Genomic DNA, 288,358 nt, shown 5'->3' with positions numbered 1-288,358 from the left:
GAATGAACAAGGAGCAATGATTATTGTAGAATGAACGATGAAGAATGAACAAGGATCAATGATCAATAATGAATGAACAAGGATCAATGAGCATTGTAGAATGAACGATGAAGAATGCACAAGGAGCAATGATCAATAATGAATGAATGATGAAGAATGAACAAGGATCAATGATCATTGAAGAATGAACGATGAAGAATGAACAAGGATCAATGATCATTGAAGAATGGACGACGAAGAATGAACAAGGTTCAATGATCATTGAAGAATGAACAATAAAGAATGAACAAGGATCAATTATCAATGAACAATGAACAATGAAGAATGAACAAGGATCAATGAGCATTGTAGAATGAACGATGAAGAATGAACAAGGATCAATGATCAATAATGAATGAACGATGAAGAATGAACAAGGATCATTGAGCATTCTAGAATGAACGATGTAGAATGAACAAGGATCAATGATTATTGAAGAATGAACGATGAAGAATGAACAAGGATCAATGATCATTGAAAAATGAACAACGAAGAATGAACAAGGTTCAATGATCATTGAAGAATGAACGATAAAGAGTGAACAAGGATCAATTATCAATGAACAATGAACGATGAAAAATGAACAAGGATCAATGAGCATTGTAGAATGAACGATGAAGAATGAACAAGGATCAATGATCATTGAAGAATGAACGATGAAGAATGAACAAGGATCAATGATCAATAATGAATGAACAATGAAGAATGAACAAGGATCAATGAGCATTGAAGAATGAATGATGAAGAATGAACATGGAGCAATGATCAATAATGAATGAATGATGAAGAATGAACAAGGATCAATGATCATTGAAGAATGAACGATGAAGAATGAACAAGGATCAATGATCATTGAAGAATGAACGACGAAGAATGAACAAGGTTCAATGATCATTGAATAATGAACGATTAAGAATGAACAAGGATCAATTATCAATGAACAATGAACGATGAAGAATGAACAAGGATCATTGAGCATTGTAGAACGAACGATGAAGAATGAACAAGGATCAATGATCATTGAAGAATGAACGATGAAGAATGAACAAGGATCAATGAGCATTGTAGAATGAACGATGAAAAATGAATAAGAATCAATGATCAATAATGAATGAACGATGAAGAATGAACATGGATCAATGAGCATTGTAGAATGAACGATGAAGAATGAACAAGGATCAATGATCATTGAAGAATGAACGATGAAGAACGAACAAGGATCAATGATCATTAAAGAATGAACGACGAAGAATGAACAAGGTTCAATGATCATTGAAGAATGAACAATAAAGAATGAACAAGGATCAATTATCAATGAACAATGAACAATGAAGAATGAACAAGGATCAATGAGCATTGTAGAATGAACGATGAAGAATGAACAAGGATCAATGATCAATAATGAATGAACGATGAAGAATCAACAAGGATCATTGAACATTGTAGAACGAACGATGAAGAATGAACAAGGATCAATGATCATTGAAGAATGAACGATGAAGAATGAACAAGGATCAATGAGCATTGTAGAATGAACGATGAAAAATGAATAAGAATCAATGATCAATAATGAATGAACGATGAGGAATGAACATGGATCAATGAGCATTGTAGAATGAACGATGAAGAATGAACAAGGAGCAATGATCATTGTAGAATGAACGATGAAGAATGAACAAGGATCAATGATCAATAATAAATGAACAAGGATCAATGAGCATTGTAGAATGAACGATGAAGAATGAACAAGGAGCAATGATCAATAATGAATGAATGATGAAGAATGAACAAGGATCAATGATCATTGAAGAATGAACGATGAAGAATGAACAAGGATCAATGATCATTGAAGAATGAACGACGAAGAATGAACAAGGTTCAATGATCATTGAAGAATGAACAATAAAGAATGAACAAGGATCAATTATCAATGAACAATGAACAATGAAGAATGAACAAGGTTCAATGATCATTGAAGAATGAACGATTAAGAATGAACAAGGATCAATTATCAATGAACAATGAACGATGAAGAATGAACAAGGATCAATGATCAATAATGAATGAACGATGAAGAATGAACAAGGATCATTGAGCATTGTAGAATGAACGATGTAGAATGAACAAGGATCAATGATTATTGAAGAATGAACGATGAAGAATGAACAAGGATCAATGATCAATGAACAATGAACGATGAAGAATGAACAAGGATCAATGAGCATTATAGAATGAACGATGAAAAATGAATAAGAATCAAAGATCAATAATGAATGAACGATGAAGAATGAACATGGATCAACGAGCATTGTAGAACGAACGATGAAGAATGAACAAGGATCAATGATCATTGAAGAATGAACGATGAAGAATGAACAAGGATCAATGAGCATTGCAGAATGAACGATGAAAAATGAATAAGAATCAATGATCAATAATGAATGAACGATGAAGAATGAACATGGATCAATGAGCATTGTAGAATGAACGATGAAGAATGAACAAGGAGCAATAATCATTGTAGAATGAACGATGAAGAATGAACAAGGATCAATGATCAATAATGAATGAACAAGGATCAATGAGCATTGTAGAATGAACGATGAAGAATGAACAAGGAGCAATAATCAATAATGAATGAATGATGAAGAATGAACAAGGATCAATGATCATTGAAGAATGAACGATGAAGAATGAACAAGGATCAATGATCATTGAAGAATGAACGACGAAGAATGAACAAGGTTCAATGATCATTGAAGAATGAACAATAAAGAATGAACAAGATCAATTATCAATGAACAATGAACAATGAAGAATGAACAAGGATCAATGAGCATTGTAGAATGAACGATGAAGAATGAACAAGGATCAATGATCAATAATGAATGAACGATGAAGAATGAACAAGGATCATTGAGCATTGTAGAATGAACGATGTAGAATGAACAAGGATCAATGATTATTGAAGAATGAACGATGAAGAATGAACAAGGATCAATGATCATTGAAAAATGAACAACGAAGAATGAACAAGGTTCAATGATCATTGAAGAATGAACGATAAAGAGTGAACAAGGATCAATTATCAATGAACAATGAACGATGAAGAATGAACAAGGATCAATGAGCATTGTAGAATGAACGATGAAGAATGAACAAGGATCAATGATCATTGAAGAATGAACGATGAAGAATGAACAAGGATCGATGATCAATGAACAATGAACGATGAAGAATGAACAAGGATCAATGAGCATTATAGAATGAACGATGAAAAATGAATAAGAATCAAAGATCAATAATGAATGAACGATGAAGAATGAACATGGATCAACGAGCATTGTAGAACGAACGATGAAGAATGAACAAGGATCAATGATCATTGAAGAATGAACGATGATGAATGAACAAGGATCAATGATCATTGAAGAATGAACGACGAAGAATGAACAAGGTTCAATGATCATTGAAGAATGAACAATAAAGAATTAACAAGGATCAATTATCAATGAACAATGAACAATGAAGAATGAACAAGGATCAATGAGCATTGTAGAATGAACGATGAAGAATGAACAAGGATCAATGATAGATAATGAATGAACGATGAAGAATGAACAAGGATCATTGAGCATTGTAGAACGAACGATGAAGAATGAACAAGGATCAATGATCATTGAAGAATGAACGATGAAGAATGAACAAGGATCAATGAGCATTGTAGAATGAACGATGAAAAATGAATAAGAATCAATGATCAATAATGAATGAACGATGAAGAATGAACATGGATCAATGAGCATTGTAGAATGAACGATGAAGAATGAACAAGGAGCAATGATCATTGTAGAATGAACGATGAAGAATGAACAAGGATCAATGATCAATAATGAATGAACAAGGATCAATGAGCATTGTAGAATGAACGATGAAGAATGAACAAGGAGCAATGATCAATAATGAATGAATGATGAAGAATGAACAAGGATCAATGATCATTGAAGAATGAACGATGAAGAATGAACAAGGATCAATGATCATTGAAGAATGGACGACGAAGAATGAACAAGGTTCAATGATCATTGAAGAATGAACAATAAAGAATGAACAAGGATCAATTATCAATGAACAATGAACAATGAAGAATGAACAAGGATCAATGAGCATTGTAGAATGAACGATGAAAAATGAATAAGAATCAAAGATCAATAATGAATGAACGATGAAGAATGAACATGGATCAATGAGCATTGTAGAACGAACGATGAAGAATGAACAAGGATCAATGATCATTGAAGAATGAACGATGAAGAATGAACAAGGATCGATGATCAATGAACAATGAACGATGAAGAATGAACAAGGATCAATGAGCATTATAGAATGAACGATGAAAAATGAATAAGAATCAAAGATCAATAATGAATGAACGATGAAGAATGAACATGGATCAACGAGCATTGTAGAACGAACGATGAAGAATGAACAAGGATCAATGATCATTGAAGAATGAACGATGATGAATGAACAAGGATCAATGATCATTGAAGAATGAACGACGAAGAATGAACAAGGTTCAATGATCATTGAAGAATGAACAATAAAGAATGAACAAGGATCAATTATCAATGAACAATGAACAATGAAGAATGAACAAGGATCATTGAGCATTGTAGAACGAACGATGAAGAATGAACAAGGATCAATGATCATTGAAGAATGAACGATGAAGAATGAACAAGGTTCAATGATCATTGAATAATGAACGATTAAGAATGAACAAGGATCAATTATCAATGAACAATGAACGATGAAGAATGAACAAGGATCATTGAGCATTGTAGAACGAACGATGAAGAATGAACAAGGATCAATGATCATTGAAGAATGAACGATGAAGAATGAACAAGGATCAATGAGCATTGTAGAATGAACGATGAAAAATGAATAAGAATCAATGATCAATAATGAATGAACGATGAAGAATGAACATGGATCAATGAGCATTGTAGAATGAACGATGAAGAATGAACAAGGATCAATGATCATTGAAGAATGAACGATGAAGAACGAACAAGGATCAATGATCATTAAAGAATGAACGACGAAGAATGAACAAGGTTCAATGATCATTGAAGAATGAACAATAAAGAATGAACAAGGATCAATTATCAATGAACAATGAACAATGAAGAATGAACAAGGATCAATGAGCATTGTAGAATGAACGATGAAGAATGAACAAGGATCAATGATCAATAATGAATGAACGATGAAGAATCAACAAGGATCATTGAACATTGTAGAACGAACGATGAAGAATGAACAAGGATCAATGATCATTGAAGAATGAACGATGAAGAATGAACAAGGATCAATGAGCATTGTAGAATGAACGATGAAAAATGAATAAGAATCAATGATCAATAATGAATGAACGATGAGGAATGAACATGGAGCAATGAGCATTGTAGAATGAACGATGAAGAATGAACAAGGAGCAATGATCATTGTAGAATGAACGATGAAGAATGAACAAGGATCAATGATCAATAATAAATGAACAAGGATCAATGAGCATTGTAGAATGAACGATGAAGAATGAACAAGGAGCAATGATCAATAATGAATGAATAATGAAGAATGAACAAGGATCAATGATCATTGAAGAATGAACGATGAAGAATGAACAAGGATCAATGATCATTGAAGAATGAACGACGAAGAATGAACAAGGTTCAATGATCATTGAAGAATGAACAATAAAGAATGAACAAGGATCAATTATCAATGAACAATGAACAATGAAGAATGAACAAGGTTCAATGATCATTGAAGAATGAACGATTAAGAATGAACAAGGATCAATTATCAATGAACAATGAACGATGAAGAATGAACAAGGATCAATGATCAATAATGAATGAACGATGAAGAATGAACAAGGATCATTGAGCATTGTAGAATGAACGATGTAGAATGAACAAGGATCAATGATTATTGAAGAATGAACGATGAAGAATGAACAAGGATAAATGATCAATGAACAATGAACGATGAAGAATGAACAAGGATCAATGAGCATTATAGAATGAACGATGAAAAATGAATAAGAATCAAAGATCAATAATGAATGAACGATGAAGAATGAACATGGATCAACGAGCATTGTAGAACGAACGATGAAGAATGAACAAGGATCAATGATCATTGAAGAATGAACGATGAAGAATGAACAAGGATCAATGAGCATTGCAGAATGAACGATGAAAAATGAATAAGAATCAATGATCAATAATGAATGAACGATGAAGAATGAACATGGATCAATGAGCATTGTAGAATGAACGATGAAGAATGAACAAGGAGCAATAATCATTGTAGAATGAACGATGAAGAATGAACAAGGATCAATGATCAATAATGAATGAACAAGGATCAATGAGCATTGTAGAATGAACGATGAAGAATGAACAAGGAGCAATAATCAATAATGAATGAATGATGAAGAATGAACAAGGATCAATGATCATTGAAGAATGAACGATGAAGAATGAACAAGGATCAATGATCATTGAAGAATGAACGACGAAGAATGAACAAGGTTCAATGATCATTGAAGAATGAACAATAAAGAATGAACAAGATCAATTATCAATGAACAATGAACAATGAAGAATGAACAAGGATCAATGAGCATTGTAGAATGAACGATGAAGAATGAACAAGGATCAATGATCAATAATGAATGAACGATGAAGAATGAACAAGGATCATTGAGCATTGTAGAATGAACGATGTAGAATGAACAAGGATCAATGATTATTGAAGAATGAACGATGAAGAATGAACAAGGATCAATGATCATTGAAAAATGAACAACGAAGAATGAACAAGGTTCAATGATCATTGAAGAATGAACGATAAAGAGTGAACAAGGATCAATTATCAATGAACAATGAACGATGAAGAATGAACAAGGATCAATGAGCATTGTAGAATGAACGATGAAGAATGAACAAGGATCAATGATCATTGAAGAATGAACGATGAAGAATGAACAAGGATCGATGATCAATGAACAATGAACGATGAAGAATGAACAAGGATCAATGAGCATTATAGAATGAACGATGAAAAATGAATAAGAATCAAAGATCAATAATGAATGAACGATGAAGAATGAACATGGATCAACGAGCATTGTAGAACGAACGATGAAGAATGAACAAGGATCAATGATCATTGAAGAATGAACGATGATGAATGAACAAGGATCAATGATCATTGAAGAATGAACGACGAAGAATGAACAAGGTTCAATGATCATTGAAGAATGAACAATAAAGAATTAACAAGGATCAATTATCAATGAACAATGAAGAATGAACAAGGATCAATGAGCATTGTAGAATGAACGATGAAGAATGAACAAGGATCAATGATAGATAATGAATGAACGATGAAGAATGAACAAGGATCATTGAGCATTGTAGAACGAACGATGAAGAATGAACAAGGATCAAGGATCATTGAAGAATGAACGATGAAGAATGAACAAGGATCAATGAGCATTGTAGAATGAACGATGAAAAATGAATAAGAATCAATGATCAATAATGAATGAACGATGAAGAATGAACATGGATCAATGAGCATTGTAGAATGAACGATGAAGAATGAACAAGGAGCAATGATCATTGTAGAATGAACGATGAAGAATGAACAAGGATCAATGATCAATAATGAATGAACAAGGATCAATGAGCATTGTAGAATGAACGATGAAGAATGAACAAGGAGCAATGATCAATAATGAATGAATGATGAAGAATGAACAAGGATCAATGATCATTGAAGAATGAACGATGAAGAATGAACAAGGATCAATGATCATTGAAGAATGGACGACGAAGAATGAACAAGGTTCAATGATCATTGAAGAATGAACAATAAAGAATGAACAAGGATCAATTATCAATGAACAATGAACAATGAAGAATGAACAAGGATCAATGAGCATTGTAGAATGAACGATGAAGAATGAACAAGGATCAATGATCAATAATGAATGAACGATGAAGAATGAACAAGGATCATTGAGCATTGTAGAATGAACGATGTAGAATGAACAAGGATCAATGATTATTGAAGAATGAACGATGAAGAATGAACAAGGATCAATGATCATTGAAAAATGAACAACGAAGAATGAACAAGGTTCAATGATCATTGAAGAATGAACGATAAAGAGTGAACAAGGATCAATTATCAATGAACAATGAACGGTGAAAAATGAACAAGGTTCAATGAGCATTGTAGAATGAACGATGAAGAATGAACAAGGATCAATGATCATTGAAGAATGAACGATGAAGAATGAACAAGGATCAATGATCAATAATGAATGAACAATGAAGAATGAACAAGGATCAATGAGCATTGAAGAATGAATGATGAAGAATGAACATGGAGCAATGATCAATAATGAATGAATGATGAAGAATGAACAAGGATCAATGATCATTGAAGAATGAACGATGAAGAATGAACAAGGATCAATGATCATTGAAGAATGAACGACGAAGAATGAACAAGGTTCAATGATCATTGAATAATGAACGATTAAGAATGAACAAGGATCAATTATCAATGAACAATGAACGATGAAGAATGAACAAGGATCAATGAGCATTGTAGAATGAACGATGAAGAATGAACAAGGATCAATGATCAATAATGAATGAACGATGAAGAAGGAACAAAGATCATTGAGCATTGTAGAATGAACGATGCAGAATGAACAAGGATCAATGATTATTGAAGAATGAACGATGAAGAATGAACAAGGATCAATGATCAATGAACAATGAACGATGAAGAATGAACAAGGATCAATGAGCATTATAGAATGAACGATGAAAAATGAATAAGAATCAAAGATCAATAATGAATGAACGATGAAGAATGAACATGGATCAATGAGCATTGTAGAACGAACGATGAAGAATGAACAAGGATCAATGATCATTGAAGAATGAACGATGAAGAATGAACAAGGATCGATGATCAATGAACAATGAACGATGAAGAATGAACAAGGATCAATGAGCATTATAGCATGAACGATGAAAAATGAATAAGAATCAAAGATCAATAATGAATGAACGATGAAGAATGAACATGGATCAACGAGCATTGTAGAACGAACGATGAAGAATGAACAAGGATCAATGATCATTGAAGAATGAACGATGATGAATGAACAAGGATCAATGATCATTGAAGAATGAACGACGAAGAATGAACAAGGTTCAATGATCATTGAAGAATGAACAATAAAGAATGAACAAGGATCAATTATCAATGAACAATGAACAATGAAGAATGAACAAGGATCAATGAGCATTGTAGAATGAACGATGAAGAATGAACAAGGATCAATGATAGATAATGAATGAACGATGAAGAATGAACAAGGATCATTGAGCATTGTAGAACGAACGATGAAGAATGAACAAGGATCAATGATCATTGAAGAATGAACGATGAAGAATGAACAAGGATCAATGAGCATTGTAGAATGAACGATGAAAAATGAATAAGAATCAATGATCAATAATGAATGAACGATGAAGAATGAACATGGATCAATGAGCATTGTAGAATGAACGATGAAGAATGAACAAGGAGCAATGATCATTGTAGAATGAACGATGAAGAATGAACAAGGATCAATGATCAATAATGAATGAACAAGGATCAATGAGCATTGTAGAATGAACGATGAAGAATGCACAAGGAGCAATGATCAATAATGAATGAATGATGAAGAATGAACAAGGATCAATGATCATTGAAGAGTGAACGATGAAGAATGAACAAGGATCAATGATCATTGAAGAATGGACGACGAAGAATGAACAAGGTTCAATGATCATTGAAGAATGAACAATAAAGAATGAACAAGGATCAATTATCAATGAACAATGAACAATGAAGAATGAACAAGGATCAATGAGCATTGTAGAATGAACGATGAAGAATGAACAAGGATCAATGATCAATAATGAATGAACGATGAAGAATGAACAAGGATCATTGAGCATTCTAGAATGAACGATGTAGAATGAACAAGGATCAATGATTATTGAAGAATGAACGATGAAGAATGAACAAGGATCAATGATCATTGAAAAATGAACAACGAAGAATGAACAAGGTTCAATGATCATTGAAGAATGAACGATAAAGAGTGAACAAGGATCAATTATCAATGAACAATGAACGATGAAAAATGAACAAGGTTCAATGAGCATTGTAGAATGAACGATGAAGAATGAACAAGGATCAATGATCATTGAAGAATGAACGATGAAGAATGAACAAGGATCAATGATCAATAATGAATGAACAATGAAGAATGAACAAGGATCAATGAGCATTGAAGAATGAATGATGAAGAATGAACATGGAGCAATGATCAATAATGAATGAATGATGAAGAATGAACAAGGATCAATGATCATTGAAGAATGAACGATGAAGAATGAACAAGGATCAATGATCATTGAAGAATGAACGACGAAGAATGAACAAGGTTCAATGATCATTGAATAATGAACGATTAAGAATGAACAAGGATCAATTATCAATGAACAATGAACGATGAAGAATGAACAAGGATCAATGAGCATTGTAGAATGAACGATGAAGAATGAACAAGGATCAATGATCAATAATGAATGAACGATGAAGAAGGAACAAAGATCATTGAGCATTGTAGAATGAACGATGCAGAATGAACAAGGATCAATGATTATTGAAGAATGAACGATGAAGAATGAACAAGGATCAATGATCAATGAACAATGAACGATGAAGAATGAACAAGGATCAATGAGCATTATAGAATGAACGATGAAAAATGAATAAGAATCAAAGATCAATAATGAATGAACGATGAAGAATGAACATGGATCAATGAGCATTGTAGAACGAACGATGAAGAATGAACAAGGATCAATGATCATTGAAGAATGAACGATGAAGAATGAACAAGGATCGATGATCAATGAACAATGAACGATGAAGAATGAACAAGGATCAATGAGCATTATAGAATGAACGATGAAAAATGAATAAGAATCAAAGATCAATAATGAATGAACGATGAAGAATGAACATGGATCAACGAGCATTGTAGAACGAACGATGAAGAATGAACAAGGATCAATGATCATTGAAGAATGAACGATGATGAATGAACAAGGATCAATGATCATTGAAGAATGAACGACGAAGAATGAACAAGGTTCAATGATCATTGAAGAATGAACAATAAAAAATGAACAAGGATCAATTATCAATGAACAATGAACAATGAAGAATGAACAAGGATCAATGAGCATTGTAGAATGAACGATGAAGAATGAACAAGGATCAATGATAGATAATGAATGAACGATGAAGAATGAACAAGGATCATTGAGCATTGTAGAACGAACGATGAAGAATGAACAAGGATCAATGATCATTGAAGAATGAACGATGAAGAATGAACAAGGATCAATGAGCATTGTAGAATGAACGATGAAAAATGAATAAGAATCAATGATCAATAATGAATGAACGATGAAGAATGAACATGGATCAATGAGCATTGTAGAATGAACGATGAAGAATGAACAAGGAGCAATGATCATTGTAGAATGAACGATGAAGAATGAACAAGGATCAATGATCAATAATGAATGAACAAGGATCAATGAGCATTGTAGAATGAACGATGAAGAATGCACAAGGAGCAATGATCAATAATGAATGAATGATGAAGAATGAACAAGGATCAATGATCATTGAAGAGTGAACGATGAAGAATGAACAAGGATCAATGATCATTGAAGAATGGACGACGAAGAATGAACAAGGTTCAATGATCATTGAAGAATGAACAATAAAGAATGAACAAGGATCAATTATCAATGAACAATGAACAATGAAGAATGAACAAGGATCAATGAGCATTGTAGAATGAACGATGAAGAATGAACAAGGATCAATGATCAATAATGAATGAACGATGAAGAATGAACAAGGATCATTGAGCATTCTAGAATGAACGATGTAGAATGAACAAGGATCAATGATTATTGAAGAATGAACGATGAAGAATGAACAAGGATCAATGATCATTGAAAAATGAACAACGAAGAATGAACAAGGTTCAATGATCATTGAAGAATGAACGATAAAGAGTGAACAAGGATCAATTATCAATGAACAATGAACGATGAAAAATGAACAAGGTTCAATGAGCATTGTAGAATGAACGATGAAGAATGAACAAGGATCAATGATCATTGAAGAATGAACGATGAAGAATGAACAAGGATCAATGATCAATAATGAATGAACAATGAAGAATGAACAAGGATCAATGAGCATTGAAGAATGAATGATGAAGAATGAACATGGAGCAATGATCAATAATGAATGAATGATGAAGAATGAACAAGGATCAATGATCATTGAAGAATGAACGATGAAGAATGAACAAGGATCAATGATCATTGAAGAATGAACGACGAAGAATGAACAAGGTTCAATGATCATTGAATAATGAACGATTAAGAATGAACAAGGATCAATTATCAATGAACAATGAACGATGAAGAATGAACAAGGATCAATGAGCATTGTAGAATGAACGATGAAGAATGAACAAGGATCAATGATCAATAATGAATGAACGATGAAGAAGGAACAAAGATCATTGAGCATTGTAGAATGAACGATGCAGAATGAACAAGGATCAATGATTATTGAAGAATGAACGATGAAGAATGAACAAGGATCAATGATCAATGAACAATGAACGATGAAGAATGAACAAGGATCAATGAGCATTATAGAATGAACGATGAAAAATGAATAAGAATCAAAGATCAATAATGAATGAACGATGAAGAATGAACATGGATCAATGAGCATTGTAGAACGAACGATGAAGAATGAACAAGGATCAATGATCATTGAAGAATGAACGATGAAGAATGAACAAGGATCGATGATCAATGAACAATGAACGATGAAGAATGAACAAGGATCAATGAGCATTATAGAATGAACGATGAAAAATGAATAAGAATCAAAGATCAATAATGAATGAACGACGAAGAATGAACATGGATCAACGAGCATTGTAGAACGAACGATGAAGAATGAACAAGGATCAATGATCATTGAAGAATGAACGATGATGAATGAACAAGGATCAATGATCATTGAAGAATGAACGACGAAGAATGAACAAGGTTCAATGATCATTGAAGAATGAACAATAAAAAATGAACAAGGATCAATTATCAATGAACAATGAACAATGAAGAATGAACAAGGATCAATGAGCATTGTAGAATGAACGATGAAGAATGAACAAGGATCAATGATAGATAATGAATGAACGATGAAGAATGAACAAGGATCATTGAGCATTGTAGAACGAACGATGAAGAATGAACAAGGATCAATGATCATTGAAGAATGAACGATGAAGAATGAACAAGGATCAATGAGCATTGTAGAATGAACGATGAAAAATGAATAAGAATCAATGATCAATAATGAATGAACGATGAAGAATGAACATGGATCAATGAGCATTGTAGAATGAACGATGAAGAATGAACAAGGAGCAATGATCATTGTAGAATGAACGATGAAGAATGAACAAGGATCAATGATCAATAATGAATGAACAAGGATCAATGAGCATTGTAGAATGAACGATGAAGAATGCACAAGGAGCAATGATCAATAATGAATGAATGATGAAGAATGAACAAGGATCAATGATCATTGAAGAATGAACGATGAAGAATGAACAAGGATCAATGATCATTGAAGAATGGACGACGAAGAATGAACAAGGTTCAATGATCATTGAAGAATGAACAATAAAGAATGAACAAGGATCAATTATCAATGAACAATGAACAATGAAGAATGAACAAGGATCAATGAGCATTGTAGAATGAACGATGAAGAATGAACAAGGATCAATGATCAATAATGAATGAACGATGAAGAATGAACAAGGATCATTGAGCATTCTAGAATGAACGATGTAGAATGAACAAGGATCAATGATTATTGAAGAATGAACGATGAAGAATGAACAAGGATCAATGATCATTGAAAAATGAACAACGAAGAATGAACAAGATTCAATGATCATTGAAGAATGAACGATAAAGAGTGAACAAGGATCAATTATCAATGAACAATGAACAATGAAAAATGAACAAGGATCAATGAGCATTGTAGAATGAACGATGAAGAATGAACAAGGATCAATGATCATTGAAGAATGAACGATGAAGAATGAACAAGGATCAATGATCAATAATGAATGAACAATGAAGAATGAACAAGGATCAATGAGCATTGAAGAATGAATGATGAAGAATGAACATGGAGCAATGATCAATAATGAATGAATGATGAAGAATGAACAAGGATCAATGATCATTGAAGAATGAACGATGAAGAATGAACAAGGATCAATGATCATTGAAGAATGAACGACGAAGAATGAACAAGGTTCAATGATCATTGAATAATGAACGATTAAGAATGAACAAGGATCAATGATCAATGAACAATGAACGATGAAGAATGAACAAGGATCAATGAGCATTGTAGAATGAACGATGAAGAATGAACAAGGATCAATGATCAATAATGAATGAATGATGAAGAAGGAACAAGGATCATTGAGCATTGTAGAATGAACGATGCAGAATGAACAAGGATCAATGATTATTGAAGAATGAACAATAAAGAATGAACAAGGATCAATTATCAATGAACAATGAACAATGAAGAATGAACAAGGATCAATGACCATTGTAGAATGAACGATGAAGAATGAACAAGGATCAATGATCAATAATGAATGAACGATGAAGAATCAACAAGGATCATTGAACATTGTAGAACGAACGATGAAGAATGAACAAGGATCAATGATCATTGAAGAATGAACGATGAAGAATGAACAAGGATCAATGAGCATTGTAGAATGAACGATGAAAAATGAATAAGAATCAATGATCAATAATGAATGAACGATGAAGAATGAACATGGATCAATGAGCATTGTAGAATGAACGATGAAGAATGAACAAGGAGCAATGATCATTGTAGAATGAACGATGAAGAATGAACAAGGATCAATGATCAATAATAAATGAACAAGGATCAATGAGCATTGTAGAATGAACGATGAAGAATGAACAAGGAGCAATGATCAATAATGAATGAATGATGAAGAATGAACAAGGATCAATGATCATTGAAGAATGAACGATGAAGAATGAACAAGGATCAATGATCATTGAAGAATGAACGACGAAGAATGAACAAGGTTCAATGATCATTGAAGAATGAACAATAAAGAATGAACAAGGATCAATTATCAATGAACAATGAACAATGAAGAATGAACAAGGTTCAATGATCATTGAAGAATGAACGATTAAGAATGAACAAGGATCAATTATCAATGAACAATGAACGATGAAGAATGAACAAGGATCAATGATCAATAATGAATGAACGATGAAGAATGAACAAGGATCATTGAGCATTGTAGAATGAACGATGTAGAATGAACAAGGATCAATGATTATTGAAGAATGAACGATGAAGAATGAACAAGGATCAATGATCAATGAACAATGAACGATGAAGAATGAACAAGGATCAATGAGCATTATAGAATGAACGATGAAAAATGAATAAGAATCAAAGATCAATAATGAATGAACGATGAAGAATGAACATGGATCAACGAGCATTGTAGAACGAACGATGAAGAATGAACAAGGATCAATGATCATTGAAGAATGAACGATGAAGAATGAACAAGGATCAATGAGCATTGCAGAATGAACGATGAAAAATGAATAAGAATCAATGATCAATAATGAATGAACGATGAAGAATGAACATGGATCAATGAGCATTGTAGAATGAACGATGAAGAATGAACAAGGAGCAATAATCATTGTAGAATGAACGATGAAGAATGAACAAGGATCAATGATCAATAATGAATGAACAAGGATCAATGAGCATTGTAGAATGAACGATGAAGAATGAACAAAGAGCAATAATCAATAATGAATGAATGATGAAGAATGAACAAGGATCAATGATCATTGAAGAATGAACGATGAAGAATGAACAAGGATCAATGATCATTGAAGAATGAACGACGAAGAATGAACAAGGTTCAATGATCATTGAAGAATGAACAATAAAGCATGAACAAGGATCAATTATCAATGAACAATGAACAATGAAGAATGAACAAGGATCAATGAGCATTGTAGAATGAACGATGAAGAATGAACAAGGATCAATGATCAATAATGAATGAACGATGAAGAATGAACAAGGATCATTGAGCATTGTAGAATGAACGATGTAGAATGAACAAGGATCAATGATTATTGAAGAATGAACGATGAAGAATGAACAAGGATCAATGATCATTGAAAAATGAACAACGAAGAATGAACAAGGTTCAATGATCATTGAAGAATGAACGATAAAGAGTGAACAAGGATCAATTATCAATGAACAATGAACGATGAAGAATGAACAAGGATCAATGAGCATTGTAGAATGAACGATGAAGAATGAACAAGGATCAATGATCATTGAAGAATGAACGATGAAGAATGAACCAGGATCGATGATCAATGAACAATGAACGATGAAGAATGAACAAGGATCAATGAGCATTATAGAATGAACGATGAAAAATGAATAAGAATCAAAGATCAATAATGAATGAACGATGAAGAATGAACATGGATCAATGAGCATTGTAGAACGAACGATGAAGAATGAACAAGGATCAATGATCATTGAAGAATGAACGATGAAGAACGAACAAGGATCAATGATCATTAAAGAATGAACGACGAAGAATGAACAAGGTTCAATGATCATTGAAGAATGAACAATAAAGAATGAACAAGGATCAATTATCAATGAACAATGAACAATGAAGAATGAACAAGGATCAATGAGCATTGTAGAATGAACGATGAAGAATGAACAAGGATCAATGATCAATAATGAATGAACGATGAAGAATCAACAAGGATCATTGAACATTGTAGAACGAACGATGAAGAATGAACAAGGATCAATGATCATTGAAGAATGAACGATGAAGAATGAACAAGGATCAATGAGCATTGTAGAATGAACGATGAATAATGAATAAGATACAATGATCAATAATGAATGAACGATGAAGAATGAACATGGATCAATGAGCATTGTAGAATGAACGATGAAGAATGAACAAGGAGCAATGATCATTGTAGAATGAACGATGAAGAATGAACAAGGAGCAATGATCATTGTAGAATGAACGATGAAGAATGAACAAGGATCAATGATCAATAATGAATGAACGATGAAGAATGAACAAGGATCATTGAGCATTGTAGAATGAACGATGTAGAATGAACAAGGATCAATGATTATTGAAGAATGAACGATGAAGAATGAACAAGGATCAATGATCATTGAAGAATGAACGACGAAGAATGAACAAGGTTCAATGATCATTGAATAATGAACGATTAAGAATGAACAAGGATCAATTATCAATGAACAATGAACGATGAAGAATGAACAAGGATCAATGAGCATTGTAGAATGAACGATGAAGAATGAACAAGGATCAATGATCAATAATGAATGAACGATGAAGAAGGAACAAAGATCATTGAGCATTGTAGAATGAACGATGCAGAATGAACAAGGATCAATGATTATTGAAGAATGAACGATGAAGAATGAACAAGGATCAATGATCAATGAACAATGAACGATGAAGAATGAACAAGGATCAATGAGCATTATAGAATGAACGATGAAAAATGAATAAGAATCAAAGATCAATAATGAATGAACGATGAAGAATGAACATGGATCAATGAGCATTGTAGAACGAACGATGAAGAATGAACAAGGATCAATGATCATTGAAGAATGAACGATGAAGAATGAACAAGGATCGATGATCAATGAACAATGAACGATGAAGAATGAACAAGGATCAATGAGCATTATAGAATGAACGATGAAAAATGAATAAGAATCAAAGATCAATAATGAATGAACGATGAAGAATGAACATGGATCAACGAGCATTGTAGAACGAACGATGAAGAATGAACAAGGATCAATGATCATTGAAGAATGAACGATGATGAATGAACAAGGATCAATGATCATTGAAGAATGAACGACGAAGAATGAACAAGGTTCAATGATCATTGAAGAATGAACAATAAAGAATGAACAAGGATCAATTATCAATGAACAATGAACAATGAAGAATGAACAAGGATCAATGAGCATTGTAGAATGAACGATGAAGAATGAACAAGGATCAATGATAGATAATGAATGAACGATGAAGAATGAACAAGGATCATTGAGCATTGTAGAACGAACGATGAAGAATGAACAAGGATCAATGATCATTGAAGAATGAACGATGAAGAATGAACAAGGATCAATGAGCATTGTAGAATGAACGATGAAAAATGAATAAGAATCAATGATCAATAATGAATGAACGATGAAGAATGAACATGGATCAATGAGCATTGTAGAATGAACGATGAAGAATGAACAAGGAGCAATGATCATTGTAGAATGAACGATGAAGAATGAACAAGGATCAATGATCAATAATGAATGAACAAGGATCAATGAGCATTGTAGAATGAACGATGAAGAATGCACAAGGAGCAATGATCAATAATGAATGAATGATGAAGAATGAACAAGGATCAATGATCATTGAAGAATGAACGATGAAGAATGAACAAGGATCAATGATCATTGAAGAATGGACGACGAAGAATGAACAAGGTTCAATGATCATTGAAGAATGAACAATAAAGAATGAACAAGGATCAATTATCAATGAACAATGAACAATGAAGAATGAACAAGGATCAATGAGCATTGTAGAATGAACGATGAAGAATGAACAAGGATCAATGATCAATAATGAATGAACGATGAAGAATGAACAAGGATCATTGAGCATTCTAGAATGAACGATGTAGAATGAACAAGGATCAATGATTATTGAAGAATGAACGATGAAGAATGAACAAGGATCAATGATCATTGAAAAATGAACAACGAAGAATGAACAAGATTCAATGATCATTGAAGAATGAACGATAAAGAGTGAACAAGGATCAATTATCAATGAACAATGAACAATGAAAAATGAACAAGGATCAATGAGCATTGTAGAATGAACGATGAAGAATGAACAAGGATCAATGATCATTGAAGAATGAACGATGAAGAATGAACAAGGATCAATGATAGATAATGAATGAACGATGAAGAATGAACAAGGATCATTGAGCATTGTAGAACGAACGATGAAGAATGAACAAGGATCAATGATCATTGAAGAATGAACGATGAAGAATGAACAAGGATCAATGAGCATTGTAGAATGAACGATGAAAAATGAATAAGAATCAATGATCAATAATGAATGAACGATGAAGAATGAACATGGATCAATGAGCATTGTAGAATGAACGATGAAGAATGAACAAGGAGCAATGATCATTGTAGAATGAACGATGAAGAATGAACAAGGATCAATGATCAATAATGAATGAACAAGGATCAATGAGCATTGTAGAATGAACGATGAAGAATGCACAAGGAGCAATGATCAATAATGAATGAATGATGAAGAATGAACAAGGATCAATGATCATTGAAGAATGAACGATGAAGAATGAACAAGGATCAATGATCATTGAAGAATGGACGACGAAGAATGAACAAGGTTCAATGATCATTGAAGAATGAACAATAAAGAATGAACAAGGATCAATTATCAATGAACAATGAACAATGAAGAATGAACAAGGATCAATGAGCATTGTAGAATGAACGATGAAGAATGAACAAGGATCAATGATCAATAATGAATGAACGATGAAGAATGAACAAGGATCATTGAGCATTCTAGAATGAACGATGTAGAATGAACAAGGATCAATGATTATTGAAGAATGAACGATGAAGAATGAACAAGGATCAATGATCATTGAAAAATGAACAACGAAGAATGAACAAGATTCAATGATCATTGAAGAATGAACGATAAAGAGTGAACAAGGATCAATTATCAATGAACAATGAACAATGAAAAATGAACAAGGATCAATGAGCATTGTAGAATGAACGATGAAGAATGAACAAGGATCAATGATCATTGAAGAATGAACGATGAAGAATGAACAAGGATCAATGATCAATAATGAATGAACAATGAAGAATGAACAAGGATCAATGAGCATTGAAGAATGAATGATGAAGAATGAACATGGAGCAATGATCAATAATGAATGAATGATGAAGAATGAACAAGGATCAATGATCATTGAAGAATGAACGATGAAGAATGAACAAGGATCAATGATCATTGAAGAATGAACGACGAAGAATGAACAAGGTTCAATGATCATTGAATAATGAACGATTAAGAATGAACAAGGATCAATTATCAATGAACAATGAACGATGAAGAATGAACAAGGATCAATGAGCATTGTAGAATGAACGATGAAGAATGAACAAGGATCAATGATCAATAATGAATGAACGATGAAGAAGGAACAAAGATCATTGAGCATTGTAGAATGAACGATGCAGAATGAACAAGGATCAATGATTATTGAAGAATGAACGATGAAGAATGAACAAGGATCAATGATCAATGAACAATGAACGATGAAGAATGAACAAGGATCAATGAGCATTATAGAATGAACGATGAAAAATGTATAAGAATCAAAGATCAATAATGAATGAACGATGAAGAATGAACATGGATCAATGAGCATTGTAGAACGAACGATGAAGAATGAACAAGGATCAATGATCATTGAAGAATGAACGATGAAGAATGAACAAGGATCGATGATCAATGAACAATGAACGATGAAGAATGAACAAGGATCAATGAGCATTATAGAATGAACGATGAAAAATGAATAAGAATCAAAGATCAATAATGAATGAACGATGAAGAATGAACATGGATCAACGAGCATTGTAGAACGAACGATGAAGAATGAACAAGGATCAATGATCATTGAAGAATGAACGATGATGAATGAACAAGGATCAATGATCATTGAAGAATGAACGACGAAGAATGAACAAGGTTCAATGATCATTGAAGAATGAACAATAAAGAATGAACAAGGATCAATTATCAATGAACAATGAACAATGAAGAATGAACAAGGATCAATGAGCATTGTAGAATGAACGATGAAGAATGAACAAGGATCAATGATAGATAATGAATGAACGATGAAGAATGAACAAGGATCATTGAGCATTGTAGAACGAACGATGAAGAATGAACAAGGATCAATGATCATTGAAGAATGAACGATGAAGAATGAACAAGGATCAATGAGCATTGTAGAATGAACGATGAAAAATGAATAAGAATCAATGATCAATAATGAATGAACGATGAAGAATGAACATGGATCAATGAGCATTGTAGAATGAACGATGAAGAATGAACAAGGAGCAATGATCATTGTAGAATGAACGATGAAGAATGAACAAGGATCAATGATCAATAATGAATGAACAAGGATCAATGAGCATTGTAGAATGAACGATGAAGAATGCACAAGGAGCAATGATCAATAATGAATGAATGATGAAGAATGAACAAGGATCAATGATCATTGAAGAATGAACGATGAAGAATGAACAAGGATCAATGATCATTGAAGAATGGACGACGAAGAATGAACAAGGTTCAATGATCATTGAAGAATGAACAATAAAGAATGAACAAGGATCAATTATCAATGAACAATGAACAATGAAGAATGAACAAGGATCAATGAGCATTGTAGAATGAACGATGAAGAATGAACAAGGATCAATGATCAATAATGAATGAACGATGAAGAATGAACAAGGATCATTGAGCATTCTAGAATGAACGATGTAGAATGAACAAGGATCAATGATTATTGAAGAATGAACGATGAAGAATGAACAAGGATCAATGATCATTGAAAAATGAACAACGAAGAATGAACAAGATTCAATGATCATTGAAGAATGAACGATAAAGAGTGAACAAGGATCAATTATCAATGAACAATGAACAATGAAAAATGAACAAGGATCAATGAGCATTGTAGAATGAACGATGAAGAATGAACAAGGATCAATGATCATTGAAGAATGAACGATGAAGAATGAACAAGGATCAATGATAGATAATGAATGAACGATGAAGAATGAACAAGGATCATTGAGCATTGTAGAACGAACGATGAAGAATGAACAAGGATCAATGATCATTGAAGAATGAACGATGAAGAATGAACAAGGATCAATGAGCATTGTAGAATGAACGATGAAAAATGAATAAGAATCAATGATCAATAATGAATGAACGATGAAGAATGAACATGGATCAATGAGCATTGTAGAATGAACGATGAAGAATGAACAAGGAGCAATGATCATTGTAGAATGAACGATGAAGAATGAACAAGGATCAATGATCAATAATGAATGAACAAGGATCAATGAGCATTGTAGAATGAACGATGAAGAATGCACAAGGAGCAATGATCAATAATGAATGAATGATGAAGAATGAACAAGGATCAATGATCATTGAAGAATGAACGATGAAGAATGAACAAGGATCAATGATCATTGAAGAATGGACGACGAAGAATGAACAAGGTTCAATGATCATTGAAGAATGAACAATAAAGAATGAACAAGGATCAATTATCAATGAACAATGAACAATGAAGAATGAACAAGGATCAATGAGCATTGTAGAATGAACGATGAAGAATGAACAAGGATCAATGATCAATAATGAATGAACGATGAAGAATGAACAAGGATCATTGAGCATTCTAGAATGAACGATGTAGAATGAACAAGGATCAATGATTATTGAAGAATGAACGATGAAGAATGAACAAGGATCAATGATCATTGAAAAATGAACAACGAAGAATGAACAAGATTCAATGATCATTGAAGAATGAACGATAAAGAGTGAACAAGGATCAATTATCAATGAACAATGAACAATGAAAAATGAACAAGGATCAATGAGCATTGTAGAATGAACGATGAAGAATGAACAAGGATTAATGATCATTGAAGAATGAACGATGAAGAATGAACAAGGATCAATGATCAATAATGAATGAACAATGAAGAATGAACAAGGATCAATGAGCATTGAAGAATGAATGATGAAGAATGAACATGGAGCAATGATCAATAATGAATGAATGATGAAGAATGAACAAGGATCAATGATCATTGAAGAATGAACGATGAAGAATGAACAAGGATCAATGATCATTGAAGAATGAACGACGAAGAATGAACAAGGTTCAATGATCATTGAATAATGAACGATTAAGAATGAACAAGGATCAATGATCAATGAACAATGAACGATGAAGAATGAACAAGGATCAATGAGCATTGTAGAATGAACGATGAAGAATGAACAAGGATCAATGATCAATAATGAATGAATGATGAAGAAGGAACAAGGATCATTGAGCATTGTAGAATGAACGATGCAGAATGAACAAGGATCAATGATTATTGAAGAATGAACAATAAAGAATGAACAAGGATCAATTATCAATGAACAATGAACAATGAAGAATGAACAAGGATCAATGACCATTGTAGAATGAACGATGAAGAATGAACAAGGATCAATGATCAATAATGAATGAACGATGAAGAATCAACAAGGATCATTGAACATTGTAGAACGAACGATGAAGAATGAACAAGGATCAATGATCATTGAAGAATGAACGATGAAGAATGAACAAGGATCAATGAGCATTGTAGAATGAACGATGAAAAATGAATAAGAATCAATGATCAATAATGAATGAACGATGAAGAATGAACATGGATCAATGAGCATTGTAGAATGAACGATGAAGAATGAACAAGGAGCAATGATCATTGTAGAATGAACGATGAAGAATGAACAAGGATCAATGATCAATAATAAATGAACAAGGATCAATGAGCATTGTAGAATGAACGATGAAGAATGAACAAGGAGCAATGATCAATAATGAATGAATGATGAAGAATGAACAAGGATCAATGATCATTGAAGAATGAACGATGAAGAATGAACAAGGATCAATGATCATTGAAGAATGAACGACGAAGAATGAACAAGGTTCAATGATCATTGAAGAATGAACAATAAAGAATGAACAAGGATCAATTATCAATGAACAATGAACAATGAAGAATGAACAAGGTTCAATGATCATTGAAGAATGAACGATTAAGAATGAACAAGGATCAATTATCAATGAACAATGAACGATGAAGAATGAACAAGGATCAATGATCAATAATGAATGAACGATGAAGAATGAACAAGGATCATTGAGCATTGTAGAATGAACGATGTAGAATGAACAAGGATCAATGATTATTGAAGAATGAACGATGAAGAATGAACAAGGATCAATGATCAATGAACAATGAACGATGAAGAATGAACAAGGATCAATGAGCATTATAGAATGAACGATGAAAAATGAATAAGAATCAAAGATCAATAATGAATGAACGATGAAGAATGAACATGGATCAACGAGCATTGTAGAACGAACGATGAAGAATGAACAAGGATCAATGATCATTGAAGAATGAACGATGAAGAATGAACAAGGATCAATGAGCATTGCAGAATGAACGATGAAAAATGAATAAGAATCAATGATCAATAATGAATGAACGATGAAGAATGAACATGGATCAATGAGCATTGTAGAATGAACGATGAAGAATGAACAAGGAGCAATAATCATTGTAGAATGAACGATGAAGAATGAACAAGGATCAATGATCAATAATGAATGAACAAGGATCAATGAGCATTGTAGAATGAACGATGAAGAATGAACAAGGAGCAATAATCAATAATGAATGAATGATGAAGAATGAACAAGGATCAATGATCATTGAAGAATGAACGATGAAGAATGAACAAGGATCAATGATCATTGAAGAATGAACGACGAAGAATGAACAAGGTTCAATGATCATTGAAGAATGAACAATAAAGAATGAACAAGGATCAATTATCAATGAACAATGAACAATGAAGAATGAACAAGGATCAATGAGCATTGTAGAATGAACGATGAAGAATGAACAAGGATCAATGATCAATAATGAATGAACGATGAAGAATGAACAAGGATCATTGAGCATTGTAGAATGAACGATGTAGAATGAACAAGGATCAATGATTATTGAAGAATGAACGATGAAGAATGAACAAGGATCAATGATCATTGAAAAATGAACAACGAAGAATGAACAAGGTTCAATGATCATTGAAGAATGAACGATAAAGAGTGAACAAGGATCAATTATCAATGAACAATGAACGATGAAGAATGAACAAGGATCAATGAGCATTGTAGAATGAACGATGAAGAATGAACAAGGATCAATGATCATTGAAGAATGAACGATGAAGAATGAACCAGGATCGATGATCAATGAACAATGAACGATGAAGAATGAACAAGGATCAATGAGCATTATAGAATGAACGATGAAAAATGAATAAGAATCAAAGATCAATAATGAATGAACGATGAAGAATGAACATGGATCAATGAGCATTGTAGAACGAACGATGAAGAATGAACAAGGATCAATGATCATTGAAGAATGAACGATGAAGAACGAACAAGGATCAATGATCATTAAAGAATGAACGACGAAGAATGAACAAGGTTCAATGATCATTGAAGAATGAACAATAAAGAATGAACAAGGATCAATTATCAATGAACAATGAACAATGAAGAATGAACAAGGATCAATGAGCATTGTAGAATGAACGATGAAGAATGAACAAGGATCAATGATCAATAATGAATGAACGATGAAGAATCAACAAGGATCATTGAACATTGTAGAACGAACGATGAAGAATGAACAAGGATCAATGATCATTGAAGAATGAACGATGAAGAATGAACAAGGATCAATGAGCATTGTAGAATGAACGATGAATAATGAATAAGATACAATGATCAATAATGAATGAACGATGAAGAATGAACATGGATCAATGAGCATTGTAGAATGAACGATGAAGAATGAACAAGGAGCAATGATCATTGTAGAATGAACGATGAAGAATGAACAAGGAGCAATGATCATTGTAGAATGAACGATGAAGAATGAACAAGGATCAATGATCAATAATAAATGAACAAGGATCAATGAGCATTGTAGAATGAACGATGAAGAATGAACAAGGAGCAATGATCATTGTAGAATGAACGATAAAGAATGAACAAGGATCAATTATCAATGAACAATGAACAATGAAGAATGAACAAGGATCAATGAGCATTGTAGAATGAACGATGAAGAATGAACAAGGATCAATGATAGATAATGAATGAACGATGAAGAATGAACAAGGATCATTGAGCATTGTAGAACGAACGATGAAGAATGAACAAGGATCAATGATCATTGAAGAATGAACGATGAAGAATGAACAAGGATCAATGATCAATAATGAATGAACAATGAAGAATGAACAAGGATCAATGAGCATTGAAGAATGAATGATGAAGAATGAACATGGAGCAATGATCAATAATGAATGAATGATGAAGAATGAACAAGGATCAATGATCATTGAAGAATGAACGATGAAGAATGAACAAGGATCAATGATCATTGAAGAATGAACGACGAAGAATGAACAAGGTTCAATGATCATTGAATAATGAACGATTAAGAATGAACAAGGATCAATTATCAATGAACAATGAACGATGAAGAATGAACAAGGATCAATGAGCATTGTAGAATGAACGATGAAGAATGAACAAGGATCAATGATCAATAATGAATGAACGATGAAGAAGGAACAAGGATCATTGAGCATTGTAGAATGAACGATGCAGAATGAACAAGGATCAATGATTATTGAAGAATGAACGATGAAGAATGAACAAGGATCAATGATCAATGAACAATGAACGATGAAGAATGAACAAGGATCAATGAGCATTATAGAATGAACGATGAAAAATGAATAAGAATCAAAGATCAATAATGAATGAACGATGAAGAATGAACATGGATCAATGAGCATTGTAGAACGAACGATGAAGAATGAAAAAAGGATCAATGATCATTGAAGAATGAACGATGAAGAATGAACAAGGATCGATGATCAATGAACAATGAATGATTAAGAATGAACAAGGATCAATGAGCATTATAGAATGAACGATGAAAAATGAATAAGAATCAAAGATCAATAATGAATGAACGATGAAGAATGAACATGGATCAACGAGCATTGTAGAACGAACGATGAAGAATGAACAAGGATCAATGATCATTGAAGAATGAACGATGATGAATGAACAAGGATCAATGATCATTGAAGAATGAACGACGAAGAATGAACAAGGTTCAATGATCATTGAAGAATGAACAATAAAGAATGAACAAGGATCAATTATCAATGAACAATGAACAATGAAGAATGAACAAGGATCAATGAGCATTGTAGAATGAACGATGAAGAATGAACAAGGATCAATGATAGATAATGAATGAACGATGAAGAATGAACAAGGATCATTGAGCATTGTAGAACGAACGATGAAGAATGAACAAGGATCAATGATCATTGAAGAATGAACGATGAAGAATGAACAAGGATCAATGAGCATTGTAGAATGAACGATGAATAATGAATAAGAATCAATGATCAATAATGAATGAACGATGAAGAATGAACATGGATCAATGAGCATTGTAGAATGAACGATGAAGAATGAACAAGGAGCAATGATCATTGTAGAATGTACGATGAAGAATGAACAAGGATCAATGATCAATAATGAATGAACAAGGATCAATGAGCATTGTAGAATGAACGATGAAGAATGAACAAGGAGCAATGATCAATAATGAATGAATGATGAAGAATGAACAAGGATCAATGATCATTGAAGAATGAACGATGAAGAATGAAAAAGGATCAATGATCATTGAAGAATGGACGACGAAGAATGAACAAGGTTCAATGATCATTGAAGAATGAACAATAAAGAATGAACAAGGATCAATTATCAATGAACAATGAACAATGAAGAATGAACAAGGATCAATGAGCATTGTAGAATGAACGATGAAGAATGAACAAGGATCAATGATCAATAATGAATGAACGATGAAGAATGAACAAGGATCATTGAGCATTGTAGAATGAACGATGTAGAATGAACAAGGATCAATGATTATTGAAGAATGAACGATGAAGAATGAACAAGGATCAATGATCATTGAAAAATGAACAACGAAGAATGAACAAGGTTCAATGATCATTGAAGAATGAACGATAAAGAGTGAACAAGGATCAATTATCAATGAACAATGAACGATGAAGAATGAACAAGGATCAATGAGCATTGTAGAATGAACGATGAAGAATGAACAAGGATCAATGATCATTGAAGAATGAACGATGAAGAATGAACAAGGATCGATGATCAATGAACAATGAACGATGAAGAATGAACAAGGATCAATGAGCATTATAGAATGAACGATGAAAAATGAATAAGAATCAAAGATCAATAATGAATGAACGATGAAGAATGAACATGGATCAACGAGCATTGTAGAACGAACGATGAAGAATGAACAAGGATCAATGATTATTGAAGAATGAACGATGATGAATGAACAAGGATCAATGATCATTGAAGAATGAACGATGATGAATGAACAAGGATCAATGATCATTGAAGAATGAACGACGAAGAATGAACAAGGTTCAATGATCATTGAAGAATGAACAATAAAGAATGAACAAGGATCAATTATCAATGAACAATGAACAATGAAGAATGAACAAGGATCAATGAGCATTGTAGAATGAACGATGAAGAATGAACAAGGATCAATGATAGATAATGAATGAACGATGAAGAATGAACAAGGATCATTGAGCATTGTAGAACGAACGATGAAGAATGAACAAGGATCAATGATCATTGAAGAATGAACGATGAAGAATGAACAAGGATCAATGAGCATTGTAGAATGAACGATGAATAATGAATAAGAATCAATGATCAATAATGAATGAACGATGAAGAATGAACATGGATCAATGAGCATTGTAGAATGAACGATGAAGAATGAACAAGGAGCAATGATCATTGCAGAATGTACGATGAAGAATGAACAAGGATCAATGATCAATAATGAATGAACAAGGATCAATGAGCATTGTAGAATGAACGATGAAGAATGAACAAGGAGCAATGATCAATAATGAATGAATGATGAAGAATGAACAAGGATCAATGATCATTGAAGAATGAACGATGAAGAATGAACAAGGATCAATGATCATTGAAGAATGGACGACGAAGAATGAACAAGGTTCAATGATCATTGAAGAATGAACAATAAAGAATGAACAAGGATCAATTATCAATGAACAATGAACAATGAAGAATGAACAAGGATCAATGAGCATTGTAGAATGAACGATGAAGAATGAACAAGGATCAATGATCAATAATGAATGAACGATGAAGAATGAACAAGGATCATTGAGCATTGTAGAATGAACGATGTAGAATGAACAAGGATCAATGATTATTGAAGAATGAATGATGAAGAGTGAACAAGGATCAATGATCATTGAAAAATGAACAACGAAGAATGAACAAGGTTCAATGATCATTGAAGAATGAACGATAAAGAGTGAACAAGGATCAATTATCAATGAACAATGAACGATGAAGAATGAACAAGGATAAATGAGCATTGTAGAATGAACGATGAAGAATGAACAAGGATCAATGATCATTGAAGAATGAACGATGAAGAATGAACAAGGATCGATGATCAATGAACAATGAACGATGAAGAATGAACAAGGATCAATGAGCATTATAGAATGAACGATGAAAAATGAATAAGAATCAAAGATCAATAATGAATGAACGATGAAGAATGAACATGGATCAACGAGCATTGTAGAACGAACGATGAAGAATGAACAAGGATCAATGATCATTGAAGAATGAACGATGATGAATGAACAAGGATCAATGATCATTGAAGAATGAACGACGAAGAATGAACAAGGTTCAATGATCATTGAAGAATGAACAATAAAGAATGAACAAGGATCAATTATCAATGAACAATGAACAATGAAGAATGAACAAGGATCAATGAGCATTGTAGAATGAACGATGAAGAATGAACAAGGATCAATGATAGATAATGAATGAACGATGAAGAATGAACAAGGATCATTGAGCATTGTAGAACGAACGATGAAGAATGAACAAGGATCAATGAATGAAGAATGAACATTAATGAGCATTGTAGAATGAACGATGAAGAATGAACAAGGATCAATGATCAATAATGAATGAACGATGAAGAATGAACAAGGATCATTGAGCATTGTAGAATGAACGATGTAGAATGAACAAGGATCAATGATTATTGAAGAATGAACGATGAAGAATGAACAAGGATCAATGATCATTGAAAAATGAACAACGAAGAATGAACAAGGTTCAATGATCATTGAAGAATGAACGATAAAGAGTGAACAAGGATCAATTATCAATGAACAATGAACGATGAAAAATGAACAAGGATCAATGAGCATTGTAGAATGAACGATGAAGAATGAACAAGGATCAATGATCATTGAAGAATGAACGATGAAGAATGAACAAGGATCAATGATCAATAATGAATGAACAATGAAGAAAGAACAAGGATCAATGAGCATTGAAGAATGAATGATGAAGAATGAACATGGAGCAATGATAAATAATGAATGAATGATGAAGAATGAACAAGGATCAATGATCATTGAAGAATGAACGATGAAGAATGAACAAGGATCAATGATCATTGAAGAATGAACGACGAAGAATGAACAAGGTTCAATGATCATTGAATAATGAACGATTAAGAATGAACAAGGATCAATTATCAATGAACAATGAACGATGAAGAATGAACAAGGATCAATGAGCATTGTAGAATGAACGATGAAGAATGAACAAGGATCAATGATCAATAATGAATGAACGATGAAGAAGGAACAAGGATCATTGAGCATTGTAGAATGAACGATGCAGAATGAACAAGGATCAATGATTATTGAAGAATGAACGATGAAGAATGAACAAGGATCAATGATCATTGAAGAATGAACGACGAAGAATGAACAAGGTTCAATGATCATTGAAGAATGAACGATAAAGAGTGAACAAGGATCAATTATCAATGAACAATGAACGATGAAAAATGAACAAGGATCAATGAGAATTGTAGAACGAACGATGAAGAATGAACAAGGATCAATGATCATTGAAGAATGAACGATGAAGAATGAACAAGGATCAATGAGCATTGTAGAATGAACGATGAAGAATGAACAAGGAGCAATGATCATTGTAGAATGAACGATGAAGAATGAACAAGGATCAATGATCAATAATGAATGAACGATGAAGAATGAACAAGGATCAATGAGCATTGTAGAATGAACGATGAAGAATGAACAAGGATCAATGATCAATAATGAATGAACGATGAAGAATGAACATGGATCATTGAGCATTGTAGAATGAACGATGAAGAATGAACAAGGAGCAATGATCATTGTAGAATGAACGATGAAGAATGAACAAGGATCAATGATCAATAATGAATGACCAATGAAGAATGAACAAGGATCAATGAGCATTGTAGAATGAACAAGGAGCAATGATCAATAATGAATAAATGATGAAGAATGAACAAGCATCAATGATCATTGAAGAATGAAAGATGAAGAATGAACAAGGATGATCATTGAAGAATGAACGACGAAGAATAAACAAGGTTCAATGTTCATTGAAGAATGAACAATAAAGAATAAACAAGGATCAATTATTAATGAACAATGAACAATGAAGAATGAACAAGGATCAATGAGCATTGTAGAATGAACGATGAAGAATTAACAAGGATCAATGATCAATAATGAATGAATGATGAAGAATGAACAAGGATCATTGAGCATTGTAGAATGAACGATGTAGAATGAACAAGGATCAATGATTATTAAAGAATGAACGATGAAGAATGAACAAGGATCAATGATTATTGAATAGAATGAACGATGAAAAATGAATAAGAATCAATGATCAATAATGAATGAACGATGAAGAATGAACATGGATCAATGAGCATTGTAGAATGAACGATGAAGAATGAACAAGGAGCAATGATCATTGTAGAATGAACGATGTAGAATGAACAAGGATCAATGATTATTGAATAGAATGAACGATGAAAAATGAATAAGAATCAATGATCAATAATGAATAAACGATGAAGAATGAACATGGATCAATGAGCATTGTAGAATGAACGATGAAGAATGAACAAGGAGCAATGATCATTGTAGAATGAACGATGAAGAATGAACAAGAAGCAATGATCAATAATGAATGAATGATGAAGAATGAACAAGGTTCAATGATCATTGAAGAATGAACGATAAAGAATGAACAAGGATCAATTATCAATGAACAATGAACGATGAAGAATGAACAAGGATCAATGAGCATTGTAGAATGAACGATGAAGAATGAACAAGGATCAATGATCAATAATGAATGAATGATGAAGAATGAACAAGGATCATTGAGCATCGTAGAATGAACGATGTAGAATGAACAAGGATCAATGATTATTGAAGAATGAACGATGAAGAATGAACAAGGATCAATGATCAATGAACAATGAACGATGAAGAATGAACAAGGATCAATGAGCATTGTAGAATGAACGATGAAGAATGAACATGGATCAATGAGCATTGTAGAATGAACGATGAAGAATGAACAAGGAGAAATGATCATTGTAGAATGAACGATGAAGAATGAACAAGGATCAATGATCAATAATGAATGAATGATGAAGAATGAACAAGGATCATTGAGCATTGTAGAATGAACGATGTAGAATGAACAAGGATCAATGATTATTAAAGAATGAACGATGAAGAATGAACAAGGATCAATGATCAATGAACAATGAACGATGAAGAATGAACAAGGATCAATGAGCATTGTAGAATGAACGATGAAGAATGAACAAGGATCAATGATCAATAATGAATGAACGATGAAGAATCAACAAGGATCATTGAGCATTGTAGAACGAACGATGAAGAATGAACAAGGATCAATGATCATTGAAGAATGAACGATGAAGAATGAACAAGGATCAATGAGCATTGTAGAATGAACGATGAAAAATGAATAAGAATCAATGATCAATAATGAATGAACGATGAAGAATGAACATGGATCAATGAGCATTGTAGAATGAACGATGAAGAATGAACAAGGAGCAATAATCATTGTAGAATGAACGATGAAGAATGAACAAGGATCAATGATCAATAATGAATGAACAAGGATCAATGAGCATTGTAGAATGAACGATGAAGAATGAACAAGGATCAATGATCAATAATGAATGAATGATGAAGAATGAACAAGGATCAATGATCATTGAAGAATGAACGATGAAGAATGAACAAGGATCAATGATCATTGAAGAATGAACGACGAAGAATGAACAAGGTTCAATTATCATTGAAGAATGAACAATAAAGAATGAACAAGAATCAATCATCAATGAACAATGAACAATGAAGAATGAACAAGGATCAATGAGCATTGTAGAATGAACGATGAAGAATGAACAAGGATCAATGATAGATAATGAATGAACGATGAAGAATGAACAGGGATCATTGAGCATTGTAGAACGAACGATGAAGAATGAACAAGGATCAATGATCATTGAAGAATGAACGATGAAGAATGAACAAGGATGATTGATCAATGAACAATAAACAATGAAGAATGAACAAGGATCAATGATCATTGAAGAATGAACGATGAAGAATGAACAAGGATCAATGATCAATGAACAATGAACGATGAAGAATGAACAAGGATCAATGAGCATTGTAGAATGAACGATGAAGAATGAACATGGATCAATGAGCATTGTAGAATGAACGATGAAGAATGAACAAGGAGCAATCATCATTGTAGAATGAACGATGAAGAATGAACAAGGATCAATGATCAATAATGAATGAATGATGAAGAATGAACAAGGATCATTGAGCATTGTAGAATGAACGATGTAGAATGAACAAGGATCAATGATTATTGAAGAATGAACGATGAAGAATGAACAAGGATAAATGATCAATGAACAATGAACGATGAAGAATGAACAAGGATCAATGAGCATTATAGAATGAACGATGAAAAATGAATAAGAATCAAAGATCAATAATGAATGAACGATGAAGAATGAACATGGATCAATGAGCATTGTAGAACGAACGATGAAGAATGAACAAGGATCAATGATCATTGAAGAATGAACGATGAAGAATGAACAAGGATCAATGAGCATTGTAGAATGAACGATGAAAAATGAATAAGAATGAATGATTAATAATGAATGAACGATGAAGAATGAACATGGATCAATGAGCATTGTAGAATGAACGATGAAGAATGAACAAGGAGCAATGATCATTGTAGAATGAACGATGAAGAATGAACAAGGATCAATGATCAATAATGAATGAACAAGGAAGAATGAACAAGGATCAATGAGCATTGTAGAATGAACAAGGAGCAATGATCAATAATGAATAAATGATGAAGAATGAACAAGCATCAATGATCATTGAAGAATGAAAGATGAAGAATGAACAAGGATGATCATTGAAGAATGAACGACGAAGAATAAACAAGGTTCAATGTTCATTGAAGAATGAACAATAAAGAATAAACAAGGATCAATTATTAATGAACAATGAACAATGAAGAATGAACAAGGATCAATGAGCATTGTAGAATGAACGATGAAGAATTAACAAGGATCAATGATCAATAATGAATGAATGATGAAGAATGAACAAGGATCATTGAGCATTGTAGAATGAACGATGTAGAATGAACAAGGATCAATGATTATTAAAGAATGAACGATGAAGAATGAACAAGGATCAATGATTATTGAATAGAATGAACGATGAAAAATGAATAAGAATCAATGATCAATAATGAATGAACGATGAAGAATGAACATGGATCAATGAGCATTGTAGAATGAACGATGAAGAATGAACAAGGAGCAATGATCATTGTAGAATGAACGATGAAGAATGAACAAGAAGCAATGATCAATAATGAATGAATGATGAAGAATGAACAAGGTTCAATGATCATTGAAGAATGAACGATAAAGAATGAACAAGGATCAATTATCAATGAACAATGAACGATGAAGAATGAACAAGGATCAATGAGCATTGTAGAATGAACGATGAAAAATGAATAAGAATCAATGATCAATAATGAATGAACGATGAAGAATGAACATGGATCAATGAGCATTGTAGAATGAACGATGAAGAATGAACAAGGAGCAATGATCATTGTAGAATGAACGATGAAGAATGAACAAGGATCAATGATCAATAATGAATGAACAAGGATCAATGAGCATTGTAGAATGAACGATGAAGAATGCACAAGGAGCAATGATCAATAATGAATGAATGATGAAGAATGAACAAGGATCAATGATCATTGAAGAATGAACGATGAAGAATGAACAAGGATCAATGATCATTGAAGAATGGACGACGAAGAATGAACAAGGTTCAATGATCATTGAAGAATGAACAATAAAGAATGAACAAGGATCAATTATCAATGAACAATGAACAATGAAGAATGAACAAGGATCAATGAGCATTGTAGAATGAACGATGAAGAATGAACAAGGATCAATGATCAATAATGAATGAACGATGAAGAATGAACAAGGATCATTGAGCATTCTAGAATGAACGATGTAGAATGAACAAGGATCAATGATTATTGAAGAATGAACGATGAAGAATGAACAAGGATCAATGATCATTGAAAAATGAACAACGAAGAATGAACAAGATTCAATGATCATTGAAGAATGAACGATAAAGAGTGAACAAGGATCAATTATCAATGAACAATGAACAATGAAAAATGAACAAGGATCAATGAGCATTGTAGAATGAACGATGAAGAATGAACAAGGATCAATGATCATTGAAGAATGAACGATGAAGAATGAACAAGGATCAATGATCAATAATGAATGAACAATGAAGAATGAACAAGGATCAATGAGCATTGAAGAATGAATGATGAAGAATGAACATGGAGCAATGATCAATAATGAATGAATGATGAAGAATGAACAAGGATCAATGATCATTGAAGAATGAACGATGAAGAATGAACAAGGATCAATGATCATTGAAGAATGAACGACGAAGAATGAACAAGGTTCAATGATCATTGAATAATGAACGATTAAGAATGAACAAGGATCAATGATCAATGAACAATGAACGATGAAGAATGAACAAGGATCAATGAGCATTGTAGAATGAACGATGAAGAATGAACAAGGATCAATGATCAATAATGAATGAATGATGAAGAAGGAACAAGGATCATTGAGCATTGTAGAATGAACGATGCAGAATGAACAAGGATCAATGATTATTGAAGAATGAACAATAAAGAATGAACAAGGATCAATTATCAATGAACAATGAACAATGAAGAATGAACAAGGATCAATGACCATTGTAGAATGAACGATGAAGAATGAACAAGGATCAATGATCAATAATGAATGAACGATGAAGAATCAACAAGGATCATTGAACATTGTAGAACGAACGATGAAGAATGAACAAGGATCAATGATCATTGAAGAATGAACGATGAAGAATGAACAAGGATCAATGAGCATTGTAGAATGAACGATGAAAAATGAATAAGAATCAATGATCAATAATGAATGAACGATGAAGAATGAACATGGATCAATGAGCATTGTAGAATGAACGATGAAGAATGAACAAGGAGCAATGATCATTGTAGAATGAACGATGAAGAATGAACAAGGATCAATGATCAATAATAAATGAACAAGGATCAATGAGCATTGTAGAATGAACGATGAAGAATGAACAAGGAGCAATGATCAATAATGAATGAATGATGAAGAATGAACAAGGATCAATGATCATTGAAGAATGAACGATGAAGAATGAACAAGGATCAATGATCATTGAAGAATGAACGACGAAGAATGAACAAGGTTCAATGATCATTGAAGAATGAACAATAAAGAATGAACAAGGATCAATTATCAATGAACAATGAACAATGAAGAATGAACAAGGTTCAATGATCATTGAAGAATGAACGATTAAGAATGAACAAGGATCAATTATCAATGAACAATGAACGATGAAGAATGAACAAGGATCAATGATCAATAATGAATGAACGATGAAGAATGAACAAGGATCATTGAGCATTGTAGAATGAACGATGTAGAATGAACAAGGATCAATGATTATTGAAGAATGAACGATGAAGAATGAACAAGGATCAATGATCAATGAACAATGAACGATGAAGAATGAACAAGGATCAATGAGCATTATAGAATGAACGATGAAAAATGAATAAGAATCAAAGATCAATAATGAATGAACGATGAAGAATGAACATGGATCAACGAGCATTGTAGAACGAACGATGAAGAATGAACAAGGATCAATGATCATTGAAGAATGAACGATGAAGAATGAACAAGGATCAATGAGCATTGCAGAATGAACGATGAAAAATGAATAAGAATCAATGATCAATAATGAATGAACGATGAAGAATGAACATGGATCAATGAGCATTGTAGAATGAACGATGAAGAATGAACAAGGAGCAATAATCATTGTAGAATGAACGATGAAGAATGAACAAGGATCAATGATCAATAATGAATGAACAAGGATCAATGAGCATTGTAGAATGAACGATGAAGAATGAACAAGGAGCAATAATCAATAATGAATGAATGATGAAGAATGAACAAGGATCAATGATCATTGAAGAATGAACGATGAAGAATGAACAAGGATCAATGATCATTGAAGAATGAACGACGAAGAATGAACAAGGTTCAATGATCGTTGAAGAATGAACAATAAAGAATGAACAAGGATCAATTATCAATGAACAATGAACAATGAAGAATGAACAAGGATCAATGAGCATTGTAGAATGAACGATGAAGAATGAACAAGGATCAATGATCAATAATGAATGAACGATGAAGAATGAACAAGGATCATTGAGCATTGTAGAATGAACGATGTAGAATGAACAAGGATCAATGATTATTGAAGAATGAACGATGAAGAATGAACAAGGATCAATGATCATTGAAAAATGAACAACGAAGAATGAACAAGGTTCAATGATCATTGAAGAATGAACGATAAAGAGTGAACAAGGATCAATTATCAATGAACAATGAACGATGAAGAATGAACAAGGATCAATGAGCATTGTAGAATGAACGATGAAGAATGAACAAGGATCAATGATCATTGAAGAATGAACGATGAAGAATGAACCAGGATCGATGATCAATGAACAATGAACGATGAAGAATGAACAAGGATCAATGAGCATTATAGAATGAACGATGAAAAATGAATAAGAATCAAAGATCAATAATGAATGAACGATGAAGAATGAACATGGATCAATGAGCATTGTAGAACGAACGATGAAGAATGAACAAGGATCAATGATCATTGAAGAATGAACGATGAAGAACGAACAAGGATCAATGATCATTAAAGAATGAACGACGAAGAATGAACAAGGTTCAATGATCATTGAAGAATGAACAATAAAGAATGAACAAGGATCAATTATCAATGAACAATGAACAATGAAGAATGAACAAGGATCAATGAGCATTGTAGAATGAACGATGAAGAATGAACAAGGATCAATGATCAATAATGAATGAACGATGAAGAATCAACAAGGATCATTGAACATTGTAGAACGAACGATGAAGAATGAACAAGGATCAATGATCATTGAAGAATGAACGATGAAGAATGAACAAGGATCAATGAGCATTGTAGAATGAACGATGAATAATGAATAAGATACAATGATCAATAATGAATGAACGATGAAGAATGAACATGGATCAATGAGCATTGTAGAATGAACGATGAAGAATGAACAAGGAGCAATGATCATTGTAGAATGAACGATGAAGAATGAACAAGGAGCAATGATCATTGTAGAATGAACGATGAAGAATGAACAAGGATCAATGATCAATAATAAATGAACAAGGATCAATGAGCATTGTAGAATGAACGATGAAGAATGAACAAGGAGCAATGATCATTGTAGAATGAACGATGAAGAATGAACAAGGATCAATGATCAATAATGAATGAACGATGAAGAATCAACAAGGATCATTGAGCATTGTAGAACGAACGATGAAGAATGAACAAGGATCAATGATCATTGAAGAATGAACGATGAAGAATGAACAAGGATCAATGAGCATTGTAGAATGAACGATGAAAAATGAATAAGAATCAATGATCAATAATCAATGAACGATGAAGAATGAACATGGATCAATGAGCATTGTAGAATGAACGATGAAGAATGAACAAGGAGCAATGATCATTGTAGAATGAACGATGAAGAATGAACAAGGATCAATGATCAATAATAAATGAACAAGGATCAATGAGCATTGTAGAATGAACGATGAAGAATGAACAAGGAGCAATGATCAATAATGAATGAATGATGAAGAATGAACAAGGATCAATGATCATTGAAGAATGAACGATGATGAATGAACAAGGATCAATGATCATTGAAGAATGAACGACGAAGAATGAACAAGGTTCAATGATCATTGAAGAATGAACAATAAAGAATGAACAAGGATCAATTATCAATGAACAATGAACAATGAAGAATGAACAAGGATCAATGAGCATTGTAGAATGAACGATGAAGAATGAACAAGGATCAATGATAGATAATGAATGAACGATGAAGAATGAACAAGGATCATTGAGCATTGTAGAACGAACGATGAAGAATGAACAAGGATCAATGATCATTGAAGAATGAACGATGAAGAATGAACAAGGATCAATGATCAATAATGAATGAACAATGAAGAATGAACAAGGATCAATGAGCATTGAAGAATGAATGATGAAGAATGAACATGGAGCAATGATCAATAATGAATGAATGATGAAGAATGAACAAGGATCAATGATCATTGAAGAATGAACGATGAAGAATGAACAAGGATCAATGATCATTGAAGAATGAACGACGAAGAATGAACAAGGTTCAATGATCATTGAATAATGAACGATTAAGAATGAACAAGGATCAATTATCAATGAACAATGAACGATGAAGAATGAACAAGGATCAATGAGCATTGTAGAATGAACGATGAAGAATGAACAAGGATCAATGATCAATAATGAATGAACGATGAAGAAGGAACAAGGATCATTGAGCATTGTAGAATGAACGATGCAGAATGAACAAGGATCAATGATTATTGAAGAATGAACGATGAAGAATGAACAAGGATCAATGATCAATGAACAATGAACGATGAAGAATGAACAAGGATCAATGAGCATTATAGAATGAACGATGAAAAATGAATAAGAATCAAAGATCAATAATGAATGAACGATGAAGAATGAACATGGATCAATGAGCATTGTAGAACGAACGATGAAGAATGAAAAAAGGATCAATGATCATTGAAGAATGAACGATGAAGAATGAACAAGGATCGATGATCAATGAACAATGAATGATGAAGAATGAACAAGGATCAATGAGCATTATAGAATGAACGATGAAAAATGAATAAGAATCAAAGATCAATAATGAATGAACGATGAAGAATGAACATGGATCAACGAGCATTGTAGAACGAACGATGAAGAATGAACAAGGATCAATGATCATTGAAGAATGAACGATGATGAATGAACAAGGATCAATGATCATTGAAGAATGAACGACGAAGAATGAACAAGGTTCAATGATCATTGAAGAATGAACAATAAAGAATGAACAAGGATCAATTATCAATGAACAATGAACAATGAAGAATGAACAAGGATCAATGAGCATTGTAGAATGAACGATGAAGAATGAACAAGGATCAATGATAGATAATGAATGAACGATGAAGAATGAACAAGGATCATTGAGCATTGTAGAACGAACGATGAAGAATGAACAAGGATCAATGATCATTGAAGAATGAACGATGAAGAATGAACAAGGATCAATGAGCATTGTAGAATGAACGATGAATAATGAATAAGAATCAATGATCAATAATGAATGAACGATGAAGAATGAACATGGATCAATGAGCATTGTAGAATGAATGATGAAGAATGAACAAGGAGCAATGATCATTGTAGAATGTACGATGAAGAATGAACAAGGATCAATGATCAATAATGAATGAACAAGGATCAATGAGCATTGTAGAATGAACGATGAAGAATGAACAAGGAGCAATGATCAATAATGAATGAATGATGAAGAATGAACAAGGATCAATGATCATTGAAGAATGAACGATGAAGAATGAAAAAGGATCAATGATCATTGAAGAATGGACGACGAAGAATGAACAAGGTTCAATGATCATTGAAGAATGAACAATAAAGAATGAACAAGGATCAATTATCAATGAACAATGAACAATGAAGAATGAACAAGGATCAATGAGCATTGTAGAATGAACGATGAAGAATGAACAAGGATCAATGATCAATAATGAATGAACGATGAAGAATGAACAAGGATCATTGAGCATTGTAGAATGAACGATGTAGAATGAACAAGGATCAATGATTATTGAAGAATGAACGATGAAGAATGAACAAGGATCAATGATCATTGAAAAATGAACAACGAAGAATGAACAAGGTTCAATGATCATTGAAGAATGAACGATAAAGAGTGAACAAGGATCAATTATCAATGAACAATGAACGATGAAGAATGAACAAGGATCAATGAGCATTGTAGAATGAACGATGAAGAATGAACAAGGATCAATGATCATTGAAGAATGAACGATGAAGAATGAACAAGGATCGATGATCAATGAACAATGAACGATGAAGAATGAACAAGGATCAATGAGCATTATAGAATGAACGATGAAAAATGAATAAGAATCAAAGATCAATAATGAATGAACGATGAAGAATGAACATGGATCAACGAGCATTGTAGAACGAACGATGAAGAATGAACAAGGATCAATGATTATTGAAGAATGAACGATGATGAATGAACAAGGATCAATGATCATTGAAGAATGAACGATGATGAATGAACAAGGATCAATGATCATTGAAGAATGAACGACGAAGAATGAACAAGGTTCAATGATCATTGAAGAATGAACAATAAAGAATGAACAAGGATCAATTATCAATGAACAATGAACAATGAAGAATGAACAAGGATCAATGAGCATTGTAGAATGAACGATGAAGAATGAACAAGGATCAATGATAGATAATGAATGAACGATGAAGAATGAACAAGGATCATTGAGCATTGTAGAACGAACGATGAAGAATGAACAAGGATCAATGATCATTGAAGAATGAACGATGAAGAATGAACAAGGATCAATGAGCATTGTAGAATGAACGATGAATAATGAATACGAATCAATGATCAATAATGAATGAACGATGAAGAATGAACATGGATCAATGAGCATTGTAGAATGAACGATGAAGAATGAACAAGGAGCAATGATCATTGCAGAATGTACGATGAAGAATGAACAAGGATCAATGATCAATAATGAATGAACAAGGATCAATGAGCATTGTAGAATGAACGATGAAGAATGAACAAGGAGCAATGATCAATAATGAATGAATGATGAAGAATGAACAAGGATCAATGATCATTGAAGAATGAACGATGAAGAATGAACAAGGATCAATGATCATTGAAGAATGGACGACGAAGAATGAACAAGGTTCAATGATCATTGAAGAATGAACAATAAAGAATGAACAAGGATCAATTATCAATGAACAATGAACAATGAAGAATGAACAAGGATCAATGAGCATTGTAGAATGAACGATGAAGAATGAACAAGGATCAATGATCAATAATGAATGAACGATGAAGAATGAACAAGGATCATTGAGCATTGTAGAATGAACGATGTAGAATGAACAAGGATCAATGATTATTGAAGAATGAATGATGAAGAATGAACAAGGATCAATGATCATTGAAAAATGAACAACGAAGAATGAACAAGGTTCAATGATCATTGAAGAATGAACGATAAAGAGTGAACAAGGATCAATTATCAATGAACAATGAACGATGAAGAATGAACAAGGATAAATGAGCATTGTAGAATGAACGATGAAGAATGAACAAGGATCAATGATCATTGAAGAATGAACGATGAAGAATGAACAAGGATCGATGATCAATGAACAATGAACGATGAAGAATGAACAAGGATCAATGAGCATTATAGAATGAACGATGAAAAATGAATAAGAATCAAAGATCAATAATGAATGAACGATGAAGAATGAACATGGATCAACGAGCATTGTAGAACGAACGATGAAGAATGAACAAGGATCAATGATCATTGAAGAATGAACGATGATGAATGAACAAGGATCAATGATCATTGAAGAATGAACGACGAAGAATGAACAAGGTTCAATGATCATTGAAGAATGAACAATAAAGAATGAACAAGGATCAATTATCAATGAACAATGAACAATGAAGAATGAACAAGGATCAATGAGCATTGTAGAATGAACGATGAAGAATGAACAAGGATCAATGATAGATAATGAATGAACGATGAAGAATGAACAAGGATCATTGAGCATTGTAGAACGAACGATGAAGAATGAACAAGGATCAATGAATGAAGAATGAACATTAATGAGCATTGTAGAATGAACGATGAAGAATGAACAAGGATCAATGATCAATAATGAATGAACGATGAAGAATGAACAAGGATCATTGAGCATTGTAGAATGAACGATGTAGAATGAACAAGGATCAATGATTATTGAAGAATGAACGATGAAGAATGAACAAGGATCAATGATCATTGAAAAATGAACAACGAAGAATGAACAAGGTTCAATGATCATTGAAGAATGAACGATAAAGAGTGAACAAGGATCAATTATCAATGAACAATGAACGATGAAAAATGAACAAGGATCAATGAGCATTGTAGAATGAACGATGAAGAATGAACAAGGATCAATGATCATTGAAGAATGAACGATGAAGAATGAACAAGGATCAATGATCAATAATGAATGAACAATGAAGAAAGAACAAGGATCAATGAGCATTGAAGAATGAATGATGAAGAATGAACATGGAGCAATGATAAATAATGAATGAATGATGAAGAATGAACAAGGATCAATGATCATTGAAGAATGAACGATGAAGAATGAACAAGGATCAATGATCATTGAAGAATGAACGACGAAGAATGAACAAGGTTCAATGATCATTGAATAATGAACGATTAAGAATGAACAAGGATCAATTATCAATGAACAATGAACGATGAAGAATGAACAAGGATCAATGAGCATTGTAGAATGAACGATGAAGAATGAACAAGGATCAATGATCAATAATGAATGAACGATGAAGAAGGAACAAGGATCATTGAGCATTGTAGAATGAACGATGCAGAATGAACAAGGATCAATGATTATTGAAGAATGAACGATGAAGAATGAACAAGGATCAATGATCATTGAAGAATGAACGACGAAGAATGAACAAGGTTCAATGATCATTGAAGAATAAACGATAAAGAGTGAACAAGGATCAATTATCAATGAACAATGAACGATGAAAAATGAACAAGGATCAATGAGAATTGTAGAACGAACGATGAAGAATGAACAAGGATCAATGATCATTGAAGAATGAACGATGAAGAATGAACAAGGATCAATGAGCATTGTAGAATGAACGATGAAGAATGAACAAGGAGCAATGATCATTGTAGAATGAACGATGAAGAATGAACAAGGATCAATGATCAATAATGAATGAACGATGAAGAATGAACAAGGATCAATGAGCATTGTAGAATGAACGATGAAGAATGAACAAGGATCAATGATCAATAATGAATGAACGATGAAGAATGAACATGGATCATTGAGCATTGTAGAATGAACGATGAAGAATGAACAAGGAGCAATGATCATTGTAGAATGAACGATGAAGAATGAACAAGGATCAATGACCAATAATGAATGACCAATGAAGAATGAACAAGGATCAATGAGCATTGTAGAATGAACAAGGAGCAATGATCAATAATGAATAAATGATGAAGAATGAACAAGCATCAATGATCATTGAAGAATGAAAGATGAAGAATGAACAAGGATGATCATTGAAGAATGAACGACGAAGAATAAACAAGGTTCAATGTTCATTGAAGAATGAACAATAAAGAATAAACAAGGATCAATTATTAATGAACAATGAACAATGAAGAATGAACAAGGATCAATGAGCATTGTAGAATGAACGATGAAGAATTAACAAGGATCAATGATCAATAATGAATGAATGATGAAGAATGAACAAGGATCATTGAGCATTGTAGAATGAACGATGTAGAATGAACAAGGATCAATGATTATTAAAGAATGAACGATGAAGAATGAACAAGGATCAATGATTATTGAATAGAATGAACGATGAAAAATGAATAAGAATCAATGATCAATAATGAATGAACGATGAAGAATGAACATGGATCAATGAGCATTGTAGAATGAACGATGAAGAATGAACAAGGAGCAATGATCATTGTAGAATGAACGATGTAGAATGAACAAGGATCAATGATTATTGAATAGAATGAACGATGAAAAATGAATAAGAATCAATGATCAATAATGAATAAACGATGAAGAATGAACATGGATCAATGAGCATTGTAGAATGAACGATGAAGAATGAACAAGGAGCAATGATCATTGTAGAATGAACGATGAAGAATGAACAAGAAGCAATGATCAATAATGAATGAATGATGAAGAATGAACAAGGTTCAATGATCATTGAAGAATGAACGATAAAGAATGAACAAGGATCAATTATCAATGAACAATGAACGATGAAGAATGAACAAGGATCAATGAGCATTGTAGAATGAACGATGAAGAATGAACAAGGATCAATGATCAATAATGAATGAATGATGAAGAATGAACAAGGATCATTGAGCATCGTAGAATGAACGATGTAGAATGAACAAGGATCAATGATTATTGAAGAATGAACGATGAAGAATGAACAAGGATCAATGATCAATGAACAATGAACGATGAAGAATGAACAAGGATCAATGAGCATTGTAGAATGAACGATGAAGAATGAACATGGATCAATGAGCATTGTAGAATGAACGATGAAGAATGAACAAGGAGAAATGATCATTGTAGAATGAACGATGAAGAATGAACAAGGATCAATGATCAATAATGAATGAATGATGAAGAATGAACAAGGATCATTGAGCATTGTAGAATGAACGATGTAGAATGAACAAGGATCAATGATTATTAAAGAATGAACGATGAAGAATGAACAAGGATCAATGAACAATGAACAATGAACGATGAAGAATGAACAAGGATCAATGAGCATTGTAGAATGAACGATGAAGAATGAACAAGGATCAATGATCAATAATGAATGAACGATGAAGAATCAACAAGGATCATTGAGCATTGTAGAACGAACGATGAAGAATGAACAAGGATCAATGATCATTGAAGAATGAACGATGAAGAATGAACAAGGATCAATGAGCATTGTAGAATGAACGATGAAAAATGAATAAGAATCAATGATCAATAATGAATGAACGATGAAGAATGAACATGGATCAATGAGCATTGTAGAATGAACGATGAAGAATGAACAAGGAGCAATAATCATTGTAGAATGAACGATGAAGAATGAACAAGGATCAATGATCAATAATGAATGAACAAGGATCAATGAGCATTGTAGAATGAACGATGAAGAATGAACAAGGATCAATGATCAATAATGAATGAATGATGAAGAATGAATAAGGATCAATGATCATTGAAGAATGAACGATGAAGAATGAACAAGGATCAATGATCATTGAAGAATGAACGACGAAGAATGAACAAGGTTCAATTATCATTGAAGAATGAACAATAAAGAATGAACAAGAATCAATCATCAATGAACAATGAACAATGAAGAATGAACAAGGATCAATGAGCATTGTAGAATGAACGATGAAGAATGAACAAGGATCAATGATAGATAATGAATGAACGATGAAGAATGAACAGGGATCATTGAGCATTGTAGAACGAACGATGAAGAATGAACAAGGATCAATGATCATTGAAGAATGAACGATGAAGAATGAACAAGGATGATTGATCAATGAACAATAAACAATGAAGAATGAACAAGGATCAATGATCATTGAAGAATGAACGATGAAGAATGAACAAGGATCAATGATCAATGAACAATGAACGATGAAGAATGAACAAGGATCAATGAGCATTGTAGAATGAACGATGAAGAATGAACATGGATCAATGAGCATTGTAGAATGAACGATGAAGAATGAACAAGGAGCAATCATCATTGCAGAACGAACGATGAAGAATGAACAAGGATCAATGATCAATAATGAATGAATGATGAAGAATGAACAAGGATCATTGAGCATTGTAGAATGAACGATGTAGAATGAACAAGGATCAATGATTATTGAAGAATGAACGATGAAGAATGAACAAGGATAAATGATCAATGAACAATGAACGATGAAGAATGAACAAGGATCAATGAGCATTATAGAATGAACGATGAAAAATGAATAAGAATCAAAGATCAATAATGAATGAACGATGAAGAATGAACATGGATCAATGAGCATTGTAGTACGAACGATGAAGAATGAACAAGGATCAATGATCATTGAAGAATGAACGATGAAGAATGAACAAGGATCAATGAGCATTGTAGAATGAACGATGAAAAATGAATAAGAATGAATGATTATGAATGAACGATGAAGAATGAACATGGATCAATGAGCATTGTAGAATGAACGATGAAGAATGAACAAGGAGCAATGATCATTGTAGAATGAACGATGAAGAATGAACAAGGATCAATGATCAATAATGAATGAACAAGGAAGAATGAACAAGGATCAATGAGCATTGTAGAATGAACAAGGAGCAATGATCAATAATGAATAAATGATGAAGAATGAACAAGCATCAATGATCATTGAAGAATGAAAGATGAAGAATGAACAAGGATGATCATTGAAGAATGAACGACGAAGAATAAACAAGGTTCAATGTTCATTGAAGAATGAACAATAAAGAATAAACAAGGATCAATTATTAATGAACAATGAACAATGAAGAATGAACAAGGATCAATGAGCATTGTAGAATGAACGATGAAGAATTAACAAGGATCAATGATCAATAATGAATGAATGATGAAGAATGAACAAGGATCATTGAGCATTGTAGAATGAACGATGTAGAATGAACAAGGATTAATGATTATTAAAGAATGAACGATGAAGAATGAACAAGGATCAATGATTATTGAATAGAATGAACGATGAAAAATGAATAAGAATCAATGATCAATAATGAATGAACGATGAAGAATGAACATGGATCAATGAGCATTGTAGAATGAACGATGAAGAATGAACAAGGAGCAATGATCATTGTAGAATGAACGATGAAGAATGAACAAGAAGCAATGATCAATAATGAATGAATGATGAAGAATGAACAAGGTTCAATGATCATTGAAGAATGAACGATAAAGAATGAACAAGGATCAATTATCAATGAACAATGAACGATGAAGAATGAACAAGGATCAATGAGCATTGTAGAATGAACGATGAAGAATGAACAAGGATCAATGATCAATAATGAATGAATGATGAAGAATGAACAAGGATCATTGAGCATCGTAGAATGAACGATGTAGACTGAACAAGGATCAATGATTATTGAAGAATGAACGATGAAGAATGAACAAGGATCAATGATCAATGAACAATGAACGATGAAGAATGAACAAGGATCAATGAGCATTGTAGAATGAACGATGAAGAATGAACATGGATCAATGAGCATTGTAGAATGAACGATGAAGAATGAACAAGGAGAAATGATCATTGTAGAATGAACGATGAAGAATGAACAAGGATCAATGATCAATAATGAATGAATGATGAAGAATGAACAAGGATCATTGAGCATTGTAGAATGAACGATGTAGAATGAACAAGGATCAATGATTATTAAAGAATGAACGATGAAGAATGAACAAGGATCAATGATCAATGAACAATGAACGATGAAGAATGAACAAGGATCAATGAGCATTGTAGAAAGAACGATGAAGAATGAACAAGGATCAATGATCAATAATGAATGAACGATGAAGAATCAACAAGGATCATTGAGCATTGTAGAACGAACGATGAAGAATGAACAAGGATCAATGATCATTGAAGAATGAACGATGAAGAATGAACAAGGATCAATGAGCATTGTAGAATGAACGATGAAAAATGAATAAGAATCAATGATCAATAATGAATGAACGATGAAGAATGAACATGGATCAATGAGCATTGTAGAATGAACGATGAAGAATGAACAAGGAGCAATAATCATTGTAGAATGAACGATGAAGAATGAACAAGGATCAATGATCAATAATGAATGAACAAGGATCAATGAGCATTGTAGAATGAACGATGAAGAATGAACAAGGAGCAATGATCAATAATGAATGAATGATGAAGAATGAACAAGGATCAATGATCATTGAAGAATGAACGATGAAGAATGAACAAGGATCAATGATCATTGAAGAATGAACGACGAAGAATGAACAAGGTTCAATGATCATTGAAGAATGAACAATAAAGAATGAACAAGGATCAATTATCAATGAACAATGAACAATGAAGAATGAACAAGGATCAATGAGCATTGTAGAATGAACGATGAAGAATGAACAAGGATCAATGATAGATAATGAATGAACGATGAAGAATGAACAAGGATCATTGAGCATTGTAGAACGAACGATGAAGAATGAACAAGGATCAATGATCATTGAAGAATGAACGATGAAGAATGAACAAGGATCAATGAGCATTGTAGAATGAACGATGAAAAATGAATAAGAATCAATGATCAATAATGAATGAACGATGAATAATGAACATGGATCAATGAGCATTGTAGAATGAACGATGAAGAATGAACAAGGAGCAATGATCATTGTAGAATGAACGATGAAGAATGAACAAGGATCAATGATCAATAATGAATGAACAAGGATCAATGAGCATTGTAGAATGAACGATGAAGAATGAACAAGGAGCAATGATCAATAATGAATGAATGATGAAGAATGAACAAGGATCAATGATCATTGAAGAATGAACGATGAAGAATGAACAAGGATCAATGATCATTGAAGAATGAACGACGAAGAATGAACAAGGTTCAATGATCATTGAAGAATGAACAATAAAGAATGAACAAGGATCAATTATCAATGAACAATGAACAATGAAGAATGAACAAGGATTAATGAGCATTGTAGAATGAACGATGAAGAATGAACAAGGATCAATGATCAATAATGAATGAACGATGAAGAATGAACAAGGATCATTGAGCATTGTAGAATGAACGATGTAGAATGAACAAGGATCAATGATTATTGAAGAATGAACGATGAAGAATGAACAAGGATCAATGATCATTGAAAAATGAACAACGAAGAATGAACAAGGTTCAATGATCATTGAAGAATGAACGATAAAGAGTGAACAAGGATCAATTATCAATGAACAATGAACGATGAAAAATGAACAAGGATCAATGAGCATTGTAGAATGAACGATGAAGAATGAACAACGATCAATGATCATTGAAGAATGAACGATGAAGAATGAACAAGGATCAATGATCAATAATGAATGAACAATGAAGAAAGAACAAGGATCAATGAGCATTGAAGAATGAATGATGAAGAATGAACATGGAGCAATGATCAATAATGAATGAATGATGAAGAATGAACAAGGATCAATGATCATTGAAGAATGAACGATGAAGAATGAACAAGGATCAATGATCATTGAAGAATGAACGACGAAGAATGAACAAGGTTCAATGATCATTGAATAATGAACGATTAAGAATGAACAAGGATCAATTATCAATGAACAATGAACGATGAAGAATGAACAAGGATCAATGAGCATTGTAGAATGAACGATGAAGAATGAACAAGGATCAATGATCAATAATGAATGAACGATGAAGAAGGAACAAGGATCATTGAGCATTGTAGAATGAACGATGCAGAATGAACAAGGATCAATGATTATTGAAGAATGAACGATGAAGAATGAACAAGGATCAATGATCATTGAAGAATGAACGACGAAGAATGAACAAGGTTCAATGATCATTGAAGAATGAACGATAAAGAGTGAACAAGGATCAATTATCAATGAACAATGAACGATGAAAAATGAACAAGGATCAATGAGAATTGTAGAACGAACGATGAAGAATGAACAAGGATCAATGATCATTGAAGAATGAACGATGAAGAATGAACAAGGATCAATGAGCATTGTAGAATGAACGATGAAGAATGAACAAGGAGCAATGATCATTGTAGAATGAACGATGAAGAATGAACAAGGATCAATGATCAATAATGAATGAACGATGAAGAATGAACAAGGATCAATGAGCATTGTAGAATGAACGATGAAGAATGAACAAGGATCAATGATCAATAATGAATGAACGATGAAGAATGAACATGGATCATTGAGCATTGTAGAATGAACGATGAAGAATGAACAAGGAGCAATGATCATTGTAGAATGAACGATGAAGAATGAACAAGGATCAATGATCAATAATGAATGAACAATGAAGAATGAACAAGGATCAATGAGCATTGTAGAATGAACAAGGAGCAATGATCAATAATGAATAAATGATGAAGAATGAACAAGCATCAATGATCATTGAAGAATGAAAGATGAAGAATGAACAAGGATGATCATTGAAGAATGAACGACGAAGAATAAACAAGGTTCAATGTTCATTGAAGAATGAACAATAAAGAATAAACAAGGATCAATTATTAATGATCAATGAACAATGAACGATGAAGAATGAACAAGGATCAATGAGCATTGTAGAATGAACGATGAAGAATGAACATGGATCAATGAGCATTGTAGAATGAACGATGAAGAATGAACAAGGAGAAATGATCATTGTAGAATGAACGATGAAGAATGAACAAGGATCAATGATCAATAATGAATGAATGATGAAGAATGAACAAGGATCATTGAGCATTGTAGAATGAACGATGTAGAATGAACAAGGATCAATGATTATTAAAGAATGAACGATGAAGAATGAACAAGGATCAATGATCAATGAACAATGAACGATGAAGAATGAACAAGGATCAATGAGCATTGTAGAATGAACGATGAAGAATGAACAAGGATCAATGATCAATAATGAATGAACGATGAAGAATCAACAAGGATCATTGAGCATTGTAGAATGAACGATGTAGAATGAACAAGGATCAATGATTATTGAAGAATGAACGATGAAGAATGAACAAGGATCAATGATCATTGAAAAATGAACAACGAAGAATGAACAAGGTTCAATGATCATTGAAGAATGAACGATAAAGAGTGAACAAGGATCAATTATCAATGAACAATGAACGATGAAAAATGAACAAGGATCAATGAGCATTGTAGAATGAACGATGAAGAATGAACAACGATCAATGATCATTGAAGAATGAACGATGAAGAATGAACAAGGATCAATGATCAATAATGAATGAACAATGAAGAAAGAACAAGGATCAATGAGCATTGAAGAATGAATGATGAAGAATGAACATGGAGCAATGATCAATAATGAATGAATGATGAAGAATGAACAAGGATCAATGATCATTGAAGAATGAACGATGAAGAATGAACAAGGATCAATGATCATTGAAGAATGAACGACGAAGAATGAACAAGGTTCAATGATCATTGAATAATGAACGATTAAGAATGAACAAGGATCAATTATCAATGAACAATGAACGATGAAGAATGAACAAGGATCAATGAGCATTGTAGAATGAACGATGAAGAATGAACAAGGATCAATGATCAATAATGAATGAACGATGAAGAAGGAACAAGGATCATTGAGCATTGTAGAATGAACGATGCAGAATGAACAAGGATCAATGATTATTGAAGAATGAACGATGAAGAATGAACAAGGATCAATGATCATTGAAGAATGAACGACGAAGAATGAACAAGGTTCAATGATCATTGAAGAATGAACGATAAAGAGTGAACAAGGATCAATTATCAATGAACAATGAACGATGAAAAATGAACAAGTATCAATGATCATTGAAGAATGAACGATGAAGAATGAACAAGGATGATTGATCAATGAACAATGAACAATGAAGAATGAACAAGGATCAATGATCATTGAAGAATGAACGATGAAGAATGAACAAGGATCCATGAGCATTATAGAATGAACGATGAAGAATGAACAAGGAGCAATGATCCTTGTAGAATGAACGATGAAGAATGAACAAGGATCAATGATCAATAATGAATGAACAATGACGAATGAACAAGGATCAATCATCTTTGAAGAATGAACGATGAAGAAGGAACAAGGGTCAATGATCAATGAAGAATGAACGATGAAGAAACAACAAGGATCAATGATCATTGAAGAATGAACGATGAACAATGAACAATGAGCAATGATCATTGTAGAATGAACGATGAAGAATGAAACAGGATCAATGATCAATAATGAATGAACAATGAAGAATGAACAAGGATCAATGAGCATTGTAGAATGAATGATGAAGAATGAACAAGGAGCAATGATCAATAATGAATGAATGATGAAGAATGAACAAGGAGCAATGATCAATAATGAATGAATGATGAAGAATGAACAAGGATCAATGAGCATTGTAGAATGAACGATGAAAAATGAATAAGAATCAATGATCAATAATGAATGAACGATGAAGAATGAACATGGATCAATGAGCATTGTAGAATGAACGATGAAGAATGAACAAGGAGCAATGATCATTGTAGAATTAACGATGAAGAATGAACAAGGATCAATGATCAATAATGAATGAACAATGAAGAATGAACAAGGATCAATGAGCATTGTAGAATGAACGATGAAGAATGAACAAGGATCAATGATCAATAATGAATGAACGATGAAAAATGAACTAGGATCAATTGAAGAATGAACGATGAAGAATAAACAAGGATCAATGATCTATGAACAATGAACGATGAAGAATGAACAAGGATCAATGAGCATTGTAGAATGAACGATGAAGAATGAACAAGGATCAATGATCAATAATGAATGAACGATGAAGAATGAACAAGGATCATTGAGCATTGTAGAACGAACGATGAAGAATGAACAAGGATCAATGATCAATAATGAATGAACAAGGATCAATGAGCATTGTAGAATGAACGATGAAGAATGAACGATGTTGAATGAACAAGGATCAATGATTATTGAAGAATGAACGATGAAGAATGAACAAGGATCAATGATCAATGAACAATGAACGTTGAAAAATGAACAAGGATCAATGAGCATTGTAGAATGAACGATGAAGAATGAACAAGGATCAATGAGCATTGTAGAATGAACGATGAAGAATGAACAAGGAGCAATGATCAATAATGAATGAATGATGAAGAATGAACAAGGATCAATGATCATTGAAGAATGAACGGTGAAGAATGAACAAGGATCAATGAGCATTGTAGAATGAACGATGAAGAATGAACAAGGAGCAATGATCATTGTAGAATGAACGATGAAGAATGAACAAGGATCAATGATCAATAATGAATGAACAATGAAGAATGAACAAGGATCAACGAGCATTGTAGAAAGAATGATAAAGAATGAACAAGGAGCAATGATCAAAAATGAATGAATGATGAAGAATGAACAAGGATCAATGATCATTGAAGAATGAACGATGAAGAATGAACAAGGATGATCATTGAAGAATGAACGACGAAGAATGAACAAGGTTCAATGATCATTGAAGAATGAACAATAAAGAATGAACAAGGATCAATTATTAATGAACAATGAACAATGAAGAATGAACAAGGATCAATGAGCATTGTAGAATGAACGATGAAGAATGAACAAGGATCAATGATCATTGAAGAATGAACGATGAAGAATGAACAAGGATCAATGAGCATTGTAGAATGAACGATGAAAAATGAATAAGAATCAATGATCAATAATGAATGAACGATGAAGAATGAACATGGATCAATGAGCATTGTAGAATGAACGATGAAGAATGAACAAGGAGCAATAATCATTGTAGAATGAACGATGAAGAATGAACAAGGATCAATGATCAATAATGAATGAACAAGGATCAATGAGCATTGTAGAATGAACGATGAAGAATGAACAAGGATCAATGATCAATAATGAATGAATGATGAAGAATGAACAAGGATCAATGATCATTGAAGAATGAACGATGAAGAATGAACAAGGATCAATGATCATTGAAGAATGAACGACGAAGAATGAACAAGGTTCAATTATCATTGAAGAATGAACAATAAAGAATGAACAAGAATCAATCATCAATGAACAATGAACAATGAAGAATGAACAAGGATCAATGAGCATTGTAGAATGAACGATGAAGAATGAACAAGGATCAATGATAGATAATGAATGAACGATGAAGAATGAACAGGGATCATTGAGCATTGTAGAACGAACGATGAAGAATGAACAAGGATCAATGATCATTGAAGAATGAACGATGAAGAATGAACAAGGATGATTGATCAATGAACAATAAACAATGAAGAATGAACAAGGATCAATGATCATTGAAGAATGAACGATGAAGAATGAACAAGGATCAATGATCAATGAACAATGAACGATGAAGAATGAACAAGGATCAATGAGCATTGTAGAATGAACGATGAAGAATGAACATGGATCAATGAGCATTGTAGAATGAACGATGAAGAATGAACAAGGAGCAATCATCATTGTAGAATGAACGATGAAGAATGAACAAGGATCAATGATCAATAATGAATGAATGATGAAGAATGAACAAGGATCATTGAGCATTGTAGAATGAACGATGTAGAATGAACAAGGATCAATGATTATTGAAGAATGAACGATGAAGAATGAACAAGGATCAATGATCAATGAACAATGAACGATGAAGAATGAACAAGGATCAATGAGCATTATAGAATGAACGATGAAAAATGAATAAGAATCAAAGATCAATAATGAATGAACGATGAAGAATGAACATGGATCAATGAGCATTGTAGAACGAACGATGAAGAATGAACAAGGATCAATGATCATTGAAGAATGAACGATGAAGAATGAACAAGGATCAATGAGCATTGTAGAATGAACGATGAAAAATGAATAAGAATGAATGATCAATAATGAATGAACGATGAAGAATGAACATGGATCAATGAGCATTGTAGAATGAACGATGAAGAATGAACAAGGAGCAATAATCATTGTAGAATGAACGATGAAGAATGAACAAGGATCAATGATCAATAATGAATGAACAAGGATCAATGAGCATTGTAGAATGAACGATGAAGAATGAACAAGGAGCAATGATCAATAATGAATGAATGATGAAGAATGAACAAGGATCAATGATCATTGAAGAATGAACGATGAAGAATGAACAAGGATCAATGATCATTGAAGAATGAACGACGAAGAATGAACAAGGTTCAATGATCATTGAAGAATGAACAATAAAGAATGAACAAGGATCAATTATCAATGAACAATGAACAATGAAGAATGAACAAGGATCAATGAGCATTGTAGAATGAACGATGAAGAATGAACAAGGATCAATGATAGATAATGAATGAACGATGAAGAATGAACAAGGATCATTGAGCATTGTAGAACGAACGATGAAGAATGAACAAGGATCAATGATCATTGAAGAATGAACGATGAAGAATGAACAAGGATCAATGAGCATTGTAGAATGAACTATGAAAAATGAATAAGAATCAATGATCAATAATGAATGAACGATGAAGAATGAACATGGATCAATGAGCATTGTAGAATGAACGATGAAGAATGAACAAGGAGCAATGATCATTGTAGAATGAACGATGAAGAATGAACAAGGATCAATGATCAATAATGAATGAACAAGGATCAATGAGCATTGTAGAATGAACGATGAAGAATGAACAAGGAGCAATGATCAATAATGAATGAATGATGAAGAATGAACAAGGATCAATGATCATTGAAGAATGAACGATGAAGAATGAACAAGGATCAATGATCATTGAAGAATGAACGACGAAGAATGAACAAGGTTCAATGATCATTGAAGAATGAACAATAAAGAATGAACAAGGATCAATTATCAATGAACAATGAACAATGAAGAATGAACAAGGATTAATGAGCATTGTAGAATAAACGATGAAGAATGAACAAGGATCAATGATCAATAATGAATGAACGATGAAGAATGAACAAGGATCATTGAGCATTGTAGAATGAACGATGTAGAATGAACAAGGATCAATGATTATTGAAGAATGAACGATGAAGAATGAACAAGGATCAATGATCATTGAAAAATGAACAACGAAGAATAAACAAGGTTCAATGATCATTGAAGAATGAACGATAAAGAGTGAACAAGGATCAATTATCAATGAACAATGAACGATGAAAAATGAACAAGGATCAATGAGCATTGTAGAATGAACGATGAAGAATGAACAACGATCAATGATCATTGAAGAATGAACGATGAAGAATGAACAAGGATCAATGATCAATAATGAATGAACAATGAAGAAAGAACAAGGATCAATGAGCATTGAAGAATGAATGATGAAGAATGAACATGGAGCAATGATCAATAATGAATGAATGATGAAGAATGAACAAGGATCAATGATCATTGAAGAATGAACGATGAAGAATGAACAAGGATCAATGATCATTGAAGAATGAACGACGAAGAATGAACAAGGTTCAATGATCATTGAATAATGAACGATTAAGAATGAACAAGGATCAATTATCAATGAACAATGAACGATGAAGAATGAACAAGGATCAATGAGCATTGTAGAATGAACGATGAAGAATGAACAAGGATCAATGATCAATAATGAATGAACGATGAAGAAGGAACAAGGATCATTGAGCATTGTAGAATGAACGATGCAGAATGAACAAGGATCAATGATTATTGAAGAATGAACGATGAAGAATGAACAAGGATCAATGATCATTGAAGAATGAACGACGAAGAATGAACAAGGTTCAATGATCATTGAAGAATGAACGATAAAGAGTGAACAAGGATCAATTATCAATGAACAATGAACGATGAAAAATGAACAAGTATCAATGATCATTGAAGAATGAACGATGAAGAATGAACAAGGATGATTGATCAATGAACAATGAACAATGAAGAATGAACAAGGATCAATGATCATTGAAGAATGAACGATGAAGAATGAACAAGGATCCATGAGCATTATAGAATGAACGATGAAGAATGAACAAGGAGCAATGATCCTTGTAGAATGAACGATGAAGAATGAACAAGGATCAATGATCAATAATGAATGAACAATGACGAATGAACAAGGATCAATCATCTTTGAAGAATGAACGATGAAGAAGGAACAAGGGTCAATGATCAATGAAGAATGAACGATGAAGAAACAACAAGGATCAATGATCATTGAAGAATGAACGATGAACAATGAACAATGAGCAATGATCATTGTAGAATGAACGATGAAGAATGAAACAGGATCAATGATCAATAATGAATGAACAATGAAGAATGAACAAGGATCAATGAGCATTGTAGAATGAATGATGAAGAATGAACAAGGAGCAATGATCAATAATGAATGAATGATGAAGAATGAACAAGGAGCAATGATCAATAATGAATGAATGATGAAGAATGAACAAGGATCAATGAGCATTGTAGAATGAACGATGAAAAATGAATAAGAATCAATGATCAATAATGAATGAACGATGAAGAATGAACATGGATCAATGAGCATTGTAGAATGAACGATGAAGAATGAACAAGGAGCAATGATCATTGTAGAATTAACGATGAAGAATGAACAAGGATCAATGATCAATAATGAATGAACAATGAAGAATGAACAAGGATCAATGAGCATTGTAGAATGAACGATGAAGAATGAACAAGGATCAATGATCAATAATGAATGAACGATGAAAAATGAACAAGGATCAATTGAAGAATGAACGATGAAGAATAAACAAGGATCAATGATCTATGAACAATGAACGATGAAGAATGAACAAGGATCAATGAGCATTGTAGAATGAACGATGAAGAATGAACAAGGATCAATGATCAATAATGAATGAACGATGAAGAATGAACAAGGATCATTGAGCATTGTAGAACGAACGATGAAGAATGAACAAGGATCAATGATCAATAATGAATGAACAAGGATCAATGAGCATTGTAGAATGAACGATGAAGAATGAACGATGTTGAATGAACAAGGATCAATGATTATTGAAGAATGAACGATGAAGAATGAACAAGGATCAATGATCAATGAACAATGAACGTTGAAAAATGAACAAGGATCAATGAGCATTGTAGAATGAACGATGAAGAATGAACAAGGATCAATGAGCATTGTAGAATGAACGATGAAGAATGAACAAGGAGCAATGATCAATAATGAATGAATGATGAAGAATGAACAAGGATCAATGATCATTGAAGAATGAACGGTGAAGAATGAACAAGGATCAATGAGCATTGTAGAATGAACGATGAAGAATGAACAAGGAGCAATGATCATTGTAGAATGAACGATGAAGAATGAACAAGGATCAATGATCAATAATGAATGAACAATGAAGAATGAACAAGGATCAACGAGCATTGTAGAAAGAATGATAAAGAATGAACAAGGAGCAATGATCAAAAATGAATGAATGATGAAGAATGAACAAGGATCAATGATCATTGAAGAATGAACGATGAAGAATGAACAAGGATGATCATTGAAGAATGAACGACGAAGAATGAACAAGGTTCAATGATCATTGAAGAATGAACAATAAAGAATGAACAAGGATCAATTATTAATGAACAATGAACAATGAAGAATGAACAAGGATCAATGAGCATTGTAGAATGAACGATGAAGAATGAACAAGGATCAATGATCATTGAAGAATGAACGATGAAGAATGAACAAGGATCAATGAGCATTGTAGAATGAACGATGAAAAATGAATAAGAATCAATGATCAATAATGAATGAACGATGAAGAATGAACATGGATCAATGAGCATTGTAGAATGAACGATGAAGAATGAACAAGGAGCAATAATCATTGTAGAATGAACGATGAAGAATGAACAAGGATCAATGATCAATAATGAATGAACAAGGATCAATGAGCATTGTAGAATGAACGATGAAGAATGAACAAGGAGCAATGATCAATAATGAATGAATGATGAAGAATGAACAAGGATCAATGATCATTGAAGAATGAACGATGAAGAATGAACAAGGATCAATGATCATTGAAGAATGAACGACGAAGAATGAACAAGGTTCAATGATCATTGAAGAATGAACAATAAAGAATGAACAAGGATCAATTATCAATGAACAATGAACAATGAAGAATGAACAAGGATTAATGAGCATTGTAGAATGAACGATGAAGAATGAACAAGGATCAATGATCAATAATGAATGAACGATGAAGAATGAACAAGGATCATTGAGCATTGTAGAATGAACGATGTAGAATGAACAAGGATCAATGATTATTGAAGAATGAACGATGAAGAATGAACAAGGATCAATGATCATTGAAAAATGAACAACGAAGAATGAACAAGGTTCAATGATCATTGAAGAATGAACGATAAAGAGTGAACAAGGATCAATTATCAATGAACAATGAACGATGAAAAATGAACAAGGATCAATGAGCATTGTAGAATGAACGATGAAGAATGAACAACGATCAATGATCATTGAAGAATGAACGATGAAGAATGAACAAGGATCAATGATCAATAATGAATGAACAATGAAGAAAGAACAAGGATCAATGAGCATTGTAGAATGAACGATGAAGAATGAACATGGAGCAATGATCATTGTAGAATGAACGATGAAGAATGAACAAGGATCAATGAGCATTGTAGAATGAACGATGAAAAATGAATAAGAATCAATGATCAATAATGAATGAACGATGAAGAATGAACATGGATCAATGAGCATTGTAGAATGAACGATGAAGAATGAACAAGGAGCAATGATCATTGTAGAATGAACGATGAAGAATGAACAAGGATCAATGATCAATAATGAATGAACAATGAAGAATGAACAAGGATCAACGAGCATTGTAGAATGAATGATAAAGAATGAACAAGGAGTAATGATCAAAAATGAATGAATGATGAAGAATGAACAAGGATCAATGATCATTGAAGAATGAACGATGAAGAATGATCAAGGATGATCATTGAAGAATGAACGACGAAGAATGAACAAGGTTCAATGATCATTGAAGAATGAACAATAAAGAATGAACAAGGATCAATTATTAATGAACAATGAACAATGAAGAATGAACAAGGATCAATGAGCATTGTAGAATGAACGATGAAGAATGAACAAGGATCAATGATCATTGAAGAATGAACGATGAAGAATGAACAAGGATCAATGAGCATTGTAGAATGAACGATGAAAAATGAATAAGAATCAATGATCAATAATGAATGAACGATGAAGAATGAACATGGATCAATGAGCATTGTAGAATGAACGATGAAGAATGAACAAGGAGCAATGATCATTGTAGAATGAACGATGAAGAATGAACAAGGATCAATGATCAATAATGAATGAACAATGAAGAATGAACAAGGATCAACGAGCATTGTAGAATGAATGATAAAGAATGAACAAGGAGCAATGATCAAAAATGAATGAATGATGAAGAATGAACAAGGATCAATGATCATTGAAGAATGAACGATGAAGAATGAACAAGGATGATCATTGAAGAATGAACGACGAAGAATGAACAAGGTTCAATGATCATTGAAGAATGAACAATAAAGAATGAACAAGGATCAATTATTAATGAACAATGAACAATGAAGAATGAACAAGGATCAATGAGCATTGTAGAATGAACGATGAAGAATGAACAAGGATCAATGATCATTGAAGAATGAACGATGAAGAATGAACAAGGATCAATGAGCATTGTAGAATGAACGATGAAAAATGAATAAGAATCAATGATCAATAATGAATGAACGATGAAGAATGAACATGGATCAATGAGCATTGTAGAATGAACGATGAAGAATGAACAAGGAGCAATAATCATTGTAGAATGAACGATGAAGAATGAACAAGGATCAATGATCAATAATGAATGAACAAGGATCAATGAGCATTGTAGAATGAACGATGAAGAATGAACAAGGAGCAATGATCAATAATGAATGAATGATGAAGAATGAACAAGGATCAATGATCATTGAAGAATGAACGATGAAGAATGAACAAGGATCAATGATCATTGAAGAATGAACGACGAAGAATGAACAAGGTTCAATGATCATTGAAGAATGAACAATAAAGAATGAACAAGGATCAATTATCAATGAACAATGAACAATGAAGAATGAACAAGGATTAATGAGCATTGTAGAATGAACGATGAAGAATGAACAAGGATCAATGATCAATAATGAATGAACGATGAAGAATGAACAAGGATCATTGAGCATTGTAGAATGAACGATGTAGAATGAACAAGGATCAATGATTATTGAAGAATGAACGATGAAGAATGAACAAGGATCAATGATCATTGAAAAATGAACAACGAAGAATGAACAAGGTTCAATGATCATTGAAGAATGAACGATAAAGAGTGAACAAGGATCAATTATCAATGAACAATGAACGATGAAAAATGAACAAGGATCAATGAGCATTGTAGAATGAACGATGAAGAATGAACAACGATCAATGATCATTGAAGAATGAACGATGAAGAATGAACAAGGATCAATGATCAATAATGAATGAACAATGAAGAAAGAACAAGGATCAATGAGCATTGTAGAATGAACGATGAAGAATGAACATGGAGCATTGATCATTGTAGAATGAACGATGAAGAATGAACAAGGATCAATGATCAATAATGAATGAACGATGAAGAATGAACAAGGATCAATGAGCATTGTAGAATGAACGATGAAGAATGAACAAGGATCAATGATCAATAATGAATGAACGATGAAGAATGAACATGGATCATTGAGCATTGTAGAATGAACGATGAAGAATGAACAAGGAGCAATGATCATTGTAGAATGAACGATGAAGAATGAACAAGGATCAATGATCAATAATGAATGAACAAGGATCAACGAGCATTGTAGAATGAACAAGGAGCAATGATCAATAATGAATAAATGATGAAGAATGAACAAGCATCAATGATCATTGAAGAATGAAAGATGAAGAATGAACAAGGATGATCATTGAAGAATGAACGACGAAGAATAAACAAGGTTCAATGTTCATTGAAGAATGAACAATAAAGAATAAACAAGGATCAATTATTAATGAACAATGAACAATGAAGAATGAACAAGGATCAATGAGCATTGTAGAATGAACGATGAAGAATTAACAAGGATCAATGATCAATAATGAATGAATGATGAAGAATGAACAAGGATCATTGAGCATTGTAGAATGAACGATGTAGAATGAACAAGGATCAATGATTATTAAAGAATGAACGATGAAGAATGAACAAGGATCAATGATTATTGAATAGAATGAACGATGAAAAATGAATAAGAATCAATGATCAATAATGAATGAACGATGAAGAATGAACATGGATCAATGAGCATTGTAGAATGAACGATGAAGAATGAACAAGGAGCAATGATCATTGTAGAATGAACGATGTAGAATGAACAAGGATCAATGATTATTGAATAGAATGAACGATGAAAAATGAATAAGAATCAATGATCAATAATGAATGAACGATGAAGAATGAACATGGATCAATGAGCATTGTAGAATGAACGATGAAGAATGAACAAGGAGCAATGATCATTGTAGAATGAACGATGAAGAATGAACAAGAAGCAATGATCAATAATGAATGAATGATGAAGAATGAACAAGGTTCAATGATCATTGAAGAATGAACGATAAAGAATGAACAAGGATCAATTATCAATGAACAATGAACGATGAAGAATGAACAAGGATCAATGAGCATTGTAGAATGAACGATGAAGAATGAACAAGGATCAATGATCAATAATGAATGAACGATGAAGAATCAACAAGGATCATTGAGCATTGTAGAACGAACGATGAAGAATGAACAAGGATCAATGATCATTGAAGAATGAACGATGAAGAATGAACAAGGATCAATGAGCATTGTAGAATGAACGATGAAGAATGAACAAGGATCAATGATCAATAATGAATGAACGATGAAGAATCAACAAGGATCATTGAGCATTGTAGAACGAACGATGAAGAATGAACAAGGATCAATGATCATTGAAGAATGAACGATGAAGAATGAACAAGGATCAATGAGCATTGTAGAATGAACGATGAAAAATGAATAAGAATCAATGATCAATAATGAATGAACGATGAAGAATGAACATGGATCAATGAGCATTGTAGAATGAACGATGAAGAATGAACAAGGAGCAATAATCATTGTAGAATGAACGATGAAGAATGAACAAGGATCAATGATCAATAATGAATGAACAAGGATCAATGAGCATTGTAGAATGAACGATGAAGAATGAACAAGGATCAATGATCAATAATGAATGAATGATGAAGAATGAACAAGGATCAATGATCATTGAAGAATGAACGATGAAGAATGAACAAGGATCAATGATCATTGAAGAATGAACGACGAAGAATGAACAAGGTTCAATTATCATTGAAGAATGAACAATAAAGAATGAACAAGAATCAATCATCAATGAACAATGAACAATGAAGAATGAACAAGGATCAATGAGCATTGTAGAATGAACGATGAAGAATGAACAAGGAGCAATGATCATTGTAGAATGAACGATGAAGAATGAACAAGGATCAATGATCAATAATGAATGAACGATGAAGAATGAACAAGGATCAATGAGCATTGTAGAATGAACGATGAAGAATGAACAAGGATCAATGATCAATAATGAATGAACGATGAAGAATGAACATGGATCATTGAGCATTGTAGAATGAACGATGAAGAATGAACAAGGATCAATGATCAATAATGAATGAACAAGGATCAATGAGCATTGTAGAATGAACGATGAAGAATGAACAAGGATCAATGATCAATAATGAATGAATGATGAAGAATGAACAAGGATCAATGATCATTGAAGAATGAACGATGAAGAATGAACAAGGATCAATGATCATTGAAGAATGAACGACGAAGAATGAACAAGGTTCAATTATCATTGAAGAATGAACAATAAAGAATGAACAAGAATCAATCATCAATGAACAATGAACAATGAAGAATGAACAAGGATCAATGAGCATTGTAGAATGAACGATGAAGAATGAACAAGGATCAATGATAGATAATGAATGAACGATGAAGAATGAACAAGGATCATTGAGCATTGTAGAACGAACGATGAAGAATGAACCCTCAATGATCATTGAAGAATGAACGATGAAGAATGAACAAGGATGATTGATCAATGAACAATAAACAATGAAGAATGAACAAGGATCAATGATCATTGAAGAATGAACGATGAAGAATGAACAAGGATCAATGATCAATGAACAATGAACGATGAAGAATGAACAAGGATCAATGAGCATTGTAGAATGAACGATGAAGAATGAACATGGATCAATGAGCATTGTAGAATGAACGATGAAGAATGAACAAGGAGCAATGATCATTGTAGAATGAACGATGAAGAATGAACAAGGATCAATGATCAATAATGAATGAATAATGAAGAATGAACAAGGATCATTGAGCATTGTAGAATGAACGATGTAGAATGAACAAGGATCAATGATTATTGAAGAATGAACGATGAAGAATGAACAAGGATCAATGATCAATGAACAATGAACGATGAAGAATGAACAAGGATCAATGATTATTGAAGAATGAACGATGAAGAATGAACAAGGATCAATGATCAATGAACAATGAACGATGAAGAATGAACAAGGATCAATGAGCATTATAGAATGAACGATGCAAAATGAATAAGAATCAAAGATCAATAATGAATGAACGATGAAGAATGAACATGGATCAATGAGCATTGTAGAATGAACGATGAAGAATGAACAAGGATCAATGATCAATAATGAATGAACGATGAAAAATGAACAAGGATCAATTGAAGAATGAACGATGAAGAATAAACAAGGATCAATGATCTATGAACAATGAACGATGAAGAATGAACAAGGATCAATGAGCATTGTAGAATGAACGATGAAGAATGAACAAGGATCAATGATCAATAATGAATGAACGATGAAGAATGAACAAGGATCATTGAGCATTGTAGAACGAACGATGAAGAATGAACAAGGATCAATGATCATTGAAGAATGAACGATGAAGAATGAACAAGGATCAATGATCAATAATGAATGAACAAGGATCAATGAGCATTGTAGAATGAACGATGAAGAATGAACGATGTTGAATGAACAAGGATCAATGATTATTGAAGAATGAACGATGAAGAATGAACAAGGATCAATGATCAATGAACAATGAACGTTGAAAAATGTACAAGGATCAATGAGCATTGTAGAATGAACGATGAAGAATGAACAAGGAGCAATGATCATTGTAGAATGAACGATGAAGAATGAACAAGGATCAATGAGCATTGTAGAATGAACGATGAAGAATGAACAAGGAGCAATGATCAATAATGAATGAATGATGAAGAATGAACAAGGATCAATGATCATTGAAGAATGAACGGTGAAGAATGAACAAGGATCAATGAGCATTGTAGAATGAACGATGAAGAATGAACAAGGAGCAATGATCATTGTAGAATGAACGATGAGGAATGAACAAGGATCAATGATCAATAATGAATGAACAAGGATCAACGAGCATTGTAGAATGAATGATAAAGAATGAACAAGGAGCAATGATCAAAAATGAATGAATGATGAAGAATGAACAAGGATCAATGATCATTGAAGAATGAACGATGAAGAATGAACAAGGATGATCATTGAAGAATGAACGACGAAGAATGAACAAGGTTCAATGATCATTGAAGAATGAACAATAAAGAATGAACAAGGATCAATGAGCATTGTAGAATGAACGATGAAGAATGAACAAGGATCAATGATCAATAATGAATGAACGATGAAGAAGGAACAAGGATCATTGAGCATTGTAGAATGAACGATGCAGAATGAACAAGGATCAATGATTATTGAAGAATGAACGATGAAGAATGAACAAGGATCAATGATCATTGAAGAATGAACGACGAAGAATGAACAAGGTTCAATGATCATTGAAGAATGAACGATAAAGAGTGAACAAGGATCAATTATCAATGAACAATGAACGATGAAAAATGAACAAGGATCAATGAGAATTGTAGAACGAACGATGAAGAATGAACAAGGATCAATGATCATTGAAGAATGAACGATGAAGAATGAACAAGGATCAATGAGCATTGTAGAATGAACGATGAAGAATGAACAAGGAGCAATGATCATTGTAGAATGAACGATGAAGAATGAACAAGGATCAATGATCAATAATGAATGAACGATGAAGAATGAACAAGGATCAATGAGCATTGTAGAATGAACGATGAAGAATGAACAAGGATCAATGATCAATAATGAATGAACGATGAAGAATGAACATGGATCATTGAGCATTGTAGAATGAACGATGAAGAATGAACAAGGATCAATGATCAATAATGAATGAACAAGGATCAATGAGCATTGTAGAATGAACGATGAAGAATGAACAAGGATCAATGATCAATAATGAATGAATGATGAAGAATGAACAAGGATCAATGATCATTGAAGAATGAACGATGAAGAATGAACAAGGATCAATGATCATTGAAGAATGAACGACGAAGAATGAACAAGGTTCAATTATCATTGAAGAATGAACAATAAAGAATGAACAAGAATCAATCATCAATGAACAATGAACAATGAAGAATGAACAAGGATCAATGAGCATTGTAGAATGAACGATGAAGAATGAACAAGGAGCAATGATCATTGTAGAATGAACGATGAAGAATGAACAAGGATCAATGATCAATAATGAATGAACGATGAAGAATGAACAAGGATCAATGAGCATTGTAGAATGAACGATGAAGAATGAACAAGGATCAATGATCAATAATGAATGAACGATGAAGAATGAACATGGATCATTGAGCATTGTAGAATGAACGATGAAGAATGAACAAGGATCAATGATCAATAATGAATGAACAAGGATCAATGAGCATTGTAGAATGAACGATGAAGAATGAACAAGGATCAATGATCAATAATGAATGAATGATGAAGAATGAACAAGGATCAATGATCATTGAAGAATGAACGATGAAGAATGAACAAGGATCAATGATCATTGAAGAATGAACGACGAAGAATGAACAAGGTTCAATTATCATTGAAGAATGAACAATAAAGAATGAACAAGAATCAATCATCAATGAACAATGAACAATGAAGAATGAACAAGGATCAATGAGCATTGTAGAATGAACGATGAAGAATGAACAAGGATCAATGATAGATAATGAATGAACGATGAAGAATGAACAAGGATCATTGAGCATTGTAGAACGAACGATGAAGAATGAACCCTCAATGATCATTGAAGAATGAACGATGAAGAATGAACAAGGATGATTGATCAATGAACAATAAACAATGAAGAATGAACAAGGATCAATGATCATTGAAGAATGAACGATGAAGAATGAACAAGGATCAATGATCAATGAACAATGAACGATGAAGAATGAACAAGGATCAATGAGCATTGTAGAATGAACGATGAAGAATGAACATGGATCAATGAGCATTGTAGAATGAACGATGAAGAATGAACAAGGAGCAATGATCATTGTAGAATGAACGATGAAGAATGAACAAGGATCAATGATCAATAATGAATGAATAATGAAGAATGAACAAGGATCATTGAGCATTGTAGAATGAACGATGTAGAATGAACAAGGATCAATGATTATTGAAGAATGAACGATGAAGAATGAACAAGGATCAATGATCAATGAACAATGAACGATGAAGAATGAACAAGGATCAATGATTATTGAAGAATGAACGATGAAGAATGAACAAGGATCAATGATCAATGAACAATGAACGATGAAGAATGAACAAGGATCAATGAGCATTATAGAATGAACGATGAAAAATGAATAAGAATCAAAGATCAATAATGAATGAACGATGAAGAATGAACATGGATCAATGAGCATTGTAGAATGAACGATGAAGAATGAACAAGGATCAATGATCAATAATGAATGAACGATGAAAAATGAACAAGGATCAATTGAAGAATGAACGATGAAGAATAAACAAGGATCAATGATCTATGAACAATGAACGATGAAGAATGAACAAGGATCAATGAGCATTGTAGAATGAACGATGAAGAATGAACAAGGATCAATGATCAATAATGAATGAACGATGAAGAATGAACAAGGATCATTGAGCATTGTAGAACGAACGATGAAGAATGAACAAGGATCAATGATCATTGAAGAATGAACGATGAAGAATGAACAAGGATCAATGATCAATAATGAATGAACAAGGATCAATGAGCATTGTAGAATGAACGATGAAGAATGAACGATGTTGAATGAACAAGGATCAATGATTATTGAAGAATGAACGATGAAGAATGAACAAGGATCAATGATCAATGAACAATGAACGTTGAAAAATGTACAAGGATCAATGAGCATTGTAGAATGAACGATGAAGAATGAACAAGGAGCAATGATCATTGTAGAATGAACGATGAAGAATGAACAAGGATCAATGAGCATTGTAGAATGAACGATGAAGAATGAACAAGGAGCAATGATCAATAATGAATGAATGATGAAGAATGAACAAGGATCAATGATCATTGAAGAATGAACGGTGAAGAATGAACAAGGATCAATGAGCATTGTAGAATGAACGATGAAGAATGAACAAGGAGCAATGATCATTGTAGAATGAACGATGAGGAATGAACAAGGATCAATGATCAATAATGAATGAACAAGGATCAACGAGCATTGTAGAATGAATGATAAAGAATGAACAAGGAGCAATGATCAAAAATGAATGAATGATGAAGAATGAACAAGGATCAATGATCATTGAAGAATGAACGATGAAGAATGAACAAGGATGATCATTGAAGAATGAACGACGAAGAATGAACAAGGTTCAATGATCATTGAAGAATGAACAATAAAGAATGAACAAGGATCAATTATTAATGAACAATGAACAATGAAGAATGAACAAGGATCAATGAGCATTGTAGAATGAACGATGAAGAATGAACAAGGATCAATGATCATTGAAGAATGAACGATGAAGAATGAACAAGGATCAATGAGCATTGTAGAATGAACGATGAAAAATGAATAAGAATCAATGATCAATAATGAATGAACGATGAAGAATGAACATGGATCAATGAGCATTGTAGAATGAACGATGAAGAATGAACAAGGAGCAATAATCATTGTAGAATGAAGGATGAAGAATGAACAAGGATCAATGATCAATAATGAATGAACAAGGATCAATGAGCATTGTAGAATGAACGATGAAGAATGAACAAGGAGCAATGATCAATAATGAATGAATGATGAAGAATGAACAAGGATCAATGATCATTGAAGAATGAACGATGAAGAATGAACAAGGATCAATGATCATTGAAGAATGAACGACGAAGAATGAACAAGGTTCAATGATCATTGAAGAATGAACAATAAAGAATGAACAAGGATCAATTATCAATGAACAATGAACAATGAAGAATGAACAAGGATTAAGGAGCATTGTAGAATGAACGATGAAGAATGAACAAGGATCAATGATCAATAATGAATGAACGATGAAGAATGAACAAGGATCATTGAGCATTGTAGAATGAACGATGTAGAATGAACAAGGATGAATGATTATTGAAGAATGAACGATGAAGAATGAACAAGGATCAATGATCATTGAAAAATGAACAACGAAGAATGAACAAGGTTCAATGATCATTGAAGAATGAACGATAAAGAGTGAACAAGGTTCAATGATCATTGAAGAATGAACAATAAAGAATGAACAAGGATCAATTATCAATGAACAATGAACAATGAAGAATGAACAAGGATTAATGAGCATTGTAGAATGAACGATGAAGAATGAACAAGGATCAATGATCAATAATGAATGAACGATGAAGAATGAACAAGGATCAATGAGCATTGTAGAATGAACGATGAAGAATGAACAACGATCAATGATCATTGAAGAATGAACGATGAAGAATGAACAAGGATCAATGATCAATAATGAATGAACAATGAAGAAAGAACAAGGATCAATGAGCATTGAAGAATGAATGATGAAGAATGAACATGGAGCAATGATCAATAATGAATGAATGATGAAGAATGAACAAGGATCAATGATCATTGAAGAATGAACGATGAAGAATGAACAAGGATCAATGATCATTGAAGAATGAACGACGAAGAATGAACAAGGTTCAATGATCATTGAATAATGAACGATTAAGAATGAACAAGGATCAATTATCAATGAACAATGAACGATGAAGAATGAACAAGGATCAATGAGCATTGTAGAATGAACGATGAAGAATGAACAAGGATCAATGATCAATAATGAATGAACGATGAAGAAGGAACAAGGATCATTGAGCATTGTAGAATGAACGATGCAGAATGAACAAGGATCAATGATTATTGAAGAATGAACGATGAAGAATGAACAAGGATCAATGATCATTGAAGAATGAACGACGAAGAATGAACAAGGTTCAATGATCATTGAAGAATGAACGATAAAGAGTGAACAAGGATCAATTATCAATGAACAATGAACGATGAAAAATGAACAAGGATCAATGAGAATTGTAGAACGAACGATGAAGAATGAACAAGGATCAATGATCATTGAAGAATGAACGATGAAGAATGAACAAGGATCAATGAGCATTGTAGAATGAACGATGAAGAATGAACAAGGAGCAATGATCATTGTAGAATGAACGATGAAGAATGAACAAGGATCAATGATCAATAATGAATGAACGATGAAGAATGAACAAGGATCAATGAGCATTGTAGAATGAACGATGAAGAATGAACAAGGATCAATGATCAATAATGAATGAACGATGAAGAATGAACATGGATCATTGAGCATTGTAGAATGAACGATGAAGAATGAACAAGGAGCAATGATCATTGTAGAATGAACGATGAAGAATGAACAAGGATCAATGATCAATAATGAATGAACAAGGATCAATGAGCATTGTAGAATGAACAAGGAGCAATGATCAATAATGAATAAATGATGAAGAATGAACAAGCATCAATGATCATTGAAGAATGAAAGATGAAGAATGAACAAGGATGATCATTGAAGAATGAACGACGAAGAATAAACAAGGTTCAATGTTCATTGAAGAATGAACAATAAAGAATAAACAAGGATCAATTATTAATGAACAATGAACAATGAAGAATGAACAAGGATCAATGAGCATTGTAGAATGAACAAGGATCAATGAGCATTGTAGAATGAACGATGAAGAATTAACAAGGATCAATGATCAATAATGAATGAATGATGAAGAATGAACAAGGATCATTGAGCATTGTAGAATGAACGATGTAGAATGAACAAGGATCAATGATTATTAAAGAATGAACGATGAAGAATGAACAAGGATCAATGATTATTGAATAGAATGAACGATGAAAAATGAATAAGAATCAATGATCAATAATGAATGAACGATGAAGAATGAACATGGATCAATGAGCATTGTAGAATGAACGATGAAGAATGAACAAGGAGCAATGATCATTGTAGAATGAACGATATAGAATGAACAAGGATCAATGATTATTGAATAGAATGAACGATGAAAAATGAATAAGAATCAATGATCAATAATGAATGAACGATGAAGAATGAACATGGATCAATGAGCATTGTAGAATGAACGATGAAGAATGAACAAGGAGCAATGATCATTGTAGAATGAACGATGAAGAATGAACAAGAAGCAATGATCAATAATGAATGAATGATGAAGAATGAACAAGGTTCAATGATCATTGAAGAATGAACGATAAAGAATGAACAAGGATCAATTATCAATGAACAATGAACGATGAAGAATGAACAAGGATCAATGAGCATTGTAGAATGAACGATGAAGAATGAACAAGGATCAATGATCAATAATGAATGAACGATGAAGAATCAACAAGGATCATTGAGCATTGTAGAACGAACGATGAAGAATGAACAAGGATCAATGATCATTGAAGAATGAACGATGAAGAATGAACAAGGATCAATGAGCATTGTAGAATGAACGATGAAGAATGAACAAGGATCAATGATCAATAATGAATGAATGATGAAGAATGAACAAGGATCAATGATCATTGAAGAATGAACGATGAAGAATGAACAAGGATCAATGATCATTGAAGAATGAACGACGAAGAATGAACAAGGTTCAATTATCATTGAAGAATGAACAATAAAGAATGAACAAGAATCAATCATCAATGAACAATGAACAATGAAGAATGAACAAGGATCAATGAGCATTGTAGAATGAACGATGAAGAATGAACAAGGATCAATGATAGATAATGAATGAACGATGAAGAATGAACAAGGATCATTGAGCATTGTAGAACGAACGATGAAGAATGAACCCTCAATGATCATTGAAGAATGAACGATGAAGAATGAACAAGGATGATTGATCAATGAACAATAAACAATGAAGAATGAACAAGGATCAATGATCATTGAAGAATGAACGATGAAGAATGAACAAGGATCAATGATCAATGAACAATGAACGATGAAGAATGAACAAGGATCAATGAGCATTGTAGAATGAACGATGAAGAATGAACATGGATCAATGAGCATTGTATAATGAACGATGAAGAATGAACAAGGAGCAATGATCATTGTAGAATGAACGATGAAGAATGAACAAGGATCAATGATCAATAATGAATGAATAATGAAGAATGAACAAGGATCATTGAGCATTGTAGAATGAACGATGTAGAATGAACAAGGATCAATGATTATTGAAGAATGAACGATGAAGAATGAACAAGGATCAATGATCAATGAACAATGAACGATGAAGAATGAACAAGGATGATGTGTAAACAAGACGAGAAACCTTGTTACAAAATGATAAGTTAAAGGGGTCACACGTTTTTTGGTATATTTTTTTTAGTATGATCAGATTAGTTAGGGGAACTCTCACCCTAAACTTGAGGATATAACAAGGAGGAACACTCACTCACTTGTTTGGGTGTAGCTTAGATTAGGGAACTCTCACCAAATCGTCAACTACAAGCTTTAGTTTTAGGAACTCTCACTAAAACTCTAACTCTTCAAATTTGGAACACTCAAATTTGGACAATTAAAATTGACTAAACACAAGTCAAGTTCAATAAACAAAACACAAGTTTTTTGGCAAATTTCTGGATGTGTTTTTCATTCATCAAAGTATGCTATATATAGCATTCTTACATTAAATAATTACAACCTTTCACTTGCCTAAATAAATTCACAAAAGAAAATAAAAAGACAACAAAATAAAAGAGAATTAAGTGGCTAATCAATGTCCACATTAATCTCCATTACACACACTTAAGACTAATTAAACAAAGATTAAAACTAGGGAAGAAATGGCCAGCAATTAAACTCTTCACATGGCTCCTTCAAGTGTGCAAAGTAACATCCAAAACAGCCCATTCATTTGCCTGGTAACTCCCATTTACTCCTCCATTTAAGCTTCTTTATTATTGCATTTTACTCCTACAATAATGCCTAGTAACCCCCACTTAAAGAGGTTAATATTCAGCCATAAATACTCCTTAAAACATGCCCCTTTGAATTCCAAAACTGCAGCTTTAAATGAGATTAAAAACCAGCTTTAAATCTCCTTAAAACATGTCCCTTCGTATTCCAAAACTGTTTGGAATTAATTCCTTGTAACCGACACCCTTTAATTTATACTTTCAACAAAGTACTTAGTCATACTTAGCAAAGTGCAACCATTTGATGACTTATTTGGACCGTGCATGCCATGATCAAAATAAGACTTGGACAAAATTAAATCCCTTGCATTGGATTGGACTTGGACATCTTGGACACTTGTACCTTGACCATCTTGGTCATCCTCCTCTTCTTCAAAGGGAATTGCCCTCAATTCTTCATCATCATAATATAGTGCAAGATCACCCACATTGAACGTACTTGAGACGCCATGCCTTCCACCCAAATCAACCTTGTATGCATTGTCATTGATCTTTTCCACTACTTCAAATGGACCTTCAGCTCGTGGCATGAGCTTGTTTTTCCTTTGACTAGGAAATCTTTCTTTCCTCATGTAAATCCACACTAAGTCACCAACTTCAAAGTTCTTCACGTTTCTAACTCTTTTGTTGGCTTGTTTCTTGTAAGTCTCATTGGCCTTTTCAATATTCTTCCTCACTTCCTTGTGAATCTTGACCATGAACTCGGCTTGCTCTTTTGCACCTCCATGCACAAACTTATCTTGAGGTAGAGCAATAAGATCAATAGGAACATAGGGATTAACCCCGTAGACTACTTCAAAAGGTGAATACTTTGTAGTAGCACTAGGAGTCCTAATGTAAGCAAACTCGGCATGAGCAAGCTTAACATCCCAATCCTTGGTGCTCTTACTAACCAATGTTCTAAGCAAAGAGCCAAGAACTCTATTCACCACCTCGGTTTGACCGTCGGTTTGTGGATGATGTGATGTAGAAAACAGCAACTTAGTTCCCATGAGACGCCATAATGACTTCCAAAAATGACTTAGGAACTTTGTATCTCGATCGGACACAATGGTGCGTGGCACCCCATGAAAACGAACCACTTCCTCAAAATATAGCTTAGCCACTTTCATGGCATCTTCAGTTTTATGACATGGAATGAAGTGAGCCATTTTTGAGAACCTATCAACAACCACCATTATTGAATCTTTACCCCTTTGAGTTCTAGGTAAAGCTACAATAAAATCCATACTAACATCTTCCCAAGGTCTCTCGGGAACTGGCAAAGGCTTGTAAAGACCCTTATGAAACACCATTTTTGCCCTTTGACAAGTAGAGCAACGACTAACCACATGATGAACCGTAGCTAACATCTTTGGCCAGTAAAAGTGAGCTTGAAGAAGCTCCATTGTCTTTTGAATCCCAACGTGACCAGCTAGACCTCCTCCATGAACTTCATGAATCAACAAACTTCTAATTGGACACTTAGGAATGCATAATCTATTTCCCTTGAAAAGAAAACCATCATGTAAGGAAAATAAATCATAAACTCCATGAACACATTTCTCCATGACGCCATTAAAATCACCATCTTCCTTGTAGTACTCTTTGATCAAATCAAAACCAAGAATCTTGGCTTCAACAACACCAAGTAAATTATGCCTTCTAGATAAGGCATCAGCAACAACATTTGCCTTTCCACTCTTGTATTTGGATGAAAAGTTAAATGTTTGAAGAAATTCTACCCATTTTGCATGCCTTGAATTCAACTTCTTTTGCCCATGAATAAACCTCAAGGACTCATGATCAGAATGAAGTATGAACGGTTGTGGCCTCAAATAATGTGACCAATGATCTAAAGCTCTTACCATTGCATAGAACTCTTTATCATAGGTGGAATAATTCAGCTTGCCTTGGCTCAACTTCTCGCTAAAATAAGCGATTGGACGCCCTTCTTGGATCAACACGGCGCCAATTCCTCTCCCACTTGCATCACATTCAACCTCAAACGGCTTGGAAAAATTTGGAAGTGCAAGAATAGGAGTGTTGCACATTTTTTCCTTCACTTCTTCAAAGGCCTTTTGAGCTTGTGGAGTCCACTCGAACGCCCCCTTTTTAGTACACTCAGTTATAGGAGCCATGAGTGTGCTAAAATTCTTGATAAACCTTCTATAGAAAGAAGCCAGTCCATGAAAAGAACGGACCTCCGTGAGTGTTTTAGGACTAGGCCATGATTGAATTGCTTCAACCTTGCTAGGATCCACCTTCACGCCATCACCTGAAACTATGTAACCAAGAAAATTGACCTCATATAACATAAAATCACATTTTTCAAGTTTTCCATACAATTTTTGTTTTCTCAAAACAGTGAAAACTTCAAGTAAATGCTTCAAATGCTCATCCCTATCTCGACTGTAAATAAGGATGTCATCAAGGTATACCACCACGAACTTGCCAAGAAATGGCCTCAACACTTCGTTCATCAATCTCATGAAAGTGCTAGGTGCATTTGTAAGACCAAACGGCATCACGAGCCATTCATACAACCCATGCTTCGTTTTGAAAGCTGTCTTCCATTCATCCCCTTCCCTCATTCGAATCTGATGGTAACCACTTCTCAAATCAACTTTTGAGAACACCTTCGAACCACTTAACTCATCAAGCATGTCATCAAGCCTAGGAATTGGAAACCTGTACTTGATAGTAATATTGTTAACAGCTCTACTATCAATGCACATACGCCAAGTACCATCTTTTTTTGGAACCAAAAGAGCAGGAACAGCACACGGACTCATAGACTCACGCACATAACCCATACCCATCAACTCTTCTATTTGACGTTGTAACTCCTTAGTTTCTAAAGGATTACATCTATAGGCAGGTTTATTTGGCAATGGTGCGCCTGGAATGAGATCAATTTGATGCTCAATTCCTCTCAAAGGTGGTAACCCCTTAGGCAACTCATTAGGAAAAACATCCTCAAACTCCTTAATCAATTGTGCCAAGTTAGGATTTTGACTCACAAATTTTTCGTGGATTTCTTTGGAATATAATAAGAACAACTCTCCCTCACCTTCAAACTCCCTCTCAAATTCTTTAAAGGACAATAAAGAAATTTCTTTGTGTGGTTTTTGTGAAAGTCGTGGGGGTGGTAAAGGGTGTAATTTTTTTTGTTTCCCTTGGTGAGTTATAGTGTATGTATTATGGTATCCATCATGAAATGATTTTCTATCCGTTTGCCATGGCCTACCGAGCAGAATATGACAAGCATCCATTGACACAACATCACACAATTGACTATCATGATAGGAACCAATAGAAAAACTAACCATGCATTGCTTTCTAACTCCCGTACTAGAATTAGAATCTAACCAACTCAACTTGTAAGGGTGTGGATGATTAGTGGTGGTAAGACCAAGTCTAGACACTAAAGTCTTTGACACAGTATTAGCCTCACTACCCCCGTCAATAATTAAATCACATACCTCGTCACCAATTTTACATTTGGTGATGAAAATGTGTTGCCTTTGTGGCGCCAAAGGCTCCTCCACTCGTGCTTGCAATGCCCTCCTAACAACCAGATTGGTTTTGTCCTCCATCTCCGGAAAGCAAAGATCTTCTTCCCCATCCTCTTCATTGGGATTCTCGATCTCCTCTTCTTCTGTTTCAAAATCCTCCCAATTAATGTTTTGCGTGGCCATAAGCTTAACCTCTTGGATTGTTAAAGCTCTTGAGTTAGGACAATCCTTCTTGAAATGACCTCTACCTCCACACTTGTAACAGACAATGTCGCTAAGTTTGAAGTCTTTCTTGTCTTTCTTAAGTGCTTCATTTGACTTGCTAAAGGAAGAACCCTCCTTCAAGGTGAAGGGTGGTTTGCGCACCACTGGAGTAGTGGTAGGCGTTTTCTTCTTTTTCCTCCTAGCATCAAACTTGGTCACAAGTTTGCAAGCTTCCACAAACGTGAGGTTAGTGTAACCTTCAAGCTTGTCTTGTAATTCTTGATCCAACCCAGCTACAAAACGCCCCATTTTGAGCTCTTCATTTTCAGTTACTTCACACACAATGGCAAGCCTATCAAACTCTTTGATGTAGTCTTCCACGGAATCTCCATTTTGTTGCAAAGTACTCCACTTCACATATTGGCTTTGCTTGTAATTGTGAGGAATGAAACGGTCTCTCATCCGTTTCTTCATCTTATTCCAAGTTGATATGGGAGCTTTACCCCTAAGGGTACGTGCCCTTTGTTCCCCTTGCAACCAACTGTCACCATAGCCCTTCAGTTTCACCTTGGCTATCTTATATTTCTGCACTTCTTCTTGAATATCCTTGTACTCAAAGTACCTTTCCAAGGATTTCTCCCATTCCAAGTACTTCTCTGGATCAAGTGACCCATCAAAGGAAGGGACGTCTACTTTGAGACTCCTATCCTCCCTCCTAGGTGGAGGTTCTTCATCTTGATCTCTCCTATCTTGCTCGTTCAAGAGTCTTGCCATTAAGGCAGCAAGATTCCCTTGTAGATTGGCATTAGTCTCGGCCAACCTTTCTTGACTAGCAATGGAACGATTTAGAGCTTCCAAAGCTACCCTCAAATCTTGATTCTCTCCCATAGTGTGTAGGTATTCGACCCCTTAGGAAGTATTTAGGAAAACAGCCCCCTACCTGACGCGCCAAATGATGTGTAAACAAGACGAGAAACCTTGTTACAAAATGATAAGTTAAAGGGGTCACACGTTTTTTGGTATATTTTTTTAGTATGATCAGATTAGTTAGGGGAACTCTCACCCTAAACTTGAGGATATAACAAGGAGGAACACTCACTCACTTGTTTGGGTGTAGCTTAGATTAGGGAACTCTCACCAAATCGTCAACTACAAGCTTTAGTTTTAGGAACTCTCACTAAAACTCTAACTCTTCAAATTTGGAACACTCAAATTTGGACAATTAAAATTGACTAAACACAAGTCAAGTTCAATAAACAAAACACAAGTTTTTTGGCAAATTTTTGGATGTCTTTTTCATTCATCAAAGTATGCTATATATAGCATTCTTACATTAAATAATAACAACCTTTCACTTGCCTAAATAAATTCACAAAAGAAAATAAAAAGACAACAAAATAAAAGAGGATTAAGTGGCTAATCAATGTCCACATTAATCTCCATTACACACACTTAAGACTAATTAAATAAAGATTAAAACTAGGGAAGAAATGGCCAGCAATTAAACTCTTCACATGGCTCCTTCAAGTGTGCAAAGTAACATCCAAAACAGCCCATTCATTTGCCTGGTAACTCCCATTTACTCCTCCATTTAAGCTTCTTTATTATTGCATTTTACTCCTACAATAATGCCTAGTAACCCCCACTTAAAGAGGTTAATATTCAGCCATAAATACTCCTTAAAACATGCCCCTTTGAATTCCAAAACTGCAGCTTTAAATGAGATTAAAAACCAGCTTTAAATCTCCTTAAAACATGTCCCTTCGTATTCCAAAACTGTTTGGAATTAATTCCTTGTAACCGACACCCTTTAATTTATACTTTCAACAAAGTACTTAGTCATACTTAGCAAAGTGCAACCATTTGATGACTTATTTGGACCGTGCATGCCATGATCAAAATAAGACTTGGACAAAATTAAATCCCTTGCATTGGATTGGACTTGGACATCTTGGACACTTGTACCTTGACCATCTTGGTCAAAGGATCAATGATTATTGAAGAATGAACGATGAAGAATGAACAAGGATCAATGATCAATGAACAATGAACGATGAAGAATGAACAAGGATCAATGAGCATTATAGAATGAATGATGAAAAATGAATAAGAATCAAAGATCAATAATGAATGAACGATGAAGAATGAACATGGATCAATGAGCATTGTAGAACGAACGATGAAGAATGAACAAGGATCAATGATCATTGAAGAATGAACGATGAAGAATGAACAAGGATCAATGAGCATTGTAGAATGAACGATGAAAAATGAATAAGAATGAATGATCAATAATGAATGAACGATGAAGAATGAACATGGATCATTGAGCATTGTAGAATGAACGATGAAGAATGAACAAGGAGCAATAATCATTGTAGAATGAACGATGAAGAATGAACAAGGATCAATGATCAATAATGAATGAACAAGGATCAATGAGCATTGTAGAATGAACGATGAAGAATGAACAAGGAGCAATGATCAATAATGAATGAATGATGAAGAATGAACAAGGATCAATGATCATTGAAGAATGAACGATGAAGAATGAACAAGGATCAATGATCATTGAAGAATGAACGACGAAGAATGAACAAGGTTCAATGATCATTGAAGAATTAACAATAAAGAATGAACAAGGATCAATCATCAATGAACAATGAACAATGAAGAATGAACAAGGATCAATGAGCATTGTAGAATGAACGATGAAGAATGAACAAGGATCAATAATAAATGAACAAGGATCAATGAGCATTGAAGAATGAACGATTAAGAATGAACAAGGATCAATTATCAATGAACAATGAACGATGAAGAATGAACAAGGATCAATGATCATTGAAGAATGAACGATGAAGAATGAACAAGGATGATTGATCAATGAACAATGAACAATGAAGAATGAACAAGGATCAATGATCATTGAAGAATGAACGATGAAGAATGAACAAGGATCCATGAGCATTATAGAATGAACGATGAAGAATGAACAAGGAGCAATGATCCTTGTAGAATGAACGATGAAGAATGAACAAGGATCAATGATCAATAATGAATGAACAATGACGAATGAACAAGGATCAATCATCTTTGAAGAATGAACGATGAAGAAGGAACAAGGGTCAATGATCAATGAAGAATGAACGATGAAGAAAGAACAAGGATCAATGATCATTGAAGAATGAACGATGAACAATGAACAATGAGCAATGATCATTGTAGAATGAACGATGAAGAATGAAACAGGATCAATGATCAATAATGAATGAACAATGAAGAATGAACAAGGATCAATGAGCATTGTAGAATGAATGATGAAGAATGAACAAGGAGCAATGATCAATAATGAATGAATGATGAAGAATGAACAAGGAGCAATGATCAATAATGAATGAATGATGAAGAATGAACAAGGATCAATGAGCATTGTAGAATGAACGATGAAAAATGAATAAAAATCAATGATCAATAATAAATGAACGATGAAGAATGAACATGGATCAATGAGCATTGTAGAATGAACGATGAAGAATGAACAAGGAGCAATGATCATTGTAGAATTAACGATGAAGAATGAACAAGGATCAATGATCAATAATGAATGAACAATGAAGAATGAACAAGGATCAATGAGCATTGTAGAATGAACGATGAAGAATGAACAAGGATCAATGATCAATGAATAATGAACGATGAAGAATGAACAAGGATCAATGAGCATTGTAGAATGAACGATGAAGAATGAACATGGATCAATGAGCATTGTAGAATGAACGATGAAGAATGAACAAGGAGCAATGATCATTGTAGAATGAACGATGAAGAATGAACAAGGATCAATGATCAATAATGAATGAATAATGAAGAATGAACAAGGATCATTGAGCATTGTAGAATGAACGATGTAGAATGAACAAGGATCAATGATTATTGAAGAATGAACGATGAAGAATGAACAAGGATCAATGATCAATGAACAATGAACGATGAAGAATGAACAAGGATCAATGATTATTGAAGAATGAACGATGAAGAATGAACAAGGATCAATGATCAATGAACAATGAACGATGAAGAATGAACAAGGATCAATGAGCATTATAGAATGAACGATGAAAAATGAATAAGAATCAAAGATCAATAATGAATGAACGATGAAGAATGAACATGGATCAATGAGCATTGTAGAATGAACGATGAAGAATGAACAAGGATCAATGATCAATAATGAATGAACGATGAAAAATGAACAAGGATCAATTGAAGAATGAACGATGAAGAATAAACAAGGATCAATGATCTATGAACAATGAACGATGAAGAATGAACAAGGATCAATGAGCATTGTAGAATGAACGATGAAGAATGAACAAGGATCAATGATCAATAATGAATGAACGATGAAGAATGAACAAGGATCATTGAGCATCGTAGAACGAACGATGAAGAATGAACAAGGATCAATGATCATTGAAGAATGAACGATGAAGAATGAACAAGGATCAATGATCAATAATGAATGAACAAGGATCAATGAGCATCGTAGAATGAACGATGAAGAATGAACGATGTTGAATGAACAAGGATCAATGATTATTGAAGAATGAACGATGAAGAATGAACAAGGATCAATGATCAATGAACAATGAACGTTGAAAAATGAACAAGGATCAATGAGCATTGTAGAATGAACGATGAAGAATGAACAAGGAGCAATGATCATTGTAGAATGAACGATGAAGAATGAACAAGGATCAATGAGCATTGTAGAATGAACGATGAAGAATGAACAAGGAGCAATGATCAATAATGAATGAATGATGAAGAATGAACAAGGATCAATGATCATTGAAGAATGAACGGTGAAGAATGAACAAGGATCAATGAGCATTGTAGAATGAACGATGAAGAATGAACAAGGAGCAATGATCATTGTAGAATGAACGATGAGGAATGAACAAGGATCAATGATCAATAATGAATGAACAATGAAGAATGAACAAGGATCAACGAGCATTGTAGAATGAATGATAAAGAATGAACAAGGAGCAATGATCAAAAATGAATGAATGATGAAGAATGAACAAGGATCAATGATCATTGAAGAATGAACGATGAAGAATGAACAAGGATGATCATTGAAGAATGAACGACGAAGAATGAACAAGGTTCAATGATCATTGAAGAATGAACAATAAAGAATGAACAAGGATCAATTATTAATGAACAATGAACAATGAAGAATGAACAAGGATCAATGAGCATTGTAGAATGAACGATGAAGAATGAACAAGGATCAATGATCATTGAAGAATGAACGATGAAGAATGAACAAGGATCAATGAGCATTGTAGAATGAACGATGAAAAATGAATAAGAATCAATGATCAATAATGAATGAACGATGAAGAATGAACATGGATCAATGAGCATTGTAGAATGAACGATGAAGAATGAACAAGGAGCAATAATCATTGTAGAATGAAGGATGAAGAATGAACAAGGATCAATGATCAATAATGAATGAACAAGGATCAATGAGCATTGTAGAATGAACGATGAAGAATGAACAAGGAGCAATGATCAATAATGAATGAATGATGAAGAATGAACAAGGATCAATGATCATTGAAGAATGAACGATGAAGAATGAACAAGGATCAATGATCATTGAAGAATGAACGACGAAGAATGAACAAGGTTCAATGATCATTGAAGAATGAACAATAAAGAATGAACAAGGATCAATTATCAATGAACAATGAACAATGAAGAATGAACAAGGATTAATGAGCATTGTAGAATGAACGATGAAGAATGAACAAGGATCAATGATCAATAATGAATGAACGATGAAGAATGAACAAGGATCATTGAGCATTGTAGAATGAACGATGTAGAATGAACAAGGATCAATGATTATTGAAGAATGAACGATGAAGAATGAACAAGGATCAATGATCATTGAAAAATGAACAACGAAGAATGAACAAGGTTCAATGATCATTGAAGAATGAACGATAAAGAGTGAACAAGGTTCAATGATCATTGAAGAATGAACAATAAAGAATGAACAAGGCTCAATTATCAATGAACAATGAACAATGAAGAATGAACAAGGATTAATGAGCATTGTAGAATGAACGATGAAGAATGAACAAGGATCAATGATCAATAATGAATGAACGATGAAGAATGAACAAGGATCAATGAGCATTGTAGAATGAACGATGAAGAATGAACAACGATCAATGATCATTGAAGAATGAACGATGAAGAATGAACAAGGATCAATGATCAATAATGAATGAACAATGAAGAAAGAACAAGGATCAATGAGCATTGAAGAATGAATGATGAAGAATGAACATGGAGCAATGATCAATAATGAATGAATGATGAAGAATGAACAAGGATCAATGATCATTGAAGAATGAACGATGAAGAATGAACAAGGATCAATGATCATTGAAGAATGAACGACGAAGAATGAACAAGGTTCAATGATCATTGAATAATGAACGATTAAGAATGAACAAGGATCAATTATCAATGAACAATGAACGATGAAGAATGAACAAGGATCAATGAGCATTGTAGAATGAACGATGAAGAATGAACAAGGATCAATGATCAATAATGAATGAACGATGAAGAAGGAACAAGGATCATTGAGCATTGTAGAATGAACGATGCAGAATGAACAAGGATCAATGATTATTGAAGAATGAACGATGAAGAATGAACAAGGATCAATGATCATTGAAGAATGAACGACGAAGAATGAACAAGGTTCAATGATCATTGAAGAATGAACGATAAAGAGTGAACAAGGATCAATTATCAATGAACAATGAACGATGAAAAATGAACAAGGATCAATGAGAATTGTAGAACGAACGATGAAGAATGAACAAGGATCAATGATCATTGAAGAATGAACGATGAAGAATGAACAAGGATCAATGAGCATTGTAGAATGAACGATGAAGAATGAACAAGGAGCAATGATCATTGTAGAATGAACGATGAAGAATGAACAAGGATCAATGATCAATAATGAATGAACGATGAAGAATGAACAAGGATCAATGAGCATTGTAGAATGAACGATGAAGAATGAACAAGGATCAATGATCAATAATGAATGAACGATGAAGAATGAACATGGATCATTGAGCATTGTAGAATGAACGATGAAGAATGAACAAGGAGCAATGATCATTGTAGAATGAACGATGAAGAATGAACAAGGATCAATGATCAATAATGAATGAACAAGGATCAATGAGCATTGTAGAATGAACAAGGAGCAATGATCAATAATGAATAAATGATGAAGAATGAACAAGCATCAATGATCATTGAAGAATGAAAGATGAAGAATGAACAAGGATGATCATTGAAGAATGAACGACGAAGAATAAACAAGGTTCAATGTTCATTGAAGAATGAACAATAAAGAATAAACAAGGATCAATTATTAATGAACAATGAACAATGAAGAATGAACAAGAATTAATGAGCATTGTAGAATGAACGATGAAGAATTAACAAGGATCAATGATCAATAATGAATGAATGATGAAGAATGAACAAGGATCATTGAGCATTGTAGAATGAACGATGTAGAATGAACAAGGATCAATGATTATTAAAGAATGAACGATGAAGAATGAACAAGGATCAATGATTATTGAATAGAATGAACGATGAAAAATGAATAAGAATCAATGATCAATAATGAATGAACGATGAAGAATGAACATGGATCAATGAGCATTGTAGAATGAACGATGAAGAATAAACAAGGAGCAATGATCATTGTAGAATGAACGATATAGAATGAACAAGGATCAATGATTATTGAATAGAATGAACGATGAAAAATGAATAAGAATCAATGATCAATAATGAATGAACGATGAAGAATGAACATGGATCAATGAGCATTGTAGAATGAACGATGAAGAATGAACAAGGAGCAATGATCATTGTAGAATGAACGATGAAGAATGAACAAGAAGCAATGATCAATAATGAATGAATGATGAAGAATGAACAAGGTTCAATGATCATTGAAGAATGAACGATAAAGAATGAACAAGGATCAATTATCAATGAACAATGAACGATGAAGAATGAACAAGGATCAATGAGCATTGTAGAATGAACGATGAAGAATGAACAAGGATCAATGATCAATAATGAATGAACGATGAAGAATCAACAAGGATCATTGAGCATTGTAGAACGAACGATGAAGAATGAACAAGGATCAATGATCATTGAAGAATGAACGATGAAGAATGAACAAGGATCAATGAGCATTGTAGAATGAACGATGAAGAATGAACAAGGATCAATGATCAATAATGAATGAACGATGAAGAATCAACAAGGATCATTGAGCATTGTAGAACGAACGATGAAGAATGAACAAGAATCAATGATCATTGAAGAATGAACGATGAAGAATGAACAAGGATCAATGAGCATTGTAGAATGAACGATGAAAAATGAATAAGAATCAATGATCAATAATGAATGAACGATGAAGAATGAACATGGATCAATGAGCATTGTAGAATGAACGATGAAGAATGAACAAGGAGCAATAATCATTGTAGAATGAACGATGAAGAATGAACAAGGATCAATGATCAATAATGAATGAACAAGGATCAATGAGCATTGTAGAATGAACGATGAAGAATGAACAAGGATCAATGATCAATAATGAATGAATGATGAAGAATGAACAAGGATCAATGATCATTGAAGAATGAACGATGAAGAATGAACAAGGATCAATGATCATTGAAGAATGAACGACGAAGAATGAACAAGGTTCAATTATCATTGAAGAATGAACAATAAAGAATGAACAAGAATCAATCATCAATGAACAATGAACAATGAAGAATGAACAAGGATCAATGAGCATTGTAGAATGAACGATGAAGAATGAACAAGGATCAATGATAGATAATGAATGAACGATGAAGAATGAACAAGGATCATTGAGCATTGTAGAACGAACGATGAAGAATGAACCCTCAATGATCATTGAAGAATGAACGATGAAGAATGAACAAGGATCAATGATCAATGAACAATGAACGATGAAGAATGAACAAGGATCAATGAGCATTGTAGAATGAACGATGAAGAATGAACATGGATCAATGAGCATTGTATAATGAACGATGAAGAATGAACAAGGAGCAATGATCATTGTAGAATGAACGATGAAGAATGAACAAGGATCAATGATCAATAATGAATGAATAATGAAGAATGAACAAGGATCATTGAGCATTGTAGAATGAACGATGTAGAATGAACAAGGATCAATGATTATTGAAGAATGAACGATGAAGAATGAACAAGGATCAATGATCAATGAACAATGAACGATGAAGAATGAACAAGGATCAATGATTATTGAAGAATGAACGATGAAGAATGAACAAGGATCAATGATCAATGAACAATGAACGATGAAGAATGAACAAGGATCAATGAGCATTATAGAATGAATGATGAAAAATGAATAAGAATCAAAGATCAATAATGAATGAACGATGAAGAATGAACATGGATCAATGAGCATTGTAGAACGAACGATGAAGAATGAACAAGGATCAATGATCATTGAAGAATGAACGATGAAGAATGAACAAGGATCAATGAGCATTGTAGAATGAACGATGAAAAATGAATAAGAATGAATGATCAATAATGAATGAACGATGAAGAATGAACATGGATCATTGAGCATTGTAGAATGAACGATGAAGAATGAACAAGGAGCAATAATCATTGTAGAATGAACGATGAAGAATGAACAAGGATCAATGATCAATAATGAATGAACAAGGATCAATGAGCATTGTAGAATGAACGATGAAGAATGAACAAGGAGCAATGATCAATAATGAATGAATGATGAAGAATGAACAAGGATCAATGATCATTGAAGAATGAACGATGAAGAATGAACAAGGATCAATGATCATTGAAGAATGAACGACGAAGAATGAACAAGGTTCAATGATCATTGAAGAATTAACAATAAAGAATGAACAAGGATCAATCATCAATGAACAATGAACAATGAAGAATGAACAAGGATCAATGAGCATTGTAGAATGAACGATGAAGAATGAACAAGGATCAATAATAAATGAACAAGGATCAATGAGCATTGAAGAATGAACGATTAAGAATGAACAAGGATCAATTATCAATGAACAATGAACGATGAAGAATGAACAAGGATCAATGATCATTGAAGAATGAACGATGAAGAATGAACAAGGATGATTGATCAATGAACAATGAACAATGAAGAATGAACAAGGATCAATGATCATTGAAGAATGAACGATGAAGAATGAACAAGGATCCATGAGCATTATAGAATGAACGATGAAGAATGAACAAGGAGCAATGATCCTTGTAGAATGAACGATGAAGAATGAACAAGGATCAATGATCAATAATGAATGAACAATGACGAATGAACAAGGATCAATCATCTTTGAAGAATGAACGATGAAGAAGGAACAAGGGTCAATGATCAATGAAGAATGAACGATGAAGAAAGAACAAGGATCAATGATCATTGAAGAATGAACGATGAACAATGAACAATGAGCAATGATCATTGTAGAATGAACGATGAAGAATGAAACAGGATCAATGATCAATAATGAATGAACAATGAAGAATGAACAAGGATCAATGAGCATTGTAGAATGAATGATGAAGAATGAACAAGGAGCAATGATCAATAATGAATGAATGATGAAGAATGAACAAGGAGCAATGATCAATAATGAATGAATGATGAAGAATGAACAAGGATCAATGAGCATTGTAGAATGAACGATGAAAAATGAATAAGAATCAATGATCAATAATGAATGAACGATGAAGAATGAACATGGATCAATGAGCATTGTAGAATGAACGATGAAGAATGAACAAGGAGCAATGATCATTGTAGAATTAACGATGAAGAATGAACAAGGATCAATGATCAATAATGAATGAACAATGAAGAATGAACAAGGATCAATGAGCATTGTAGAATGAACGATGAAAAATGAACAAGGATCAATTGAAGAATGAAAGATGAAGAATAAACAAGGATCAATGATCTATGAACAATGAACGATGAAGAATGAACAAGGATCAATGAGCATTGTAGAATGAACGATGAAGAATGAACAAGGATCAATGATCAATAATGAATGAACGATGAAGAATGAACAAGGATCATTGAGCATTGTAGAACGAACGATGAAGAATGAACAAGGATCAATGATCATTGAAGAATGAACGATGAAGAATGAACAAGGTTCAATGATCAATAATGAATGAACAAGGATCAATGAGCATTGTAGAATGAACGATGAAGAATGAACAAGGAGCAATGATCAATAATGAATGAATGATGAAGAATGAACAAGGATCAATGATCATTGAAGAATGAACGATGAAGAATGAACAAGGATCAATGATCATTGAAGAATGAACGACGAAGAATGAACAAGGTTCAATGATCATTGAAGAATGAACCATAAAGAATGAACAAGGATCAATGATCATTGAAGAATGAACGATGAAGAATGAACAAGGATCAATGATCATTGAAGAATGAACGACGAAGAATGAACAAGGTTCAATGATCATTGAAGAATTAACAATAAAGAATGAACAAGGATCAATCATCAATGAACAATGAACAATGAACAATGAACAAGGATCAATGAGCATTGTAGAATGAACGATGAAGAATGAACAAGGATCAATAATAAATGAACAAGGATCAATGAGCATTGAAGAATGAACGATTAAGAATGAACAAGGATCAATTATCAATGAACAATGAACGATGAAGAATGAACAAGGATCAATGATCATTGAAGAATGAACGATGAAGAATGAACAAGGATGATTGATCAATGAACAATGAACAATGAAGAATGAACAGGGATCAATGATCATTGAAGAATGAACGATGAAGAATGAACAAGGATCCATGAGCATTATAGAATGAACGATGAAGAATGAACAAGGAGCAATGATCCTTGTAGAATGAACGATGAAGAATGAACAAGGATCAATGATCAATAATGAATGAACAATGACGAATGAACAAGGATCAATCATCTTTGAAGAATGAACGATGAAGAAGGAACAAGGGTCAATGATCAATGAAGAATGAACGATGAAGAAAGAACAAGGATCAATGATCATTGAAGAATGAACGATGAACAATGAACAATGAGCAATGATCATTGTAGAATGAACGATGAAGAATGAAACAGGATCAATGATCAATAATGAATGAACAATGAAGAATGAACAAGGATCAATGAGCATTGTAGAATGAATGATGAAGAATGAACAAGGAGCAATGATCAATAATGAATGAATGATGAAGAATGAACAAGGAGCAATGATCAATAATGAATGAATGATGAAGAATGAACAAGGATCAATGAGCATTGTAGAATGAACGATGAAAAATGAATAAGAATCAATGATCAATAATGAATGAACGATGAAGAATGAACATGGATCAATGAGCATTGTAGAATGAACGATGAAGAATGAACAAGGAGCAATGATCATTGTAGAATTAACGATGAAGAATGAACAAGGATCAATGATCAATAATGAATGAACAATGAAGAATGAACAAGGATCAATGAGCATTGTAGAATGAACGATGAAAAATGAACAAGGATCAATTGAAGAATGAACGATGAAGAATAAACAAGGATCAATGATCTATGAACAATGAACGATGAAGAATGAACAAGGATCAATGAGCATTGTAGAATGAACGATGAAGAATGAACAAGGATCAATGATCAATAATGAATGAACGATGAAGAATGAACAAGGATCATTGAGCATTGTAGAACGAACGATGAAGAATGAACAAGGATCAATGATCATTGAAGAATGAACGATGAAGAATGAACAAGGTTCAATGATCAATAATGAATGAACAAGGATCAATGAGCATTGTAGAATGAACGATGAAGAATGAACAAGGAGCAATGATCAATAATGAATGAATGATGAAGAATGAACAAGGATCAATGATCATTGAAGAATGAACGATGAAGAATGAACAAGGATCAATGATCATTGAAGAATGAACGACGAAGAATGAACAAGGTTCAATGATCATTGAAGAATGAACCATAAAGAATGAACAAGGATCAATTATCAATGAACAATGAACAATGAAGAATGAACAAGGATCAATGAGCATTGTAGAATGAACGATGAAGAATGAACAAGGATCAATGATCAATAATGAATGAACGATGAAGAATGAACAAGGATCATTGAGCATTGTAGAATGAACGATGTAGAATGAACAAGGATCAATGATTATTGAAGAATGAACGATGAAGAATGAACAAGGATCAATGATCATTGAAGAATGAACGACGAAGAATGAACAAGGTTCAATGATCATTGAAGAATGAACGATAAAGAATGAACAAGCATCAATTATCAATGAACAATGAACGATGAAGAATGAACAAGGATCAATGATCATTGAAGAATGAACGACGAAGAATGAACGACGAAGAATGAACAAGGTTCAATGATCATTGAAGAATGAACGATAAAGAATGAACAAGGATCAATTATCAATGAACAATGAACGATGAAGAATGAACAAGGATCAATCAGCATTGTAGAATGAACGAGGATCAATGATCAATAATGAATGAATGATGAAGAATGAACAAGGATCATTGAGCATTGTAGAATGAACGATGTAGAATGAACAAGGATCAATGATTATTGAAGAATGAACGATGAAGAATGAACAAGGATCAATGATCAATAAACAATGAACGATGAAGAATGAACAAGGATCAATGAGCATTGTAGAATGAACGATGAAGAATGAACAAGGATCAATGATCAATAATGAATGAACGATGAAGAATCAACAAGGATCATTGAGCATTGTAGAACGAACGATGAAGAATGAACAAGGATCAATGATCATTGAAGAATGAATGATGAAGAATGAACAAGGATCAATGAGCATTGTAGAATGAACGATGAAGAATGAACAAGGATCAATGATCAATAATGAATGAACGATGAAGAATGAACAAGGATCATTGAGCATTGTAGAACGAACGATGAAGAATGAACAAGGATCAATGATCATTGAAGAATGAACGATGAAGAATGAACAAGGTTCAATGATCAATAATGAATGAACAAGGATCAATGAGCATTGTAGAATGAACGATGAAGAATGAACAAGGAGCAATGATCATTGTAGAATGAACGATGAAGAATGAACAAGGATCAATGATCAATAATGAATGAACAAGGATCAATGATTATTGAAGAATGAACGATGAAGAATGAACAAGGATCAATGATCATTGAAGAATGAACGACGAAGAATGAACAAGGTTCAATGATCATTGAAGAATGAACGATAAAGAATGAACAAGCATCAATTATCAATGAACAATGAACGATGAAGAATGAACAAGGATCAATGATCATTGAAGAATGAACGACGAAGAATGAACGACGAAGAATGAACAAGGTTCAATGATCATTGAAGAATGAACGATAAAGAATGAACAAGGATCAATTATCAATGAACAATGAACGATGAAGAATGAACAAGGATCAATCAGCATTGTAGAATGAACGAGGATCAATGATCAATAATGAATGAATGATGAAGAATGAACAAGGATCATTGAGCATTGTAGAATGAACGATGTAGAATGAACAAGGATCAATGATTATTGAAGAATGAACGATGAAGAATGAACAAGGATCAATGATCAATAAACAATGAACGATGAAGAATGAACAAGGATCAATGAGCATTGTAGAATGAACGATGAAGAATGAACAAGGATCAATGATCAATAATGAATGAACGATGAAGAATCAACAAGGATCATTGAGCATTGTAGAACGAACGATGAAGAATGAACAAGGATCAATGATCATTGAAGAATGAATGATGAAGAATGAACAAGGATCAATGAGCATTGTAGAATGAACGATGAAAAATGAATAAGAATCAATGATCAATAATGAATGAACGATGAAGAATGAACATGGATCAATGAGCATTGTAGAATGAACGATGAAGAATGATAAGGAGCAATAATCATTGTAGAATGAACGATGAAGAATGAACAAGGAGCAATGATCAATAATGAATGAATGATGAAGAATGAACAAGGATCAATGATCATTGAAGAATGAACGATGAAGAATGAACAAGGATCAATGATCATTGAAGAATGAACGACGAAGAATGAACAAGGTTCAATGATCATTGAAGAATGAACAATAAAGAATGAACAAGGATCAATCATCAATGAACAATGAACAATGAAGAATGAACAAGGATCAATGAGCATTGTAGAATGAACGATGAAGAATGAACAAGGATCAATAATAAATGAACAAGGATCAATGAGCATTGAAGAATGAACGATTAAGAATGAACAAGGATCAATTATCAATGAACAATGAACGATGAAGAATGAACAAGTATCAATGATCATTGAAGAATGAACGATGAAGAATGAACAAGGATGATTGATCAATGAACAATGAACAATGAAGAATGAACAAGGATCAATGATCATTGAAGAATGAACGATGAAGAATGAACAAGGATCCATGAGCATTATAGAATGAACGATGAAGAATGAACAAGGAGCAATGATCCTTGTAGAATGAACGATGAAGAATGAACAAGGATCAATGATCAATAATGAATGAACAATGACGAATGAACAAGGATCAATCATCTTTGAAGAATGAACGATGAAGAAGGAACAAGGGTCAATGATCAATGAAGAATGAACGATGAAGAAAGAACAAGGATCAATGATCATTGAAGAATGAACGATGAACAATGAACAATGAGCAATGATCATTGTAGAATGAACGATGAAGAATGAAACAGGATCAATGATCAATAATGAATGAACAATGAAGAATGAACAAGGATCAATGAGCATTGTAGAATGAATGATGAAGAATGAACAAGGAGCAATGATCAATAATGAATGAATGATGAAGAATGAACAAGGAGCAATGATCAATAATGAATGAATGATGAAGAATGAACAAGGATCAATGAGCATTGTAGAATGAACGATGAAAAATGAATAAGAATCAATGATCAATAATGAATGAACGATGAAGAATGAACATGGATCAATGAGCATTGTAGAATGAACGATGAAGAATGAACAAGGAGCAATGATCATTGTAGAATTAACGATGAAGAATGAACAAGGATCAATGATCAATAATGAATGAACAATGAAGAATGAACAAGGATCAATGAGCATTGTAGAATGAACGATGAAGAATGAACAAGGATCAATGATCAATAATGAATGAACGATGAAAAATGAACAAGGATCAATTGAAGAATGAACGATGAAGAATAAACAAGGATCAATGATCTATGAACAATGAACGATGAAGAATGAACAAGGATCAATGAGCATTGTAGAATGAACGATGAAGAATGAACAAGGATCAATGATCAATAATGAATGAACGATGAAGAATCAACAAGGATCATTGAGCATTGTAGAACGAACGATGAAGAATGAACAAGGATCAATGATCATTGAAGAATGAACGATGAAGAATGAACAAGGATCAATGAGCATTGTAGAATGAACGATGAAAAATGAATAAGAATCAATGATCAATAATGAATGAACGATGAAGAATGAACATGGATCAATGAGCATTGTAGAATGAACGATGAAGAATGAACAAGGAGCAATAATCATTGTAGAATGAACGATGAAGAATGAACAAGGATCAATATTCAATAATGAATGAACAAGGATCAATGAGCATTGTAGAATGAACGATGAAGAATGAACAAGGAGCAATGATCAATAATGAATGAATGATGAAGAATGAACAAGGATCAATGATCATTGAAGAATGAACGATGAAGAATGAACAAGGATCAATGATCATTGAAGAATGAACGACGAAGAATGAACAAGGTTCAATGATCATTGAAGAATGAACAATAAAGAATGAACAAGGATCAATTATCAATGAACAATGAACAATGAAGAATTAACAAGGATCAATGAGCATTGTAGAATGAACGATGAAGAATGAACAAGGATCAATGATCAATAATGAATGAAGGATGAAGAATGAACAAGGATCATTGAGCATTGTAGAATGAACGATGTAGAATGAACAAGGATCAATGATTATAGAAGAATGAACAATGAAGAATGAACAAGGATCAATGATCATTGAAGAATGAACAACGAAGAATGAACACGGTTCAATGATCATTGAAGAATGAACGATTAAGAATGAACAAGGATCAATTATCAATGAAGAATGAACAAGGATCAATGATCATTGAAGAATGAACGATGAAGAATGAACAAGGATCATTGATCAATGAACAATGAACAATGAAGAATGAACAAGGATCAATGATCATTGAAGAATGAACGATGAAAAATGAACAAGGATCCATGAGCATTGTAGAATGAACGATGAAGAATGAACAAGGAGCAATGATCATTGAAAATGAACGATGAAGAATTAACAAGGATCAATGATCAATAATGAATGAACAATGACGAATGAACAAGGATCAATCATCTTTGAAGAATGAACGATGAAGAAGGAACAAGGATCAATGATCAATGAAGAATGAACGATGAAGAAAGAACAAGGATCAATGATCAATGAACAATGAACGATGAAGAATGAACAAGGATCAATGAGCATTGTAGAATGAACGATGAAGAATGAACAAGGATCAATGATCAATAATAAATGAACGATGAAGAATGAACAAGGATCATTGAGCATTGTAGAACGAACGATGAAGAATGAACAAGGATCAATGATCATTGAAGAATGAACGATGAAGAATGAACAAGGATCAATGAGCATTGTAGAATGAACGATGAAAAAGGAATAAGAATCAATGATCAATAATGAATGAACGATGAAGAATGAACATGGATCATTGAGCATTGTAGAATGAACGATGAAGAATGAACAAGGAGCAATGATCATTGTAGAATGAACGATGAAGAATGAACAAGGATCAATGATCAATAATGAATGAACAAGGATCAATAAGCATTGTAGAATGAACGATGAAGAATGAACAAGGAGCAATGATCAATAATGAATGAATGATGAAGAATGAACAAGGATCAATGATCATTGAAGAATGAACGATGAAGAATGAACAAGGATCAATGATCATTGAAGAATGAACGACGAAGAATGAACAAGGATCAATTATCAATGAACAATGAACAATGAAGAATTAACAAGGATCAATGAGCATTGTAGAATGAACGATGAAGAATGAACAAGGATCAATGATCAATAATGAATGAAGGATGAAGAATGAACAAGGATCATTGAGCATTGTAGAATGAACGATGTAGAATGAACAAGGATCAATGATTATAGAAGAATGAACAATGAAGAATGAACAAGGATCAATGATCATTGAAGAATGAACAACGAAGAATGAACACGGTTCAATGATCATTGAAGAATGAACGATTAAGAATGAACAAGGATCAATTATCAATGAAGAATGAACAAGGATCAATGATCATTGAAGAATGAACGATGAAGAATGAACAAGGATCATTGATCAATGAACAATGAACAATGAAGAATGAACAAGGATCAATGATCATTGAAGAATGAACGATGAGAAATGAACAAGGATCCATGAGCATTGTAGAATGAACGATGAAGAATGAACAAGGAGCAATGATCATTGAAAATGAACGATGAAGAATTAACAAGGATCAATGATCAATAATGAATCAACAATGACGAATGAACAAGGATCAATCATCTTTGAAGAATGAACGATGAAGAAGGAACAAGGATCAATGATCAATGAAGAATGAACGATGAAGAAAGAACAAGGATCAATGATCAATGAACAATGAACGATGAAGAATGAACAAGGATCAATGAGCATTGTAGAATGAACGATGAAGAATGAACAAGGATCAATGATCAATAATAAATGAACGATGAAGAATGAACAAGGATCATTGAGCATTGTAGAACGAACGATGAAGAATGAACAAGGATCAATGATCATTGAAGAATGAACGATGAAGAATGAACAAGGATCAATGAGCATTGTAGAATGAACGATGAAAAAGGAATAAGAATCAATGATCAATAATGAATGAACGATGAAGAATGAACATGGATCAATGAGCATTGTAGAATGAACGATGAAGAATGAACAAGGAGCAATGATCATTGTAGAATGAACGATGAAGAATGAACAAGGATCAATGATCAATAATGAATGAACAAGGATCAATAAGCATTGTAGAATGAACGATGAAGAATGAACAAGGAGCAATGATCAATAATGAATGAATGATGAAGAATAAACAAGGATCAATGATCATTGAAGAATGAACGACGAAGAATGAACAAGGTTCAATGATCATTGAAGAATGAACGATTAAGAATGAACAAGGATCAATTATCAATGAACAATGAACGATGAAGAATGAAGAAGGATCAATGATCATTGAAGAATGAACGATGAAGAATGAACAAGGATCATTGATAAATGAACAATGAACAATGAAGAATAAACAAGGATCAATGATCATTGAAGAATGAACGATGAAGAATGAACAAGGATCAATGAGAATTGTAGAATGAACGATGAAGAATGAACAAGGATCAATGATCAATAATGAATGAATGATGAAGAATGAGCAAGGATCATTGAGCATTGTAGAATGAACGATGTTGAATGAACAAGGATCAATGATTATTGAAGAATGAATGATGAAGAATGAACAAGGATCAATGATCAATGAACAATGAACGATGAAAAATGAACAAGGATCAATGAGCATTGTAGAATGAACGATGAAGAATGAACAAGGATCAATGATCAATAATGAATGAACGATGAAGAATGAACAAGGATCAATGAGCATTGTAGAACGAACGATAAAGAATGAACAAGGATCAATGATCATTGACGAATGAACGATGAAGAATGAACAAGGATCAATGAGCATTGTAGAATGAACGATGAAAAATGAATAAGAATCAATGATCAATAATGAATGAACGATGAAGAATGAACATGGATCAATGAGCATTGTAGAATGAACGATGAAGAATGAACAAGGAGCAATGATCATTGTAGAATAAACGATGAAGAATGAACAAGGATCAATGATCAATAATGAATGAACAAGGATCAATGAGCATTGTAGAATGAACGATGAAGAATGAACAAGGAGCAATGATCAATAATGAATGAATGATGAAGAATGAACAAGGATCAATGATCATTGAAGAATGAACGATGAAGAATGAACAAGGATCAATGATCATTGAAGAATGAACGACGAAGATTGAACAAGGTTCAATGATCATTGAAGAATGAACAATAAAGAATGAACAAGGATCAATCATCAATGAACAATGAACAATGAAGAATGAACAAGGATCAATGAGCATTGTAGAATGAACGATGAAGAATGAACAAGGATCAATAATAAATGAACAAGGATCAATGAGCATTGAAGAATGAACGATTAAGAATGAACAAGGATCAATTATCAATGAACAATGAACGATGAAGAATGAACAAGGATCAATGATCATTGAAGAATGAACGATGAAGAATGAACAAGGATGATTGATCAATGAACAATGAACAATGAAGAATGAACAAGGATCAATGATCATTGAAGAATGAACGATGAAGAATGAACAAGGATCCATGAGCATTATAGAATGAACGATGAAGAATGAATAAGGAGCAATGATCCTTGTAGAATGAACGATGAAGAATGAACAAGGATCAATGATCAATAATGAATGAACAATGACGAATGAACAAGGATCAATCATCTTTGAAGAATGAACAATGAAGAAGGAACAAGGGTCAATGATCAATGAAGAATGAACGATGAAGAAAGAACAAGGATCAATGATCATTGAAGAATGAACGATGAACAATGAACAATGAGCAATGATCATTGTAGAATGAACGATGAAGAATGAAACAGGATCAATGATCAATAATGAATGAACAATGAAGAATGAACAAGGATCAATGAGCATTGTAGAATGAATGATGAAGAATGAACAAGGAGCAATGATCAATAATGAATGAATGATGAAGAATGAACAAGGAGCAATGATCAATAATGAATGAATGATGAAGAATGAACAAGGATCAATGAGCATTGTAGAATGAACGATGAAAAATGAATAAGAATCAATGATCAATAATGAATGAACGATGAAGAATGAACATGGATCAATGAGCATTGTAGAATGAACGATGAAGAATGAACAAGGAGCAATGATCATTGTAGAATTAACGATGAAGAATGAACAAGGATCAATGATCAATAATGAATGAACAATGAAGAATGAACAAGGATCAATGAGCATTGTAGAATGAACGATGAAGAATGAACAAGGATCAATGATCAATAATGAATGAACGATGAAAAATGAACAAGGATCAATTGAAGAATGAACGATGAAGAATAAACAAGGATCAATGATCTATGAACAATGAACGATGAAGAATGAACAAGGATCAATGAGCATTGTAGAATGAACGATGAAGAATGAACAAGGATCAATGATCAGTAATGAATGAACGATGAAGAATGAACAAGGATCATTGAGCATTGTAGAACGAACGATGAAGAATGAACAAGGATCAATGATCATTGAAGAATGAACGATGAAGAATGAACAAGGATCAATGATCAATAATGAATGAACAAGGATCAATGAGCATTGTAGAATGAACGATGAAGAATGAACAAGGAGCAATGATCAATAATGAATGAATGATGAAGAATGAACAAGGATCAATGATCATTGAAGAATGAACGATGAAGAATGAACAAGGATCAATGATCATTGAAGAATGAACGACGAAGAATGAACAAGGTTCAATGATCATTGAAGAATGAACAATAAAGAATGAACAAGGATCAATTATCAATGAACAATGAACAATGAAGAATGAACAAGGATCAATGAGCATTGTAGAATGAACGATGAAGAATGAACAAGGATCAATGATCAATAATGAATGAACGATGAAGAATGAACAAGGATCATTGAGCATTGTAGAATGAACGATGTAGAATGAACAAGGATCAATGATTATTGAAGAATGAACGATGAAGAATGAACAAGGATCAATGATCATTGAAGAATGAACGACGAAGAATGAACAAGGTTCAATGATCATTGAAGAATGAACGATAAAGAATGAACAAGGATCAATTATCAATGAACAATGAACGATGAAGAATGAACAAGGATCAATCAGCATTGTAGAATGAACGAGGATCAATGATCAATAATGAATGAATGATGAAGAATGAACAAGGATCATTGAGCATTGTAGAATGAACGATGTAGAATGAACAAGGATCAATGATTATTGAAGAATGAACGATGAAGAATGAACAAGGATCAATGATCAATAATGAATGAACGATGAAGAATCAACAAGGATCATTGAGCATTGTAGAACGAACGATGAAGAATGAACAAGGATCAATGATCATTGAAGAATGAACGAAGAAGAATGAACAAGGATCAATGAGCATTGTAGAATGAACAATGAAAAATGAATAAGAATCAATGATCAATAATGAATGAACGATGAAGAATGAACATGGATCAATGATCAATGAACAATGAACGATGAAGAATGAACAAGGAGTAATGATCATTGTAGAAGGAACGATGAAGAATGAATAAGGATCAATGATCAATAATAAATGAACAAGGATCAATGATCATTGAAGAATGAACGACGAAGAATGAACAAGGTTCAATGATCATTGAAGAATGAACAATAAAGAATTAACAAGGATCAATTATCAATGAACAATGAACAATGAAGAATGAACAAGGTTCAATGATCATTGAAGAATGAACGATTAAGAATGAACAAGGATCAATTATCAATGAACAATGAACGATGAAGAATGAACAAGGATCAATGAGCATTGTAGAATGAACGATGAAGAATGAACAAGGATCAATGATCAATAATGAATGAACGATGAAGAATGAACAAGGATCATTGAGCATTGTAGAATGAACGATGTAGAATGAACAAGGATCAATGATTATTGAAGAATGAACGATGAAGAATGAACAAGGATCAATGATCAATGAACAATGAACGATGAAGAATGAACAAGGATCAATGACCATTGTAGAATGAACGATGAAGAATGAACAAGGATCAATGATCAATAATGAATGAACGATGAAGAATGAACAAGGAGCAATGATCAATAATGAATGAATGATGAAGAATGAACAAGGATCAATGATCATTGAAGAATGAACGGTGAAGAATGAACAAGGATCAATGAGCATTGTAGAATGAACGATGAAGAATGAACAAGGAGCAATGATCATTGTAGAATGAACGATGAAGAATGAACAAGGATCAATGATCAATAATGAATGAACAATGAAGAATGAACAAGGATCAACGAGCATTGTAGAATGAATGATAAAGAATGAACAAGGAGCAATGATCAAAAATGAATGAATGATGAAGAATGAACAAGGATCAATGATCATTGAAGAATGAACAAGGATGATCATTGAAGAATGAACGACGAAGAATGAACAAGGTTCAATGATCATTGAAGAATGAACAATAAAGAATGAACAAGGATCAATTATTAATGAACAATGAACAATGAAGAATGAACAAGGATCAATGAGCATTGTAGAATGAACGATGAAGAATGAACAAGGATCAATGATCATTGAAGAATGAACGATGAAGAATGAACAAGGATCAATGAGCATTGTAGAATGAACGATGAAAAATGAATAAGAATCAATGATCAATAATCAATGAACGATGAAGAATGAACATGGATCAATGAGCATTGTAGAATGAACGATGAAGAATGAACAAGGAGCAATAATCATTGTAGAATGAACGATGAAGAATGAACAAGGATCAATGATCAATAATGAATGAACAAGGATCAATGAGCATTGTAGAATGAACGATGAAGAATGAACAAGGAGCAATGATCAATAATGAATGAATGATGAAGAATGAACAAGGATCAATGATCTTTGAAGAATGAACGATGAAGAATGAACAAGGATCAATGATCATTGAAGAATGAACGACGAAGAATGAACAAGGTTCAATGATCATTGAAGAATGAACAATAAAGAATGAACAAGGATCAATTATCAATGAACAATGAACAATGAAGAATGAACAAGGTTCAATGATCATTGAAGAATGAACGATTAAGAATGAACAAGGATCAATTATCAATGAACAATGAACGATGAAGAATGAACAAGGATCAATGAGCATTGTAGAATGAACGATGAAGAATGAACAAGGATCAATGATCAATAATGAATGAACGATGAAGAATGAACAAGGATCATTGAGCATTGTAGAATGAACGATGTAGAATGAACAAGGATCAATGACTATTGAAGAATGAACGATGAAGAATGAACAAGGATCAATGATCAATGAACAATGAACGATGAAGAATGAACAAGGATCAATGAGCATTGTAGAATGAACGATGAAGAATGAACAAGGATCAATGATCAATAATGAATGAACGATGAAGAATCAACAAGGATCATTGAGCATTGTAGAACGAACGATGAAGAATGAACAAGGATCAATGATCATTGAAGAATGAACGATGAAGAATGAACAAGGATCAATGAGCATTGTAGAATGAACGATGAAAAATGAATAAGAATCAATGATCAATAATGAATGAACGATGAAGAATGAACATGGATCAATGAGCATTGTAGAATGAACGATGAAGAATGAACAAGGAGCAATAATCATTGTAGAATGAACGATGAAGAATGAACAAGGATCAATATTCAATAATGAATGAACAAGGATCAATGAGAATTGTAGAATGAACGATGAAGAATGAACAAGGAGCAATGATCAATAATGAATGAATGATGAAGAATGAACAAGGATCAATGATCATTGAAGAATGAACGATGAAGAATGAACAAGGATCAATGATCATTGAAGAATGAACGACGAAGAATGAACAAGGTTCAATGATCATTGAAGAATGAACAATAAAGAATGAACAAGGATCAATTATCAATGAACAATGAACAATGAAGAATGAACAAGGATCAATGAGCATTGTAGAATGAACGATGAAGAATGAACAAGGATCATTGAGCAGTGTAGAACGAACGATGAAGAATGAACAAGGATCATTGAGCATTGTAGAACGAACGATGAAGAATGAACAAGGATCAATGATCATTGTAGAATGAACGATTAAGAATGAAGAAGGATCAATTATCAATGAACAATGAACGATGAAGAATGAACAAGGATCAATGAGCATTGTAGAATGAACGATGAAGAATGAACAAGGATCAATGATCAATAATGAATGAACGATGAAGAATGAACAAGGATCATTGAGCATTGTAGAATGAACGATGTAGAATGAACAAGGATCAATGATTATTGAAGAATGCACGATGAAGAATGAACAAGGATCAATGATCAATGAACAATGAACGATGAAGAATGAACAAGGATCAATGAGCATTGTAGAATGAACGATGAAGAATGAACAAGGATCAATGATCAATAATAAATGAACAAGGATCAATGAGCATTGTAGAATGAACGATGAAGAATGAACAAGGAGCATTGATCAATAATGAATGAATGATGAAGAATGAACAAGGATCAATGATCATTGAAGAATGAACGATGAAGAATGAACAAGGATTAATGATCATTGAAGAATGAACGACGAAGAATGAACAAGGTTCAATGATCATTGAAGAATGAACAATAAAGAATGAACAAGGATCAATTATCAATGAACAATGAAGAATGAAGAATGAACAAGGTTCAATGATCATTGAAGAATGAACGATCAAGAATGAACAAGGATCAATTATCAATGAACAATGAACGATGAAGAATGAACAAGGATCAATGAGCATTGTAGAATGAACGATGAAGAATGAACAAGGATCAATGATCAATAATGAATGAACGATGAAGAATGAACAAGGATCATTGAGCATTGTAGAATGAACGATGTAGAATGAACAAGGATCAATGATTATTGAAGAATGAACGATGAAGAATGAACAAGGATCAATGATCAATGAACAATGAACGATGAAGAATGAACAAGGATCAATGAGCATTATAGAATGAACGATGAAAAATGAATAAGAATTAAAGATCAATAATGAATGAACGATGAAGAATGAACATGGATCAATGAGCATTGTAGAACGAACGATGAAGAATGAACAAGGATCAATGATCATTGAAGAATGAACGATGAAGAATGAACAAGGATCAATGAGCATTGTAGAATGAACGATGAAAAATGAATAAGAATCAATGATCAATAATGAATGAACGATGAAGAATGAACATGGATCAATGAGCATTGTAGAATGAACGATGAAGAATGAACAAGGAGCAATAATCATTGTAGAATGAACGATGAAGAATGAACAAGGATCAATGATCAATAATGAATGAACAAGGATCAATGAGCATTGTAGAATGAACGATGAAGAATGAACAAGGAGCAATGATCATTAATGAATGAATGATGAAGAATGAACAAGGATCAATGATCATTGAAGAATGAACGATGAAGAATGAACAAGGATCAATGATCATTGAAGAATGAACGACGAAGAATGAACAAGGTTCAATGATCATTGAAGAATGAACAATAAAGAATGAACAAGGATCAATTATCAATGAACAATGAACAATGAAGAATGAACAAGGATCAATGAGCATTGTAGAATGAACGATGAAGAATGAATAAGGATCAATGATCAATAATAAATGAACAAGGATCAATGAGCATTGTAGAATGAACGATGAAGAATGAACAAGGAGCAATGATCAATAATGAATGAATGATGAAGAATGAACAAGGATCAATGATCATTGAAGAATGAACGATGAAGAATGAACAAGGATCAATGATCATTGAAGAATGAACGACGAAGAATGAACAAGGTTCAATGATCATTGAAGAATGAACAATAAAGAATGAACAAGGATCAATTATCAATGAACAATGAACAATGAAGAATGAACAAGGTTCAATGATCATTGAAGAATGAACGATTAAGAATGAACAAGGATCAATTATCAATGAACAATGAACGATGAAGAATGAACAAGGATCAATGAGCATTGTAGAATGAACGATGAAGAATGAACAAGGATCAATGATCAATAATGAATGAACGATGAAGAATGAACAAGGATCATTGAGCATTGTAGAATGAACGATGTAGAATGAACAAGGATCAATGATTATTGAAGAATGAACGATGAAGAATGAACAAGGATCAATGATCAATGAACAATGAACGATGAAGAATGAACAAGGATCAATGAGCATTATAGAATGAACGATGAAAAATGAATAAGAATCAAAGATCAATAATGAATGAACGATGAAGAATGAACATGGATCAATGAGCATTGTAGAACGAACGATGAAGAATGAACAAGGATCAATGATCATTGAAGAATGAACGATGAAGAATGAACAAGGATCAATGAGCATTGTAGAATGAACGATGAAAAATGAATAAGAATCAATGATCAATAATGAATCAACGATGAAGAATGAACATGGATCAATGAGCATTGTAGAATGAACGATGAAGAATGAACAAGGAGCAATGATCATTGTAGAATGAACGATGAAGAATGAATAAGGATCAATGATCAATAATAAATGAACAAGGATCAATGAGCATTGTAGAATGAACGATGAAGAATGAACAAGGAGCAATGATCAATAATGAATGAATGATGAAGAATGAACAAGGATCAATGATCATTGAAGAATGAACGATGAAGAATGAACAAGGATCAATGATCATTGAAGAATGAACGACGAAGAATGAACAAGGTTCAATGATCATTGAAGAATGAACAATAAAGAATGAACAAGGATCAATTATCAATGAACAATGAACAATGAAGAATGAACAAGGATCAATAAACATTGTAGAATGAACGATGAAGAATGAACAAGGATCAATGATCAATAATGAATGAACGATGAAGAATGAACAAGGATCATTGAGCATTGTAGAATGAACGATGTAGAATGAACAAGGATCAATGATTATTGAAGAATGAACGATGAAGAATGAACAAGGATCAATGATCATTGAAGAATGAACGACGAAGAATGAACAAGGTTCAATGATCATTGAAGAATGAACGATAAAGAATGAACAAGGATCAATTATCAATGAACAATGAACGATGAAGAATGAACAAGGATCAATCAGCATTGTAGAATGAACGAGGATCAATGATCAATAATGAATGAATGATGAAGAATGAACAAGGATCATTGAGCATTGTAGAATGAACGATGTAGAATGAACAAGGATCAATGATTATTGAAGAATGAACGATGAAGAATGAACAAGGATCAATGATCAATAATGAATGAACGATGAAGAATCAACAAGGATCATTGAGCATTGTAGAACGAAGGATGAAGAATGAACAAGGATCAATGATCATTGAAGAATGAACGAAGAAGAATGAACAAGGATCAATGAGCATTGTAGAATGAACAATGAAAAATGAATAAGAATCAATGATCAATAATGAATGAACGATGAAGAATGAACATGGATCAATGATCATTGAAGAATGAACGAAGAAGAATGAACAAGGATCAATGAGCATTGTAGAATGAACAATGAAAAATGAATAAGAATCAATGATCAATAATGAATGAACGATGAAGAATGAACATGGATCAATGATCAATGAACAATGAACGATGAAGAATGAACAAGGAGCAATGATCATTGTAGAAGGAACGATGAAGAATGAATAAGGATCAATGATCAATAATAAATGAACAAGGATCAATGATCATTGAAGAATGAACGACGAAGAATGAACAAGGTTCAATGATCATTGAAGAATGAACAATAAAGAATGAACAAGGATCAATTATCAATGAACAATGAACAATGAAGAATGAACAAGGTTCAATGATCATTGAAGAATGAACGATTAAGAATGAACAAGGATCAATTATCAATGAACAATGAACGATGAAGAATGAACAAGGATCAATGAGCATTGTAGAATGAACGATGAAGAATGAACAAGGATCAATGATCAATAATGAATGAACGATGAAGAATGAACAAGGATCATTGAGCATTGTAGAATGAACGATGTAGAATGAACAAGGATCAATGAGCATTGTAGAATGAACGATGAAGAATGAACAAGGATCAATGATCAATAATGAATGAACGATGAAGAATCAACAAGGATCATTGAGCATTGTAGAACGAACGATGAAGAATGAACAAGGATCAATGATCATTGAAGAATGAACGATGAAGAATGAACAAGGATCAATGAGCATTGTAGAATGAACGATGAAAAATGAATAAGAATCAATGATCAATAATGAATCAACGATGAAGAATGAACATGGATCAATGAGCATTGTAGAATGAACGATGAAGAATGAACAAGGAGCAATGATCATTGTAGAATGAACGATGAAGAATGAATAAGGATCAATGATCAATAATAAATGAACAAGGATCAATGAGCATTGTAGAATGAACGATGAAGAATGAACAAGGAGCAATGATCAATAATGAATGAATGATGAAGAATGAACAAGGATCAATGATCATTGAAGAATGAACGATGAAGAATGAACAAGGATCAATGATCATTGAAGAATGAACGACGAAGAATGAACAAGGTTCAATGATCATTGAAGAATGAACAATAAAGAATGAACAAGGATCAATTATCAATGAACAATGAACAATGAAGAATGAACAAGGATCAATAAACATTGTAGAATGAACGATGAAGAATGAACAAGGATCAATGATCAATAATGAATGAACGATGAAGAATGAACAAGGATCATTGAGCATTGTAGAATGAACGATGTAGAATGAACAAGGATCAATGATTATTGAAGAATGAACGATGAAGAATGAACAAGGATCAATGATCATTGAAGAATGAACGACGAAGAATGAACAAGGTTCAATGATCATTGAAGAATGAACGATAAAGAATGAACAAGGATCAATTATCAATGAACAATGAACGATGAAGAATGAACAAGGATCAATCAGCATTGTAGAATGAACGAGGATCAATGATCAATAATGAATGAATGATGAAGAATGAACAAGGATCATTGAGCATTGTAGAATGAACGATGTAGAATGAACAAGGATCAATGATTATTGAAGAATGAACGATGAAGAATGAACAAGGATCAATGATCAATAATGAATGAACGATGAAGAATCAACAAGGATCATTGAGCATTGTAGAACGAAGGATGAAGAATGAACAAGGATCAATGATCATTGAAGAATGAACGAAGAAGAATGAACAAGGATCAATGAGCATTGTAGAATGAACAATGAAAAATGAATAAGAATCAATGATCAATAATGAATGAACGATGAAGAATGAACATGGATCAATGATCATTGAAGAATGAACGAAGAAGAATGAACAAGGATCAATGAGCATTGTAGAATGAACAATGAAAAATGAATAAGAATCAATGATCAATAATGAATGAACGATGAAGAATGAACATGGATCAATGATCAATGAACAATGAACGATGAAGAATGAACAAGGAGCAATGATCATTGTAGAAGGAACGATGAAGAATGAATAAGGATCAATGATCAATAATAAATGAACAAGGATCAATGATCATTGAAGAATGAACGACGAAGAATGAACAAGGTTCAATGATCATTGAAGAATGAACAATAAAGAATGAACAAGGATCAATTATCAATGAACAATGAACAATGAAGAATGAACAAGGTTCAATGATCATTGAAGAATGAACGATTAAGAATGAACAAGGATCAATTATCAATGAACAATGAACGATGAAGAATGAACAAGGATCAATGAGCATTGTAGAATGAACGATGAAGAATGAACAAGGATCAATGATCAATAATGAATGAACGATGAAGAATGAACAAGGATCATTGAGCATTGTAGAATGAACGATGTAGAATGAACAAGGATCAATGAGCATTGTAGAATGAACGATGAAGAATGAACAAGGATCAATGATCAATAATGAATGAACGATGAAGAATCAACAAGGATCATTGAGCATTGTAGAACGAACGATGAAGAATGAACAAGGATCAATGATCATTGAAGAATGAACGATGAAGAATGAACAAGGATCAATGAGCATTGTAGAATGAACGATGAAAAATGAATAAGAATCAATGATCAATAATGAATGAACGATGAAGAATGAACATGGATCAATGAGCATTGTAGAATGAACGATGAAGAATGAACAAGGAGCAATAATCATTGTAGAATGAACGATGAAGAATGAACAAGGATCAATATTCAATAATGAATGAACAAGGATCAATGAGCATTGTAGAATGAACGATGAAGAATGAACAAGGAGCAATGATCAATAATGAATGAATGATGAAGAATGAACAAGGATCAATGATCATTGAAGAATGAACGATGAAGAATGAACAAGGATCAATGATCATTGAAGAATGAACGACGAAGAATGAACAAGGTTCAATGATCATTGAAGAATGAACAATAAAGAATGAACAAGGATCAATTATCAATGAACAATGAACAATGAAGAATGAACAAGGATCAATGAGCATTGTAGAATGAACGATGAAGAATGAACAAGGATCAATGATAGATAATGAATGAACGATGAAGAATGAACAAGGATCATGGAGCATTGTAGAACGAACGATGAAGAATGAACAAGGATCATTGAGCATTGTAGAACGAACGATGAAGAATGAACAAGGATCAATGATCATTGTAGAATGAACGATTAAGAATGAAGAAGGATCAATTATCAATGAACAATGAACGATGAAGAATGAACAAGGATCAATGAGCATTGTAGAATGAACGATGAAGAATGAACAAGGATCATTGAGCATTGTAGAATGAACGATGTAGAATGAACAAGGATCAATGATTATTGAAGAATGAACGATGAAGAATGAACAAGGATCAATGATCAATGAACAATGAACGATGAAGAATGAACAAGGATCAATGAGCATTGTAGAATGAACGATGAAGAATGAACAAGGATCAATGAGCATTGTAGAATGAACGATGAAAAATGAATAAGAATCAATGATCAATAATGAATGAACGATGAAGAATGAACATGGATCAATGAGCATTGTAGAATGAACGATGAAGAATGAACAAGGATCAATATTCAATAATGAATGAACAAGGATCAATGAGCATTGTAGAATGAACGATGAAGAATGAACAAGGAGCAATGATCAATAATGAATGAATGATGAAGAATGAACAAGGATCAATGATCATTGAAGAATGAACGATGAAGAATGAACAAGGATCAATGATCATTGAAGAATGAACGACGAAGAATGAACAAGGTTCAATGATCATTGAAGAATGAACAATAAAGAATGAACAAGGATCAATTATCAATGAACAATGAACAATGAAGAATGAACAAGGATCAATGAGCATTGTAGAATGAACGATGAAGAATGAACAAGGATCAATGATCAATAATGAATGAACGATGAAGAATGAACAAGGATCATTGAGCATTGTAGAATGAACGATGTAGAATGAACAAGGATCAATGATTATTGAAGAATGAACGATGAAGAATGAACAAGGATCAATGATCATTGAAGAATGAACGACGAAGAATGAACAAGGTTCAATGATCATTGAAGAATGAACGATAAAGAATGAACAAGGATCAATTATCAATGAACAATGAACGATGAAGAATGAACAAGGATCAATCAGCATTGTAGAATGAACGAGGATCAATGATCAATAATGAATGAATGATGAAGAATGAACAAGGATCATTGAGCATTGTAGAATGAACGATGTAGAATGAACAAGGATCAATGATTATTGAAGAATGAACGATGAAGAATGAACAAGGATCAATGATCAATAATGAATGAACGATGAAGAATCAACAAGGATCATTGAGCATTGTAGAACGAACGATGAAGAATGAACAAGGATCAATGATCATTGAAGAATGAACGAAGAAGAATGAACAAGGATCAATGAGCATTGTAGAATGAACAATGAAAAATGAATAAGAATCAATGATCAATAATGAATGAACGATGAAGAATGAACATGGATCAATGATCATTGAAGAATGAACGAAGAAGAATGAACAAGGATCAATGAGCATTGTAGAATGAACAATGAAAAATGAATAAGAATCAATGATCAATAATGAATGAACGATGAAGAATGAACATGGATCAATGATCAATGAACAATGAACGATGAAGAATGAACAAGGAGCAATGATCATTGTAGAAGGAACGATGAAGAATGAATAAGGATCAATGATCAATAATAAATGAACAAGGATCAATGATCATTGAAGAATGAACGACGAAGAATGAACAAGGTTCAATGATCATTGAAGAATGAACAATAAAGAATGAACAAGGATCAATTATCAATGAACAATGAACAATGAAGAATGAACAAGGTTCAATGATCATTGAAGAATGAACGATTAAGAATGAACAAGGATCAATTATCAATGAACAATGAACGATGAAGAATGAACAAGGATCAATGAGCATTGTAGAATGAACGATGAAGAATGAACAAGGATCAATGATCAATAATGAATGAACGATGAAGAATGAACAAGGATCATTGAGCATTGTAGAATGAACGATGTAGAATGAACAAGGATCAATGATTATTGAAGAATGAACGATGAAGAATGAACAAGGATCAATGATCAATGAACAATGAACGATGAAGAATGAACAAGGATCAATGAGCATTGTAGAATGAACGATGAAGAATGAACAAGGATCAATGATCAATAATGAATGAACGATGAAGAATCAACAAGGATCATTGAGCATTGTAGAACAAACGATGAAGAATGAACAAGGATCAATGATCATTGAAGAATGAACGATGAAGAATGAACAAGGATCAATGAGCATTGTAGAATGAACGATGAAAAATGAATAAGAATCAATGATCAATAATGAATGAACGATGAAGAATGAACATGGATCAATGAGCATTGTAGAATGAACGATGAAGAATGAACAAGGAGCAATAATCATTGTAGAATGAACGATGAAGAATGAACAAGGATCAATATTCAATAATGAATGAACAAGGATCAATGAGCATTGTAGAATGAACGATGAAGAATGAACAAGGAGCAATGATCAATAATGAATGAATGATGAAGAATGAACAAGGATCAATGATCATTGAAGAATGAACGATGAAGAATGAACAAGGATCAATGATCATTGAAGAATGAACGACGAAGAATGAACAAGGTTCAATGATCATTGAAGAATGAACAATAAAGAATGAACAAGGATCAATTATCAATGAACAATGAACAATGAAGAATGAACAAGGATCAATGAGCATTGTAGAATGAACGATGAAGAATGAACAAGGATCAATGATAGATAATGAATGAACGATGAAGAATGAACAAGGATCATGGAGCATTGTAGAACGAACGATGAAGAATGAACAAGGATCATTGAGCATTGTAGAACGAACGATGAAGAATGAACAAGGATCAATGATCATTGTAGAATGAACGATTAAGAATGAAGAAGGATCAATTATCAATGAACAATGAACGATGAAGAATGAACAAGGATCAATGAGCATTGTAGAATGAACGATGAAGAATGAACAAGGATCAATGATCAATAATGAATGAACGATGAAGAATGAACAAGGATCATTGAGCATTGTAGAATGAACGATGTAGAATGAACAAGGATCAATGATTATTGAAGAATGAACGATGAAGAATGAACAAGGATCAATGATCAATGAACAATGAACGATGAAGAATGAACAAGGATCAGTGAGCATTGTAGAATGAACGATGAAGAATGAACAAGGATCAATGAGCATTGTAGAATGAACGATGAAAAATGAATAAGAATCAATGATCAATAATGAATGAACGATGAAGAATGAACATGGATCAATGAGCATTGTAGAATGAACGATGAAGAATGAACAAGGATCAATATTCAATAATGAATGAACAAGGATCAATGAGCATTGTAGAATGAACGATGAAGAATGAACAAGGAGCAATGATCAATAATGAATGAATGATGAAGAATGAACAAGGATCAATGATCGTTGAAGAATGAACGATGAAGAATGAACAAGGATTAATGATCATTGAAGAATGAACGACGAAGAATGAACAAGGTTCAATGATCATTGAAGAATGAACAATAAAGAATGAACAAGGATCAATTATTAATGAACAATGAACAATGAAGAATGAACAAGGTTCAATGATCACTGAAGAATGAACGATCAAGAATGAACAAGGATCAATTATCAATGAACAATGAACGATGAAGAATGAACAAGGATCAATGAGCATTGTAGAATGAACGATGAAGAATGAACAAGGATCAATGATCAATAATGAATGAACGATGAAGAATGAACAAGGATCATTGAGCATTGTAGAATGAACGATGTAGAATGAACAAGGATCAATGATTATTGAAGAATGAACGATGAAGAATGAACAAGGATCAATGATCAATGAACAATGAACGATGAAGAATGAACAAGGATCAATGAGCATTATAGAATGAACGATGAAAAATGAATAAGAATTAAAGATCAATAATGAATGAACGATGAAGAATGAACATGGATCAATGAGCATTGTAGAACGAACGATGAAGAATGAACAAGGATCAATGATCATTGAAGAATGAACGATGAAGAATGAACAAGGATCAATGAGCATTGTAGAATGAACGATGAAAAATGAATAAGAATCAATGATCAATAATGAATGAACGATGAAGAATGAACATGGATCAATGAGCATTGTAGAATGAACGATGAAGAATGAACAAGGAGCAATAATCATTGTAGAATGAACGATGAAGAATGAACAAGGATCAATGATCAATAATGAATGAACAAGGATCAATGAGCATTGTAGAATGAACGATGAAGAATGAACAAGGAGCAATGATCATTAATGAATGAATGATGAAGAATGAACAAGGATCAATGATCATTGAAGAATGAACGATGAAGAATGAACAAGGATCAATGATCATTGAAGAATGAACGACGAAGAATGAAAAAGGTTCAATGATCATTGAAGAATGAACAATAAAGAATGAACAAGGATCAATTATCAATGAACAATGAACAATGAAGAATGAACAAGGATCAATGAGCATTGTAGAATGAACGATGAAGAATGAACAAGGATCAATGATCAATAATAAATGAACAAGGATCAATGAGCATTGTAGAATGAACGATGAAGAATGAACAAGGAGCAATGATCAATAATGAATGAATGATGAAGAATGAACAAGGATCAATGATCATTGAAGAATGAACGATGAAGAATGAACAAGGATCAATGATCATTGAAGAATGAACGACGAAGAATGAACAAGGTTCAATGATCATTGAAGAATGAACAATAAAGAATGAACAAGGATCAATTATCAATGAACAATGAACAATGAAGAATGAACAAGGTTCAATGATCATTGAAGAATGAACGATTAAGAATGAACAAGGATCAATTATCAATGAACAATGAACGATGATGAATGAACAAGGATCAATGAGCATTGTAGAATGAACGATGAAGAATGAACAAGGATCAATGATCAATAATGAATGAACGATGAAGAATGAACAAGGATCATTGAGCATTGTAGAATGAACGATGTAGAATGAACAAGGATCAATGATTATTGAAGAATGAACGATGAAGAATGAACAAGGATCAATGATCAATGAACAATGAACGATGAAGAATGAACAAGGATCAATGAGCATTATAGAATGAACGATGAAAAATGAATAAGAATCAAAGATCAATAATGAATGAACGATGAAGAATGAACATGGATCAATGAGCATTGTAGAACGAACGATGAAGAATGAACAAGGATCAATGATCATTGAAGAATGAACGATGAAGAATGAACAAGGATCAATGAGCATTGTAGAATGAACGATGAAAAATGAATAAGAATCAATGATCAATAATGAATGAACGATGAAGAATGAACATGGATCAATGAGCATTGTAGAATGAACGATGAAGAATGAACAAGGAGCAATAATCATTGTAGAATGAACGATGAAGAATGAACAAGGATCAATATTCAATAATGAATGAACAAGGATCAATGAGCATTGTAGAATGAACGATGAAGAATGAACAAGGAGCAATGATCAATAATGAATGAATGATGAAGAATGAACAAGGATCAATGATCATTGAAGAATGAACAAGGATCAATGATCATTGAAGAATGAACGACGAAGAATGAACAAGGATCAATGATCATTGAAGAATGAACAATAAAGAATGAACAAGGATCAATCATCAATGAACAATGAACAATGAAGAATGAACAAGGATCAATGAGCATTGTAGAATGAACGATGAAGAATTAACAAGGATCAATGATCAATAATGAATGAAGGATGAAGAATGAACAAGGATCATTGAGCATTGTAGAATGAACGATGTAGAATGAACAAGGATCAATGATTATAGAAGAATGAACGATGAAGAATGAACAAGGATCAATGATCATTGAAGAATGAACAACGAAGAATGAACACGGTTCAATGATCATTGAAGAATGAACGATTAAGAATTAACAAGGATCAATTATCAATGAAGAATTAACAAGGATCAATGATCATTGAAGAATGAACGATGAAGAATGAACAAGGATCATTGATCAATGAACAATGAACAATGAAGAATGAACAAGGATCAATGATCAATGAAGAATGAACGATGAAGAAAGAAAAAGGATCAATGATCATTGAAGAATGAACGATGAAGAATGAACAAGGAGCAATGATCTTTGTAGAATGAACGATGAAGAATGAACAAGGATCAATGATCAAAAATGAATGAACAATGAAGAATGAACAAGGATCAATGAGCATTGTAGAATGAATGATGAAGAATGAACAAGTAGCAATGATCAATAATGAATGAATGATGAAGAATGAACAAGGATTAATGATCATTGAAGAATGAACGATGAAGAATGAACAAGGATCAAAGATCATTGAAGAATTAACGACGAAGAATGAACAAGGTTCAATGATCATTGAAGAATGAACGATAAAGAATGAACAAGGATCAATTATCTATGAACAATGAACGATGAAGAATGAACAAGGATCAATGAGCATTGTAGAATGAACGATGAAGAATGAACAAGGATCAATGATCAATAATGAATAAACGATGAAGAATGAACAAGGATCATTGAGCGTTGTAGAATGAACGATGTAGAATGAACAAGGATCAATGATTATTGAAGAATGAACGATGAAGAATGAACAAGGATCAATGAGCATTGTAGAATGAACGATGAAGAATGAACAAGGATCAATGATCAATAATGAATGAACGATGAAGAATGAACAAGGATCATTGAGCATTGTAGAACGAACGATGAAGAATGAACAAGGATCAATGATCATTGAAGAATGAACGATGAAGAATGAACAAGGATCAATGAGCATTGTAGAATGAACGATGAAAAAGCAATAAGAATCAATGATCAATAATGAATGAACGATGAAGAATGAACATGGATCAATGAGCATTGTAGAATGAACGATGAAGAATGAACAAGGAGCAATGATCATTGTAGAATGAACGATGAAGAATGAACAAGGATCAATGATCAATAATGAATGAACAAGGATCAATAAGCATTGTAGAATGAATGATGAAGAATGAACAAGGAGCAATGATCAATAATGAATGAATGATGAAGAATGAACAAGGATCAATGATCATTGAAGAATGAACGACGAAGAATGAACAAGGTTCAATGATCATTGAAGAATGAACGATTAAGAATGAACAAGGATCAATTATCAATGAACAATGAACGATGAAGAATGAAGAAGGATCAATGATCATTGAAGAATGAACGATGAAGAATGAACAAGGATCATTGATCAATGAACAATGAACAATGAAGAATAAACAAGGATCAATGATCATTGAAGAATGAACGATGAAGAATGAACAAGGATCAATGAGCATTGTAGAATGAACGATGAAGAATGAACAAGGATCAATGATCAATAATGAATGAATGATGAAGAATGAGCAAGGATCATTGAGCATTGTAGAATGAACGATGTTGAATGAACAAGGATAATTGATTATTGAAGAATGAACGATGAAGAATGAACAAGGATCAATGATCAATGAACAATGAACGATGAAAAATGAACAAGGATCAATGAGCATTGTAGAATGAATGATGAAGAATGAACAAGGATCAATGATCAATAATGAATGAACGATGAAGAATGAACAAGGATCATTGAGCATTGTAGAACGAACGATGAAGAATGAACAAGGATCAATGATCATTGAAGAATGAACGATGAAGAATGAACAAGGATCAATGAGCATTGTAGAATGAACGATGAAAAATGAATAAGAATCAATGATCAATAATGAATGAACGATGAAGAATGAACATGGATCAATGAGCATTGAAGAATGAACGATGAAGAATGAACAAGGAGCAATGATCATTGTAGAATGAACGATGAAGAATGAACAAGGATTAATGATCATTGAAGAATGAACGATGAAGAATGAATAAGGATCAATGATCATGGAAGAATGAATGATGAAGAAAGAACAAGGATCAATGATCAATAAACAATGAACGATGAAGAATAAAAAAGGATCAATGAGCATTGTAGAATGAATGATAAAGAATGAACAAGGAGCAATGATCAATAATGAATGAATGATGAAGAATGAACAAGGATCAATGATCATTGAAGAATGAACGATGAAGTATGAACAAGGATCAATGATCATTGAAGAATGAACGACGAAGAATGAACAAGGTTCAATGATCATTGAAGACTGAACGATAAAGAATGAACAAGGATCAATTATCAATGAACAATGAACGATGAAGAATGAACAAGGATCAATGAGCATTGTAGAATGAACGATGAAAAATGAATAAGAATCAATGATCAATAATGAATGAACGATGAAGAATGAACATGGATCAATGAGCATTGTAGAATGAACGATGAAGAATAAAAAAGGAGAAATGATCATTCTAGAATGAACGATGAAGAATGAACAAGGATCAATGATCATTGAAGAATGAACGAAGAAGAATGAACAAGGATCAATGAGCATTGTAGAATGAACAATGAAAAATGAATAAGAATCAATGATCAATAATGAATGAACGATGAAGAATGAACATGGATCAATGATCATTGAAGAATGAACGAAGAAGAATGAACAAGGATCAATGAGCATTGTAGAATGAACAATGAAAAATGAATAAGAATCAATGATCAATAATGAATGAACGATGAAGAATGAACATGGATCAATGATCAATGAACAATGAACGATGAAGAATGAACAAGGAGCAATGATCATTGTAGAAGGAACGATGAAGAATGAATAAGGATCAATGATCAATAATAAATGAACAAGGATCAATGATCATTGAAGAATGAACGACGAAGAATGAACAAGGTTCAATGATCATTGAAGAATGAACAATAAAGAATGAACAAGGATCAATTATCAATGAACAATGAACAATGAAAAATGAACAAGGTTCAATGATCATTGAAGAATGAACGATTAAGAATGAACAAGGATCAATTATCAATGAACAATGAACGATGAAGAATGAACAAGGATCAATGAGCATTGTAGAATGAACGATGAAGAATGAACAAGGATCAATGATCAATAATGAATGAACGATGAAGAATGAACAAGGATCATTGAGCATTGTAGAATGAACGATGTAGAATGAACAAGGATCAATGATTATTGAAGAATGAACGATGAAGAATGAACAAGGATCAATGATCAATGAACAATGAACGATGAAGAATGAACAAGGATCAATGAGCATTGTAGAATGAACGATGAAGAATGAACAAGGATCAATGATCAATAATGAATGAACGATGAAGAATCAACAAGGATCATTGAGCATTGTAGAACGAACGATGAAGAATGAACAAGGATCAATGATCATTGAAGAATGAACGATGAAGAATGAACAAGGATCAATGAGCATTGTAGAATGAACGATGAAAAATGAATAAGAATCAATGATCAATAATGAATGAACGATGAAGAATGAACATGGATCAATGAGCATTGTAGAATGAACGATGAAGAATGAACAAGGAGCAATAATCATTGTAGAATGAACGATGAAGAATGAACAAGGATCAATATTCAATAATGAATGAACAAGGATCAATGAGCATTGTAGAATGAACGATGAAGAATGAACAAGGAGCAATGATCAATAATGAATGAATGATGAAGAATGAACAAGGATCAATGATCATTGAAGAATGAACGATGAAGAATGAACAAGGATCAATGATCATTGAAGAATGAACGACGAAGAATGAACAAGGTTCAATGATCATTGAAGAATGAACAATAAAGAATGAACAAGGATCAATTATCAATGAACAATGAACAATGAAGAATGAACAAGGATCAATGAGCATTGTAGAATGAACGATGAAGAATGAACAAGGATCAATGATAGATAATGAATGAACGATGAAGAATGAACAAGGATCATGGAGCATTGTAGAACGAACGATGAAGAATGAACAAGGATCATTGAGCATTGTAGAACGAACGATGAAGAATGAACAAGGATCAATGATCATTGTAGAATGAACGATTAAGAATGAAGAAGGATCAATTATCAATGAACAATGAACGATGAAGAATGAACAAGGATCAATGAGCATTGTAGAATGAACGATGAAGAATGAACAAGGATCAATGATCAATAATGAATGAACGATGAAGAATGAACAAGGATCATTGAGCATTGTAGAATGAACGATGTAGAATGAACAAGGATCAATGATTATTGAAGAATGAACGATGAAGAATGAACAAGGATCAATGATCAATGAACAATGAACGATGAAGAATGAACAAGGATCAATGAGCATTGTAGAATGAACGATGAAGAATGAACAAGGATCAATGAGCATTGTAGAATGAACGATGAAAAATGAATAAGAATCAATGATCAATAATGAATGAACGATGAAGAATGAACATGGATCAATGAGCATTGTAGAATGAACGATGAAGAATGAACAAGGATCAATATTCAATAATGAATGAACAAGGATCAATGAGCATTGTAGAATGAACGATGAAGAATGAACAAGGAGCAATGATCAATAATGAATGAATGATGAAGAATGAACAAGGATCAATGATCGTTGAAGAATGAACGATGAAGAATGAACAAGGATTAATGATCATTGAAGAATGAACGACGAAGAATGAACAAGGTTCAATGATCATTGAAGAATGAACAATAAAGAATGAACAAGGATCAATTATTAATGAACAATGAACAATGAAGAATGAACAAGGTTCAATGATCATTGAAGAATGAACGATCAAGAATGAACAAGGATCAATTATCAATGAACAATGAACGATGAAGAATGAACAAGGATCAATGAGCATTGTAGAATGAACGATGAAGAATGAACAAGGATCAATGATCAATAATGAATGAACGATGAAGAATGAACAAGGATCATTGAGCATTGTAGAATGAACGATGTAGAATGAACAAGGATCAATGATTATTGAAGAATGAACGATGAAGAATGAACAAGGATCAATGATCAATGAACAATGAACGATGAAGAATGAACAAGGATCAATGAGCATTATAGAATGAACGATGAAAAATGAATAAGAATTAAAGATCAATAATGAATGAACGATGAAGAATGAACATGGATCAATGAGCATTGTAGAACGAACGATGAAGAATGAACAAGGATCAATGATCATTGAAGAATGAACGATGAAGAATGAACAAGGATCAATGAGCATTGTAGAATGAACGATGAAAAATGAATAAGAATCAATGATCAATAATGAATGAACGATGAAGAATGAACATGGATCAATGAGCATTGTAGAATGAACGATGAAGAATGAACAAGGAGCAATAATCATTGTAGAATGAACGATGAAGAATGAACAAGGATCAATGATCAATAATGAATGAACAAGGATCAATGAGCATTGTAGAATGAACGATGAAGAATGAACAAGGAGCAATGATCATTAATGAATGAATGATGAAGAATGAACAAGGATCAATGATCATTGAAGAATGAACGATGAAGAATGAACAAGGATCAATGATCATTGAAGAATGAACGACGAAGAATGAAAAAGGTTCAATGATCATTGAAGAATGAACAATAAAGAATGAACAAGGATCAATTATCAATGAACAATGAACAATGAAGAATGAACAAGGATCAATGAGCATTGTAGAATGAACGATGAAGAATGAACAAGGATCAATGATCAATAATAAATGAACAAGGATCAATGAGCATTGTAGAATGAACGATGAAGAATGAACAAGGAGCAATGATCAATAATGAATGAATGATGAAGAATGAACAAGGATCAATGATCATTGAAGAATGAACGATGAAGAATGAACAAGGATCAATGATCATTGAAGAATGAACGACGAAGAATGAACAAGGTTCAATGATCATTGAAGAATGAACAATAAAGAATGAACAAGGATCAATTATCAATGAACAATGAACAATGAAGAATGAACAAGGTTCAATGATCATTGAAGAATGAACGATTAAGAATGAACAAGGATCAATTATCAATGAACAATGAACGATGATGAATGAACAAGGATCAATGAGCATTGTAGAATGAACGATGAAGAATGAACAAGGATCAATGATCAATAATGAATGAACGATGAAGAATGAACAAGGATCATTGAGCATTGTAGAATGAACGATGTAGAATGAACAAGGATCAATGATTATTGAAGAATGAACGATGAAGAATGAACAAGGATCAATGATCAATGAACAATGAACGATGAAGAATGAACAAGGATCAATGAGCATTATAGAATGAACGATGAAAAATGAATAAGAATCAAAGATCAATAATGAATGAACGATGAAGAATGAACATGGATCAATGAGCATTGTAGAACGAACGATGAAGAATGAACAAGGATCAATGATCATTGAAGAATGAACAAGGATCAATGAGCATTGTAGAATGAACGATGAAAAATGAATAAGAATCAATGATCAATAATGAATGAACGATGAAGAATGAACATGGATCAATGAGCATTGTAGAATGAACAATGAAGAATGAACAAGGAGCAATAATCATTGTAGAATGAACGATGAAAAATGAACAAGGATCAATATTCAATAATGAATGAACAAGGATCAATGAGCATTGTAGAATGAACGATGAAGAATGAACAAGGAGCAATGATCAATAATGAATGAATGATGAAGAATGAACAAGGATCAATGATCATTGAAGAATGAACAAGGATCAATGATCAATAATGAATGAATGATGAAGAATGAGCAAGGATCATTGAGCATTGTAGAATGAACGATGTTGAATGAACAAGGATAATTGATTATTGAAGAATGAACGATGAAGAATGAACAAGGATCAATGATCAATGAACAATGAACGATGAAAAATGAACAAGGATCAATGAGCATTGTAGAATGAATGATGAAGAATGAACAAGGATCAATGATCAATAATGAATGAACGATGAAGAATGAACAAGGATCATTGAGCATTGTAGAACGAACGATGAAGAATGAACAAGGATCAATGATCATTGAAGAATGAACGATGAAGAATGAACAAGGATCAATGAGCATTGTAGAATGAACGATGAAAAATGAATAAGAATCAATGATCAATAATGAATGAACGATGAAGAATGAACATGGATCAATGAGCATTGAAGAATGAACGATGAAGAATGAACAAGGAGCAATGATCATTGTAGAATGAACGATGAAGAATGAACAAGGATTAATGATCATTGAAGAATGAACGATGAAGAATGAATAAGGATCAATGATCATGGAAGAATGAATGATGAAGAAAGAACAAGGATCAATGATCAATAAACAATGAACGATGAAGAATAAAAAAGGATCAATGAGCATTGTAGAATGAATGATAAAGAATGAACAAGGAGCAATGATCAATAATGAATGAATGATGAAGAATGAACAAGGATCAATGATCATTGAAGAATGAACGATGAAGTATGAACAAGGATCAATGATCATTGAAGAATGAACGACGAAGAATGAACAAGGTTCAATGATCATTGAAGACTGAACGATAAAGAATGAACAAGGATCAATTATCAATGAACAATGAACGATGAAGAATGAACAAGGATCAATGAGCATTGTAGAATGAACGATGAAAAATGAATAAGAATCAATGATCAATAATGAATGAACGATGAAGAATGAACATGGATCAATGAGCATTGTAGAATGAACGATGAAGAATAAAAAAGGAGAAATGATCATTGTAGAATGAACGATGAAGAATGAACAAGGATCAATGATCATTGAAGAATGAACGAAGAAGAATGAACAAGGATCAATGAGCATTGTAGAATGAACAATGAAAAATGAATAAGAATCAATGATCAATAATGAATGAACGATGAAGAATGAACATGGATCAATGATCATTGAAGAATGAACGAAGAAGAATGAACAAGGATCAATGAGCATTGTAGAATGAACAATGAAAAATGAATAAGAATCAATGATCAATAATGAATGAACGATGAAGAATGAACATGGATCAATGATCAATGAACAATGAACGATGAAGAATGAACAAGGAGCAATGATCATTGTAGAAGGAACGATGAAGAATGAATAAGGATCAATGATCAATAATAAATGAACAAGGATCAATGATCATTGAAGAATCAACGACGAAGAATGAACAAGGTTCAATGATCATTGAAGAATGAACAATAAAGAATGAACAAGGATCAATTATCAATGAACAATGAACAATGAAGAATGAACAAGGTTCAATGATCATTGAAGAATGAACGATTAAGAATGAAGAAGGATCAATTATCAATGAACAATGAACGATGAAGAATGAACAAGGATCAATGAGCATTGTAGAATGAACGATGAAGAATGAACAAGGATCAATGATCAATAATGAATGAACGATGAAGAATGAACAAGGATCATTGAGCATTGTAGAATGAACGATGTAGAATGAACAAGGATCAATGATTATTGAAGAATGAACGATGAAGAATGAACAAGGATCAATGATCAATGAACAATGAACGATGAAGAATGAACAAGGATCAATGAGCATTGTAGAATGAACGATGAAGAATGAACAAGGATCAATGAGCATTGTAGAATGAACGATGAAAAATGAATAAGAATCAATGATCAATAATGAATGAACGATGAAGAATGAACATGGATCAATGAGCATTGTAGAATGAACGATGAAGAATGAACAAGGATCAATATTCAATAATGAATGAACAAGGATCAATGAGCATTGTAGAATGAACGATGAAGAATGAACAAGGAGCAATGATCAATAATGAAAGAATGATGAAGAATGAACAAGGATCAATGATCGTTGAAGAATGAACGATGAAGAATGAACAAGGATTAATGATCATTGAAGAATGAACGACGAAGAATGAACAAGGTTCAATGATCATTGAAGAATGAACAATAAAGAATGAACAAGGATCAATTATTAATGAACAATGAACAATGAAGAATGAACAAGGTTCAATGATCATTGAAGAATGAACGATCAAGAATGAACAAGGATCAATTATCAATGAACAATGAACGATGAAGAATGAACAAGGATCAATGAGCATTGTAGAATGAACGATGAAGAATGAACAAGGATCAATGATCAATAATGAATGAACGATGAAGAATGAACAAGGATCATTGAGCATTGTAGAATGAACGATGTAGAATGAACAAGGATCAATGATTATTGAAGAATGAACGATGAAGAATGAACAAGGATCAATGATCAATGAACAATGAACGATGAAGAATGAACAAGGATCAATGAGCATTATAGAATGAACGATGAAAAATGAATAAGAATTAAAGATCAATAATGAATGAACGATGAAGAATGAACATGGATCAATGAGCATTGTAGAACGAACGATGAAGAATGAACAAGGATCAATGATCATTGAAGAATGAACGATGAAGAATGAACAAGGATCAATGAGCATTGTAGAATGAACGATGAAAAATGAATAAGAATCAATGATCAATAATGAATGAACGATGAAGAATGAACATGGATCAATGAGCATTGTAGAATGAACGATGAAGAATGAACAAGGAGCAATAATCATTGTAGAATGAACGATGAAGAATGAACAAGGATCAATGATCAATAATGAATGAACAAGGATCAATGAGCATTGTAGAATGAACGATGAAGAATGAACAAGGAGCAATGATCATTAATGAATGAATGATGAAGAATGAACAAGGATCAATGATCATTGAAGAATGAACGATGAAGAATGAACAAGGATCAATGATCATTGAAGAATGAACGACGAAGAATGAAAAAGGTTCAATGATCATTGAAGAATGAACAATAAAGAATGAACAAGGATCAATTATCAATGAACAATGAACAATGAAGAATGAACAAGGATCAATGAGCATTGTAGAATGAACGATGAAGAATGAACAAGGATCAATGATCAATAATAAATGAACAAGGATCAATGAGCATTGTAGAATGAACGATGAAGAATGAACAAGGAGCAATGATCAATAATGAATGAATGATGAAGAATGAACAAGGATCAATGATCATTGAAGAATGAACGATGAAGAATGAACAAGGATCAATGATCATTGAAGAATGAACGACGAAGAATGAACAAGGTTCAATGATCATTGAAGAATGAACAATAAAGAATGAACAAGGATCAATTATCAATGAACAATGAACAATGAAGAATGAACAAGGTTCAATGATCATTGAAGAATGAACGATTAAGAATGAACAAGGATCAATTATCAATGAACAATGAACGATGATGAATGAACAAGGATCAATGAGCATTGTAGAATGAACGATGAAGAATGAACAAGGATCAATGATCAATAATGAATGAACGATGAAGAATGAACAAGGATCATTGAGCATTGTAGAATGAACGATGTAGAATGAACAAGGATCAATGATTATTGAAGAATGAACGATGAAGAATGAACAAGGATCAATGATCAATGAACAATGAACGATGAAGAATGAACAAGGATCAATGAGCATTATAGAATGAACGATGAAAAATGAATAAGAATCAAAGATCAATAATGAATGAACGATGAAGAATGAACATGGATCAATGAGCATTGTAGAACGAACGATGAAGAATGAACAAGGATCAATGATCATTGAAGAATGAACAAGGATCAATGAGCATTGTAGAATGAACGATGAAAAATGAATAAGAATCAATGATCAATAATGAATGAACGATGAAGAATGAACATGGATCAATGAGCATTGTAGAATGAACAATGAAGAATGAACAAGGAGCAATAATCATTGTAGAATGAACGATGAAGAATGAACAAGGATCAATATTCAATAATGAATGAACAAGGATCAATGAGCATTGTAGAATGAACGATGAAGAATGAACAAGGAGCAATGATCAATAATGAATGAATGATGAAGAATGAACAAGGATCAATGATCATTGAAGAATGAACAAGGATCAATGATCATTGAAGAATGAACGACGAAGAATGAACAAGGATCAATGATCATTGAAGAATGAACAATAAAGAATGAACAAGGATCAATCATCAATGAACAATGAACAATGAAGAATGAACAAGGATCAATGAGCATTGTAGAATGAACGATGAAGAATTAACAAGGATCAATGATCAATAATGAATGAAGGATGAAGAATGAACAAGGATCATTGAGCATTGTAGAATGAACGATGTAGAATGAACAAGGATCAATGATTATAGAAGAATGAACGATGAAGAATGAACAAGGATCAATGATCATTGAAGAATGAACAACGAAGAATGAACACGGTTCAATGATCATTGAAGAATGAACGATTAAGAATTAACAAGGATCAATTATCAATGAAGAATTAACAAGGATCAATGATCATTGAAGAATGAACGATGAAGAATGAACAAGGATCATTGATCAATGAACAATGAACAATGAAGAATGAACAAGGATCAATGATCATTGAAGAATGAATGATGAAGAATGAACAAGGATCCATGAGCATTGTAGAATGAACGATGAAGAATGAACAAGGAGCAATGATCATTGAAAATGAACGATGAAGAATGAACAAGGATCAATGATCAATAATGAATGAACAATGACGAATGAACAAGGATCAATCATCTTTGAAGAATGAACGATGAAGAAGGAACAAGGATCAATGATCAATGAAGAATGAACGATGAAGAAAGAAAAAGGATCAATGATCATTGAAGAATGAACGATGAAGAATGAACAAGGAGCAATGATCTTTGTAGAATGAACGATGAAGAATGAACAAGGATCAATGATCAAAAATGAATGAACAATGAAGAATGAACAAGCATCAATGAGCATTGTAGAATGAATGATGAAGAATGAACAAGTAGCAATGATCAATAATGAATGAATGATGAAGAATGAACAATGATTAATGATCATTGAAGAATGAAAGATGAAGAATGAACAAGGATCAAAGATCATTGAAGAATTAACGACGAAGAATGAACAAGGTTCAATGATCATTGAAGAATGAACGATAAAGAATGAACAAGGATCAATTATCTATGAACAATGAACGATGAAGAATGAACAAGGATCAATGAGCATTGTAGAATGAACGATGAAGAATGAACAAGGATCAATGATCAATAATGAATAAACGATGAAGAATGAACAAGGATCATTGAGCGTTGTAGAATGAACGATGTAGAATGAACAAGGATCAATGATTATTGAAGAATGAACGATGAAGAATGAACAAGGATCAATGAGCATTGTAGAATGAACGATGAAGAATGAACAAGGATCAATGATCAATAATGAATGAACGATGAAGAATGAACAAGGATCATTGAGCATTGTAGAACGAACGATGAAGAATGAACAAGGATCAATGATCATTGAAGAATGAACGATGAAGAATGAACAAGGATCAATGAGCTTTGTAGAATGAACGATGAAAAAGCAATAAGAATCAATGATCAATAATGAATGAATGATGAAGAATGAACATGGATCAATGAGCATTGTAGAATGAACGATGAAGAATGAACAAGGAGCAATGATCATTGTAGAATGAACGATGAAGAATGAACAAGGATCAATGATCAATAATGAATGAACAAGGATCAATAAGCATTGTAGAATGAATGATGAAGAATGAACAAGGAGCAATGATCAATAATGAATGAATGATGAAGAATGAACAAGGATCAATGATCATTGAAGAATGAACGACGAAGAATGAACAAGGTTCAATGATCATTGAAGAATGAACGATTAAGAATGAACAAGGATCAATTATCAATGAACAATGAACGATGAAGAATGAAGAAGGATCAATGATCATTGAAGAATGAACGATGAAGAATGAACAAGGATCATTGATCAATGAACAATGAACAATGAAGAATAAACAAGGATCAATGATCATTGAAGAATGAACGATGAAGAATGAACAAGGATCAATGAGCATTGTAGAATGAACGATGTTGAATGAACAAGGATAATTGATTATTGAAGAATGAACGATGAAGAATGAACAAGGATCAATGATCAATGAACAATGAACGATGAAAAATGAACAAGGATCAATGAGCATTGTAGAATGAATGATGAAGAATGAACAAGGATCAATGATCAATAATGAATGAACGATGAAGAATGAACAAGGATCATTGAGCATTGTAGAACGAACGATGAAGAATGAACAAGGATCAATGATCATTGAAGAATGAACGATGAAGAATGAACAAGGATCAATGAGCATTGTAGAATGAACGATGAAAAATGAATAAGAATCAATGATCAATAATGAATGAACGATGAAGAATGAACATGGATCAATGAGCATTGTAGAATGAACGATGAAGAATGAACAAGGAGCAATGATCATTGTAGAATGAACGATGAAGAATGAACAAGGATTAATGATCATTGAAGAATGAACGATGAAGAATGAATAAGGATCAATGATCATGGAAGAATGAACGATGAAGAAAGAACAAGGATCAATTATCAATAAACAATGAACGATGAAGAATAAAAAAGGATCAATGAGCATTGTAGAATGAATGATAAAGAATGAACAAGGAGCAATGATCAATAATGAATGAATGATGAAGAATGAACAAGGATCAATGATCATTGAAGAATGAACGATGAAGTATGAACAAGGATCAATGATCATTGAAGAATGAACGACGAAGAATGAACAAGGTTCAATGATCATTGAAGACTGAACGATAAAGAATGAACAAGGATCAATTATCAATGAACAATGAACGATGAAGAATGAACAAGGATCAATGAGCATTGTAGAATGAACGATGAAAAATGAATAAGAATCAATGATCAATAATGAATGAACGATGAAGAATGAACATGGATCAATGAGCATTGTAGAATGAACGATGAAGAATAAAAAAGGAGAAATGATCATTGTAGAATGAACGATGAAGAATGAACAAGGATCAATGATCATTGAAGAATGAATGATGAAGAATGAATAAGGATCAATGATCATGGAAGAATGAACGATTAAGAAAGAACAAGGATCAATGATCAATAAACAATGAACGATGAAAAATGAACAAGTATCAATGAGCATTGTAGAATGAACGATGAAGAATGAACAAGGATCGATGATCAATAATGAATGAACGATGAAGAATGAACAAGGATCATTGAGCATTGTAGAACGAACGATGAAGAATGAACAAGGATCAATGATCATTGAAGAATGAACGATGAAGAATGAACAAGGATCAATGAGCATTGTAGAATGAACGATGAAAAATGAATAAGAATCAATGATCAATAATGAATGAACGATGAAGAATGAACATGGATCAATGAGCATTGTAGAATGAACGATGAAGAATGAACAAGGATCAATGATCAATAATGAATGAATGATGAAGAATGAGCAAGGATCATTGAGCATTGTAGAATGAACGATGAAGAATAAAAAAGGAGAAATGATCATTGTAGAATGAACGATGAAGAATGAACAAGGATCAATGATCATTGAAGAATGAATGATGAAGAATGAACAAGGATCAATGATCATTGAAGAATGAACGATGAAGAATGAACAAGGATCCATGAGCATTATAGAATGAACGATGAAGAATGAACAAGGAGCAATGATCCTTGTAGAATGAACGATGAAGAATGAACAAGGATCAATGATCAATAATGAATGAACAATGACGAATGAACAAGGATCAATCATCTTTGAAGAATGAACGATGAAGAAGGAACAAGGGTCAATGATCAATGAAGAATGAACGATGAAGAAAGAACAAGGATCAATGATCATTGAAGAATGAACGATGAACAATGAACAATGAGCAATGATCATTGTAGAATGAACGATGAAGAATGAAACAGGATCAATGATCAATAATGAATGAACAATGAAGAATGAACAAGGATCAATGAGCATTGTAGAATGAATGATGAAGAATGAACAAGGAGCAATGATCAATAATGAATGAATGATGAAGAATGAACAAGGAGCAATGATCAATAATGAATGAATGATGAAGAATGAACAAAGATCAATGAGCATTGTAGAATGAACGATGAAAAATGAATAAGAATCAATGATCAATAATGAATGAACGATGAAGAATGAACATGGATCAATGAGCATTGTAGAATGAACGATGAAGAATGAACAAGGAGCAATGATCATTGTAGAATTAACGATGAAGAATGAACAAGGATCAATGATCAATAATGAATGAACAATGAAGAATGAACAAGGATCAATGAGCATTGTGGAATGAACGATGAAGAATGAACAAGGATCAATGATCAATAATGAATGAACGATGAAAAATGAACAAGGATCAATTGAAGAATGAACGATGAAGAATAAACAAGGATCAATGATCTATGAACAATGAACGATGAAGAATGAACAAGGATCAATGAGCATTGTAGAATGAACGATGAAGAATGAACAAGGATCAATGATCAATAATGAATGAACGATGAAGAATGAACAAGGATCATTGAGCATTGTAGAACGAACGATGAAGAATGAACAAGGATCAATGATCATTGAAGAATGAACGATGAAGAATGAACAAGGATCAATGAGCATTGTAGAATGAACGATGAAAAAGCAATAAGAATCAATGATCAATAATGAATGAACGATGAAGAATGAACATGGATCAATGAGCATTGTAGAATGAACGATGAAGAATGAACAAGGAGCAATGATCATTGTAGAATGAACGATGAAGAATGAACAAGGATCAATATTCAATAATGAATGAACAAGGATCAATGAGCATTGTAGAATGAACGATGAAGAATGAACAAGGAGCAATGATCAATAATGAATGAATGATGAAGAATGAACAAGGATCAATGATCGTTGAAGAATGAACGATGAAGAATGAACAAGGATTAATGATCATTGAAGAATGAACGACGAAGAATGAACAAGGTTCAATGATCATTGAAGAATGAACAATAAAGAATGAACAAGGATCAATTATTAATGAACAATGAACAATGAAGAATGAACAAGGTTCAATGATCATTGAAGAATGAACGATCAAGAATGAACAAGGATCAATTATCAATGAACAATGAACGATGAAGAATGAACAAGGATCAATGAGCATTATAGAATGAACGATGAAGAATGAACAAGGATCAATGATCAATAATGAATGAACGATGAAGAATGAACAAGGATCATTGAGCATTGTAGAATGAACGATGTAGAATGAACAAGGATCAATGATTATTGAAGAATGAACGATGAAGAATGAACAAGGATCAATGATCAATGAACAATGAACGATGAAGAATGAACAAGGATCTATGAGCATTATAGAATGAACGATGAAAAATGAATAAGAATTAAAGATCAATAATGAATGAACGATGAAGAATGAACATGGATCAATGAGCATTGTAGAACGAACGATGAAGAATGAACAAGGATCAATGATCATTGAAGAATGAACGATGAAGAATGAACAAGGATCAATGAGCATTGTAGAATGAACGATGAAAAATGAATAAGAATCAATGATCAATAATGAATGAACGATGAAGAATGAACATGGATCAATGAGCATTGTAGAACGAACGATGAAGAATGAACAAGGATCAATGAGCAATAATGAATGAACGATGAAAAATGAACAAGGATCAATTGAAGAATGAACGATGAAGAATAAACAAGGATCAATGATCTATGAACAATGAACGATGAAGAATGAACAAGGATCAATGAGCATTGTAGAATGAACGATGAAGAATAAACAAGGATCAATGATCAATAATGAATGAACGATGAAGAATGAACAAGGATCATTGAGCATTGTAGAACGAACGATGAAGAATGAACAAGGATCAATGATCATTGAAGAATGAACGATGAAGAATGAACAAGGATCAATGATCAATAATGAATGAACAAGGATCAATGAGCATTGTAGAATGAACGATGAAGAATGAACAAGGAGCAATGATCAATAATGAATGAATGATGAAGAATGAACAAGGGTCAATGATCATTGAAGAATGAACGATGAAGAATGAACAAGGATCAATGATCATTGAAGAATGAACGACGAAGAATGAACAAGGTTCAATGATCATTGAAGAATGAACAATAAAGAATGAACAAGGATCAATTATCAATGAACAATGAACAATGAAGAATGAACAAGGATCAATGAGCATTGTAGAATGAACGATGAAGAATGAACAAGGATCAATGATCAATAATAAATGAACAAGGATCAATGAGCATTGTAGAATGAACGATGAAGAATGAACAAGGAGCAATGATCAATAATGAATGAATGATGAAGAATGAACAAGGATCAATGATCATTGAAGAATGAACGATGAAGAATGAACAAGGATCAATGATCATTGAAGAATGAACGACGAAGAATGAACAAGGTTCAATGATCATTGAAGAATGAACAATAAAGAATGAACAAGGATCAATTATCAATGAACAATGAACAATGAAGAATGAACAAGGTTCAATGATCATTGAAGAATGAACGATTAAGAATGAACAAGGATCAATTATCAATGAACAATGAACGATGATGAATGAACAAGGATCAATGAGCATTGTAGAATGAACGATGAAGAATGAACAAGGATCAATGATCAATAATGAATGAACGATGAAGAATGAACAAGGATCATTGAGCATTGTAGAATGAACGATGTAGAATGAACAAGGATCAATGATTATTGAAGAATGAACGATGAAGAATGAACAAGGATCAATGATCAATGAACAATGAACGATGAAGAATGAACAAGGATCAATGAGCATTATAGAATGAACGATGAAAAATGAATAAGAATCAAAGATCAATAATGAATGAACGATGAAGAATGAACATGGATCAATGAGCATTGTAGAACGAACGATGAAGAATGAACAAGGATCAATGATCATTGAAGAATGAACGATGAAGAATGAACAAGGATCAATGAGCATTGTAGAATGAACGATGAAAAATGAATAAGAATCAATGATCAATAATGAATGAACGATGAAGAATGAACATGGATCAATGAGCATTGTAGAATGAACAATGAAGAATGAACAAGGAGCAATAATCATTGTAGAATGAACGATGAAGAATGAACAAGGATAAATATTCAATAATGAATGAACAAGGATCAATGAGCATTGTAGAATGAACGATGAAGAATGAACAAGGAGCAATGATCAATAATGAATGAATGATGAAGAATGAACAAGGATCAATGATCATTGAAGAATGAACAAGGATCAATGATCATTGAAGAATGAACGACGAAGAATGAACAAGGATCAATGATCATTGAAGAATGAACAATAAAGAATGAACAAGGATCAATCATCAATGAACAATGAACAATGAAGAATGAACAAGGATCAATGAGCATTGTAGAATGAACGATGAAGAATTAACAAGGATCAATGATCAATAATGAATGAAGGATGAAGAATGAACAAGGATCATTGAGCATTGTAGAATGAACGATGTAGAATGAACAAGGATCAATGATTATAGAAGAATGAACGATGAAGAATGAACAAGGATCAATGATCATTGAAGAATGAACAACGAAGAATGAACACGGTTCAATGATCATTGAAGAATGAACGATTAAGAATTAACAAGGATCAATTATCAATGAAGAATTAACAAGGATCAATGATCATTGAAGAATGAACGATGAAGAATGAACAAGGATCATTGATCAATGAACAATGAACAATGAAGAATGAACAAGGATCAATGATCATTGAAGAATGAATGATGAAGAATGAACAAGGATCCATGAGCATTGTAGAATGAACGATGAAGAATGAACAAGGAGCAATGATCATTGAAAATGAACGATGAAGAATGAACAAGGATCAATGATCAATAATGAATGAACAATGACGAATGAACAAGGATCAATCATCTTTGAAGAATGAACGATGAAGAAGGAACAAGGATCAATGATCAATGAAGAATGAACGATGAAGAAAGAAAAAGGATCAATGATCATTGAAGAATGAACGATGAAGAATGAACAAGGAGCAATGATCTTTGTAGAATGAACGATGAAGAATGAACAAGGATCAATGATCAAAAATGAATGAACAATGAAGAATGAACAAGCATCAATGAGCATTGTAGAATGAATGATGAAGAATGAACAAGTAGCAATGATCAATAATGAATGAATGATGAAGAATGAACAAGGATTAATGATCATTGAAGAATGAACGATGAAGAATGAACAAGGATCAAAGATCATTGAAGAATTAACGACGAAGAATGAACAAGGTTCAATGATCATTGAAGAATGAACGATAAAGAATGAACAAGGATCAATTATCTATGAACAATGAACGATGAAGAATGAACAAGGATCAATGAGCATTGTAGAATGAACGATGAAAAATGAATAAGAATCAATGATCAATAATGAATGAACGATGAAGAATGAACATGGATCAATGAGCATTGTAGAATGAACGATGAAGAATAAAAAAGGAGAAATGATCATTGTAGAATGAACGATGAAGAATGAACAAGGATCAATGATCATTGAAGAATGAACGATGAAGAATGAATAAGGATCAATGATCATGGAAGAATGAACGATTAAGAAAGAACAAGGATCAATGATCAATAAACAATGAACGATGAAAAATGAACAAGTATCAATGAGCATTGTAGAATGAACGATGAAGAATGAACAAGGATCGATGATCAATAATGAATGAACGATGAAGAATGAACAAGGATCATTGAGCATTGTAGAACGAACGATGAAGAATGAACAAGGATCAATGATCATTGAAGAATGAACGATGAAGAATGAACAAGGATCAATGGGCATTGTAGAATGAACGATGAAAAATGAATAAGAATCAATGATCAATAATGAATGAACGATGAAGAATGAACATGGATCAATGAGCATTGTAGAATGAACGATGAAGAATGAACAAGGATCAATGATCAATAATGAATGAATGATGAAGAATGAGCAAGGATCATTGAGCATTGTAGAATGAACGATGTTGAATGAACAAGGATCAATGATTATTGAAGAATGAACGATGAAGAATGAACAAGGATCAATGATCATTGAAGAATGAACGATGAAGAATGAACAAGGATCCATGAGCATTATAGAATGAACGATGAAGAATGAACAAGGAGCAATGATCCTTGTAGAATGAACGATGAAGAATGAACAAGGATCAATGATCAATAATGAATGAACAATGACGAATGAACAAGGATCAATCATCTTTGAAGAATGAACGATGAAGAAGGAACAAGGGTCAATGATCAATGAAGAATGAACGATGAAGAAAGAACAAGGATCAATGATCATTGAAGAATGAACGATGAACAATGAACAATGAGCAATGATCATTGTAGAATGAACGATGAAGAATGAAACAGGATCAATGATCAATAATGAATGAACAATGAAGAATGAACAAGGATCAATGAGCATTGTAGAATGAATGATGAAGAATGAACAAGGAGCAATGATCAATAATGAATGAATGATGAAGAATGAACAAGGAGCAATGATCAATAATGAATGAATGATGAAGAATGAACAAAGATCAATGAGCATTGTAGAATGAACGATGAAAAATGAATAAGAATCAATGATCCATAATGAATGAACGATGAAGAATGAACATGGATCAATGAGCATTGTAGAATGAACGATGAAGAATGAACAAGGAGCAATGATCATTGTAGAATTAACGATGAAGAATGAACAAGGATCAATGATCAATAATGAATGAACAATGAAGAATGAACAAGGATCAATGAGCATTGTAGAATGAACGATGAAGAATGAACAAGGATCAATGAGCAATAATGAATGAACGATGAAAAATGAACAAGGATCAATTGAAGAATGAACGATGAAGAATAAACAAGGATCAATGATCTATGAACAATGAACGATGAAGAATGAACAAGGATCAATGAGCATTGTAGAATGAACGATGAAGAATAAACAAGGATCAATGATCAATAATGAATGAACGATGAAGAATGAACAAGGATCATTGAGCATTGTAGAACGAACGATGAAGAATGAACAAGGATCAATGATCATTGAAGAATGAACGATGAAGAATGAACAAGGATCAATGATCAATAATGAATGAACAAGGATCAATGAGCATTGTAGAATGAACGATGAAGAATGAACAAGGAGCAATGATCAATAATGAATGAATGATGAAGAATGAACAAGGGTCAATGATCATTGAAGAATGAACGATGAAGAATGAACAAGGATCAATGATCATTGAAGAATGAACGACGAAGAATGAACAAGGTTCAATGATCATTGAAGAATGAACAATAAAGAATGAACAAGGATCAATTATCAATGAACAATGAACAATGAAGAATGAACAAGGATCAATGAGCATTGTAGAATGAACGATGAAGAATGAACAAGGATCAATGATCAATAATGAATGAACGATGAAGAATGAACAAGGATCATTGAGCATTGTAGAATGAACGATGTAGAATGAACAAGGATCAATGATTATTGAAGAATGAACGATGAAGAATGAACAAGGATCAATGATCATTGAAGAATGAACGACGAAGAATGAACAAGGTTCAATGATCATTGAAGAATGAACGATAAAGAATGAACAAGGATCAATTATCAATGAACAATGAACGATGAAGAATGAACAAGGATCAATCAGCATTGTAGAATGAACGAGGATCAATGATCAATAATGAATGAATGATGAAGAATGAACAAGGATCATTGAGCATTGTAGAATGAACGATGTAGAATGAACAAGGATCAATGATTATTGAAGAATGAACGATGAAGAATGAACAAGGATCAATGATCAACGAACAATGAACGATGAAGAATGAACAAGGATCAATGAGCATTGTAGAATGAACGATGAAGAATGAACAAGGATCAATGATCAATAATGAATGAACGATGAAGAATCAACAAGGATCATTGAGCATTGTAGAACGAACGATGAAGAATGAACAAGGATCAATGATCATTGAAGAATGAACGAAGAAGAATGAACAAGGATCAATGAGCATTGTAGAATGAACAATGAAAAATGAATAAGAATCAATGATCAATAATGAATGAACGATGAAGAATGAACATGGATCAATGAGCATTGTAGAATGAACGATGAAGAATGAACAAGGAGCAATGATCATTGTAGAATGAACGATGAAGAATGAATAAGGATCAATGATCAATAATGAATGAACAAGGATCAATGAGCATTGTAGAATGAACGATGAAGAATGAACAAGGAGCAATGATCAATAATGAATGAATGATGAAGAATGAACAAGGATCAATGATCATTGAAGAATGAACGATGAAGAATGAACAAGGATCAATGATCATTGAAGAATGAACGACGAAGAATGAACAAGGTTCAATGATCATTGAAGAATGAACAATAAAGAATGAACAAGGATCAATTATCAATGAACAATGAACAATGAAGAATGAACAAGGATCAATGAGCATTGTAGAATGAACGATGAAGAATGAACAAGGATCAATGATCAATAATGAATGAACGATGAAGAATGAACAAGGATCATTGAGCATTGTAGAATGAACGATGTAGAATGAACAAGGATCAATGATTATTGAAGAATGAACGATGAAGAATGAACAAGGATCAATGATCATTGAAGAATGAACGACGAAGAATGAACAAGGTTCAATGATCATTGAAGAATGAACGATAAAGAATGAACAAGGATCAATTATCAATGAACAATGAACGATGAAGAATGAACAAGGATCAATCAGCATTGTAGAATGAACGAGGATCAATGATCAATAATGAATGAATGATGAAGAATGAACAAGGATCATTGAGCATTGTAGAATGAACGATGTAGAATGAACAAGGATCAATGATTATTGAAGAATGAACGATGAAGAATGAACAAGGATCAATGATGAATAATGAATGAACGATGAAGAATCAACAAGGATCATTGAGCATTGTAGAACAAACGATGAAGAATGAACAAGGATCAATGATCATTGAAGAATGAACGAAGAAGAATGAACAAGGATCAATGAGCATTGTAGAATGAACAATGAAAAATGAATAAGAATCAATGATCAATAATGAATGAACGATGAAGAATGAACATGGATCAATGATCATTGAAGAATGAACGAAGAAGAATGAACAAGGATCAATGAGCATTGTAGAATGAACAATGAAAAATGAATAAGAATCAATGATCAATAATGAATGAACGATGAAGAATGAACATGGATCAATGATCAATGAACAATGAACGATGAAGAATGAACAAGGAGCAATGATCATTGTAGAAGGAACGATGAAGAATGAATAAGGATCAATGATCAATAATAAATGAACAAGGATCAATGATCATTGAAGAATGAACGACGAAGAATGAACAAGGTTCAATGATCATTGAAGAATGAACAATAAAGAATGAACAAGGATCAATTATCAATGAACAATGAACAATGAAGAATGAACAAGGTTCAATGATCATTGAAGAATGAACGATTAAGAATGAACAAGGATCAATTATCAATGAACAATGAACGATGAAGAATGAACAAGGATCAATGAGCATTGTAGAATGAACGATGAAGAATGAACAAGGATCAATGATCAATAATGAATGAACGATGAAGAATGAACAAGGATCATTGAGCATTGTAGAATGAACGATGTAGAATGAACAAGGATCAATGATTATTGAAGAATGAACGATGAAGAATGAACAAGGATCAATGATCAATGAACAATGAACGATGAAGAATGAACAAGGATCAATGAGCATTGTAGAATGAACGATGAAGAATGAACAAGGATCAATGATCAATAATGAATGAACGATGAAGAATCAACAAGGATCATTGAGCATTGTAGAACGAACGATGAAGAATGAACAAGGATCAATGATCATTGAAGAATGAACGATGAAGAATGAACAAGGATCAATGAGCATTGTAGAATGAACGATGAAAAATGAATAAGAATCAATGATCAATAATGAATGAACGATGAAGAATGAACATGGATCAATGAGCATTGTAGAATGAACGATGAAGAATGAACAAGGAGCAATAATCATTGTAGAATGAACGATGAAGAATGAACAAGGATCAATATTCAATAATGAATGAACAAGGATCAATGAGCATTGTAGAATGAACGATGAAGATTGAACAAGGAGCAATGATCAATAATGAATGAATGATGAAGAATGAACAAGGATCAATGATCATTGAAGAATGAACGATGAAGAATGAACAAGGATCAATGATCATTGAAGAATGAACGACGAAGAATGAACAAGGTTCAATGATCATTGAAGAATGAACAATAAAGAATGAACAAGGATCAATTATCAATGAACAATGAACAATGAAGAATGAACAAGGATCAATGAGCATTGTAGAATGAACGATGAAGAATGAACAAGGATCAATGATAGATAATGAATGAACGATGAAGAATGAACAAGGATCATTGAGCATTGTAGAACGAACGATGAAGAATGAACAAGGATCATTGAGCATTGTAGAACGAACGATGAAGAATGAACAAGGATCAATGATCATTGTAGAATGAACGATTAAGAATGAAGAAGGATCAATTATCAATGAACAATGAACGATGAAGAATGAACAAGGATCAATGAGCATTGTAGAATGAACGATGAAGAATGAACAAGGATCAATGATCAATAATGAATGAACGATGAAGAATAAACAAGGATCATTGAGCATTGTAGAATGAACGATGTAGAATGAACAAGGATCAATGATTATTGAAGAATGAACGATGAAGAATGAACAAGGATCAATGATCAATGAACAATGAACGATGAAGAATGAACAAGGATCAATGAGCATTGTAGAATGAACGATGAAGAATGAACAAGGATCAATGATCAATAATAAATGAACAAGGATCAATGAGCATTGTAGAATGAACGATGAAGAATGAACAAGGAGCATTGATCAATAATGAATGAATGATGAAGAATGAACAAGGATCAATGATCATTGAAGAATGAACGATGAAGAATGAAATAGGATTAATGATCATTGAAGAATGAACGACGAAGAATGAACAAGGTTCAATGATCATTGAAGAATGAACAATAAAGAATGAACAAGGATCAATTATCAATGAACAATGAACAATGAAGAATGAACAAGGTTCAATGATCATTGAAGAATGAACGATCAAGAATGAACAAGGATCAATTATCAATGAACAATGAACGATGAAGAATGAACAAGGATCAATGAGCATTGTAGAATGAACGATGAAGAATGAACAAGGATCAATGATCAATAATGAATGAACGATGAAGAATGAACAAGGATCATTGAGCATTGTAGAATGAACGATGTAGAATGAACAAGGATCAATGATTATTGAAGAATGAACGATGAAGAATGAACAAGGATCAATGATCAATGAACAATGAACGATGAAGAATGAACAAGGATCAATGAGCATTATAGAATGAACGATGAAAAATGAATAAGAATTAAAGATCAATAATGAATGAACGATGAAGAATGAACATGGATCAATGAGCATTGTAGAACGAACGATGAAGAATGAACAAGGATCAATGATCATTGAAGAATGAACGATGAAGAATGAACAAGGATCAATGAGCATTGTAGAATGAACGATGAAAAATGAATAAGAATCAATGATCAATAATGAATGAACGATGAAGAATGAACATGGATCAATGAGCATTGTAGAATGAACGATGAAGAATGAACAAGGAGCAATAATCATTGTAGAATGAACGATGAAGAATGAACAAGGATCAATGATCAATAATGAATGAACAAGGATCAATGAGCATTGTAGAATGAACGATGAAGAATGAACAAGGATCAATGAGCATTGTAGAATGAACGATGAAGAATGAACAAGGATCAATGATCAATAATGAATGAACGATGAAGAATGAACAAGGATCATTGAGCATTGTAGAATGAACGATGTAGAATGAACAAGGATCAATGATTATTGAAGAATGAACGATGAAGAATGAACAAGGATCAATGATCAATGAACAATGAACGATGAAGAATGAACAAGGATCAATGATCATTGAAGAATGAACGAAGAAGAATGAACGAAGAAGAATGAACAAGGATCAATGAGCATTGTAGAATGAACAATGAAAAATGAATAAGAATCAATGATCAATAATGAATGAACGATGAAGAATGAACATGGATCAATGAGCATTGTAGAATGAACGATGAAGAATGAACAAGGAGCAATGATCATTGTAGAATGAACGATGAAGAATGAATAAGGATCAATGACCAATAATAAATGAACAAGGATCAATGAGCATTGTAGAATGAACGATGAAGAATGAACAAGGAGCAATGATCAATAATGAATGAATGATGAAGAATGAACAAGGATCAATGATCATTGAAGAATGAACGATGAAGAATGAACAAGGATCAATGATCATTGAAGAATGAACGACGAAGAATGAACAAGGTTCAATGATCATTGAAGAATGAACAATAAAGAATGAACAAGGATCAATTATCAATGAACAATGAACAATGAAGAATGAACAAGGATCAATGAGCATTGTAGAATGAACGATGAAGAATGAACAAGGATCAATGATCAATAATGAATGAACGATGAAGAATGAACAAGGATCATTGAGCATTGTAGAATGAACGATGTAGAATGAACAAGGATCAATGATTATTGAAGAATGAACGATGAAGAATGAACAAGGATCAATGATCATTGAAGAATGAACGACGAAGAATGAACAAGGTTCAATGATCATTGAAGAATGAACGATAAAGAATGAACAAGGATCAATTATCAATGAACAATGAACGATGAAGAATGAACAAGGATCAATCAGCATTGTAGAATGAACGAGGATCAATGATCAATAATGAATGAATGATGAAGAATGAACAAGGATCATTGAGCATTGTAGAATGAACGATGTAGAATGAACAAGGATCAATGATTATTGAAGAATGAACGATGAAGAATGAACAAGGATCAATGATCAATAATGAATGAACGATGAAGAATCAACAAGGATCATTGAGCATTGTAGAACAAACGATGAAGAATGAACAAGGATCAATGATCATTGAAGAATGAACGAAGAAGAATGAACAAGGATCAATGAGCATTGTAGAATGAACAATGAAAAATGAATAAGAATCAATGATCAATAATGAATGAACGATGAAGAATGAACATGGATCAATGATCATTGAAGAATGAACGAAGAAGAATGAACAAGGATCAATGAGCATTGTAGAATGAACAATGAAAAATGAATAAGAATCAATGATCAATAATGAATGAACGATGAAGAATGAACATGGATCAATGATCAATGAACAATGAACGATGAAGAATGAACAAGGAGCAATGATCATTGTAGAAGGAACGATGAAGAATGAATAAGGATCAATGATCAATAATAAATGAACAAGGATCAATGATCATTGAAGAATGAACGACGAAGAATGAACAAGGTTCAATGATCATTGAAGAATGAACAATAAAGAATGAACAAGGATCAATTATCAATGAACAATGAACAATGAAGAATGAACAAGGATCAATGAGCATTGTAGAATGAACGATGAAGAATGAACAAGGATCAATGATCAATAATGAATGAACGATGAAGAATGAACAAGGATCATTGAGCATTGTAGAATGAACGATGTAGAATGAACAAGGATCAATGATTATTGAAGAATGAACGATGAAGAATGAACAAGGATCAATGATCATTGAAGAATGAACGACGAAGAATGAACAAGGTTCAATGATCATTGAAGAATGAACGATAAAGAATGAACAAGGATCAATTATCAATGAACAATGAACGATGAAGAATGAACAAGGATCAATCAGCATTGTAGAATGAACGAGGATCAATGATCAATAATGAATGAATGATGAAGAATGAACAAGGATCATTGAGCATTGTAGAATGAACGATGTAGAATGAACAAGGATCAATGATTATTGAAGAATGAACGATGAAGAATGAACAAGGATCAATGATCAACGAACAATGAACGATGAAGAATGAACAAGGATCAATGAGCATTGTAGAATGAACGATGAAGAATGAACAAGGATCAATGATCAATAATGAATGAACGATGAAGAATCAACAAGGATCATTGAGCATTGTAGAACGAACGATGAAGAATGAACAAGGATCAATGATCATTGAAGAATGAACGAAGAAGAATGAACAAGGATCAATGAGCATTGTAGAATGAACAATGAAAAATGAATAAGAATCAATGATCAATAATGAATGAACGATGAAGAATGAACATGGATCAATGAGCATTGTAGAATGAACGATGAAGAATGAACAAGGAGCAATGATCATTGTAGAATGAACGATGAAGAATGAACAAGGATCAATGAGCATTGTAGAATGAACGATGAAGAATGAACAAGGATCAATGATCAATAATGAATGAACGATGAAGAATGAACAAGGATCATTGAGCATTGTAGAATGAACGATGTAGAATGAACAAGGATCAATGATTATTGAAGAATGAACGATGAAGAATGAACAAGGATCAATGATCATTGAAGAATGAACGACGAAGAATGAACAAGGTTCAATGATCATTGAAGAATGAACGATAAAGAATGAACAAGGATCAATTATCAATGAACAATGAACGATGAAGAATGAACAAGGATCAATCAGCATTGTAGAATGAACGAGGATCAATGATCAATAATGAATGAATGATGAAGAATGAACAAGGATCATTGAGCATTGTAGAATGAACGATGTAGAATGAACAAGGATCAATGATTATTGAAGAATGAACGATGAAGAATGAACAAGGATCAATGATCAACGAACAATGAACGATGAAGAATGAACAAGGATCAATGAGCATTGTAGAATGAACGATGAAGAATGAACAAGGATCAATGATCAATAATGAATGAACGATGAAGAATCAACAAGGATCATTGAGCATTGTAGAACGAACGATGAAGAATGAACAAGGATCAATGATCATTGAAGAATGAACGAAGAAGAATGAACAAGGATCAATGAGCATTGTAGAATGAACAATGAAAAATGAATAAGAATCAATGATCAATAATGAATGAACGATGAAGAATGAACATGGATCAATGAGCATTGTAGAATGAACGATGAAGAATGAACAAGGAGCAATGATCATTGTAGAATGAACGATAAAGAATGAACAAGGATCAATTATCAATGAACAATGAACGATGAAGAATGAACAAGGATCAATCAGCATTGTAGAATGAACGAGGATCAATGATCAATAATGAATGAATGATGAAGAATGAACAAGGATCATTGAGCATTGTGGAATGAACGATGTAGAATGAACAAGGATCAATAATCTGACTGCTGTGATTTCTTAATCATAGTTATTGCCTTTCATTTTGTCGGTAACCCTACTCAAACTCTTTCTTCTGGAGAAACGATTTTACAAAATTTACGTTGCCCAACTTTAAGTGACTATAGATGGTATAAAGATACCTTCTTTAGTTATGTTTTACAAAGACAAGATTGCAATCAAAGTTTTTGGAAAGAAAAATTTATATCAGGACTACCAAAATTATTTGCTCAAAGAATTTTTAGAAAAATAGCTGAACATGATACAGATAAAGAACAAGCTCTTAATAATACTACTTATGGAGGACTTTTCGCTTTCATTAAAAAGGAAGGTCTTTCTTTATGTGAAGAACTCAAACTCCAAGCCAAATATACCTCTGAAAAGAAACAATCTAGGAAAGAAATTGGATGTTTCTGTGAAGCATTTGGTATGGAAGCTATTAGAGCTCCCTCTACAAAAAAGAAAATTAAAAAACAATTTTCTAAATTTTCAAAAGATAAAAATAAAAATTCTTATCCTTCTTATTATCGAAAGAAACGAGGAAAGAAAAATTTCGGAAATTTCCGAAAATCAAACAAAGCTTTCAAAATCTTTTGTTATTCGTGTGGAAAACCTGGACATAAAGCAAATGCTTGTACCACAAAGAAAAAGATTCAAGAATTATTTATTAACGACTCTGAGCTAGGAGATAAAATATCCAAAATATTATTACAAACCCCTGAGTCTACTTCTTCTTCTTCTTCAGAAAAGGAAGATGACGAAATTTTACAAATTAATGATCAAACTTCTGATTCTGAATCTTCGATTTCTTCCTCTCCTATCAAATGCATTAATGTTTTAACAGATAAAGAGAAAAATGTGGAATTTCTTTTTGATCTCGTTGACAAAATCCAAGATAAAGAGATCAAAAGAGAAACCCTTTTGAAACTCAAAACTATGGTTTTGGGTGAAACCTCTACCTCTAAAAACAAAGAAAGTATTCCAATTCCTCAAATTGAACCTTTCAATATTTCAAAATTATTAGAAAAATACTCTTCCAAAGAAATGACTTCTAAATTAATTCCTATTAAGAATCAAACTCTTTCGGTCAAAGATCTTCAACTTGAAATAAATAAAATCAAAGAAGACATCATTTCTATCAAAAATAGTTTAAAGCATTTAGAAATCAAAGATTTCGAACTTGAAACAAAATTATCTATTTTAGAAAACCCCATCTATAAAGAAAATCTTTCTTTGGGAAAAGAGAAAGTTAATGGGGATGATGATGATTTTATCACTGTTATTAATAAAATTAATTTTCAAAAATGGTATGCACCAGTTACTTTTCAAATTGGAGATTTTCAAAAAACCTATATTGCTTTAATTGATAGTGGAGCGGATCAAAATTGCTTAAGGGAAGGATTAGTCCCAACTAAATTTTATGAAAAAACAAAAACTCGGTTATATAGTGCAAATAGTTCACCCATGGATATTAAATATAAAATTTCAAAAGGAAAGATCATAAATGAAAATTATAGTTTTACTAATACTTTCATTATTATTAATGATATTAAGGAAGAAATAATATTAGGCACTCCCTTTTTAACACAAATTTATCCTTTTTGGGTTGATGACAAAGGTGTTCATACAAAAATTTTAGGGAAACAATTATCATTTCCTTTTTTAAGTCCCATGTTACAAAAAGATATTAATTTATTACAAAATTCTTCAGTAATACAAAGTATAAATTTAATAAAACAAAAAGAATTTCAAATTTCTTCTTTAAAAGAAGAAATTTCTTTTCAAAGGATTGAAGAACAATTACAACAATCAAAATTGCAACAAAAAATTTTTAATTTAGAAAATATTTTAAAATCAAAAGTTTGTGCTGATATTCCAAATGCCTTTTGGGATAGAAAAAGGCATATTGTCACATTGCCATATGAAAAAGATTTCTCTGAAAAAAATATTCCTACAAAAGCTAGACCCATCCAAATGAATTCTGAGCATCTTGAATTCTGCAAGAAAGAAATTCAAACTCTTTTAGATAAAAAATTAATAACTCCATCCAAATCTCCTTGGAGCTGTGCAGCATTTTATGTTATGAATGCAGCAGAAAAAGAAAGAGGAGTTCCTAGATTAGTTATTAATTACAAACCTTTAAACAAAGTTCTTCAATGGATAAGATATCCAATCCCAAATAAAAGAGATTTAATTAATCGCTTATATAAAGCCAAAATATTTTCAAAATTTGATATGAAATCTGGTTTCTGGCAAATACAAATTGCTAAAGAAGATAGGTATAAAACTGCATTCACGGTACCATTTGGACATTATGAGTGGAATGTAATGCCTTTTGGACTTAAAAATGCTCCTTCTGAATTTCAACATATAATGAATGATATTTTCAATCAATTTTCTTCATTCATAATTGTTTATATAGATGATGTTTTAATTTTTTCTCATGATATTGATCAACATTTCAAACATTTACATATATTTCTAAACACTGTTGAAAAAAATGGTTTAGTAGTTTCTGCCACTAAAATGAAATTATTTCAAACAAAAATTAGATTTTTGGGACATGACATTTATAAAGGAACAATCAAGCCAATTACAAGGTCTTTAGAATTTGCAGAAAAATTCCCTAACGAAATTAAAGACAAAACCCAGTTACAAAGATTTTTGGGATGTCTAAATTATATATCAGATTTTTTCCCAAAGCTCAGACAAATTTGCATGCCCCTCTTTCAAAGACTTCAAAAAAATCCGCCTTCCTGGTCAGAAATTCATACTAAGACTATTATTGAATTAAAACAAAAAATCAAATCACTTCCATGTCTAGGCATTCCAGATCCATCTGCATTCATGATAGTAGAAACAGATGCATCAGAAATAGGATATGGTGGCATATTAAAACAAAGAATAGATACAAAAGAACAATTAGTTAGATTTCATTCAGGTCTCTGGCTCGGACCTCAAAAAAATTATTCTACCATTAAAAAGGAAATTTTATCTATAGTACTATGCGTTTCAAAATTTCAAGATGATCTTTACAACAAAAAATTTTTGATAAGGATCGACTGCAAATCTGCAAAAGAGGTTCTAGAAAAGGATGTCAAAAACATTGTTTCTAAACAAATTTTTGCAAGATGGCAAGCAATTTTATCAGTATTTGATTTTCAAATAAAGCATATAAGAGGCGAAAGTAACTCTCTCCCTGATTTCTTAACTAGAGAATTTCTACAGGGACATCATAATGCCAAGGAAGAAGAATCAGCAAGAAAAACTCAAAGGGTTCCAGAGTTCAGATGATTACGAAATGGAACCAGATCCAAAACCAAACAAAACAGAACAAAATAAATTTTCATCCTCCAAAAATCTTCAAACTACCCTATCCATTTCAAACAAATTTACTCAACTAAATGATTTTCCCCCACTTCCATATTCACAAATTGTTCAAGAGCCTACTACACAAAATATTATTTCAAATTCAAAACAAAAAGAACCAACTACAAAAATACCAACACAAAGCTTTACCAAATCTGCATACATTACAAAAACCGAAATAGAAAATGTATATCTCACTAATTTTACAATTCCTCAAAGCCCACAAATTATTAATTCCATCAATCAAAAAACTTTTCCAAAAGGTTGCGAATGGATACCAGAAAATCGTTTTAAAACTCAAAGGTTTTATGAATTTATTTTAGTAGATTCAAACTCTGTTGAAATCCAACATATCAAGGATTCTTCAGAAAAAATAATTTATTCAAAATGTATTTTTAAGAAAATTATTTCGTCTGTAGAATGGGGAGACCCTTATGCAGAACGAATTTTTTCAAAAAGATTTTTCCCTCAAAATTACTCATACTATGATTACAAAATGGCCTGGTATAGAGCATTTTTATTCAGACCATTTGATCATTCATGGTTTTTTATATTTGACAAATATTGTCCAAAGAAATATCCTATGTGGTTTTATCATTGGTGGTATTTATTTGGACCAACTCCTCAAATTTATCCAAAAGAATGCAATGAGGGTTTCACAACTTTTGTTGCCAATTCAAATTATCAAGCTTATGAAACTCCAGTCATGTTTCATGCAGAATTTAAAATTCCATGGATTCTATGTTGGAGTTACTGTCTCAAACAACACCTTCCACGTCCATATCCATATTCATTAATAAGAGAATTCAAAATTAAATGGTGGGACAAATTTACCTTAGAAATTTGTTCAACAAAAAATGTTATCTCCTTTTTTCAAACCGGTATAAAAATGGAATACCAATCTCCATCAACCACCAACAAACCTTCACCCTCAAAAGCAACATCAAATTCAAACTCTCCTCAACACAATAAAAATCCCAAAGTAGAAAGTCCAAATTCAGAATCATTATCTAAAGTCCAGAAAGCTATTCTCAAAAAGATTCTTGAAGATCCACAATATGCAAAGAAAATATTATCAGAAGAATCCTCTGATGAGATTTTATCGGAGTTTTCAAATGAGTCTTATGATCCAACATTTGGTGGCCCATTTGCTCAAGATCCATACGACTTTTAATATTGAGTTCACAAAAGTTCAATTCAAATGTTCAACAACTCAAATTAATTCATCCGGAAGCACAAACGTAAGCAATGACGAAATCAAAAGTATCATTCAAATGTTCAACAACTCAAATTAATTCATCCGGAAGCACAAACGTAAGCAATGACGAAATCAAAAGCATCTCCAACAGTAATTCAAAGCATCTTCAACAGTAAAGCATCTCCAACAGTGATTCAAAGCATCTTCAACAGTAAAGCATCTTCAATAGTAATTCAAAGCATCTTCTACAGTATTATAGTGTAACTTTAATAATTATGTTTGTACTATTTCTCTTTAATTTCTTATTGGAAGAGCAGATTGCACCTTATCTCTTCCTTTGTGTATAAATAAAGTGTCTAGCTCTAAGATGAGAGCATCCTGTAATTTTCTTTTGTTTAAGTCTTATCTCAAATAAATCTAACTTTCTTTACTTATCTTATTATTATCAATTATATAATAAGATTTATATCCACAAAATTATTAAATTATTTTCTCTATCGATCCTGTACTCCCTATTGGTATCAGAGCCAGTAAGTTATTAAATTGATTAATTGTGCATTTATTAAATTGCATTTGTATTGAGTGTTGGTAAAGTGCTTGGTCAGCCTAATTAAGTTGTTGGTAAGCCATTTTAAGTCTTGGTGTTCTCGGTTAGGTGGTCCCACTGTTCCCATTCAATTCAGTCATATTTAGTTTATGCAACATTTAATTTATTAATGGCAAACTGGTTAAGGAAAGCTATTAGTTTAGGATCACCTAATAATATAATTCAAAGTAGTGAAGTTCATATAGAAAAGAACTTTTCAAATTGGGAAATTCCAAAAGAAAATCTTACAAAAATTTATCATATAGGCATTACTGATTTTAAGACTGCATTTAGCATCAAAACTCATGAAGAGACTAGAAGCATTCAAAAAGAATCTGAAACTATGCATTTACTTTCAGAATCCAGCATTAAAGCTTATCTCAAACACAGATTTAGATTCATTCATTTTGGCCTTGTTCAAATAGGAATAAAACCATTAGTTCATAAAGGAGTTGATTGTCCAATTTTCCTAGCTCTCAGAGACGATCGACTTAATAATTATAAAGATTCTGTTTTGGCTATGATTCAAACTAATATCTGTAATGGCCCAATATATTTCAATTGTTTTCCAAACTTTACAGTAGATCTTCAAGACCCATTAATCTTATCTTCATTAATTTTAGATATTCAAATTTTAAATAATAAATTTAAAGAGTTTGCTAGAAATTTTGCAATTGTTTTCCGTGTTTATTTTAGATTAATGAATTCCACAGTTAATCCAAAATTCATACATGAGGCTTCTTCAAAAGAAGAAACTATTTTTATAGAGGTTCATGCTGAGAATACTAAATCAATAGTTTCTACAGCAAAAACCTTGAGATGGGATCAAATTTCTATTCCTGAGACATTTCAATTCTCAAATCCAATGCCTCCTAGAAACATAAGACAAGAAATAGAATGCATTGAGGAAGACGAAAATAAAGTTCTTATAAGGTTTGGGTCTATGAGAGAATTATCTAGTTCTCCTTGTACTTCTTCTTCCAACTATCCACGAAGATCTTTTTCTTTTCCTCAAAAAACAACTTCAGTCATTTCTGAACCAATCAAAGTCAGATATAAATCTCCTATTCCTGAATATGAAGCAAATGCTTCTCAAACTTCTCAAATCTCTTCATCTAGACCTGCATCTCCCACAATGTCTGATATGCAAAATTTTGACTCTATCAATACAATTACTAAAGATTTTGAAATAGATAAAAACTATCTAAGAGATGAATTTAATTCCTCTCACAATGCTGAACATCGAGATTGGTTTAGATCTTTTTCTCGCTCCTTTAAAGACTCAATAAGAGATGTATGGTATAAAGATATGAATACTATTCAAATTAATATCCCGTTTTTTACATGGTTTTTATTGTTTTGTGAAAAACAAGGTATTGCTAATCCATATTCTCAAAATCACATATTTGTACAAACCAAACTTCAAAAAAATTGGGTTTTGAAGGATGGACAAACAATTAGTTCAGTTCATCCACCATTACAAAATATTACTTTTCCCTATTATGACCGTGAAATAAAGGCTAGTCCTTTTAAAGAAGGAAGAGTAGATCAAACAGATAAAACTCCAAATGTAGAAGACATCATTAAAATTTATCATCAAAATAATTTTACAAATCAAATCCTTCATACCGTTGCTACACAAGTAGATCAACTTTCAAATAAGGTTGATAATTTACAAAAAGAAACCTCTAGATCCATAGCCCCTAATACGATTGCATCATTAGGATCTAATAAGGTTTCTGCACCGCATTTCAAACCACCAGGATTAACTATACCTATGACTCAAATGTTTCCAAAAAATGGTTTTACTTCTTCTAACTCTAATTCTGCAGTGTTAGATAAAATTCAAAAATCTTTACAAAAATTAGCAGATAGTCCAAGTCATATTAAGGTTTTGAGTAAATATCAAAGTTCAGAGATATCTTCTGATGAAGAAAATTCTGAGTCTTTAATCATTTCAAAAGTTGCAAAGCAATTTCAAGAATCTGATAATGATCCTCATCAAATTAATAAAATACGATCATCTTGGAAGAATATCCCTACAAAAAACTATTATCCTAGGCCTACTCCTGTTGATCTTCAATATGAAGAAAGGTCTACATTTACCTCCAAATCCTTTTCCCCAGATATGATCCATGAATGGAACATAGATGGAAAATCTGATTATGAAATTCTTAATACTCTTCAAAATATGGGAATGGCTATTGTAGCTTACAAGGCAAAACCTTTGGATGAACAAATAATTTTTGGTTTTATTATATCAGGTTTTACTGGGCAATTAAAAAACTGGTGGGATAATCTTCTCACTTTACAAGACAGATTAGAAATTTTGAATCACGTTACTGACATCATGGATGATCAAGGAAATGTATTTCAAAAATCTAACTTTCTTTACTTATCTTATTATTATCAATTATATAATAAGATTTATATCCACAAAATTATTAAATTATTTTCTCTATCGATCCTGTACTCCCTATTGGTATCAGAGCCAGTAAGTTATTAAATTGATTAATTGTGCATTTATTAAATTGCATTTGTATTGAGTGTTGGTAAAGTGCTTGGTCAGCCTAATTAAGTTGTTGGTAAGCCATTTTAAGTCTTGGTGTTCTCGGTTAGGTGGTCCCACTGTTCCCATTCAATTCAGTCATATTTTAGTTTATGCAACATTTAATTTATTAATGGCAAACTGGTTAAGGAAAGCTATTAGTTTAGGATCACCTAATAATATAATTCAAAGTAGTGAAGTTCATATAGAAAAGAACTTTTCAAATTGGGAAATTCCAAAAGAAAATCTTACAAAAATTTATCATATAGGCATTACTGATTTTAAGACTGCATTTAGCATCAAAACTCATGAAGAGACTAGAAGCATTCAAAAAGAATCTGAAACTATGCATTTACTTTCAGAATCCAGCATTAAAGCTTATCTCAAACACAGATTTAGATTCATTCATTTTGGCCTTGTTCAAATAGGAATAAAACCATTAGTTCATAAAGGAGTTGATTGTCCAATTTTCCTAGCTCTCAGAGACGATCGACTTAATAATTATAAAGATTCTGTTTTGGCTATGATTCAAACTAATATCTGTAATGGCCCAATATATTTCAATTGTTTTCCAAACTTTACAGTAGATCTTCAAGACCCATTAATCTTATCTTCATTAATTTTAGATATTCAAATTTTAAATAATAAATTTAAAGAGTTTGCTAGAAATTTTGCAATTGTTTTCCGTGTTTATTTTAGATTAATGAATTCCACAGTTAATCCAAAATTCATACATGAGGCTTCTTCAAAAGAAGAAACTATTTTTATAGAGGTTCATGCTGAGAATACTAAATCAATAGTTTCTACAGCAAAAACCTTGAGATGGGATCAAATTTCTATTCCTGAGACATTTCAATTCTCAAATCCAATGCCTCCTAGAAACATAAGACAAGAAATAGAATGCATTGAGGAAGACGAAAATAAAGTTCTTATAAGGTTTGGGTCTATGAGAGAATTATCTAGTTCTCCTTGTACTTCTTCTTCCAACTATCCACGAAGATCTTTTTCTTTTCCTCAAAAAACAACTTCAGTCATTTCTGAACCAATCAAAGTCAGATATAAATCTCCTATTCCTGAATATGAAGCAAATGCTTCTCAAACTTCTCAAATCTCTTCATCTAGACCTGCATCTCCCACAATGTCTGATATGCAAAATTTTGACTCTATCAATACAATTACTAAAGATTTTGAAATAGATAAAAACTATCTAAGAGATGAATTTAATTCCTCTCACAATGCTGAACATCGAGATTGGTTTAGATCTTTTTCTCGCTCCTTTAAAGACTCAATAAGAGATGTATGGTATAAAGATATGAATACTATTCAAATTAATATCCCGTTTTTTACATGGTTTTTATTGTTTTGTGAAAAACAAGGTATTGCTAATCCATATTCTCAAAATCACATATTTGTACAAACCAAACTTCAAAAAAATTGGGTTTTGAAGGATGGACAAACAATTAGTTCAGTTCATCCACCATTACAAAATATTACTTTTCCCTATTATGACCGTGAAATAAAGGCTAGTCCTTTTAAAGAAGGAAGAGTAGATCAAACAGATAAAACTCCAAATGTAGAAGACATCATTAAAATTTATCATCAAAATAATTTTACAAATCAAATCCTTCATACCGTTGCTACACAAGTAGATCAACTTTCAAATAAGGTTGATAATTTACAAAAAGAAACCTCTAGATCCATAGCCCCTAATACGATTGCATCATTAGGATCTAATAAGGTTTCTGCACCGCATTTCAAACCACCAGGATTAACTATACCTATGACTCAAATGTTTCCAAAAAATGGTTTTACTTCTTCTAACTCTAATTCTGCAGTGTTAGATAAAATTCAAAAATCTTTACAAAAATTAGCAGATAGTCCAAGTCATATTAAGGTTTTGAGTAAATATCAAAGTTCAGAGATATCTTCTGATGAAGAAAATTCTGAGTCTTTAATCATTTCAAAAGTTGCAAAGCAATTTCAAGAATCTGATAATGATCCTCATCAAATTAATAAAATACGATCATCTTGGAAGAATATCCCTACAAAAAACTATTATCCTAGGCCTACTCCTGTTGATCTTCAATATGAAGAAAGGTCTACATTTACCTCCAAATCCTTTTCCCCAGATATGATCCATGAATGGAACATAGATGGAAAATCTGATTATGAAATTCTTAATACTCTTCAAAATATGGGAATGGCTATTGTAGCTTACAAGGCAAAACCTTTGGATGAACAAATAATTTTTGGTTTTATTATATCAGGTTTTACTGGGCAATTAAAAAACTGGTGGGATAATCTTCTCACTTTACAAGACAGATTAGAAATTTTGAATCACGTTACTGACATCATGGATGATCAAGGAAATGTATTTCAAAAATCTGACTGCTGTGATTTCTTAATCATAGTTATTGCCTTTCATTTTGTCGGTAACCCTACTCAAACTCTTTCTTCTGGAGAAACGATTTTACAAAATTTACGTTGCCCAACTTTAAGTGACTATAGATGGTATAAAGATACCTTCTTTAGTTATGTTTTACAAAGACAAGATTGCAATCAAAGTTTTTGGAAAGAAAAATTTATATCAGGACTACCAAAATTATTTGCTCAAAGAATTTTTAGAAAAATAGCTGAACATGATACAGATAAAGAACAAGCTCTTAATAATACTACTTATGGAGGACTTTTCGCTTTCATTAAAAAGGAAGGTCTTTCTTTATGTGAAGAACTCAAACTCCAAGCCAAATATACCTCTGAAAAGAAACAATCTAGGAAAGAAATTGGATGTTTCTGTGAAGCATTTGGTATGGAAGCTATTAGAGCTCCCTCTACAAAAAAGAAAATTAAAAAACAATTTTCTAAATTTTCAAAAGATAAAAATAAAAATTCTTATCCTTCTTATTATCGAAAGAAACGAGGAAAGAAAAATTTCGGAAATTTCCGAAAATCAAACAAAGCTTTCAAAATCTTTTGTTATTCGTGTGGAAAACCTGGACATAAAGCAAATGCTTGTACCACAAAGAAAAAGATTCAAGAATTATTTATTAACGACTCTGAGCTAGGAGATAAAATATCCAAAATATTATTACAAACCCCTGAGTCTACTTCTTCTTCTTCTTCAGAAAAGGAAGATGACGAAATTTTACAAATTAATGATCAAACTTCTGATTCTGAATCTTCGATTTCTTCCTCTCCTATCAAATGCATTAATGTTTTAACAGATAAAGAGAAAAATGTGGAATTTCTTTTTGATCTCGTTGACAAAATCCAAGATAAAGAGATCAAAAGAGAAACCCTTTTGAAACTCAAAACTATGGTTTTGGGTGAAACCTCTACCTCTAAAAACAAAGAAAGTATTCCAATTCCTCAAATTGAACCTTTCAATATTTCAAAATTATTAGAAAAATACTCTTCCAAAGAAATGACTTCTAAATTAATTCCTATTAAGAATCAAACTCTTTCGGTCAAAGATCTTCAACTTGAAATAAATAAAATCAAAGAAGACATCATTTCTATCAAAAATAGTTTAAAGCATTTAGAAATCAAAGATTTCGAACTTGAAACAAAATTATCTATTTTAGAAAACCCCATCTATAAAGAAAATCTTTCTTTGGGAAAAGAGAAAGTTAATGGGGATGATGATGATTTTATCACTGTTATTAATAAAATTAATTTTCAAAAATGGTATGCACCAGTTACTTTTCAAATTGGAGATTTTCAAAAAACCTATATTGCTTTAATTGATAGTGGAGCGGATCAAAATTGCTTAAGGGAAGGATTAGTCCCAACTAAATTTTATGAAAAAACAAAAACTCGGTTATATAGTGCAAATAGTTCACCCATGGATATTAAATATAAAATTTCAAAAGGAAAGATCATAAATGAAAATTATAGTTTTACTAATACTTTCATTATTATTAATGATATTAAGGAAGAAATAATATTAGGCACTCCCTTTTTAACACAAATTTATCCTTTTTGGGTTGATGACAAAGGTGTTCATACAAAAATTTTAGGGAAACAATTATCATTTCCTTTTTTAAGTCCCATGTTACAAAAAGATATTAATTTATTACAAAATTCTTCAGTAATACAAAGTATAAATTTAATAAAACAAAAAGAATTTCAAATTTCTTCTTTAAAAGAAGAAATTTCTTTTCAAAGGATTGAAGAACAATTACAACAATCAAAATTGCAACAAAAAATTTTTAATTTAGAAAATATTTTAAAATCAAAAGTTTGTGCTGATATTCCAAATGCCTTTTGGGATAGAAAAAGGCATATTGTCACATTGCCATATGAAAAAGATTTCTCTGAAAAAAATATTCCTACAAAAGCTAGACCCATCCAAATGAATTCTGAGCATCTTGAATTCTGCAAGAAAGAAATTCAAACTCTTTTAGATAAAAAATTAATAACTCCATCCAAATCTCCTTGGAGCTGTGCAGCATTTTATGTTATGAATGCAGCAGAAAAAGAAAGAGGAGTTCCTAGATTAGTTATTAATTACAAACCTTTAAACAAAGTTCTTCAATGGATAAGATATCCAATCCCAAATAAAAGAGATTTAATTAATCGCTTATATAAAGCCAAAATATTTTCAAAATTTGATATGAAATCTGGTTTCTGGCAAATACAAATTGCTAAAGAAGATAGGTATAAAACTGCATTCACGGTACCATTTGGACATTATGAGTGGAATGTAATGCCTTTTGGACTTAAAAATGCTCCTTCTGAATTTCAACATATAATGAATGATATTTTCAATCAATTTTCTTCATTCATAATTGTTTATATAGATGATGTTTTAATTTTTTCTCATGATATTGATCAACATTTCAAACATTTACATATATTTCTAAACACTGTTGAAAAAAATGGTTTAGTAGTTTCTGCCACTAAAATGAAATTATTTCAAACAAAAATTAGATTTTTGGGACATGACATTTATAAAGGAACAATCAAGCCAATTACAAGGTCTTTAGAATTTGCAGAAAAATTCCCTAACGAAATTAAAGACAAAACCCAGTTACAAAGATTTTTGGGATGTCTAAATTATATATCAGATTTTTTCCCAAAGCTCAGACAAATTTGCATGCCCCTCTTTCAAAGACTTCAAAAAAATCCGCCTCCCTGGTCAGAAATTCATACTAAGACTATTATTGAATTAAAACAAAAAATCAAATCACTTCCATGTCTAGGCATTCCAGATCCATCTGCATTCATGATAGTAGAAACAGATGCATCAGAAATAGGATATGGTGGCATATTAAAACAAAGAATAGATACAAAAGAACAATTAATTAGATTTCATTCAGGTCTCTGGCTCGGACCTCAAAAAAATTATTCTACCATTAAAAAGGAAATTTTATCTATAGTACTATGCGTTTCAAAATTTCAAGATGATCTTTACAACAAAAAATTTTTGATAAGGATCGACTGCAAATCTGCAAAAGAGGTTCTAGAAAAGGATGTCAAAAACATTGTTTCTAAACAAATTTTTGCAAGATGGCAAGCAATTTTATCAGTATTTGATTTTCAAATAGAGCATATAAGAGGCGAAAGTAACTCTCTCCCTGATTTCTTAACTAGAGAATTTCTACAGGGACATCATAATGCCAAGGAAGAAGAATCAGCAAGAAAAACTCAAAGGGTTCCAGAGTTCAGATGATTACGAAATGGAACCAGATCCAAAACCAAACAAAACAGAACAAAATAAATTTTCATCCTCCAAAAATCTTCAAACTACCCTATCCATTTCAAACAAATTTACTCAACTAAATGATTTTCCCCCACTTCCATATTCACAAATTGTTCAAGAGCCTACTACACAAAATATTATTTCAAATTCAAAACAAAAAGAACCAACTACAAAAATACCAACACAAAGCTTTACCAAATCTGCATACATTACAAAAACCGAAATAGAAAATGTATATCTCACTAATTTTACAATTCCTCAAAGCCCACAAATTATTAATTCCATCAATCAAAAAACTTTTCCAAAAGGTTGCGAATGGATACCAGAAAATCGTTTTAAAACTCAAAGGTTTTATGAATTTATTTTAGTAGATTCAAACTCTGTTGAAATCCAACATATCAAGGATTCTTCAGAAAAAATAATTTATTCAAAATGTATTTTTAAGAAAATTATTTCGTCTGTAGAATGGGGAGACCCTTATGCAGAACGAATTTTTTCAAAAAGATTTTTCCCTCAAAATTACTCATACTATGATTACAAAATGGCCTGGTATAGAGCATTTTTATTCAGACCATTTGATCATTCATGGTTTTTTATATTTGACAAATATTGTCCAAAGAAATATCCTATGTGGTTTTATCATTGGTGGTATTTATTTGGACCAACTCCTCAAATTTATCCAAAAGAATGCAATGAGGGTTTCACAACTTTTGTTGCCAATTCAAATTATCAAGCTTATGAAACTCCAGTCATGTTTCATGCAGAATTTAAAATTCCATGGATTCTATGTTGGAGTTACTGTCTCAAACAACACCTTCCACGTCCATATCCATATTCATTAATAAGAGAATTCAAAATTAAATGGTGGGACAAATTTACCTTAGAAATTTGTTCAACAAAAAATGTTATCTCCTTTTTTCAAACCGGTATAAAAATGGAATACCAATCTCCATCAACCACCAACAAACCTTCACCCTCAAAAGCAACATCAAATTCAAACTCTCCTCAACACAATAAAAATCCCAAAGTAGAAAGTCCAAATTCAGAATCATTATCTAAAGTCCAGAAAGCTATTCTCAAAAAGATTCTTGAAGATCCACAATATGCAAAGAAAATATTATCAGAAGAATCCTCTGATGAGATTTTATCGGAGTTTTCAAATGAGTCTTATGATCCAACATTTGGTGGCCCATTTGCTCAAGATCCATACGACTTTTAATATTGAGTTCACAAAAGTTCAATTCAAATGTTCAACAACTCAAATTAATTCATCCGGAAGCACAAACGTAAGCAATGACGAAATCAAAAGTATCATTCAAATGTTCAACAACTCAAATTAATTCATCCGGAAGCACAAACGTAAGCAATGACGAAATCAAAAGCATCTCCAACAGTAATTCAAAGCATCTTCAACAGTAAAGCATCTCCAACAGTGATTCAAAGCATCTTCAACAGTAAAGCATCTTCAATAGTAATTCAAAGCATCTTCTACAGTATTATAGTGTAACTTTAATAATTATGTTTGTACTATTTCTCTTTAATTTCTTATTGGAAGAGCAGATTGCACCTTATCTCTTCCTTTGTGTATAAATAAAGTGTCTAGCTCTAAGATGAGAGCATCCTGTAATTTTCTTTTGTTTAAGTCTTATCTCAAATAAATCTAACTTTCTTTACTTATCTTATTATTATCAATTATATAATAAGATTTATATCCACAAAATTATTAAATTATTTTCTCTATCGATCCTGTACTCCCTATTGGTATCAGAGCCAGTAAGTTATTAAATTGATTAATTGTGCATTTATTAAATTGCATTTGTATTGAGTGTTGGTAAAGTGCTTGGAAGAATGAACGATGAAGAATGAACAAGGATCAATGATCAATAATGAATGAACGATGAAGAATCAACAAGGATCATTGAGCATTGTAGAACAAACGATGAAGAATGAACAAGGATCAATGATCATTGAAGAATGAACGAAGAAGAATGAACAAGGATCAATGAGCATTGTAGAATGAACAATGAAAAATGAATAAGAATCAATGATCAATAATGAATGAACGATGAAGAATGAACATGGATCAATGATCATTGAAGAATGAACGAAGAAGAATGAACAAGGATCAATGAGCATTGTAGAATGAACAATGAAAAATGAATAAGAATCAATGATCAATAATGAATGAACGATGAAGAATGAACATGGATCAATGATCAATGAACAATGAACGATGAAGAATGAACAAGGAGCAATGATCATTGTAGAAGGAACGATGAAGAATGAATAAGGATCAATGATCAATAATAAATGAACAAGGATCAATGATCATTGAAGAATGAACGACGAAGAATGAACAAGGTTCAATGATCATTGAAGAATGAACAATAAAGAATGAACAAGGATCAATTATCAATGAACAATGAACAATGAAGAATGAACAAGGTTCAATGATCATTGAAGAATGAACGATTAAGAATGAACAAGGATCAATTATCAATGAACAATGAACGATGAAGAATGAACAAGGATCAATGAGCATTGTAGAATGAACGATGAAGAATGAACAAGGATCAATGATCAATAATGAATGAACGATGAAGAATGAACAAGGATCATTGAGCATTGTAGAATGAACGATGTAGAATGAACAAGGATCAATGATTATTGAAGAATGAACGATGAAGAATGAACAAGGATCAATGATCAATGAACAATGAACGATGAAGAATGAACAAGGATCAATGAGCATTGTAGAATGAACGATGAAGAATGAACAAGGATCAATGATCAATAATGAATGAACGATGAAGAATCAACAAGGATCATTGAGCATTGTAGAACGAACGATGAAGAATGAACAAGGATCAATGATCATTGAAGAATGAACGATGAAGAATGAACAAGGATCAATGAGCATTGTAGAATGAACGATGAAAAATGAATAAGAATCAATGATCAATAATGAATGAACGATGAAGAATGAACATGGATCAATGAGCATTGTAGAATGAACGATGAAGAATGAACAAGGAGCAATAATCATTGTAGAATGAACGATGAAGAATGAACAAGGATCAATATTCAATAATGAATGAACAAGGATCAATGAGCATTGTAGAATGAACGATGAAGAATGAACAAGGAGCAATGATCAATAATGAATGAATGATGAAGAATGAACAAGGATCAATGATCATTGAAGAATGAACGATGAAGAATGAACAAGGATCAATGATCATTGAAGAATGAACGACGAAGAATGAACAAGGTTCAATGATCATTGAAGAATGAACAATAAAGAATGAACAAGGATCAATTATCAATGAACAATGAACAATGAAGAATGAACAAGGATCAATGAGCATTGTAGAATGAACGATGAAGAATGAACAAGGATCAATGATAGATAATGAATGAACGATGAAGAATGAACAAGGATCATTGAGCATTGTAGAACGAACGATGAAGAATGAACAAGGATCATTGAGCATTGTAGAACGAACGATGAAGAATGAACAAGGATCAATGATCATTGTAGAATGAACGATTAAGAATGAAGAAGGATCAATTATCAATGAACAATGAACGATGAAGAATGAACAAGGATCAATGAGCATTGTAGAATGAACGATGAAGAATGAACAAGGATCAATGATCAATAATGAATGAACGATGAAGAATGAACAAGGATCATTGAGCATTGTAGAATGAACGATGTAGAATGAACAAGGATCAATGATTATTGAAGAATGAACGATGAAGAATGAACAAGGATCAATGATCAATGAACAATGAACGATGAAGAATGAACAAGGATCAATGAGCATTGTAGAATGAACGATGAAGAATGAACAAGGATCAATGATCAATAATGAATGAACGATGAAGAATCAACAAGGATCATTGAGCATTGTAGAACGAACGATGAAGAATGAACAAGGATCAATGATCATTGAAGAATGAACGATGAAGAATGAACAAGGATCAATGAGCATTGTAGAATGAACGATGAAAAATGAATAAGAATCAATGATCAATAATGAATGAACGATGAAGAATGAACATGGATCAATGAGCATTGTAGAATGAACGATGAAGAATGAACAAGGAGCAATAATCATTGTAGAATGAACGATGAAGAATGAACAAGGATCAATATTCAATAATGAATGAACAAGGATCAATGAGCATTGTAGAATGAACGATGAAGAATGAACAAGGAGCAATGATCAATAATGAATGAATGATGAAGAATGAACAAGGATCAATGATCATTGAAGAATGAACGATGAAGAATGAACAAGGATCAATGATCATTGAAGAATGAACGACGAAGAATGAACAAGGTTCAATGATCATTGAAGAATGAACAATAAAGAATAAACAAGGATCAATTATCAATGAACAATGAACAATGAAGAATGAACAAGGATCAATGAGCATTGTAGAATGAACGATGAAGAATGAACAAGGATCAATGATCAATAATAAATGAACAAGGATCAATGAGCATTGTAGAATGAACGATGAAGAATGAACAAGGAGCATTGATCAATAATGAATGAATGATGAAGAATGAACAAGGATCAATGATCATTGAAGAATGAACGATGAAGAATGAAATAGGATTAATGATCATTGAAGAATGAACGACGAAGAATGAACAAGGTTCAATGATCATTGAAGAATGAACAATAAAGAATGAACAAGGATCAATTATCAATGAACAATGAACAATGAAGAATGAACAAGGTTCAATGATCATTGAAGAATGAACGATCAAGAATGAACAAGGATCAATTATCAATGAACAATGAACGATGAAGAATGAACAAGGATCAATGAGCATTGTAGAATGAACGATGAAGAATGAACAAGGATCAATGATCAATAATGAATGAACGATGAAGAATGAACAAGGATCATTGAGCATTGTAGAATGAACGATGTAGAATGAACAAGGATCAATGATTATTGAAGAATGAACGATGAAGAATGAACAAGGATCAATGATCAATGAACAATGAACGATGAAGAATGAACAAGGATCAATGAGCATTATAGAATGAACGATGAAAAATGAATAAGAATTAAAGATCAATAATGAATGAACGATGAAGAATGAACATGGATCAATGAGCATTGTAGAACGAACGATGAAGAATGAACAAGGATCAATGATCATTGTCGAATGAACGATTAAGAATGAAGAAGGATCAATTATCAATGAACAATGAACGATGAAGAATGAACAAGGATCAATGAGCATTGTAGAATGAACGATGAAGAATGAACAAGGATCAATGATCAATAATGAATGAACGATGAAGAATGAACAAGGATCATTGAGCATTGTAGAATGAACGATGTAGAATGAACAAGGATCAATGATTATAGAAGAATGAACGATGAAGAATGAACAAGGATCAATGATCATTGAAGAATGAACAACGAAGAATGAACACGGTTCAATGATCATTGAAGAATGAACGATTAAGAATTAACAAGGATCAATTATCAATGAAGAATTAACAAGGATCAATGATCATTGAAGAATGAACGATGAAGAATGAACAAGGATCATTGATCAATGAACAATGAACAATGAAGAATGAACAAGGATCAATGATCATTGAAGAATGAATGATGAAGAATGAACAAGGATCCATGAGCATTGTAGAATGAACGATGAAGAATGAACAAGGAGCAATGATCATTGAAAATGAACGATAAAGAATGAACAAGGATCAATGATCAATAATGAATGAACAATGACGAATGAACAAGGATCAATCATCTTTGAAGAATGAACGATGAAGAAGGAACAAGGATCAATGATCAATGAAGAATGAACGATGAAGAAAGAAAAAGGATCAATGATCATTGAAGAATGAACGATGAAGAATGAACAAGGAGCAATGATCTTTGTAGAATGAACGATGAAGAATGAACAAGGATCAATGATCAAAAATGAATGAACAATGAAGAATGAACAAGGATCAATGAGCATTGTAGAATGAATGATGAAGAATGAACAAGTAGCAATGATCAATAATGAATGAATGATGAAGAATGAACAAGGATTAATGATCATTGAAGAATGAACGATGAAGAATGAACAAGGATCAAAGATCATTGAAGAATTAACGACGAAGAATGAACAAGGTTCAATGATCATTGAAGAATGAACGATAAAGAATGAACAAGGATCAATTATCTATGAACAATGAACGATGAAGAATGAACAAGGATCAATGAGCATTGTAGAATGAACGATGAAGAATGAACAAGGATCAATGATCAATAATGAATAAACGATGAAGAATGAACAAGGATCATTGAGCGTTGTAGAGTGAACGATGTAGAATGAACAAGGATCAATGATTATTGAAGAATGAACGATGAAGAATGAACAAGGATCAATGAGCATTGTAGAATGAACGATGAAGAATGAACAAGGATCAATGATCAATAATGAATGAACGATGAAGAATGAACAAGGATCATTGAGCATTGTAGAACGAACGATGAAGAATGAACAAGGATCAATGATCATTGAAGAATGAACGATGAAGAATGAACAACGATCAATGAGCATTGTAGAATGAACGATGAAAAAGCAATAAGAATCAATGATCAATAATGAATGAACGATGAAGAATGAACATGGATCAATGAGCATTGTAGAATGAACGATGAAGAATGAACAAGGAGCAATGATCATTGTAGAATGAACGATGAAGAATGAACAAGGATCAATGATCAATAATGAATGAACAAGGATCAATAAGCATTGTAGAATGAATGATGAAGAATGAACAAGGAGCAATGATCAATAATGAATGAATGATGAAGAATGAACAAGGATCAATGATCATTGAAGAATGAACGACGAAGAATGAACAAGGTTCAATGATCATTGAAGAATGAACGATTAAGAATGAACAAGGATCAATTATCAATGAACAATGAACGATGAAGAATGAAGAAGGATCAATGATCATTGAAGAATGAACGATGAAGAATGAACAAGGATCATTGATCAATGAACAATGAACAATGAAGAATAAACAAGGATCAATGATCATTGAAGAATGAACGATGAAGAATGAACAAGGATCAATGAGCATTGTAGAATGAACGATGAAGAATGAACAAGGATCAATGATCAATAATGAATGAATGATGAAGAATGAGCAAGGATCATTGAGCATTGTAGAATGAACGATGTTGAATGAACAAGGATAATTGATTATTGAAGAATGAACGATGAAGAATGAACAAGGATCAATGATCAATGAACAATGAACGATGAAAAATGAACAAGGATCAATGAGCATTGTAGAATGAATGATGAAGAAAGAACAAGGATCAATGATTAATAATGAATGAACGATGAAGAATGAACAAGGATCATTGAGCATTGTAGAACGAACGATGAAGAATGAACAAGGATCAATGATCATTGAAGAATGAACGATGAAGAATGAACAAGGATCAATGAGCATTGTAGAATGAACGATGAAAAATGAATAAGAATCAATGATCAATAATGAATGAACGATGAAGAATGAACATGGATCAATGAGCATTGTAGAATGAACGATGAAGAATGAACAAGGAGCAATGATCATTGTAGAATGAACGATGAAGAATGAACAAGGAACAATGATCATTGAAGAATGAACGATGAAGAATCAATAAGGATCAATGATCATGGAAGAATGAACGATGAAGAAAGAACAAGGATCAATGATCAATAAACAATGAACGATGAAGAATAAAAAAGGATCAATGAGCATTGTAGAATGAATGATAAAGAATGAACAAGGAGCAATGATCAATAATGAATGAATGATGAAGAATGAACAAGGATCAATGATCATTGAAGAATGAACGATGAAGTATGAACAAGGATCAATGATCATTGAAGAATGAACGACGAAGAATGAACAAGGTTCAATGATCATTGAAGACTGAACGATAAAGAATGAACAAGGATCAATTATCAATGAACAATGAACGATGAAGAATGAACAAGGATCAATGAGCATTGTAGAATGAACGATGAAAAATGAATAAGAATCAATGATCAATAATGAATGAACGATGAAGAATGAACATGGATCAATGAGCATTGTAGAATGAACGATGAAGAATAAAAAAGGAGAAATGATCATTGTAGAATGAACGATGAAGAATGAACAAGGATCAATGATCATTGAAGAATGAACGATGAAGAATGAATAAGGATCAATGATCATGGAAGAATGAACGATTAAGAAAGAACAAGGATCAATGATCAATAAACAATGAACGATGAAAAATGAACAAGTATCAATGAGCATTGTAGAATGAACGATGAAGAATGAACAAGGATCGATGATCAATAATGAATGAACGATGAAGAATGAACAAGGATCATTGAGCATTGTAGAACGAACGATGAAGAATGAACAAGGATCAATGATCATTGAAGAATGAACGATGAAGAATGAACAAGGATCAATGAGCATTGTAGAATGAACGATGAAAAATGAATAAGAATCAATGATCAATAATGAATGAACGATGAAGAATGAACATGGATCAATGAGCATTGTAGAATGAACGATGAAGAATGAACAAGGATCAATGATCAATAATGAATGAATGATGAAGAATGAGCAAGGATCATTGAGCATTGTAGAATGAACGATGTTGAATGAACAAGGATCAATGATTATTGAAGAATGAACGATGAAGAATGAACAAGGATCAATGATCATTGAAGAATGAACGATGAAGAATGAACAAGGATCCATGAGCATTATAGAATGAACGATGAAGAATGAACAAGGAGCAATGATCCTTGTAGAATGAACGATGAAGAATGAACAAGGATCAATGATCAATAATGAATGAACAATGACGAATGAACAAGGATCAATCATCTTTGAAGAATGAACGATGAAGAAGGAACAAGGGTCAATGATCAATGAAGAATGAACGATGAAGAAAGAACAAGGATCAATGATCATTGAAGAATGAACGATGAACAATGAACAATGAGCAATGATCATTGTAGAATGAACGATGAAGAATGAAACAGGATCAATGATCAATAATGAATGAACAATGAAGAATGAACAAGGATCAATGAGCATTGTAGAATGAATGATGAAGAATGAACAAGGAGCAATGATCAATAATGAATGAATGATGAAGAATGAACAAGGAGCAATGATCAATAATGAATGAATGATGAAGAATGAACAAGGATCAATGAGCATTGTAGAATGAACGATGAAAAATGAATAAGAATCAATGATCAATAATGAATGAACGATGAAGAATGAACATGGATCAATGAGCATTGTAGAATGAACGATGAAGAATGAACAAGGAGCAATGATCATTGTAGAATTAACGATGAAGAATGAACAAGGATCAATGATCAATAATGAATGAACAATGAAGAATGAACAAGGATCAATGAGCATTGTAGAATGAACGATGAAGAATGAACAAGGATCAATGATCAATAATGAATGAACGATGAAAAATGAACAAGGATCAATTGAAGAATGAACGATGAAGAATAAACAAGGATCAATGATCTATGAACAATGAACGATGAAGAATGAACAAGGATCAATGAGCATTGTAGAATGAACGATGAAGAATGAACAAGGATCAATGATCAATAATGAATGAACGATGAAGAATGAACAAGGATCATTGAGCATTGTAGAACGAACGATGAAGAATGAACAAGGATCAATGATCATTGAAGAATGAACGATGAAGAATGAACAAGGATCAATGATCAATAATGAATGAACAAGGATCAATGAGCATTGTAGAATGAACGATGAAGAATGAACAAGGAGCAATGATCAATAATGAATGAATGATGAAGAATGAACAAGGGTCAATGATCATTGAAGAATGAACGATGAAGAATGAACAAGGATCAATGATCATTGAAGAATGAACGACGAAGAATGAATAAGGTTCAATGATCATTGAAGAATGAACAATAAAGAATGAACAAGGATCAATTATCAATGAACAATGAACAATGAAGAATGAACAAGGATCAATGAGCATTGTAGAATGAACGATGAAGAATGAACAAGGATCAATGATCAATAATGAATGAACGATGAAGAATGAACAAGGATCATTGAGCATTGTAGAATGAACGATGTAGAATGAACAAGGATCAATGATTATTGAAGAATGAACGATGAAGAATGAACAAGGATCAATGATCATTGAAGAATGAACGACGAAGAATGAACAAGGTTCAATGATCATTGAAGAATGAACGATAAAGAATGAACAAGGATCAATTATCAATGAACAATGAACGATGAAGAATGAACAAGGATCAATCAGCATTGTAGAATGAACGAGGATCAATGATCAATAATGAATGAATGATGAAGAATGAACAAGGATCATTGAGCATTGTAGAATGAACGATGTAGAATGAACAAGGATCAATGATTATTGAAGAATGAACGATGAAGAATGAACAAGGATCAATGATCAACGAACAATGAACGATGAAGAATGAACAAGGATCAATGAGCATTGTAGAATGAACGATGAAGAATGAACAAGGATCAATGATCAATAATGAATGAACGATGAAGAATCAACAAGGATCATTGAGCATTGTAGAACGAACGATGAAGAATGAACAAGGATAAATGATCATTGAAGAATGAACGAAGAAGAATGAACAAGGATCAATGAGCATTGTAGAATGAACAATGAAAAATGAATAAGAATCAATGAGCAATAATGAATGAACGATGAAGAATGAACATGGATCAATGAGCATTGTAGAATGAACGATGAAGAATGAACAAGGAGCAATGATCATTGTAGAATGAACGATGAAGAATGAATAAGGATCAATGATCAATAATAAATGAACAAGGATCAATGAGCATTGTAGAATGAACGATGAAGAATGAACAAGGAGCAATGATCAATAATGAATGAATGATGAAGAATGAACAAGGATCAATGATCATTGAAGAATGAACGATTAAGAATGAACAAGGATCAATGATCATTGAAGAATGAACGACGAAGAATGAACAAGGTTCAATGATCATTGAAGAATGAACAATAAAGAATGAACAAGGATCAATTATCAATGAACAATGAACAATGAAGAATGAACAAGGATCAATGAGCATTGTAGAATGAACGATGAAGAATGAACAAGGATCAATGATCAATAATGAATGAACGATGAAGAATGAACAAGGATCATTGAGCATTGTAGAATGAACGATGTAGAATGAACAAGGATCAATGATTATTGAAGAATGAACGATGAAGAATGAACAAGGATCAATGAACGACGAAGAATGAACGACGAAGAATGAACAAGGTTCAATGATCATTGAAGAATGAACGATAAAGAATGAACAAGGATCAATTATCAATGAACAATGAACGATGAAGAATGAACAAGGATCAATCAGCATTGTAGATTGAACGAGGATCAATGATCAATAATGAATGAATGATGAAGAATGAACAAGGATCATTGAGCATTGTAGAATGAACGATGTAGAATGAACAAGGATCAATGATTATTGAAGAATGAACGATGAAGAATGAACAAGGATCAATGATCAATAATGAATGAACGATGAAGAATCAACAAGGATCATTGAGCATTGTAGAACGAACGATGAAGAATGAACAAGGATCAATGATCATTGAAGAATGAACGAAGAAGAATGAACAAGGATCAATGAGCATTGTAGAATGAACAATGAAAAATGAATAAGAATCAATGATCAATAATGAATGAACGATGAAGAATGAACATGGATCAATGATCATTGAAGAATGAACGAAGAAGAATGAACAAGGATCAATGAGCATTGTAGAATGAACAATGAAAAATGAATAAGAATCAATGATCAATAATGAATGAACGATGAAGAATGAACATGGATCAATGATCAATGAACAATGAAAGATGAAGAATGAACAAGGAGCAATGATCATTGTAGAAGGAACGATGAAGAATGAATAAGGATCAATGATCAATAATAAATGAACAAGGATCAATGATCATTGAAGAATGAACGACGAAGAATGAACAAGGTTCAATGATCATTGAAGAATGAACAATAAAGAATGAACAAGGATCAATTATCAATGAACAATGAACAATGAAGAATGAACAAGGTTCAATGATCATTGAAGAATGAACGATTAAGAATGAACAAGGATCAATTATCAATGAACAATGAACGATGAAGAATGAACAAGGATCAATGAGCATTGTAGAATGAACGATGAAGAATGAACAAGGATCAATGATCAATAATGAATGAACGATGAAGAATGAACAAGGATCATTGAGCATTGTAGAATGAACAATGTAAAATGAACAAGGATCAATGATTATTGAAGAATGAACGATGAAGAATGAACAAGGATCAATGATCAATGAACAATGAACGATGAAGAATGAACAAGGATCAATGAGCATTGTAGAATGAACGATGAAGAATGAACAAGGATCAATGATCAATAATGAATGAACGATGAAGAATCAACAAGCATCATTGAGCATTGTAGAACGAACGATGAAGAATGAACAAGGATCAATGATCATTGAAGAATGAACGATGAAGAATGAACAAGGATCAATGAGCATTGTAGAATGAACGATGAAAAATGAATAAGAATCAATGATCAATAATGAATGAACGATGAAGAATGAACATGGATCAATGAGCATTGTAGAATGAACGATGAAGAATGAACAAGGAGCAATAATCATTGTAGAATGAACGATGAAGAATGAACAAGGATCAATATTCAATAATGAATGAACAAGGATCAATGAGCATTGTAGAATGAACGATGAAGAATGAACAAGGAGCAATGATCAATAATGAATGAATGATGAAGAATGAACAAGGATCAATGATCATTGAAGAATGAACGATGAAGAATGAACAAGGATCAATGATCATTGAAGAATGAACGACGAAGAATGAACAAGGTTCAATGATCATTGAAGAATGAACAATAAAGAATGAACAAGGATCAATTATCAATGAACAATGAACAATGAAGAATGAACAAGGATCAATGAGCATTGTAGAATGAACGATGAAGAATGAACAAGGATCAATGATAGATAATGAATGAACGATGAAGAATGAACAAGGATCATTGAGCATTGTAGAACGAACGATGAAGAATGAACAAGGATCATTGAGCATTGTAGAACGAACGATGAAGAATGAACAAGGATCAATGATCATTGTAGAATGAACGATTAAGAATGAAGAAGGATCAATTATCAATGAACAATGAACGACGAAGAATGAACAAGGATCAATGAGCATTGTAGAATGAACGATGAAGAATGAACAAGGATCAATGATCAATAATGAATGAACGATGAAGAATGAACAAGGATCATTGAGCATTGTAGAATGAACGATGTAGAATGAACAAGGATCAATGATTATTGAAGAATGAACGATGAAGAATGAACAAGGATTAATGATCAATGAACAATGAACGATGAAGAATGAACAAGGATCAATGAGCATTGTAGAATGAACGATGAAGAATGAACAAGGATCAATGATCAATAATAAATGAACAAGGATCAATGAGCATTGTAGAATGAACGATGAAGAATGAACAAGGAGCATTGATCAATAATGAATGAATGATGAAGAATGAACAAGGATCAATGATCATTGAAGAATGAACGATGAAGAATGAAATAGGATTAATGATCATTGAAGAATGAACGACGAAGAATGAACAAGGTTCAATGATCATTGAAGAATGAACAATAAAGAATGAACAAGGATCAATTATCAATGAACAATGAACAATGAAGAATGAACAAGGTTCAATGATCATTGAAGAATGAACGATCAAGAATGAACAAGGATCAATTATCAATGAACAATGAACGATGAAGAATGAACAAGGATCAATGAGCATTGTAGAATGAACGATGAAGAATGAACAAGGATCAATGATCAATAATGAATGAACGATGAAGAATGAACAAGGATCATTGAGCATTGTAGAATGAACGATGTAGAATGAACAAGGATCAATGATTATTGAAGAATGAACGATGAAGAATGAACAAGGATCAATGATCAATGAACAATGAACGATGAAGAATGAACAAGGATCAATGAGCATTATAGAATGAACGATGAAAAATGAATAAGAATTAAAGATCAATAATGAATGAACGATGAAGAATGAACATGGATCAATGAGCATTGTAGAACGAACGATGAAGAATGAACAAGGATCAATGATCATTGAAGAATGAACGATGAAGAATGAACAAGGATCAATGAGCATTGTAGAATGAACGATGAAAAATGAATAAGAATCAATGATCAATAATGAATGAACGATGAAGAATGAACATGGATCAATGAGCATTGTAGAATGAACGATGAAGAATGAACAAGGAGCAATAATCATTGTAGAATGAACGATGAAGAATGAACAAGGATCAATGATCAATAATGAATGAACAAGGATCAATGAGCATTGTAGAATGAACGATGAAGAATGAACAAGGAGCAATGATCATTAATGAATGAATGATGAAGAATGAACAAGGATCAATGATCATTGAAGAATGAACGATGAAGAATGAACAAGGATCAATGATCATTGAAGAATGAACGACGAAGAATGAACAAGGTTCAATGATCATTGAAGAATGAACAATAAAGAATGAACAAGGATCAATTATCAATGAACAATGAACAATGAAGAATGAACAAGGATCAATGAGCATTGTAGAATGAACGATGAAGAATGAACAAGGATCAATGATCAATAATAAATGAACAAGGATCAATGAGCATTGTAGAATGAACGATGAAGAATGAACAAGGAGCAATGATCAATAATGAATGAATGATGAAGAATGAACAAGGATCAATGATCATTGAAGAATGAACGATGAAGAATGAACAAGGATCAATGATCATTGAAGAATGAACGACGAAGAATGAACAAGGTTCAATGATCATTGAAGAATGAACAATAAAGAATGAACAAGGATCAATTATCAATGAACAATGAACAATGAAGAATGAACAAGGTTCAATGATCATTGAAGAATGAACGATCAAGAATGAACAAGGATCAATTATCAATGAACAATGAACGATGAAGAATGAACAAGGATCAATGAGCATTGTAGAATGAACGATGAAGAATGAACAAGGATCAATGATCAATAATGAATGAACGATGAAGAATGAACAAGGATCATTGAGCATTGTAGAATGAACGATGTAGAATGAACAAGGATCAATGATTATTGAAGAATGAACGATGAAGAATGAACAAGGATCAATGAGCATTATAGAATGAACGATGAAAAATGAATAAGAATTAAAGATCAATAATGAATGAACGATGAAGAATGAACATGGATCAATGAGCATTGTAGAACGAACGATGAAGAATGAACAAGGATCAATGATCATTGAAGAATGAACGATGAAGAATGAACAAGGATCAATGAGCATTGTAGAATGAACGATGAAAAATGAATAAGAATCAATGATCAATAATGAATGAACGATGAAGAATGAACATGGATCAATGAGCATTGTAGAATGAACGATGAAGAATGAACAAGGAGCAATAATCATTGTAGAATGAACGATGAAGAATGAACAAAGATCAATGATCAATAATGAATGAACAAGGATCAATGAGCATTGTAGAATGAACGATGAAGAATGAACAAGGAGCAATGATCATTAATGAATGAATGATGAAGAATGAACAAGGATCAATGATCATTGAAGAATGAACGATGAAGAATGAACAAGGATCAATGATCATTGAAGAATGAACGACGAAGAATGAACAAGGTTCAATGATCATTGAAGAATGAACAATAAAGAATGAACAAGGATCAATTATCAATGAACAATGAACAATGAAGAATGAACAAGGATCAATGAGCATTGTAGAATGAACGATGAAGAATGAACAAGGATCAATGATCAATAATAAATGAACAAGGATCAATGAGCATTGTAGAATGAACGATGAAGAATGAACAAGGAGCAATGATCAATAATGAATGAATGATGAAGAATGAACAAGGATCAATGATCATTGAAGAATGAACGATGAAGAATGAACAAGGATCAATGATCATTGAAGAATGAACGACGAAGAATGAACAAGGTTCAATGATCATTGAAGAATGAACAATAAAGAATGAACAAGGATCAATTATCAATGAACAATGAACAATGAAGAATGAACAAGGTTCAATGATCATTGAAGAATGAACGATCAAGAATGAACAAGGATCAATTATCAATGAACAATGAACGATGAAGAATGAACAAGGATCAATGAGCATTGTAGAATGAACGATGAAGAATGAACAAGGATCAATGATCAATAATGAATGAACGATGAAGAATGAACAAGGATCATTGAGCATTGTAGAATGAACGATGTAGAATGAACAAGGATCAATGATTATTGAAGAATGAACGATGAAGAATGAACAAGGATCAATGATCAATGAACAATGAACGATGAAGAATGAACAAGGATCAATGAGCATTATAGAATGAACGATGAAAAATGAATAAGAATTAAAGATCAATAATGAATGAACGATGAAGAATGAACATGGATCAATGAGCATTGTAGAACGAACGATGAAGAATGAACAAGGATCAATGATCATTGAAGAATGAACGATGAAGAATGAACAAGGATCAATGAGCATTGTAGAATGAACGATGAAAAATGAATAAGAATCAATGATCAATAATGAATGAACGATGAAGAATGAACATGGATCAATGAGCATTGTAGAATGAACGATGAAGAATGAACAAGGAGCAATAATCATTGTAGAATGAACGATGAAGAATGAACAAGGATCAATGATCAATAATGAATGAACAAGGATCAATGAGCATTGTAGAATGAACGATGAAGAATGAACAAGGAGCAATGATCATTAATGAATGAATGATGAAGAATGAACAAGGATCAATGATCATTGAAGAATGAACGATGAAGAATGAACAAGGATCAATGATCATTGAAGAATGAACGACGAAGAATGAACAAGGTTCAATGATCATTGAAGAATGAACAATAAAGAATGAACAAGGATCAATTATCAATGAACAATGAACAATGAAGAATGAACAAGGATCAATGAGCATTGTAGAATGAACGATGAAGAATGAACAAGGATCAATGATCAATAATAAATGAACAAGGATCAATGAGCATTGTAGAATGAACGATGAAGAATGAACAAGGAGCAATGATCAATAATGAATGAATGATGAAGAATGAACAAGGATCAATGATCATTGAAGAATGAACGATGAAGAATGAACAAGGATCAATGATCATTGAAGAATGAACGACGAAGAATGAACAAGGTTCAATGATCATTGAAGAATGAACAATAAAGAATGAACAAGGATCAATTATCAATGAACAATGAACAATGAAGAATGAACAAGGTTCAATGATCATTGAAGAATGAACGATTAAGAATGAACAAGGATCAATTATCAATGAACAACGAACGATGAAGAATGAACAAGGATCATTGAGCATTGTAGAACGAACGATGAAGAATGAACAAGGATCATTGAGCATTGTAGAACGAACGATGAAGAATGAACAAGGATCAATGATCATTGTAGAATGAACGATTAAGAATGAAGAAGGATCAATTATCAATGAACAATGAACGATGAAGAATGAACAAGGATCAATGAGCATTGTAGAATGAACGATGAAGAATGAACAAGGATCAATGATCAATAATGAATGAACGATGAAGAATGAACAAGGATCATTGAGCATTGTAGAATGAACGATGTAGAATGAACAAGGATCAATGATTATAGAAGAATGAACGATGAAGAATGAACAAGGATCAATGATCATTGAAGAATGAACAACGAAGAATGAACACGGTTCAATGATCATTGAAGAATGAACGATTAAGAATTAACAAGGATCAATTATCAATGAAGAATTAACAAGGATCAATGATCATTGAAGAATGAACGATGAAGAATGAACAAGGATCATTGATCAATGAACAATGAACAATGAAGAATGAACAAGGATCAATGATCATTGAAGAATGAATGATGAAGAATGAACAAGGATCCATGAGCATTGTAGAATGAACGATGAAGAATGAACAAGGAGCAATGATCATTGAAAATGAACGATAAAGAATGAACAAGGATCAATGATCAATAATGAATGAACAATGACGAATGAACAAGGATCAATCATCTTTGAAGAATGAACGATGAAGAAGGAACAAGGATCAATGATCAATGAAGAATGAACGATGAAGAAAGAAAAAGGATCAATGATCATTGAAGAATGAACGATGAAGAATGAACAAGGAGCAATGATCTTTGTAGAATGAACGATGAAGAATGAACAAGGATCAATGATCAAAAATGAATGAACAATGAAGAATGAACAAGGATCAATGAGCATTGTAGAATGAATGATGAAGAATGAACAAGTAGCAATGATCAATAATGAATGAATGATGAAGAATGAACAAGGATTAATGATCATTGAAGAATGAACGATGAAGAATGAACAAGGATCAAAGATCATTGAAGAATTAACGACGAAGAATGAACAAGGTTCAATGATCATTGAAGAATGAACGATAAAGAATGAACAAGGATCAATTATCTATGAACAATGAACGATGAAGAATGAACAAGGATCAATGAGCATTGTAGAATGAACGATGAAGAATGAACAAGGATCAATGATCAATAATGAATAAACGATGAAGAATGAACAAGGATCATTGAGCGTTGTAGAATGAACGATGTAGAATGAACAAGGATCAATGATTATTGAAGAATGAACGATGAAGAATGAACAAGGATCAATGAGCATTGTAGAATGAACGATGAAGAATGAACAAGGATCAATGATCAATAATGAATGAACGATGAAGAATGAACAAGGATCATTGAGCATTGTAGAACGAACGATGAAGAATGAACAAGGATCAATGATCATTGAAGAATGAACGATGAAGAATGAACAAGGATCAATGAGCATTGTAGAATGAACGATGAAAAAGCAATAAGAATCAATGATCAATAATGAATGAACGATGAAGAATGAACATGGATCAATGAGCATTGTAGAATGAACGATGAAGAATGAACAAGGAGCAATGATCATTGTAGAATGAACGATGAAGAATGAACAAGGATCAATGATCAATAATGAATGAACAAGGATCAATAAGCATTGTAGAATGAATGATGAAGAATGAACAAGGAGCAATGATCAATAATGAATGAATGATGAAGAATGAACAAGGATCAATGATCATTGAAGAATGAACGACGAAGAATAAACAAGGTTCAATGATCATTGAAGAATGAACGATTAAGAATGAACAAGGATCAATTATCAATGAACAATGAACGATGAAGAATGAAGAAGGATCAATGATCATTGAAGAATGAACGATGAAGAATGAACAAGGATCATTGATCAATGAACAATGAACAATGAAGAATAAACAAGGATCAATGATCATTGAAGAATGAACGATGAAGAATGAACAAGGATCAATGAGCATTGTAGAATGAACGATGAAGAATGAACAAGGATCAATGATCAATAATGAATGAATGATGAAGAATGAGCAAGGATCATTGAGCATTGTAGAATGAACGATGTTGAATGAACAAGGATAATTGATTATTGAAGAATGAACGATGAAGAATGAACAAGGATCAATGATCAATGAACAATGAACGATGAAAAATGAACAAGGATCAATGAGCATTGTAGAATGAATGATGAAGAAAGAACAAGGATCAATGATCAATAATGAATGAACGATGAAGAATGAACAAGGATCATTGAGCATTGTAGAACGAACGATGAAGAATGAACAAGGATCAATGAGCATTGTAGAATGAACGATGAAGAATGAACAAGGATCAATGATCAATAATGAATGAACGATGAAGAATGAACAAGGATCATTGAGCATTGTAGAATGAACGATGTAGAATGAACAAGGATCAATGATTATAGAAGAATGAACGATGAAGAATGAACAAGGATCAATGATCATTGAAGAATGAACAACGAAGAATGAACACGGTTCAATGATCATTGAAGAATGAACGATTAAGAATTAACAAGGATCAATTATCAATGAAGAATTAACAAGGATCAATGATCATTGAAGAATGAACGATGAAGAATGAACAAGGATCATTGATCAATGAACAATGAACAATGAAGAATGAACAAGGATCAATGATCATTGAAGAATGAATGATGAAGAATGAACAAGGATCCATGAGCATTGTAGAATGAACGATGAAGAATGAACAAGGAGCAATGATCATTGAAAATGAACGATAAAGAATGAACAAGGATCAATGATCAATAATGAATGAACAATGACGAATGAACAAGGATCAATCATCTTTGAAGAATGAACGATGAAGAAGGAACAAGGATCAATGATCAATGAAGAATGAACGATGAAGAAAGAAAAAGGATCAATGATCATTGAAGAATGAACGATGAAGAATGAACAAGGAGCAATGATCTTTGTAGAATGAACGATGAAGAATGAACAAGGATCAATGATCAAAAATGAATGAACAATGAAGAATGAACAAGGATCAATGAGCATTGTAGAATGAATGATGAAGAATGAACAAGTAACAATGATCAATAATGAATGAATGATGAAGAATGAACAAGGATTAATGATCATTGAAGAATGAACGATGAAGAATGAACAAGGATCAAAGATCATTGAAGAATTAACGACGAAGAATGAACAAGGTTCAATGATCATTGAAGAATGAACGATAAAGAATGAACAAGGATCAATTATCTATGAACAATGAACGATGAAGAATGAACAAGGATCAATGAGCATTGTAGAATGAACGATGAAGAATGAACAAGGATCAATGATCAATAATGAATAAACGATGAAGAATGAACAAGGATCATTGAGCGTTGTAGAATGAACGATGTAGAATGAACAAGGATCAATGATTATTGAAGAATGAACGATGAAGAATGAACAAGGATCAATGAGCATTGTAGAATGAACGATGAAGAATGAACAAGGATCAATGATCAATAATGAATGAACGATGAAGAATGAACAAGGATCATTGAGCATTGTAGAACGAACGATGAAGAATGAACAAGGATCAATGATCATTGAAGAATGAACGATGAAGAATGAACAAGGATCAATGAGCATTGTAGAATGAACGATGAAAAAGCAATAAGAATCAATGATCAATAATGAATGAACGATGAAGAATGAACATGGATCAATGAGCATTGTAGAATGAACGATGAAGAATGAACAAGGAGCAATGATCATTGTAGAATGAACGATGAAGAATGAACAAGGATCAATGATCAATAATGAATGAACAAGGATCAATAAGCATTGTAGAATGAATGATGAAGAATGAACAAGGAGCAATGATCAATAATGAATGAATGATGAAGAATGAACAAGGATCAATGATCATTGAAGAATGAACGACGAAGAATAAACAAGGTTCAATGATCATTGAAGAATGAACGATTAAGAATGAACAAGGATCAATTATCAATGAACAATGAACGATGAAGAATGAAGAAGGATCAATGATCATTGAAGAATGAACGATGAAGAATGAACAAGGATCATTGATCAATGAACAATGAACAATGAAGAATAAACAAGGATCAATGATCATTGAAGAATGAACGATGAAGAATGAACAAGGATCAATGAGCATTGTAGAATGAACGATGAAGAATGAACAAGGATCAATGATCAATAATGAATGAATGATGAAGAATGAGCAAGGATCATTGAGCATTGTAGAATGAACGATGTTGAATGAACAAGGATAATTGATTATTGAAGAATGAACGATGAAGAATGAACAAGGATCAATGATCAATGAACAATGAACGATGAAAAATGAACAAGGATCAATGAGCATTGTAGAATGAATGATGAAGAAAGAACAAGGATCAATGATCAATAATGAATGAACGATGAAGAATGAACAAGGATCATTGAGCATTGTAGAACGAACGATGAAGAATGAACAAGGATCAATGATCATTGAAGAATGAACGATGAAGAATGAACAAGGATCAATGAGCATTGTAGAATGAACGATGAAAAATGAATAAGAATCAATGATCAATAATGAATGAACGATGAAGAATGAACATGGATCAATGAGCATTGTAGAATGAACGATGAAGAATGAACAAGGAGCAATGATCATTGTAGAATGAACGATGAAGAATGAACAAGGAACAATGATCATTGAAGAATGAACGATGAAGAATGAATAAGGATCAATGATCATGGAAGAATGAACGATGAAGAAAGAACAAGGATCAATGATCAATAAACAATGAACGATGAAGAATAAAAAAGGATCAATGAGCATTGTAGAATGAATGATAAAGAATGAACAAGGAGCAATGATCAATAATGAATGAATGATGAAGAATGAACAAGGATCAATGATCATTGAAGAATGAACGATGAAGTATGAACAAGGATCAATGATCATTGAAGAATGAACGACGAAGAATGAACAAGGTTCAATGATCATTGAAGACTGAACGATAAAGAATGAACAAGGATCAATTATCAATGAACAATGAACGATGAAGAATGAACAAGGATCAATGAGCATTGTAGAATGAACGATGAAAAATGAATAAGAATCAATGATCAATAATGAATGAACGATGAAGAATGAACATGGATCAATGAGCATTGTAGAATGAACGATGAAGAATAAAAAAGGAGAAATGATCATTGTAGAATGAACGATGAAGAATGAACAAGGATCAATGATCATTGAAGAATGAACGATGAAGAATGAATAAGGATCAATGATCATGGAAGAATGAACGATTAAGAAAGAACAAGGATCAATGATCAATAAACAATGAACGATGAAAAATGAACAAGTATCAATGAGCATTGTAGAATGAACGATGAAGAATGAACAAGGATCGATGATCAATAATGAATGAACGATGAAGAATGAACAAGGATCATTGAGCATTGTAGAACGAACGATGAAGAATGAACAAGGATCAATGATCATTGAAGAATGAACGATGAAGAATGAACAAGGATCAATGAGCATTGTAGAATGAACGATGAAAAATGAATAAGAATCAATGATCAATAATGAATGAACGATGAAGAATGAACATGGATCAATGAGCATTGTAGAATGAACGATGAAGAATGAACAAGGATCAATGATCAATAATGAATGAATGATGAAGAATGAGCAAGGATCATTGAGCATTGTAGAATGAACGATGTTGAATGAACAAGGATCAATGATTATTGAAGAATGAACGATGAAGAATGAACAAGGATCAATGATCATTGAAGAATGAACGATGAAGAATGAACAAGGATCCATGAGCATTATAGAATGAACGATGAAGAATGAACAAGGAGCAATGATCCTTGTAGAATGAACGATGAAGAATGAACAAGGATCAATGATCAATAATGAATGAACAATGACGAATGAACAAGGATCAATCATCTTTGAAGAATGAACGATGAAGAAGGAACAAGGGTCAATGATCAATGAAGAATGAACGATGAAGAAAGAACAAGGATCAATGATCATTGAAGAATGAACGATGAACAATGAACAATGAGCAATGATCATTGTAGAATGAACGATGAAGAATGAAACAGGATCAATGATCAATAATGAATGAACAATGAAGAATGAACAAGGATCAATGAGCATTGTAGAATGAATGATGAAGAATGAACAAGGAGCAATGATCAATAATGAATGAATGATGAAGAATGAACAAGGAGCAATGATCAATAATGAATGAATGATGAAGAATGAACAAGGATCAATGAGCATTGTAGAATGAACGATGAAAAATGAATAAGAATCAATGATCAATAATGAATGAACGATGAAGAATGAACATGGATCAATGAGCATTGTAGAATGAACGATGAAGAATGAACAAGGAGCAATGATCATTGTAGAATTAACGATGAAGAATGAACAAGGATCAATGATCAATAATGAATGAACAATGAAGAATGAACAAGGATCAATGAGCATTGTAGAATGAACGATGAAGAATGAACAAGGATCAATGATCAATAATGAATGAACGATGAAAAATGAACAAGGATCAATTGAAGAATGAACGATGAAGAATAAACAAGGATCAATGATCTATGAACAATGAACGATGAAGAATGAACAAGGATCAATGAGCATTGTAGAATGAACGATGAAGAATGAACAAGGATCAATGATCAATAATGAATGAACGATGAAGAATGAACAAGGATCATTGAGCATTGTAGAACGAACGATGAAGAATGAACAAGGATCAATGATCAATGAAGAATGAACGATGAAGAATGAACAAGGATCAATGATCAATAATGAATGAACAAGGATCAATGAGCATTGTAGAATGAACGATGAAGAATGAACAAGGAGAGATGATCAATAATGAATGAATGATGAAGAATGAACAAGGGTCAATGATCATTGAAGAATGAACGATGAAGAATGAACAAGGATCAATGATCATTGAAGAATGAACGACGAAGAATGAATAAGGTTCAATGATCATTGAAGAATGAACAATAAAGAATGAACAAGGATCAATTATCAATGAACAATGAACAATGAAGAATGAACAAGGATCAATGAGCATTGTAGAATGAACGATGAAGAATGAACAAGGATCAATGATCAATAATGAATGAACGATGAAGAATGAACAAGGATCATTGAGCATTGTAGAATGAACGATGTAGAATGAACAAGGATCAATGATTATTGAAGAATGAACGATGAAGAATGAACAAGGATCAATGATCATTGAAGAATGAACGACGAAGAATGAACAAGGTTCAATGATCATTGAAGAATGAACGATAAAGAATGAACAAGGATCAATTATCAATGAACAATGAACGATGAAGAATGAACAAGGATCAATCAGCATTGTAGAATGAACGAGGATCAATGATCAATAATGAATGAATGATGAAGAATGAACAAGGATCATTGAGCATTGTAGAATGAACGATGTAGAATGAACAAGGATCAATGATTATTGAAGAATGAACGATGAAGAATGAACAAGGATCAATGATCAACGAACAATGAACGATGAAGAATGAACAAGGATCAATGAGCATTGTAGAATGAACGATGAAGAATGAACAAGGATCAATGATCAATAATGAATGAACGATGAATAATCAACAAGGATCATTGAGCATTGTAGAACGAACGATGAAGAATGAACAAGGATCAATGATCATTGAAGAATGAACGAAGAAGAATGAACAAGGATCAATGAGCATTGTAGAATGAACAATGAAAAATGAATAAGAATCAATGATCAATAATGAATGAACGATGAAGAATGAACATGGATCAATGAGCATTGTAGAATGAACGATGAAGAATGAACAAGGAGCAATGATCATTGTAGAATGAACGATGAAGAATGAATAAGGATCAATGATCAATAATAAATGAACAAGGATCAATGATCATTGAAGAATGAACGAAGAAGAATGAACAAGGATCAATGAGCATTGTAGAATGAACAATGAAAAATGAATAAGAATCAATGATCAATAATGAATGAACGATGAAGAATGAACATGGATCAATGATCATTGAAGAATGAACGAAGAAGAATGAACAAGGATCAATGAGCATTGTAGAATGAACAATGAAATATGAATAAGAATCAATGATCAATAATGAATGAACGATGAAGAATGAACATGGATCAATGATCAATGAACAATGAACGATGAAGAATGAACAAGGAGCAATGATCATTGTAGAAGGAACGATGAAGAATGAATAAGGATCAATGATCAATAATAAATGAACAAGGATCAATGATCATTGAAGAATGAACGACGAAGAATGAACAAGGTTCAATGATCATTGAAGAATGAACAATAAAGAATGAACAAGGATCAATTATCAATGAACAATGAACAATGAAGAATGAACAAGGTTCAATGATCATTGAAGAATGAACGATTAAGAATGAACAAGGATCAATTATCAATGAACAATGAACGATGAAGAATGAACAAGGATCAATGAGCATTGTAGAATGAACGATGAAGAATGAACAAGGATCAATGATCAATAATGAATGAACGATGAAGAATGAACAAGGATCATTGAGCATTGTAGAATGAACGATGTAGAATGAACAAGGATCAATGATTATTGAAGAATGAACGATGAAGAATGAACAAGGATCAATGATCAATGAACAATGAACGATGAAGAATGAACAAGGATCAATGAGCATTGTAGAATGAACGATGAAGAATGAACAAGGATCAATGATCAATAATGAATGAACGATGAAGAATCAACAAGGATCATTGAGCATTGTAGAACGAACGATGAAGAATGAACAAGGATCAATGATCATTGAAGAATGAACGATGAAGAATGAACAAGGATCAATGAGCATTGTAGAATGAACGATGAAAAATGAATAAGAATCAATGATCAATAATGAATGAACGATGAAGAATGAACATGGATCAATGAGCATTGTAGAATGAACGATGAAGAATGAACAAGGAGCAATAATCATTGTAGAATGAACGATGAAGAATGAACAAGGATCAATATTCAATAATGAATGAACAAGGATCAATGAGCATTGTAGAATGAACGATGAAGAATGAACAAGGAGCAATGATCAATAATGAATGAATGATGAAGAATGAACAAGGATCAATGATCATTGAAGAATGAACGATGAAGAATGAACAAGGATCAATGATCATTGAAGAATGAACGACGAAGAATGAACAAGGTTCAATGATCATTGAAGAATGAACAATAAAGAATGAACAAGGATCAATTATCAATGAACAATGAACAATGAAGAATGAACAAGGATCAATGAGCATTGTAGAATGAACGATGAAGAATGAACAAGGATCAATGATAGATAATGAATGAACGATGAAGAATGAACAAGGATCATTGAGCATTGTAGAACGAACGATGAAGAATGAACAAGGATCATTGAGCATTGTAGAACGAACGATGAAGAATGAACAAGGATCAATGATCATTGTAGAATGAACGATTAAGAATGAAGAAGGATCAATTATCAATGAACAATGAACGACGAAGAATGAACAAGGATCAATGAGCATTGTAGAATGAACGATGAAGAATGAACAAGGATCAATGATCAATAATGAATGAACGATGAAGAATGAACAAGGATCATTGAGCATTGTAGAATGAACGATGTAGAATGAACAAGGATCAATGATTATTGAAGAATGAACGATGAAGAATGAACAAGGATTAATGATCAATGAACAATGAACGATGAAGAATGAACAAGGATCAATGAGCATTGTAGAATGAACGATGAAGAATGAACAAGGATCAATGATCAATAATAAATGAACAAGGATCAATGAGCATTGTAGAATGAACGATGAAGAATGAACAAGGAGCATTGATCAATAATGAATGAATGATGAAGAATGAACAAGGATCAATGATCATTGAAGAATGAACGATGAAGAATGAAATAGGATTAATGATCATTGAAGAATGAACGACGAAGAATGAACAAGGTTCAATGATCATTGAAGAATGAACAATAAAGAATGAACAAGGATCAATGAGCATTGTAGAATGAACGATGAAGAATGAACAAGGATCAATGATCAATAATGAATGAACGATGAAAAATGAACAAGGATCAATTGAAGAATGAACGATGAAGAATAAACAAGGATCAATGATCTATGAACAATGAACGATGAAGAATGAACAAGGATCAATGAGCATTGTAGAATGAATGATGAAGAATAAACAAGGATCAATGATCAATAATGAATGAACGATGAAGAATGAACAAGGATCATTGAGCATTGTAGAACGAACGATGAAGAATGAACAAGGATCAATGATCATTGAAGAATGAACGATGAAGAATGAACAAGGATCAATGATCAATAATGAATGAACAAGGATCAATGAGCATTGTAGAATGAACGATGAAGAATGAACAAGGAGCAATGATCAATAATGAATGAATGATGAAGAATGAACAAGGGTCAATGATCATTGAAGAATGAACGATGAAGAATGAACAAGGATCAATGATCATTGAAGAATGAACGACGAAGAATGAACAAGGTTCAATGATCATTGAAGAATGAACAATAAAGAATGAACAAGGATCAATTATCAATGAACAATGAACAATGAAGAATGAACAAGGATCAATGAGCATTGTAGAATGAACGATGAAGAATGAACAAGGATCAATGATCAATAATGAATGAACGATGAAGAATGAACAAGGATCATTGAGCATTGTAGAATGAACGATGTAGAATGAACAAGGATCAATGATTATTGAAGAATGAACGATGAAGAATGAACAAGGATCAATGATCATTGAAGAATGAACGACGAAGAATGAACAAGGTTCAATGATCATTGAAGAATGAACGATAAAGAATGAACAAGGATCAATTATCAATGAACAATGAACGATGAAGAATGAACAAGGATCAATCAGCATTGTAGAATGAACGAGGATCAATGATCAATAATGAATGAATGATGAAGAATGAACAAGGATCATTGAGCATTGTAGAATGAACGATGTAGAATGAACAAGGATCAATGATTATTGAAGAATGAACGATGAAGAATGAACAAGGATCAATGATCAACGAACAATGAACGATGAAGAATGAACAAGGATCAATGAGCATTGTAGAATGAACGATGAAGAATGAACAAGGATCAATGATCAATAATGAATGAACGATGAAGAATCAACAAGGATCATTGAGCATTGTAGAACGAACGATGAAGAATGAACAAGGATCAATGATCATTGAAGAATGAACGAAGAAGAATGAACAAGGATCAATGAGCATTGTAGAATGAACAATGAAAAATGAATAAGAGTCAATGATCAATAATGAATGAACGATGAAGAATGAACATGGATCAATGAGCATTGTAGAATGAACGATGAAGAATGAACAAGGAGCAATGATCATTGTAGAATGAACGATGAAGAATGAATAAGGATCAATGATCAATAATGAATGAACAAGGATCAATGAGCATTGTAGAATGAACGATGAAGAATGAACAAGGAGCAATGATCAATAATGAATGAATGATGAAGAATGAACAAGGATCAATGATCATTGAAGAATGAACGATGAAGAATGAACAAGGATCAATGATCATTGAAGAATGAACGACGAAGAATGAACAAGGTTCAATGATCATTGAAGAATGAACAATAAAGAATGAACAAGGATCAATTATCAATGAACAATGAACAATGAAGAATGAACAAGGATCAATGAGCATTGTAGAATGAACGATGAAGAATGAACAAGGATCAATGATCAATAATGAATGAACGATGAAGAATGAACAAGGATCATTGAGCATTGTAGAATGAACGATGTAGAATGAACAAGGATCAATGATTATTGAAGAATGAACGATGAAGAATGAACAAGGATCAATGATCATTGAAGAATGAACGACGAAGAATGAACAAGGTTCAATGATCATTGAAGAATGAACGATAAAGAATGAACAAGGATCAATTATCAATGAACAATGAACGATGAAGAATGAACAAGGATCAATCAGCATTGTAGAATGAACGAGGATCAATGATCAATAATGAATGAATGATGAAGAATGAACAAGGATCATTGAGCATTGTAGAATGAACGATGTAGAATGAACAAGGATCAATGATTATTGAAGAATGAACGATGAAGAATGAACAAGGATCAATGATCAATAATGAATGAACGATGAAGAATCAACAAGGATCATTGAGCATTGTAGAACAAACGATGAAGAATGAACAAGGATCAATGATCATTGAAGAATGAACGAAGAAGAATGAACAAGGATCAATGAGCATTGTAGAATGAACAATGAAAAATGAATAAGAATCAATGATCAATAATGAATGAACGATGAAGAATGAACATGGATCAATGATCATTGAAGAATGAACGAAGAAGAATGAACAAGGATCAATGAGCATTGTAGAATGAACAATGAAAAATGAATAAGAATCAATGATCAATAATGAATGAACGATGAAGAATGAACATGGATCAATGATCAATGAACAATGAACGATGAAGAATGAACAAGGAGCAATGATCATTGTAGAAGGAACGATGAAGAATGAATAAGGATCAATGATCAATAATAAATGAACAAGGATCAATGATCATTGAAGAATGAACGACGAAGAATGAACAAGGTTCAATGATCATTGAAGAATGAACAATAAAGAATGAACAAGGATCAATTATCAATGAACAATGAACAATGAAGAATGAACAAGGTTCAATGATCATTGAAGAATGAACGATCAAGAATGAACAAGGATCAATTATCAATGAACAATGAACGATGAAGAATGAACAAGGATCAATGAGCATTGTAGAATGAACGATGAAGAATGAACAAGGATCAATGATCAATAATGAATGAACGATGAAGAATGAACAAGGATCATTGAGCATTGTAGAATGAACGATGTAGAATGAACAAGGATCAATGATTATTGAAGAATGAACGATGAAGAATGAACAAGGATCAATGATCAATGAACAATGAACGATGAAGAATGAACAAGGATCAATGAGCATTATAGAATGAACGATGAAAAATGAATAAGAATTAAAGATCAATAATGAATGAACGATGAAGAATGAACATGGATCAATGAGCATTGTAGAACGAACGATGAAGAATGAACAAGGATCAATGATCATTGAAGAATGAACGATGAAGAATGAACAAGGATCAATGAGCATTGTAGAATGAACGATGAAGAATGAACAAGGATCAATGATCAATAATGAATGAACGATGAAGAATGAACAAGGATCAATGATCAATAATAAATGAACAAGGATCAATGAGCATTGTAGAATGAACGATGAAGAATGAACAAGGAGCATTGATCAATAATGAATGAATGATGAAGAATGAACAAGGATCAATGATCATTGAAGAATGAACGATGAAGAATGAAATAGGATTAATGATCATTGAAGAATGAACGACGAAGAATGAACAAGGTTCAATGATCATTGAAGAATGAACAATAAAGAATGAACAAGGATCAATTATCAATGAACAATGAACAATGAAGAATGAACAAGGTTCAATGATCATTGAAGAATGAACGATCAAGAATGAACAAGGATCAATTATCAATGAACAATGAACGATGAAGAATGAACAAGGATCAATGAGCATTGTAGAATGAACGATGAAGAATGAACAAGGATCAATGATCAATAATGAATGAACGATGAAGAATGAACAAGGATCATTGAGCATTGTAGAATGAACGATGTAGAATGAACAAGGATCAATGATTATTGAAGAATGAACGATGAAGAATGAACAAGGATCAATGATCAATGAACAATGAACGATGAAGAATGAACAAGGATCAATGAGCATTATAGAATGAACGATGAAAAATGAATAAGAATTAAAGATCAATAATGAATGAACGATGAAGAATGAACATGGATCAATGAGCATTGTAGAACGAACGATGAAGAATGAACAAGGATCAATGATCATTGAAGAATGAACGATGAAGAATGAACAAGGATCAATGAGCATTGTAGAATGAACGATGAAGAATGAACAAGGATCAATGATCAATAATGAATGAACGATGAAGAATGAACAAGGATCATTGAGCATTGTAGAATGAACGATGTAGAATGAACAAGGATCAATGATTATTGAAGAATGAACGATGAAGAATGAACAAGGATCAATGATCAATGAACAATGAACGATGAAGAATGAACAAGGATCAATGAGCATTGTAGAATGAACGATGAAGAATGAACAAGGATCAATGATCAATAATGAATGAACGATGAAGAATCAACAAGGATCATTGAGCATTGTAGAACGAACGATGAAGAATGAACAAGGATCAATGATCATTGAAGAATGAACGATGAAGAATGAACAAGGATCAATGAGCATTGTAGAATGAACGATGAAAAATGAATAAGAATCAATGATCAATAATGAATGAACGATGAAGAATGAACATGGATCAATGAGCATTGTAGAATGAACGATGAAGAATGAACAAGGAGCAATAATCATTGTAGAATGAACGATGAAGAATGAACAAGGATCAATATTCAATAATGAATGAACAAGGATCAATGAGCATTGTAGAATGAACGATGAAGAATGAACAAGGAGCAATGATCAATAATGAATGAATGATGAAGAATGAACAAGGATCAATGATCATTGAAGAATGAACGATGAAGAATGAACAAGGATCAATGATCATTGAAGAATGAACGACGAAGAATGAACAAGGTTCAATGATCATTGAAGAATGAACAATAAAGAATGAACAAGGATCAATTATCAATGAACAATGAACAATGAAGAATGAACAAGGATCAATGAGCATTGTAGAATGAACGATGAAGAATGAACAAGGATCAATGATAGATAATGAATGAACGATGAAGAATGAACAAGGATCATTGAGCATTGTAGAACGAACGATGAAGAATGAACAAGGATCATTGAGCATTGTAGAACGAACGATGAAGAATGAACAAGGATCAATGATCATTGTAGAATGAACGATTAAGAATGAAGAAGGATCAATTATCAATGAACAATGAACGACGAAGAATGAACAAGGATCAATGAGCATTGTAGAATGAACGATGAAGAATGAACAAGGATCAATGATCAATAATGAATGAACGATGAAGAATGAACAAGGATCATTGAGCATTGTAGAATGAACGATGTAGAATGAACAAGGATCAATGATTATTGAAGAATGAACGATGAAGAATGAACAAGGATTAATGATCAATGAACAATGAACGATGAAGAATGAACAAGGATCAATGAGCATTGTAGAATGAACGATGAAGAATGAACAAGGATCAATGATCAATAATAAATGAACAAGGATCAATGAGCATTGTAGAATGAACGATGAAGAATGAACAAGGAGCATTGATCAATAATGAATGAATGATGAAGAATGAACAAGGATCAATGATCATTGAAGAATGAACGATGAAGAATGAAATAGGATTAATGATCATTGAAGAATGAACGACGAAGAATGAACAAGGTTCAATGATCATTGAAGAATGAACAATAAAGAATGAACAAGGATCAATGAGCATTGTAGAATGAACGATGAAGAATGAACAAGGATCAATGATCAATAATGAATGAACGATGAAAAATGAACAAGGATCAATTGAAGAATGAACGATGAAGAATAAACAAGGATCAATGATCTATGAACAATGAACGATGAAGAATGAACAAGGATCAATGAGCATTGTAGAATGAACGATGAAGAATAAACAAGGATCAATGATCAATAATGAATGAACGATGAAGAATGAACAAGGATCATTGAGCATTGTAGAACGAACGATGAAGAATGAACAAGGATCAATGATCATTGAAGAATGAACGATGAAGAATGAACAAGGATCAATGATCAATAATGAATGAACAAGGATCAATGAGCATTGTAGAATGAACGATGAAGAATGAACAAGGAGCAATGATCAATAATGAATGAATGATGAAGAATGAACAAGGGTCAATGATCATTGAAGAATGAACGATGAAGAATGAACAAGGATCAATGATCATTGAAGAATGAACGACGAAGAATGAACAAGGTTCAATGATCATTGAAGAATGAACAATAAAGAATGAACAAGGATCAATTATCAATGAACAATGAACAATGAAGAATGAACAAGGATCAATGAGCATTGTAGAATGAACGATGAAGAATGAACAAGGATCAATGATCAATAATGAATGAACGATGAAGAATGAACAAGGATCATTGAGCATTGTAGAATGAACGATGTAGAATGAACAAGGATCAATGATTATTGAAGAATGAACGATGAAGAATGAACAAGGATCAATGATCATTGAAGAATGAACGACGAAGAATGAACAAGGTTCAATGATCATTGAAGAATGAACGATAAAGAATGAACAAGGATCAATTATCAATGAACAATGAACGATGAAGAATGAACAAGGATCAATCAGCATTGTAGAATGAACGAGGATCAATGATCAATAATGAATGAATGATGAAGAATGAACAAGGATCATTGAGCATTGTAGAATGAACGATGTAGAATGAACAAGGATCAATGATTATTGAAGAATGAACGATGAAGAATGAACAAGGATCAATGATGAATAATGAATGAACGATGAAGAATCAACAAGGATCATTGAGCATTGTAGAACAAACGATGAAGAATGAACAAGGATCAATGATCATTGAAGAATGAACGAAGAAGAATGAACAAGGATCAATGAGCATTGTAGAATGAACAATGAAAAATGAATAAGAATCAATGATCAATAATGAATGAACGATGAAGAATGAACATGGATCAATGATCATTGAAGAATGAACGAAGAAGAATGAACAAGGATCAATGAGCATTGTAGAATGAACAATGAAAAATGAATAAGAATCAATGATCAATAATGAATGAACGATGAAGAATGAACATGGATCAATGATCAATGAACAATGAACGATGAAGAATGAACAAGGAGCAATGATCATTGTAGAAGGAACGATGAAGAATGAATAAGGATCAATGATCAATAATAAATGAACAAGGATCAATGATCATTGAAGAATGAACGACGAAGAATGAACAAGGTTCAATGATCATTGAAGAATGAACAATAAAGAATGAACAAGGATCAATTATCAATGAACAATGAACAATGAAGAATGAACAAGGTTCAATGATCATTGAAGAATGAACGATTAAGAATGAACAAGGATCAATTATCAATGAACAATGAACGATGAAGAATGAACAAGGATCAATGAGCATTGTAGAATGAACGATGAAGAATGAACAAGGATCAATGATCAATAATGAATGAACGATGAAGAATCAACAAGGATCATTGAGCATTGTAGAACGAACGATGAAGAATGAACAAGGATCAATGATCATTGAAGAATGAACGAAGAAGAATGAACAAGGATCAATGAGCATTGTAGAATGAACAATGAAAAATGAATAAGAATCAATGATCAATAATGAATGAACGATGAAGAATGAACATGGATCAATGAGCATTGTAGAATGAACGATGAAGAATGAACAAGGAGCAATGATCATTGTAGAATGAACGATGAAGAATGAATAAGGATCAATGATCAATAATGAATGAACAAGGATCAATGAGCATTGTAGAATGAACGATGAAGAATGAACAAGGAGCAATGATCAATAATGAATGAATGATGAAGAATGAACAAGGATCAATGATCATTGAAGAATGAACGATGAAGAATGAACAAGGATCAATGATCATTGAAGAATGAACGACGAAGAATGAACAAGGTTCAATGATCATTGAAGAATGAACAATAAAGAATGAACAAGGATCAATTATCAATGAACAATGAACAATGAAGAATGAACAAGGATCAATGAGCATTGTAGAATGAACGATGAAGAATGAACAAGGATCAATGATCAATAATGAATGAACGATGAAGAATGAACAAGGATCATTGAGCATTGTAGAATGAACGATGTAGAATGAACAAGGATCAATGATTATTGAAGAATGAACGATGAAGAATGAACAAGGATCAATGATCATTGAAGAATGAACGACGAAGAATGAACAAGGTTCAATGATCATTGAAGAATGAACGATAAAGAATGAACAAGGATCAATTATCAATGAACAATGAACGATGAAGAATGAACAAGGATCAATCAGCATTGTAGAATGAACGAGGATCAATGATCAATAATGAATGAATGATGAAGAATGAACAAGGATCATTGAGCATTGTAGAATGAACGATGTAGAATGAACAAGGATCAATGATTATTGAAGAATGAACGATGAAGAATGAACAAGGATCAATGATCAACAATGAATGAACGATGAAGAATCAACAAGGATCATTGAGCATTGTAGAACAAACGATGAAGAATGAACAAGGATCAATGATCATTGAAGAATGAACGAAGAAGAATGAACAAGGATCAATGAGCATTGTAGAATGAACAATGAAAAATGAATAAGAATCAATGATCAATAATGAATGAACGATGAAGAATGAACATGGATCAATGATCATTGAAGAATGAACGAAGAAGAATGAACAAGGATCAATGAGCATTGTAGAATGAACAATGAAAAATGAATAAGAATCAATGATCAATAATGAATGAACGATGAAGAATGAACATGGATCAATGATCAATGAACAATGAAAGATGAAGAATGAACAAGGAGCAATGATCATTGTAGAAGGAACGATGAAGAATGAATAAGGATCAATGATCAATAATAAATGAACAAGGATCAATGATCATTGAAGAATGAACGACGAAGAATGAACAAGGTTCAATGATCATTGAAGAATGAACAATAAAGAATGAACAAGGATCAATTATCAATGAACAATGAACAATGAAGAATGAACAAGGTTCAATGATCATTGAAGAATGAACGATTAAGAATGAACAAGGATCAATTATCAATGAACAATGAACGATGAAGAATGAACAAGGATCAATGAGCATTGTAGAATGAACGATGAAGAATGAACAAGGATCAATGATCAATAATGAATGAACGATGAAGAATGAACAAGGATCATTGAGCATTGTAGAATGAACGATGTAGAATGAACAAGGATCAATGATTATTGAAGAATGAACGATGAAGAATGAACAAGGATCAATGATCAATGAACAATGAACGATGAAGAATGAACAAGGATCAATGAGCATTGTAGAATGAACGATGAAGAATGAACAAGGATCAATGATCAATAATGAATGAACGATGAAGAATCAACAAGGATCATTGAGCATTGTAGAACGAACGATGAAGAATGAACAAGGATCAATGATCATTGAAGAATGAACGATGAAGAATGAACAAGGATCAATGAGCATTGTAGAATGAACGATGAAAAATGAATAAGAATCAATGATCAATAATGAATGAACGATGAAGAATGAACATGGATCAATGAGCATTGTAGAATGAACGATGAAGAATGAACAAGGAGCAATAATCATTGTAGAATGAACGATGAAGAATGAACAAGGATCAATATTCAATAATGAATGAACAAGGATCAATGAGCATTGTAGAATGAACGATGAAGAATGAACAAGGAGCAATGATCAATAATGAATGAATGATGAAGAATGAACAAGGATCAATGATCATTGAAGAATGAACGATGAAGAATGAACAAGGATCAATGATCATTGAAGAATGAACGACGAAGAATGAACAAGGTTCAATGATCATTGAAGAATGAACAATAAAGAATGAACAAGGATCAATTATCAATGAACAATGAACAATGAAGAATGAACAAGGATCAATGAGCATTGTAGAATGAACGATGAAGAATGAACAAGGATCAATGATAGATAATGAATGAACGATGAAGAATGAACAAGGATCATTGAGCATTGTAGAACGAACGATGAAGAATGAACAAGGATCATTGAGCATTGTAGAACGAACGATGAAGAATGAACAAGGATCAATGATCATTGTAGAATGAACGATTAAGAATGAAGAAGGATCAATTATCAATGAACAATGAACGATGAAGAATGAACAAGGATCAATGAGCATTGTAGAATGAACGATGAAGAATGAACAAGGATCAATGATCAATAATGAATGAACGATGAAGAATAAACAAGGATCATTGAGCATTGTAGAATGAACGATGTAGAATGAACAAGGATCAATGATTATTGAAGAATGAACGATGAAGAATGAACAAGTATCAATGATCAATGAACAATGAACGATGAAGAATGAACAAGGATCAATGAGCATTGTAGAATGAACGATGAAGAATGAACAAGGATCAATGATCAATAATAAATGAACAAGGATCAATGAGCATTGTAGAATGAACGATGAAGAATGAACAAGGAGCATTGATCAATAATGAATGAATGATGAAGAATGAACAAGGATCAATGATCATTGAAGAATGAAAGATGAAGAATGAAATAGGATTAATGATCATTGAAGAATGAACGACGAAGAATGAACAAGGTTCAATGATCATTGAAGAATGAACAATAAAGAATGAACAAGGATCAATTATCAATGAACAATGAACAATGAAGAATGAACAAGGATCAATGAGCATTGTAGAATGAACGATGAAGAATGAACAAGGATCAATGATCAATAATGAATGAACGATGAAGAATGAACAAGGATCATTGAGCATTGTAGAATGAACGATGTAGAATGAACAAGGATCAATGATTATTGAAGAATGAACGATGAAGAATGAACAAGGATCAATGATCAATGAACAATGAACGATGAAGAATGAACAAGGATCAATGAGCATTATAGAATGAACGATGAAAAATGAATAAGAATTAAAGATCAATAATGAATGAACGATGAAGAATGAACATGGATCAATGAGCATTGTAGAACGAACGATGAAGAATGAACAAGGATCAATGATCATTGAAGAATGAACGATGAAGAATGAACAAGGATCAATGAGCATTGTAGAATGAACGATGAAAAATGAATAAGAATCAATGATCAATAATGAATGAACGATGAAGAATGAACATGGATCAATGAGCATTGTAGAATGAACGATGAAGAATGAACAAGGAGCAATAATCATTGTAGAATGAACGATGAAGAATAAACAAGGATCAATGATCAATAATGAATGAACAAGGATCAATGAGCATTGTAGAATGAACGATGAAGAATGAACAAGGATCAATGAGCATTGTAGAATGAACGATGAAGAATGAACAAGGATCAATGATCAATAATGAATGAACGATGAAGAATGAACAAGGATCATTGAGCATTGTAGAATGAATGATGTAGAATGAACAAGGATCAATGATTATTGAAGAATGAACGATGAAGAATGAACAAGGATCAATGATCAATGAACAATGAACGATGAAGAATGAACAAGGATCAATGATCATTGAAGAATGAACGAAGAAGAATGAACAAGGATCAATGAGCATTGTAGAATGAACAATGAAAAATGAATAAGAATCAATGATCAATAATGAATGAACGATGAAGAATGAACATGGATCAATGAGCATTGTAGAATGAACGATGAAGAATGAACAAGGAGCAATGATCATTGTAGAATGAACGATGAAGAATGAATAAGGATCAATGATCAATAATAAATGAACAAGGATCAATGAGCATTGTAGAATGAACGATGAAGAATGAACAAGGAGCAATGATCAATAATGAATGAATGATGAAGAATGAACAAGGATCAATGATCATTGAAGAATGAACGATGAAGAATGAACAAGGATCAATGATCATTGAAGAATGAACGACGAAGAATGAACAAGGTTCAATGATCATTGAAGAATGAACAATAAAGAATGAACAAGGATCAATTATCAATGAACAATGAACAATGAAGAATGAACAAGGATCAATGAGCATTGTAGAATGAACGATGAAGAATGAACAAGGATCAATGATCAATAATGAATGAACGATGAAGAATGAACAAGGATCATTGAGCATTGTAGAATGAACGATGTAGAATGAACAAGGATCAATGATTATTGAAGAATGAACGATGAAGAATGAACAAGGATCAATGATCATTGAAGAATGAACGACGAAGAATGAACAAGGTTCAATGATCATTGAAGAATGAACGATAAAGAATGAACAAGGATCAATTATCAATGAACAATGAACGATGAAGAATGAACAAGGATCAATCAGCATTGTAGAATGAACGAGGATCAATGATCAATAATGAATGAATGATGAAGAATGAACAAGGATCATTGAGCATTGTAGAATGAACGATGTAGAATGAACAAGGATCAATGATTATTGAAGAATGAACGATGAAGAATGAACAAGGATCAATGATCAATAATGAATGAACGATGAAGAATCAACAAGGATCATTGAGCATTGTAGAACAAACGATGAAGAATGAACAAGGATCAATGATCATTGAAGAATGAACGAAGAAGAATGAACAAGGATCAATGAGCATTGTAGAATGAACAATGAAAAATGAATAAGAATCAATGATCAATAATGAATGAACGATGAAGAATGAACATGGATCAATGATCATTGAAGAATGAACGAAGAAGAATGAACAAGGATCAATGAGCATTGTAGAATGAACAATGAAAAATGAATAAGAATCAATGATCAATAATGAATGAACGATGAAGAATGAACATGGATCAATGATCAATGAACAATGAACGATGAAGAATGAACAAGGAGCAATGATCATTGTAGAAGGAACGATGAAGAATGAATAAGGATCAATGATCAATAATAAATGAACAAGGATCAATGATCATTGAAGAATGAACGACGAAGAATGAACAAGGTTCAATGATCATTGAAGAATGAACAATAAAGAATGAACAAGGATCAATTATCAATGAACAATGAACAATGAAGAATGAACAAGGATCAATGAGCATTGTAGAATGAACGATGAAGAATGAACAAGGATCAATGATCAATAATGAATGAACGATGAAGAATGAACAAGGATCATTGAGCATTGTAGAATGAACGATGTAGAATGAACAAGGATCAATGATTATTGAAGAATGAACGATGAAGAATGAACAAGGATCAATGATCATTGAAGAATGAACGACGAAGAATGAACAAGGTTCAATGATCATTGAAGAATGAACGATAAAGAATGAACAAGGATCAATTATCAATGAACAATGAACGATGAAGAATGAACAAGGATCAATCAGCATTGTAGAATGAACGAGGATCAATGATCAATAATGAATGAATGATGAAGAATGAACAAGGATCATTGAGCATTGTAGAATGAACGATGTAGAATGAACAAGGATCAATGATTATTGAAGAATGAACGATGAAGAATGAACAAGGATCAATGATCAACGAACAATGAACGATGAAGAATGAACAAGGATCAATGAGCATTGTAGAATGAACGATGAAGAATGAACAAGGATCAATGATCAATAATGAATGAACGATGAAGAATCAACAAGGATCATTGAGCATTGTAGAACGAACGATGAAGAATGAACAAGGATCAATGATCATTGAAGAATGAACGAAGAAGAATGAACAAGGATCAATGAGCATTGTAGAATGAACAATGAAAAATGAATAAGAATCAATGATCAATAATGAATGAACGATGAAGAATGAACATGGATCAATGAGCATTGTAGAATGAACGATGAAGAATGAACAAGGAGCAATGATCATTGTAGAATGAACGATGAAGAATGAACAAGGATCAATGAGCATTGTAGAATGAACGATGAAGAATGAACAAGGATCAATGATCAATAATGAATGAACGATGAAGAATGAACAAGGATCATTGAGCATTGTAGAATGAACGATGTAGAATGAACAAGGATCAATGATTATTGAAGAATGAACGATGAAGAATGAACAAGGATCAATGATCATTGAAGAATGAACGACGAAGAATGAACAAGGTTCAATGATCATTGAAGAATGAACGATAAAGAATGAACAAGGATCAATTATCAATGAACAATGAACGATGAAGAATGAACAAGGATCAATCAGCATTGTAGAATGAACGAGGATCAATGATCAATAATGAATGAATGATGAAGAATGAACAAGGATCATTGAGCATTGTAGAATGAACGATGTAGAATGAACAAGGATCAATGATTATTGAAGAATGAACGATGAAGAATGAACAAGGATCAATGATCAACGAACAATGAACGATGAAGAATGAACAAGGATCAATGAGCATTGTAGAATGAACGATGAAGAATGAACAAGGATCAATGATCAATAATGAATGAACGATGAAGAATCAACAAGGATCATTGAGCATTGTAGAACGAACGATGAAGAATGAACAAGGATCAATGATCATTGAAGAATGAACGAAGAAGAATGAACAAGGATCAATGAGCATTGTAGAATGAACAATGAAAAATGAATAAGAATCAATGATCAATAATGAATGAACGATGAAGAATGAACATGGATCAATGAGCATTGTAGAATGAACGATGAAGAATGAACAAGGAGCAATGATCATTGTAGAATGAACGATGAAGAATGAATAAGGATCAATGATCAATAATGAATGAACAAGGATCAATGAGCATTGTAGAATGAACGATGAAGAATGAACAAGGAGCAATGATCAATAATGAATGAATGATGAAGAATGAACAAGGATCAATGATCATTGAAGAATGAACGATGAAGAATGAACAAGGATCAATGATCATTGAAGAATGAACGACGAAGAATGAACAAGGTTCAATGATCATTGAAGAATGAACAATAAAGAATGAACAAGGATCAATTATCAATGAACAATGAACAATGAAGAATGAACAAGGATCAATGAGCATTGTAGAATGAACGATGAAGAATGAACAAGGATCAATGATCAATAATGAATGAACGATGAAGAATGAACAAGGATCATTGAGCATTGTAGAATGAACGATGTAGAATGAACAAGGATCAATGATTATTGAAGAATGAACGATGAAGAATGAACAAGGATCAATGATCATTGAAGAATGAACGACGAAGAATGAACAAGGTTCAATGATCATTGAAGAATGAACGATAAAGAATGAACAAGGATCAATTATCAATGAACAATGAACGATGAAGAATGAACAAGGATCAATCAGCATTGTAGAATGAACGAGGATCAATGATCAATAATGAATGAATGATGAAGAATGAACAAGGATCATTGAGCATTGTAGAATGAACGATGTAGAATGAACAAGGATCAATGATTATTGAAGAATGAACGATGAAGAATGAACAAGGATCAATGATCAATAATGAATGAACGATGAAGAATCAACAAGGATCATTGAGCATTGTAGAACAAACGATGAAGAATGAACAAGGATCAATGATCATTGAAGAATGAACGAAGAAGAATGAACAAGGATCAATGAGCATTGTAGAATGAACAATGAAAAATGAATAAGAATCAATGATCAATAATGAATGAACGATGAAGAATGAACATGGATCAATGATCATTGAAGAATGAACGAAGAAGAATGAACAAGGATCAATGAGCATTGTAGAATGAACAATGAAAAATGAATAAGAATCAATGATCAATAATGAATGAACGATGAAGAATGAACATGGATCAATGATCAATGAACAATGAACGATGAAGAATGAACAAGGAGCAATGATCATTGTAGAAGGAACGATGAAGAATGAATAAGGATCAATGATCAATAATAAATGAACAAGGATCAATGATCATTGAAGAATGAACGACGAAGAATGAACAAGGTTCAATGATCATTGAAGAATGAACAATAAAGAATGAACAAGGATCAATTATCAATGAACAATGAACAATGAAGAATGAACAAGGTTCAATGATCATTGAAGAATGAACGATTAAGAATGAACAAGGATCAATTATCAATGAACAATGAACGATGAAGAATGAACAAGGATCAATGAGCATTGTAGAATGAACGATGAAGAATGAACAAGGATCAATGATCAATAATGAATGAACGATGAAGAATGAACAAGGATCATTGAGCATTGTAGAATGAACGATGTAGAATGAACAAGGATCAATGATTATTGAAGAATGAACGATGAAGAATGAACAAGGATCAATGATCAATGAACAATGAACGATGAAGAATGAACAAGGATCAATGAGCATTGTAGAATGAACGATGAAGAATGAACAAGGATCAATGATCAATAATGAATGAACGATGAAGAATCAACAAGGATCATTGAGCATTGTAGAACGAACGATGAAGAATGAACAAGGATCAATGATCATTGAAGAATGAACGATGAAGAATGAACAAGGATCAATGAGCATTGTAGAATGAACGATGAAAAATGAATAAGAATCAATGATCAATAATGAATGAACGATGAAGAATGAACATGGATCAATGAGCATTGTAGAATGAACGATGAAGAATGAACAAGGAGCAATAATCATTGTAGAATGAACGATGAAGAATGAACAAGGATCAATATTCAATAATGAATGAACAAGGATCAATGAGCATTGTAGAATGAACGATGAAGAATGAACAAGGAGCAATGATCAATAATGAATGAATGATGAAGAATGAACAAGGATCAATGATCATTGAAGAATGAACGATGAAGAATGAACAAGGATCAATGATCATTGAAGAATGAACGACGAAGAATGAACAAGGTTCAATGATCATTGAAGAATGAACAATAAAGAATGAACAAGGATCAATTATCAATGAACAATGAACAATGAAGAATGAACAAGGATCAATGAGCATTGTAGAATGAACGATGAAGAATGAACAAGGATCAATGATAGATAATGAATGAACGATGAAGAATGAACAAGGATCATTGAGCATTGTAGAACGAACGATGAAGAATGAACAAGGATCATTGAGCATTGTAGAACGAACGATGAAGAATGAACAAGGATCAATGATCATTGTAGAATGAACGATTAAGAATGAAGAAGGATCAATTATCAATGAACAATGAACGATGAAGAATGAACAAGGATCAATGAGCATTGTAGAATGAACGATGAAGAATGAACAAGGATCAATGATCAATAATGAATGAACGATGAAGAATAAACAAGGATCATTGAGCATTGTAGAATGAACGATGTAGAATGAACAAGGATCAATGATTATTGAAGAATGAACGATGAAGAATGAACAAGGATCAATGATCAATGAACAATGAACGATGAAGAATGAACAAGGATCAATGAGCATTGTAGAATGAACGATGAAGAATGAACAAGGATCAATGATCAATAATAAATGAACAAGGATCAATGAGCATTGTAGAATGAACGATGAAGAATGAACAAGGAGCATTGATCAATAATGAATGAATGATGAAGAATGAACAAGGATCAATGATCATTGAAGAATGAACGATGAAGAATGAAATAGGATTAATGATCATTGAAGAATGAACGACGAAGAATGAACAAGGTTCAATGATCATTGAAGAATGAACAATAAAGAATGAACAAGGATCAATTATCAATGAACAATGAACAATGAAGAATGAACAAGGTTCAATGATCATTGAAGAATGAACGATCAAGAATGAACAAGGATCAATTATCAATGAACAATGAACGATGAAGAATGAACAAGGATCAATGAGCATTGTAGAATGAACGTTGAAGAATGAACAAGGATCAATGATCAATAATGAATGAACGATGAAGAATGAACAAGGATCATTGAGCATTGTAGAATGAACGATGTAGAATGAACAAGGATCAATGATTATTGAAGAATGAACGATGAAGAATGAACAAGGATCAATGATCAATGAACAATGAACGATGAAGAATGAACAAGGATCAATGAGCATTATAGAATGAACGATGAAAAATGAATAAGAATTAAAGATCAATAATGAATGAACGATGAAGAATGAACATGGATCAATGAGCATTGTAGAACGAACGATGAAGAATGAACAAGGATCAATGATCATTGAAGAATGAACGATGAAGAATGAACAAGGATCAATGAGCATTGTAGAATGAACGATGAAAAATGAATAAGAATCAATGATCAATAATGAATGAACGATGAAGAATGAACATGGATCAATGAGCATTGTAGAATGAACGATGAAGAATGAACAAGGAGCAATAATCATTGTAGAATGAACGATGAAGAATGAACAAGGATCAATGATCAATAATGAATGAACAAGGATCAATGAGCATTGTAGAATGAACGATGAAGAATGAACAAGGATCAATGAGCATTGTAGAATGAACGATGAAGAATGAACAAGGATCAATGATCAATAATGAATGAACGATGAAGAATGAACAAGGATCATTGAGCATTGTAGAATGAACGATGTAGAATGAACAAGGATCAATGATTATTGAAGAATGAACGATGAAGAATGAACAAGGATCAATGATCAATGAACAATGAACGATGAAGAATGAACAAGGATCAATGATCATTGAAGAATGAACGAAGAAGAATGAACAAGGATCAATGAGCATTGTAGAATGAACAATGAAAAATGAATAAGAATCAATGATCAATAATGAATGAACGATGAAGAATGAACATGGATCAATGAGCATTGTAGAATGAACGATGAAGAATGAACAAGGAGCAATGATCATTGTAGAATGAACGATGAAGAATGAATAAGGATCAATGATCAATAATAAATGAACAAGGATCAATGAGCATTGTAGAATGAACGATGAAGAATGAACAAGGAGCAATGATCAATAATGAATGAATGATGAAGAATGAACAAGGATCAATGATCATTGAAGAATGAACGATGAAGAATGAACAAGGATCAATGATCATTGAAGAATGAACGACGAAGAATGAACAAGGTTCAATGATCATTGAAGAATGAACAATAAAGAATGAACAAGGATCAATTATCAATGAACAATGAACAATGAAGAATGAACAAGGATCAATGAGCATTGTAGAATGAACGATGAAGAATGAACAAGGATCAATGATCAATAATGAATGAACGATGAAGAATGAACAAGGATCATTGAGCATTGTAGAATGAACGATGTAGAATGAACAAGGATCAATGATTATTGAAGAATGAACGATGAAGAATGAACAAGGATCAATGATCATTGAAGAATGAACGACGAAGAATGAACAAGGTTCAATGATCATTGAAGAATGAACGATAAAGAATGAACAAGGATCAATTATCAATGAACAATGAACGATGAAGAATGAACAAGGATCAATCAGCATTGTAGAATGAACGAGGATCAATGATCAATAATGAATGAATGATGAAGAATGAACAAGGATCATTGAGCATTGTAGAATGAACGATGTAGAATGAACAAGGATCAATGATTATTGAAGAATGAACGATGAAGAATGAACAAGGATCAATGATCAATAATGAATGAACGATGAAGAATCAACAAGGATCATTGAGCATTGTAGAACAAACGATGAAGAATGAACAAGGATCAATGATCATTGAAGAATGAAAGAAGAAGAATGAACAAGGATCAATGAGCATTGTAGAATGAACAATGAAAAATGAATAAGAATCAATGATCAATAATGAATGAACGATGAAGAATGAACATGGATCAATGATCATTGAAGAATGAACGAAGAAGAATGAACAAGGATCAATGAGCATTGTAGAATGAACAATGAAAAATGAATAAGAATCAATGATCAATAATGAATGAACGATGAAGAATGAACATGGATCAATGATCAATGAACAATGAACGATGAAGAATGAACAAGGAGCAATGATCATTGTAGAAGGAACGATGAAGAATGAATAAGGATCAATGATCAATAATAAATGAACAAGGATCAATGATCATTGAAGAATGAACGACGAAGAATGAACAAGGTTCAATGATCATTGAAGAATGAACAATAAAGAATGAACAAGGATCAATTATCAATGAACAATGAACAATGAAGAATGAACAAGGTTCAATGATCATTGAAGAATGAACGATTAAGAATGAACAAGGATCAATTATCAATGAACAATGAACGATGAAGAATGAACAAGGATCAATGAGCATTGTAGAATGAACGATGAAGAATGAACAAGGATCAATGATCAATAATGAATGAACGATGAAGAATGAACAAGGATCATTGAGCATTGTAGAATGAACGATGTAGAATGAACAAGGATCAATGATTATTGAAGAATGAACGATGAAGAATGAACAAGGATCAATGATCAATGAACAATGAACGATGAAGAATGAACAAGGATCAATGAGCATTGTAGAATGAACGATGAAGAATGAACAAGGATCAATGATCAATAATGAATGAACGATGAAGAATCAACAAGGATCATTGAGCATTGTAGAACGAACGATGAAGAATGAACAAGGATCAATGATCATTGAAGAATGAACGATGAAGAATGAACAAGGATCAATGAGCATTGTAGAATGAACGATGAAAAATGAATAAGAATCAATGATCAATAATGAATGAACGATGAAGAATGAACATGGATCAATGAGCATTGTAGAATGAACGATGAAGAATGAACAAGGAGCAATAATCATTGTAGAATGAACGATGAAGAATGAACAAGGATCAATATTCAATAATGAATGAACAAGGATCAATGAGCATTGTAGAATGAACGATGAAGAATGAACAAGGAGCAATGATCAATAATGAATGAATGATGAAGAATGAACAAGGATCAATGATCATTGAAGAATGAACGATGAAGAATGAACAAGGATCAATGATCATTGAAGAATGAACGACGAAGAATGAACAAGGTTCAATGATCATTGAAGAATGAACAATAAAGAATGAACAAGGATCAATTATCAATGAACAATGAACAATGAAGAATGAACAAGGATCAATGAGCATTGTAGAATGAACGATGAAGAATGAACAAGGATCAATGATAGATAATGAATGAACGATGAAGAATGAACAAGGATCATTGAGCATTGTAGAACGAACGATGAAGAATGAACAAGGATCATTGAGCATTGTAGAACGAACGATGAAGAATGAACAAGGATCAATGATCATTGTAGAATGAACGATTAAGAATGAAGAAGGATCAATTATCAATGAACAATGAACGATGAAGAATGAACAAGGATCAATGAGCATTGTAGAATGAACGATGAAGAATGAACAAGGATCAATGATCAATAATGAATGAACGATGAAGAATAAACAAGGATCATTGAGCATTGTAGAATGAACGATGTAGAATGAACAAGGATCAATGATTATTGAAGAATGAACGATGAAGAATGAACAAGGATCAATGATCAATGAACAATGAACGATGAAGAATGAACAAGGATCAATGAGCATTGTAGAATGAACGATGAAGAATGAACAAGGATCAATGATCAATAATAAATGAACAAGGATCAATGAGCATTGTAGAATGAACGATGAAGAATGAACAAGGAGCATTGATCAATAATGAATGAATGATGAAGAATGAACAAGGATCAATGATCATTGAAGAATGAACGATGAAGAATGAAATAGGATTAATGATCATTGAAGAATGAACGACGAAGAATGAACAAGGTTCAATGATCATTGAAGAATGAACAATAAAGAATGAACAAGGATCAATTATCAATGAACAATGAACAATGAAGAATGAACAAGGTTCAATGATCATTGAAGAATGAACGATCAAGAATGAACAAGGATCAATTATCAATGAACAATGAACGATGAAGAATGAACAAGGATCAATGAGCATTGTAGAATGAACGATGAAGAATGAACAAGGATCAATGATCAATAATGAATGAACGATGAAGAATGAACAAGGATCATTGAGCATTGTAGAATGAACGATGTAGAATGAACAAGGATCAATGATTATTGAAGAATGAACGATGAAGAATGAACAAGGATCAATGATCAATGAACAATGAACGATGAAGAATGAACAAGGATCAATGAGCATTATAGAATGAACGATGAAAAATGAATAAGAATTAAAGATCAATAATGAATGAACGATGAAGAATGAACATGGATCAATGAGCATTGTAGAACGAACGATGAAGAATGAACAAGGATCAATGATCATTGAAGAATGAACGATGAAGAATGAACAAGGATCAATGAGCATTGTAGAATGAACGATGAAAAATGAATAAGAATCAATGATCAATAATGAATGAACGATGAAGAATGAACATGGATCAATGAGCATTGTAGAATGAACGATGAAGAATGAACAAGGAGCAATAATCATTGTAGAATGAACGATGAAGAATGAACAAGGATCAATGATCAATAATGAATGAACAAGGATCAATGAGCATTGTAGAATGAACGATGAAGAATGAACAAGGATCAATGAGCATTGTAGAATGAACGATGAAGAATGAACAAGGATCAATGATCAATAATGAATGAACGATGAAGAATGAACAAGGATCATTGAGCATTGTAGAATGAACGATGTAGAATGAACAAGGATCAATGATTATTGAAGAATGAACGATGAAGAATGAACAAGGATCAATGATCAATGAACAATGAACGATGAAGAATGAACAAGGATCAATGATCATTGAAGAATGAACGAAGAAGAATGAACAAGGATCAATGAGCATTGTAGAATGAACAATGAAAAATGAATAAGAATCAATGATCAATAATGAATGAACGATGAAGAATGAACATGGATCAATGAGCATTGTAGAATGAACGATGAAGAATGAACAAGGAGCAATGATCATTGTAGAATGAACGATGAAGAATGAATAAGGATCAATGATCAATAATAAATGAACAAGGATCAATGAGCATTGTAGAATGAACGATGAAGAATGAACAAGGAGCAATGATCAATAATGAATGAATGATGAAGAATGAACAAGGATCAATGATCATTGAAGAATGAACGATGAAGAATGAACAAGGATCAATGATCATTGAAGAATGAACGACGAAGAATGAACAAGGTTCAATGATCATTGAAGAATGAACAATAAAGAATGAACAAGGATCAATTATCAATGAACAATGAACAATGAAGAATGAACAAGGATCAATGAGCATTGTAGAATGAACGATGAAGAATGAACAAGGATCAATGATCAATAATGAATGAACGATGAAGAATGAACAAGGATCATTGAGCATTGTAGAATGAACGATGTAGAATGAACAAGGATCAATGATTATTGAAGAATGAACGATGAAGAATGAACAAGGATCAATGATCATTGAAGAATGAACGACGAAGAATGAACAAGGTTCAATGATCATTGAAGAATGAACGATAAAGAATGAACAAGGATCAATTATCAATGAACAATGAACGATGAAGAATGAACAAGGATCAATCAGCATTGTAGAATGAACGAGGATCAATGATCAATAATGAATGAATGATGAAGAATGAACAAGGATCATTGAGCATTGTAGAATGAACGATGTAGAATGAACAAGGATCAATGATTATTGAAGAATGAACGATGAAGAATGAACAAGGATCAATGATCAATAATGAATGAACGATGAAGAATCAACAAGGATCATTGAGCATTGTAGAACAAACGATGAAGAATGAACAAGGATCAATGATCATTGAAGAATGAACGAAGAAGAATGAACAAGGATCAATGAGCATTGTAGAATGAACAATGAAAAATGAATAAGAATCAATGATCAATAATGAATGAACGATGAAGAATGAACATGGATCAATGATCATTGAAGAATGAACGAAGAAGAATGAACAAGGATCAATGAGCATTGTAGAATGAACAATGAAAAATGAATAAGAATCAATGATCAATAATGAATGAACGATGAACAATGAACATGGATCAATGATCAATGAACAATGAACGATGAAGAATGAACAAGGAGCAATGATCATTGTAGAAGGAACGATGAAGAATGAATAAGGATCAATGATCAATAATAAATGAACAAGGATCAATGATCATTGAAGAATGAACGACGAAGAATGAACAAGGTTCAATGATCATTGAAGAATGAACAATAAAGAATGAACAAGGATCAATTATCAATGAACAATGAACAATGAAGAATGAACAAGGTTCAATGATCATTGAAGAATGAACGATTAAGAATGAACAAGGATCAATTATCAATGAACAATGAACGATGAAGAATGAACAAGGATCAATGAGCATTGTAGAATGAACGATGAAGAATGAACAAGGATCAATGATCAATAATGAATGAACGATGAAGAATGAACAAGGATCATTGAGCATTGTAGAATGAACGATGTAGAATGAACAAGGATCAATGATTATTGAAGAATGAACGATGAAGAATGAACAAGGATCAATGATCAATGAACAATGAACGATGAAGAATGAACAAGGATCAATGAGCATTGTAGAATGAACGATGAAGAATGAACAAGGATCAATGATCAATAATGAATGAACGATGAAGAATCAACAAGGATCATTGAGCATTGTAGAACGAACGATGAAGAATGAACAAGGATCAATGAACATTGAAGAATGAACGATGAAGAATGAACAAGGATCAATGAGCATTGTAGAATGAACGATAAAAATGAATAAAAATCAATGATCAATAATGAATGAACGATGAAGAATGAACATGGATCAATGAGCATTGTAGAATGAACGATGAAGAATGAACAAGGAGCAATAATCATTGTAGAATGAACGATGAAGAATGAACAAGGATCAATATTCAATAATGAATGAACAAGGATCAATGAGCATTGTAGAATGAACGATGAAGAATGAACAAGGAGCAATGATCAATAATGAATGAATGATGAAGAATGAACAAGGATCAATGATCATTGAAGAATGAACGATGAAGAATGAACAAGGATCAATGATCATTGAAGAATGAACGACGAAGAATGAACAAGGTTCAATGATCATTGAAGAATGAACAATAAAGAATGAACAAGGATCAATTATCAATGAACAATGAACAATGAAGAATGAACAAGGATCAATGAGCATTGTAGAATGAACGATGAAGAATGAACAAGGATCAATGATAGATAATGAATGAACGATGAAGAATGAACAAGGATCATTGAGCATTGTAGAACGAACGATGAAGAATGAACAAGGATCATTGAGCATTGTAGAACGAACGATGAAGAATAAACAAGGATCATTGAGCATTGTAGAATGAACGATGTAGAATGAACAAGGATCAATGATTATTGAAGAATGAACGATGAAGAATGAACAAGGATCAATGATCAATGAACAATGAACGATGAAGAATGAACAAGGATCAATGAGCATTGTAGAATGAACGATGAAGAATGAACAAGGATCAATGATCAATAATAAATGAACAAGGATCAATGAGCATTGTAGAATGAACGATGAAGAATGAACAAGGAGCATTGATCAATAATGAATGAATGATGAAGAATGAACAAGGATCAATGATCATTGAAGAATGAACGATGAAGAATGAAATAGGATTAATGATCATTGAAGAATGAACGACGAAGAATGAACAAGGTTCAATGATCATTGAAGAATGAACAATAAAGAATGAACAAGGATCAATTATCAATGAACAATGAACAATGAAGAATGAACAAGGTTCAATGATCATTGAAGAATGAACGATCAAGAATGAACAAGGATCAATTATCAATGAACAATGAACGATGAAGAATGAACAAGGATCAATGAGCATTGTAGAATGAACGATGAAGAATGAACAAGGATCAATGATCAATAATGAATGAACGATGAAGAATGAACAAGGATCATTGAGCATTGTAGAATGAACGATGTAGAATGAACAAGGATCAATGATTATTGAACAATGAACGATGAAGAATGAACAAGGATCAATGATCAATGAACAATGAACGATGAAGAATGAACAAGGATCAATGAGCATTATAGAATGAACGATGAAAAATGAATAAGAATTAAAGATCAATAATGAATGAACGATGAAGAATGAACATGGATCAATGAGCATTGTAGAACGAACGATGAAGAATGAACAAGGATCAATGATCATTGAAGAATGAACGATGAAGAATGAACAAGGATCAATGAGCATTGTAGAATGAACGATGAAAAATGAATAAGAATCAATGATCAATAATGAATGAACGATGAAGAATGAACATGGATCAATGAGCATTGTAGAATGAACGATGAAGAATGAACAAGGAGCAATAATCATTGTAGAATGAACGATGAAGAATGAACAAGGATCAATGATCAATAATGAATGAACAAGGATCAATGAGCATTGTAGAATGAACGATGAAGAATGAACAAGGATCAATGAGCATTGTAGAATGAACGATGAAGAATGAACAAGGATCAATGATCAATAATGAATGAACGATGAAGAATGAACAAGGATCATTGAGCATTGTAGAATGAACGATGTAGAATGAACAAGGATCAATGATTATTGAAGAATGAACGATGAAGAATGAACAAGGATCAATGATCAATGAACAATGAACGATGAAGAATGAACAAGGATCAATGAGCATTGTAGAATGAACGATGAAGAATGAACAAGGATCAATGATCAATAATAAATGAACAAGGATCAATGAGCATTGTAGAATGAACGATGAAGAATGAACAAGGAGCATTGATCAATAATGAATGAATGATGAAGAATGAACAAGGATCAATGATCATTGAAGAATGAACGATGAAGAATGAAATAGGATTAATGATCATTGAAGAATGAACGACGAAGAATGAACAAGGTTCAATGATCATTGAAGAATGAACAATAAAGAATGAACAAGGATCAATTATCAATGAACAATGAACAATGAAGAATGAACAAGGTTCAATGATCATTGAAGAATAAACGATCAAGAATGAACAAGGATCAATTATCAATGAACAATGAACGATGAAGAATGAACAAGGATCAATGAGCATTGTAGAATGAACGATGAAGAATGAACAAGGATCAATGATCAATAATGAATGAACGATGAAGAATGAACAAGGATCATTGAGCATTGTAGAATGAACGATGTAGAATGAACAAGGATCAATGATTATTGAAGAATGAACGATGAAGAATGAACAAGGATCAATGATCAATGAACAATGAACGATGAAGAATGAACAAGGATCAATGAGCATTATAGAATGAACGATGAAAAATGAATAAGAATTAAAGATCAATAATGAATGAACGATGAAGAATGAACATGGATCAATGAGCATTGTAGAACGAACGATGAAGAATGAACAAGGATCAATGATCATTGAAGAATGAACGATGAAGAATGAACAAGGATCAATGAGCATTGTAGAATGAACGATGAAAAATGAATAAGAATCAATGATCAATAATGAATGAACGATGAAGAATGAACATGGATCAATGAGCATTGTAGAATGAACGATGAAGAATGAACAAGGAGCAATAATCATTGTAGAATGAACGATGAAGAATGAACAAGGATCAATATTCAATAATGAATGAACAAGGATCAATGAGCATTGTAGAATGAACGATGAAGAATGAACAAGGATCAATTATCAATGAACAATGAACGATGAAGAATGAACAAGGATCATTGAGCATTGTAGAACGAACGATGAAGAATGAACAAGGATCATTGAGCATTGTAGAACGAACGATGAAGAATGAACAAGGATCAATGATCATTGTAGAATGAACGATTAAGAATGAAGAAGGATCAATTATCAATGAACAATGAACGATGAAGAATGAACAAGGATCAATGAGCATTGTAGAATGAACGATGAAGAATGAACAAGGATCAATGATCAATAATGAATGAACGATGAAGAATGAACAAGGATCATTGAGCATTGTAGAATGAACGATGTAGAATGAACAAGGATCAATGATTATAGAAGAATGAACGATGAAGAATGAACAAGGATCAATGATCATTGAAGAATGAACAACGAAGAATGAACACGGTTCAATGATCATTGAAGAATGAACGATTAAGAATTAACAAGGATCAATTATCAATGAAGAATTAACAAGGATCAATGATCATTGAAGAATGAACGATGAAGAATGAACAAGGATCATTGATCAATGAACAATGAACAATGAAGAATGAACAAGGATCAATGATCATTGAAGAATGAATGATGAAGAATGAACAAGGATCCATGAGCATTGTAGAATGAACGATGAAGAATGAACAAGGAGCAATGATCATTGAAAATGAACGATAAAGAATGAACAAGGATCAATGATCAATAATGAATGAACAATGACGAATGAACAAGGATCAATCATCTTTGAAGAATGAACGATGAAGAAGGAACAAGGATCAATGATCAATGAAGAATGAACGATGAAGAAAGAAAAAGGATCAATGATCATTGAAGAATGAACGATGAAGAATGAACAAGGAGCAATGATCTTTGTAGAATGAACGATGAAGAATGAACAAGGATCAATGATCAAAAATGAATGAACAATGAAGAATGAACAAGGATCAATGAGCATTGTAGAATGAATGATGAAGAATGAACAAGTAGCAATGATCAATAATGAATGAATGATGAAGAATGAACAAGGATTAATGATCATTGAAGAATGAACGATGAAGAATGAACAAGGATCAAAGATCATTGAAGAATTAACGACGAAGAATGAACAAGGTTCAATGATCATTGAAGAATGAACGATAAAGAATGAACAAGGATCAATTATCTATGAACAATGAACGATGAAGAATGAACAAGGATCAATGAGCATTGTAGAATGAACGATGAAGAATGAACAAGGATCAATGATCAATAATGAATAAACGATGAAGAATGAACAAGGATCATTGAGCGTTGTAGAATGAACGATGTAGAATGAACAAGGATCAATGATTATTGAAGAATGAACGATGAAGAATGAACAAGGATCAATGAGCATTGTAGAATGAACGATGAAGAATGAACAAGGATCAATGATCAATAATGAATGAACGATGAAGAATGAACAAGGATCATTGAGCATTGTAGAACGAACGATGAAGAATGAACAAGGATCAATGATCATTGAAGAATGAACGATGAAGAATGAACAAGGATCAATGAGCATTGTAGAATGAACGATGAAAAAGCAATAAGAATCAATGATCAATAATGAATGAACGATGAAGAATGAACATGGATCAATGAGCATTGTAGAATGAACGATGAAGAATGAACAAGGAGCAATGATCATTGTAGAATGAACGATGAAGAATGAACAAGGATCAATGATCAATAATGAATGAACAAGGATCAATAAGCATTGTAGAATGAATGATGAAGAATGAACAAGGAGCAATGATCAATAATGAATGAATGATGAAGAATGAACAAGGATCAATGATCATTGAAGAATGAACGACGAAGAATGAACAAGGTTCAATGATCATTGAAGAATGAACGATTAAGAATGAACAAGGATCAATTATCAATGAACAATGAACGATGAAGAATGAAGAAGGATCAATGATCATTGAAGAATGAACGATGAAGAATGAACAAGGATCATTGATCAATGAACAATGAACAATGAAGAATAAACAAGGATCAATGATCATTGAAGAATGAACGATGAAGAATGAACAAGGATCAATGAGCATTGTAGAATGAACGATGAAGAATGAACAAGGATCAATGATCAATAATGAATGAATGATGAAGAATGAGCAAGGATCATTGAGCATTGTAGAATGAACGATGTTGAATGAACAAGGATAATTGATTATTGAAGAATGAACGATGAAGAATGAACAAGGATCAATGATCAATGAACAATGAACGATGAAAAATGAACAAGGATCAATGAGCATTGTAGAATGAATGATGAAGAAAGAACAAGGATCAATGATCAATAATGAATGAACGATGAAGAATGAACAAGGATCATTGAGCATTGTAGAACGAACGATGAAGAATGAACAAGGATCAATGATCATTGAAGAATGAACGATGAAGAATGAACAAGGATCAATGAGCATTGTAGAATGAACGATGAAAAATGAATAAGAATCAATGATCAATAATGAATGAACGATGAAGAATGAACATGGATCAATGAGCATTGTAGAATGAACGATGAAGAATGAACAAGGAGCAATGATCATTGTAGAATGAACGATGAAGAATCAATAAGGATCAATGATCATGGAAGAATGAACGATGAAGAAAGAACAAGGATCAATGATCAATAAACAATGAACGATGAAGAATAAAAAAGGATCAATGAGCATTGTAGAATGAATGATAAAGAATGAACAAGGAGCAATGATCAATAATGAATGAATGATGAAGAATGAACAAGGATCAATGATCATTGAAGAATGAACGATGAAGTATGAACAAGGATCAATGATCATTGAAGAATGAACGACGAAGAATGAACAAGGTTCAATGATCATTGAAGACTGAACGATAAAGAATGAACAAGGATCAATTATCAATGAACAATGAACGATGAAGAATGAACAAGGATCAATGAGCATTGTAGAATGAACGATGAAAAATGAATAAGAATCAATGATCAATAATGAATGAACGATGAAGAATGAACATGGATCAATGAGCATTGTAGAATGAACGATGAAGAATAAAAAAGGAGAAATGATCATTGTAGAATGAACGATGAAGAATGAACAAGGATCAATGATCATTGAAGAATGAACGATGAAGAATGAATAAGGATCAATGATCATGGAAGAATGAACGATTAAGAAAGAACAAGGATCAATGATCAATAAACAATGAACGATGAAAAATGAACAAGTATCAATGAGCATTGTAGAATGAACGATGAAGAATGAACAAGGATCGATGATCAATAATGAATGAACGATGAAGAATGAACAAGGATCATTGAGCATTGTAGAACGAACGATGAAGAATGAACAAGGATCAATGATCATTGAAGAATGAACGATGAAGAATGAACAAGGATCAATGAGCATTGTAGAATGAACGATGAAAAATGAATAAGAATCAATGATCAATAATGAATGAACGATGAAGAATGAACATGGATCAATGAGCATTGTAGAATGAACGATGAAGAATGAACAAGGATCAATGATCAATAATGAATGAATGATGAAGAATGAGCAAGGATCATTGAGCATTGTAGAATGAACGATGTTGAATGAACAAGGATCAATGATTATTGAAGAATGAACGATGAAGAATGAACAAGGATCAATGATCATTGAAGAATGAACGATGAAGAATGAACAAGGATCCATGAGCATTATAGAATGAACGATGAAGAATGAACAAGGAGCAATGATCCTTGTAGAATGAACGATGAAGAATGAACAAGGATCAATGATCAATAATGAATGAACAATGACGAATGAACAAGGATCAATCATCTTTGAAGAATGAACGATGAAGAAGGAACAAGGGTCAATGATCAATGAAGAATGAACGATGAAGAAAGAACAAGGATCAATGATCATTGAAGAATGAACGATGAACAATGAACAATGAGCAATGATCATTGTAGAATGAACGATGAAGAATGAAACAGGATCAATGATCAATAATGAATGAACAATGAAGAATGAACAAGGATCAATGAGCATTGTAGAATGAATGATGAAGAATGAACAAGGAGCAATGATCAATAATGAATGAATGATGAAGAATGAACAAGGAGCAATGATCAATAATGAATGAATGATGAAGAATGAACAAGGATCAATGAGCATTGTAGAATGAACGATGAAGAATGAATAAGAATCAATGATCAATAATGAATGAACGATGAAGAATGAACATGGATCAATGAGCATTGTAGAATGAACGATGAAGAATGAACAAGCAGCAATGATCATTGTAGAATTAACGATGAAGAATGAACAAGGATCAATGATCAATAATGAATGAACAATGAAGAATGAACAAGGATCAATGAGCATTGTAGAATGAACGATGAAGAATGAACAAGGATCAATGATCAATAATGAATGAACGATGAAAAATGAACAAGGATCAATTGAAGAATGAACGATGAAGAATAAACAAGGATCAATGATCTATGAACAATGAACGATGAAGAATGAACAAGGATCAATGAGCATTGTAGAATGAACGATGAAGAATGAACAAGGATCAATGATCAATAATGAATGAACGATGAAGAATGAACAAGGATCATTGAGCATTGTAGAACGAACGATGAAGAATGAACAAGGATCAATGATCATTGAAGAATGAACGATGAAGAATGAACAAGGATCAATGATCAATAATGAATGAACAAGGATCAATGAGCATTGTAGAATGAACGATGAAGAATGAACAAGGAGCAATGATCAATAATGAATGAATGATGAAGAATGAACAAGGGTCAATGATCATTGAAGAATGAACGATGAAGAATGAACAAGGATCAATGATCATTGAAGAATGAACGACGAAGAATGAATAAGGTTCAATGATCATTGAAGAATGAACAATAAAGAATGAACAAGGATCAATTATCAATGAACAATGAACAATGAAGAATGAACAAGGATCAATGAGCATTGTAGAATGAACGATGAAGAATGAACAAGGATCAATGATCAATAATGAATGAACGATGAAGAATGAACAAGGATCATTGAGCATTGTAGAATGAACGATGTAGAATGAACAAGGATCAATGATTATTGAAGAATGAACGATGAAGAATGAACAAGGATCAATGATCATTGAAGAATGAACGACGAAGAATGAACAAGGTTCAATGATCATTGAAGAATGAACGATAAAGAATGAACAAGGATCAATTATCAATGAACAATGAACGATGAAGAATGAACAAGGATCAATCAGCATTGTAGAATGAACGAGGATCAATGATCAATAATGAATGAAGGATGAAGAATGAACAAGGATCATTGAGCATTGTAGAATGAACGATGTAGAATGAACAAGGATCAATGATTATTGAAGAATGAACGATGAAGAATGAACAAGGATCAATGATCAACGAACAATGAACGATGAAGAATGAACAAGGATCAATGAGCATTGTAGAATGAACGATGAAGAATGAACAAGGATCAATGATCAATAATGAATGAACGATGAAGAATCAACAAGGATCATTGAGCATTGTAGAACGAACGATGAAGAATGAACAAGGATCAATGATCATTGAAGAATGAACGAAGAAGAATGAACAAGGATCAATGAGCATTGTAGAATGAACAATGAAAAATGAATAAGAATCAATGAGCAATAATGAATGAACGATGAAGAATGAACATGGATCAATGAGCATTGTAGAATGAACGATGAAGAATGAACAAGGAGCAATGATCATTGTAGAATGAACGATGAAGAATGAATAAGGATCAATGATCAATAATAAATGAACAAGGATCAATGAGCATTGTAGAATGAACGATGAAGAATGAACAAGGAGCAATGATCAATAATGAATGAATGATGAAGAATGAACAAGGATCAATGATCATTGAAGAATGAACGATTAAGAATGAACAAGGATCAATGATCATTGAAGAATGAACGACGAAGAATGAACAAGGTTCAATGATCATTGAAGAATGAACAATAAAGAATGAACAAGGATCAATTATCAATGAACAATGAACAATGAAGAATGAACAAGGATCAATGAGCATTGTAGAATGAACGATGAAGAATGAACAAGGATCAATGATCAATAATGAATGAACGATGAAGAATGAACAAGGATCATTGAGCATTGTAGAATGAACGATGTAGAATGAACAAGGATCAATGATTATTGAAGAATGAACGATGAAGAATGAACAAGGATCAATGAACGACGAAGAATGAACGACGAAGAATGAACAAGGTTCAATGATCATTGAAGAATGAACGATAAAGAATGAACAAGGATCAATTATCAATGAACAATGAACGATGAAGAATGAACAAGGATCAATCAGCATTGTAGATTGAACGAGGATCAATGATCAATAATGAATGAATGATGAAGAATGAACAAGGATCATTGAGCATTGTAGAATGAACGATGTAGAATGAACAAGGATCAATGATTATTGAAGAATGAACGATGAAGAATGAACAAGGATCAATGATCAATAATGAATGAACGATGAAGAATCAACAAGGATCATTGAGCATTGTAGAACGAACGATGAAGAATGAACAAGGATCAATGATCATTGAAGAATGAACGAAGAAGAATGAACAAGGATCAATGAGCATTGTAGAATGAACAATGAAAAATGAATAAGAATCAATGATCAATAATGAATGAACGATGAAGAATGAACATGGATCAATGATCATTGAAGAATGAACGAAGAAGAATGAACAAGGATCAATGAGCATTGTAGAATGAACAATGAAAAATGAATAAGAATCAATGATCAATAATGAATGAACGATGAAGAATGAACATGGATCAATGATCAATGAACAATGAAAGATGAAGAATGAACAAGGAGCAATGATCATTGTAGAAGGAACGATGAAGAATGAATAAGGATCAATGATCAATAATAAATGAACAAGGATCAATGATCATTGAAGAATGAACGACGAAGAATGAACAAGGTTCAATGATCATTGAAGAATGAACAATAAAGAATGAACAAGGATCAATTATCAATGAACAATGAACAATGAAGAATGAACAAGGTTCAATGATCATTGAAGAATGAACGATTAAGAATGAACAAGGATCAATTATCAATGAACAATGAACGATGAAGAATGAACAAGGATCAATGAGCATTGTAGAATGAACGATGAAGAATGAACAAGGATCAATGATCAATAATGAATGAACGATGAAGAATGAACAAGGATCATTGAGCATTGTAGAATGAACGATGTAGAATGAACAAGGATCAATGATTATTGAAGAATGAACGATGAAGAATGAACAAGGATCAATGATCAATGAACAATGAACGATGAAGAATGAACAAGGATCAATGAGCATTGTAGAATGAACGATGAAGAATGAACAAGGATCAATGATCAATAATGAATGAACGATGAAGAATCAACAAGGATCATTGAGCATTGTAGAACGAACGATGAAGAATGAACAAGGATCAATGATCATTGAAGAATGAACGATGAAGAATGAACAAGGATCAATGAGCATTGTAGAATGAACGATGAAAAATGAATAAGAATCAATGATCAATAATGAATGAACGATGAAGAATGAACATGGATCAATGAGCATTGTAGAATGAACGATGAAGAATGAACAAGGAGCAATAATCATTGTAGAATGAACGATGAAGAATGAACAAGGATCAATATTCAATAATGAATGAACAAGGATCAATGAGCATTGTAGAATGAACGATGAAGAATGAACAAGGAGCAATGATCAATAATGAATGAATGATGAAGAATGAACAAGGATCAATGATCATTGAAGAATGAACGATGAAGAATGAACAAGGATCAATGATCATTGAAGAATGAACGACGAAGAATGAACAAGGTTCAATGATCATTGAAGAATGAACAATAAAGAATGAACAAGGATCAATTATCAATGAACAATGAACAATGAAGAATGAACAAGGATCAATGAGCATTGTAGAATGAACGATGAAGAATGAACAAGGATCAATGATAGATAATGAATGAACGATGAAGAATGAACAAGGATCATTGAGCATTGTAGAACGAACGATGAAGAATGAACAAGGATCATTGAGCATTGTAGAACGAACGATGAAGAATGAACAAGGATCAATGATCATTGTAGAATGAACGATTAAGAATGAAAAAGGATCAATTATCAATGAACAATGAACGACGAAGAATGAACAAGGATCAATGAGCATTGTAGAATGAACGATGAAGAATGAACAAGGATCAATGATCAATAATGAATGAACGATGAAGAATGAACAAGGATCATTGAGCATTGTAGAATGAACGATGTAGAATGAACAAGGATCAATGATTATTGAAGAATGAACGATGAAGAATGAACAAGGATTAATGATCAATGAACAATGAACGATGAAGAATGAACAAGGATCAATGAGCATTGTAGAATGAACGATGAAGAATGAACAAGGATCAATGATCAATAATAAATGAACAAGGATCAATGAGCATTGTAGAATGAACGATGAAGAATGAACAAGGAGCATTGATCAATAATGAATGAATGATGAAGAATGAACAAGGATCAATGATCATTGAAGAATGAACGATGAAGAATGAAATAGGATTAATGATCATTGAAGAATGAACGACGAAGAATGAACAAGGTTCAATGATCATTGAAGAATGAACAATAAAGAATGAACAAGGATCAATTATCAATGAACAATGAACAATGAAGAATGAACAAGGTTCAATGATCATTGAAGAATGAACGATCAAGAATGAACAAGGATCAATTATCAATGAACAATGAACGATGAAGAATGAACAAGGATCAATGAGCATTGTAGAATGAACGATGAAGAATGAACAAGGATCAATGATCAATAATGAATGAACGATGAAGAATGAACAAGGATCATTGAGCATTGTAGAATGAACGATGTAGAATGAACAAGGATCAATGATTATTGAAGAATGAACGATGAAGAATGAACAAGGATCAATGATCAATGAACAATGAACGATGAAGAATGAACAAGGATCAATGAGCATTATAGAATGAACGATGAAAAATGAATAAGAATTAAAGATCAATAATGAATGAACGATGAAGAATGAACATGGATCAATGAGCATTGTAGAACGAACGATGAAGAATGAACAAGGATCAATGATCATTGAAGAATGAACGATGAAGAATGAACAAGGATCAATGAGCATTGTAGAATGAACGATGAAAAATGAATAAGAATCAATGATCAATAATGAATGAACGATGAAGAATGAACATGGATCAATGAGCATTGTAGAATGAACGATGAAGAATGAACAAGGAGCAATAATCATTGTAGAATGAACGATGAAGAATGAACAAGGATCAATGATCAATAATGAATGAACAAGGATCAATGAGCATTGTAGAATGAACGATGAAGAATGAACAAGGAGCAATGATCATTGATGAATGAATGATGAAGAATGAACAAGGATCAATGATCATTGAAGAATGAACGATGAAGAATGAACAAGGATCAATGATCATTGAAGAATGAACGACGAAGAATGAACAAGGTTCAATGATCATTGAAGAATGAACAATAAAGAATGAACAAGGATCAATTATCAATGAACAATGAACAATGAAGAATGAACAAGGATCAATGAGCATTGTAGAATGAACGATGAAGAATGAACAAGGATCAATGATCAATAATAAATGAACAAGGATCAATGAGCATTGTAGAATGAACGATGAAGAATGAACAAGGAGCAATGATCAATAATGAATGAATGATGAAGAATGAACAAGGATCAATGATCATTGAAGAATGAACGATGAAGAATGAACAAGGATCAATGATCATTGAAGAATGAACGACGAAGAATGAACAAGGTTCAATGATCATTGAAGAATGAACAATAAAGAATGAACAAGGATCAATTATCAATGAACAATGAACAATGAAGAATGAACAAGGTTCAATGATCATTGAAGAATGAACGATCAAGAATGAACAAGGATCAATTATCAATGAACAATGAACGATGAAGAATGAACAAGGATCAATGAGCATTGTAGAATGAACGATGAAGAATGAACAAGGATCAATGATCAATAATGAATGAACGATGAAGAATGAACAAGGATCATTGAGCATTGTAGAATGAACGATGTAGAATGAACAAGGATCAATGATTATTGAAGAATGAACGATGAAGAATGAACAAGGATCAATGATCAATGAACAATGAACGATGAAGAATGAACAAGGATCAATGAGCATTATAGAATGAACGATGAAAAATGAATAAGAATTAAAGATCAATAATGAATGAACGATGAAGAATGAACATGGATCAATGAGCATTGTAGAACGAACGATGAAGAATGAACAAGGATCAATGATCATTGAAGAATGAACGATGAAGAATGAACAAGGATCAATGAGCATTGTAGAATGAACGATGAAAAATGAATAAGAATCAATGATCAATAATGAATGAACGATGAAGAATGAACATGGATCAATGAGCATTGTAGAATGAACGATGAAGAATGAACAAGGAGCAATAATCATTGTAGAATGAACGATGAAGAATGAACAAGGATCAATGATCAATAATGAATGAACAAGGATCAATGAGCATTGTAGAATGAACGATGAAGAATGAACAAGGAGCAATGATCATTGATGAATGAATGATGAAGAATGAACAAGGATCAATGATCATTGAAGAATGAACGATGAAGAATGAACAAGGATCAATGATCATTGAAGAATGAACGACGAAGAATGAACAAGGTTCAATGATCATTGAAGAATGAACAATAAAGAATGAACAAGGATCAATTATCAATGAACAATGAACAATGAAGAATGAACAAGGATCAATGAGCATTGTAGAATGAACGATGAAGAATGAACAAGGATCAATGATAGATAATGAATGAACGATGAAGAATGAACAAGGATCATTGAGCATTGTAGAACGAACGATGAAGAATGAACAAGGATCATTGAGCATTGTAGAACGAACGATGAAGAATGAACAAGGATCAATGATCATTGTAGAATGAACGATTAAGAATGAAGAAGGATCAATTATCAATGAACAATGAACGACGAAGAATGAACAAGGATCAATGAGCATTGTAGAATGAACGATGAAGAATGAACAAGGATCAATGATCAATAATGAATGAACGATGAAGAATGAACAAGGATCATTGAGCATTGTAGAATGAACGATGTAGAATGAACAAGGATCAATGATTATTGAAGAATGAACGATGAAGAATGAACAAGGATTAATGATCAATGAACAATGAACGATGAAGAATGAACAAGGATCAATGAGCATTGTAGAATGAACGATGAAGAATGAACAAGGATCAATGATCAATAATAAATGAACAAGGATCAATGAGCATTGTAGAATGAACGATGAAGAATGAACAAGGAGCATTGATCAATAATGAATGAATGATGAAGAATGAACAAGGATCAATGATCATTGAAGAATGAACGATGAAGAATGAAATAGGATTAATGATCATTGAAGAATGAACGACGAAGAATGAACAAGGTTCAATGATCATTGAAGAATGAACAATAAAGAATGAACAAGGATCAATTATCAATGAACAATGAACAATGAAGAATGAACAAGGTTCAATGATCATTGAAGAATGAACGATCAAGAATGAACAAGGATCAATTATCAATGAACAATGAACGATGAAGAATGAACAAGGATCAATGAGCATTGTAGAATGAACGATGAAGAATGAACAAGGATCAATGATCAATAATGAATGAACGATGAAGAATGAACAAGGATCATTGAGCATTGTAGAATGAACGATGTAGAATGAACAAGGATCAATGATTATTGAAGAATGAACGATGAAGAATGAACAAGGATCAATGATCAATGAACAATGAACGATGAAGAATGAACAAGGATCAATGAGCATTATAGAATGAACGATGAAAAATGAATAAGAATTAAAGATCAATAATGAATGAACGATGAAGAATGAACATGGATCAATGAGCATTGTAGAACGAACGATGAAGAATGAACAAGGATCAATGATCATTGAAGAATGAACGATGAAGAATGAACAAGGATCAATGAGCATTGTAGAATGAACGATGAAAAATGAATAAGAATCAATGATCAATAATGAATGAACGATGAAGAATGAACATGGATCAATGAGCATTGTAGAATGAACGATGAAGAATGAACAAGGAGCAATAATCATTGTAGAATGAACGATGAAGAATGAACAAGGATCAATGATCAATAATGAATGAACAAGGATCAATGAGCATTGTAGAATGAACGATGAAGAATGAACAAGGAGCAATGATCATTGATGAATGAATGATGAAGAATGAACAAGGATCAATGATCATTGAAGAATGAACGATGAAGAATGAACAAGGATCAATGATCATTGAAGAATGAACGACGAAGAATGAACAAGGTTCAATGATCATTGAAGAATGAACAATAAAGAATGAACAAGGATCAATTATCAATGAACAATGAACAATGAAGAATGAACAAGGATCAATGAGCATTGTAGAATGAACGATGAAGAATGAACAAGGATCAATGATCAATAATAAATGAACAAGGATCAATGAGCATTGTAGAATGAACGATGAAGAATGAACAAGGAGCAATGATCAATAATGAATGAATGATGAAGAATGAACAAGGATCAATGATCATTGAAGAATGAACGATGAAGAATGAACAAGGATCAATGATCATTGAAGAATGAACGACGAAGAATGAACAAGGTTCAATGATCATTGAAGAATGAACAATAAAGAATGAACAAGGATCAATTATCAATGAACAATGAACAATGAAGAATGAACAAGGTTCAATGATCATTGAAGAATGAACGATCAAGAATGAACAAGGATCAATTATCAATGAACAATGAACGATGAAGAATGAACAAGGATCAATGAGCATTGTAGAATGAACGATGAAGAATGAACAAGGATCAATGATCAATAATGAATGAACGATGAAGAATGAACAAGGATCATTGAGCATTGTAGAATGAACGATGTAGAATGAACAAGGATCAATGATTATTGAAGAATGAACGATGAAGAATGAACAAGGATCAATGATCAATGAACAATGAACGATGAAGAATGAACAAGGATCAATGAGCATTATAGAATGAACGATGAAAAATGAATAAGAATTAAAGATCAATAATGAATGAACGATGAAGAATGAACATGGATCAATGAGCATTGTAGAACGAACGATGAAGAATGAACAAGGATCAATGATCATTGAAGAATGAAAGATGAAGAATGAACAAGGATCAATGAGCATTGTAGAATGAACGATGAAAAATGAATAAGAATCAATGATCAATAATGAATGAACGATGAAGAATGAACATGGATCAATGAGCATTGTAGAATGAACGATGAAGAATGAACAAGGAGCAATAATCATTGTAGAATGAACGATGAAGAATGAACAAGGATCAATGATCAATAATGAATGAACAAGGATCAATGAGCATTGTAGAATGAACGATGAAGAATGAACAAGGAGCAATGATCATTAATGAATGAATGATGAAGAATGAACAAGGATCAATGATCATTGAAGAATGAACGATGAAGAATGAACAAGGATCAATGATCATTGAAGAATGAACGACGAAGAATGAACAAGGTTCAATGATCATTGAAGAATGAACAATAAAGAATGAACAAGGATCAATTATCAATGAACAATGAACAATGAAGAATGAACAAGGATCAATGAGCATTGTAGAATGAACGATGAAGAATGAACAAGGATCAATGATCAATAATAAATGAACAAGGATCAATGAGCATTGTAGAATGAACGATGAAGAATGAACAAGGAGCAATGATCAATAATGAATGAATGATGAAGAATGAACAAGGATCAATGATCATTGAAGAATGAACGATGAAGAATGAACAAGGATCAATGATCATTGAAGAATGAACGACGAAGAATGAACAAGGTTCAATGATCATTGAAGAATGAACAATAAAGAATGAACAAGGATCAATTATCAATGAACAATGAACAATGAAGAATGAACAAGGTTCAATGATCATTGAAGAATGAACGATTAAGAATGAACAAGGATCAATTATCAATGAACAATGAACGATGAAGAATGAACAAGGATCATTGAGCATTGTAGAACGAACGATGAAGAATGAACAAGGATCATTGAGCATTGTAGAACGAACGATGAAGAATGAACAAGGATCAATGATCATTGTAGAATGAACGATTAAGAATGAAGAAGGATCAATTATCAATGAACAATGAACGATGAAGAATGAACAAGGATCAATGAGCATTGTAGAATGAACGATGAAGAATTAACAAGGATCAATGATCAATAATGAATGAACGATGAAGAATGAACAAGGATCATTGAGCATTGTAGAATGAACGATGTAGAATGAACAAGGATCAATGATTATAGAAGAATGAACGATGAAGAATGAACAAGGATCAATGATCATTGAAGAATGAACAACGAAGAATGAACACGGTTCAATGATCATTGAAGAATGAACGATTAAGAATTAACAAGGATCAATTATCAATGAAGAATTAACAAGGATCAATGATCATTGAAGAATGAACGATGAAGAATGAACAAGGATCATTGATCAATGAAGAATGAACAATGAAGAATGAACAAGGATCAATGATCATTGAAGAATGAATGATGAAGAATGAACAAGGATCCATGAGCATTGTAGAATGAACGATGAAGAATGAACAAGGAGCAATGATCATTGAAAATGAACGATGAAGAATGAACAAGGATCAATGATCAATAATGAATGAACAATGACGAATGAACAAGGATCAATCATCTTTGAAGAATGAACGATGAAGAATGAACAAGGATCAATGATCAATAATGAATGAACGATGAAGAAAGAAAAAGGATCAATCATCTTTGAAGAATGAACGATGAAGAAGGAACATGGGTCAATGATCAATGAAGAATGAACGATGAAGAAAGAACAAGGATCAATGATCATTGAAGAATGAACGATGAACAATGAACAATGAGCAATGATCATTGTAGAATGAACGATGAAGAATGAAACAGGATCAATGATCAATAATGAATGAACAATGAAGAATGAACAAGGATCAATGAGCATTGTAGAATGAATGATGAAGAATGAACAAGGAGCAATGATCAATAATGAATGAATGATGAAGAATGAACAAGGAGCAATGATCAATAATGAATGAATGATGAAGAATGAACAAGGATCAATGAGCATTGTAGAATGAACGATGAAAAATGAATAAGAATCAATGATCAATAATGAATGAACGATGAAGAATGAACATGGATCAATGAGCATTGTAGAATGAACGATGAAGAATGAACAAGGAGCAATGATCATTGTAGAATTAACGATGAAGAATGAACAAGGATCAATGATCAATAATGAATGAACAATGAAGAATGAACAAGGATCAATGAGCATTGTAGAATGAACGATGAAGAATGAACAAGGATCAATGATCAATAATGAATGAACGATGAAAAATGAACAAGGATCAATTGAAGAATGAACGATGAAGAATAAACAAGGATCAATGATCTATGAACAATGAACGATGAAGAATGAACAAGGATCAATGAGCATTGTAGAATGAACGATGAAGAATGAACAAGGATCAATGATCAATAATGAATGAACGATGAAGAATGAACAAGGATCATTGAGCATTGTAGAACGAACGATGAAGAATGAACAAGGATCAATGATCATTGAAGAATGAACGATGAAGAATGAACAAGGATCAATGATCAATAATAAATGAACAAGGATCAATGAGCATTGTAGAATGAACGATGAAGAATGAACAAGGAGCAATGATCAATAATGAATGAATGATGAAGAATGAACAAGGATCAATGATCATTGAAGAATGAACGATGAAGAATGAACAAGGATCAATGATCATTGAAGAATGAACGACGAAGAATGAACAAGGTTCAATGATCATTGAAGAATGAACAATAAAGAATGAACAAGGATCAATTATCAATGAACAATGAACAATGAAGAATGAACAAGGTTCAATGATCATTGAAGAATGAACGATTAAGAATGAACAAGGATCAATTATCAATGAACAATGAACGATGAAGAATGAACAAGGATCAATGAGCATTGTAGAATGAACGATGAAGAATGAACAAGGATCAATGATCAATAATGAATGAACGATGAAGAATGAACAAGGATCATTGAGCATTGTAGAATGAACGATGTAGAATGAACAAGGATCAATGATTATTGAAGAATGAACGATGAAGAATGAACAAGGATCAATGATCAATGAACAATGAACGATGAAGAATGAACAAGGATCAATGAGCATTGTAGAATGAACGATGAAGAATGAACAAGGATCAATGATCAATAATGAATGAACGATGAAGAATCAACAAGGATCATTGAGCATTGTAGAACGAACGATGAAGAATGAACAAGGATCAATGATCATTGAAGAATGAACGATGAAGAATGAACAAGGATCAATGAGCATTGTAGAATGAACGATGAAAAATGAATAAGAATCAATGATCAATAATGAATGAACGATGAAGAATGAACATGGATCAATGAGCATTGTAGAATGAACGATGAAGAATGAACAAGGAGCAATAATCATTGTAGAATGAAAGATGAAGAATGAACAAGGATCAATATTCAATAATGAATGAACAAGGATCAATGAGCATTGTAGAATGAACGATGAAGAATGAACAAGGAGCAATGATCAATAATGAATGAATGATGAAGAATGAACAAGGATCAATGATCATTGAAGAATGAACGATGAAGAATGAACAAGGATCAATGATCATTGAAGAATGAACGACGAAGAATGAACAAGGTTCAATGATCATTGAAGAATGAACAATAAAGAATGAACAAGGATCAATTATCAATGAACAATGAACAATGAAGAATGAACAAGGATCAATGAGCATTGTAGAATGAACGATGAAGAATGAACAAGGATCAATGATAGATAATGAATGAACGATGAAGAATGAACAAGGATCATTGAGCATTGTAGAACGAACGATGAAGAATGAACAAGGATCATTGAGCATTGTAGAACGAACGATAAAGAATGAACAAGGATCAATGATCATTGTAGAATGAACGATTAAGAATGAAGAAGGATCAATTATCAATGAACAATGAACGACGAAGAATGAACAAGGATCAATGAGCATTGTAGAATGAACGATGAAGAATGAACAAGGATCAATGATCAATAATGAATGAACGATGAAGAATGAACAAGGATCATTGAGCATTGTAGAATGAACGATGTAGAATGAACAAGGATCAATGATTATTGAAGAATGAACGATGAAGAATGAACAAGGATTAATGATCAATGAACAATGAACGATGAAGAATGAACAAGGATCAATGAGCATTGTAGAATGAACGATGAAGAATGAACAAGGATCAATGATCAATAATAAATGAACAAGGATCAATGAGCATTGTAGAATGAACGATGAAGAATGAACAAGGAGCATTGATCAATAATGAATGAATGATGAAGAATGAACAAGGATCAATGATCATTGAAGAATGAACGATGAAGAATGAAATAGGATTAATGATCATTGAAGAATGAACGACGAAGAATGAACAAGGTTCAATGATCATTGAAGAATGAACAATAAAGAATGAACAAGGATCAATTATCAATGAACAATGAACAATGAAGAATGAACAAGGTTCAATGATCATTGAAGAATGAACGATCAAGAATGAACAAGGATCAATTATCAATGAACAATGAACGATGAAGAATGAACAAGGATCAATGAGCATTGTAGAATGAACGATGAAGAATGAACAAGGATCAATGATCAATAATGAATGAACGATGAAGAATGAACAAGGATCATTGAGCATTGTAGAATGAACGATGTAGAATGAACAAGGATCAATGATTATTGAAGAATGAACGATGAAGAATGAACAAGGATCAATGATCAATGAACAATGAACGATGAAGAATGAACAAGGATCAATGAGCATTATAGAATGAACGATGAAAAATGAATAAGAATTAAAGATCAATAATGAATGAACGATGAAGAATGAACATGGATCAATGAGCATTGTAGAACGAACGATGAAGAATGAACAAGGATCAATGATCATTGAAGAATGAACGATGAAGAATGAACAAGGATCAATGAGCATTGTAGAATGAACGATGAAAAATGAATAAGAATCAATGATCAATAATGAATGAACGATGAAGAATGAACATGGATCAATGAGCATTGTAGAATGAACGATGAAGAATGAACAAGGAGCAATAATCATTGTAGAATGAACGATGAAGAATGAACAAGGATCAATGATCAATAATGAATGAACAAGGATCAATGAGCATTGTAGAATGAACGATGAAGAATGAACAAGGAGCAATGATCATTAATGAATGAATGATGAAGAATGAACAAGGATCAATGATCATTGAAGAATGAACGATGAAGAATGAACAAGGATCAATGATCATTGAAGAATGAACGACGAAGAATGAACAAGGTTCAATGATCATTGAAGAATGAACAATAAAGAATGAACAAGGATCAATTATCAATGAACAATGAACAATGAAGAATGAACAAGGATCAATGAGCATTGTAGAATGAACGATGAAGAATGAACAAGGATCAATGATCAATAATAAATGAACAAGGATCAATGAGCATTGTAGAATGAACGATGAAGAATGACCAAGGAGCAATGATCAATAATGAATGAATGATGAAGAATGAACAAGGATCAATGATCATTGAAGAATGAACGATGAAGAATGAACAAGGATCAATGATCATTGAAGAATGAACGACGAAGAATGAACAAGGTTCAATGATCATTGAAGAATGAACAATAAAGAATGAACAAGGATCAATTATCAATGAACAATGAACAATGAAGAATGAACAAGGTTCAATGATCATTGAAGAATGAACGATTAAGAATGAACAAGGATCAATTATCAATGAACAATGAACGATGAAGAATGAACAAGGATCATTGAGCATTGTAGAACGAACGATGAAGAATGAACAAGGATCATTGAGCATTGTAGAACGAACGATGAAGAATGAACAAGGATCAATGATCATTGTAGAATGAACGATTAAGAATGAAGAAGGATCAATTATCAATGAACAATGAACGATGAAGAATGAACAAGGATCAATGAGCATTGTAGAATGAACGATGAAGAATGAACAAGGATCAATGATCAATAATGAATGAACGATGAAGAATGAACAAGGATCATTGAGCATTGTAGAATGAACGATGTAGAATGAACAAGGATCAATGATTATAGAAGAATGAACGATGAAGAATGAACAAGGATCAATGATCATTGAAGAATGAACAACGAAGAATGAACACGGTTCAATGATCATTGAAGAATGAACGATTAAGAATTAACAAGGATCAATTATCAATGAAGAATTAACAAGGATCAATGATCATTGAAGAATGAACGATGAAGAATGAACAAGGATCATTGATCAATGAAGAATGAACAATGAAGAATGAACAAGGATCAATGATCATTGAAGAATGAATGATGAAGAATGAACAAGGATCCATGAGCATTGTAGAATGAACGATGAAGAATGAACAAGGAGCAATGATCATTGAAAATGAACGATGAAGAATGAACAAGGATCAATGATCAATAATGAATGAACAATGACGAATGAACAAGGATCAATCATCTTTGAAGAATGAACGATGAAGAATGAACAAGGATCAATGATCAATAATGAATGAACGATGAAGAAAGAAAAAGGATCAATCATCTTTGAAGAATGAACGATGAAGAAGGAACATGGGTCAATGATCAATGAAGAATGAACGATGAAGAAAGAACAAGGATCAATGATCATTGAAGAATGAACGATGAACAATGAACAATGAGCAATGATCATTGTAGAATGAACGATGAAGAATGAAACAGGATCAATGATCAATAATGAATGAACAATGAAGAATGAACAAGGATCAATGAGCATTGTAGAATGAATGATGAAGAATGAACAAGGAGCAATGATCAATAATGAATGAATGATGAAGAATGAACAAGGAGCAATGATCAATAATGAATGAATGATGAAGAATGAACAAGGATCAATGAGCATTGTAGAATGAACGATGAAAAATGAATAAGAATCAATGATCAATAATGAATGAACGATGAAGAATGAACATGGATCAATGAGCATTGTAGAATGAACGATGAAGAATGAACAAGGAGCAATGATCATTGTAGAATTAACGATGAAGAATGAACAAGGATCAATGATCAATAATGAATGAACAATGAAGAATGAACAAGGATCAATGAGCATTGTAGAATGAACGATGAAGAATGAACAAGGATCAATGATCAATAATGAATGAACGATGAAAAATGAACAAGGATCAATTGAAGAATGAACGATGAAGAATAAACAAGGATCAATGATCTATGAACAATGAACGATGAAGAATGAACAAGGATCAATGAGCATTGTAGAATGAACGATGAAGAATGAACAAGGATCAATGATCAATAATGAATGAACGATGAAGAATGAACAAGGATCATTGAGCATTGTAGAACGAACGATGAAGAATGAACAAGGATCAATGATCATTGAAGAATGAACGATGAAGAATGAACAAGGATCAATGATCAATAATAAATGAACAAGGATCAATGAGCATTGTAGAATGAACGATGAAGAATGAACAAGGAGCAATGATCAATAATGAATGAATGATGAAGAATGAACAAGGATCAATGATCATTGAAGAATGAACGATGAAGAATGAACAAGGATCAATGATCATTGAAGAATGAACGACGAAGAATGAACAAGGTTCAATGATCATTGAAGAATGAACAATAAAGAATGAACAAGGATCAATTATCAATGAACAATGAACAATGAAGAATGAACAAGGTTCAATGATCATTGAAGAATGAACGATTAAGAATGAACAAGGATCAATTATCAATGAACAATGAACGATGAAGAATGAACAAGGATCAATGAGCATTGTAGAATGAACGATGAAGAATGAACAAGGATCAATGATCAATAATGAATGAACGATGAAGAATGAACAAGGATCATTGAGCATTGTAGAATGAACGATGTAGAATGAACAAGGATCAATGATTATTGAAGAATGAACGATGAAGAATGAACAAGGATCAATGATCAATGAACAATGAACGATGAAGAATGAACAAGGATCAATGAGCATTGTAGAATGAACGATGAAGAATGAACAAGGATCAATGATCAATAATGAATGAACGATGAAGAATCAACAAGGATCATTGAGCATTGTAGAACGAACGATGAAGAATGAACAAGGATCAATGATCATTGAAGAATGAACGATGAAGAATGAACAAGGATCAATGAGCATTGTAGAATGAACGATGAAAAATGAATAAGAATCAATGATCAATAATGAATGAACGATGAAGAATGAACATGGATCAATGAGCATTGTAGAATGAACGATGAAGAATGAACAAGGAGCAATAATCATTGTAGAATGAAAGATGAAGAATGAACAAGGATCAATATTCAATAATGAATGAACAAGGATCAATGAGCATTGTAGAATGAACGATGAAGAATGAACAAGGAGCAATGATCAATAATGAATGAATGATGAAGAATGAACAAGGATCAATGATCATTGAAGAATGAACGATGAAGAATGAACAAGGATCAATGATCATTGAAGAATGAACGACGAAGAATGAACAAGGTTCAATGATCATTGAAGAATGAACAATAAAGAATGAACAAGGATCAATTATCAATGAACAATGAACAATGAAGAATGAACAAGGATCAATGAGCATTGTAGAATGAACGATGAAGAATGAACAAGGATCAATGATAGATAATGAATGAACGATGAAGAATGAACAAGGATCATTGAGCATTGTAGAACGAACGATGAAGAATGAACAAGGATCATTGAGCATTGTAGAACGAACGATGAAGAATGAACAAGGATCAATGATCATTGTAGAATGAACGATTAAGAATGAAGAAGGATCAATTATCAATGAACAATGAACGACGAAGAATGAACAAGGATCAATGAGCATTGTAGAATGAACGATGAAGAATGAACAAGGATCAATGATCAATAATGAATGAACGATGAAGAATGAACAAGGATCATTGAGCATTGTAGAATGAACGATGTAGAATGAACAAGGATCAATGATTATTGAAGAATGAACGATGAAGAATGAACAAGGATTAATGATCAATGAACAATGAACGATGAAGAATGAACAAGGATCAATGAGCATTGTAGAATGAACGATGAAGAATGAACAAGGATCAATGATCAATAATAAATGAACAAGGATCAATGAGCATTGTAGAATGAACGATGAAGAATGAACAAGGAGCATTGATCAATAATGAATGAATGATGAAGAATGAACAAGGATCAATGATCATTGAAGAATGAACGATGAAGAATGAAATAGGATTAATGATCATTGAAGAATGAACGACGAAGAATGAACAAGGTTCAATGATCATTGAAGAATGAACAATAAAGAATGAACAAGGATCAATTATCAATGAACAATGAACAATGAAGAATGAACAAGGTTCAATGATCATTGAAGAATGAACGATCAAGAATGAACAAGGATCAATTATCAATGAACAATGAACGATGAAGAATGAACAAGGATCAATGAGCATTGTAGAATGAACGATGAAGAATGAACAAGGATCAATGATCAATAATGAATGAACGATGAAGAATGAACAAGGATCATTGAGCATTGTAGAATGAACGATGTAGAATGAACAAGGATCAATGATTATTGAAGAATGAACGATGAAGAATGAACAAGGATCAATGATCAATGAACAATGAACGATGAAGAATGAACAAGGATCAATGAGCATTATAGAATGAACGATGAAAAATGAATAAGAATTAAAGATCAATAATGAATGAACGATGAAGAATGAACATGGATCAATGAGCATTGTAGAACGAACGATGAAGAATGAACAAGGATCAATGATCATTGAAGAATGAACGATGAAGAATGAACAAGGATCAATGAGCATTGTAGAATGAACGATGAAAAATGAATAAGAATCAATGATCAATAATGAATGAACGATGAAGAATGAACATGGATCAATGAGCATTGTAGAATGAACGATGAAGAATGAACAAGGAGCAATAATCATTGTAGAATGAACGATGAAGAATGAACAAGGATCAATGATCAATAATGAATGAACAAGGATCAATGAGCATTGTAGAATGAACGATGAAGAATGAACAAGGAGCAATGATCATTGATGAATGAATGATGAAGAATGAACAAGGATCAATGATCATTGAAGAATGAACGATGAAGAATGAACAAGGATCAATGATCATTGAAGAATGAACGACGAAGAATGAACAAGGTTCAATGATCATTGAAGAATGAACAATAAAGAATGAACAAGGATCAATTATCAATGAACAATGAACAATGAAGAATGAACAAGGATCAATGAGCATTGTAGAATGAACGATGAAGAATGAACAAGGATCAATGATCAATAATAAATGAACAAGGATCAATGAGCATTGTAGAATGAACGATGAAGAATGAACAAGGAGCAATGATCAATAATGAATGAATGATGAAGAATGAACAAGGATCAATGATCATTGAAGAATGAACGATGAAGAATGAACAAGGATCAATGATCATTGAAGAATGAACGACGAAGAATGAACAAGGTTCAATGATCATTGAAGAATGAACAATAAAGAATGAACAAGGATCAATTATCAATGAACAATGAACAATGAAGAATGAACAAGGTTCAATGATCATTGAAGAATGAACGATCAAGAATGAACAAGGATCAATTATCAATGAACAATGAACGATGAAGAATGAACAAGGATCAATGAGCATTGTAGAATGAACGATGAAGAATGAACAAGGATCAATGATCAATAATGAATGAACGATGAAGAATGAACAAGGATCATTGAGCATTGTAGAATGAACGATGTAGAATGAACAAGGATCAATGATTATTGAAGAATGAACGATGAAGAATGAACAAGGATCAATGATCAATGAACAATGAACGATGAAGAATGAACAAGGATCAATGAGCATTATAGAATGAACGATGAAAAATGAATAAGAATTAAAGATCAATAATGAATGAACGATGAAGAATGAACATGGATCAATGAGCATTGTAGAACGAACGATGAAGAATGAACAAGGATCAATGATCATTGAAGAATGAACGATGAAGAATGAACAAGGATCAATGAGCATTGTAGAATGAACGATGAAAAATGAATAAGAATCAATGATCAATAATGAATGAACGATGAAGAATGAACATGGATCAATGAGCATTGTAGAATGAACGATGAAGAATGAACAAGGAGCAATAATCATTGTAGAATGAACGATGAAGAATGAACAAGGATCAATGATCAATAATGAATGAACAAGGATCAATGAGCATTGTAGAATGAACGATGAAGAATGAACAAGGAGCAATGATCATTAATGAATGAATGATGAAGAATGAACAAGGATCAATGATCATTGAAGAATGAACGATGAAGAATGAACAAGGATCAATGATCATTGAAGAATGAACGACGAAGAATGAACAAGGTTCAATGATCATTGAAGAATGAACAATAAAGAATGAACAAGGATCAATTATCAATGAACAATGAACAATGAAGAATGAACAAGGATCAATGAGCATTGTAGAATGAACGATGAAGAATGAACAAGGATCAATGATCAATAATAAATGAACAAGGATCAATGAGCATTGTAGAATGAACGATGAAGAATGAACAAGGAGCAATGATCAATAATGAATGAATGATGAAGAATGAACAAGGATCAATGATCATTGAAGAATGAACGATGAAGAATGAACAAGGATCAATGATCATTGAAGAATGAACGACGAAGAATGAACAAGGTTCAATGATCATTGAAGAATGAACAATAAAGAATGAACAAGGATCAATTATCAATGAACAATGAACAATGAAGAATGAACAAGGTTCAATGATCATTGAAGAATGAACGATCAAGAATGAACAAGGATCAATTATCAATGAACAATGAACGATGAAGAATGAACAAGGATCAATGAGCATTGTAGAATGAACGATGAAGAATGAACAAGGATCAATGATCAATAATGAATGAACGATGAAGAATGAACAAGGATCATTGAGCATTGTAGAATGAACGATGTAGAATGAACAAGGATCAATGATTATTGAAGAATGAACGATGAAGAATGAACAAGGATCAATGATCAATGAACAATGAACGATGAAGAATGAACAAGGATCAATGAGCATTATAGAATGAACGATGAAAAATGAATAAGAATTAAAGATCAATAATGAATGAACGATGAAGAATGAACATGGATCAATGAGCATTGTAGAACGAACGATGAAGAATGAACAAGGATCAATGATCATTGAAGAATGAACGATGAAGAATGAACAAGGATCAATGAGCATTGTAGAATGAACGATGAAAAATGAATAAGAATCAATGATCAATAATGAATGAACGATGAAGAATGAACATGGATCAATGAGCATTGTAGAATGAACGATGAAGAATGAACAAGGAGCAATAATCATTGTAGAATGAACGATGAAGAATGAACAAGGATCAATGATCAATAATGAATGAACAAGGATCAATGAGCATTGTAGAATGAACGATGAAGAATGAACAAGGAGCAATGATCATTAATGAATGAATGATGAAGAATGAACAAGGATCAATGATCATTGAAGAATGAACGATGAAGAATGAACAAGGATCAATGATCATTGAAGAATGAACGACGAAGAATGAACAAGGTTCAATGATCATTGAAGAATGAACAATAAAGAATGAACAAGGATCAATTATCAATGAACAATGAACAATGAAGAATGAACAAGGATCAATGAGCATTGTAGAATGAACGATGAAGAATGAACAAGGATCAATGATCAATAATAAATGAACAAGGATCAATGAGCATTGTAGAATGAACGATGAAGAATGAACAAGGAGCAATGATCAATAATGAATGAATGATGAAGAATGAACAAGGATCAATGATCATTGAAGAATGAACGATGAAGAATGAACAAGGATCAATGATCATTGAAGAATGAACGACGAAGAATGAACAAGGTTCAATGATCATTGAAGAATGAACAATAAAGAATGAACAAGGATCAATTATCAATGAACAATGAACAATGAAGAATGAACAAGGTTCAATGATCATTGAAGAATGAACGATTAAGAATGAACAAGGATCAATTATCAATGAACAATGAACGATGAAGAATGAACAAGGATCATTGAGCATTGTAGAACGAACGATGAAGAATGAACAAGGATCATTGAGCATTGTAGAACGAACGATGAAGAATGAACAAGGATCAATGATCATTGTAGAATGAACGATTAAGAATGAAGAAGGATCAATTATCAATGAACAATGAACGATGAAGAATGAACAAGGATCAATGAGCATTGTAGAATGAACGATGAAGAATGAACAAGGATCAATGATCAATAATGAATGAACGATGAAGAATGAACAAGGATCATTGAGCATTGTAGAATGAACGATGTAGAATGAACAAGGATCAATGATTATAGAAGAATGAACGATGAAGAATGAACAAGGATCAATGATCATTGAAGAATGAACAACGAAGAATGAACACGGTTCAATGATCATTGAAGAATGAACGATTAAGAATTAACAAGGATCAATTATCAATGAAGAATGAACAAGGATCAATGATCATTGAAGAATGAACGATGAAGAATGAACAAGGATCATTGATCAATGAACAATGAACAATGAAGAATGAACAAGGATCAATGATCATTGAAGAATGAATGATGAAGAATGAACAAGGATCCATGAGCATTGTAGAATGAACGATGAAGAATGAACAAGGAGCAATGATCATTGAAAATGAACGATAAAGAATGAACAAGGATCAATGATCAATAATGAATGAACAATGACGAATGAACAAGGATCAATCATCTTTGAAGAATGAACGATGAAGAAGGAACAAGGATCAATGATCAATGAAGAATGAACGATGAAGAAAGAAAAAGGATCAATGATCATTGAAGAATGAACGATGAAGAATGAACAAGGAGCAATGATCTTTGTAGAATGAACGATGAAGAATGAACAAGGATCAATGATCAAAAATGAATGAACAATGAAGAATGAACAAGGATCAATGAGCATTGTAGAATGAATGATGAAGAATGAACAAGTAGCAATGATCAATAATGAATGAATGATGAAGAATGAACAAGGATTAATGATCATTGAAGAATGAACGATGAAGAATGAACAAGGATCAAAGATCATTGAAGAATTAACGACGAAGAATGAACAAGGTTCAATGATCATTGAAGAATGAACGATAAAGAATGAACAAGGATCAATTATCTATGAACAATGAACGATGAAGAATGAACAAGGATCAATGAGCATTGTAGAATGAACGATGAAGAATGAACAAGGATCAATGATCAATAATGAATAAACGATGAAGAATGAACAAGGATCATTGAGCGTTGTAGAATGAACGATGTAGAATGAACAAGGATCAATGATTATTGAAGAATGAACGATGAAGAATGAACAAGGATCAATGAGCATTGTAGAATGAACGATGAAGAATGAACAAGGATCAATGATCAATAATGAATGAACGATGAAGAATGAACAAGGATCATTGAGCATTGTAGAACGAACGATGAAGAATGAACAAGGATCAATGATCATTGAAGAATGAACGATGAAGAATGAACAAGGATCAATGAGCATTGTAGAATGAACGATGAAAAAGCAATAAGAATCAATGATCAATAATGAATGAACGATGAAGAATGAACATGGATCAATGAGCATTGTAGAATGAACGATGAAGAATGAACAAGGAGCAATGATCATTGTAGAATGAACGATGAAGAATGAACAAGGATCAATGATCAATAATGAATGAACAAGGATCAATAAGCATTGTAGAATGAATGATGAAGAATGAACAAGGAGCAATGATCAATAATGAATGAATGATGAAGAATGAACAAGGATCAATGATCATTGAAGAATGAACGACGAAGAATGAACAAGGTTCAATGATCATTGAAGAATGAACGATTAAGAATGAACAAGGATCAATGATCATTGAAGAATGAACGATGAAGAATGAACAAGGATCATTGATCAATGAACAATGAACAATGAAGAATAAACAAGGATCAATGATCATTGAAGAATGAACGATGAAGAATGAACAAGGATCAATGAGCATTGTAGAATGAACGATGAAGAATGAACAAGGATCAATGATCAATAATGAATGAATGATGAAGAATGAGCAAGGATCATTGAGCATTGTAGAATGAACGATGTTGAATGAACAAGGATAATTGATTATTGAAGAATGAACGATGAAGAATGAACAAGGATCAATGATCAATGAACAATGAACGATGAAAAATGAACAAGGATCAATGAGCATTGTAGAATGAATGATGAAGAAAGAACAAGGATCAATGATCAATAATGAATGAACGATGAAGAATGAACAAGGATCATTGAGCATTGTAGAACGAACGATGAAGAATGAACAAGGATCAATGATCATTGAAGAATGAACGATGAAGAATGAACAAGGATCAATGAGCATTGTAGAATGAACGATGAAAAATGAATAAGAATCAATGATCAATAATGAATGAACGATGAAGAATGAACATGGATCAATGAGCATTGTAGAATGAACGATGAAGAATGAACAAGGAGCAATGATCATTGTAGAATGAACGATGAAGAATGAACAAGGATCAATGAGCATTGTAGAATGAACGATGAAGAATGAACAAGGATCAATGATCAATAATGAATGAACGATGAAGAATCAACAAGGATCATTGAGCATTGTAGAACGAACGATGAAGAATGAACAAGGATCAATGATCATTGAAGAATGAACGAAGAAGAATGAACAAGGATCAATGAGCATTGTAGAATGAACAATGAAAAATGAATAAGAATCAATGATCAATAATGAATGAACGATGAAGAATGAACATGGATCAATGAGCATTGTAGAATGAACGATGAAGAATGAACAAGGAGCAATGATCATTGTAGAATGAACGATGAAGAATGAATAAGGATCAATGATCAATAATAAATGAACAAGGATCAATGAGCATTGTAGAATGAACGATGAAGAATGAACAAGGAGCAATGATCAATAATGAATGAATGATGAAGAATGAACAAGGATCAATGATCATTGAAGAATGAACGATTAAGAATGAACAAGGATCAATGATCATTGAAGAATGAACGACGAAGAATGAACAAGGTTCAATGATCATTGAAGAATGAACAATAAAGAATGAACAAGGATCAATTATCAATGAACAATGAACAATGAAGAATGAACAAGGATCAATGAGCATTGTAGAATGAACGATGAAGAATGAACAAGGATCAATGATCAATAATGAATGAACGATGAAGAATGAACAAGGATCATTGAGCATTGTAGAATGAACGATGTAGAATGAACAAGGATCAATGATTATTGAAGAATGAACGATGAAGAATGAACAAGGATCAATGAACGACGAAGAATGAACGACGAAGAATGAACAAGGTTCAATGATCATTGAAGAATGAACGATAAAGAATGAACAAGGATCAATTATCAATGAACAATGAACGATGAAGAATGAACAAGGATCAATCAGCATTGTAGATTGAACGAGGATCAATGATCAATAATGAATGAATGATGAAGAATGAACAAGGAGCATTGTAGAATGAACGATGTAGAATGAACAAGGATCAATGATTATTGAAGAATGAACGATGAAGAATGAACAAGGATCAATGATCAATAATGAATGAACGATGAAGAATCAACAAGGATCATTGAGCATTGTAGAACGAACGATGAAGAATGAACAAGGATCAATGATCATTGAAGAATGAACGAAGAAGAATGAACAAGGATCAATGAGCATTGTAGAATGAACAATGAAAAATGAATAAGAATCAATGATCAATAATGAATGAACGATGAAGAATGAACATGGATCAATGATCATTGAAGAATGAACGAAGAAGAATGAACAAGGATCAATGAGCATTGTAGAATGAACAATGAAAAATGAATAAGAATCAATGATCAATAATGAATGAACGATGAAGAATGAACATGGATCAATGATCAATGAACAATGAAAGATGAAGAATGAACAAGGAGCAATGATCATTGTAGAAGGAACGATGAAGAATGAATAAGGATCAATGATCAATAATAAATGAACAAGGATCAATGATCATTGAAGAATGAACGACGAAGAATGAACAAGGTTCAATGATCATTGAAGAATGAACAATAAAGAATGAACAAGGATCAATTATCAATGAACAATGAACAATGAAGAATGAACAAGGATCAATGAGCATTGTAGAATGAACGATGAAGAATGAACAAGGATCAATTATCAATGAACAATGAACGATGAAGAATGAACAAGGATCAATGAGCATTGTAGAATGAACGATGAAGAATGAACAAGGATCAATGATCAATAATGAATGAACGATGAAGAATGAACAAGGATCATTGAGCATTGTAGAATGAACGATGTAGAATGAACAAGGATCAATGATTATTGAAGAATGAACGATGAAGAATGAACAAGGATCAATGATCAATGAACAATGAACGATGAAGAATGAACAAGGATCAATGAGCATTGTAGAATGAACGATGAAGAATGAACAAGGATCAATGATCAATAATGAATGAACGATGAAGAATCAACAAGGATCATTGAGCATTGTAGAACGAACGATGAAGAATGAACAAGGATCAACGATCATTGAAGAATGAACGATGAAGAATGAAGAAGGATCAATGAGCATTGTAGAATAAACGATGAAAAATGAATAAGAATCAATGATCAATAATGAATGAACGATGAAGAATGAACATGGATCAATGAGCATTGTAGAATGAACGATGAAGAATGAACAAGGAGCAATAATCATTGTAGAATGAACGATGAAGAATGAACAAGGATCAATATTCAATAATGAATGAACAAGGATCAATGAGCATTGTAGAATGAACGATGAAGAATGAACAAGGAGCAATGATCAATAATGAATGAATGATGAAGAATGAACAAGGATCAATGATCATTGAAGAATGAACGATGAAGAATGAACAAGGATCAATGATCATTGAAGAATGAACGACGAAGAATGAACAAGGTTCAATGATCATTGAAGAATGAACAATAAAGAATGAACAAGGATCAATTATCAATGAACAATGAACAATGAAGAATGAACAAGGATCAATGAGCATTGTAGAATGAACGATGAAGAATGAACAAGGATCAATGATAGATAATGAATGAACGATGAAGAATGAACAAGGATCATTGAGCATTGTAGAACGAACGATGAAGAATGAACAAGGATCATTGAGCATTGTAGAACGAACGATGAAGAATGAACAAGGATCAATGATCATTGTAGAATGAACGATTAAGAATGAAGAAGGATCAATTATCAATGAACAATGAACGACGAAGAATGAACAAGGATCAATGAGCATTGTAGAATGAACGATGAAGAATGAACAAGGATCAATGATCAATAATGAATGAACGATGAAGAATGAACAAGGATCATTGAGCATTGTAGAATGAACGATGTAGAATGAACAAGGATCAATGATTATTGAAGAATGAACGATGAAGAATGAACAAGGATTAATGATCAATGAACAATGAACGATGAAGAATGAACAAGGATCAATGAGCATTGTAGAATGAACGATGAAGAATGAACAAGGATCAATGATCAATAATAAATGAACAAGGATCAATGAGCATTGTAGAATGAACGATGAAGAATGAACAAGGAGCATTGATCAATAATGAATGAATGATGAAGAATGAACAAGGATCAATGATCATTGAAGAATGAACGATGAAGAATGAAATAGGATTAATGATCATTGAAGAATGAACGACGAAGAATGAACAAGGTTCAATGATCATTGAAGAATGAACAATAAAGAATGAACAAGGATCAATTATCAATGAACAATGAACAATGAAGAATGAACAAGGTTCAATGATCATTGAAGAATGAACGATCAAGAATGAACAAGGATCAATTATCAATGAACAATGAACGATGAAGAATGAACAAGGATCAATGAGCATTGTAGAATGAACGATGAAGAATGAACAAGGATCAATGATCAATAATGAATGAACGATGAAGAATGAACAAGGATCATTGAGCATTGTAGAATGAACGATGTAGAATGAACAAGGATCAATGATTATTGAAGAATGAACGATGAAGAATGAACAAGGATCAATGATCAATGAACAATGAACGATGAAGAATGAACAAGGATCAATGAGCATTATAGAATGAACGATGAAAAATGAATAAGAATTAAAGATCAATAATGAATGAACGATGAAGAATGAACATGGATCAATGAGCATTGTAGAACGAACGATGAAGAATGAACAAGGATCAATGATCATTGAAGAATGAACGATGAAGAATGAACAAGGATCAATGAGCATTGTAGAATGAACGATGAAAAATGAATAAGAATCAATGATCAATAATGAATGAACGATGAAGAATGAACATGGATCAATGAGCATTGTAGAATGAACGATGAAGAATGAACAAGGAGCAATAATCATTGTAGAATGAACGATGAAGAATGAACAAGGATCAATGATCAATAATGAATGAACAAGGATCAATGAGCATTGTAGAATGAACGATGAAGAATGAACAAGGAGCAATGATCATTAATGAATGAATGATGAAGAATGAACAAGGATCAATGATCATTGAAGAATGAACGATGAAGAATGAACAAGGATCAATGATCATTGAAGAATGAACGACGAAGAATGAACAAGGTTCAATGATCATTGAAGAATGAACAATAAAGAATGAACAAGGATCAATTATCAATGAACAATGAACAATGAAGAATGAACAAGGATCAATGAGCATTGTAGAATGAACGATGAAGAATGAACAAGGAGCAATGATCAATAATGAATGAATGATGAAGAATGAACAAGGATCAATGATCATTGAAGAATGAACGATGAAGAATGAACAAGGATCAATGATCATTGAAGAATGAACGACGAAGAATGAACAAGGTTCAATGATCATTGAAGAATGAACAATAAAGAATGAACAAGGATCAATTATCAATGAACAATGAACAATGAAGAATGAACAAGGTTCAATGATCATTGAAGAATGAACGATCAAGAATGAACAAGGATCAATTATCAATGAACAATGAACGATGAAGAATGAACAAGGATCAATGAGCATTGTAGAATGAACGATGAAGAATGAACAAGGATCAATGATCAATAATGAATGAACGATGAAGAATGAACAAGGATCATTGAGCATTGTAGAATGAACGATGTAGAATGAACAATGAAGAATGAACGATGAAGAATGAACAAGGATCAATGATCAATGAACAATGAACGATGAAGAATGAACAAGGATCAATGAGCATTATAGAATGAACGATGAAAAATGAATAAGAATTAAAGATCAATAATGAATGAACGATGAAGAATGAACATGGATCAATGAGCATTGTAGAACGAACGATGAAGAATGAACAAGGATCAATGATCATTGAAGAATGAACGATGAAGAATGAACAAGGATCAATGAGCATTGTAGAATGAACGATGAAAAATGAATAAGAATCAATGATCAATAATGAATGAACGATGAAGAATGAACATGGATCAATGAGCATTGTAGAATGAACGATGAAGAATGAACAAGGAGCAATAATCATTGTAGAATGAACGATGAAGAATGAACAAGGATCAATGATCAATAATGAATGAACAAGGATCAATGAGCATTGTAGAATGAACGATGAAGAATGAACAAGGAGCAATGATCATTAATGAATGAATGATGAAGAATGAACAAGGATCAATGATCATTGAAGAATGAACGATGAAGAATGAACAAGGATCAATGATCATTGAAGAATGAACGACGAAGAATGAACAAGGTTCAATGATCATTGAAGAATGAACAATAAAGAATGAACAAGGATCAATTATCAATGAACAATGAACAATGAAGAATGAACAAGGATCAATGAGCATTGTAGAATGAACGATGAAGAATGAACAAGGATCAATGATCAATAATGAATGAACGATGAAGAATGAACAAGGATCATTGAGCATTGTAGAATGAACGATGTAGAATGAACAAGGATCAATGATTATTGAAGAATGAACGATGAAGAATGAACAAGGATCAATGAACGACGAAGAATGAACAAGGTTCAATGATCATTGAAGAATGAACGATAAAGAATGAACAAGGATCAATTATCAATGAACAATGAACGATGAAGAATGAACAAGGATCAATCAGCATTGTAGATTGAACGAGGATCAATGATCAATAATGAATGAATGATGAAGAATGAACAAGGAGCATTGTAGAATGAACGATGTAGAATGAACAAGGATCAATGATTATTGAAGAATGAACGATGAAGAATGAACAAGGATCAATGATCAATAATGAATGAACGATGAAGAATCAACAAGGATCATTGAGCATTGTAGAACGAACGATGAAGAATGAACAAGGATCAATGATCATTGAAGAATGAACGAAGAAGAATGAACAAGGATCAATGAGCATTGTAGAATGAACAATGAAAAATGAATAAGAATCAATGATCAATAATGAATGAACGATGAAGAATGAACATGGATCAATGATCATTGAAGAATGAACGAAGAAGAATGAACAAGGATCAATGAGCATTGTAGAATGAACAATGAAAAATGAATAAGAATCAATGATCAATAATGAATGAACGATGAAGAATGAACATGGATCAATGATCATTGAAGAATGAACGAAGAAGAATGAACAAGGATCAATGAGCATTGTAGAATGAACAATGAAAAATGAATAAGAATCAATGATCAATAATGAATGAACGATGAAGAATGAACATGGATCAATGATCAATGAACAATGAAAGATGAAGAATGAACAAGGAGCAATGATCATTGTAGAAGGAACGATGAAGAATGAATAAGGATCAATGATCAATAATAAATGAACAAGGATCAATGATCATTGAAGAATGAACGACGAAGAATGAACAAGGTTCAATGATCATTGAAGAATGAACAATAAAGAATGAACAAGGATCAATTATCAATGAACAATGAACAATGAAGAATGAACAAGGATCAATGAGCATTGTAGAATGAACGATGAAGAATGAACAAGGATCAATTATCAATGAACAATGAACGATGAAGAATGAACAAGGATCAATGAGCATTGTAGAATGAACGATGAAGAATGAACAAGGATCAATGATCAATAATGAATGAACGATGAAGAATGAACAAGGATCATTGAGCATTGTAGAATGAACGATGTAGAATGAACAAGGATCAATGATTATTGAAGAATGAACGATGAAGAATGAACAAGGATCAATGATCAATGAACAATGAACGATGAAGAATGAACAAGGATCAATGAGCATTGTAGAATGAACGATGAAGAATGAACAAGGATCAATGATCAATAATGAATGAACGATGAAGAATCAACAAGGATCATTGAGCATTGTAGAACGAACGATGAAGAATGAACAAGGATCAACGATCATTGAAGAATGAACGATGAAGAATGAACAAGGATCAATGAGCATTGTAGAATAAACGATGAAAAATGAATAAGAATCAATGATCAATAATGAATGAACGATGAAGAATGAACATGGATCAATGAGCATTGTAGAATGAACGATGAAGAATGAACAAGGAGCAATAATCATTGTAGAATGAACGATGAAGAATGAACAAGGATCAATATTCAATAATGAATGAACAAGGATCAATGAGCATTGTAGAATGAACGATGAAGAATGAACAAGGAGCAATGATCAATAATGAATGAATGATGAAGAATGAACAAGGATCAATGATCATTGAAGAATGAACGATGAAGAATGAACAAGGATCAATGATCATTGAAGAATGAACGACGAAGAATGAACAAGGTTCAATGATCATTGAAGAATGAACAATAAAGAATGAACAAGGATCAATTATCAATGAACAATGAACAATGAAGAATGAACAAGGATCAATGAGCATTGTAGAATGAACGATGAAGAATCAACAAGGATCAATGATAGATAATGAATGAACGATGAAGAATGAACAAGGATCATTGAGCATTGTAGAACGAACGATGAAGAATGAACAAGGATCATTGAGCATTGTAGAACGAACGATGAAGAATGAACAAGGATCAATGATCATTGTAGAATGAACGATTAAGAATGAAGAAGGATCAATTATCAATGAACAATGAACGACGAAGAATGAACAAGGATCAATGAGCATTGTAGAATGAACGATGAAGAATGAACAAGGATCAATGATCAATAATGAATGAACGATGAAGAATGAACAAGGATCATTGAGCATTGTAGAATGAACGATGTAGAATGAACAAGGATCAATGATTATTGAAGAATGAACGATGAAGAATGAACAAGGATTAATGATCAATGAACAATGAACGATGAAGAATGAACAAGGATCAATGAGCATTGTAGAATGAACGATGAAGAATGAACAAGGATCAATGATCAATAATAAATGAACAAGGATCAATGAGCATTGTAGAATGAACGATGAAGAATGAACAAGGAGCATTGATCAATAATGAATGAATGATGAAGAATGAACAAGGATCAATGATCATTGAAGAATGAACGATGAAGAATGAAATAGGATTAATGATCATTGAAGAATGAACGACGAAGAATGAACAAGGTTCAATGATCATTGAAGAATGAACAATAAAGAATGAACAAGGATCAATTATCAATGAACAATGAACAATGAAGAATGAACAAGGTTCAATGATCATTGAAGAATGAACGATCAAGAATGAACAAGGATCAATTATCAATGAACAATGAACGATGAAGAATGAACAAGGATCAATGATTATTGAAGAATGAACGATGAAGAATGAACAAGGATCAATGATCAATGAACAATGAACGATGAAGAATGAACAAGGATCAATGAGCATTATAGAATGAACGATGAAAAATGAATAAGAATTAAAGATCAATAATGAATGAACGATGAAGAATGAACATGGATCAATGAGCATTGTAGAACGAACGATGAAGAATGAACAAGGATCAATGATCATTGAAGAATGAACGATGAAGAATGAACAAGGATCAATGAGCATTGTAGAATGAACGATGAAAAATGAATAAGAATCAATGATCAATAATGAATGAACGATGAAGAATGAACATGGATCAATGAGCATTGTAGAATGAACGATGAAGAATGAACAAGGAGCAATAATCATTGTAGAATGAACGATGAAGAATGAACAAGGATCAATGATCAATAATGAATGAACAAGGATCAATGAGCATTGTAGAATGAACGATGAAGAATGAACAAGGAGCAATGATCATTAATGAATGAATGATGAAGAATGAACAAGGATCAATGATCATTGAAGAATGAACGATGAAGAATGAACAAGGATCAATGATCATTGAAGAATGAACGACGAAGAATGAACAAGGTTCAATGATCATTGAAGAATGAACAATAAAGAATGAACAAGGATCAATTATCAATGAACAATGAACAATGAAGAATGAACAAGGATCAATGAGCATTGTAGAATGAAAGATGAAGAATGAACAAGGATCAATGATCAATAATAAATGAACAAGGATCAATGAGCATTGTAGAATGAACGATGAAGAATGAACAAGGAGCAATGATCAATAATGAATGAATGATGAAGAATGAACAAGGATCAATGATCATTGAAGAATGAACGATGAAGAATGAACAAGGATCAATGATCATTGAAGAATGAACGACGAAGAATGAACAAGGATCAATGATTATTGAAGAATGAACGATGAAGAATGAACAAGGATTAATGATCAATGAACAATGAACGATGAAGAATGAACAAGGATCAATGAGCATTGTAGAATGAACGATGAAGAATGAACAAGGATCAATGATCAATAATAAATGAACAAGGATCAATGAGCATTGTAGAATGAACGATGAAGAATGAACAAGGAGCAATGATCATTAATGAATGAATGATGAAGAATGAACAAGGATCAATGATCATTGAAGAATGAACGACGAAGAATGAACAAGGTTCAATGATCATTGAAGAATGAACAATAAAGAATGAACAAGGATCAATTATCAATGAACAATGAACAATGAAGAATGAACAAGGATCAATGAGCATTGTAGAATGAACGATGAAGAATGAACAAGGATCAATGATCAATAATGAATGAACGATGAAGAATGAACAAGGATCATTGAGCATTGTAGAATGAACGATGTAGAATGAACAAGGATCAATGATTATTGAAGAATGAACGATGAAGAATGAACAAGGATCAATGAACGACGAAGAATGAACGACGAAGAATGAACAAGGTTCAATGATCATTGAAGAATGAACGATAAAGAATGAACAAGGATCAATTATCAATGAACAATGAACGATGAAGAATGAACAAGGATCAATCAGCATTGTAGATTGAACGAGGATCAATGATCAATAATGAATGAATGATGAAGAATGAACAAGGAGCATTGTAGAATGAACGATGTAGAATGAACAAGGATCAATGATTATTGAAGAATGAACGATGAAGAATGAACAAGGATCAATGATCAATAATGAATGAACGATGAAGAATCAACAAGGATCATTGAGCATTGTAGAACGAACGATGAAGAATGAACAAGGATCAATGATCATTGAAGAATGAACGAAGAAGAATGAACAAGGATCAATGAGCATTGTAGAATGAACAATGAAAAATGAATAAGAATCAATGATCAATAATGAATGAACGATGAAGAATGAACATGGATCAATGATCATTGAAGAATGAACGAAGAAGAATGAACAAGGATCAATGAGCATTGTAGAATGAACAATGAAAAATGAATAAGAATCAATGATCAATAATGAATGAACGATGAAGAATGAACATGGATCAATGATCATTGAAGAATGAACGAAGAAGAATGAACAAGGATCAATGAGCATTGTAGAATGAACAATGAAAAATGAATAAGAATCAATGATCAATAATGAATGAACGATGAAGAATGAACATGGATCAATGATCAATGAACAATGAAAGATGAAGAATGAACAAGGAGCAATGATCATTGTAGAAGGAACGATGAAGAATGAATAAGGATCAATGATCAATAATAAATGAACAAGGATCAATGATCATTGAAGAATGAACGACGAAGAATGAACAAGGTTCAATGATCATTGAAGAATGAACAATAAAGAATGAACAAGGATCAATTATCAATGAACAATGAACAATGAAGAATGAACAAGGATCAATGAGCATTGTAGAATGAACGATGAAGAATGAACAAGGATCAATTATCAATGAACAATGAACGATGAAGAATGAACAAGGATCAATGAGCATTGTAGAATGAACGATGAAGAATGAACAAGGATCAATGATCAATAATGAATGAACGATGAAGAATGAACAAGGATCATTGAGCATTGTAGAATGAACGATGTAGAATGAACAAGGATCAATGATTATTGAAGAATGAACGATGAAGAATGAACAAGGATCAATGATCAATGAACAATGAACGATGAAGAATGAACAAGGATCAATGAGCATTGTAGAATGAACGATGAAGAATGAACAAGGATCAATGATCAATAATGAATGAACGATGAAGAATCAACAAGGATCATTGAGCATTGTAGAACGAACGATGAAGAATGAACAAGGATCAACGATCATTGAAGAATGAACGATGAAGAATGAACAAGGATCAATGAGCATTGTAGAATAAACGATGAAAAATGAATAAGAATCAATGATCAATAATGAATGAACGATGAAGAATGAACATGGATCAATGAGCATTGTAGAATGAACGATGAAGAATGAACAAGGAGCAATAATCATTGTAGAATGAACGATGAAGAATGAACAAGGATCAATATTCAATAATGAATGAACAAGGATCAATGAGCATTGTAGAATGAACGATGAAGAATGAACAAGGAGCAATGATCAATAATGAATGAATGATGAAGAATGAACAAGGATCAATGATCATTGAAGAATGAACGATGAAGAATGAACAAGGATCAATGATCATTGAAGAATGAACGACGAAGAATGAACAAGGTTCAATGATCATTGAAGAATGAACAATAAAGAATGAACAAGGATCAATTATCAATGAACAATGAACAATGAAGAATGAACAAGGATCAATGAGCATTGTAGAATGAACGATGAAGAATGAACAAGGATCAATGATAGATAATGAATGAACGATGAAGAATGAACAAGGATCATTGAGCATTGTAGAACGAACGATGAAGAATGAACAAGGATCATTGAGCATTGTAGAACGAACGATGAAGAATGAACAAGGATCAATGATCATTGTAGAATGAACGATTAAGAATGAAGAAGGATCAATTATCAATGAACAATGAACGACGAAGAATGAACAAGGATCAATGAGCATTGTAGAATGAACGATGAAGAATGAACAAGGATCAATGATCAATAATGAATGAACGATGAAGAATGAACAAGGATCATTGAGCATTGTAGAATGAACGATGTAGAATGAACAAGGATCAATGATTATTGAAGAATGAACGATGAAGAATGAACAAGGATTAATGATCAATGAACAATGAACGATGAAGAATGAACAAGGATCAATGAGCATTGTAGAATGAACGATGAAGAATGAACAAGGATCAATGATCAATAATAAATGAACAAGGATCAATGAGCATTGTAGAATGAACGATGAAGAATGAACAAGGAGCATTGATCAATAATGAATGAATGATGAAGAATGAACAAGGATCAATGATCATTGAAGAATGAACGATGAAGAATGAAATAGGATTAATGATCATTGAAGAATGAACGACGAAGAATGAACAAGGTTCAATGATCATTGAAGAATGAACAATAAAGAATGAACAAGGATCAATTATCAATGAACAATGAACAATGAAGAATGAACAAGGTTCAATGATCATTGAAGAATGAACGATCAAGAATGAACAAGGATCAATTATCAATGAACAATGAACGATGAAGAATGAACAAGGATCAATGATTATTGAAGAATGAACGATGAAGAATGAACAAGGATCAATGATCAATGAACAATGAACGATGAAGAATGAACAAGGATCAATGAGCATTATAGAATGAACGATGAAAAATGAATAAGAATTAAAGATCAATAATGAATGAACGATGAAGAATGAACATGGATCAATGAGCATTGTAGAACGAACGATGAAGAATGAACAAGGATCAATGATCATTGAAGAATGAACGATGAAGAATGAACAAGGATCAATGAGCATTGTAGAATGAACGATGAAAAATGAATAAGAATCAATGATCAATAATGAATGAACGATGAAGAATGAACATGGATCAATGAGCATTGTAGAATGAACGATGAAGAATGAACAAGGAGCAATAATCATTGTAGAATGAACGATGAAGAATGAACAAGGATCAATGATCAATAATGAATGAACAAGGATCAATGAGCATTGTAGAATGAACGATGAAGAATGAACAAGGAGCAATGATCATTAATGAATGAATGATGAAGAATGAACAAGGATCAATGATCATTGAAGAATGAACGATGAAGAATGAACAAGGATCAATGATCATTGAAGAATGAACGACGAAGAATGAACAAGGTTCAATGATCATTGAAGAATGAACAATAAAGAATGAACAAGGATCAATTATCAATGAACAATGAACAATGAAGAATGAACAAGGATCAATGAGCATTGTAGAATGAACGATGAAGAATGAACAAGGATCAATGATCAATAATAAATGAACAAGGATCAATGAGCATTGTAGAATGAACGATGAAGAATGAACAAGGAGCAATGATCAATAATGAATGAATGATGAAGAATGAACAATGATCAATGATCATTGAAGAATGAACGATGAAGAATGAACAAGGATCAATGATCATTGAAGAATGAACGACGAAGAATGAACAAGGTTCAATGATCATTGAAGAATGAACAATAAAGAATGAACAAGGATCAATTATCAATGAACAATGAACAATGAAGAATGAACAAGGTTCAATGATCATTGAAGAATGAACGATCAAGAATGAACAAGGATCAATTATCAATGAACAATGAACGATGAAGAATGAACAAGGATCAATGAGCATTGTAGAATGAACGATGAAGAATGAACAAGGATCAATGATCAATAATGAATGAACGATGAAGAATGAACAAGGATCATTGAGCATTGTAGAATGAACGATGTAGAATGAACAATGAAGAATGAACGATGAAGAATGAACAAGGATCAATGATCAATGAACAATGAACGATGAAGAATGAACAAGGATCAATGAGCATTATAGAATGAACGATGAAAAATGAATAAGAATTAAAGATCAATAATGAATGAACGATGAAGAATGAACATGGATCAATGAGCATTGTAGAACGAACGATGAAGAATGAACAAGGATCAATGATCATTGAAGAATGAACGATGAAGAATGAACAAGGATCAATGAGCATTGTAGAATGAACGATGAAAAATGAATAAGAATCAATGATCAATAATGAATGAACGATGAAGAATGAACATGGATCAATGAGCATTGTAGAATGAACGATGAAGAATGAACAAGGAGCAATAATCATTGTAGAATGAACGATGAAGAATGAACAAGGATCAATGATCAATAATGAATGAACAAGGATCAATGAGCATTGTAGAATGAACGATGAAGAATGAACAAGGAGCAATGATCATTAATGAATGAATGATGAAGAATGAACAAGGATCAATGATCATTGAAGAATGAACGATGAAGAATGAACAAGGATCAATGATCATTGAAGAATGAACGACGAAGAATGAACAAGGTTCAATGATCATTGAAGAATGAACAATAAAGAATGAACAAGGATCAATTATCAATGAACAATGAACAATGAAGAATGAACAAGGATCAATGAGCATTGTAGAATGAACGATGAAGAATGAACAAGGATCAATGATCAATAATAAATGAACAAGGATCAATGAGCATTGTAGAATGAACGATGAAGAATGAACAAGGAGCAATGATCAATAATGAATGAATGATGAAGAATGAACAAGGATCAATGATCATTGAAGAATGAACGATGAAGAATGAACAAGGATCAATGATCATTGAAGAATGAACGACGAAGAATGAACAAGGTTCAATGATCATTGAAGAATGAACAATAAAGAATGAACAAGGATCAATTATCAATGAACAATGAACAATGAAGAATGAACAAGGTTCAATGATCATTGAAGAATGAACGATTAAGAATGAACAAGGATCAATTATCAATGAACAATGAACGATGAAGAATGAACAAGGATCATTGAGCATTGTAGAACGAACGATGAAGAATGAACAAGGATCATTGAGCATTGTAGAACGAACGATGAAGAATGAACAAGGATCAATGATCATTGTAGAATGAACGATTAAGAATGAAGAAGGATCAATTATCAATGAACAATGAACGATGAAGAATGAACAAGGATCAATGAGCATTGTAGAATGAACGATGAAGAATGAACAAGGATCAATGATCAATAATGAATGAACGATGAAGAATGAACAAGGATCATTGAGCATTGTAGAATGAACGATGTAGAATGAACAAGGATCAATGATTATAGAAGAATGAACGATGAAGAATGAACAAGGATCAATGATCATTGAAGAATGAACAACGAAGAATGAACACGGTTCAATGATCATTGAAGAATGAACGATTAAGAATTAACAAGGATCAATTATCAATGAAGAATTAACAAGGATCAATGATCATTGAAGAATGAACGATGAAGAATGAACAAGGATCATTGATCAATGAACAATGAACAATGAAGAATGAACAAGGATCAATGATCATTGAAGAATGAATGATGAAGAATGAACAAGGATCCATGAGCATTGTAGAATGAACGATGAAGAATGAACAAGGAGCAATGATCATTGAAAATGAACGATAAAGAATGAACAAGGATCAATGATCAATAATGAATGAACAATGACGAATGAACAAGGATCAATCATCTTTGAAGAATGAACGATGAAGAAGGAACAAGGATCAATGATCAATGAAGAATGAACGATGAAGAAAGAAAAAGGATCAATGATCATTGAAGAATGAACGATGAAGAATGAACAAGGAGCAATGATCTTTGTAGAATGAACGATGAAGAATGAACAAGGATCAATGATCAAAAATGAATGAACAATGAAGAATGAACAAGGATCAATGAGCATTGTAGAATGAATGATGAAGAATGAACAAGTAGCAATGATCAATAATGAATGAATGATGAAGAATGAACAAGGATTAATGATCATTGAAGAATGAACGATGAAGAATGAACAAGGATCAAAGATCATTGAAGAATTAACGACGAAGAATGAACAAGGTTCAATGATCATTGAAGAATGAACGATAAAGAATGAACAAGGATCAATTATCTATGAACAATGAACGATGAAGAATGAACAAGGATCAATGAGCATTGTAGAATGAACGATGAAGAATGAACAAGGATCAATGATCAATAATGAATAAACGATGAAGAATGAACAAGGATCATTGAGCGTTGTAGAATGAACGATGTAGAATGAACAAGGATCAATGATTATTGAAGAATGAACGATGAAGAATGAACAAGGATCAATGAGCATTGTAGAATGAACGATGAAGAATGAACAAGGATCAATGATCAATAATGAATGAACGATGAAGAATGAACAAGGATCATTGAGCATTGTAGAACGAACGATGAAGAATGAACAAGGATCAATGATCATTGAAGAATGAACGATGAAGAATGAACAAGGATCAATGAGCATTGTAGAATGAACGATGAAAAAGCAATAAGAATCAATGATCAATAATGAATGAACGATGAAGAATGAACATGGATCAATGAGCATTGTAGAATGAACGATGAAGAATGAACAAGGAGCAATGATCATTGTAGAATGAACGATGAAGAATGAACAAGGATCAATGATCAATAATGAATGAACAAGGATCAATAAGCATTGTAGAATGAATGATGAAGAATGAACAAGGAGCAATGATCAATAATGAATGAATGATGAAGAATGAACAAGGATCAATGATCATTGAAGAATGAACGACGAAGAATGAACAAGGTTCAATGATCATTGAAGAATGAACGATTAAGAATGAACAAGGATCAATTATCAATGAACAATGAACGATGAAGAATGAAGAAGGATCAATGATCATTGAAGAATGAACGATGAAGAATGAACAAGGATCATTGATCAATGAACAATGAACAATGAAGAATAAACAAGGATCAATGATCATTGAAGAATGAACGATGAAGAATGAACAAGGATCAATGAGCATTGTAGAATGAACGATGAAGAATGAACAAGGATCAATGATCAATAATGAATGAATGATGAAGAATGAGCAAGGATCATTGAGCATTGTAGAATGAACGATGTTGAATGAACAAGGATAATTGATTATTGAAGAATGAACGATGAAGGATGAACAAGGATCAATGATCAACGAACAATGAACGATGAAAAATGAACAAGGATCAATGAGCATTGTAGAATGAATGATGAAGAAAGAACAAGGATCAATGATCAATAATGAATGAACGATGAAAAATGAACAAGGATCATTGAGCATTGTAGAACGAACGATGAAGAATGAACAAGGATCAATGATCATTGAAGAATGAACGATGAAGAATGAACAAGGATCAATGAGCATTGTAGAATGAACGATGAAAAATGAATAAGAATCAATGATCAATAATGAATGAACGATGAAGAATGAACATGGATCAATGAGCATTGTAGAATGAACGATGAAGAATGAACAAGGAGCAATGATCATTGTAGAATGAACGATGAAGAATGAACAAGGAACAATGATCATTGAAGAATGAACGATGAAGAATGAATAAGGATCAATGATCATGGAAGAATGAACGATGAAGAAAGAACAAGGATCAATGATCAATAAACAATGAACGATGAAGAATAAAAAAGGATCAATGAGCATTGTAGAATGAATGATAAAGAATGAACAAGGAGCAATGATCAATAATGAATGAATGATGAAGAATGAACAAGGATCAATGATCATTGAAGAATGAACGATGAAGTATGAACAAGGATCAATGATCATTGAAGAATGAACGACGAAGAATGAACAAGGTTCAATGATCATTGAAGACTGAACGATAAAGAATGAACAAGGATCAATTATCAATGAACAATGAACGATGAAGAATGAACAAGGATCAATGAGCATTGTAGAATGAACGATGAAAAATGAATAAGAATCAATGATCAATAATGAATGAACGATGAAGAATGAACATGGATCAATGAGCATTGTAGAATGAACGATGAAGAATAAAAAAGGAGAAATGATCATTGTAGAATGAACGATGAAGAATGAACAAGGATCAATGATCATTGAAGAATGAACGATGAAGAATGAATAAGGATCAATGATCATGGAAGAATGAACGATTAAGAAAGAACAAGGATCAATGATCAATAAACAATGAACGATGAAAAATGAACAAGTATCAATGAGCATTGTAGAATGAACGATGAAGAATGAACAAGGATCGATGATCAATAATGAATGAACGATGAAGAATGAACAAGGATCATTGAGCATTGTAGAACGAACGATGAAGAATGAACAAGGATCAATGATCATTGAAGAATGAACGATGAAGAATGAACAAGGATCAATGAGCATTGTAGAATGAACGATGAAAAATGAATAAGAATCAATGATCAATAATGAATGAACGATGAAGAATGAACATGGATCAATGAGCATTGTAGAATGAACGATGAAGAATGAACAAGGATCAATGATCAATAATGAATGAATGATGAAGAATGAGCAAGGATCATTGAGCATTGTAGAATGAACGATGTTGAATGAACAAGGATCAATGATTATTGAAGAATGAACGATGAAGAATGAACAAGGATCAATGATCATTGAAGAATGAACGATGAAGAATGAACAAGGATCCATGAGCATTATAGAATGAACGATGAAGAATGAACAAGGAGCAATGATCCTTGTAGAATGAACGATGAAGAATGAACAAGGATCAATGATCAATAATGAATGAACAATGACGAATGAACAAGGATCAATCATCTTTGAAGAATGAACGATGAAGAAGGAACAAGGGTCAATGATCAATGAAGAATGAACGATGAAGAAAGAACAAGGATCAATGATCATTGAAGAATGAACGATGAACAATGAACAATGAGCAATGATCATTGTAGAATGAACGATGAAGAATGAAACAGGATCAATGATCAATAATGAATGAACAATGAAGAATGAACAAGGATCAATGAGCATTGTAGAATGAATGATGAAGAATGAACAAGGAGCAATGATCAATAATGAATGAATGATGAAGAATGAACAAGGAGCAATGATCAATAATGAATGAATGATGAAGAATGAACAAGGATCAATGAGCATTGTAGAATGAACGATGAAAAATGAATAAGAATCAATGATCAATAATGAATGAACGATGAAGAATGAACATGGATCAATGAGCATTGTAGAATGAACGATGAAGAATGAACAAGGAGCAATGATCATTGTAGAATTAACGATGAAGAATGAACAAGGATCAATGATCAATAATGAATGAACAATGAAGAATGAACAAGGATCAATGAGCATTGTAGAATGAACGATGAAGAATGAACAAGGATCAATGATCAATAATGAATGAACGATGAAAAATGAACAAGGATCAATTGAAGAATGAACGATGAAGAATAAACAAGGATCAATGATCTATGAACAATGAACGATGAAGAATGAACAAGGATCAATGAGCATTGTAGAATGAACGATGAAGAATGAACAAGGATCAATGATCAATAATGAATGAACGATGAAGAATGAACAAGGATCATTGAGCATTGTAGAACGAACGATGAAGAATGAACAAGGATCAATGATCATTGAAGAATGAACGATGAAGAATGAACAAGGATCAATGATCAATAATGAATGAACAAGGATCAATGAGCATTGTAGAATGAACGATGAAGAATGAACAAGGAGCAATGATCAATAATGAATGAATGATGAAGAATGAACAAGGGTCAATGATCATTGAAGAATGAACGATGAAGAATGAACAAGGATCAATGATCATTGAAGAATGAACGACGAAGAATGAATAAGGTTCAATGATCATTGAAGAATGAACAATAAAGAATGAACAAGGATCAATTATCAATGAACAATGAACAATAAAGAATGAACAAGGATCAATGAGCATTGTAGAATGAACGATGAAGAATGAACAAGGATCAATGATCAATAATGAATGAACGATGAAGAATGAACAAGGATCATTGAGCATTGTAGAATGAACGATGTAGAATGAACAAGGATCAATGATTATTGAAGAATGAACGATGAAGAATGAACAAGGATCAATGATCATTGAAGAATGAACGACGAAGAATGAACAAGGTTCAATGATCATTGAAGAATGAACGATAAAGAATGAACAAGGATCAATTATCAATGAACAATGAACGATGAAGAATGAACAAGGATCAATCAGCATTGTAGAATGAACGAGGATCAATGATCAATAATGAATGAATGATGAAGAATGAACAAGGATCATTGAGCATTGTAGAATGAACGATGTAGAATGAACAAGGATCAATGATTATTGAAGAATGAACGATGAAGAATGAACAAGGATCAATGATCAACGAACAATGAACGATGAAGAATGAACAAGGATCAATGAGCATTGTAGAATGAACGATGAAGAATGAACAAGGATCAATGATCAATAATGAATGAACGATGAAGAATCAACAAGGATCATTGAGCATTGTAGAACGAACGATGAAGAATGAACAAGGATCAATGATCATTGAAGAATGAACGAAGAAGAATGAACAAGGATCAATGAGCATTGTAGAATGAACAATGAAAAATGAATAAGAATCAATGATCAATAATGAATGAACGATGAAGAATGAACATGGATCAATGAGCATTGTAGAATGAACAAGGAGCAATGATCATTGTAGAATGAACGATGAAGAATGAATAAGGATCAATGATCAATAATAAATGAACAAGGATCAATGAGCATTGTAGAATGAACGATGAAGAATGAACAAGGAGCAATGATCAATAATGAATGAATGATGAAGAATGAACAAGGATCAATGATCATTGAAGAATGAACGATTAAGAATGAACAAGGATCAATGATCATTGAAGAATGAACGACGAAGAATGAACAAGGTTCAATGATCATTGAAGAATGAACAATAAAGAATGAACAAGGATCAATTATCAATGAACAATGAACAATGAAGAATGAACAAGGATCAATGAGCATTGTAGAATGAACGATGAAGAATGAACAAGGATCAATGATCAATAATGAATGAACGATGAAGAATGAACAAGGATCATTGAGCATTGTAGAATGAACGATGTAGAATGAACAAGGATCAATGATTATTGAAGAATGAACGATGAAGAATGAACAAGGATCAATGAACGACGAAGAATGAACGACGAAGAATGAACAAGGTTCAATGATCATTGAAGAATGAACGATAAAGAATGAACAAGGATCAATTATCAATGAACAATGAACGATGAAGAATGAACAAGGATCAATCAGCATTGTAGATTGAACGAGTATCAATGATCAATAATGAATGAATGATGAAGAATGAACAAGGATCATTGAGCATTGTAGAATGAACGATGTAGAATGAACAAGGATCAATGATTATTGAAGAATGAACGATGAAGAATGAACAAGGATCAATGATCAATAATGAATGAACGATGAAGAATCAACAAGGATCATTGAGCATTGTAGAACGAACGATGAAGAATGAACAAGGATCAATGATCATTGAAGAATGAACGAAGAAGAATGAACAAGGATCAATGAGCATTGTAGAATGAACAATGAAAAATGAATAAGAATCAATGATCAATAATGAATGAACGATGAAGAATGAACATGGATCAATGATCATTGAAGAATGAACGAAGAAGAATGAACAAGGATCAATGAGCATTGTAGAATGAACAATGAAAAATGAATAAGAATCAATGATCAATAATGAATGAACGATGAAGAATGAACATGGATCAATGATCAATGAACAATGAACGATGAAGAATGAACAAGGAGCAATGATCATTGTACAAGGAACGATGAAGAATGAATAAGGATCAATGATCAATAATAAATGAACAAGGATCAATGATCATTGAAGAATGAACGACGAAGAATGAACAAGGTTCAATGATCATTGAAGAATGAACAATAAAGAATGAACAAGGATCAATTATCAATGAACAATGAACAATGAAGAATGAACAAGGTTCAATGATCATTGAAGAATGAACGATTAAGAATGAACAAGGATCAATTATCAATGAACAATGAACGATGAAGAATGAACAAGGATCAATGAGCATTGTAGAATGAACGATGAAGAATGAACAAGGATCAATGATCAATAATGAATGAACGATGAAGAATGAACAAGGATCATTGAGCATTGTAGAATGAACGATGTAGAATGAACAAGGATCAATGATTTTTGAAGAATGAACGATGAAGAATGAACAAGGATCAATGATCAATGAACAATGAACGATGAAGAATGAACAAGGATCAATGAGCATTGTAGAATGAACGATGAAGAATGAACAAGGATCAATGATCAATAATGAATGAACGATGAAGAATCAACAAGGATCATTGAGCATTGTAGAACGAACGATGAAGAATGAACAAGGATCAATGATCATTGAAGAATGAACGATGAAGAATGAACAAGGATCAATGAGCATTGTAGAATGAACGATGAAAAATGAATAAGAATCAATGATCAATAATGAATGAACGATGAAGAATGAACATGGATCAATGAGCATTGTAGAATGAACGATGAAGAATGAACAAGGAGCAATAATCATTGTAGAATGAACGATGAAGAATGAACAAGGATCAATATTCAATAATGAATGAACAAGGATCAATGAGCATTGTAGAATGAACGATGAAGAATGAACAAGGAGCAATGATCAATAATGAATGAATGATGAAGAATGAACAAGGATCAATGATCATTGAAGAATGAACGATGAAGAATGAACAAGGATCAATGATCATTGAAGAATGAACGACGAAGAATGAACAAGGTTCAATGATCATTGAAGAATGAACAATAAAGAATGAACAAGGATCAATTATCAATGAACAATGAACAATGAAGAATGAACAAGGATCAATGAGCATTGTAGAATGAACGATGAAGAATGAACAAGGATCAATGATAGATAATGAATGAACGATGAAGAATGAACAAGGATCATTGAGCATTGTAGAACGAACGATGAAGAATGAACAAGGATCATTGAGCATTGTAGAACGAACGATGAAGAATGAACAAGGATCAATGATCATTGTAGAATGAACGATTAAGAATGAAGAAGGATCAATTATCAATGAACAATGAACGACGAAGAATGAACAAGGATCAATGAGCATTGTAGAATGAACGATGAAGAATGAACAAGGATCAATGATCAATAATGAATGAACGATGAAGAATGAACAAGGATCATTGAGCATTGTAGAATGAACGATGTAGAATGAACAAGGATCAATGATTATTGAAGAATGAACGATGAAGAATGAACAAGGATTAATGATCAATGAACAATGAACGATGAAGAATGAACAAGGATCAATGAGCATTGTAGAATGAACGATGAAGAATGAACAAGGATCAATGATCAATAATAAATGAACAAGGATCAATGAGCATTGTAGAATGAACGATGAAGAATGAACAAGGAGCATTGATCAATAATGAATGAATGATGAAGAATGAACAAGGATCAATGATCATTGAAGAATGAACGATGAAGAATGAAATAGGATTAATGATCATTGAAGAATGAACGACGAAGAATGAACAAGGTTCAATGATCATTGAAGAATGAACAATAAAGAATGAACAAGGATCAATTATCAATGAACAATGAACAATGAAGAATGAACAAGGTTCAATGATCATTGAAGAATGAACGATCAAGAATGAACAAGGATCAATTATCAATGAACAATGAACGATGAAGAATGAACAAGGATCAATGAGCATTGTAGAATGAACGATGAAGAATGAACAAGGATCAATGATCAATAATGAATGAACGATGAAGAATGAACAAGGATCATTGAGCATTGTAGAATGAACGATGTAGAATGAACAAGGATCAATGATTATTGAAGAATGAACGATGAAGAATGAACAAGGATCAATGATCAATGAACAATGAACGATGAAGAATGAACAAGGATCAATGAGCATTATAGAATGAACGATGAAAAATGAATAAGAATTAAAGATCAATAATGAATGAACGATGAAGAATGAACATGGATCAATGAGCATTGTAGAACGAACGATGAAGAATGAACAAGGATCAATGATCATTGAAGAATGAACGATGAAGAATGAACAAGGATCAATGAGCATTGTAGAATGAACGATGAAAAATGAATAAGAATCAATGATCAATAATGAATGAACGATGAAGAATGAACATGGATCAATGAGCATTGTAGAATGAACGATGAAGAATGAACAAGGAGCAATAATCATTGTAGAATGAACGATGAAGAATGAACAAGGATCAATGATCAATAATGAATGAACAAGGATCAATGAGCATTGTAGAATGAACGATGAAGAATGAACAAGGAGCAATGATCATCGATGAATGAATGATGAAGAATGAACAAGGATCAATGATCATTGAAGAATGAACGATGAAGAATGAACAAGGATCAATGATCATTGAAGAATGAACGACGAAGAATGAACAAGGTTCAATGATCATTGAAGAATGAACAATAAAGAATGAACAAGGATCAATTATCAATGAACAATGAACAATGAAGAATGAACAAGGATCAATGAGCATTGTAGAATGAACGATGAAGAATGAACAAGGATCAATGATCAATAATAAATGAACAAGGATCAATGAGCATTGTAGAATGAACGATGAAGAATGAACAAGGAGCAATGATCAATAATGAATGAATGATGAAGAATGAACAAGGATCAATGATCATTGAAGAATGAACGATGAAGAATGAACAAGGATCAATGATCATTGAAGAATGAACGACGAAGAATGAACAAGGTTCAATGATCATTGAAGAATGAACAATAAAGAATGAACAAGGATCAATTATCAATGAACAATGAACTATGAAGAATGAACAAGGTTCAATGATCATTGAAGAATGAACGATCAAGAATGAACAAGGATCAATTATCAATGAACAATGAACGATGAAGAATGAACAAGGATCAATGAGCATTGTAGAATGAACGATGAAGAATGAACAAGGATCAATGATCAATAATGAATGAACGATGAAGAATGAACAAGGATCATTGAGCATTGTAGAATGAACGATGTAGAATGAACAAGGATCAATGATTATTGAAGAATGAACGATGAAGAATGAACAAGGATCAATGATCAATGAACAATGAACGATGAAGAATGAACAAGGATCAATGAGCATTATAGAATGAACGATGAAAAATGAATAAGAATTAAAGATCAATAATGAATGAACGATGAAGAATGAACATGGATCAATGAGCATTGTAGAACGAACGATGAAGAATGAACAAGGATCAATGATCATTGAAGAATGAACGATGAAGAATGAACAAGGATCAATGAGCATTGTAGAATGAACGATGAAAAATGAATAAGAATCAATGATCAATAATGAATGAACGATGAAGAATGAACATGGATCAATGAGCATTGTAGAATGAACGATGAAGAATGAACAAGGAGCAATAATCATTGTAGAATGAACGATGAAGAATGAACAAGGATCAATGATCAATAATGAATGAACAAGGATCAATGAGCATTGTAGAATGAACGATGAAGAATGAACAAGGAGCAATGATCATTAATGAATGAATGATGAAGAATGAACAAGGATCAATGATCATTGAAGAATGAACGATGAAGAATGAACAAGGATCAATGATCATTGAAGAATGAACGACGAAGAATGAACAAGGTTCAATGATCATTGAAGAATGAACAATAAAGAATGAACAAGGATCAATTATCAATGAACAATGAACAATGAAGAATGAACAAGGTTCAATCATCATTGAAGAATGAACGATTAAGAATGAACAAGGATCAATTATCAATGAACAATGAACGATGAAGAATGAACAAGGATCATTGAGCATTGTAGAACGAACGATGAAGAATGAACAAGGATCATTGAGCATTGTAGAACGAACGATGAAGAATGAACAAGGATCAATGATCATTGTAGAATGAACGATTAAGAATGAAGAATGATCAATTATCAATGAACAATGAACGATGAAGAATGAACAAGGATCAATGAGCATTGTAGAATGAACGATGAAGAATGAACAAGGATCAATGATCAATAATGAATGAACGATGAAGAATGAACAAGAATCATTGAGCATTGTAGAATGAACGATGTAGAATGAACAAGGATCAATGATTATAGAAGAATGAACGATGAAGAATGAACAAGGATCAATGATCATTGAAGAATGAACAACGAAGAATGAACACGGTTCAATGATCATTGAAGAATGAACGATTAAGAATTAACAAGGATCAATTATCAATGAAGAATTAAAAAGGATCAATGATCATTGAAGAATGAACGATGAAGAATGAACAAGGATCATTGATCAATGAACAATGAACAATGAAGAATGAACAAGGATCAATGATCATTGAAGAATGAATGATGAAGAATGAACAAGGATCCATGAGCATTGTAGAATGAACGATGAAGAATGAACAAGGAGCAATGATCATTGAAAATGAACGATGAAGAATGAACAAGGATCAATGATCAATAATGAATGAACAATGACGAATGAACAAGGATCAATCATCTTTGAAGAATGAACGATGAAGAAGGAACAAGGATCAATGATCAATGAAGAATGAACGATGAAGAAAGAAAAAGGATCAATGATCATTGAAGAATGAACGATGAAGAATGAACAAGGAGCAATGATCTTTGTAGAATGAACGATGAAGAATGAACAAGGATCAATGATCAAAAATGAATGAACAATGAAGAATGAACAAGGATCAATGAGCATTGTAGAATGAATGATGAAGAATGAACAAGTAGCAATGATCAATAATGAATGAATGATGAAGAATGAACAAGGATTAATGATCATTGAAGAATGAACGATGAAGAATGAACAAGGATCAAAGATCATTGAAGAATTAACGACGAAGAATGAACAAGGTTCAATGATCATTGAAGAATGAACGATAAAGAATGAACAAGGATCAATTATCTATGAACAATGAACGATGAAGAATGAACAAGGATCAATGAGCATTGTAGAATGAACGATGAAGAATGAACAAGGATCAATGATCAATAATGAATAAACGATGAAGAATGAACAAGGATCATTGAGCGTTGTAGAATGAACGATGTAGAATGAACAAGGATCAATGATTATTGAAGAATGAACGATGAAGAATGAACAAGGATCAATGAGCATTGTAGAATGAACGATGAAGAATGAACAAGGATCAATGATCAATAATGAATGAACGATGAAGAATGAACAAGGATCATTGAGCATTGTAGAACGAACGATGAAGAATGAACAAGGATCAATGATCATTGAAGAATGAACGATGAAGAATGAACAAGGATCAATGAGCATTGTAGAATGAACGATGAAAAAGGAATAAGAATCAATGATCAATAATGAGTGAACGATGAAGAATGAACATGGATCAATGAGCATTGTAGAATGAACGATGAAGAATGAACAAGGAGCAATGATCATTGTAGAATGAACGATGAAGAATGAACAAGGATCAATGATCAATAATGAATGAACAAGGATCAATAAGCATTGTAGAATGAATGATGAAGAATGAACAAGGAGCAATGATCAATAATGAATGAATGATGAAGAATGAACAAGGATCAATGATCATTGAAGAATGAACGACGAAGAATGAACAAGGTTCAATGATCATTGAAGAATGAACGATTAAGAATGAACAAGGATCAATTATCAATGAACAATGAACGATGAAGAATGAAGAAGGATCAATGATCATTGAAGAATGAACGATGAAGAATGAACAAGGATCATTGATCAATGAACAATGAACAATGAAGAATAAACAAGGATCAATGATCATTGAAGAATGAACGATGAAGAATGAACAAGGATCAATGAGCATTGTAGAATGAACGATGAAGAATGAACAAGGATCAATGATCAATAATGAATGAATGATGAAGAATGAGCAAGGATCATTGAGCATTGTAGAATGAACGATGTTGAATGAACAAGGATAATTGATTATTGAAGAATGAACGATGAAGAATGAACAAGGATCAATGATCAATGAACAATGAACGATGAAAAATGAACAAGGATCAATGAGCATTGTAGAATGAATGATGAAGAATGAACAAGGATCAATGATCAATAATGAATGAACGATGAAGAATGAACAAGGATCATTGAGCATTGTAGAACGAACGATGAAGAATGAACAAGGATCAATGATCATTGAAGAATGAACGATGAAGAATGAACAAGGATCAATGAGCATTGTAGAATGAACGATGAAAAATGAATAAGAATCAATGATCAATAATGAATGAACGATGAAGAATGAACATGGATCAATGAGCATTGTAGAATGAACGATGAAGAATGAACAAGGAGCAATGATCATTGTAGAATGAACGATGAAGAATGAACAAGGAACAATGATCATTGAAGAATGAACGATGAAGAATGAATAAGGATCAATGATCATGGAAGAATGAACGATGAAGAAAGAACAAGGATCAATGATCAATAAACAATTAACGATGAAGAATAAAAAAGGATCAATGAGCATTGTAGAATGAATGATAAAGAATGAACAAGGAGCAATGATCAATAATGAATGAATGATGAAGAATGAACAAGGATCAATGATCATTGAAGAATGAACGATGAAGTATGAACAAGGATCAATGATCATTGAAGAATGAACGACGAAGAATGAACAAGGTTCAATGATCATTGAAGACTGAACGATAAAGAATGAACAAGGATCAATTATCAATGAACAATGAACGATGAAGAATGAACAAGGATCAATGAGCATTGTAGAATGAACGATGAAAAATGAATAAGAATCAATGATCAATAATGAATGAACGATGAAGAATGAACATGGATCAATGAGCATTGTAGAATGAACGATGAAGAATAAAAAAGGAGAAATGATCATTGTAGAATGAACGATGAAGAATGAACAAGGATCAATGATCATTGAAGAATGAACGATGAAGAATGAATAAGGATCAATGATCATGGAAGAATGAACGATTAAGAAAGAACAAGGATCAATGATCAATAAACAATGAACGATGAAAAATGAACAAGTATCAATGAGCATTGTAGAATGAACGATGAAGAATGAACAAGGATCGATGATCAATAATGAATGAACGATGAAGAATGAACAAGGATCATTGAGCATTGTAGAACGAACGATGAAGAATGAACAAGGATCAATGATCATTGAAGAATGAACGATGAAGAATGAACAAGGATCAATGAGCATTGTAGAATGAACGATGAAAAATGAATAAGAATCAATGATCAATAATGAATGAACGATGAAGAATGAACATGGATCAATGAGCATTGTAGAATGAACGATGAAGAATGAACAAGGATCAATGATCAATAATGAATGAATGATGAAGAATGAGCAAGGATCATTGAGCATTGTAGAATGAACGATGTTGAATGAACAAGGATCAATGATTATTGAAGAATGAACGATGAAGAATGAACAAGGATCAATGATCATTGAAGAATGAACGATGAAGAATGAACAAGGATCCATGAGCATTATAGAATGAACGATGAAGAATGAACAAGGAGCAATGATCCTTGTAGAATGAACGATGAAGAATGAACAAGGATCAATGATCAATAATGAATGAACAATGACGAATGAACAAGGATCAATCATCTTTGAAGAATGAACGATGAAGAAGGAACAAGGATCAATGATCAATGAAGAATGAACGATGAAGAAAGAAAAAGGATCAATGATCATTGAAGAATGAACGATGAAGAATGAACAAGGAGCAATGATCTTTGTAGAATGAACGATGAAGAATGAACAAGGATCAATGATCAAAAATGAATGAACAATGAAGAATGAACAAGGATCAATGAGCATTGTAGAATGAATGATGAAGAATGAACAAGTAGCAATGATCAATAATGAATGAATGATGAAGAATGAACAAGGATTAATGATCATTGAAGAATGAACGATGAAGAATGAACAAGGATCAAAGATCATTGAAGAATTAACGACGAAGAATGAACAAGGATCAATGATCATTGAAGAATGAACGATGAAGAATGAACAAGGATCATTGATCAATGAACAATGAACAATGAAGAATAAACAAGGATCAATGATCATTGAAGAATGAACGATGAAGAATGAACAAGGATCAATGAGCATTGTAGAATGAACAATGAAGAATGAACAAGGATCAATGATCAATAATGAATGAATGATGAAGAATGAGCAAGGATCATTGAGCATTGTAGAATGAACGATGTTGAATGAACAAGGATAATTGATTATTGAAGAATGAACGATGAAGAATGAACAAGGATCAATGATCAATGAACAATGAACGATGAAAAATGAACAAGGATCAATGAGCATTGTAGAATGAATGATGAAGAATGAACAAGGATCAATGATCAATAATGAATGAACGATGAAGAATGAACAAGGATCATTGAGCATTGTAGAACGAACGATGAAGAATGAACAAGGATCAATGATCATTGAAGAATGAACGATGAAGAATGAACAAGGATCAATGAGCATTGTAGAATGAACGATGAAAAATGAATAAGAATCAATGATCAATAATGAATGAACGATGAAGAATGAACATGGATCAATGAGCATTGTAGAATGAACGATGAAGAATGAACAAGGAGCAATGATCACTGTAGAATGAACGATGAAGAATGAACAAGGAACAATGATCATTGAAGAATGAACGATGAAGAATGAATAAGGATCAATGATCATGGAAGAATGAACGATGAAGAAAGAACAAGGATCAATGATCAATAAACAATTAACGATGAAGAATAAAAAAGGATCAATGAGCATTGTAGAATGAATGATAAAGAATGAACAAGGAGCAATGATCAATAATGAATGAATGATGAAGAATGAACAAGGATCAATGATCATTGAAGAATGAACGATGAAGTATGAACAAGGATCAATGATCATTGAAGAATGAACGACGAAGAATGAACAAGGTTCAATGATCATTGAAGACTGAACGATAAAGAATGAACAAGGATCAATTATCAATGAACAATGAACGATGAAGAATGAACAAGGATCAATGAGCATTGTAGAATGAACGATGAAAAATGAATAAGAATCAATGATCAATAATGAATGAACGATGAAGAATGAACATGGATCAATGAGCATTGTAGAATGAACGATGAAGAATAAAAAAGGAGAAATGATCATTGTAGAATGAACGATGAAGAATGAACAAGGATCAATGATCATTGAAGAATGAAAGATGAAGAATGAATAAGGATCAATGATCATGGAAGAATGAACGATTAAGAAAGAACAAGGATCAATGATCAATAAACAATGAACGATGAAAAATGAACAAGTATCAATGAGCATTGTAGAATGAACGATGAAGAATGAACAAGGATCGATGATCAATAATGAATGAACGATGAAGAATGAACAAGGATCATTGAGCATTGTAGAACGAACGATGAAGAATGAACAAGGATCAATGATCATTGAAGAATGAACGATGAAGAATGAACAAGGATCAATGAGCATTGTAGAATGAACGATGAAAAATGAATAAGAATCAATGATCAATAATGAATGAACGATGAAGAATGAACATGGATCAATGAGCATTGTAGAATGAACGATGAAGAATGAACAAGGATCAATGATCAATAATGAATGAATGATGAAGAATGAGCAAGGATCATTGAGCATTGTAGAATGAACGATGTTGAATGAACAAGGATCAATGATTATTGAAGAATGAACGATGAAGAATGAACAAGGATCAATGATCATTGAAGAATGAACGATGAAGAATGAACAAGGATCCATGAGCATTATAGAATGAACGATGAAGAATGAACAAGGAGCAATGATCCTTGTAGAATGAACGATGAAGAATGAACAAGGATCAATGATCAATAATGAATGAACAATGACGAATGAACAAGGATCAATCATCTTTGAAGAATGAACGATGAAGAAGGAACAAGGATCAATGATCAATGAAGAATGAACGATGAAGAAAGAAAAAGGATCAATGATCATTGAAGAATGAACGATGAAGAATGAACAAGGAGCAATGATCTTTGTAGAATGAACGATGAAGAATGAACAAGGATCAATGATCAAAAATGAATGAACAATGAAGAATGAACAAGGATCAATGAGCATTGTAGAATGAATGATGAAGAATGAACAAGTAGCAATGATCAATAATGAATGAATGATGAAGAATGAACAAGGATTAATGATCATTGAAGAATGAACGATGAAGAATGAACAAGGATCAAAGATCATTGAAGAATTAACGACGAAGAATGAACAAGGTTCAATGATCATTGAAGAATGAACGATAAAGAATGAACAAGGATCAATTATCTATGAACAATGAACGATGAAGAATGAACAAGGATCAATGAGCATTGTAGAATGAACGATGAAGAATGAACAAGGATCAATGATCAATAATGAATAAACGATGAAGAATGAACAAGGATCATTGAGCGTTGTAGAATGAACGATGTAGAATGAACAAGGATCAATGATTATTGAAGAATGAACGATGAAGAATGAACAAGGATCAATGAGCATTGTAGAATGAACGATGAAGAATGAACAAGGATCAATGATCAATAATGAATGAACGATGAAGAATGAACAAGGATCATTGAGCATTGTAGAACGAACGATGAAGAATGAACAAGGATCAATGATCATTGAAGAATGAACGATGAAGAATGAACAAGGATCAATGAGCATTGTAGAATGAACGATGAAAAAGGAATAAGAATCAATGATCAATAATGAGTGAACGATGAAGAATGAACATGGATCAATGAGCATTGTAGAATGAACGATGAAGAATGAACAAGGAGCAATGATCATTGTAGAATGAACGATGAAGAATGAACAAGGATCAATGATCAATAATGAATGAACAAGGATCAATAAGCATTGTAGAATGAATGATGAAGAATGAACAAGGAGCAATGATCAATAATGAATGAATGATGAAGAATGAACAAGGATCAATGATCATTGAAGAATGAACGACGAAGAATGAACAAGGTTCAATGATCATTGAAGAATGAACGATTAAGAATGAACAAGGATCAATTATCAATGAACAATGAACGATGAAGAATGAAGAAGGATCAATGATCATTGAAGAATGAACGATGAAGAATGAACAAGGATCATTGATCAATGAACAATGAACAATGAAGAATAAACAAGGATCAATGATCATTGAAGAATGAACGATGAAGAATGAACAAGGATCAATGAGCATTGTAGAATGAACGATGAAGAATGAACAAGGATCAATGATCAATAATGAATGAATGATGAAGAATGAGCAAGGATCATTGAGCATTGTAGAATGAACGATGTTGAATGAACAAGGATAATTGATTATTGAAGAATGAACGATGAAGAATGAACAAGGATCAATGATCAATGAACAATGAACGATGAAAAATGAACAAGGATCAATGAGCATTGTAGAATGAATGATGAAGAATGAACAAGGATCAATGATCAATAATGAATGAACGATGAAGAATGAACAAGGATCATTGAGCATTGTAGAACGAACGATGAAGAATGAACAAGGATCAATGATCATTGAAGAATGAACGATGAAGAATGAACAAGGATCAATGAGCATTGTAGAATGAACGATGAAAAATGAATAAGAATCAATGATCAATAATGAATGAACGATGAAGAATGAACATGGATCAATGAGCATTGTAGAATGAACGATGAAGAATGAACAAGGAGCAATGATCATTGTAGAATGAACGATGAAGAATGAACAAGGAACAATGATCATTGAAGAATGAACGATGAAGAATGAATAAGGATCAATGATCATGGAAGAATGAACGATGAAGAAAGAACAAGGATCAATGATCAATAAACAATTAACGATGAAGAATAAAAAAGGATCAATGAGCATTGTAGAATGAATGATAAAGAATGAACAAGGAGCAATGATCAATAATGAATGAATGATGAAGAATGAACAAGGATCAATGATCATTGAAGAATGAACGATGAAGTATGAACAAGGATCAATGATCATTGAAGAATGAACGACGAAGAATGAACAAGGTTCAATGATCATTGAAGACTGAACGATAAAGAATGAACAAGGATCAATTATCAATGAACAATGAACGATGAAGAATGAACAAGGATCAATGAGCATTGTAGAATGAACGATGAAAAATGAATAAGAATCAATGATCAATAATGAATGAACGATGAAGAATGAACATGGATCAATGAGCATTGTAGAATGAACGATGAAGAATAAAAAAGGAGAAATGATCATTGTAGAATGAACGATGAAGAATGAACAAGGATCAATGATCATTGAAGAATGAACGATGAAGAATGAATAAGGATCAATGATCATGGAAGAATGAACGATTAAGAAAGAACAAGGATCAATGATCAATAAACAATGAACGATGAAAAATGAACAAGTATCAATGAGCATTGTAGAATGAACGATGAAGAATGAACAAGGATCGATGATCAATAATGAATGAACGATGAAGAATGAACAAGGATCATTGAGCATTGTAGAACGAACGATGAAGAATGAACAAGGATCAATGATCATTGAAGAATGAACGATGAAGAATGAACAAGGATCAATGAGCATTGTAGAATGAACGATGAAAAATGAATAAGAATCAATGATCAATAATGAATGAACGATGAAGAATGAACATGGATCAATGAGCATTGTAGAATGAACGATGAAGAATGAACAAGGATCAATGATCAATAATGAATGAATGATGAAGAATGAGCAAGGATCATTGAGCATTGTAGAATGAACGATGTTGAATGAACAAGGATCAATGATTATTGAAGAATGAACGATGAAGAATGAACAAGGATCAATGATCATTGAAGAATGAACGATGAAGAATGAACAAGGATCCATGAGCATTATAGAATGAACGATGAAGAATGAACAAGGAGCAATGATCCTTGTAGAATGAACGATGAAGAATGAACAAGGATCAATGATCAATAATGAATGAACAATGACGAATGAACAAGGATCAATCATCTTTGAAGAATGAACGATGAAGAAGGAACAAGGATCAATGATCAATGAAGAATGAACGATGAAGAAAGAAAAAGGATCAATGATCATTGAAGAATGAACGATGAAGAATGAACAAGGAGCAATGATCTTTGTAGAATGAACGATGAAGAATGAACAAGGATCAATGATCAAAAATGAATGAACAATGAAGAATGAACAAGGATCAATGAGCATTGTAGAATGAATGATGAAGAATGAACAAGTAGCAATGATCAATAATGAATGAATGATGAAGAATGAACAAGGATTAATGATCATTGAAGAATGAACGATGAAGAAAGAACAAGGATCAAAGATCATTGAAGAATTAACGACGAAGAATGAACAAGGATCAATGATCATTGAAGAATGAACGATGAAGAATGAACAAGGATCATTGATCAATGAACAATGAACAATGAAGAATAAACAAGGATCAATGATCATTGAAGAATGAACGATGAAGAATGAACAAGGATCAATGAGCATTGTAGAATGAACGATGAAGAATGAACAAGGATCAATGATCAATAATGAATGAATGATGAAGAATGAGCAAGGATCATTGAGCATTGTAGAATGAACGATGTTGAATGAACAAGGATAATTGATTATTGAAGAATGAACGATGAAGAATGAACAAGGATCAATGATCAATGAACAATGAACGATGAAAAATGAACAAGGATCAATGAGCATTGTAGAATGAATGATGAAGAATGAACAAGGATCAATGATCAATAATGAATGAACGATGAAGAATGAACAAGGATCATTGAGCATTGTAGAACGAACGATGAAGAATGAACAAGGATCAATGATCATTGAAGAATGAACGATGAAGAATGAACAAGGATCAATGAGCATTGTAGAATGAACGATGAAAAATGAATAAGAATCAATGATCAATAATGAATGAACGATGAAGAATGAACATGGATCAATGAGCATTGTAGAATGAACGATGAAGAATAAAAAAGGAGAAATGATCATTGTAGAATGAACGATGAAGAATGAACAAGGATCAATGATCATTGAAGAATGAACGATGAAGAATGAATAAGGATCAATGATCATGGAAGAATGAACGATTAAGAAAGAACAAGGATCAATGATCAATAAACAATGAACGATGAAAAATGAACAAGTATCAATGAGCATTGTAGAATGAACGATGAAGAATGAACAAGGATCGATGATCAATAATGAATGAACGATGAAGAATGAACAAGGATCATTGAGCATTGTAGAACGAACGATGAAGAATGAACAAGGATCAATGATCATTGAAGAATGAACGATGAAGAATGAACAAGGATCAATGAGCATTGTAGAATGAACGATGAAAAATGAATAAGAATCAATGATCAATAATGAATGAACGATGAAGAATGAACATGGATCAATGAGCATTGTAGAATGAACGATGAAGAATGAACAAGGATCAATGATCAATAATGAATGAATGATGAAGAATGAGCAAGGATCATTGAGCATTGTAGAATGAACGATGTTGAATGAACAAGGATCAATGATTATTGAAGAATGAACGATGAAGAATGAACAAGGATCAATGATCATTGAAGAATGAACGATGAAGAATGAACAAGGATCCATGAGCATTATAGAATGAACGATGAAGAATGAACAAGGAGCAATGATCCTTGTAGAATGAACGATGAAGAATGAACAAGGATCAATGATCAATAATGAATGAACAATGACGAATGAACAAGGATCAATCATCTTTGAAGAATGAACGATGAAGAAGGAACAAGGATCAATGATCAATGAAGAATGAACGATGAAGAAAGAAAAAGGATCAATGATCATTGAAGAATGAACGATGAAGAATGAACAAGGAGCAATGATCTTTGTAGAATGAACGATGAAGAATGAACAAGGATCAATGATCAAAAATGAATGAACAATGAAGAATGAACAAGGATCAATGAGCATTGTAGAATGAATGATGAAGAATGAACAAGTAGCAATGATCAATAATGAATGAATGATGAAGAATGAACAAGGATTAATGATCATTGAAGAATGAACGATGAAGAATGAACAAGGATCAAAGATCATTGAAGAATTAACGACGAAGAATGAACAAGGATCAATGATCATTGAAGAATGAACGATGAAGAATGAACAAGGATCATTGATCAATGAACAATGAACAATGAAGAATAAACAAGGATCAATGATCATTGAAGAATGAACGATGAAGAATGAACAAGGATCAATGAGCATTGTAGAATGAACAATGAAGAATGAACAAGGATCAATGATCAATAATGAATGAATGATGAAGAATGAGCAAGGATCATTGAGCATTGTAGAATGAACGATGTTGAATGAACAAGGATAATTGATTATTGAAGAATGAACGATGAAGAATGAACAAGGATCAATGATCAATGAACAATGAACGATGAAAAATGAACAAGGATCAATGAGCATTGTAGAATGAATGATGAAGAATGAACAAGGATCAATGATCAATAATGAATGAACGATGAAGAATGAACAAGGATCATTGAGCATTGTAGAACGAACGATGAAGAATGAACAAGGATCAATGATCATTGAAGAATGAACGATGAAGAATGAACAAGGATCAATGAGCATTGTAGAATGAACGATGAAAAATGAATAAGAATCAATGATCAATAATGAATGAACGATGAAGAATGAACATGGATCAATGAGCATTGTAGAATGAACGATGAAGAATGAACAAGGAGCAATGATCATTGTAGAATGAACGATGAAGAATGAACAAGGAACAATGATCATTGAAGAATGAACGATGAAGAATGAATAAGGATCAATGATCATGGAAGAATGAACGATGAAGAAAGAACAAGGATCAATGATCAATAAACAATTAACGATGAAGAATAAAAAAGGATCAATGAGCATTGTAGAATGAATGATAAAGAATGAACAAGGAGCAATGATCAATAATGAATGAATGATGAAGAATGAACAAGGATCAATGATCATTGAAGAATGAACGATGAAGTATGAACAAGGATCAATGATCATTGAAGAATGAACGACGAAGAATGAACAAGGTTCAATGATCATTGAAGACTGAACGATAAAGAATGAACAAGGATCAATTATCAATGAACAATGAACGATGAAGAATGAACAAGGATCAATGAGCATTGTAGAATGAACGATGAAAAATGAATAAGAATCAATGATCAATAATGAATGAACGATGAAGAATGAACATGGATCAATGAGCATTGTAGAATGAACGATGAAGAATAAAAAAGGAGAAATGATCATTGTAGAATGAACGATGAAGAATGAACAAGGATCAATGATCATTGAAGAATGAAAGATGAAGAATGAATAAGGATCAATGATCATGGAAGAATGAACGATTAAGAAAGAACAAGGATCAATGATCAATAAACAATGAACGATGAAAAATGAACAAGTATCAATGAGCATTGTAGAATGAACGATGAAGAATGAACAAGGATCGATGATCAATAATGAATGAACGATGAAGAATGAACAAGGATCATTGAGCATTGTAGAACGAACGATGAAGAATGAACAAGGATCAATGATCATTGAAGAATGAACGATGAAGAATGAACAAGGATCAATGAGCATTGTAGAATGAACGATGAAAAATGAATAAGAATCAATGATCAATAATGAATGAACGATGAAGAATGAACATGGATCAATGAGCATTGTAGAATGAACGATGAAGAATGAACAAGGATCAATGATCAATAATGAATGAATGATGAAGAATGAGCAAGGATCATTGAGCATTGTAGAATGAACGATGTTGAATGAACAAGGATCAATGATTATTGAAGAATGAACGATGAAGAATGAACAAGGATCAATGATCATTGAAGAATGAACGATGAAGAATGAACAAGGATCCATGAGCATTATAGAATGAACGATGAAGAATGAACAAGGAGCAATGATCCTTGTAGAATGAACGATGAAGAATGAACAAGGATCAATGATCAATAATGAATGAACAATGACGAATGAACAAGGATCAATCATCTTTGAAGAATGAACGATGAAGAAGGAACAAGGATCAATGATCAATGAAGAATGAACGATGAAGAAAGAAAAAGGATCAATGATCATTGAAGAATGAACGATGAAGAATGAACAAGGAGCAATGATCTTTGTAGAATGAACGATGAAGAATGAACAAGGATCAATGATCAAAAATGAATGAACAATGAAGAATGAACAAGGATCAATGAGCATTGTAGAATGAATGATGAAGAATGAACAAGTAGCAATGATCAATAATGAATGAATGATGAAGAATGAACAAGGATTAATGATCATTGAAGAATGAACGATGAAGAATGAACAAGGATCAAAGATCATTGAAGAATTAACGACGAAGAATGAACAAGGTTCAATGATCATTGAAGAATGAACGATAAAGAATGAACAAGGATCAATTATCTATGAACAATGAACGATGAAGAATGAACAAGGATCAATGAGCATTGTAGAATGAACGATGAAGAATGAACAAGGATCAATGATCAATAATGAATAAACGATGAAGAATGAACAAGGATCATTGAGCGTTGTAGAATGAACGATGTAGAATGAACAAGGATCAATGATTATTGAAGAATGAACGATGAAGAATGAACAAGGATCAATGAGCATTGTAGAATGAACGATGAAGAATGAACAAGGATCAATGATCAATAATGAATGAACGATGAAGAATGAACAAGGATCATTGAGCATTGTAGAACGAACGATGAAGAATGAACAAGGATCAATGATCATTGAAGAATGAACGATGAAGAATGAACAAGGATCAATGAGCATTGTAGAATGAACGATGAAAAAGGAATAAGAATCAATGATCAATAATGAGTGAACGATGAAGAATGAACATGGATCAATGAGCATTGTAGAATGAACGATGAAGAATGAACAAGGAGCAATGATCATTGTAGAATGAACGATGAAGAATGAACAAGGATCAATGATCAATAATGAATGAACAAGGATCAATAAGCATTGTAGAATGAATGATGAAGAATGAACAAGGAGCAATGATCAATAATGAATGAATGATGAAGAATGAACAAGGATCAATGATCATTGAAGAATGAACGACGAAGAATGAACAAGGTTCAATGATCATTGAAGAATGAACGATTAAGAATGAACAAGGATCAATTATCAATGAACAATGAACGATGAAGAATGAAGAAGGATCAATGATCATTGAAGAATGAACGATGAAGAATGAACAAGGATCATTGATCAATGAACAATGAACAATGAAGAATAAACAAGGATCAATGATCATTGAAGAATGAACGATGAAGAATGAACAAGGATCAATGAGCATTGTAGAATGAACGATGAAGAATGAACAAGGATCAATGATCAATAATGAATGAATGATGAAGAATGAGCAAGGATCATTGAGCATTGTAGAATGAACGATGTTGAATGAACAAGGATAATTGATTATTGAAGAATGAACGATGAAGAATGAACAAGGATCAATGATCAATGAACAATGAACGATGAAAAATGAACAAGGATCAATGAGCATTGTAGAATGAATGATGAAGAATGAACAAGGATCAATGATCAATAATGAATGAACGATGAAGAATGAACAAGGATCATTGAGCATTGTAGAACGAACGATGAAGAATGAACAAGGATCAATGATCATTGAAGAATGAACGATGAAGAATGAACAAGGATCAATGAGCATTGTAGAATGAACGATGAAAAATGAATAAGAATCAATGATCAATAATGAATGAACGATGAAGAATGAACATGGATCAATGAGCATTGTAGAATGAACGATGAAGAATGAACAAGGAGCAATGATCATTGTAGAATGAACGATGAAGAATGAACAAGGAACAATGATCATTGAAGAATGAACGATGAAGAATGAATAAGGATCAATGATCATGGAAGAATGAACGATGAAGAAAGAACAAGGATCAATGATCAATAAACAATTAACGATGAAGAATAAAAAAGGATCAATGAGCATTGTAGAATGAATGATAAAGAATGAACAAGGAGCAATGATCAATAATGAATGAATGATGAAGAATGAACAAGGATCAATGATCATTGAAGAATGAACGATGAAGTATGAACAAGGATCAATGATCATTGAAGAATGAACGACGAAGAATGAACAAGGTTCAATGATCATTGAAGACTGAACGATAAAGAATGAACAAGGATCAATTATCAATGAACAATGAACGATGAAGAATGAACAAGGATCAATGAGCATTGTAGAATGAACGATGAAAAATGAATAAGAATCAATGATCAATAATGAATGAACGATGAAGAATGAACATGGATCAATGAGCATTGTAGAATGAACGATGAAGAATAAAAAAGGAGAAATGATCATTGTAGAATGAACGATGAAGAATGAACAAGGATCAATGATCATTGAAGAATGAAAGATGAAGAATGAATAAGGATCAATGATCATGGAAGAATGAACGATTAAGAAAGAACAAGGATCAATGATCAATAAACAATGAACGATGAAAAATGAACAAGTATCAATGAGCATTGTAGAATGAACGATGAAGAATGAACAAGGATCGATGATCAATAATGAATGAACGATGAAGAATGAACAAGGATCATTGAGCATTGTAGAACGAACGATGAAGAATGAACAAGGATCAATGATCATTGAAGAATGAACGATGAAGAATGAACAAGGATCAATGAGCATTGTAGAATGAACGATGAAAAATGAATAAGAATCAATGATCAATAATGAATGAACGATGAAGAATGAACATGGATCAATGAGCATTGTAGAATGAACGATGAAGAATGAACAAGGATCAATGATCAATAATGAATGAATGATGAAGAATGAGCAAGGATCATTGAGCATTGTAGAATGAACGATGTTGAATGAACAAGGATCAATGATTATTGAAGAATGAACGATGAAGAATGAACAAGGATCAATGATCATTGAAGAATGAACGATGAAGAATGAACAAGGATCCATGAGCATTATAGAATGAACGATGAAGAATGAACAAGGAGCAATGATCCTTGTAGAATGAACGATGAAGAATGAACAAGGATCAATGATCAATAATGAATGAACAATGACGAATGAACAAGGATCAATCATCTTTGAAGAATGAACGATGAAGAAGGAACAAGGATCAATGATCAATGAAGAATGAACGATGAAGAAAGAAAAAGGATCAATGATCATTGAAGAATGAACGATGAAGAATGAACAAGGAGCAATGATCTTTGTAGAATGAACGATGAAGAATGAACAAGGATCAATGATCAAAAATGAATGAACAATGAAGAATGAACAAGGATCAATGAGCATTGTAGAATGAATGATGAAGAATGAACAAGTAGCAATGATCAATAATGAATGAATGATGAAGAATGAACAAGGATTAATGATCATTGAAGAATGAACGATGAAGAATGAACAAGGATCAAAGATCATTGAAGAATTAACGACGAAGAATGAACAAGGTTCAATGATCATTGAAGAATGAACGATAAAGAATGAACAAGGATCAATTATCTATGAACAATGAACGATGAAGAATGAACAAGGATCAATGAGCATTGTAGAATGAACGATGAAGAATGAACAAGGATCAATGATCAATAATGAATAAACGATGAAGAATGAACAAGGATCATTGAGCGTTGTAGAATGAACGATGTAGAATGAACAAGGATCAATGATTATTGAAGAATGAACGATGAAGAATGAACAAGGATCAATGAGCATTGTAGAATGAACGATGAAGAATGAACAAGGATCAATGATCAATAA

The sequence above is a fragment of the Amaranthus tricolor genome, chromosome 16 (genome assembly GCF_026212465.1).
Source record: "Amaranthus tricolor cultivar Red isolate AtriRed21 chromosome 16, ASM2621246v1, whole genome shotgun sequence".
Taxonomy (NCBI): Eukaryota; Viridiplantae; Streptophyta; class Magnoliopsida; order Caryophyllales; family Amaranthaceae; genus Amaranthus; species Amaranthus tricolor.
The sequence above is the reverse complement of the archived record's forward strand: the minus strand, read 5'-3'. Positions refer to the sequence as shown.